This window comes from Anolis carolinensis, chromosome X (genome assembly GCF_035594765.1).
Source record: "Anolis carolinensis isolate JA03-04 chromosome X, rAnoCar3.1.pri, whole genome shotgun sequence".
NCBI classification, from domain to species: Eukaryota; Metazoa; Chordata; class Lepidosauria; order Squamata; family Dactyloidae; genus Anolis; species Anolis carolinensis.
Window position 1 is genome coordinate 5,075,599 of NC_085847.1, and position 245,164 is coordinate 5,320,762.

Consider the following 245,164-nt stretch of genomic DNA (forward strand, 5'->3'; position numbering starts at 1 on the left):
CCCCGCTAAGAAGCAGGAAATCGCATTCAAAGCACCCCCGACAGATGGCCATCCAGCCTCTGCTTAAAAGCCTCCATAGGAGACCCTCCTATGGGTCTCAACCTGTGGGTCCCCAGGTGTTTTGGCCTACATCTCCCAGAAATCCCAGCCAGTTTAGGATTTGTGGGAGTTGTAGGCCAAAACACAGGTTGAGAGCCACGCAGAGACGTCCTTGAAGCCTAGGAGTTGGTTCGAAAAGCTGCCCATGGTGTCGTGAAGCTCTAAAGGCCAGACTGAGGCGAAGGCCTAGCACGTGTCCGAGCGTTTTGGAGCCTAGGTCTTCGCCACAGAAAGAGGGCGAGCCTCCGGGACCCACCTGGAGCAACTCCAAGGCCTCGAAGACACGGTTGGCGTGGCTCCGGCTGCTCAGGACGGCCTCCAGGCAGGCGCTTAAAATCGCCTCAGCTTCAGCTACCGAGGCCGCCATGATGCCTTCTTCGGTTGAGTACGCATGCGCGGGGAGAAGGCAGGCTGGCCAATCAGGCAACCTTTCGTCTCCGCCCGCACGCGGCGCTTCCCGGAAGCCAAGGCTCATTGGTCGAGGCCGCTGAGGCACTTGGGAGTTAGTCTACTAACAACAACAGGCCTGGGCAAACTTGGGCCTTCTAAAGGTTTTGGACTTCAACTCCCACCATTCCTAACATGTTCCAGAAGTTCCATGTTCCAGAAGCATTCTCTCCTGTCGTTTCGCCCACATCTATGGCAGGCATCCTCAGAGGTTGGAAACTAAGTAAATGGGATATCTATCTATCTATCTATCTATCTATCTATCTATCTATCTATCTATCTATCTATCTATCTATCTGTGGAATGCCGTCCAGGGTGGGAGAAAGAACTCTTGTCTGCGTGAGGCAAGTAGGAATCTTGCCATTGGCCAGCTTGATTAGCACTGAATGGCCTTGCAGCTTCAAAGTCTGGCTGCTTCCTGCCTGGGGGAATCTACTGTATCTCAAATCCCATCAGCTCTAGTCACAATAATAATAATAATAATAATCTGCGCGCATCATCCGAAAATACATCACACAGTCCTAGATACTTGGGAAGTGTTGGACTTGTGGTTTTGTGAAACGAAATCCAGCATATCTATCTTGTTTGCTGTGTCATACAATAATAATAATAATAATAATAATAATAATAATAATAATAATAATAATAATAATAATACATCACACAGTCCTAGACACTTGGGAAGTGTTCGGCTTGTGGTTTTGTGAAACGAAATCCAGCATATCTATCTTGTTTGCTGTGTCATACAACAACAACAACAATAATACATCACACAGTCCTAGACACTTAGGAAGTGTTCGACTTGTGGTTTTGTGAAATGAAATCCAGCATATCTATCTTGTTTGCTGTATCATACAACAACAACAACAACACATCACACAGTCCTAGACACTTAGGAAGTGTTCGACTTGTGGTTTTGTGAAACGAAATCCAGCATATCTATCTTGTTTGCTGTGTCATACAATAATAATAATAATAATAATAATAATAATAATAATAATAATAATAATAATACATCACACAGTCCTAGACACTTAGGAAGTGTTCGACTTGTAGTTTTGTGAAACGAAATCCAGCATATCTATCTTGTTTGCTGTAAGGCTCCTTTGGAGGCTTTGAAACAGAGGCTGGATGGCCATCTGCTGGGGGTGCTTTGAAGGCGATTTTCCTGCTTCTTGGCAGAATGGAGTTGGACTGGATGGCCCACCAGGTCTCTTCCAACTCTAAGATTCTATGATCACGGTGAAGAATCAGAACCAAGAGGACAATGTAAAATACATTTAAAAAACTACAAATAGCAAATGTTATAAAAATGTAGTTTATTACACTTTCAGATAGGATACACCACAAGTCCTTACAATCCTACAGGTCAAGTACAAATGTTTTAATGTTCATAAAGATATTTACACTTTTTTGATCAGCCTTTTTAGTAAATGTTCCAAGACGCAGAGAGGAAGAGACAGAAAAGCAGGAGAAATCTCGTTTTTATCATCCCTGTCCATGGAAACAGACATTGTTTCAGCGGACATAAACAAAATAAGCATATCGAGGCTGTAAAATGCAGTCTTAATTGCATTTTGTATATTCACATCCCACTGCATTTGTACACAAAGGCTTAAAACTCTTGTCAGAAGTAATACTTCAATATTTTTAAAGGGGGGGAGGGGTGTAATGATCCAAGAACCAGTTTGTGCATTCAGTCCCACTTCACTTCTGAAGAGGCTAGCTCTGGAAAAATTACTGAAGGGGACAATTCAGTATCATAAGTTAAAATACAGTTGATTTTCCTATCCGCATACAAGGAGGCTCATAAACCAGTGGGATGGGGAAAAGATGTGGGGGAGACACATCAGTCTGTCTCTTATCTCCTTTATGGAGTTGTGTTTCTTTTAACGTAAACACACAACACACATTAAACACAGAGCCTCTAAAAATACAGTATGTTGCAGCAAGAAGAATACGTTGGCAAATCGGGAGGAGGAAGTTGGAATTCAGCATTGTCGAACTAGCAAAGACGTCTAATTCTTTGTCTAAGCTATCCTGGATATCAAACACTTCTAGAGCAATAATCTATGGACTGACGACACACTAAAATGAGTACGAAATGGATATGGACACCTATTATGATCTCAGGCTCTGGGAAGAATATTTTTCCAAAATTCACCCGAAGACTGAACAATCTGCAACTTGTTTTGTTTTTTAAAGATTGGTAAAATTTCAAAGATACCCCCATCTGTGCTTGCTCTTCCCTTACATCTGTGTCTATTCTTTTTTGTGGACAATAGCCCTTGCCTTCTTTTTCTTCTTTTTTTCTTAAGCTACCCAGTATTTCCATGGTTTGTATGGCATCCCATGCAAGTTTAATACTTAACAAGCCATGGTAAAGGGAGCTGCTATTTAACAAATACTTCTGGGTTGCTTTGGAATTCAAATGCGGTAAGGGAAATCAAACTTGCAAAATTATCGATTATGAGGGGTACTTTTATCTTGAACAAAACAGTCAAAAATCCATCTGCTTCTTTACGCAACTTAGAAGGAAACTTTCAATTCTCTCTTTCTGTTAAGCAGAAGTGTAACTGAATTTTAAAATGGGTTGTAAGAGTAGAAATTCCATGAAATGAACCTACTTCTACACTGGAAGCGTCATGTGAAACAAGGACAAGAAACTCAGCCTTCATAATAAAACATTTCCTTTTACAAATTAAGGAAGCAAGATCGTTAACAATTAAACACAGCTATTATCACAATAGTATTTATTTACCAAGAAAACCCACATGCTTCAGATAGTCATTACTTGAACAGTGAAATATGGAAGCAAAACAAAAGGGTGGGGAATTTCTTTCTTTTTTTAAAAAAAAACTGTACACCAAAAAAACGACGACATGCTACTAGTAAATGTTTGTTTTTAGAAAAGACAAAAATGAATGCTGCAATAGGGTTCATAATTAGAAGCACTTAAAATTTAGACATTGGCAAAATGTTGCAGGAATTACTTCCAACAGGTCTTCCTCTATCTAGTCATAGGTTTGTGGTAACTCACTTAAATAAACAATAAGGGCTTTGCCAACCCCATCATCCCATTAAATTTCCCCCTAGGAGTGATTATAATGTGACCTAATGTGTGCACAAGTTTACTGATGTTGAAAAGTTTCTGAGAAAACACACAGGGTTCTAGGTGTGAAATATTTACACTATATATGGTTCCAAGACCATTCTTGAAACTGTATTCAGAATTCATTTTCCCATTTGAAGTCTTTCTGCAAGACAGAACATCCGAAAGCATTCAGGAAGACGTGGATTCACGAACAAACCGTGCCCCACATTTGCCAGATTGCATAAAATGATTTTTAAAAGCAGTGTTCCTCCCCGCTTTTAAATCACTGCTCTCACATTATGGAATTAACTGGGCTTGCTCGGTGCCTTTAACCGGACTGGCGCTCTCATCTGCACTTTTCCTTGCTGAGTCTGGCCATCAGATGTTGCTGAGGCCTGGGCTTGGTTTTGTACTCCTGGGGCCTGCATCTGGGGAGAGGTTGTGACAACCTGCTGTTGTATCAATTTCTGGGGGACCACTTGAGCTGTAGCGGTGGTGGCAGCAGGGATCACTTGGACTTGATGCTGGCCTGCAGTCGTTTGGGACAAAGTAACAGTCTGTGGTTGGGCTTGAACCTGGAAGAGGAAGAGAAAGGAAGTTCAATGTACAGTATTTTGATTTATTCTATTCTGTAAACAGCCTTGGGTCCTATGGTAGGAGAAGGAGGATGATACAAATTAAAGAAAAATACCTCACTCTGCAAATGCTTGGCCCTGCCTAAGATCTACGAAGTACGGCAGAAAAGTAATGAGCTGGCAACACTGCATGAACTGACCTTCTCCTTCACATGTCAGTTAGGTTCACCACTGCCGTGAGCACAAATCGGGCTGTGACACAGCTGGTTAGTAGCCAGCTGCAATAAATCACTACTGACCGAGAGGTCAAGAGTTCGAAGCCAGTCCGAGTCGGAGTGAGCTCCCGACCATTAATAGTCTAGCTTGCTGTTGACCTATGCAGCCTGAAAGACAGTTGTATCTGTCAAGAATTTAAGACACCATTAAACCTTCCAGCAGTGTGCGAAAGAATGAGGAAGTACTCTATCAAGGACTTGGTGTCACAAGTGGACGGTGAAGTGGAAGCTCCCCTGTGGCCAGAATCGAGCAAAACCTTATGAAGCCGGAAGCTGGAAAATGTTAAATTGCCTCTGTGTCTGTCTATATATGTCGTATGTCTAATGGCATTGAATGTTTGCCATGTATATGTGCATTGTGATCTGCCCCGAGTCCTCTTTGGGGCAAGAAGGACAGAATATAAATACTGCAAATAAATAAATAAACTTGCTACAGTTACTAGGCAATTGTTGAGAGTGTCTGATGTGAAGTTCATTATGAAATAGACTGGCAAAAATGAGAGCAAGGCTGTGCCATCACATTTTGTATAAAGCTTTTTTTAAAAAGTCTAGAACTTTCAAAGCGAAATGTAAAAGGGCAAGACCCCAAGGCACACAAACAGCAAGCTGAGTCAGAGATCTTTACTGTCTTTGACTGACTAAGGAAACAACACTTGGAAGGAAAAGTCCAGAAGCCTAGCTTCTCTGCGATCAACAACCTGAAGCTAGAATGCAAATCCAACATGAGTAGAACCACAAACATGGTAGACACATGCAGTAGAGCAAATTTGGTTATGCTGGCTGAATGTTAGCACAGACAATTCTGCAGTACTAAAACGTTTAGAACTGTACCCAGAGATGGGTGCTCCAGATATGTCTTCTAATATGATACAACTTTCTTGTTTAGAATAGAAGCATTCTTCTTACAACGTCCTCCTTTCCATCTTTGTGTCTTAACTGCTCAAAGGAAGGAGACAGCTTCAGTGCGACCAGGTTTAATTCTCTATAAACAGTTTAAAACTATTCAGATAGGTTTGGACTGTAAATCCTTCAACCTCTGCAGGTGGATCACCTTTAACACATTTTCCAGGTCTGCAGGTGAACTCACAACTAATCTTGAATCAAATGAGTGATCTTCCTGATAAGGCAGTATGGGCAAGAGCTAGGTGCTAGAGGCAGCCATACGGAATATATATAAACAGAAGTTTTAAACAATAAAACATAGGAAGTTTATCCACCCCTCCCCACATTGTACTGGAATAGGTGGCACGACTAGCACTTTACAGTTGGCCATTTCAGTGTTAAAGCCTGGCCACTGTATCCGGTTTTATTGATGGAGCCTTATCATTAGGTTTTTACCTGGTCATGTGCTTATGATTATTGGTTTTAAGTATTCTTGGATATGTGTATAATGTTTTAATTGTATGTTTTAAACTGATTGTATGTTCTTGGTATGTTGGAAACAGCTCTGAGTCCCTTGGGGAAACAGGGCGGTATATAAATAAATTATTATTATTATTATTATTATTATTATTAGTAGTAGTAGTAGTAGTAGTAGTAGTAGTATAAAGTAGATTTCAGAGAAGCTTACCTGCTGGGAAACCGAAACCACCTGTTGAATATTGGCCACCGCGGCCTGCTGTGAGACCACTTGTGGAATCTTTGCAACCTTTAGGAACAACACATTGGGGGAGAGGGAAAGGGAAGGGTTTCTAGTTAAAAAAGATACCTTGTATTCAATAATTTTTAAATTTTCAGCTAATGCCTTGGGATCCACAGATTGACCTGGCTGGATATAGATCCTGCACAATTCCCAGGGAATGGGAGAGGATACTTGACTTCCCCCAAACCCAGAGTGATGAAAAACATAGGCTATCTATACCTGTATTTGAGTCTGGACCTGTTGTGTTCCCCCAGGTTTCTGGGCCTGAGAAATTGATGTTGGTAGGAACTGTGCTTTAAGGGCTGGTTGCGTCGCATAGACTTTCTGTTGCTGTGACGTCTGCTGCTGAGCCTGAACGGGAACTTGCTGGGCATTTATCTGGAGCAGCAAAACAGAACAGTGGACTTTCCAGTCAGAATGATATAGTTATTAGAGCCAGGGCAGTAAAAACATCCATTTTGAGTAGTGGTAGTGCTACCTGGGACTGGTAGAAGTAGTAATGCAAAACACTGAGAGCAAAGGATTGCCAAGACCAGGAGTGTCAAACCCATTTTCATCAGCCTTAGGGAGAGAGAGAGGGAGATACCTTCTGCTGAACTGCAGGTTGTCCTTGTGCAACTTGAGGCTGGATGGCTTTCTGCTGCTGGGCTGCTGGGTGATGCTGCTTCAGCTTTAACAGGTGTTGCATCTGGGTCACCACCGTCTGCCCTCCTTCAGAAGATGCAAAAAGAATGAAAAGTTTGCTGAACCATGTTGAACTGTTCTTCTTTTTCACTGTGCAAGAACCTGTCTCTATTCTGAGATTGTCTTAGTTGCTCTTGCTGTTCAAGAGCAGCTCCCGGTAACAGATTGAGATGAACTTGCTTGGTTCATATTTATTTCTTATGTTTTTGTTATCTTGCCAGTTTCTTTAACAAATCTCTTTCTGGTATTATAACCACTTGTGTCCTTATTGCTGTCAGATACAAAAAAGTACATTTTGCCTTTGGCAAAACACTCTTGAGATCTTTTGCCAGTCTGCTGCGAAGGGTTTGATCACAACTTTCTATTCCCCCATAAAATGATGAACTGCAAATTCTGCACTTCCCAGCACAACTGATTTGTTTGTTCAGAGCCATGTCAAAAACCTCAGTCATAACCACAGTACAACAGAGCTTGAGAAAGCAACATTTTGGACTCCAAGTTCCAGAATCCTGACTGGCCCTGCTGGAAAGTACAGTCCAAAAGGTACGAGGGTTATCCAGAAAGTAGATTATGTTTTGGAATTAAAAATAAAGAAAGTATAGAAGAAAACATTTACCATATGCAGTTGAAAGCCACATCCAAATACCACTTCTCAACATAGTCGCCATTGAAATCTAGGCACTTATCATAGCAATGAATGAGCTTGGCAGTTCCTTCCCCACAAAACTCTGCCGCTTGTGTCCTCAACCAGCCGGTCACCCCTTCCCGCAGCTGCGCATCGTCGCCAAAACGCTGTGTTGAGGACGTAAGCGGCAGAGTTTTGTGGGGAAGGAGTTGCCGAGCTCATTCATCACTATGATAAGTGCCTAGTTGTCCCCTACTTACCTACCTACACAAACTTGAGCTTCTGGAAATGGTTGACCTACCTGCTGCTTTCTGTGGCTGCCCAATCGCGACGCTAATCCCAGCGACAGTAACAGGGAGTGTGGTCACGCCTGCTGATGACACCACTGCAGCCGGAACAGACACCACTGGAGGCTTGGCTAAAGCCACTTGGGCTGCTTGCGGGGCCTGGGCCTGGATCTGACCTTGCGCTTGAAGCTGGGAAGCAGCAACACGAGTCTAAGCAGTAAGGGATTGGGGATTATTGTACAAGCATAAGGAAAAACCTGCTATGGGGAAGCTCACGTTTTTCCACAGCAAGCCCAATGTTCTCCAAGGATCTCCAAGTGGAACAGAGTCAAAACAAAACTTTAATTCAAACTAGGTTTTTTTAGATGATGAGGCAGAAAAATAAGGTGTGTGAATATTTGTCTTCTTAGTGTAAGAGTAAAGAAACACACGGATAAAATTATTCAGGAAATGTGTGAGCTTTCTCTTTCACAAGTTGTTCAGAACTAACAAAGAGAATTTAGAAAAGTTGTACTATGAGTGCCGAAAACCTTATCAGCTGCTAAGCATTCAAGCTCAAAAAACTGCCTCCAACATTGAGCCATGAGATTAAGGATCTTGGGCAGACACCCACCATCAGGGAGGGCTGCACCATCCCGATCCTTGTACCAGTGACACCTCCAGTCTAGCTGAGCAGAACTCTAATGTGGACACAAGAGCTTCCACTTGAAGCACAAAGGAAAACTTACGAGGCGAGCCACTTGCAGGTTGGTGACGGTGGTGCCAGTGAGGACTGCTCCTGGTCTTGGTGCCGTAACAGCTGAGAGCTGGGCCTGCTGCTGCTGCACCTGGACCTGAGCTGTTTGTGGCTGGGCTCCTGACTGGGCCTGCTGCTGCGGGGCCTGCTGCTGAGGAAGCTGCAGCTTCTGCTTCTGCAATTTGATTAGCTGCTCCTGAGAAATGAGAAACACAACACATGCTGTAATTCATGACATAATAGTATCCACTGCATAGGAGTCGGTGGCAAAATTAGTATTTTTATGTTTCTATGGGATTGTTCTTAAGTGGAATTTGTACAGCACTTTGAAGCTCACAAGTTCCAGGGCCCAAATATAGATATAAGAACTAAAGTGCATCTTTCTTACCTGTGATAATTTGCCTACGGCTTTAATCTGGGCAGGGGCCTGTGCTTGTGCTTGGGCCTGGATTTGGGGGACTTGACCGGCTGCCTGTTGCTGTTGCCTCAGGAGCTGAAAGTGAGCTGGGCTGATTGTCTTCCCTGAAAGCTGTACACCGGCTGGAGCTGCTGGAAGTTTTGCCACAGAGAAAAAAAATCAAAATCAAACTCTGAACATCAATTCAGATGCTTCTTTTCATCCTCCTCTTCTTCCAGCCCTGAAGCCATTCATAGTTAGACACAATATCTGTAAACATCTGAAAATGATCAGGACTACAGCAGACATGTAAGGATTGGAGCCAATGAAGAATATTCTCCTGATGTAAAGAGGAGGATCCAAGCAGGAGATGAAAGGTTTAAAGTCTCTTTCGAAGACAACCTACTGTAATCCCAATAATCATTAGCTTAATTACCTTCCTTGAACCTCTCCATGCATCTAGAGATAACATCAAAGCATATATGCGACTGTCATATTCATTTTTTTCCCCTTTCCTTCCTCCTTGTCATACTGCAAGAGACTAAAGTGGCTAAAAAGGTGTAATCTCTTAGTTATAAATATATATTCAAATATGTACATGAAAAGTCATTACCTGGTGTGACCTGTGTGACCAAAGATCTCGCTTGGGTCTGGACTGGGGTCAGGTTGGTGGTGACAACAGCTGAAGCTGTCACAGATGTCGCAGCTCGAGCCCCTGGAGTAGATGCAATAGTCACCAGTTCTGCCGATGCAGCAGGCACCGCGGCCGCTCTCTGTTGGGTATGGACCACCTGAGCTGCAGCAGTCCCTCCTGATGTCTAGAAAGAGAGGGGAAAACAAAGAATTCGCTCAGCTTTTAACTTGAAAGAACCTTCTCAAAATGGTTTGATTCAGATCTCTAAGCAAACGATGGTTTCACCCAAACCAAACAAGGGAATCTGAGGGACCTTAAGGACTAACCAATTTATTATACCATGTGCTTTGGTGCAGTGTTGCTCACTCCATCAGACACACCTCAGTTCACAAGTTGGATCTCACCCCCATATTGATAGCACCAGATCACAAAACTCTGGATGACCTCTCTCAGAAGTTTCACATAGACTTGAATATCACAAGTGACAAATTAAAACTCTAAGGGAACCTATATGTCAACACAGGTCAAACAGAATTCCACTACCACCATCTTCTGAGTTTTCCCCTCCGGGAAAGAACACATTGTATTTCATCACATACTAGTCACCACTGCATAATAGTCATGCCCACATTTTTGGGATGGTTTGTGTTCCTCGCATAATAGTCTCAGAGTCGTTTGGGGCTGATTCCTTCTCCCTCCCTTTTCCAAAGGCAAGGCAGTTTAAAAAGCAAACAAACAAACACAAAACGAGCTGTTTGTTTGAGGCTGAATCATCCCACCCCTTTCAATAATAATCATCAGACTTTTGGATTTTTTTCTTGCCCCAATTTAACACTAGTCACTGGTCACATGAAGGCACTCACCGCCAGTGCTCCAGGTATAACAGGTGAAGCCAGGCGTTTGTTGATCGGCTGAAAGGTGGTTGCTGGAACTCCAGCCACGGTGTTGACAATAACATTCCCAGTCACGGTAGCTGAAAGCAAAGCCAAGATCACTCTGGGATCCATAACAAAAATCAGCAACTCACAGTGCTTTGTGGGATCCTTGGCAGGGATGCCTTACCTGTCTGTATGCTTGTCCCAGTTGCGGAATTTTTCATTGTGCCAGCCTGGTCAAAAGACAAATTTGTATTAAAGAGAAATGTTTTGAAATTGCTAGTGCACAGTTTCATGAAGTCATACACTCACAACTGCCTGTAAAGATATGGACTCTGTAAAAACTAGAAACACAAGTTTCAAATGTAAATAGATTTTAACGTGATTCCATTTAAACACTCATTCATATCGAGCATGTGTAACCAGGCTTGCCCACAGAAAATCAGTATAACTATATCTAAGAAACTAGAGCTGATGTAGTCTATTTAGTATGGATTTTATGAATCGGTTCCCCAAAGAATTCCAGGAACAGGCTGAAAAACCAAGACACCAGGATGTTTCAATTGGCCTACATAACATAATTACTGTTCATTTCCACTTTATGAAGAATGGTTTCTGTTAATTTGATATGTTGCTGTTCTTATATTATTTAGTTGTTTTTATTGATACATGTTGTTTGTTGATTTAATTTGTTTCTGCTGTTACGTAATTATTTTGTTTATTGTCTGCACTGTTATTGTGTGTAAGCTGCTTCGAGTCCCTTAGGAGAGATGGTGGCGGATACAAATTAAGTATTATTATTATTATTATTGACAAGATGAGGAACAACAGATTAAATACAGCATATATTGCGTTATTATATCTTACCAGTACCGTAGTGTTTGCCACAGTGGTGACAGCGGTCTGTACCACAGCCTGGGGCTGTTGGACAACTTGAACTTGACCTTGAGGCTGAGACTGGGCTTGCTGAACTGCCACTTGCTGCACTTGTTGTTGGCCTGCCTGCTGTTGCTGCTGTGGTCCTGCTTGTTGTTGGGCCCGTTGCTGTTCAGCCAAAGCCTGGGGAATGAAAGGATGCATCACTTTCAAGACCACATTAGTTATGAGAAGACAACAACTGATGGCAACAAGGTACATGTTTCACAAATAAAATTACTCCAGAAGAGACTATAATCATCAACTGTTACAATGGATTTTCACTATTTCTGTAACACACTTCAAATTCAAAGTGCAGCACAGTACATTCATTTATTGCCAACACAATGATTGGATTCAATTTCTCTCCAGTTAAGCCAGGCTTACAGAGTCAAAGTGCCAGAACTTTTCGATTAGTTGGGACAATAAAACCATCCTTTATTGGTAAAAATTATGCCTGGTGGTTGATTGATATTATAAATTACTTTTATAATACTTCGTTTTATATTGTACTGTTGTTTTTACCTATGTTATACTGTGAATTGTACATTATGTTTTTGTCTGCTCTATTTTAATTATTGTTGTGCTTGGCCCCATGTAAGCCGTCCCGAGTCCCCGCAGGGAGATGGTGGCAGGATATAAAAATAAAGTTATTACAGCAGAGTCTCACTTATCCAACATAAACGGGCCGGCAGAACATTGGATAAGCAAAAATGTTGGATAATAAGGAGGGATTAAGGAAAAGCCTATTAAACATGAAATTATGTTATGATTTTACAAATTATGCACCAAAACATCATGCTTTGCAACAAATGGATAGAAAAAGCAGTTCAGTACACGACGACGTTATGTAATAATTACTGTATTTATGAATTTAGCACCAAAATTTTGCAATTTATTGAAAAATTGACTACAAAAACATTGCCTACTAAAAGGCAGACTGCGTTGGATAATACAGAACCTTGGATAAGCGGAGCTTGGATAAACGAGACTCTACTGTATTATTATTATTATTATTATTATTATTATTATTATTATTATTATTATTATTATTATTATTATAGCTTTCTAAGAGCAGGTAAAATATTTGTTATGATAAGTTTTTGAAGCTGTTATGGAGAAAGGACTTGTTCTGTAGTGTTATTGTCTTGTTTTTAATAGACAGAAATTAATTCAACAATAGAACACACTGCCTCAGAGTCCAGTAGGGTCTCCTTCCTTCTCTGGAGCTTTTTAAGCAGAGGCAGGATGGCCATCTGTCGAAGGTGCTTTGATTGTGTTTCTCCTGTACTAGTGATAAGTCTACTCTTCAAAATGTATCACTATGTCACTATTTTTAATTCACTTTTGGCCCAGTCATTCAAATCAACTGATCTCTCTCTCAATCTCTTCCTCAAACGCACATACCTTCTTCTCCTTGGCAATGCGCTCTGCTCGGAGAGAGGCCACTTGAATTGGGGGAAGTGGCTTATCATAGTTGATACCACTAGAAAAAAGAAAAAAGAAGAAAAAAGTGACAATCCAGCCTAAAGTTAAGGCCCCACTGGCATCAACTGGAAAAAAATCAAATACAAACTGATAACCAACACTGAGTTAAAAGTGCTTTTCGTTACCTGAATATATTCTTTTGAAAAACAAACCCTCCTTTCTTCTCTATTTGAACGTTATTCTCACTTCAGTATCACCTGCTTATCAATAATATCTTACCTTTCAGCAAGTACTGAGGTGTGCTTTGGATTCTTCTGAAAAGGATTCATACCGAGTCTGAAATACAGCCAAAAAGGACATGGTTGTAAAGCAAATGGACCCAAAAGACAGTTCTGAGAAGAGATAAAAGCCTTTTCAGCGGCAGCCTGACACCGTTTTTAAAATGCAATGTTTTTATTTCACTAGCTCTAATAGGAATCTCCACTATGGACTTACAAGGGTTTGATGGGCGGACTTCTTTTCCCAGCAATCATTTTCATAATTTCAAAATGATTAGTATAGAGCTGGGTGTGCGTTGCACCCTCGTCTTGGGCATAGAGTTGATTGGTTCGAAGTGGACGACTGTTCTTAGTCTAAACGTGAACAAAACAATAACAGTTTTATGCATAGTAATTAAAAGCAAAATGACACATCTGTCTGTATGCCTACCTATGTGAGAGTTTCAATACACAAAATTAAGGCCATATATTTAAACGTAAGCTACCGTTCTTATATTTGATAGGCATTGTACGCCATGAACCTGCATGCTCTGACTATAACTAGCATGTCTATCATCTTTTGCTATTCAGAGCTAACCAATGAGTATCAGAACCAATGAATTAATGGTATGCTAGCTCCCATCCAGCATTTGTAAACAAACTGAAGGACATGTGTAAACTTTAACTGTTAGCACTAACATAGGAGGGGTTTTCAAAAAGTTTCTGCACTTTTATACTTGCATTAGAAACAGTGAGGGTGGGAGTAGTAGTATTTGGTTGTGTCTGAGGGTGTCTTGTGACTATTCTGTCTGGCCTTGAAGTTCAGTACAAGAGTTGCAGAAATGTATTAATTGTTTGGTTATATGCTTTTTGTGAGCAAAAGGTGTGCACAAAGCCATCTCTGCAGGTGCGCTCAGTATGGGGATAAAGTTCTTTCTCAAGAATCATCTACGAGTGGATTGAAATGTTAAAAATGGCAGTGCCAGTTACAGCCACTACAACCAGTTACAGCCACTAGGAATGAAGAAAGAAAACAAACTGATTCGCAAAAACAGAAGAATAACAGGGGAAGCCAGATGTGAGGATTGGCTCTGCCTTTGCCCTGATCCATGACAGCCTGAAGTTCAAAAAAGTGCGTGCCAAGCAACTGGCAGAGGAGCAGAACTCCAAGCAGCAAGCAGATAATGTGAAAGCAGTAGTGCATCAGTGGCTACCAATTATTTTATTTTTGCAGATGGCACTAAAACGTTGGCACGACACTGGGAAAATGCATTGCAAAGGAAGACAATTATGTAGAAAAGTGATGCAATTTTGAAATTCTTAATAAATGAAGTTTTAAAAGTTTTTAAAAGTGTGGAAACTTTTTGAAGAGCCCTCCTATTAATGCTGTGCCATGGTTCAGAGCTATGAAATGGACAGGGAAGTTCACATAGGAAACAGGCAGACAGATAAAGGGGTACAGTGGCCTGCTCTCATAGCCAGGGCTACGAAAACGGCAACATCAGATCTGCAGAACCATGTGCGCGCCAGTACAGGACATCAACATGTAAACATATTGAACTGCAATTTCAAACAACCATAAAACAGGTATCCGAAAATTATGAACACTTTCAAAATACTATTCAACTATATCCTTCAAAATGAAACAACTCCTGTGTCCTCTTTCCTGGACCTTTGGGCTACCTTCACAATGAATTGTATTATTCGCTTCCCACCTTCTCACCCATTCCCACAGCAATCCTCTTTCCTTGCTCAGAAGACAGCATGACAAGTTGAAGAACACTCCTTGTTACCCTCCTATTCTGTGGGGAAGGTATAGCTGGGAACATCTGACTGACCACTGGTGGAATGGCTATGTGCTTCACCGTTTCCTATAGTCCATTAGTTACCAATGGAAGAGACTTCTTCTACCTCAGTTCCACTACACATTTATCTATCGAGCCTAAGAACTGCACAGAACTAGGACAGAACAGTCAAATAAATGGTCAGCCAAAGGCCACAACACCTTCTACTTAACTAACCATGCTGTAATATGAGAGTACATAAGCCATATAATGTTAGTTCTATTTATTTATTTACTGTATATATTCGAGTATAAGCCGGGTTTTTCAACCCTTTTTTAGAACTGAAAAAGCCCCCTCGGCTTATACTCGGGTGAGGGTCCTGGTTGGCTTATATTCGGGTTGGCTTATACTTGAGTATATATGGTACATTTATTATTTTCCTCTATTATTATTGGCATTGTTACATTTATTATTTTACTCTACTTATTATTATTATTATTACATTTATCATTTTACTCTTGTTATTATTGCTACTATTCCATTTATTTTAATCTATTTTTATTATTAATACATTTATTATTTCGTTCTGATATTATTATTGTTATTGCATTTATTATTTTACTCTATTTATTATTGTTAATGCATTTATTAATTTACTCTATTATTACATGTATTATTTTACTCTATTATTATTATTATTAGGATACATAAGCACATTTACATTGAAGAAGTTGAGAATAATGATTTAATCAGAGTTGGACAGTGTTATCTTAAATTACAGTTTTATGTAAATATTCAAAAAATGTAATTTTATTAGTATCTATTTTTATTTCTGAGATTTACCGCTCTCGGCTTATACTTGAGTCAATGTTTTCCCAGTTTTTTTGTATTAAAATTAGGTGCCTCGGCTTATAGTCGGGTCGGCTTATACTCGAGTATATACGGTACTTTAAATTATTTAATCTTGTTCCTCTTTGGAAGATTCGGGGAAATTAACACAGCATCAGGTGCTCACCATGACAATTCACCAGATGCACAGAAGAGCTCACAAACCTATATGTGCACTGTCCCTGTCTCCTTAACAATGGGTTCTGAAGAATGTATGTGCATGTGCCCATCAAGTCACCTATCAACTTAGGTGACCCCATGAATTTCATAGGTCTCTCTTAGGCAAGGAATACAGAAAGTCATTCATATTTCTGACTCACACTCTTACAACCACAGCTATTGTGCAACTATGTTTCTGCAGCTATTAACTGGGGGTGATACATTACCTGATGGGGCGTTGCAGGAATTAATTCATTAAATGTCTGCAAAGCAATCAGATTTCAAAATGAAAAGTAAAAAAGGCTAGTGACAAAACATTTCAAATCAAAAAAGCTACTAATTGTAATAATCATGCGGAATGAGGTGGCATTTCTGGGAGGTGGACAAAACACTTTTGAAAAAAGAACCGAAGCTGACTAATGTGGCTTAGTGTGCGAAATCGCTCTTTAATGCATATCTTTGAGACAAAGGCCGCCTGGTGCCGCAATCTATTGCGTCAATGCGGAATAGATGCAAAGGCTTTAAAATGGCCAGTTTAGGGTTCAAATTGGGACTAAAATACAGATCTCCTACTTCATCTTGTGTCCACCTCTGCTGATGCTTAAGATACCAGACTGTCTGCATTGGAACAACAATTTATAAGTGCACACCTTATAAATGCTTTTTGTCTTCTTCTTAGGGTTCGCTTCATACATAAGCTGTAAAATAAGAAGCAAAGTTTGACTTTCTGTGATGGCATGGGGATAGATTAGTGACATGAATAGAAAGTCTCTAGTAGCGCCAGTGTGGTACAGTGGACAGAGGGTGGGGCTTAAGGCCTGGGAGATCAGGGGCCACACCCGTGATCAACCAAAAAACAAAAAACAAAAAAGGAGGGGGAAAGCATGCCGGGAGGCCTTGGACAAACTGTCTTGTCTCCGTCTCAACTCCCCATCAATAAAATGGGCATAGTAGTGACCTGTCTCACAGGGCTGTGGGGAAAAATCTAAAGCACCCTGACCATTTTTTTAAAAAAAAATTAAAATAAAAAAGAGTGCCACATAAAACCATTTAAAAGGCAAAAAAATAAAAATAAACCACAAAGTTTTTTTTACAGCTAGCTTATGTTGCCGACACCCCAAAGAGTGTGCAAGAAAATGCCTATTTCGGCTCACACCCACCTTCCCTTCCTCCCTTGGAATGACGACGTTTTCATAGCGGTTGCGGCACTGTTTTGGAGAACGATAAACCCGACTGCAGGAGTTCACCACATCACTGACAAGATCCCAGTTTGGGGTATGAGCCGGAGATACAACAGCAAGGTTGAGTGGGAGCTCCAGCAGCTGTTTCACTGCCTGCAAAAGAAAACAACAGACCAAATGAAGTCTCGCAGAAGGCAAGTAACATTAATAATAATCTCAGCCGGCATTTGGAAATAATAGACATTGACAAAATTACGATCTGCCAACTGCAAAAGGCTATCTTACTGGGATCTGCACACATCATCCGAAAATACATCACACAGTCCTAGACACTTGGGAAGTGTCTGACTTGTGATTTTGTGATACGAAATCCAGCATATCTATCTTGTTTGCTGTGTCATACAATAAATAATAATAATAATAATAATAATAATAATAATAATAATAATAATAATAATAATAATAATAATACGCATCATCCAAAAATGCATCACACAGTCCTAGACACTTGGGAAGTGTTCGACTTGTGATTCTGTGATACGAAATCCAGCATATCTATCTTGTTTGCTGTGTCATAAAATATAATAATAATAATAATAATAATAATAATAATAATAATAATAATAACTTTATTTATACCCTGCCACCATCTCCCCGCGGGGACTCGGGGCAGCTCACATTGTTACAAAAGTAACAACACAAATACATTAGCACAATATACAAAGGTTAAAACACAATAAGGTAATAAAACAAAAGTTAATGCAACAGTAATAATATCAAAAAACCACCAATACAATTCAGTCAAACTTCATAGGTGGGGGGACTGCAGCAGCAATATAAAGATAGAATCATTAGATTAAAATACCCAGATAAGAGGGACCTAGTAAAATTATAATGAGGCTTGTCATCCAATGGCTGTTTATCCAAAGGCCAACCTAAACATCCAAGTTTTCAATTGTTTCTTTGCTGTCATTCTAGACATGAGGACAATACTATGAGAATGAAGGCATAGAGGGACTAGATTGTAGCTTTGTAAACCAAAGTCAACTTATAACAGGCAAAAATATGTTCCTATAATTATAACAGAACTAGGACTCTGAAATACTCTTTCTAATGAAGCTAGAGTGACCCCCTCCTTGCTATCCTTCCCACGGCTGGCTAAAACCTTTCCATTCAGGCTTTTAAAGAAGGAGATTTTTAAGATCAAGGGGCTGCTGTGGTTTCAGTGATATGGATAGGCTGTTAATCCGTTTTAAGGGTCTTATCTGCTTATTTTTAATACTGTTTATGTTTAATTCCATTATAATGCTTGTATATTTTGAGGGTTTAAATTATATTGTACTGGTTTTATTGTGAGCTGCTTTGAGCCTCTTTTTCAGAGAGAAAACTATTTATTTATTTGTTTGTTTGTTTGTTTACAACATTTATACCCCGCCCTTCTCACCAGAGGGGACTCAGGGCAAAATTTAATGCCCAAAAGTGCAATCATAAAAACAAAACAATATATATAAATACATTAATAACATTATTAAAATACATTATAAAAACATACATATATAATTAATTCCATTCCATAAAGAAGAAGGAGGCAAAGGAGGAGAAGACGACAGTGACTAGGGAATGTTTTGTACTCAGTGGCAACCAATTAGGAGAAAATACATGGTTTTGCCTTTGAAGTATAACATGAGCCATAAATTCAAACACGGCAGGCACCACCTCACCTGAAGGAGGGCCCAGTCCTCGCTGATGAGCCATTCAGGATTGTCCTGGCCCACTTCAGCAGCCGGCTTTACAAGTGTGGGCAATGGCTTTGCAAACTGTGTCTGCTGCTTCAGCAGAATGTTCTTCTTCTGCTCTTTACCCTCCCGTCGCATTTTCAGCATCCCTGGAGTGGCTCGGTCGAAAAGCGATCGGGGAGGAATGACCGTCTCTCCATGGCGTTGCTTTTTCTTCCTTCCTGCAGCTGGAAGAGAGGAATCACACTCAGTAAGCAAGTCAGAAAAATGTTGGGGCAAACACGTGAGACTCAAATAGCGTCGGGAGCAAAGGAGCTCTAGCATTCAAAGCTGTGGTCTTTTATGAGCCTTGAAAACCCTACTTTTACCATGAAAAATCTACAATAACTGCCTGCCTCTATTCTTCACCCAGAAGGGAAAAAAGTAGCATGCTTTCTGAAATAAAATCAAACATTTACCAGATGGGTCGGTTTTGTGACGTTTCCGTTCCTTCCTGACATACACAGGGGGGAGTTTGGATTCTGGGATCGGGGTGGCCTCATACATCAGGCACATGACAGAGTCAATATAAATGTCGTTGTCATCCTGAGGCGGGGTTGGGGGAGTCCAGAGCTGCACAAAAGATGACAATAGAGTTAGCCCAGCTTGCTACCAGTGATTTCTGTTCTGCCACCTGAAATTTAATACAACTTATACAAGCTAAACAGAAAGAATTACCGGCATAATTTCAGTTTGTCCATCTGGACCTTCATAAATATATTCCTGTGGGGAGAAAAAAAAATTCATTTTGAGTCTGATGACAGCGAATAACAACGATCATCACTTGTATTAATAGAAAACTCAAAATAGCGAAGGCTGAGAGAAATAGTGCCCGTGAGGAACAAGAGGGAGGTGTCAAAGGAAAGTAAATATCTCAAGGAAGTTTTGTGTTTATTTTCCGAGCCAAAAGATTAAAAAAAATAAACACAACCCAATGGGAACTGAGACTTTCAGGAGTCACGAAACGCTGAACATGACTCAGAACAGAAACCTGATCCAGGCGTCCCCTGGGCAACATCCTTGCAGACGGCCAATTCTCTCACACCAGAAGCGACTTGCAGTTTCTCAAGTCACTCCTGACACGGAAGAAAAAATTGGCTGGGGCTGGAGCAAGGCAAGCTGGCTACCCTGATGTTAAAGGGTGAAACATTATTGCGGGTCCCACTTTAAGCACTGCAAAGAGCGGCAGAAAGGACACAAAAGCAAATTACTTTGTTGTAGGCATCTTCCCGAGTATAGGTGAGGAGCTCCTCCTCCTCCCCATCCCAAAGCATGTTATCCTTTTGTGCTCTCAGCTCCTTTAGATGATGAGTCTCCCACATCTTTTTCGCAGTTCTCACTTCGACCTAGATATGCCCCCAAGAAAAAAATAAGATGCACACATTAGAAATGGATAGTATTGCAAGGACATTTTACTTTACAATACTATCTAAATGGGAATGTCCTGAACTCAAAACAGTATTCTAGGTGAGGTCTGACCAAAGGTGATTATTTTATCATAACCCATGACAAATTTGTTTTCACAGAAAAATATTTTACAGCGATTGATGTCCCCTTCCCCATTTTGTCTCTCCCTCCCGCCCCTCCTCACAATGAAAACTCTCTGGTCCATTGATAAAAAATTATAGGCTTACTTTAAAAAAAAATTGTCTATTCACTTCTTACAGGAAGCAAATAGTATGCTACTATAGCAAACTCAAGGAAAGTTTTAACACTCTCCAACTACATTCTCTCACAGTACCTCATTTTCTTTTAGTTCGCTCTCATCAGTAGAAACATGGAATAACTCCAAGTAATTCAAGGCATACTTTTCAATTGGGGTAAGCTGGAAGTAGATACAGAAAAGTCATTATCTAACAAAGAAAATGTTAGAAATCCCACCAGATTTGTCTAAAATTTAAATTAAAAAGCTTTTGACTAGGGTTATCAATGTAGCATGGCAAACGTATGTCAGTCAGCAAAGCAATTTTTCAGGTCAATTCTGCCCAAAACAATGCTTAACATTTTAGGTACTTTATAATTAACAATAGTACTAATAACACTATTTAGTCAAAGGCTCTCTTCAACTGTTAATGGAAAGCAATCTAAGTCATACCTGATCAACGACAGCAACCAACTCTTGCAGCTGAGAGGGCTCATCCAGATACTGAGACTTCCCAAGTTCCAAAATGAAAGGCTCCAGTGTCAATTCAGTTTCAGTATCCATCACACGGGTATTCAACTCCTCTTCCTCCTCTCGTTCTATACTTTTGAGAGCCTTCAAAGACATAAGGGTTTTTTTTTCAGAAACAGTTGTACATCTAACCTGTTTTTTTTTTTAATATCCCATGCCAAGACAACCTAGGCTCTAGGATGTGGAGGCAAAGTCTCTTCTACATCATCAATCATATAGGCAATGAAGCAGAGCATTGTATCACACAAATGAATACTTTACAAAATGTTATGAAAATAGAAGATTCAGAAAAGTTAAAAGGCAAAACACACAACACACAAGCAGTGCTAATTCCCAAGTAATCATACTTTGCCGTTCTATAATTTCTATTCACAGGAATCATGCTTATTTACCTCTATAAAAGGCCTTGCAACTTTGGGAGAAATGGTTTCTGCTGGAGACGGTTCTTGCGAGAGCATCACAAACTCTTCTGCTTTCACTCGGAAGCCCGAGTCCTCCATTGGAGAATGAACCTCAAAGAGTTCCTGGATTGTTTGCTAGTTAGTGAAAAGGGGAAATGATTGTTAGTGTTGTTTTCCCAAGACTAATACACCTTATACACAGTTCTTAGGGAAATGTCTTTCGTCGCCTGGAAGAAAGCAGATAAATAATTCTAGACAACTTTCCATTTGGAAGCCAATTCAAAATTCTTCAGCTATGAAGAATTCGTCCAACTATGATTCTAGGTGAATCTCTAGACTATATCAAAAGGCTCAGAACTATGCTTGGAAAAAACCTAACACAAAAAGGCATGAAGTATTTTCAAAACAAGAAGGAGAAAAGGACTATACCTGTGTTAAAAAAGCCAAAGAATAATCATTTCCCTGAGCTGCTACTTCGCGGATGAGATCCTTGGTGCCATTTTTTAAAAGCTTCTCTTCTACCGAATTCCCACTGACTAGCCTAGAGAAGAAGAAGAAAAAACCCCAGAAATATCAGCTAAATCCTTGAAAAAGAAAAGAACAGCATGCCAACCTTGACTAAGGCAAATTCTGCTGAAAGTACGAAGTTACTGTAAAAATGAAACTGACTGTTCCAAGGATATAATTGTTTTATCAGATGATACAATAAATATTTGAACTGAACAGTAGAAAGCTTCTGTTACATTCCCAGCCATGAGCTACAAAACAAAAAAATGGAAGGCTACCTCCTTGCTGAGAGGATCTGTATTTTTCCTATTTTACAGAACTCTGATGTGTGTGTATATGTACACAATATGTTTTAACAACAGAACCTTAGCTGCTGTGCATGGTTTCTTCCACTTGGGCCACAAAATCAGCAGAATGAAATGGCAAATGTTCTTAACAGTAAGTAGCAACACAAAGAAACAAGAGGTAGAGACCCCACATTTTTGACACCAAGAAAGAAAGAAAAAGGCTGACAGCTCTGTCTCTGTGCCCATCTTCTATTTCCAACATAACTAATTTGCAGGCATCACCTGTAGATGTGAATGTCCTTGCACCTGCCAATCCTGTCACACCATTCCTGGGCCTTTGCATCCATCACAGGATTTAAATCATTGTCATAAAACACAACCGTGTCGGCCTCAACAAGATTGACACCCGTGGAGCGACTGTGTGAAGAAAGGATTGCACAGAAGATGCGCTTGTCTCTGTTGAATGTTTTCATTGACTCCTTGATCAGAAGACAGAGTAAGGGAGTAGACAAGAGAAGAAAGCAAATTGTCAAGTGAAACCAGCACGGATTACAAGATGTTAGCATTCATTGATGAGTCACCAAAGATTATGCGTGATAATCATTCTGAAAACCAATGTCCTCTATAGGATTCATTTACTTACCTTGTAAACAACAACACAAAAATTACGAACCTGGATTTTTATGTTTTGCAACTCTGTATTGACACGCTGGCCATGGAGGAAAGTCCCGTCCTCTATGACCAATGTGGAAATCAAACAGAATGGTGGAGAATAGGCAGACCAACTCATTTTTCCTCTGACAGACTAAACTTTATCAAGTTTGGCAGAGACAGGTATTTGCTGGGAAGCCCAGGAGACTCTGGGGGACCCAATACCCAGATGCACACCAATAATAATAATAATAATAATAATAATAATAATAATAATAATAATAATAATAATAAAATACTGTATTTATATACCCCGCCTCCATCTCCCCGAGGGGACTCGGGGCGGCTTACATGGGGCCAAGCAAAACAAAGCAAACAAAACAAAATAAAATAACACCAGAAAATATAAAAGGGCCGTTGAATCCATGGACAGAGAATCCATGGATACAGAGGGCCAACTATTATTTTACACAGTGGTCATTGCTCTTTAGTTTTTAGCCAGTTTGGGTCCCCCATGGTGGCAAACTTTCTAATACATACTTCTGAAAAGCAACCAAGGGAAAAGCACATTTCACTAATTCCTAAGAACATGTTTCAATTAATGTTCCAAAGGTGGTATGCACAATTGAAAACAGATCAATAAAACACAAACAGTCCAATCGAGAAATAAAAAACAAAAAAGTACTGTTAAGTATAAGCATATGAACAAAATTGAAGTACTTCTTCAAACAGCTCACAATCAAAGTTGGAATTAATTAGTGCAAGATGATTGCCAACTCACATAGCTTATAAAAGTGAACTGGATCAAGAGGCTGTTAATGCCAATACCTCCTATATCAGAAGTATCAAACCTCTATCCAGGATGCCTCTGTATAGCAGTTGCTGGGGAAAGCAGTTGAATTTACCTGGCGCTCTTCCTGATTCGCGCACTCATCAATCCTGACATAGGTGAGGAAATGGAAATTCAAAAAATGCTCCAAGATGTCCAACATGAGAATCATCTGGGACAGGATCAGCACCCGACGTCCTTCTGATTTCAACTTCTGAAGTAAGACAGCCAAGGCCTCCAATTTTCCTACATGCCAGAAAGAGTAGAGAGTTAAAGGGCACATTCATCCAGTTTCTGGGTGATGTGAAATCCAGCTTTTAAAAAAATATATTTCTCTACCTGCATCATACTGCACCAGTCGGAGGTCAGGAAACTGAAGCAACTGTGGGGTGATGAACTGCTGCAGCTGGTGCAAGAAAGGACCTGCTTTTTCTTTCAAATGGTGTCTGAGTTGTTTCATTTTATGGTTATATAACGGAGGAATTTTTGCCACATGCAAAGATGGAGGAGCAGCCACAGCAGCTGGCAGAACACAGAGCACTCTGAGAAATAAAGCAAGAATGTTGCAGTTACAGTAGAGTCTCACTTATCCAACACTCACTTATCCAACGTTCTGGATTGGCTTCAAACAATGGCTTCAAACTACAGGAAAGGAGATTCCACCTGAACATCAGGAAGAACTTCCTCACTGTGAGAGCTGTTCGACAGTGGAACTCTCTCCCCGGGGCCGTGGTGGACGCTCCTTCCTTGGAGGCTTTTAAGCAGAGGCTGGATGGCCATCTGTCGGGGGTGCTTTGAATGCGATTTCCTGCTTCTTAGCAGGGGGTTGGACTAGATGGCCCATGTGGTCTCTTCCAACTCTACTATTCTATGATTCTATGATTCTATGATTATCCAACACATTTTTGTAGTCAATGTTTTCAATATATTGTGATATTTTGGTGCTAAATTCATAAATATAGTAATTACTACATAGCATTACTGCGTATTGAACTACTTTTTCTGCCAAATTTGTTGTCTAACATGATGTTTTGGTGCTTCATTTGTAAAAATCATAACCTAATTTGATGTTTAATAGGCTTTTCCTTAATGCCTCCTTATTATCCAACATATTAGCTTATCCAACATTCTGCCGGCCCGTTTATGTTGGATAAGTGAGACTCTACTGTACTTGATTTACTTGAGTCTAATGTGCCACTGAATCTAATGCGCACCTCACTTTTCAAAACCCTGAAACCCCCCAAAACATTTACCGTATTACGAGAATCTAATGCGCACCCTAATTCTGGGAAGGTAATTTAGTCAAAAAAATGTGAGCATTAGAATCGAGTAAATATGGTACTTGTTATATAGCAACCCAATAAACCACAGAACCAGTGGGTGGGACAAAAAGGTGGCCCCAAAAGTATCAGCATATTTTAAATGCTTACAGCTCTGACTATAAATAACCAAGTCTTAGGGGAAACATTTCAACCGATCAGAAGAGACAAAGACTACTGCAAAGCCAACAATTCTCACTTCCATGGGATCTATTGAAACATACAGACCATCCCCCTAGACCAGGATCAGGAGAGGGGTACCTTGAAAGTTCAGTAGTCAAGTTAACTTTCAATATACAAGCATAAGTTACAAATCACCTATTAACAGCATCTCGCAGAGAGTCTTGCTGCTGCTCCAGGGTCCGCATTAGCCTTTGCAGAGGATTGCTATGGTCCTGGGAGGCATTATGTAAGAGGCAACAGTTGGCAAAGCCTGCCCATCTCCATTTGCTAGCTGTCGTGGAAGACTGAGGGTGGCTCTTCCTGTCACCCACCAAAGAACACAGTCTAAGGAGATCTGCACCATAAACGGGAGCTTGGGAACAGCGGCGCTCGTTGCAAAAAAAGATCCTGTCCAGGCGCTCCTTTAGAAGTCTGTTTTTTTCTTCATACGACTCCTTTGTCATAGTACAACAATGAGGTTAATTCCTTATTACAACAATGGAAACAACTACAAGCTTTTAACTTGGCTGCTATATTCTCCCTTTCCTATGTAACTAGTGGAATCAATTTCAGATTTTACTTATACTGTACAAATCATAACAAATTATTTTTGCAACTTTTTTCATATATAAAAGTGCTACACTAGGGAGAGAACATGAAATATATTTGAAGGAAAATCTGCTCTTCAGTTTCAAAGAGATAGGGAAATCATTTTAATCTAATCCTTGAGTTCATAAAGATGTTATTAGTAAGAATACCTGTGAGTGTCCTCCATGCATAAGGCCAGGTTTTAAAACCGAACCTGCATCCCCCGATGCTAAATTCGCAGCCATGGCTCGACCTGGAACACACACTTAAAGATAAACCAAGAGTTTATGCATCTCAAACATGTTCTTTTGAAGTTATTGCACATCTCTGCAAGAGAGGCCTCTCCAACAAAGTACAATTTCCCCAACCCCAGAAAAAGACAAAAGAGATTTTCCCAGGACAGTCTTGTGTTTGCCTATTTGTAGAGTTCAGCAGATGAGAAGCAACTACATTCAGGCCGATGGAAAAGTGATGCAGCCTCCTCTGCCAATATGCTTGGCTTCAATGCCAGGGATGGAAGGAGGGGAGGTCTCATAACAACCATTTAAAAAGCAAGATGGGAAGGAAAAGGCAGAGGGACCCATCCCACCTCTGGCTTTTTATTGAGTTTTTTGGCTAGCAACTTTGACAGCTTGGTTTCTTTGCTAAAGAGGGACTGTCACTCAGGAGTTGTGGGCTTAGAGTAGGGGTGTCAAACCATTTTCATGGAGGGTCACATCAGTCTCTAAAGGGCCACTGGATCCATGGACGGAGGATTCATGGATACAGGGAGAGGGACAACTATTTTTTATTTTATTTTATTTGAATAGCAGTCAGTCCTCTTTAGTTTTTACTCTGTTTGGGGAGCCGCAATGGGTTAAACCCTTGTGGCAGCTGGAGTGATGACCTGAAGATTGGTGGTTTGAATACATGAGACGAAGTGAGCTCCTGTCTGTCAGCTCTAGCTTGCACGGACATGAGAGAAGCCTCCCAGCAGGATGGTAACACATCCGGGAGTCCCCTGGGCAACATCTCTGTAGACGGCCAATTCTCCCATACCAGAAGCAACTGACAGTACGTTCTCAAGTTGTTTCTGATATTTCTATGTCTTCTGTTTCTATGAATCAATGAGGATGAATCCCACAGAAACAGTTTTGCCTTATACTCTGTAGTCAGGACAGGGGGGAAAAGAGACACCAAGAACAGCAAGAGAGGGCATATAAACCCAGGCGTGCTCCTTAAAATGCTCTGCAGGTCAGACATATATACAAAATCCCTTACCTTGTTGTGAAATTGCAGAAGTTGGCAAAGTGGCCGGATGCTGATTTCCTAAAGTGTTCAGAGCATTTTGAACAGTCCCAGTCTGAGACATCGTCTGCATGACCACTGGGCCCTGAGGCCGTAAGTATTGTTGTCCAGGGGCTGAAACAATCTGCAGGACACTGCCTGGTTTGTACAAATCGCAGAGGAAGGAAAAATCAGCACACCCCCCCAAAGACTAGTACTTTCATGTACCATTTATAGTAATTTACATACAAGTATAACAATGGCAAAACCAAATAACAAACAAAACTTCACCTTAAGCTAAACCAGACCTCTTAAACCTGCAGTCCTCCAGGTATTTTGAACTTCAGATCCCATAATTCCTGACGATTGAACAAGCTGGCAAGGGCTTCTGGGAGTGGAGGCTTAAACATCTGGAGGGCTACAGGTTGAAGAGGCCTGACCTTGTTTATTTTCCTTCTTATACCTTAAGCAGAAAAAGTCATAGCAATTATAAAAGGCTGGTTTTTGTACCCTAACTTCCAAAATGCCATTTCCCCACTATTAAAAATATAACCCTCAAGACTGCTCTGCAATATATTTTTTTTCAATTCAATACTCTTTTAAATGTAAATACAGTAGAGTCTCACTTATCCAAGCTAAACGGGCCGGCAGAACCTTGGATAAGCGAATATCTTGGATAATAAGGAGGGGTTAATGAAAAGCCTATTAAACATCAAATTAGGTTATGATTTTACAAATTAAGCACCAAAACATCATGTTATACAACAAATTGGACAGAAAAAGTAGTTCAATACGCAGTAATGTTATGTTGTAAATACTGTATTTACGAATTAAGCACCAAAATATCACGATATGTTGAAAACATTGACTACAAAAATGCCTTGGATAATCCAGAACCTTGGATAAGTGAGACTTGGATAAGTGATACTTGGACATCTTTTCCCCTTCAGCTTAGGGGAAAAACAGTAACCACAACCTTGCTCGGAACCGTGTTAAGTTCCTATGAAATCAATGGTTAAAAGCAAGCCTTGAAATGTTCTTGGAAATAAGGCACTAGCCTTCGTTCCAAAATAGCCAATGTCTCACTTGTTATTGTGTGCCTTCAAGTCATTTCTGACATATGGAGATCCTATGACAGCATTTAGAGGGCATGTGAGGTCTTTTTTATTTAAAACATCTGATTTTGGGCACTTTCCTCCAAGCTATAAACAGCTGCTGGACCTATTGAATCTGCCCATTTCTGGATTACAGTGATTTAAGAGGTGCTTCTCTTTGGAATCTCAAGTATATGTAGGAAGATGGGCCGGGGAAAGGAGAAAGGCCTCATTCTGAAATGAGCGTGCACAGTACCTTGCAGCTGCAGAGGCTGTCCTGCGGTGAGCTGGCGAAGTTGACTATGAGATAAAGTAAATTTGTTGCCCTGAAACTGCAGTGTCACAGGCGTCTCTGGCTGAGCAATTCTGCCCTGTGCTCCAGCAATGGAAGCCAGCTGGGCTATTTTGACCACTTCTCCACCTGTGGGGACAGAAATGCAATTAAAAGGGAGGGGCTGCCTTCCAAAGATACCAACCCGACTTTTGGTTTGGTTAGTAGGGCTGATGCGGAAGCCGCCCCCATGCAGAAACATATGCAGTGCCAGCAGGGGAAAGTGTCATATAAAAGTTCTACAGGTACTGCTCTGATATCGGTGATGGTATTTAATGTTTTTTTTCTTTTGATTGTTTGAAATGTAGAACGCATGATGAAGTGAAGGAAGAGACGTTACCTTTTCCACTTTTACAGGCAGCAAGAGTAACCTGAAATAACTCATGTGACACTTGGGAGAGTAAAGAGTCATGAAGGTCAGACCACCACTGCCTTTTCAAAAGCAAAACCCAGGAGAATGCAAGAGATACCAAGAAGTTCACAAGGATTACTAGTGAATGTGTCAAGGTTTTTTAAAAAAATACAGCTAAAGTAATTGATTGTTTATTTTGTATATATTCTGATCTTAAGGTAATAAAATTAAAACAGTTAAATTATGGACCAAACTACAGCAATACTGGCATATTTGATACGATCAAACAGCATTGAAAGTATCTTACAACGGATTTTCAAATGTGACAAGTTTATTTTCTGTACACACTTACTTTCCAAACCAGTTTGCTTGCTTCTTTAAAGAGGATGTATACCTCATCCTTCAGGTAGCTCACAATTGCTTCAAACCAAACTTAAAAACTCACCCACAACATTATTTTTAATAAAGGAAGGGGATATTGATCAAAGTTTTTAACATCTTCAATTTAGCCTTCAAAAGAAAAACTATCGCAAATTTTGAGATTCAAGTTGTTAAAACTTTTAGCTTTTGCAAAGGCAGTTCATTCCCCCAGAGATTAAAACATTAGTACATCAGTGCTCAATATTCTCTAGACATGCTAGTAAGGCAGCGCACATTCAGTCTAAAGCAAAACCAACTCTTTCTATCCCCACCCTGCCCACTTTGCCAATAGTTGCAGCTCGCCTCCAAGGAAAGTCAAGAAGCCTTCTTAGCAGGATAAGGTTAGTGTTTTCAAAAAGAAAGAGAATCAAATTAGGAAGAGGAGAGCATTAAAACAAAGTTTCTGGGTCCAAAGGGAGTCTGGCCAGTGGAGGAAACATGCAACAAGTAGGAGATTAAGTTGACACCACTAATGTATGCCCACAGCAGTTTTCAACTATGTTTTCTCATCCAATTTGTGGATGTTTTTCTTGGTCAAATAAGCAAAGTAAAATAGTGAGCAAAGCTACTCAAGAGTGAAGGGTTGGGTGGAGTTGTGGGGAGGGGGGAGAGAACCAAACCAAACCACTGCAACAAATAGTTCTGTACACATGTTTAGGGTGCCTATAACTTAACCTCAGGGAATTTAAAAAATAAATAAAAATAAAATACAAAGATGGGAAAAACCTGGAAAGGGGAGGGGACGGGCACTTACTAGGCAACCGTGCCTGAGCCTGAGAGGTTAATACCAGCCTCTGAGGCAGCACACTCTGTTGAATGGTGTGTGGGGGGGCCTGTGGCTGAGCCTGGCCTATTTGCAACGCCTGGGCAGTGGTGTGAGCCCGCTGTTTTGCAGGATGGGCTGGGCTAGTTGCTGTGGTGAAGGTCACTGCCGGATGCTGTCTCGGAGGAGCATTGATGGAAGCCTGAGTTGTCTGAAACTGTGATGCTGCGGAGGAGGATACGGCGGCGGCTGCAATCAATAAGGTTGGGTGGTGCAAGCATATTAGAGTCAATCCCAATTTGTAAGGGTTTATAGCATTGGAGTTGTTGTACTTTTCAAAAAGTTTCAGCCTAAGTAAAGGAAGGAAAATCTCTTGTTTCACAGGCTGGAGATTAAATACTGATCGTGTCACCGAGGTTGTTAACTTCACGCTCATCTGCTCATTACACAAATACAAACTGCAGTTACACACACATAATACACGAACACACATACTCGCCTTGGAAGCGAGCTGCTCTGTGTGAGTTCACAAAACTGATAATGCAGCAGTGGGCAAGAACAGCTTGGGAGACTATTAGTTTGTTTGCAAAGCCATTTGAGTGAACATCGGGGGGGGGGGTGTCTCGAAACAAGCCTTTTTACAGACAAATGAAATCAACTCAAAAGAAAAATGTAGACACCAGACTCTTCACAACCACATCGCATCTCTAAGACAAAAAAAATTAAAGCTTTCTATCTTCAGGAACTTCCTTTCAAAGCATATTGTCAGGATGTGTCCGTACCAGCTATAATGACCTACTTCATCCACCCCATGAAATTTTGGTTGGGAAAGGAAGGAAAGCTCTGGCCTCTGATAAGAGCCATCTGGACTGGAGGGGGAACCTGGGAAATGTAGCATGTTCTGTGAGAATTGAATGTAGCCATTAGGAATAGATAGTGGGAGGAGTCATGGTTCAGCTAGATGATATACAACCAGTTTGGTGGGAACTAGTCAGAACTCTCTTTCTATAGCCTATGGAAAGTAGGAAAATAAAGCTGCTTCCAAGGATTTGCCACTTGTGAGCGTGCTTTTATTCCGAGAACTTCCAGGGTCTGACACATATTCAGAAAACCCTCATTAAACAAGTTGAATAAAGAGACTTGGTGCCCAAATGCTCCCTGCACATTAGAAAGCTTTCTGGAGAAAGGACATGACATCGTTCCCACATTGAAGGCAAAGACTCCTCTTACATTATGGGCTCATTTCTCCGGAAAACTAGTGTGTCAGCTGAAATATTAGGCTGGAATCTTCCTTACCAACATGACTGCTGTCTTCATACACTAAAAAAGGTTTTATCAAGGAAGAAAATTCAAACATATAATCTACTATCTGTGTTGCAAATTGGGATGGTTCCAGAAAAAGTTAATTTTTTTTAATTGACTCTCAAAAGTGAAATGAAACTTGGATAATATGTCCGCTTAGAACAAGTTTTCAAAGGACCCTTCTCCTCGAAGAAACAACAACTATGGGCTGCCTCTCATTGCCCTTAGAACAGTTAGCACAGCCTCATTATACACTAATTGTTATCGTGTGAGGGAGCATAGCAACATGTCTCATAAAGACATCCACAAGAAAGAGCTGTGGTTAGGACACGCTAACACCTTTCTCCCTGGGAGGCTCCATTTTCATTTTACAGGCAGTCTCCAAGTTACAAATATATGACTTATGAACAACTCATAGTTAAGAATGGGGGTGAGACAACAGGAAGTGAGAAAAATCAACCCCTAGGAAAGGAAAGTCATTATCGTGGGAAAAGGTATCTCCACTAAAGGTTTATTACCAATCCTTGTTTCCACAACAAGCCAATTTTTTCAAAATCCAACAGAAAGTGAGGTGAAATCTTCTCAACAGGGGCACAGACAGCAAAACAAACATTGCAAGGTGCTATCTAAAGATATATGTATTTGGCTAGAATTAGAATAAAAATGTACCTGTTCCAACTTAAATACAAATTCAATTTATGAACAAAACTACAGAACCTATCATATTCGTAACTTGGAGACTGCCTGTATATGCTGTATGTCCATGCCAATATAACAAGCAATTCATATAGCAGATTCACAATGCAGAATCCTAGAGTTAGAAGAGACCACGTGGGCCATCCAGTCCAACCCCTCGCCATGCAGGAAAAACTCAATCCAAGTGCTTTTCCTGTAGGTAGAGCTATGAAGATGTCAACTGGCAGAAAAGACAATTGTACGCACACTTTACCACATATGCCCAGTTTGGAAACACTTTTCAATGGCCTGATAAAGAGTAAGAGCAGCACATCAGGTTCGAAGGGAAGCAGTTTTCTTACTGCCATGCCTTGAACTTTGAGGACCAACTCAATATTTTCAAAAGTTTTTTTTTTAGAGTAAGGGGAGTTGGGAGAGAGAAAGTAGACAATTTTAATAGCTCAGAACACTGGCATTCGAGCACATTCGAGAAGGACCAGAGTGGCAAGACCTTTCTTACCTTGATTTGCCGATACTGTTGTCATAGGGGATCTCCCTCGCACCTGTCCCTGTTGAGCAACCGTAGTTGTGGTTGCGGTGCGCTGAACCTGAGCACTCGGGAAAGATGCGGTCCTGCCTTCAGGTTTTTGTCCATACTGAACAGGCTGGAATAATCTGAAACAGTGATTGGCGTCATTACTATCTGTGTACGTGGTGAGGGGAAGTGATCTGACTGTCTCTCTGTGCGGTTTGTTCATGATAAACCTGGACAGGATTCTGAATTATTATTATTTGCTCAGCTGTACTTTCAATAGCATTTGCACAGTATATTCCTCCCACTTCAAATATGGCAAAAGAACTTCACCAGAAGTAGAGGAAGGCACATTTTTTTTACATATTCCATATACCTGCTTGGCTTCAACTTCACTGGATTAGGTCTGGGAGGAGGTGGAGGAGAAGTATAGATTTCTTCAATGAGCTTCCTGGTCACTTTTTGCTTTGGCAGCACTTGGCTCTCATAGCGAGTCATCTTATTCTCGATTCCAATCAAATCAAAGAGACTTAAGTCTGCAACCTAGAGATTAACAGTGAAATTAATATTAATAGCCCATTTATTTGTAAATACAGTAGAGTCTCACTTATCCAACATAAACGGGCCGGCAGAACGATGGGATATGTGAAAATGTTGGATAATAAGGAGGGATTAAGGAAAAGCCTATTAAACATTAAATCACATGATGATTTTACAAATTAAGCACCAAAACATTATGTTTTATGACAAACCAAAAGAAAAAGCTGTTGAATACATGGTAACGTAATGTAGTAATTACTGTATTTAAGAATTTAGCACCAAAATATCGCAATATATTGAAAACAGAGAATTAAAAAAAATTGGCTACGAACAGGCCGACTGCGTTGGATAATACAGAACGTTGGATAAGTGGAGGTTGGATAAGCGAGACTCTACTGTACGTACTAAGAGCTGATTACAAGGCCAAACAAGTACCAATTTAATAATAAAACTGGGAGTGTTGTCGGAGGCTTTAATGGCCAGAATCACTGGGTTCTAGAAGCATTCTCTCCTGACGTTTGGCCTACATCTATGGCAGGCATCCTCAGAGGATGTGAGGTCTGTTGGAAACTAGGCAAGTGGGGTTTATATATCTGTGGAATGATGTCTAGGGTGGGAGAAAGAACTCTTGTTTGCCTGAGGCAAGTGTGAATGTAGCAACTGGCTGTCATAAGGCCAGTTAACACCTCCCAACAAAGGATTTCCCCCCCTAGGCAGAAAACAGCCAGGCTTTGAAGCTGCCAGGCTATTCAATGCTAATCAAGCTGGCCAACCACTACAGGAGGCAGCCACAGGATTGGAAAAAAAATGCTAATGTGTATCAATAGAAGCCGACGATGCTGCAGCTCCTACTCTGCAAGCGGGGGTGGGGGGAAGCCTTTCAGGACCCCAACATTCAGCAAAGGGGACCCTATCTGTAGTTGGGACCCACAGTTTAAGAAGCTCTGATTCAGAGGACCAACATGTGAGAACTACTCCTGTAAATGATACAATACAACTGTAGTTTTACCCACTGAATCAGAATGAAAGCAATCTCCTGACACCTCTTTGCCAGCATAGCCCTCCAATTAAATTTAGTTGTAGGGTAGGGACACCCACACTTACAGTAATTCACAGGAAGAGATTCCTTGATGCAGATATGGTGCATTAAGCCGACCAATTAGAAATAGAACATGAAAATATTCTTACATTATTTTAACCCATTAACTTACCTTCCAGATGTTGTGTTCAAGTGCTTTTAGGACCAGAGAAACAGTCCTATATTGCAGTGTCTCTGGAACATAAGAGGAACTGGAGAACCGAGGGCTTATGAGATCAGGATGGTTACAGATCTTTTGCAGCTGCATCAAAACATGGAGAACACTAACAAAGTGCCCACTCTTGAGAGCATCTTGGGTTCTGCCAAAGGGGGAAAAAGGATAAATTTCTTCCAGCTGCCATCTCTGCATTTATATACCAATATAGGTTTGCACCTGTACAAAGACTTGTTTGAAACCACAAAACAGATATTTTAGCAGTAAAAATTTTCCTTTATTCAAACACACACATTGTTGTCTTTTCAGTTAAAATCTTCATCATAGACCCAGTATGGCATAACATCTCAAATTCAGCTCACTTTTTCTCTAACTACAATGCTGTGAATTAGCAAACACATTTAAGCACCAGATTTTTAAAAACTCTTAATTTTATCAAAGTATGTTTATTGTATGGGACCTCATTTGTTTTATGATTTGTTTTATTGTTGAGTTTTTACATTATCTGTTTTGCCTGGGCTTGGCCCCATGTAAGCCGCCCCAAGTCCCTTTGGGGAGATGGGGCAGGGTATAAAAATAAAATAAAATAATAATAATTAATAATTCTGAATCTCTTACCCTGGCTGCAATATGACATCTTCATACATCATTTTTTGTCTATTTGAAAGCCGACATTTGAGCACATGTTCGTACTTCTTGGTCAACTGCTTTTCCACATCTCGTTTCGATCTGCGCAAAATAAATGGCTGGATCATCTGAAAGGACAGAATAGAAAATCGAAGAGAACATCAATAAACAGCAGTGAACGAAGTGACGCCAAGAAAGTCGGACATGCAATTCAAACACAAACTAGATAACTTACTCGGTGTAATCTGATGACCAGTTTATGACAGTAATCTTGATTTTCCTCATTGGCAGCTTTCACAGGGAAATCCAGGTAAGCTTTCGAGATTCCCGGAATCAGGAAGTGCACCATGGTCCACAGCTCCATCAAGGTATTGTGCAAAGGTGTATCAATGAGGAGTAAGTGATGTTGGCTGTGGAGGGAGAGATATTAGCAACTCAAAATTATACAAAAAAAATCAGTAGATGTGCATCATAACACTGGGAAAAGAGAACTATAAAATAAAATAAAATAATATATTTTGGCGTCTTCTATTAGATCTTGTATACTATATATACTTTTTAAGCTAATGGTAAGCATTTGGGAGTAACATGGAGCACACTGATGAGGAAGGCAGAGGGAAATACACTGCTACAAGCATCAGACCTGTGGAGACTGAAAAGTCCTTCCCAGTGCTTCTCCGTCATATTTTTAATCTGCTGCATCTCATCAACCACCAGGTACTTCCATTGCATCTTCATGAATGCATGGTGGCCTTTGAAGAGCTGCTTGTAAGAGGTGATACACACATTAAAATTGTTTGGTTCCATCCACTCCTACAATAGAAAAGAAAATATGAAGTGTAAGAAAAAAATCTACAGCAAGCGTAAACAACTGCAAAAGGAGTAAAGCCTATCCCCCTCCCCACTCTAACTCCACTATAAAATTTTGAAAAGCCTCCAAAGAGGTTTAAGCACTACAGAAATGGAGTGCTGGTGCTGTAGGTACTTTTATAATTTGCATGACTGGGTCACAGTAATTACCACTAAAATGGATAGGTTTATAATTACCAGTAAGAAAATAAAATCTGTTGACAATGATGCACTAAATTACATAGAGCAGCTATAGAGGAAACTACACAAGTGTTCAAGGAAGTGTAAAAGAAAAATTTCCAAACCTCATTTATACAGGAAAGATTATATGAAACTAATATATATAGTATATTATATATATACATGATAGCATATACCGTATATACTCGAGTATAAGCCTACCCGAATATAAGCCGAGGCACCTAATTTTACGACCAAAAAACTGGGAAAATATTGACTCAAGTATGCATGTCTGAGTCCCCTATTGGGTGAGATGGGCGGGATATAAATATTGTAATAAATAAAAAGAATGTCACCAAGCCAAAATGTTTGGAAAGCTCTGCTCTACAGTGTGACAGAGAGCTAAGAAACTGTGGGTAAAGGTGGGACTCTCTGAACCTACTGCTCTATTCAAAACAATGGAAAATTATACAGATATATAATACTTTACCTGTCGTTTTGCTCTAAGCTCTCTTTGGCTGCCAATGTAGAGGAGGAGTTTCAGCCCAGGACACCAACGCTTCAGTTCAAGCTCCCATTTAAGGATATTACAACTTCGGACAACAACAAGGTGAGGACCCCAGTCACCTACGGAGAAGGGATTTTGTCTAGTGAACCAATTCCAGTGCACACTAGGTCTCTCAAATTTGAAACAATAAATCTCCACAAAGCAGAAAGAACACAAAGACTGGCTTACCTTCATTACAGGCCAGATGTGCAAAAAATGCAATGACTTGCACTGTTTTTCCAAGTCCAGCCTCATCAGCCAAAATACCATTGAGATTCTTCTTGTACAGTTTGGCTAGCCAGTCTAAGCCAATCTTCTGATACTCTCGAAGTGAGCCATACAAAAGAGGTGGACTGTTATATTTCACCTACAATGAAAGGCATTAATTTGATTTGGGTTTTCCTTTACTCCAAGGTGGCATTTCTTTCAGCAATTTCAGTTGATTTATACAAATCAAGGCAAAAAGCCCCCCAAGCAGTTTTATGAATCTCAATAAGAAGCAGAAATAGCAGTAGTAGAAGAAGAAAATAAAAATAAAATGTTGTATTTCTTACCCACCTCTCCTCACAGCTCAAAGTGGGGCACAACACAGTTAAAAACACATCATCACAAAAATATTCATTAAAATACATATATAAAATATGCAAAACAAAGATTAAAATACAGTTGTTAGTAGATATTAAAAGAGCTTTGAAATTATATTTTTTAAATGAATGTACTATTTCGCACCTCTCTTCCTACCCCAGAATATTTTTGTAATACAAAAGTACATGACTAAAAGAATGGAAATTGATCTGCAGGGAGAATAATAATAATAATAATAATAATAATAATAATAATAATAATAATAATAATAATAATAATAATAATTCTTTATTTATACCCCGCTCCATCTCCCGAAGGACTCGGCGAGGCTTACACTGGGACAAGGATTTCTAGGCTTCAGTTATAAATTGCTGCTTACTAGTCATGATGGTAAAATACACTAGACTCTCAGTTAACCAGCACCCATGGGGATTGATACATGACAAACTAATGTACTTTCTGGTTGCTTAAGAGTGATGATTGAAAATAGGCCGAACTCGTGTTATACCATATCGTAAACTCTGTATTAACTTGATATTCCTATTGAAATACAGTAACTAAAGCGAACAAAGACAAATGTAATTTAACGTAACACAGTTTTACAGCTCTTTTATTTAAAGTATTTAGTTACAGGCAGTCCCCGGGTTACGAACAAGATAAGTTCTGAAAGTTTGTTCTTAAGTTGAATGTAAGTTGGAAAAGGTACATTTTTAAGTATAACTCCGCACAAAAAGTATTTTTGGAAGTTTTGGATAGCATGGGGAAAGGTTAACACCCCTGTGGTGTTTGTTTTGCTTTTCAAAATTTGGCTCGTTGTGGAAACATGGGTTGGGTTCAACTCAGCGTCTTCCATCAGCCCTAGAAGGCACAGTTTGCTTAGTCCACATATGATTTGGAAGCACGTAAAGCAAAACTATATATTTGCCATATTATCCAAGGTTTTTTGGGAGGGTCTGTCTGGAAACCTGTTTGTGATTTCATGGAGCTATGTGGCTTGTACGTGTACTTCAGATATGACATTGTGTGGGATTTTGAACCCTGCCCAGCCAAAAAAGGCACTGGCAAGTCAACACGATCAGTTCAGATTTCTCAACCAAACATTTGAATCCCATTGGAGGTCATGCCTCAGTCTTGCCCCTATGCTCTGATCCCTTCCGTCCCCTCACCAGATCTGTTTTTGGTTTACTATAAAAACAGAGAGGAGGAAGCAAGATCACTCGTACTAGGACAAAACATGAACCTTGTCTTCTCCTGTGGGTTGAGGGCTCTCAAATTACTGAAGCTGTCTCTTCACATCAGATAGGAAACTCTCGACATAGTTGAACGTGGACCATAGAAAATGCTTACTGCAGTTGTGATCCGGGCACTGCCTTTTGGCAAGAGTGCTTCTGCTGTAGCTGCCACCTCTGCTATGTCTTTCCCGTGCTTTTTTGTAGGCACCACTCTTTCAGTGCCCTTATATTGGTCGATGCTGAGGAGGGAATCAATCAAAATAACCTCCTTCGGAAAGACTTCTCTTTCTGGTATGTGGTCTTCCATCTCTAACAAGAAATGGAACAATTATATATGTTCAAAAATGGAAAACGACAGAAATACCAACAGTAAAAGCTGTTGGAAATAATGGAAATAAATACATTAACAATGCTGTTGGGGGACAAATCACTGGACACATTCTTATTATAATGGAAATCATTAAAATGGAAACCATTTTCAAGTGAAACTTTGAGTAAAAATACCTTCTTCGCTGCTATCTTCTTCAGATTTCAGCTCTGACCAGTGCACATTTTCAGCAAACGCACCTTCATACATTTTCATCAGATCATCCAACGGCAGCTCAGCTAAATGTGATTGAAAAGACAAATTACTATTAAGTATCATCATCATCACTATCTATTAATTCCAAAAACAGTTGGGGAAAATAAGCCTCCAGGCTTCTAACAGTAAAAATATACAAGACTTAAAAATAAACGTAAGAGATAAAACACCTCCCCACAAGAACAAATCATAGGGATAATCAATTAAGCTATGGTTGATATTTTTACATTATCCCATCAAATGCTTGGGAGGAAATAACTTGGCACTGGCAAGATAATGATGATCATGATGAATGGTACTCCTCTCAGGACTCAGACCCAAAGCAGCTAATATCTGGGCCAGGAAGGCCTTACTAGGAGGTATACCTATTTATGTACCTGGGGTCATGTAAAAATATTTCGGTCTGACCTCAAGTACATAAAATAGATATAAAAAAAGGGTATTTTCCAATTCTAGGTGAATTTCCTGTGTGCAAGACTTTGGGCTCTCACCTTCCTTGGCCAAAGTAGACAGCTCAGTTTGATGATTTACACTGCCTTCTTTAGCTTCTTGCTCCTCAATGGTTTCTTCTTCATCTTCAACTAGAACAAAACACAAATCTCAAAAACTGAGATGAGTCGAAGAATCTACACACTGCTAATCTACAAACTGCTTCCGGAGCACTTGAACTGACCATTTAATGTACTAATACAGCCCTCCCGCACACCTAACCAAAAAGTCTCTTTTTAAAAAAGCAAAACGCAATTGAAGAACACACACACTTATATTACACTGGCCATTTCTTTAAGGGGAAGGATGAGGGATTCAAATCGTCCAATGAAGACGCAGCATGCTCAGTGACATAAAATTCTGACAGACTGCAGGAAGGGAAAAGAACCCAGAAAACATAAAATGAATATCCTGATCAAGACAATTCTTTTACAACAGATTTCACTGTAGGTCCTGCTTGTTCCTCCGTGTTTAAAAGGAAATGGATGAGACTGGGATCTGTAATTAAAACCCCGGAGTTGCAGATTAAATGACTAACCTTCATCGTCTGTCAAGGATGTGCTCGCCTTTCTCTTTCTTCCAGACGACCAAAAGCCCTGAAAGATACACAAATAAATCAAATCCACATTAAGAGCTTCAGGGGCCTTCTCTGGTAAAGTGCCTTTGTGGCACAAGAAAACTTGGAAAAAGTATCTCTCAACGCTCCTCAAAGAAAGCTGCTACAATGTAATGTCAAAATGTAACACAACTTCCTATTAATTTCATTAAAAAGGAAACAGAAGGTTTCAAACAACCTATGCTGTCTGTCCGATGCTTTGCTTTAATCCATAAGTGGGCAAAAGCTGGGGTGTGTTACTGATTTGAAGACGGGAAATCATCATAGCTGGAATTTCTTGTGCTTGTTACATTTCACAATTGAATTCGCAGCAAACAACTTCTATAGTTCAAGAGACTCATTAGGACTCTCAGGTCTAACATTATGAAGGTTATAACTAACCTTTCCTATCATTCATTCATTCATTCATTTGCATTTGATGGGGTGACTGGACAACTGTCAAATGTAACCAAAGCTTATGCAAGTGTGAACAGCTGTAGGTAGAGAATGGCCAGTGCAGACTCCTATGATGCAGTTTAACTGCACTGAACTTCATAATATCAGCCTACACTGCATTATATGGCAGTGTATATATGTTATAAGTACTTTGTTTTTACTATATTCCATAAACTTTCACAAGGGAATAACTCCGGCACACTTTGACATTTCAAATGGAAATAAAATATAAACTAAATCCAATATAATAATAATAATAATAATAATAATAATAATAATAATAATAATTTTAAAAAAAACTTTATTTATACCCCGCCACCATCTCCCCAAGGGGACTCAGGGCGGTTTACATGGGACGGAGCCTGGCGGGCATAATCAGATAAAAAACAACATATATACAACTCACAATATAACAAGATAAAAACAAAATACAATATAAAACAAAGGTATTATAATAGTTGACAATATCAACTAATAATGTAATATATACTCACTGGAGGAAGGGGACAGGAAAAGAATCTTACCAGATCGGATTCTTTTTGCAGAAGACAATCTTCTAAATGTCTTATATCTTTACCTATAAAAATTAAGAGTTTTATACAGTGTTAAAGTCACTTAAGATGGTCAACATATATGAATGTTCAAATTCACTCAGGAAAATGAAAAGAAAACCCAGCAAGATTACAATGTTACTGACTTCTGAATCGTCAGCAATGCTGAGTTCAGATTTATGATGGCCTGCAAATAGTATTGTCCGATTGCAATACTATTTGCAAGGCTTGCTCAGATATGACAACACACTAATCTGGTATTTTATATCCCAATTTAAGTATTTATTCCTTTTGCATATTTGTTTCATTTTATTTTGTTACCATTCGTGGCAGTTTGCAACACAAACATAAAATTAAAAACACATAAGAGAAATTACAAAAACTAACACAATTGGAAACCTAAAATAAATGCTGGTTATTACTGATCTTTCAATTTTAAACTCAAAACGACAGAAGCAAAATTAAAGTAATAATACAGGAACAGCATTAGCAGGGACTAGATGAAGTGCCTATGTATTTTGTCATCTCTAAAAACCCTGCAAAATGTTTTTGCGACTCTTTTTTTTTTTTACTATACAATACGGTGATCTTTGCAGAAAAAAGGGAAATGGAAAATAATTACCTCTCTTTGAATGTCTCTTTAAATTTAATGCTTTTTTCCTTTTCTCTTGAAATTCAATCTGCAGTTTTATTTCTACAACCTGAGGAATATAACAAAGAATGTGACATGTATGAGAAACAGACTGACCAGGTTATTTAACATTTAAGACTTCAGTGAGAGACACAAGTGCAGGCATGGGCAAACTTGGGCCCTCCGGGTATTTTGGACTTCAATTCCCACAATTCCTAACAGCCTCAGGCTCTTTCCTTTTCCTCCTCAGCTGCTTAAGTTTAGGGGAGTCATTCAAATTGGGCATCCCTGCTTGCTTTTCTTTTCTACAAGCCAGAATTGCAAAACAAACTTTCTTCTTGGTTTATAATTGTTGACTTGTTTTTTGGGGGGGGGGGGGGGTTGGGGGGGGGAGATAATAGAAATGGACACTTTAATGATGCCATTGAGGGATAAGTCATTGGACATATTTTTTCAAGAATGGAAAGCTTTTGATCAATAAATATCTGAGGGAAAAGACTTTATCTATAGGCTAGGAAATATAAACTGCTCAGATGTTTATGAATGTATAATAAGCAGAAGTAAACTATTTGTGGAATATAAGGTATACATGGAGCCCCCAATGGCGTAGCATGTTAAAGCGCTGAGCTGCTGAACTTGCGGACCGAAAGGTCGCAGATTCGAATCCGAGGAGGGGAGTGAGCGCCTGCTGTTAGCACCAGCTTCTGCCAACCTAGCAGTTTGAAAACATGCAAATGTGAGTAGATCAATAGGTACCGCTCCGGCAGGAAGGTAACGGCACTCCAAGCAGTCATGCCAATGGTCACATGACCTTGGAGGTGTCTACGGACAACGCTGGCTCTTTGGCTTAGAAATGGAGATGAGCACCAATCCCCAGAGTCGGACACAACTGGACTTAATGTCAGGGGAAACCTTTACCTTTATTTTAAGGTATACATTTCCACAAGACTAGTCCCAGTGGAGGACATTACTAATTACAGCCTTGTTCCAGGATGGAAGTGTTTTAAAACCAGGCTGTTTGATTTTCAGCTGAAAAGGAAAAAAATACCTGTTCAATATTGGACCAGAAATATTCTATTTCTCTCGCAATCATCGCAGCAAGGCGCCTAAGTTTGTTCTCTTCCTCTTTCTTAGCCCTTTCTTCAATAAGTTTCTTTTCTTCATGGTAACGAGCCACAGTCCGGACCATCTAATATAAAAATAAAAATAAACAGTGCACTGATGCAAGTCTTTCACTGAATATCTTTGGCAGTTATTATTTGAAGCATAATTTTAGCAAATCCAATTCTAAAGCAGGCTACTGTTACCCTGATCTTCCAGGCTGCTCCTATGCTATTGTTCTATGATTAGAGCAATTAACTCCAGCTTCCAATTACATTTTGAACTGACCTTCTTAGCAGTGGCCATTTTCCATCTCCTTTCTTGAGCAAAGTCTGTTGCCATCCACTGCATTTCCTCCAGGAGATAATCCCATTGAGATTTGGGTCTGGGTGCCTCCTGAAGTTTGGGCAACCGTCTCAGAGACCACAAACCTTCCTTCCTCAGCTCCGCTATTCGTTGGTGGACTTGGTTTTCCTTTTTGAAGGAAGGAAAAACAAGACTATGAACACAATGCACTTTGAGAAAGCCGAAGACATCAACACTCTCAAGCGGAAAGGTAATCCAGCTAGCACGAGCTACAGCAAACCACTCATGTGACAAAACATACTGTGAAAGAGGAAAATACAGGCCACAGGATCCATAAAAAGCTGTAGCTTAGAAGGGTACCTTGCTTAAGACAACACAAGAGAAGCAAACTAAAAGACAGACTGCTCCCATTCCTTGCCAACATGCAGCTTGGTGGGCAGATGCGGCCCTCACAAGGCTTTGGTGCAGCCCGCAAAAGCTCTCAGTCTAAGCCTTAGAGAAAGAGGTCACAGGCAGAGGTCACAACAGAGAGCAATTGAATCCCATCATTAGTGTTCTACCTCAATGCATTTCCTTTCTCTATGCACCAAAGTTACCAAACTAACCTGTGACAAAAGGGTCACCACCGATCAGGATGCTGGAAGTGCTGGTCTGGGTTGGAAACACAGCCTGGGGAGGTTGTTGGACTCAGGTTAGAGGAGTGGGGAGTAGAAATGAAATTTTAAGGGCTAGCAGACCTTTTTTCGAGCACGCGGTAGAATCGTGTGCTCCATGTCGAAATGTAAAACTAGATTGGCCATTTTAGAGGGAGGTGGTAAAGAAGAGGGGTCTCAGTTGTCGCCTTTGCCGCTCTTCCTTTTTCTTTGCCTCTGCTGTCTCCTTCTCATCTGGGGGCAAAACCACTAGCTCTACATTGTTAATTTCCCTCTATATGATGGAGAAACTTAGCTTCACCATGAAGTTGTTGGAGTCTCCATGGTGAAGCTAAGTTTCTCCCTCACAAGCAAGGGAAATGAATGGTGCAGAGTTGGCAATTTTTCTCTTCAGAGGAGGAGACTTTGTCAACCCAATTTTACAAAGTATATCAGGGAGACTTGAAAGATTTTATATTGATTATCTTTTGCCTGAACAGTCTCCTGAAACTACAGCCAAAGTTGCTAGTTTCTATGCAGCAGCAATAGCTTGTCAATGCAGGATGCTGTCACAGACTTAAAAGGTTATATTATTTTATCTCAGCTTTTATCTCTGTTATTCAAATATACAAATTTTAACACTGTTTTTAACTCTCATATGGAGCTCCTGGTGGTGCAATGAGTTAAACCTTTGTGCCGGCAGGACTGCTGACCGACAGGTTGGCGGTTCGAATCTGGAGAGAGCGGGTGAGCTCCCTCTGTCAGCTCCAGCTCCCCATGAGGGGACATGAGAGACGCCTCCCACTAGGATGGTAAAACATCAAACATCCAGGCGTCCCCTGGGCAACATCCTTGCAGATGGCCAATTCTCACACACCCAAAGTGACTTGCAGTTTCTCAAATCGCTCTTGACAAAAAAACCTCTCATATTTCACATTATGTCTTAACGCTGCTTTTAAAAAATGAATTTTAATGCCTAACGTATGTTTTACTTATCTTTTACTGTTTGTTTTAATCCTGGTCATTGCCCAAAATATATATGTATATATCCCCCTAGTATATAGTAATGAACTCTTTTTCTCTAGTGTAAATACTTATGCAACCAAACAGCATCATTCACACATCTGTAAACTTGCTGGAATACCACAGTGCTAAACCAAAGAAAAAAGGTAAAGTGTCACCTCACTCCTACCCCCCTCACTTGAATGTGCATTGTCAGCAGGTAGAATACAGCAACTCTAGAGCATGGGGAAAAAATGAAAGCTGGGAGGTAAGAGGAAAATGGAGTATTTTGAAAAAAGGAATAGTTAATTGGCTAGAATTCTGACGAGAACCAATCCATAGTGCAACACTTGTTGCTGTAGGTCTCTTTTTTGTGTGCCCAATTTTTGAGGGTTATAGTCCAGAATGGTTTTTGCAAAAGATATAAATAGTCTCAGAGAAAATAAACTGAATCAAAAAGACCCAAGTCATTAAGGAGGTATCTGCCTGGTACAGAAGTACAACACATCACCAAGGTCCCATAATGTAGCAGGCTGGGGAGAAATCTCTAGGCAGCCATGTAAGTATACAAACACCACAGAAAAAGACACAACCTCCAAGATATTTACTGGCCATTTAAAGCATCTACTGGGGAAAAAAACAGCAAAGGAGATGAAAAGGTTGGTGCTTCCAGTGTTATAAAAATGCCAGAGTTTCTCATGCAAACTGCAGAGAAAACCAATTAATGACATTTGCATCAGCACAAGAATTATGCTGGATTACAAAATACATTGTAGCACCATATGTGCATGAGTTCACAAAGAGCAATCAATCAGTCTGGACCAATGATTACCAAACACAGGAATCCACAAAGAAGGCATGGACTCAAGGGTTAGCCCAAAGTATGGCAAGACAACTAAACTACAACACTTTAGGAAAGAGTTAAAAACTTGGTTTTTCCAGCAGGCATTAGAAAACGTTTAGACAGTAACCAGAACTGATTGCCAATCACTTAGCACTTTATATCTGCATTTTGTACATTCAGCTGGGCTGCCATATCGATTACATGGATCTTTTAACTGATTATATTTTAACTGAGGTTGTTTTATCCAATTTAAATACCGGGTTTATGTAATGCTATTATTGTTTTCATGTTGCTGTATTTTATTTTCTGTATTATGTATGATGTATTATGGGGGCGGCGATGGCCAACAGGGAGCTCTGGCGTGGACTGGTCCATGAGATCACGAAGAGTCGGAATCGACTATGTGACTGAGTAGCAGCAGCATTATGTATTTTATGTATGGCATCTTTGTCTGCTATTTTGTATGTTGCCCTGAGTCCCTATGGGAGATGGTGGCAGGATATAAATAAAGCATTATTATTATTATTATTATTATTATTATTATTATTATTATTATGAGCGAGTTATATTTTTGAGATCAAGTTCTGCTTTCAGTCTGTACTGAAACAGGGTTGGCTCAGTAGGAGAAAGACAATGAAAGTTTCAAACTGTTTCTTTGTTCAGTACTACCAAAAAAGCAGAAAACACTGGACGCAGTGCTATAAATCAAGAGCAAAGAATCTAGACAAGACAAACTGCAAATTCATTTAAAAAACAAAAACAATCTTAAGCATATTCTATTTTCTGCTGGGGAATTGGGGCGGGAGGGGGGTGTCTCACCAGCTTAATTTGTTCTGCCAGTTTGTCTTGGGAGCTGTCCTGGGGCAAAACTGCTACATTCTGAGCTGGGCTCTGACTTTTTGCTGCTGTTACGGCTAAGCCTGGAGGTTTGGAGGCAATCGAAGATACCAATTTATTTGCCATTGGAGAAGTCCGGCTAGTTTGCAATGGATACGTTGACTGTGGTGCTGTACTGGTAATAGCCGCAGGTGGGTTGGATGTAGTAGGAGGCAGGACGTTTGCTGGAAGACGTTGGAAATTTTGTGCAGAGTCTGACGATGCTCGCATGAGGGGCACAGCCTGTAAGCATACAAGTATGTGTCATCCTAACCTTGCAAACACATGCATATCCCAAAGAGACCCCAGTGCCAGAGATCAGGAGTAGCCATTGCTTTCAATACTGTCAATAAAGTTTCTTTCTACAAAGGGGAACAGAAACACTTGTTTTTGTGGGAGAAGATCCACAGGGAAGACACCTTTGGGACGGAGCCTAACCCTATATCTTGTGAGCCCAATGTCTAGGCCAGGGTTCCTAAAAAATTTTCTACTCACGATCTTTTCACCCGAGAATTTTGTACGTGACTCCAGGTATATAAAATAGGTATACAAATTAAACATTTACAGAAAATAAATAATGAAATATAATTTAAAACAATTCTTTGGGATATGTACAATTTAACTATTTATTAAAGATTTTATTTATTTATTAAAGCCAATTTCTATATTAATAGGATGGATGTGCTTATTTATTTTTACAAAAAAAAGTTGAACTTTTGGCTGAATATTTGATACTGCAGGATGTACAGCATCTTCAACATTTTTCATGTCATGCTTGATATGGAGCATTAAGTGACAGAAAATATTCTGTTGGGTCTCCTTTGCAAATACCTAAAAACCACTAGGTAGCAATATAACACATCGTTTTCGCAGCCTTCAGATTCACTTAGTACCTGCTGCTGTGTTGAAGCTTGAGGTTGGGAGATCTGTGTTGTTATTTGTCCTTGTATGTGTGCTGCTGGCTGCACTGGCACTTGAACCTGGCCATGCAACATAGAAGTAGCAACGCTTTGGGACTGGGCCTTCACATGAAGTGGAGGTTGCACTGGTGCATCTGTTATCTGTGGTGGTGGTTGTGAGAGCTGCAGCGTTGTTGGGAGCGACGTGATGGGGATGTTGGTCGGCTGCAGCCTCCCAGGCAGTTGAGGGGGAGGTGTGTGTAGACTTGCTGCATTTTGAACCGGAGGCCCTTTTGAGGGATCATACTGTTGCTGGTTCTGCTTCTGCCCTGTGAGCTGCACTGCCTGTGGGGTGGGAGGCATTCCACCTACAAACCAGGAATAAAAACGGAAAGAGCTCAGTTTTGAAATACTCCATGGAACGGATGAGTCCATGGACTCATGTGATGTCACAGCACCATCAAGGAGAGAAAAGTTAAAATTTTATTTAATTAGCCATGCAACACCAGGAATAATCACAACAAGAAATTCAACAAACACAAGTTTTCCATGCCACAAACATGGATTTTTTTTGAAAGCAACAACAATAAGTCAGCACACACAAAACAAACAGATTTCACCACTAAGTGATTATTTACATGCCCTATGATTTTAAAAGAACATGGAACACGGCCACACAGCCCGGAAAACACACAACAACCCTGTGATTCCGGCCATGAAAGCCTTTGACAATACATTTTAAAATATATCTGACAGTTAATTATAGTGGGGAAAAACACAGCACAAATGTATAAACTAATATGAAATTACAAAAAATGCTTGTGTACTAATGAGAGCCATCCTCGGCAAAAAGACCTGCATCGTTTTGCATGACTGTTTTCCATGCCCACATGCACCACTAGAGCCCATCACTCAGCTCCTTTGACATGAACAAGGCATTTCACACCAAATATTAATTTACAAGGGGGGAAGACAGGATGGAACCAGAAATCTCAGAAGGGCTCAGTTCTGTGAGGTTTCTGCTTCCAGCACAGTCGTACCCCCTTGCTAAATTAATCTGCGCTGGCATGTGGTGACACAGTACCTTGTGCTGTTGGCATGAGCTGTTGAAGAGGGACTCCTGAAGCCACGCCTGGATGCTGAAAAACCATCCCATGACGGCCCACTTCAATTCGGGGTCTCTTAGACGAATCTGGTGATATTCAAATTCCATTTACGGCAGGATATAGCGGTAGGGGTTTCAGTTTACAATGTTTACAAAAATGCCCCATGAATGCAATGATCAGCTTTGGTATCTAACACATCTACTGGGAAAACACAGCTTCACTATATGAGATGCTTTGTGAAAGCCAACCTCCTGGCTGCGAGAGACGTATAGGACACTCACTGGACTTCCCCTCACAACACACACGTCAAAGTGAAAGCAAAGTTTATTTTAAAAAGCAATAAAAGGCAGAAGATGGTCTTTTTGTTAATCCTAAAAGGATGATCAAAATTACACTGAAAAGGGTCATACCTGCAGAAGTAAGTGCTTGCTGTCTCTTAAAAGCTTCAATTTCTATGGCATTCACAGTTCCTGTTACTGGAGTCCCTGCATGCACCTGCTATTATAAAACAAAACAAAATAGTCAAAATTCAGCTAAATTATCGGCTTTCTACAGCAGCCACAGAGTCTTACCGGCATTATTTTATCAGCTGTAGCAACAAAATCTGGCCAGTTTTGAAAATGAAGCAATGTAAAAAACAACTTTCAATATGTATACAACTGCCTTTGAGATTACTTAAGATAACTTTGTATCCATTTTATAAAGAGCATTTATTTTTGAGTAAGTATCCTTGATTTACAGGAATGAAAGGCGTATACTGCATATAAATGCATAGGATATCTTTCCTAGGAACACAAATATATTAATATATTAATAGCTTCCTTTGTCAAGCTCAAAAGCATCATATGCTTGGTCCTGTAATAAATCATCGCAAGGCCTTTAAATCCTCCAAGGACTGTCACAGTGAGGAGGTTGCTAGACTTTTCTCACTGCCCTGGAAGTTAGAGTCAGGTCTAATTGGGTCTAATGGCAGCAGATTCATTTTCTGCTGCTCCAGAGACTAGGACATGGAGCAACGGATTCAATTTGAAGGAAAATGTATTCCCCTCAACAGTAGGAAGAATCTCCTCATGGTAGGAGTTGTTCGTCAGTGGAATATGCTGCTCCCTGGGAGTCTGGTGGAGGAGTCTCCTTCTCTGGAGGTTTTTAAGCAGCGGCTGGATGGCCATCAAAAGGAGACTGGACTGCTACTTGCTGGAAACGCTTTAGCTGGAGATCCTGCACTGAGCCAAGGGTTGGACTTGATGACTTATGAGACCCCTTCTAAATCTATGACTCTACATTGCATGACAATTAGAAACACTAAGAGCTCAGAGCTTCCAGGAGTACTTACACTATTCCTACCGAGTGTATTTCCTCATCTCCCAAAATATAGAATATTTCCAGCTTTCAAAACACTTAACCATCCAATCAAACTGTACATAACAAACAGTAAGACAGATCTGCTACCAAGAAGGCAAAAATGTAAAATGATCTACAAGTGCAGGGGTTACATCATTCCTTACCAGAAGATGTAATTAATTAAGCAAATTATTACATACTAGCAACATTTTCATCATTATTACAGAGAGGGGATTATATTACACACTTGTAGGGGGAGGTTTTGCCTTTACAAAGAGGCAACTGTAATCCCACGGGGAATGGTTGGTTTGGAACCAGTTTAGAAGTGAAGGAAACATTGTATGATACCAGTGTCTCCAGATGTTGAATGAGTGATACAGAGTAAAGAAAACTCAAGTACATATGGACACAAGTGGACTTGCTCCTGGTAATTCATTCCTAGCCACTGAGATGCAACTTGCTCCCATCTACATAAGCACAAGTTGGATTTTGTTCTTGGTCACTGTAAACTGTGACAAGATTATTACATTATTTTTCGTGTGATTAAATAATCCTGAGGTAAGCCACTCTACTGTTAAAGAAGGGTAAATAAAAACTCACTAGGGGCTAATCACTCTGGTAGTTCCAACTAAAGCAGATCCACTGAACCAAAGGGATTGTCTGTTTGGCATTGAATGTTTGCCATTTTGTTAATCGTTGGAAACCACCCTGATATAGGACATAGGATGGGTTATAAATATATTATTATTATTATTATTATTATTATTATTATTATTATTGTTGTTGTTGTTGTTGTATTATTATTATTATTATTATTATTATTATTATTATTATTATTATTATTATTATAGACATAAGCATTAGTTTCTTATTAAACAATCTTCCATGAGTCTCGTATGGGACCACCAATAGGATTCAGGCACAAGCATTAAAAGATGAGAAGGGTGAGCTCTCTCACCCACTTTCTCCACATTGTGCATCATTCTATAAACCTCTATTGTGCCAATACTTAATCATTTCCTTCTAAACCTAAAAGAGCCAAACCAATACATTAGTTCTTAAAGAACTTATAAAAACATACCTTATGCTACAAAAATATTTAAGAACTATCTCAGTCAACACAGTAAGGAGATCTTAGGAGTTCCATTTCTTCTCCCCTTGGGATGAATGATCAGGACAGGGATGGATAAGCAGCTAAACTAGTTTGCATGCTGCTAATACTCCGAGGAGTTGTCTATATATATGTTAAAAATTGATCCCCAAGACATTCTAATTCAGCTGATAGTGAACAAATATAGGATACTATACTTAGGCAGAAAATAAAGGATGGGTGACACTTGGCTCTACAACAGCACAGTGAGAAAACCATGTGTTTTTGTTATTAGAATGAGATGACATAAGATTAAGTCTTGCATACTCACCCCTACTTTCCTACTTCACACATAAGATCAAAGCTGCTGCATTTACACTAATCAAAATCTCATTTTCAACTCTGGGAATATAATTTGCTTCAACATTGCTAGATTAACAAACTCGCTTCAGTTTATAAACAAATGACAATTAAGGCAAGCAGTTCAAAAAGGAGTGGTAACACATTGCCTAGGTTGACATATAGCTCACAAGACTATTTACGGTCCTCAAACCACTCTTATTCCGGTGAAAGCATTGAACTTGGAAACCTACAGGAGCAGTGAGCAATTCATCCTTTAAACAGGCTATAAACCCTCCCATGACATTTAATACAATTTCTCCGCAAACACAGACGTGAATATTCAGGCTTCTTTCCCTGATGTTGGCATTTTGGGCAGATTTGACTAAGTATAAATCACAGTTCTCTGAAATGGAAGGACACTTTTGGCTTAAAGACCAAACCGATGATCCTTTCTCATGCAAGTAGGAGGCGAGGTAAAGAATGAATGTGCCAGGCCCAAATTCTTAAACGTTCTGTTTTTTTTTAAAGACAAAATTATGATTTGTCATTATAATTTCATCACGGTGTAAAAAACTGTTTGTGATAATCTGCAGGACTGTTTTAAGGCACTCATGGCTTGTTTCAGCAATTATGAAGTTCTGTAATGTTTATTTCTGACAAGAAAACCATATGTTATTTCATTATGCAGTTACAATATTAGATGCTTGAAATTCACTGGAAAGAGAGAAAGTTCATCTGGAAACCTGCTATATTTTTATTTACATTTAAAAACCCTTCTAAATTGAAGATGAAAAAAGAGAAAAGGATTTTAGAAGAAATCCAGTCATATTGCCACAGACAGAGAGAAACTCACATTATTACTATGCAGAATGCACAAGGGAACCAAAACACAAGCAAACCAAAGTGGAACACATTAAAAGCCAAAAGGTTAATGAAATAAGCCAGCAACTTTGAGACAAGCAGGGGAGGGGTAGCTTCCTCAACACTCCATAAACACTCATGCACCTGAAAATTTAAAGATTTTATGATCATTTTTTGTTTTAAGATGAGAAGGCATGGGCTCTTGGGGAAATACAGATTCTGCTTTCAAATACCAAATCTGAATGAGAATAATAGTAAAAATCTGGGATGAAACTACAAGTTTAGAACCATTGAAAAAGTACCTGAAATGGTTGCTGCTGAGATGAAAAAGCAGCAGAAACATTTGGAGGAAGCTGGGTTGCTATAGCAACAGGAGTACCAGTCTGCCCATCCTTTCCTGTCACAACCTTTACCTGAGAGAAGATATTTTGGGGAAAAACAAAGAAGGGAAATCATTTTTCTTTTGCTGTGTTTTTTAAAAACTACTCAACACACCCCATGCTGCATTGGACTTATGGTTCCTCAGTGAAGAGGGGATTGATTAGAAGTAGTTTTGGTTCAGCTTGAATCCATTGTTTTTCAATGAATTTCTGCTTTGTCAGAAAACCGCAAAATTGAGCAAGGGACAGACTAGCTGTGATTATCATTGCCTCTTGCCAAGAATGGTCTACACTCACATTTAGTCTTGGCAATAACGTGGGTTAGCTTTCAAGGTCTTGGCTTTCTTAACAGACAAAGAAATTAGCATGACAGACAATTCACACTCAGAAGAGCCCAACATTTATTAAGCAATGAGCATAGCCTCCATTCTCTCCTCCATCCCCCACCCCCATTCTCAGAGTGATCAGCCCACCCAGGCAAAGGATGAAGTGCATTGCTTTAGCAGAAAGAGATGAAGAAGGCAGGGGGAGAGAAAGACCACACAGTACAAATAAAGTGTCATTTTTCCAGAAAGGGAGGGAGAACTGGTCAACACCCACATAAGTTTCTTTCTTGTCATGGTTTGATACAAGCCTTCCATAAGTGCACCTGGGTCAATCTTTTTTAGCAAGGAAAGAACAGATTTCTCAACTGGATGTTAAAATACTAGCACAACAAAACAAATATAGGAGAGCAGCCCTGTCATGTAAACTAGGAAAGATTACTGTAACAAATAGAAATACTTGCAAAATTGTGATTGAATTCTGTTAGCAGTTTAAAGTTAAAACCTTCAATATTTGTTTCACTCCCTTGCCCTCTTATAAACACGGCTAAAATGTGGGTGTGTCTTAGAATTCTAAAAGCCTTTCCTTTACCCCTATGATTGACTTCAACAGAACTTTCTCAAGAACAATTTTTCAAACAAGAAGTTTATGGATATTTAGACATTTTATGCCACGTACCACAACTGGAATAATTTCCATCAAATTTGTTTAAATTACATAAATTGCTTCTCAAAAGAACTTGACTTTTTAGTGGACGTATGCTGTTGTTCACTACAACTCTTTTGTTTAATATAGGTTAATGCATATGCCACAATTTAAGTTTCAAGATAGGTATATAATGCTTGGCCTGTTTTCAGATTAATTTGCAATTGATCATCTCTTGCATTTGCATCTCCTCTCCTTTATTCAAAACTATTTCATCTCTTTTCAGGATGGCTGAAAAGAGAGCATGTATATTTGATGCACACCACGTGCAGAATATGACCGATCCCAACTCTATAAACTGCTGGAAGCATATTCACACAATATAATTAGAGGTATTAATGATGTGAGAGCCAGCTTGGTGTAGTGGCCTAAGCATTGGGACTACAGTTGTGGAGACCAAGGTTCAAATCCCCTCTGATCAGTCATGGAAACCCACTGGGTGACATTCGGCAAGTCATAATCTCTTAGCCTCAGAGGAACGCAAAGGCAAACTCCTTAACAAATCTTTCCAAGAAAGCGCCGTGATCTTAGGGTTGTCATAAATTAGAATCAACCTTAAGGCACTCAACACCACCAACAACTACGACAATGCATTTGATCTGGTTTCTTTATTTCCCTAATTATTTTAAGAAAAAATACAATCTGAGTAAAATACAAAATATTTATTTAAAAATCCAATATAAATTTAAAAACCTGATTGCTACCAGTTCTCATTGACCCTAATTCAACGTTATCTTTTGGGATACAAATTTGAACCCAGATTAACGGTTATGAAATAATCAACTAGTCCTCTCTAAGCAATCTCCTAATCCAAGTGAATGCTCATACATTCTGCTGGACCACACATCATCACTTTGATGGAAACAATGTTATCAGATTATTAACAAATGTAATTCAGGAGCTCATCAAGATGATACAAAATGTCAGTATACCCAGTGTTTAACTGGAAACATAGATGAACACATCATGAAAGTCAACAACTTCATATTCCATAAGGCTATCTGAAAATGGCTACTATGTCACTTCATAATGCAATACAGTTTACTTCTGACTAAACAAACATAAAACTAGCTACAGATCGTACAGCTTATATCTCTTTTTAACAAACAATTTGTCATTTAACTGAGATTCAGTAAATGTATTGTGGTACTTTATGCTTGTGTCTGAAAGACTTTCTAGGAAGCTGACCACTGAAGTACAAAAGCGCTCTACAACTTCTACCTTCTGCTTAAAACAACTTTTCTGACAATATGAAATTTAGCTGCAACTAGAAGAAAAACTTTATACGCCAACTCCCAAATGCAAAGAGGTTTTTTCAAATTATTATTATTTTAAATTGTAATCCAATGCAAAATCATAAAAGTAATAATAACACATTTTGTTACCTGTCTCTCTCTATGGCTTGAGAATTGCTTGAAAGCCAGACCATGTTTGAATCCAACCCTACCTCCAATGTACTGAGAATAACTTCCATTAGATTTTTTCCATCCCTTCCTCTCTAGACAACCTTTTGATTTCATCATAAATTGTCTGCAAAGCAGGTTAACCTGGGAGATGGCTACTAGCCTTGTGTCACTCACTGAGCTTCATGGTTAAACAAGAACACAACCTGAACTCACATCATACTGATCAGTACTATTGACTACACCACACTACCTGCCCATGTATGACACGGCTAGATTTAACCCTGATCCTAAATGTCAAGATTATAATGTCTCTTTCTCATATTAAGGTAACACTATAACAGAGACTTAGAACTTCAGCTGCTACCTTACTGACCACCCAGTCCTAAAATTATTATAGCTGAAGTTACCTCCAGGTAAATAAGCTTATGACTGCAGCAGAAGTCAAATCACAACTTTAGAAAGGCGAAATGATTGAAACAACCAGATCTCTTACCTCATCGTTGATAACCTCAGATTGCTCTTCCTCCTCCTCCTCTTCCAGATCCAAGTCATTTTGCCTAAGATAAGCTTGTAATGGCACACAATGCTTCTTCTTAAATGCTAAAAAATCCATCATATTCCCTTGAAGGTGTTGCAGAAAAAACAGTTCAATCAAATACTCTTTGAAAGCATCTTTCAAAATCTCCATTTGCTTGAGATGGTGTTCCAAACACTGTTTTCTCATCTGAGCAGCTTCTTGAGTGGCTGGAGGAATCTCCTCCAGCTTTTTCTGTTTCTTTACCACAGCAGAGACTGAGGGAGCAAGAGGGAGGTTGGTTAGCCCTTGTGGTACACCAGCTCGGGAAGGACTCGTAGGAGGCGGTGGTGAGGTCATTCCAAAACCAGGAGGTCCCCCAACCCCAGCTATTAGCCCACCAGAAGTCCTCTCATATCCTAGGGGTCTACTCAGTTGCTGCCCTTGGAGGACCTGCTGCTGCTGCATGCCTTGGATGATATTGCTGATTTGTGGTGGCAGATTATTCGTTGCAATGTGACCAGGACTTGGTAAAGGTTGGATATTGGCTCCGCTAGCTACAGGGCTCTGTGGTCCAAGATGGTGGATGGTGCCGCCCGTTTGTGAATGGGGCTGAGACAGTCTGCGTTCTCTACCTGTACCAGATGCTCCAGAAGATGAAAGCTGTACCTGAGCAGTGGTGCCTTGAGAAATCTGGGCAATGCCAGAGCCTTCTTGATACACAAAGTGTCCACTGTTAGAAGGGCTCAAGCTGATTTGTCTCACAAGCACACTTGCATCGACAAAGCCTCGCGTTGGGCTCTGGCTGCACATCCCCAAGCCAGGCCCTGAGGCACCAGCCCGAACATTCGATATGGACTGCACCGGCACCGGGCTAGGCTGCGTGGGGCTCTGAGACTGAACCTGTGGTGCCAATGGCGAAGTAACTTGGATGTAGGATGGTGACCCATGTTCAAACCTTCTTTGCTGGGGGCTGAACTGGAAGCTGGGAGACGTTGGGCTAGGGATTGGCAATGGAGTAAGCGTGATCTGTTGGTTCCCTGTAGCAACGGATGCAACATTTTGTAAAGTAATGTTCACATTCTGCCCAGCTACAGGGCTTCTGCTCATGATGAACTGTTGGATTTGGTAACCAGGAGACTGTGGTGCAGATGGGCTTGCAGAAGGAGCAAATGAAGGTGCTGGGGACTGTGGTAGATTTGCCTGCTGATCTTCATTCTCACTGCCAGTGAAAGAGCGGGACCTTTGGAGCTGGCGTTGGGCATTTGGAGGACCATTTCCATGGTGCATTATCACCTTTTTACTGTTCCCAATCCTAAAAAAAAAAAATAGGTTCATAAAGTTCCATTAAGGGAAAGAGCTTTCTAGCGTTTGATTATACATTCTTTCCCTCTTTCTAATATTTACTAATCTATATTCCCCACCTTTTTTCTAAACTGTGGTTGTCCATAGACACCTTCTGGGTCATGGGGCCATGGGCATGAATACATGGAGCACCGTTACCTTCCTGATGGAGTGGTACCTATTATTCGACACACATTTGCATGTTTTCAAACTTTTTTTCGTGTTAGGAGTGATTTGAGAAACTGCAAGTTGCTTCTGGTGTGAAAGAATTGGCTGTCTGCAAGGACATTGCCCAGGGGACTCCCATATATTTTTTGATGTTTTCGCATCCTTGTGGGACATGTCCCCACATGGGGCTGATAGAGGGAGCTCATCTGTGCTCTCCCCATTGGATTCGAACTGGCAAACTTCAGGTCAGCAACCCAACCTTCAAGTCATCAGTCCTGGAGGCACAAGGGTTTAACCCACTGAGGCACCAGAGGCGCACATTTGCATGTTATTGAACTGCTAGGTTGGCAGAAGCTGGGGCTAACAACAGGAGCTCACCCTGCTTCACCAGATTCGAACCGCCGACCTTTTGGTCAGCAAGTTCAGCAGCTCTGCGGCTTAACCCGCTGCGCCATCAGGGGCTCCAGTATATAAATGCAGTAAATAAATACAGTAGAGTCTCACTTATCCAAGCCTCACTCCACCAAGAATTTTGGTGCTAAATTCGTAAATACAGTAATTACAACATAACATTACAGTGTTCCCTCACTTATCGCTGGAGTTAGGTTCCAGGACCACCCGCAATAAGTGAAAATCTGCGAAGTAGGGACGTTATATTTATTTTAATATTTATACATTATTTTAGTAGTTATACACTATTTTAAGTCTTTATCAACCAATCGTGTGTTGATAAAATGCCTCCTTCTCCTCCTATTGCCGCTTGAGCTCCTTTTATCTCTCTTTGGCTTTTCCTTCCTCCCTTCCTTAGGTTGTAAATTGTAATTTTTTATGATTTATAGTAGTCTTTTAGAGTTTATTAAAAACAGCAAAACAGCGAATCCGCGAAAAGTGAACCGCGAAGTAGTGAGGGAACACTTCACTGCGTACTGAACTACTTTTTCTGTCAAATTTGTTATCTAACATGATGTTTTGGTGCTTAATTTGTAAAATCATAACCTAATTTGATGTTTAATAGGCTTTTCCCAGAGCCCTGGTGGCAAAGTGCATTAAAGTGCTGAGCTGCTGAACTTGCAGACCGAAAAGTCCCAGGTTCAAATTTCGGGAGCAGCTTGAGCGCCCGCTGTTAGCTCCAGCTCCTGCCAACCTGGCAGTTCGAAAACATGCAAATGTGAGTAGATCAATAGGTACCGCTCCGGCGGGAAGGTAACGGCGCTCCATGCAGTTATATGCCTATATTGCAATTTTATTAGTAATATTGCATGTAATATAAATATACAATTATAATAGTGAATTATAATTATTATTACATTGTAACGGCGCTCCATGCAGTCATGCCGGCCACATGAACTTGGAGGTGTCTATGGAGGTGTCTATGGAATTCCAAGAATTTGCAGCACTTTATCAGTCACCTCGTGTTTACAATATTTATATGGTGCACCTTACCCAGTCTATTTTTACAACCTCTCCGTTTTAATCCATGTTTTTATTAGTTCTTGTCACTTGTTTTTAATGGCTAATGTTTAAATTTTTATAATTGTGCATGTCTTTTGTCTATTGTTGTGTTTTATATTGCTATTGTTTTTATTCGGGCTTGGCCCCATGTAAGCCGCCCCGAGTCCCCTTTGGGGAGATAGAGGCGGGGTATAAAAATAAAGTTATTATTATTATTGACAACGCCGGCTCTTCAGCTTAGAAATGGAGATGAGCACCAACCCCTAGAGTCAGACATGACTGGACAACGTCAGGGGAAACCTTTACCTTAGGCTTTTCCTTAATCCCTCCTTATTATCCAAGATATTTGCTTATCCAAGCTTCTGCCGGCCCGTTTAGCTTGGATAAGTGAGACTCTACTGCAGGGGTCCTCAAACTTTTTAAGTGGAGGGCCGGTTCATGGTCCCTCAGGCTGTTGAGGGGCCGAATTATCATTTGAAAAAAATGCGAACAAATTCCTATGCACACTGCACATGTCTTATTTGTAGTGCAAAAAAACAAACAAAAAACAACAACTCAACAACAACTATTTATTTATTTATTTACTACATTTATACCCCACCCTCTCTCACCCCGAAGGGGACTCAGAGTGGCATATAAGTTGTATGTATATCAGGGGTCCCCAAACTTTTTAAACGGGGCCAGTTCACGATCCTTCGGACCGTTGGAGGGCCGGACTATAGTTGGCCACCGAGCAATAATAATTAATAATAATAATAACAACAACAACAATAATGAGTTTTGGAAGACACCCAAGTTGGGCCATTTAGTCCTATCCCTTTCTGCCTTTGTGCACCGATAGCACAAGCAAAGCACCCCTGACAGATGGCCACCCAGCCTCAATGTTAATAATAATAATAATAATAATAATGGAAGAAGAGACCCCTTGGGTCATTTAGCCCAATCCCCTTCTGCCCTTGTGCCATGGGGACCAGATAAATGGCTTCGATGGGCTGTATCCGGCCCCCGGGTCTTCGTTTGGGGACCCCTGCTCTACTGTATATAAATGTGATAAATAATTCATGCAAGTCATTCCTAAAGATGTTGAAGGGAACTGGGCCCAGGACCGAACCCTCTTTGTTGCACTCCAGTAGTCATTTCTTTCCGCTACCTTTCCTCCTTCAAAGAATCTTTTGTTGACAAAAGCAACAAGATAACAAACAAGACAACATGACAGAGAGATGCACCTAGCACAACACCCAAGGTTGTTAATTCATCAAATTAAAGTCGCAGAGTGGGGTTTGGGCCCAGGGACAAAGCAGGAAAGAGAACTCCAACTCACCACAGCCACCACTACTACTACTACTACTGGCGGCCTTCAGGCGTCTCAACGTTCATTCTCCTTGAAAAAGCGAGGAGGCCTTGCCTTTTCTTTCCTTGCCGCCTGCCTGCTTTGAAGGGCCTTTTTCCCTCAGGACGGCGCGGCCTACACGCCCCACCCGCCGCCCAGCCCGAACCCACGCTTTCCTGCCGCTTCTGCCTCACCCTCCTCCGCCTGAAGGACGCGGGAAGCGGCGCCGCTCCTCCTCCTCGCCGCCTCCGCCGGCCCGCTCCTCCCGCGAGCCAGCCTGAACTCTCCGTTCGTGACAGGAAATTGGTCGCGGGGGAAAAAATAGAGGCGGCGCTTAGGTAGGAAACCCCCTCAAAGAGGCGCATCCGCTCTGCTACGGAGAGCCGCGAGGGACAGTCCAGGGCGCGGCTCGGAGTTTTGGGGCGAAAGGCGGGACCTTTCTCCTCCCGCTACCTCGCGCCTTCTTTCACTTTTGGGTGCGCCACGCGCATGCGCCGCAAGGGCTCTCCTGTGGAGAGAACACCGAGGAGTGACATGCGTCACACTCTCTCACAAAACAAAAACAGAGCCCGTGTTTGGCTTGTATTTATCCTGTCAGAAGCACACCCAGGGTCCAAGTTGGGAGGTACAGTAGAGTCTCACTTATCCAACACTCGCTTATCCAACGTTCATAACCTAGTTTGATGTTTAATAGGCTTTTCCTTAATCCCTCCTTATTATCCAACATATTCACTTATCCAACGTTCTGGATTATCCAACGCATTTTTGTAGCCAATGTTTTCAATATATCGTGATATTTTGGTGCTAAATTTGTAAATACAGTAAGTACTACATAGCATTACTGCATATTGAACAACTTTTTTCTGTCAAATTTGTTGTATAACATGATGTTTTAGTGCTTAATTTGTAAAATCATAACCTAATTTGATGTTTAATAGGCTTTTCCTTAATCCCTCCTTATTATCCAACATATTCGCTTATCCAACGTTCTGTCAGCCCATTTATGTTGGATAAGTGAGACTCTACTGTATCATGATATTTTGGTGCTAAATTCGTAAATACAGTAATTACTACATAGCATTACTGCGTATTGAACTATTTTTTCTGTCAAATTTGTTGTATAACATAATGTTTTGGTGCTTAATTTGTAAAATCATAACCTAATTAGATGTTTAATAGGCTTTTCCTTAATCCCTCCTTATTATCCAACATATTCGCTTATCCAACGTTCTGCTGGCCCATTTACGTTGGATAAGCAAGACTCTCTCTCTCTATATATATATATTCTATTATTATTGTAGTATATTATCATATTATTACTATTATATTATTATTCAATTATTATTGTAGTATATTATATTATTATTCAATTATTATTGTAGTATATTATCATATTATTACTATTATATTATTATTATTATTATTATATTATTCATGACTACATTGAAACTACAACTGAGAGAAATCTGCGTGGAAACTGCAAAAGGTACCATAGATTGTTGTACATGGAAATAATGGAAGTAAATAGTTTTTGATTTACTGAATACAGTTATATATTACAATTATATATTTTTGTTATTTAAACTATATATATTGTGAAATTAAGGTTTTTTTCTTGAAGTGACACACCACCCAAGTCATGCTAGGTTTTTTGGTGAATTTTGACACATCAAGCGCAAAAGGTTGCCCATCGTTGACCTAATTGGATGTTTAATAGGCTTTTCCTTAATCCCTCATTATCCAACATACAGTAGAGTCTCACTTATCCAACACTCGCTTATCCAACGTTCTGGATTATTCAACGCATTTTTGTAGTCAATGTTTTCAATATATCGTGATATTTTGGTGCTAAATTCATAAATACAGTAATTACTACATAGCATTACTGCATATTGAACTACTTTTTCTGCCAAATTTGTTGTCTAACATGTTTTGGTGCTTCACTTGTAAAATCATAACCTAATTTGATGTTTAATAGGCTTTTCCTTAATGCCTCCTTATTATCCAACATATTCGCTTATCCAACATTCTGCTGGCCCGTTTATGTTGGATAAGTGAGACTCTACTGTATTCGCTTATCCACCGTTCTGCTGGCCCGTTTACATTGGATAAGTGAGACACTACTGTGTTGCCGAAGGCTTTCATGGCCAGGATCACAGGGTGGTTGTATGTCTTTCGGGCTGTGTGGCCATGTTCCAGAAGCATTCTCTCCTGACGTTTCACCCACATCTATGGCAGGCATCCTCAGAGGTGGTGAGGTATGGAAAAACTAAGCAAGGAAGGTTTATATATCACAGCAGATGTGCTTTCCTGGTCATTAGTTTTTCCAATCTCCGTGTGTCTTGGAACAATTTCTCCCTGTAGAGATGTTCAATGTGTTGTCGAAAGCTTTCATGGCCGGGATCACAGGGTTGTTGTTGTTGTAGAGCAGGCAGGGACAAACTTCGGCCCTCCAGGTATTTTAGACTTCAACTCCCAGAAATTCCAGTGAGCTTACTGGGCTAGTAACTGTCTCCCCACCCCAAAAATATAAATAATTCTTCTACATTGTACCACAGGAAGCCTTTATTGGAATAGCAGAGCTATACTTTATGAAAGCCCTCTATATGACATTTTTTTATAAAAGGAAAACAATGATCAGATATCTCCCAGTGAGAAACAGTTCAAAACACATTTTTTTGCCTTTAAGCAGGAAGAGATCAAATGTATGGCAGTTAACACCCGTCAACTATTCCTTGGCCAAGTTGAAAGATGCGTGGCTACAGAAAGCCTGGAAGAGGAGCAAGGAAGTTTGGCCTCCCAAAAACAAAATAAAATGTAATTGTTTGTAGCAATTAGTGCCTGGAGTCCTCTGAAATATTTTGTTTTGTATCTCAACATTGCATACTTCAGCTGACTTTTTAAAACAATTTCCTAAATCAAGCACAATTATTTTTAGGAATGCACAATTATTTTTAGTAGACGTATTGCCCTTTCATGTGCTGCAAACAGAGAGAAACAGCCTGAGTCAAGTCCCCCGTCTGCCTTTCTTCAGCTCTCAGTTCAGCCTGATCGTTTTGTCATTATACAAGCAGGTGAGCAAACGCTCAAGTTGACTGAACAGAGGCTACTTGGATGGGCATGAGTCAAACAGGATGCCACTACATGCCGCCTTCCAGAATGATTTTAATTCAGTCCGAGTCGTCTCCAAATCCATCACTGCCTTCATGATCGTTGGTCTGGGGAGGAAAAAAAATAGAGTTATGCTTCACAACAAGGCAATCTTGTTAATATAATATATTATATAATCTTGCAATATAATATACAATCTATATATATAAAAGGGTAATGGAATCACGGCACCGGACAAAACAACTAAACTAAACGCCCCACAACCTCGAAAATTGACAGCAGAACCTCTCATCCACGCCTCTACGTTCATACAACAAAAAGAAAAGAAAAATAAAGTCCTAGCCACAGCAACGCGTGGCCGGGCACAGCTAGTAATTTATAAATATATAACATATTGTATATACTTATAATATTGATAATATTATAATGTAATGCAATATTATACTAATAATATATTACTAATAATATTACCATATAATGATATAGTACAATATAGCAATTTAATGCTTATATTGTGCTATGCTAATAATATATTGTATGTACATTTGATTTGTAAGCTGCTCTGAGTCCCCTCCGGGGTGAGAAGAGCGGGATATAAATGTAATAAATAAATAAATCTCCATGATTCACAGTTACTGTAACTTACCCATGACTGTTTACCGTTCCAGACACTGACTCTCCAGGACACTGGCTAGCCTTTCTAACTGTAACCCTGGCCATTCTTAACCACAGTTCTGGTTTGCTTCCCACCACCAGCAAGTTCGGTTATGGGATGACCTTTAGTTGCCTACACTGTCAATTTAAAGCAGTTTCAAACTGCTATTGAAGAAAGTGGTTTTCCTGTGCAGATGATTACACAAGAAATCCTGGAACCAGGATAGTGATTGCACTGAGGGGCATTAAGGGCTTCCTTTTGTATACTTTCATGAGTATTTGTTATTTAGCCACCAGTTTGAAGCTAGCTTTGGATTGCATTTAATGATCAGTGTAGGTGGGGCCTTATTCAAATGTATTAATTGCTATTGGTTTGCAAATGTGCACATGTATGGCAGCATAGGAATGATATAAAATGGCAAAATCATGTTCACAATAAAAATTCTAACATTTCCATTGTGGAAATGCAGAAGACATGGATACACTGACTTTTTCTTGTGTTATAGATCAATTTGAATGTACACCCTTGTTGTTACGGCCATACGATCCCAGTATTTGCTTTTTTCCCTCTCCCTTTCTCAATATACTCATCTGCAGGTATGTTTTGTATACACACTTGCTGGCTGAATATAAAGCTTTCTTCATTCAATTAAATGTACTGTGGTCCACAAAAGCTTGTGTCCTTTTATCCTTTTACAATTATGGTTTTGAATGCCCAACTGTAAATTTTTTATAATATAATATAATATATATAATATACTATTTTTATAATATAATATATAACAGTTTTATAATATAATAATATATTGTATTTACATATAATACTGATAATAATATTATAATGTTATACAACAGGGGTCCCCAAAGGCCTGGGGGCCGGATCCAGCCCTCCAAGGTCATTTACCTGCCCCCCGCCCTCAGTTTTATAATATAATATTTTAAAATCATTTTTAATAATATAATACGTTGTATGTACATATAATATTAATAATATTATAATGTTATACAATATAATATTAATAATAATACCATATAATAATATTAATTATGTTATATATTTCATATAATATTACAGTATAGTGGTATAGTTCAGTATAGTAATATATAATGCTAATATTGTGCTATGCTAATCTATATATATAAAAGGGTAATGGAATCACGGCACCGGAAAAAACAACTAAACGCCCCACAACCTCAAAAATTGACAGCACAACCTCTCATCCATGCCTCTACATTCATACAACAAAAAGAAAAGAAAAATTAAGTCCTAGCCACAGCAACGCATGGCCGGGCACAGCTAGTAATATAATATATTGTATGTACATACAGCTGCTCTGAGTCCCGTTCAGGGTGAAAAGGGCGAGATATAAATGTAATAAATAAATAATAAATGTCAGGATAAACTGGTCAGTCTTTAGGTCAACAGACTCTTTGTTTATTTCTATGTGGACATAACAAGCACCCACAAGCAGGTAGATGGCATGCGGTAAAAATTAGAAACCCAAAGAGGAAGGGAATAATGGTAGAGGCGTTAATAGCAGAGGACAGGGAAGAATGGCAAAGTCTGTAACACATCAGCAAAGAACAAAGACTTCTCATCCCTTTTAGTACCGGTTTCATTCCCATTACCTGTGTGTCCCTGTTGTCCAGCTGTGTCCTAGATGCAGTGGAGTTGAAGTCGTGGTAAGACAGAGTTTCCAGCCAATTTGCCATAGACCTCTCTTCTTTCTCCGTGCTTATAATAGTGGGATAGATATACTTTTCTTTGAAAGCAGAAATCTTCTCTTCTTCCTCTGCCCATTCCAGGGCCTCGTGGAATCCGTCGTTCCCGAAACGTTTATTATACTTTTCAAAATGAACCCGTTCCAAAACCAGGCCCAGCCCAGGGGCCTTTGGGACATCCACCTTCTCCTCTCCCCAGCTCTGCTCCATTATGGATTCTGAGGCATAGCCCTTCACAATGGCGATCACCAGGCCAATCATCTTCCGGATCTGGTGCATCATGAAACTCTGGCCTTTCACTTTCATCACAGCAAATTCCATGCCTTGTCGCACAAAGGGCTCCTCGCAATACATCTCCATGATGTAACGTTTGGCACTGGGATCTTTGGGCCCCTTTTGGGAGGTGAAGTTGTGAAAATTATGAGTTCCCTTGTAGCCGGCCAGGAGGCGGTTGACAGTCGCCAGAGTCTCTGTGTTCAGGTGGAAAGTGTGGTCCTGGAAATCACAGTCCTTGTGCGCAAAAGCAAAGGTTGGAAGCATATAGGAGTAGGTTCGGGCGTCACATTTGTTCTTGGAGTTGAACCCTCCTGTGACCCTTTTCAGCCCTAAATGAGAAACACATATGCACTCACATGTGGTTATCTATGAAAAATGAATTCATGAGCCCATGATATTTTCAGGTGATACTCTAGTCCAGAGCTTCTTAAACTTTTTCCACTTGCAATCCCTTTCAACCTGATGTTTTTATGTGACGAAAACATATAAGACAATTTAATCTAGAAAAGAATAGCTGAATGAGGATATATAATGGTACAATATGCAATAGTGCATTTTTAACAGAGATTATACATATAGTCAGAGTTTTCAAGCTCTGCTCAACTTCTTAAAAGCAAGAAGCTACAACAAAATCTATAGTCAACCCTAGACTCCCATTATTGATTCTCTTACCAAGAATTCTTATATGAGGAGGAAGATGGTTGTTGATCTTCTGTAAAATATCTTCTATCAACCAGACCTTCAAAGAGACAATTTGGCCAGCTGCAGAAACACCCTGCATTTAATCAATAGACAGGTATTAAAAGGGGAGAGCTTTGAACCCCACTGTCACAAGTAAAACTACCCACTTTTCTGGCATAGCGTATCCCGCAGTGAACAAAAAGGTGGGGACAAGGTGGCTCCAGAGTTACCCCTGCCTTATATAGAAATAATATGAAAGTGAAACACACAACAGAGCATCACCTTATCTGTTCTGGCGCATCTCTGAAAAGACATCTTCTTCATGTCCTCTCCATGGTTTTCTGGGATGCATCCTGACTGAATGAGGGCCAACACCAGGTCATCCTCAATTGTTTTGAACTGAGAATTACCCACATTCCGCTAAAAGGGAAGGGGAGAGAAGAAACAAAATGTAAGTTACCTGTCAGAGCTGGAATGCAGCATAGTCATGCAATTGGACACCACCTTAACTGCCCTTGTTCCATGCTATGGATGCCCGGGAGTTGTAGTTTGGGGTGGCACCCGCACATTTTAGCAATGAAGGCTAAAGACTTGGAAAAACTACAACTCTAATAGAATCTTTTAAGAGTTGGAAGAGACCGCAGGGGACATAAAGTCCAACACCCTTCTTCCAAAGCACAATCAAAGCACCCTTGACAGATGGCCTGTGCTTGAAAGCCTCCAAAGAAGGAGCCTCCACCAGACTCTGAGGTAGAGAGTTCCACTGTTGAACAGCTCTTCTCATGGCCAGGACACACTAGTGTGTTGTGACACAGTTTGGAAAGCCCTGAATTAGACAGTTCATCAGTGTTTCCCTGCTCCACACTATACCACGTACTTGCATCCCATGGTAGCCTTTCCCTGAATACGCAACCAGCAGCACAATCTTCCTCTTTGGAAACCTCTTGGCCCCATCCTCGGCCTCATCCTCGCTGGCTTTGAAACGTTTCAATGCGTGCCCCTTCTCCTCCTGCTTCCCATCGTCCTCTTTCTCGTCTTCCTCCCTTCCACAGCTGCTACTCTTCAGCCTCTTTGCCTGGTTGCCCGTCACAGTCCTCACCTCTTCCGCCATTGAAAGGTGCTGTCAAGGGCAGTACAAAAGAGGACTGTTATCATTGCAGCAGCTCCTAAGGACTCAAATTAAAATGCAGGCAGTCCCTGAGTTACAAAAAAGTAGAGTTTCACGTATCCAAGACTCGCTTATCCAAGGGTCTGGATTATCCAAGGCATTTTTGTAGTCAATGTTTTCAATATATCGTGATATTTTAGTGCTAAATTCGTAAATACAGTAATTACAACATAACATTCTGCGTATTGAACTACTTTTTCTGTCAAATTTGTTGTAAAACATGATGTTTTGGTGCTTAATTTGTCAAATCATAACCTAATTTCATGTTTAATAGGCTTCTCCGTAATCCCTCCTTATTATCCAAGATATTCGCTTATTCAAGCTTCTGCCGGCCCGTTTAGCTTGGATAAGTGAGACTCTACTGTAATTACATAACATTACTGCGTATTGAACTACTTTTTCAGTCAAGTTTGTTGTAAAACATGATGTTTTGGTGCTTAATTTGTAAAATCATAACCCAATTTGATGTTTAATAGGCTTTTCCTTAATCCCTCCTTATTGTCCAAGATATTCGCTTATCCAAACTTCTGCCGGCCCGTTTAGCTTGGATAAGTGAGACTCTACTGTAAAATAAATAAATGATAATGACCAGTGCACCCCTCATTTATAAATCAGTAAATTATATACATAATTCTCCGGGTGAGAAGAGCGGGATAGAAATATTTGAAATAAATAAATAAATACATACCTTCATGTGTGCTTCCTTGTGATAATTACCTGGGGGAAAAATTATATTTTTTTCTGCTTGAGATTGTATAAGCATTCATTTATGACCTTTATTCAACTTTTGAGAAATGAAAATACATTAAGCACCCCATCCCACCCGGAATTGCTCCCCTCCAGGCAGGTCTGGCCAATGTAGAATCACAGAGTTGGGCCATCCTGTTCTTCCATGCAGGGAACGCACAATCAAAGCACCCCCGACAGATGGCCACCCCAGGCTCTGTAGAAAGGCCTCCAAGGGAGGAGCTTCCACCAGCAGAGAGTTCCACTGGTACTCTGGAAGGGAGGGGGCCTAGGAAAGCTACCTACGCGGCCGAGGCTTCTTCGCAGGGAGTCAGCAGCCAGCCTCAGCCCCAGGCGGAAGAGAGGCATCCCCGGCCTAGGAGCCACGCGTGGGCTCCCGGCAGCATCGCCCCGAACACCTCCCGAGGCCTGGCGCTTTCCCTCCGGATTGTTCCGGCGCCCGACTCGCCTTTCCCTCAACCACGTGGGAAGCAAGGAAGCGGAAGAGGCGGAGCATCCAGGAAGCCCGACGGTGGCCGACCAGGGACAAGAGTGATCGAGAGGCAAAACCAGAAACTCGAGTTCATGCAAAAGCCTCAGGAGAGTGTTGTCGATTTCACGGCCGGAATGACTGTCTTCTTGTATGTTTTCCGGGCTGTCTGGCCATGTTCCAGAAGCATTCTCTCCTGAAGTTTTACCCACATCTATGGCAAGTATCCTCAGAGGTTGTGAGGTCTGTTGGAAACTAGGCAAGTGGGGTGTATGTATGTGTATGTATATGTATAAGTGTGTATGTGTATATACAGTAGAGTCTCACTTATCCAAGCTAAACGGGTTGGCAGAAGCTTGGATAAGCGAATATCTTATAATAAGGAGAGATTAAGGAAAGGCCTATTAAACATTAAATTAGGTTATGATTTTACACATTAAGCACCAAAATATGTTATACAAAAAATTTGACAGAAAAAGTATTTCAATATGCAGTAATGTTATGTTGTAATTACTGTAATTTACAAATTTAGCACCAAAATATCACGATGTATTGAAAACATTGACTACAAAAATGCCTTGGATAATCCAGAACCTTGGATAAGCAAGTGTTGGATAAGTGAGACTCTACTGTATATGTATATATACACACACACACACCTGTAGAATCATGTCCAAGGTGGTGGAAAGAACTCTTGTCTGTTTGAGGCAAGTGTGAATGTTGCCATTGGCCAGCTTAATTAGCATTGAATGGCATGGTAACTTCGAAGACTGGCTGCTTCCTGCGTGGGAGAATCCCTTGTTGGGAGGTGTTAGCTGGCCCTGATTGTTTCCTGTCTGGAATTCCCGCGTCTTCTGAGTGTTTTTTTTTAATCCAAAAAAGGATTCCCCCAGGCTGGAATCAGCCAGGCCTTGAAGCTGCAAGGCGTTTCAATGCCAATCAAGGAGGACAATGGCAACATTCCCACTTGTTTCGGACAGACAAGAATTCTTTCTCCCACCCTGGACATTATTCCACAGGTATATAAACCCCACTTGCCAAGTTTCCAAAAGACCTCACAATTTCTTGAGAGTGCCTGTCATAGATGTGGGCGAAATTTCAGGACAGAATGCTTCTGGAACATGGCCAGACAGCCCGGAAAACTCACAGCAACCCAACTGAGAGCTTTCAGGATGCCTGGGACACTGGGCATGACAGGAGTTGCCGTTTCACAGCATCAGGGACGCTTTATTTGGGACTTCATCTCCCATCATTCCTGGCTGTTGTCCAGACTGACTGGGGCTGCTGGGAGTTGGAGTCCCAAACCCTGGAGGAGCAAAGCTTGGGAGCCCCTCTTTCTAAATATGTCTAGCCCTTATTTGTTTTGTTACATATTTGTTTGCACACTTTTATACCATAAGAGGTGGCGGAAAAAGGCCAAGAAAAGTATAAGAAATTGATTAAGACGTTTTGTTAGTGAGGTCTATCCATAACTCTAATGCCCATCCAAGAATGAGGAATTCCGGCATGTACATTACTGCAGAAGTTTAACAGTGAAAGATGATATAACAGCATCCTTTCAAGAAGAGAGAGTATTGAATAAACAATTAAAATCAGTTTATTTTTCTTAGGTCAGTGTTATACAACTTAAAGCAAGAACACAACACACTTTTTTTTTAAAGTGACACATCTATCAAGCATAACCATGTGAAGCTCAAACAGCACATTCTCTCTTAAACCTGATCGTACATGTATTTAGCTCAATGTTTCGAGTGACGATGCTACATAGAAATTCTGCAACAGGACTAAATCCATACACTGTAGTGAACAAACTAAGTAGCCACTTCACCTCTTTTAAAAGGTTTTTTCTTCTTCTTACTTTATAAAACAAGATTTGCTTCTTCCGCTCACCTCTCACCCAATGGTTCATGCTACATGCAGCTAAGCTTGAAGAGTAAATCACAAATGTGATAGCAAAAGATGGCTTGCTTCTAGTATTATTTTTTAATCCAAGCACAGTGGCTGAATTTCAAGTATTGGTGTTCTGTAAACTATTTTTGGAGCAATGGCTAAATCGAATGCAAAGATCTTTGATACATTCAAGTAACTACAACTAGAAAGTTAATGCTGATCTGGCAAAGTGACATTATTTTGATTAATTTCATGGCTTTGATGGAGGTGGTTATGATGGTAGCAGAGGAAGGAGTCTATGCTATTTTGAAGCAAATCCTGGGTTAATTTACTGGCTTAGCTAGAAATTGAGTGGGGATATTTTTTTAATATTCAGTTGCATTCGGTCTTGTTTACTGGGCACTCAATGGAATTGGCAGGGGAAGATTGCTGGGAGGACTGGGACATGCTTTAATGACGTGTAGCAACTGCCTTAGGATGCCAGACATGTAAAACATATTTATAAAAATATAAAAAATATTAAAAACTGGTGGAAGGGAGGGCCTCTTATTCTAAGTTGATGCCCATTGTAACACATATGGTATTTTTCTTTGTAAAAGATTGCTTCACTTGCATGCAACTTGATGCCAATTCAAATCTATCAATCCCATCTCACACAATGAATCAAGCGACAGCATAAGAAACATTGAAATTCCCAATGCGGTGCATGGTTCCGTGGTCTAAATTCTGCCTACAAGGAACTGGATTATGTTTTATATTTTAATTAATTAAAAATAGGAACCAAAATCCAATTTTTAGTAGAAAAAAAAAGACAGAAGAAACTGAAAAGATCCAGTAATAAAGAGAGATACAGTACTTAGGATTTATAAAATATTTTTTTTATTTTTCAAATGAGCTCTGTGTATTTTGGCCAGGAAACATTGGTTTGGTCTTCTGCTGGAGCTATGAAAAGAAACCTTTGGACACTCTTTTGAAGTCTCTGAAAAGTCCATTTTCAAATTGTTTTGTAAGCATTTTCATATGTATTACCAGTTTTAACTTACTTTATATACTATTTCTTAAGGAATCTATTTTATATACAATTTGTTATGTGGCAGAAATGCACAAAAATATATGGTAATTCTGTAGTCTATGCTTTGCTTACAATGATTATTTCTATCGTTGTTACCTATGCATTATTTCTCTATTTCCCACTTTGTCATTTAACAGTCCCCGAAGAAGACCACATATAGGCTAAGATACATGGGACTAGTCAGAGAAATTAAAAATCTTGTCTGACATATTCTGTCTTCCTTTTATAGTAAACCAGAATACATCTGAGCCAAAAACTGCTGAAAAAACAATATTAAAATGGGACCAATGGTTTCCTGCTTTTACCCATTGGTTTTTCCAATATTGAGGCCTATTTGAACTAGCCACAGAAAGAAAATGGAAAATAAAAGATGACACTGAAGAGCAGATTAAAGCTACAGATCCTATCAAATGTACGAATCTGAAATACTGGTGTGTCCTTTTTTTCCTGGTACTGCCAGAAACCATGGAAGTCTTTTCCAAGTTGATACAATTGTTCCTTGCTTATTTCTGAAAGGGGAGCCCACAAAAACACACACGCGAAGGTGAGTGATGAAGACCAAACCCACAGTGTGAAAATAAATATATTTGATCCATTCTTTTAAAATAAACAAACTAACAAACAAAAACTAGCCCTGAAATCCACCTTTTGTTTGCCACAGCTGTTTCCTAGTCTAGCACATAAAATACTGCTGTAAACTGGATCCATTCTAAAACAAAACAAAAAAAACCCACCACAGAAAATCTCACACATTTAGTCACCACAACCTCAGCTCAAATGCACTCACACAAACAAACCAACCAACCAACCCCACAGCCATATGTTAATACATGTAACATGCCTCTTTTTCTTTATGGCTACTTAGTTGCTTTAAACATGGGCAAAGGAAATGTTGGAAAAGTGAAAAACAGCCAAAAGATTTTTTTAAAAACTGAAAACCAATCAGCAAAAGGAGACAAAAGCAACTTCTAAGCAAGCATGAAATCAAGATCTTGCCCTTAAGCATTTCTAAAGCACCAAGCTTTGAACAGTATATCCATTAAAAAAGAGCAAAATAAAGAAGAAAACACCTAAATACAAAGCATGTAATCCCAGGTACTGCAGACTTTCCAGCTGGTGCCCTAACCATGAAGAGAACACAGACAGTCTAATGGTTATTTCTTTCCTCTCCAGCATAAGATACAGTACAGTTAAAACACATACAATTACACAATACATTATTTCATATACATATCAATGCACATTAAATCAATTAATATGTATTAATATGTGTCTGCATGTGTATGTGTACACACACACTTGTAGTGCAATGTTTTTTTTTTTTAAAAAAACCACCTCAACAAACAATCAACAACATATTAACAGAAAAAAAAGCAAGGGAAGGGCATTCCTATGATGATGACATTGTTGGATCACTGAGAGGCCAAAAGGCGAAGTTCACATTGTCCATAAAGTGCTCCTTTGGTTTCACAAAGTGTGTGTGTATGTGTGATTCTTTTTCATTTTCCACCCTTTCGGTAGAGGAGATTGTTTTCTTGACAAGCACAGCCCAAAGCCAAAAACAGCACAGATGCTTTCACATGCCATAAATGCATCGATGAGAGAAGAGGGCTACAGCCATGCATCTACTTAATAATTCTCCTTTGGGTGAAGAGATGTGTGTATGTGTATGGATCGCAGCTTCTTGAGACTGATGCAAGACGGCTTGGAGTCGACGTTGTAGTCTCCGATTAGTTTTTCATTACAGATAGCATTATTCAATGTTTCAATTATTCAAGACTTGTCTCCTCTGTCCTGTGCCTTGCCACCACCCACCATTCTGTCTGCTGGAAAGGTAAGGCCTGAAGCATTGCTATGGATGGACAAAAAGCCAGAGATTAGCTGGCGACACTCGACCTCCACTTGCCATGTAATTGCTGTTCTTTGCATGCTATAAACAATGAGACACCACAACAAGCAGTGTTACGCGGTAGTCCAGAGTGATTGGTGACTGACACACATGGTTGAGAATGCAATTGGCCTACGTGGTTTCTGTCCAATGACATTTCCTTCAGGATAAACCACCTTTATTTCCAAGAGCGGAACAATTCAACGTATCCACCGCCAGCAGTGGACAAAAAAGCCACAGTGTGTCCAACTCGCATGTTGGTGGACAACCCTTCTGTCCTTTGTCTCAGTGGCAAAAGGACTGCAACAATTCCTGCTAATCTCCCCCGAAGTCAGAGATTGATGTGTGTGAATAGAGAGTGTATCTACTCTGGGGGAAGGTTTCCATCCCTGTTGTCTGATGGGGAAAATAATTGCTGCCGTCGGAGAAAACGATCACTGAGAAGCCTGCTCAAGTAGGATGTGTCTTTTTGGCAGCAGACAATTTGAGAGACAGACGAGTCAGAAGAGGAGCAGGCTATTCCATCATGCGCTGATCCCTGACAGCAGAGCTGAAAGTCGGCGCTCAATACACATCTTGCCTGAGAAGAGAGTGAGAGAAAACAAGTACAGAGAAGAGCATTATTTTGAGTTCTGTCCTCCTCCCAATGCTGTGATGAATTGACAATAAAAATGCAGGAATCAACTGCATTATAAGCTTGTAAGAACAACCCATTGACCCTTTTTCTTTTTCCCAGGCATTTTGAGAACTGTGTTTACATCTGAGCAAGCACTGAGGTTTGGAGAGTCATTTTGAGGGCCAGACCTGAAATTAGAAGTGACTTTCACATGCATTGCAGCTCAATTTGAGGGAGATGGGATGCATGAAACAGTGTCTACAGCAGGCATGTACAAACTTCGTCTCTCCAGGTGTTTTGGACTTCAACTCCCAGAAATCCCAGCCAGCTTACTGACTTGGGAATTGTGGGAGTTGAAGTCCAAAACACATGGAGGGCCAAAGTTTGCTCATGCCTTGTGTACAGGCTAAAAAATACTTCCTAGAGCAGGCCTGCACAATTTGGCAGTAGTAAATAATAATAATAATGGGGCCGGGCTGTGGCGCAGCTGTTGAGCAGCTGCCTTAAATCACTCTGACCATGAGGTCATGAGTTCGAGGCCAGCCCGTGGCGGGGTGAGCACCCGTCAATTAAAAATAAAAAATAGCCCCTGCTCGTTGCTGACCTAGCAACCCGAAAGATAGTTACATCTATCAAGTAGGAGATAAGGTACCACTTATAAAGTGGGGAGGCAAGATTAACTAATTTACGACCTGGAATGAGGAAGTGCCGTCAGTGTGGATGATGAAGCAGCTGCTCCCCCCTGTGGCCAGAATCGAACATCCCCTCAGAAGAAAGTTAACTTGCCTCTGCGTGTGTGTCTCTCAGTCTCTGTTTGATGTGTTTATGGGCATTGACTGTTTGCCCTATGTGTGTTATAATGTGATCCGCCCTGAGTCTCCTTCGGGGTGAGAAGGGCGGAATATAAATACTGTAAATAAATAAATAAATAATAATAATAATAATAATAATAATAATAATAATTTGGAAACAATAGACATTGACAAAATTGCGATCTGCCAACTGCAAAAGGCTACCCTACTGGGATCTGCACGCATCATCTGAAAATACATCACACAGTCCTAGACACTCGGGAAGTGTTCGACTTGTGATTGTGTGAAACGGAATCCAGCATATCTATCTTGTTTGCTGTGTCATACAACAACAACAACAATAATAATAATAATAATAATAATAATAATAATAATAATAATAACAACTTTATTTATATACCGCCCTATCCCCCAGAAGGGACTCAGGGCAGTTTACAACAATAATACGCAATATACAATACATAACAATATAAAAACAGATTATTACACAAAATAAAATTTTACACTAAAATAGCAATAATTGATAATCAGAACAGCTTCCAATGGTAAAATAAGATAGATTTCTATGGGGCACTCCTCCCCCTGTACTCAATATTGATTGACTGAAAAACATGTTTTTAAGGCAAAATTCAGAGCTGAGGTCCTAGGCCACATGATTTCCAACCCTCTTCAAGATCATGATACTCTTCTACTTTGCTCCTGGTTTTACTATGATTTTACTATAATAAAAGCAGCATCAGTAATTAACACACTAAGAAATTGGCAGAACTGAGCAAATTCCACAATTTTACAAAAAAGCTCAAAATTGCTGATTCCCAGAACAAGGCGATTTATTAATTGGAGCATTGAACAATTGTGATTTAAGGAATGATGAAACTATAAAATAATCCTTACATTTATTAACGTTCTCAATGTCTCCTTGCTCGGAGATGATGTTTAAAAGCCCCTCCATCAGAAGCAATGCTTTGTGGTATCGTTGCACGCAGTCCTCTCGGTGATGGAACATCTCGTCCAGTGCTGCAGCCTGGACCTAGAAAGGAGTCAACCTTTTAATTCATGCTCTTGTCAAACACTTGTATGGTCAGTTCCAGCCCCAATTTTTAAATGACCCCATTAAAGATGGGGATGTACCTTATTCTTCCACCTACTTTATCTATTTAATATACTATATTTACTTGTATCTAATGCACCACTAAATCTAATTTTAAAAAACCCTGCAACCAAAAAAACCCAATATTTTTGATGAATGTAAAAGTAGAAGAGTGGTAGAGATACTATGGATTGAACCTGAACCCTTCCGCATACACTCTACCATTCCAGAGAACACTTAATTTGCAGGGCTCACTAATCCTTTCTAAATTCACATCTTATGATGTGACAGAAAAATGAAGCCTGTGGAGGGGTTGGGAGTGAACTACTAGGGCTAAGACTTGATGCCACCCTCAAGAGCACCCAGACACCCTTCCACAGAGCCCAGTTGCAGTTAGGAAGGTTTTCCATACTATTTGCACAGCGTGGTTGAAGATGAGCCTCTCAGCGGTGATGCTGTTGATACGATCCATGAGCTTCTGCTTATCCAAGAACCATCTTTGCAGCCTCATGTTCAGGCAGTGGCAAGAGGATACACTGGATTTATATAGATCGTTGAGTTTCCTTACAACTGACCAAAAGGAAGAAATGGAAAGAGTAAGCAAATTATTTTAGAATACAAAAAAAAAAGGATTCAATTACAAGTTACTCCTTGCTTGTAATAAGTTACGTTCATATTCTGCAGACTATTCAATCTGTTTAATGGCAAACCAAACCCAGGACCTAGTCTACTACTGAATTGAAAATTGAAAATATATAATGTACATTTAAATTAGGACTCTTACTTTGCTTGACAGTGGAAGAAAGACACAGCTTGCCCGCTCGAATCTGGTCTATGGCCATCTGGAGGCCAGCAGACAATAATTCTGCTACCTTCAGATACAATACCAGCTGTTCTGCATAACTGCAAAGGAAGCACAAAATCCAGTTCAGAGAATCATTCTCGCAGCCCAATGTAGAATTTTCTTTGGACTCTCCTTCAAGATCTATAGGGTTTTTCTTTACCTCCATTCTTTGCTCAGCAGGCTGATCTGGTCAGCCACGACGCTTTCCTGGAGCTGATACTCAGAAGCCAAGGAAGTGTTCAGCTCGCTGGTGTTCCCTTTGATGGCCGCAATTTCCATCACATAATGGACAAAGGCCAGAGTAAACCGCAGGCTACACAGGATGTCTGTGTGCTCTTGCTGCAACCAGGAGAGAAAAAAACAAATCATGCATGCAGGGCAGTCCTATTTTGAAGCAATTGAGGAGCTCAGAGCTATTCAGGGAAACATCAAATCCTGTCCCCTTTTAATGTTTGGATCTTAACCTGGCAGAGTGAGTAGAATGCAACTCACTTCCATGAGCGTCTCTTCTGGTAGCTCTGGTGCCTCAAAGGTAATTGCTCCATCCAGGTTGGCAGTGAGGGGGTCGGCAAAGGTGTATCTGAGACCCAAGGAGGCTTCCAGCACATCTCCACCGGTGCCCATGATGAAGTGCCGCCCACTGAGAGATCCTCCAGAACTCAGAGAGCTAGATGAGCCAACTTTTTTAAAAAAGTCAAAATACAGCATATCAGTTATCCGAAGCGTAAAAGACATCAAGCCAAGGAAAAACATATCTTATCCTTCCGTTCTGTTTCAAATTTCCTGAACACTGATCAACTTGCATTTAATAACACTTTCATTCTGGTAACATTTTGTTCATTCTCATGGTTTCCTCCTTTCTGTTGAAATTACCAGTATTTAAAATTTCTAAAATCAGGACAGTAAATAAAGAACAACACTCTGAAAACAGGGGAATTCCAGACATGAATCAGGGCCAGCTGACACTTCCATACCTGGGTGAAACGTCAGAATGCTGCTTCTGGAACATGGCCATACAGCCCGGAAAGCTCACAGCAGCTCAAAGAAAGGATTGTAGTTGCAAATACAACAGTATTAAGATGGCAGGGAGGATTGGTCACCTGAAAACATCCTGGTCCTGGTGATCTGTGGAGGTGTTGTCCCACTGGGAGGGGATCCCACAGTAAAGATGACTGGGGAGGGGCTTGCTGAACCCCTATCCCTGGCTCCTGCGTGTAGGGCTCCGGCAGAAGGAGCTGTGGAGAAAGATCAGTCACACAGATGGACAGAGGAAGAAGAAACTCATGAAGACAAGATGAAGAAGAGAGAACCAGACATCAGCACTGACAAAAAGAAAAGTGATCTCAAAGCTCCCCAGCTTCCCAGTACCTGTGATCTCCATGGGCTTCTCATTGTTCAAGCTGTCGTTACTCCCAGCTTCCCCAAAAGCAGCCTTGAGAAGAAGGTCTGTAAGGCGACCAGTGCTGAATGATCTAAAGAAAGGGCAAGAGACCAGAAGAATTCAGACTTTGTTGCCTTCTGTTCTCTGAGGGAAATATACCATTAAAGCATTTTTTTAAAGGCAACTATAGATATATATATACATATTGTGTATACATAATAAAAGTCAAAGTATCTATCTGTCTGTCTGTTTGTGTGTATTTTCCAAAATGGCACCCACATCCAGAGAGCCCTCTATCTCCCACCAACAACAGATTTAGACCAAAAACATGGCTGTGTGCCCAGGCTTTTAATCAATAAATGGTGAAGATGACATGGACTGAACTATGTACAAAGCATGAGGAAGAACGGATCTGATTTTATCTTTGAAATGTATATTTTTAATTCATAATGTATTTTAATAGTTTTAACTGTTTTACGTGCTGTTTTATATTGGTTTGTATGGGCATCTAATTGTTGCCACTGTTGTAAACCGCCCTGAGTCCCTTCGGGTGAGAAGGGCGGGATATAAATGTGAGAAATAAATAATAAATAAATAAATCAAGCACACAGTCCACCACAATGGCTACTGGCCAAAAGAAATGTAAGAAAAATTGACTGCATCTTTTACAAGAGGATGGCAGCAGAGGATCGTGACAAGTCTCCATGCTAGTGGCCCACATAGGCAGTAATACCACACAGCCAAATTTAGTCTGCAAATTACGTATTACCAAATGGTTGTGTGGGAGCCTTAAGGAGACTTGATGTTAGTAAAGGTCCGGCGGGTGCAAAAGAGGGCCGGAGATTGATATCCCCCCACTTCCAGCGACAACAGAAAAGCAGAATATTCCACATGCGGTAACAGATCTGCATACCAAATGCCTTGTGCACTAAGCTTCGTACCTGCCCTTTGCTTCTTCCATAGGCTTCAAACCAAGCCCTGCTTGCTGGCAATGGAAATAGCCCATCTCCTTCAAGTCAGGCAACGTCCTATTCCTTGTGGGGGCAATCATTACACCTTGATGGGCCAGGAGGGTCAGCAGGTTTTGGGAACTTGGGGTTTTATTGAACTCAAAAGGCGACAGGACCTGTTTAAACCAGAGATGAAACAAAGAAGAAGAGACTAAGTGTAGTTTCTCAGAAATAAACTAGGTTCCAAATGACTTAAATAGCTGTGCCAGTTCTGCCCCCTTCATCAGCACTAGGACGGTTGGCATGCTTATTGGCTCACCTCTACACAACCTTCTACATTCTAGCTTTACAAAATAAAGATCTTGTAAGGAGGCCGTACCTTTGTTGGAGACCCCATAATAGTTGGCAAGGGGCTCCTCTGCATGAATTCAGACAGCTTTGGGGAAGACCTCAGAGGGAGGCAAGCTTGTAGTCCATGTGTCTGTGCGGACTGACCAGTTGGAATGTGGCCAAAATGAGTGACCAGCGGTTCTGAGTACTGCTTCTTTATCTTCTGCTGGCAGGAATGCAAATCTGACAGGTTGGGAGCACTGTGGAGACGGGAGCCCATTCCTCGCAGGGAAGGGTCAGGCACTGAGGCACCTGGGAGAGGAGGACAAAATATCAGGATGATCTCATTTGCCCATACATAAGCCAGAATGCAAAGTTTGAGGTGAAACCCTACCATGACATACCAGTCATGGGCACCCGGCTTCTCATCTCTGCTCCAAGAAGAGAAGGGATAACAGTCTGGTCAGGCTGCTCTGGAATTGTTCCCACTTGAGAGGAAAAAAAACACAAAGAAAACAAACCAGGTCAGGCAATAAATTACATTATTACAAGAGACACACTTCCTAATTGTAACGCAACAAAGATATCTTATTTTGACAAATTGCTTGTGGTTTAAACAAAAAACGTGAACAACTACCAAGATACAATTCTTCTATCATATACTCATGATTCTGATATTTATAAAACACAAGTGAACAAAATTCAGCCTGCCAAATGTTTCTGATGAGAAACACTCATAAGCAAAGCCAATGGTGAGAAATGCTGGGAGCTGGAGTCAAACATCTGGAGGACCACACAACACATTGCCCATGCCTGAGTTAATGCCAGTGTTTCTTCTTTTGTGAACACCATCAGTGGAAACCTATCCATATTTACTCGAGTCTACTGCACCATCAAGTGTAACACACACCTCAATTTTGAAAACGCTGAATTCCCAAAAAGGATTTCCTGACTAGAAAGTAGATTAGTAGAGTGGTTTTTTAAGAATGTGTAACTCACTTTATTCTAGTTGTATTGTGGTTCTTATTTTCTATCAATAAAAATCAATAGTCAAAGATAAGAAAAAGAAAGCACACCTTGTGGGGATGGTGTATAAGGCTTAGCGCCACCAAAAGAAAATCTTCTGGGAGCTGACACAACTCCATGCTCTCCACAAACAAATGGAGGGGAAGGGCTAGCCTTTTTGCAACTGTGTGGGCTTGTGTTTCTTGATCTCCTGGCTGTAGCAGACCTAATGGGAAATAATAAGAAATAATGGGATCAGTTACTCCAGAAAAACAAAAGTTTTAAAAACAAGCAATCACATTTCCTGGACTGCAACACAAAGTATCATTTCAAGAAAGTAACTCTTTGAAGCATCACTTTTTCCACCATACAGAAGCAGTTGAAAGCCAATGAGCTACAATGATACGGTGTCTGGACATGAGAATAATTTAAATGTATCTCCTACTCTAAATACACATGCACTTTGGTATCACAACAGTAAGTAAGTACAAAACTTTGGATCTAAACAATGTTGTTTTTCCTGCCTGGCTCTTTTTGCACTTGATCTTTATTTGGAACATTCCTGGAGAAGGAGTCCGACGTCCTATTCAAAATATGTTTTTAAGCTATGGTCCGTGGCCCCTTAGGGGATCTATGGATGGGTTTTAGGGGAGTCTTGTACTGTCAAGACTTGATACTCACTGTGGTGAAGTATATTGGTTAGGAGACTGAAGGTTCTGCTCAATCCGCTGGTAGTTATGAATCTGTGTAGGAACTGGGATGGGAACAGACTGTCCATATTTGCTGCTCGAAGAAAACTGGCTAGTCCTCCTGCAGGGATAAACAAAGTGGAGAGTTAGGGAAGGAATGTTCACCCTCAAAAAGAGAAGATGAATCTGTTCTCTGATCCCTCCCAAATTTGATATGTATGCCTTGTATGCCATCGTTCAAGTCATTGATAAAGATGTTGAATAGCCCTGAAAGGCCCTGGACAGAACCCCACCCACTATAATATACCATTGTACTGTATTCATTTTTAGAACAATGTTCCAAGCTCTGAACACTAGTCGATCTTTGCTTCTGGCAGGGATTTTTAAAGAAATGACTTCCTCCTCCTTGGTTAGGAAAGTACAGGAAACCTCTCAAGGTTCACGAGTGTCTTTGAATACCCTCCTCCCTCCACTAGTGACAAGGAGAGCCATCAGTCCCATCCAGCTTCTGCCTTACCCGGATGGGCCAGGAGGACTGTTATAGGGAGGTGATGGCGTTCTTCCCTGACTTTCCAAGTATGCTGAAGTTGCCGAAGAACTTCTGGGAAAAGCAAGCAGAAAACAACAGCACACACAATATGTATATTAGAAATGTCACTGCTTCAACAAAATCCACAGCAACAAAGTAACAGTAAAAGTAACAGTATTAACATTAAAACATTAAAAACAGTAAAAGTAACAGTATTGGCATTGAATTTTGCCAGATTTTTAAGCCGCCTTGAGTCCCCTCGGGTGAGAAAGGCAGGACAGAAATGACGTAAATAAACACATTAATTAAAAAGATCTTCATGAGGACTGCAAGCCACATAAACCAAAAATTATAAGCCTACTTAGATATGATAAAAAATCAAGTAGGAAAGTAAAAATGGGAAAAGCAGAAGGGAGAAAGCACTGACAATTATTATTGAATTATTATACTGTATTTACAACTCATGAGTAACAAGGGCCCACTTGGTATTCAGTTATTTTTCCTCACCCACTACACATCAGGCTATCCTGAACTGGTTTTCCTCCTGCAGTCTCCACAGCTATATCACCTAAGTTGAAAGAGAAAGAAAGGGATAAGATTCAGGTATAGGTTACAGAAATTACTTAAATCCACACGATACAAATAATAACAGCACTAATTGTCCTCTGGTCTACATCAGTGAGTGAGGATTATATGGAAAAGGTTAGACCACCTTTCCCAACATGGTGCTTTCAGATATTTTAAACTACAACTTCCCACTAACCCTTGCTGTTCACTAAGCAACTCAGCCTGATGGAAACTACCGTATTTTCGTAAGACACAATCTATTGTAAGAGCACAACAACAAAAATACAGAAGAGACACCTGCGATTCTAAGATGCATCAGTGAGCCACAATAATGTTCAAATCTGCATTGGAAGCATTTTGATTTCAATGTCACATCACTTCAAAGAAGAATCACTGCTAGGCATTGTGGGAAGGTTTATAGCATTAAGGCAGAAATATATATTAGAAAGAGTGTACAAAGGATGCACCTGAACATTAGAAATCTTTTTTTTACCTGTAAGAGCTGTTCAACAATGGAAAATACTACTTTGAAAGCCATTTATCAGGACTGTTTTAGTTACATTTTCATGCATGGCAGGCGTTTGGACTAGAAGGCCCTTGTAGTCCCTTCCAACTGTATGATAATCCTGCTGCTTCACTTATTCTTAAGATATGGTCTCCTAGATACTGACTGGCAAATTCCTAACCAGATGTTTGGAGCCTTGCTTAAGCTTGTTGTTGTTCCTCCAAGACCCTTCTGATTTATGGTGAGCCTGAGGCAAATGTATCATGGGATTTTCTTGCTAAAATGAATATAATATTAAATAATATGGGGCAAAAAGTGGCTAGTACGAAGCCTGGGCCATCTGGGGACTGGAGAGCATGCCCCCATCTTTCATTCAAGGCATACAAAGCTATGACTTGATGTATTGCCCCTATCAAAAGAGTTAATATCCCCACTGTTGTCATGCCATCACACTTGCACACAAAAAACTCCATGACTTACTTGAAAACTGGGCGGGCACCATGACAAAATCATCAGTGTCACAAGAGGAGTTTTTGCTGCTGCTGCCAGCGGATTCCTTAGAGCCATGGAGAAAGCCCGGCGAATCCTGGGTAGGGGAGGCCAAAATCTTCTCTTGGAGATGTGGCATCTCTCCAAGGGACTGCTTGAGGGAAGGGAAGAAACAGCGTGAGACTCATTTCACCATCTCCTCAACCACACACTGTACAAATGTCTCTCACAAAGCAAGATTTGACTAGTAGTACGCTAGTGCTGCCAGGAGTTCTATAAAACTGTTGCTGCTTGCAAGAGAGTTCTTTGAAAGGTCCAAAACAATACTGTGCTATCGCCATGTCCCAGAACAAAGAAGCATCTGCCAAAAGCTAATACCTTAGAAAGTGGGGAAACTCCAAAATATGACATGGGAGGCAGAAAAACTGTCTGCATCCTGCATTGTTTTATATAACTTTACCATGGAAACATAGAACAGAGAAAAGAAAGGCCCTCATCACACACCACACAACGAACATATGGAATTCACTACTGCAGGTTATAGCAAAGGCCTTTGTTTTAGAGAGGTTTACAAGGAGATTATCCAATATTCCAGGGGGGAATATTGCTATCAATGGTGAAAATTTGTATAACTTCCAGGATCAGAGGTAGGATGACTTTCAACACCACTGTGGAAGGTTGTTATTATGCTAACAGCTTACTTATGTGTTTCCAGGGGGCCCCTGGTGGCACAGTGTGTTAAAGCGCTGAGCTGCTGAATTTGCGGACCAAAAGGTCCCAGGTTCAAATCCCGGGAGCGGAATGAGCGCCTGCTGTTAGGCCCAGCTCCTGCCAACCTAGCAGTTTGTAAACATGCCAATGTGAGTAGATCAATAGCAGGAAGGTAACGGCACTCTATGCAGTCATGCCAGCCACATGACCTTGGAGGTGTCTATGGACAACGCTGGCTCTTTGGCTTAGAAATGGAGATGAGCACCAACCCCCAGAGTCGGACACGACTGGACTTAATGTCAGGGGAAACCTTTACCTTTTACCTATAGGCATCCAGGCAGACATTATAGAATATAGGATGCAAAGATGACGTATTGGTCCAATACAACCCAGTTCTTATGTTTTTATGGAGGCTGATTTAGACTGTACCACACTAAATGGATGCTCCCTGAAAACACAGGCTAAGGTTGTCACTCCGGCAGATGGGACATAGCTGGGCAGACACCAACCCTCCAACCTCCAAATCTGAAACTTTATAGCTTTGAGTAGAATGAGGAAGCCAACAAATTTACACAGTACTTACAGGAGGAGATGCTAGGTGGGATGTAGAGGAACTGCTGGATGAACTCCCAGAGCCAGAACTTGGATAAGAAGGCATTGGCACAAAAGCAGCTGAAGGAGAAGAGAAAAGAAATGTCATACTTTGGGCTTTGTCAACAACAGGAGTATAAGAGCTATGTAACAAGAGTAGAAAAGCTATTTTGGCTCCCTCATGCCTACTGATTTCCCTCAGATGAACGATAACATCATTTAATCGAGAAGGGGAAAACAAATCACCACTTGGTGCAATTGACTGTGAATTGTGTATATTCTCACTTGACCAGTTCTTATTTAGTTAAGTTGCAGATTTCAAAGAGCGCACCATTGACTCACTGGCAAACACCACTATTGCATTCAAATAGGACAGACCTCCCCACATGTTGTAGCAGCCTCTGAGGTACTTCCGGTCTTTTAAAAAACCTTTTTGGGCCTCATTTAAAGCAATGAAAGGTTAGATGCAGCCCTCCAAACTGTTAGAATGCCATTCCCATGAGCCTTGGCCACCATGTAAGAAAGAACAGTGTGGGATGCAGAGAGTTGCAAGTCCAGCCACAATGGGGACATGCCTTGGCCACTCCTGTTTTTAAAAAATCTGATTTTTAAACAACTGGCATTTAATTCAATTTAAACTATTGAGATTGTTCTGTTTTTGCTGCTTGGATGATGTCCGTAACATTGAGGATTTTAATTATAAAACAATCTGAATTATAGAACACACAGAGCTAAGTGTCCACTATTTTAAAAAAAGGAGAGCCAAGGTAAGGTTTTCAGGTTTATTTGTAGGAAGCTGACACAATGAGGGTTACACGCACAAAAAAAGGTTCTGATTTTTAATATGACCGAATAAATAAAAGGGCTTGCAGACTGTAATTAATGACTTAACATTATTGACATTTTAATAGGCATTTTAACCCCCGTTTTCTGTATTCAGCAATTTTGACAAAAAGACATAATCCTAAGATCAGATGCTAGCTGGAAAGGTTTGGAGAAATCAATGGAATATTCTGAACAAAAAGGGATAGGGGCAGTATAGACAAGTATACACGAATTACTGCAATGGGACTCCTCAGGTCAGAGCTTCAGTTCGTGAAGTGAATCTGGGAAGAACACAAGTGACAGAATGCCTGATTTGCATGCCAAAGACCCCAGGATGCAAATATCTTCAACTGAATTGATCAAGTAAGAGATGTTGGGAAAACTATCTCCCTGACAGCATGCCTAAGAGAGCTGCTGCGCATCAGCTCAGAGAATAAACTTATTTATGTTGTGGCAGAATGTCAACTTGCTTGTGTTGGAATGTTTTGATACAGGGCCTGATAGAAATATTTTAATAAACACATAAAATGTATTTGTAAAAAAGGGTATTTTTTATTTAAAGGGGTAATTCATTTAAAGACGTAAAGAAAAACAGAAAACACATATAACTCAGGTGTGCATTTTTATTTTTCATTATCATCATCATAATCCAGAACATCGCAATTTACAGATACATAAATAGAAAAATAAAGAAGCTGAACACATTATATAGAAACAAGTTTGAATACATATTGAAAACAAGTTCCCAGTTAATCACATGAATGAGCCCAAAAGGTCACTTTGGTTTGCAAAAGAAAGAGCGTGAAATATGCCTTCAGAATAATAATCCATGCATGGAACTTGTGACCCTGCAGAAACTGTTTGACTTCCGCTCCCAGAACTGACATCCTTTGGCTAGAGCTGATAGAATTTGAGTCAAACAAGATCTGGAAATATTTTATTGGGAGACATAATGCATATAATCTTTATCTGCTCTTCTGGCCAGCTATCGTACTCACTGGTCCATCCAGCTCAATATATTCTGTCCTGACCAGAATTATATGCCCAAGGTCTTAAATGGAGATTTGTCCAAGTCCTTATGGATAAAGCACATTTGACTGGAAATCTGAACCCAGCATTATCTGTGCCATGCTCCATCATACCAACTAACTATAGTTCTGTCCCAAAAAACCACAAAGGTAATACTCTTAGAGGCATTATTTTACAAGCAAGCCCTCAAAGAACCACCCATGAGAGATGGTAAAAGAGCTCCTCAAACTTGGTTCAGTTTTTCATCCACCATTGATTTCAATGTACAAGTACCCAAAGAGATCCAATGTTATTTTCTTGAAATAGTTCTCTTAACACTGAAGAGCTCTGACTGTCTTCAGCTATCTGATCTTCTGCTTGAGCGTCATACCTAAAACTGCAAGTCCTTCATCACATGGATTTGAACCTTCCAAAATCTTACCCAGGTGGCATGGTGAAAGTAAATACGACTTGATCCACATGCTGAGCTGTGCTCTCTCATTTGACTGTTCCTATTACTGTCTGTGAAAATTGGATCGAAGACTTACAAAAGTGTTTTTTTAGCACCAAAGTACACGGTCACAGGCAGACCCTCTGGTCATCACCTGCCTTTCTCATACATAGTTTATTCCTAACAAAGGAAAATAATAAGAATTCATCACCACTTTGTAATTTGATTGACCAATACGCGAGGGATATAGAGGCTGTGAGTTCATGAGCTTTATTCTTGATTCACACCCAGACGTATGAAGGCTGTGGCCTGGGGGACAATGCTCGGCACCGAAATGCCTGCGGATACGGACGTCTTACAGGAACAGTGTCCCAGGGAAGTGGAGATGATGCTGGGGATAGAAGCTGGGTACTCAAAGTCCTACTGTGTCTGCTTTGGTTTTCCAGCTTTGGTGATGGAACACCACGCCGCCGTTCTGAGCAGGCTGGTAGTGATGGGAATGGAGGCCAAGTCAAGAAAATCCTTTGTTGATTTCGTGGCGAACCCTGCCAAGTTGGTCTGCATAACACAGGCGCAGAAGGTGTTGTCATCTGAGCTGGCTGCCGGGGTGTCTGTGGAGTAGGCCTGGGCTGAGATGATCCTTTTTGGTCGGGGAGTGGCTCTGACTTTGTTGAAAGCACTTTCCACAGGGGCACAGCTGATGGAGCAGGAGGGCTGGCTGGTCTGTGGATACCCTTGAGCTTGAAATATCCTTTACGATTTCGAGGATGGTTGGTTTTCTCAAGACCTCCCCCCCAAGGTGATCCTGCAGTTGAAGGTAAGGACCAGGAAGGCTTGACAGCGGTGGCCCTAAACCAGGAGAATTTTTTCCTGCCCATGGGAGTGACACCTGAGTACAGTTAAGGGGAGTATTATTTCAAATTATAGTCAGGGATGACATAAGAAATGGAGTCCAAAATAAAGCTTTTCAGAATTGTAAAGCTCTGAAAACGGTTTTTTTAACATTGAAAAATCCAATCTCAGGTATTAGAAATTACCGTATATACTCGAGTATAAGCCGACCCGAATATAAGCCGGGGCACCTAATTTTCCCACAAAAAAGCTGGGAAAACATTGACTCCAGTATAAGCCGAGGGTGGTAAATTTCAGACATAAAAATAGATACCAATAAAATTACATTAATCGAGACATCAGTAGGTTAAATGTTTTTGAATATTTACATAAAGCTCAGATTTAAGATAAGACTGTCCAACTCTGATCAAATCATTGTTTTCATCTTCTTCAATGTAAATGTGCTTATGTATCCTTTTAATAATAATAGAGTAAAATAATACATGTAATAATAATAGTAATAAATACAGGAAAATACATGTAATAATAAATAGAGTAAAATAATAAATGCAATAATAATATCAGTGTGAAATAATAAATGTATTAATAATAATAAAATAGAGTAAAATAAATGTAGTAATAGCAACAATAAAAAAGAAAAATAATAAATGTAATAATACCAATAATAATAGAGAAAAATAAATGTACCATATATTCTCGAGTATAAGCTGACCCAAATATAAGCCAACCAGGACCCTCACTCAAGTATAAGCTGAGGGTGACTTTTTCAGTCTTAAAAAAAGGGTTGAAAAACTAGGTTTATACTTGAGTATATACAGTACTAGCTAACAAAGATGAGCCCTCCAGCACAGAGCAAGAAAAGCATATATGTAAGAACAGACTATAAGTTTTTTGTCCCTTCACACACTTGAAATCAAGAGATTCTTCCTAGAGAAAGCAAGAAGAGGTCAGTCTAAAGACCTTGCATACTGTGAAATAAATGTATAGTGTGTATGTAATATGTAATAAGTTGCAAAAGAGATTGCAAGAATGAAAAAAACTTACATTTTTTCATAGAGGCACTTGCATCCAAGAAAGGGTGATGGAAAAATGCATCTGGGGAAAAGAAGAAAGGATAGGTGAGCCAAATTTCAAATGCAAAACAGACCACAACAAAAAGACAGAACTGCTCGATACTCATTTTGTTTGAAGAATGGGTGAGGTCCCAGAGGACTGGACATGAACAAATATTGTCCATCTGTTTAAAAAAAACACACACAAAAAAGATCCAGGAAACTACAGGTCAGTCAACCTGACCTCAATACCAGGAAAAACTGTTAGAACAGCTTATACAAGAGTCTGTTTGCAAGTATCTTGATGACAATGCAGTGATCAATAGGAGTTAGCAAGGCTTTATCAAGATTGCATCCTGCCAAACTAATCTATCTTTTAAAAATCAGGTCACTAATTTAGTAGATGGTGGGAATACTGTGGAAGTCATTTATCTGGATTTTAGTAAAGCATTTGATAAGCGTCTCACGATATTTTTATTTGCAAGGGCCAGAACTCTCTCCCTGTTTCCTCTGGGCCTAAATTTAAGGTCTGGACATCATTCCAATATCTTATGGTTCAGTTTTTCGCCTACTCCCTATATTCTCTATTGCTGTCATGTCACAACTTTGATTTAAAAAAAGAGGCAGGGGAACAAATGTATACAAATCCAGTGTTGAATAACTTGTAATACTAACAGTTGCCACTAGTAACATCTAGAACCACGTCTTTTTAAAATCCCAGCAAGATGATTTTGAAATAGTTTTATAAATACAAAGAAACTCCTGTTTAAAATGTATGTTATTCTGTGCATTTATTGTATCAATTTTCTCAAAAAGTGTGTCAACTGATGTAAGTGTATACACATTTCACTTTTCTATTTACTTAAATTTACGTCATGCATGTGTACTGTTCCTCCAACCACCCACTTTTTAAAACAAAGACAGACACACAAGTATTTCTCAGCTGTAATGCACTGAGCTGCTTCCTGGAGGCAAAATCTTCTCTCTCTCCTTCACAATTGCTTTTAGTGGGCGCTTGCTCTTTCTTATACTTTTGCCTTATCCGCCAGCAACATTTAAATCTCAGCATATAAACTTTGATGAAATATGGAATTTAAAAGAAAAATAATTCCTCACCACTTCCCTAAAATTTCAAAAGGCAGAAGTTGAAGTGGTTTGAAGTCTGATTTGACTACATAAGGAAGATCCAAACTGGACAATCTCTTACCAAAGTCCATCCGGTCCTTGGAGTTTCGTCGCAAGAGTCCCAGCAGCAGGTGCCTTAAATGGGTTGATGTCTCTCTTGGGATGCTTTAAAAACAAACAAAAAAAGTCAGCACTCCACAATACACTTGCCTTACTGCGCAACACAGCGCAGGAAACAAGCATTTCAAAGACGGAGTTCTCTTTTTTCGAGCAAGTGGTTTTATAATACCTAAGAAAGCAAAACATAACAAACCCAGAAATTGAGTAATGACTATTACTAGATTTCTTTGTATCAGATCTTAAGCTTCATATTCTTCATGAACACAAAAGATTGATACAGAGCCTAATTTCATTCTTCCCACTTGCACAGAATATAAAGGCTTTTGTTAATCTGCACCCTCATCTTCATATGATTCTGAAGCACATTTCACAGCAAAACCAGGGGAGAACATGGCATGGCCTGGATCATATGGACCTTCAGCCTAAGAGCTGATACCAATGAATACTTCACTGAATCATAGAGTTGGAAAAGCCCACAAGGGCCATCCAGTCCAAACCCCTTCTTCCACGCAGAAACACAAAATCAAAGCACTCCCAACATCTCCTTAAAAACCACCAGAAAAGGAGACTCTACCACACATCCAGACAGCCTATTCCATTGCCAAACAGCTCTTCATGTCAGGAAATTCTTCCTAATGTTTGAGTGGAATCTCTTTTCCTGTAATTTGAATTTACTGGGGGATTGTTATTGTTGTTATTATTATTAAGTTTATTTATAGCCTGTTTTTTCTCTCCGCAAGCAGACTCGAACTGGCTAATGTGACTTCAACTGGGGATAGTGAGACGTCAACTGTTTTTTATACCTCCCAACTCTACACATTTTTTTTAAAAAACCTACAAAATAATAGATCACACAATACCCCAGAAACCAGGTGAATGTTGCCTCCAAATCTTAGAAAGGCAAAATAGAAATAGATCATTCCCAGGCTACCTTTTCCCCCCAAAAATTGTTGTGCTCTCTGCCAGGGATGTACAGATGTCAAAAATGGCTCCCATACTAATGGCACATTCCTACTGTAGAGCTTCTGGTTTGCCTCCTACCGCTGTTATGAAATTAAATAGATTTAATCCCTCCTAACATCAAATGACACAAAACTAACCAGAAGATCTTTGAAATCCAGACTGAACAACACTGGTATTCTACAAGGAAATTGTTCTCTTGTTTACCAGTAGAAAGGGGACGGGTCATATCTTGCCATGACTTTGTATAGTCCCTGCGTATCCTGACGCACACAATGCCAAATTCATCCTTTCAGCCGTAAAACAGCACATTGAGACCTCTTCTACTGCTCTATTGCTGCTAGATAGGGTCAACTGAGGTAATCATATTTCCGCTTGAAAGCCTCTGGCTGCTATCATTCTTCGCTTCAAGAGCTGAGAGGAAGGTTGCCAAGTTATTGCTTAACCATGCCAAACAGGAGGAGACAGGTGTAAAGGCAAAGAAACAGCAAGCAGCTGATAGCAGGGGTGGAGGTAGAAATCACAATATGTAAGAATGCTTACTTGGGCGTGAGCACCTTGTTTTTCTCATAGAAAAGTCGAAGATCTTGAGGACTGCTTGCCTGAGAAAGAAGAAAAAGTCAAGAAGTCACCAATATGTACACGCAAGCACTGGAAAAATCTTTACTTTGCAAACTCATTCTTAGACTGTGGTTCTCGTGTAGCCAAAATACAAAAGAGGAGGTATCGTCAGGTTAGGTCAAAATCCAGACCTCACGTTTTGGTGAGTGGGGGAATATTAGCAACTTCAAAGACTTCAAAAACAAAAGATGTAGTGTGATTGTCAAGAGGTTGCCAAGTACCGAATGGCAGACATAGAGTAGGGGTCACCAGAAGTTTTCTACTAAGTCCTCCTATAAAAGTCTTCCTCTATATACACCTTATACCACATCCTGTTGGTTAAGAGGGGTTTGGGGGTTCTGTACAAATAGTAGTACTAGTTCTACAATGACTAAAACTGATACAAATACATTATGGTTTCAATTATGTTTCAGATTTATGCAAGTATTAATTCTTGTTAGTAACCTTGGAAATCCTCACCGACATGGGGAATACAAACATTTTAATAAAGGCAAGTAGGTTTTGCTTTACAGCTGCCACATCCATGCTAGTGTTCCTCCTAATAGTAATAACCACAAATCTATTTGCATCGTAACTGTAGCTCCACGAAAAGGGAGATCAATGTTCAATGTTAGGATAGCATGGTGCTGAGCAACAAGATAGTGTTGAAAACAGGATGGGGGAAAGATATATAATAATAATAACAATAATAATAATAATAATATCACTGACTCTTGCCAGGCACTGGAGGGTCATGTTTTGATTAAAGCAGATGCACATTGTTTATACATGTCAAACCATGCTTTAACTAAGGGGTGGAGACCTGTCTGCCCTTCAGGGGTTGATGTGCGACTAATCCTATCATTCCTCACAACTGGCCAGAATGACTAAGGCTAAAGCCATTTACAGTTCAATAGCATCTGAAAGTCAACCTTCCTTTAGTTCTACATCAGAGGTGGAGATGTTTGTTCCTGCAGATGTTTTTACTCTCTAGCTCTGATAATTCCACATTATTAGTTACGCTCTGGAAGGCCACAGTATTTCACTCCTGCTTTACATTAGCAAGCCTGATATTTCCACATCTTGCAGCATACACCAGTCAATTAATTACTTCCTGCCTTGCAGAAACCAGAGCTGCCCCCAGAAATCATCCCTCAAGAACCTCATTCAAGAAGGGAGTATCTGTCATGAGAAGTATTATCATCACCAACGGCCATCCTTCTGTTTCCAAAAAACAAGAGGTCTTTCAGTGCAATTTAAAATGCTTACAATGCAAAACAGAGATGAGCCCGCCCAAGACAGAAACAAGTGAAAGTCTTCCTGCTGCAGTAGCAGCAGCAAACCAATGATGGGTTCAACAGTTCCAGAATAACATGAACAATATCTTCTAGTGCTTTTAGCCAACACTACATGGCGGCAATTCCAAAAAGGGTAAACATATCAAATTTCCAGATGACATCAAATTAGGAGGGGCAACTGATACCCTAGACGACAGGATCAGGATTCCAAATGACCATAACACTTTGGAGAGCTGTTTCAAAACTACCAAAATGAATTTCAACATGGAAAACCATAAAATACCACACTGGGGGTGGGGGATGCAGAGATACATGATAGGTGACACTTGGCTTGATAGCAGTCGTGTCAAAGGCATCTAAGAAGCCTTGATAGACCACAAGCTGAACTTGAGTCCACAATATGCTAAAGAAGACAATACAATTCTGGACTTCATCAACAGGAATATCACGTCCTGATAGAGGGAAGTCGACTCTGTTATGGTCAGACCTCACTTGTAATAACAGTTCTGGAGAAAACAATTCAAGAACGACATTCCAATATTTGCAAACCGCCCCCCCCCCCAACAACATGTTTTAGGTTTTACAGGCTAATTACATATATCATTAATGAAACATTTAACAAAACCTTCTTCTCCTCACCACCACTCTAACTGAGCAATCTAGATATAAAAAAGAAAGAACAAGGCGCACACAAACCAATACTAAACAGTAACCAGTGTTAAAAAAATTACATTTTAAAACACATACTCCAGGCAGCCCTCTGTGAAACCCAGTATTAAGAATACAAAGATAGTCTGGAAAACACTGATTTTTTTTAACAACTAATTATTTTACTATTTGTTCAAACCTAAATGCTCTTACTAAATTTTCTGAGCAGATTCAACGTCATTCAGTTCCTTTATAGTTGTCCCAATGAAGCTTTATCCACAGCCACAGAAAACTGACCTAGCAATGAAGTTTTGCTAAGCACCAGTGAAGCCTTCCCATAGGTCACAAAGCCCTGACTAGAATGCTGAAAATATGGGACATTATTATTGCAAGCCTCCCCACATCCAAATCAAGTCCTTGGTTAGAAGGACACATATACTTCTCATGTATGTCGGGGGGAAAGCAAGATGGCATATCCCTCAATAGGTCAAACACAACTCTTCCTGTGAACCACAGAGAGTGTTCAAGTGGAAGTTCCTTCATTTCATAAAAGAAATCACTTGGACAATTCTAAGAAGCTATAGGAGAAGCTTATGAAATGTTAACGAGCCACAGAGTAACTCACCTGGAATGGTGCTTTTCCAGTCAGACACTGGTAAATGATGGTGCCAATACTCCACAGGTCAGCTTTGGCATCATAGTGTTGAGACATAATAACTTCTGGGGCCTGCACCAAGGTGAAAAGAATCCATGTTTTCTTTAATGCTCCCAAATTTATTGTTCCTGGTCCCGCTGTTTCCCTTTTATAGCAACTATGAAAACAAAAGATTCCCCTCAAATTCTCCTTCCCTGATTATTTTTTAAAAAATACTGGACAGAATGAAAGAGATCAAAGATTTGACCTTCAGTTTACAATAGCTGGAATTATACGTATGTGCGTAAAGCAGAGTATCTTTCTTAGTGGGAAGCAACCAAACAACCAGAATGTACATACCATGTACATGGGGGAGCCACAGAGAGTTGCTGCCATCATATTGTTCTGCAGGTATCGTGCAAATCCAAAATCAGCTACATGTAGAACCAAACAAAAAGCAAAAAGAGTCATGATAAAGCACACTTATAATCACCACAAAAGAAGACCTGCGTGCATTGAATAGTGATTGCTGCTCATAGACAGAGACATAAACCATAGAGGGTGCAATCCTAAGCACACCCCTAGAAAGAAAAGGATAGTGTGACGCAGGAAAGATTTACACCTGTACTACTTCTGAGCAGGAAATATGTCTGCACAGGACAGCTCCTATGCAATGGTCCCATCATGCCTCCCTTTTCCAGGTTTTCTGATTGAAAGCTTCCTAGTTTAATTGACTACAGTTTCAAGTTTTGTCTGAAGCAAGCAATGATATGACTAGCTTTGGAACAGGAACATAAGACATATTTTTCAATACTTAGGTATCCTGACTTCTTCCAAATTTGCTAATAATTGAAAATGTTCTAATTCAATTCAGAGGAGCTGAATGCACAGGTAAAACTTGCTATTTCACACTCTTCGTGTTTTGTATTAAAAAAAAACAGAGAAGGCAATTATCAGATCTTTTGTCTCCTACAAAAACTCACAGAAACTCATTGAAATTCAGCAAAATCAGTGTGTTAAGGCAGAAGAGTCTTCAACTCTTGACATAAGAATCAGTGTACTTCTCACCAATCTTTATGCGAATGTTGTTAGGGTTCGATTTCTTGCCCTCCACAAAAGAAAGGAGGATATTTTGAGGCTTCAGATCCCGATGGATTATCCCTTTGCTGTGCAGAACCTTCATAGCACCAGCAATTTGCTGGAGAAAGAGCCGGATCGTATCTTCACTAAGTGCTCTCATACCTGGAAGGAGAAACAATGGCAGAAGGAAGGTACATAACCCAGAATCTATTGCAGTTGGGCCTCCACATCTGCAGGTTTAACTTTTACAAATTTTATTATTTGAAGATTTGATTAATATGTTCTCTAGGTCTTCCAGGACAACTCTATGGTCAATTTCTGTAGAAAGCTGACCATGGAACCTCCAGGAAGACCTAAAGATCCCTAGAGAGGATTAAAAAAAATGCAGTTTTTCCGCATCCTGTGCCCCAACTCCTGCAAAAGTTGAGGGCCTACATAAAGTATTATAATTACTGATGGATACCAGTTGATTTGAGTGGCGAATGTTATCATTTCTAATAACCTAAAGGTATAGTATGCTGTGAGAAGGCCAATCTGCTGCAATGCATATGAAACATTGCCTTGAACTATGAGAGGGACAATGTGTAAAATTGTTGAATAATTTTAAAAAGCACAGGACACTTGTTTTATAAAGGAGTTGTTGTAATGTGCAATTGTACTATTTTTAATGGATATTGTAAGCTCTTTGGATCTCACTTTGGGACAAAGTTCAAATACAAATCAAAGATATAAAGAAATAATAACAATGATAATATTGACTATACTTTCCCACAACAGATTATTTGGCTGTTATTAGCCTGCATGCACTATTTATACCATTCTTATCTCATATATGTCCCCATGTCTTTATGTTATCACCGTGACCCTGTAAAGGTTGGGAGATAAACTATCCCAAGCTCACACAATAATGCGCCGGCTGAGTTTATTTGAATTTGTTTTGGTGCAGTTGATCAAAAGATACAACAAATGATTTAATTGTCTGAGGGCTGTAACTCATCAAAAATGCAGGGATCCTGACAAACAGAAAGAGCGCTTGTTTTCAAATGAAGCAGCCCTTGAGCAAGCGAAGGTGACCAGCCTTGGCACACGTTCAGAGAACTGACACACAAGATAACAAGTACCTCGTGTCTTTGCCAGATTTACCTCAATATAGTTAAGTGAAGTGGGGCTCTCACAAACATATACAAAACCAATGCAGAAAATAGCATTCACCTCCACTAATATAAGACATTTTGCCAATGCCTTGATCTTCACTCCAGGTGAAAAATCTCTTGCTGTTTTTCCACATCCTGTGCCCTAACTTCTGCAAAAATGGAGGGGCTACAGTTTTTCTAAACTATCAGTAGAAGGGTTTCAAAAAGGTTTCCACTTGCCCTTTGCTACCAGTGTTCAAGGCTGTGCATTTCCATGACAGCAAGTGATAATGCACAGAATGTGGTATTTAGCTTTGTGAGCATTATTTTTTCTTCTTTAAAGACATTAGGAGAAGTTGATATGGGGGTGAACAATGGCAACTGAAATTTCAGAAGCTAGAGAGGTAGCCGAAAAGAATCCCAACCATCTAAGATGATGGGACTCCAGCCTCCTGTCGGTAGAGGTGGCAACAACATGGATATTAGTAAAATCACTCAAATGGCATAATTCACCTGGACCACTGTTTACAGATGTTTAGGGTATCAAATTTTAATAAAGGAGTAAATAGCTGTAGTATCAGGTACCAGGAAGGAAATACATTTCTGGCCAGCATGCCCTCCTACATTGCACAGATGAAATAACATGCTCACAACAACCCTATTTTCATACCACAGATTGCTACTTTCCTTCCTCATTCAACACTACACATGGTGAAACACTCTGTAAAAGAACTCTACTCCCCTAGTTTTTTAAAAAGCCAAAGCAGAGAAAGGAAAACTATCTGAAGATATTTTAAAAGTTAGCTATATCTGTCTGTTTCAGTATAAAGAAGGGAGGAAGGAATCTTGTAGCACCTGGAAGACAAACATAGAATCATAGAATTGAAAGAGACTTCATGGGCCATCCTGTCCAAGAAGCAGGAAAATCACATTCAAGGCACCCCTGACAGATGGCCATCCAGCCTCTGCTTAAAAGCCTCCGAAGGAGCCTCAACAGATTTAATATAGTTTTTGAGGATTACAATCCATGTTCTCTGATGGCACTGATGGAGTACAAGACTTAAGTGTTGTCATTCAATAAATTGGGTAAAAACTAAAGAGCACTGGCCACTATGTAGAAAAATTATATCTGGCCCTCTGTATCCATGGAATCACCATCCATGGATTCAATGGCTCTTTGATGGCAACCATAAGGCTGATGTGACCCTCTGTGACAATGAGTTTGACACCCCTGCTTTAAGGCTACAGAATTCTGAATAAAACCCAGGAAGAATCACAGTGAGATTATTGCATATAATCAGGCAAATGTAGCCACTGGTTTTCATGAAGTATGTTGTGCCCCTATACATTTCGATATTTCAATTTAAGTATGTGTTTGTATCTCTTTTAAGAGGTTGGTTTAACCTCCGGTTTCCTAATAAAACTGAATTACCGTGTTGTGAAATGACCCATGTTTTAAAAGTGTGTCACCAACACAAAAAGCTTGGAAAGCTCTGCCGTAGACAAATGTGAAGCAATTAACTACTGAGGTCCCCTAGATAACACAGCAAAGGATTGAATCACCTTGTATCTAGCTTCAGAAATATCGCTAAACACGTATCTGATACCCTGCCTCATTCTTCATACATAGACTGACAGTGAGAGGGGCTTCAGTGGTCATATAGTTAAGAAGTGGAGTGGGGAGGATCGGTTCCTTGTGGAGGAGGTAGTGGATACCGACTCCAATACTGATACAAAACAGATATTCACAATGGTATTGTTAACTTATGCCTCCATATGAAACTAATAGGATGCCAGCCACAGTGTTCCAGCATCTTTTTAAACAACTTATTTAATTGCATGTATGAATCTTGCATAAAACAATTCTAAGAGGTAAACAGACATTACATAATAAAGCCACAAAAACACCATATTAAAAATGTAAACAGACAGGAACATAGCAGAGCATGTTATTGCCTAAAACTCTGCCAGTCATAACTTGCCATTGCTGGGTTAGAATCATCAACCAAATATTTTAATTTAGGATAACCTTCCTTTATTAATGTATTACCTTTGAAACTAACAAGTTTTCTTTGGCATCACTTTCTCTGATCTACAGCTCACTCCACTCCACTTAGTTCATGCCGACTAATGCAAAATAAAACCGGTTAATCTTTAAAGTGTCACAAGACTACAAACCCAAGGATGGAATTAATTTCCTGGTTGGGGGGGGGGGTAGTTTCTAAGAGCAGGAATAATTTTTAACCTTTTGGCTCCTGTCTTAGTTTGTGCAGTTTATTATCTGGCAAAGTACGACAGTGCAACCCTAAGCATGTTAATCAGAGGTAAGCCCCATGCAGCTTAATAGGTCTTAATCCCCAAAATGTCTAGGACTGTAGCCTTTTAAAAGTAACAAACTAAAACTTAATGATTTCCATTGAAACGGAGAATTGGTGGATGCTCTCCGCCTTCACAAAACTTTCTTTTAAAAATTCCTCAGACTGACTTTAGAAGAAATACAGTGGTAGAGGACACAGAAGGGAGAGGAAGAAAGGGGTAAAATGAAATGTTTGACCATGTAGTAAGGCCTGCAAGTGCTGTATTATTCTGCTTTCTATTGGGGTTGATTTTTATCTCAAATGTTTACTAATGCATTAGGTTAGTAAATGCTTGAAGAGTCCCTATTCTCTTTGTGCATGAATATAAACAGATCCCACTAATTCACAAATATGAACACACACTTTCCAGATTCCAAAAAGGAGAGCTTCCTATACCTTGGCTGCTTGGGTTAAAAAATCAGCAACAACAACAACGACAACGACAACAGCAACACACACAATATCATATTCTCCCTCTTCTCTCTTTGTGTCTTTCTCAACAGCAGGACAACTGGACCATATAGCTGAAATCCTCCCAGAACTTGTACTATTTGGTAGGTGTGCTTGCTTTCACTGCTGCCACTTTGAAAACTCTATCTTCAGTACACATAAAATCATAGAATCCTAGAGTTGGAAGAGACCACATGGGCCATCTAGTCCAGCCCCCTTCTGCCATGCAGGAAAAGCACAATCAAAACACCTCCGACAGATGGCCATCCAGCCTATGTTTAAAAGCCTCAAAGGAAGGGGCCTCTACAAAGTAAAGTGCTTTACTACAAATGGTGGACAGGATGCATACCATGAAATATCATATTTTAGTTGCAAAAGATTCAACACACTATGTAAAAACAGAGTAAAAATAAAAAAAGTAGTCACAAGGGTACTTACTGTGTAAGTAATCTGCCAGATCCCCACCATTGCAGTACTAAAGGGGGAGAGAAGAAATCCAAACATAAATCAGTTAAATATATCTATTTTTCATGTTAAGGAACACAGCAAGCAAAGTTAGTCCTCTCTTGTCCTTCCAAAACATTCAGCCAGATTTGAAACCCCTTCCAGAATATCAGCCACTATTGCAATGTTGGAAAAATCTTAGCCCCCTTCTACAATGCCATACAAAATCCAGATTATCTGCTTTGAACTGGATTATATGGCAGTGTAAACTCATATTATCCAGTTCAAATCAGATAATCTGGATTATATGGCAGTGTAGAAGGGGCCTTATATCAACTGCAAAACTCCCAGCATAATCTTAAAAGTAACCAAGACCCTATCATCCTAGAATAATTGATAAGATGTTGTAATTGCTCACCTCCATCACCAAGTAAACTGAGTTGGCCAGCTCCTAAAAAATAAAAAGAGGAATTTTTCCCAGTCAGTCAAAACTACCAAATAATTGAGGAAAAGGGTGTTTCCACACAGTGTCAAATCGCGTTATTTCTAAGAGGGACAAACCCGGGACTTGAGAGCAGGTCCCCACACAGACCTGCCGATCCTGGGATTTCTTCCCCCGCCATCCTCACTGGCCTCCCTTCTGTGTCTCGGGATAAAATGGAGGGTGGACAGGGGACATCCGCTGGAAGTTTATTTTAAAGTATACAATTATGGCGCTAATCCATATATGTACATATGCATATATCCTAATAGCTTCCATTTGTTTGCCCTTACTCAGCCACTACTGATGACAGGCACAGATTTAGAGCTAATACAAGCTTACTTGAATTGAGGCAGAAATGAATAAGAGCCGAATACCTCTCATCCAAACCACAGGGATTTAGTGAAGATAAAATAAAAGGGTAAGCCCATAAATCTCATTAATGAACTTTTCTGCGCAGCACATTGATTCTTTTTATGGTCCTGTAATGTTTTGTAATGATGGTTGAGTTGTTTTCCTTTTGCTGGTGTGTCATTGTTTGTACCATTTAATATGGAGTTCCTTTTTAAAAACTTGTTTTCCAAGTTGCTTTGAGTGCCTTTGAAAGCAGCATACAAAATGTCAAGATAAAAAATGAATTAGCCAAATAAACTGTATAAATCTATTGAATTCATCATTCATCATATTTTAGCGGAAATACACATCACACAGCAATATTCCTATCAAGAGGTAGCAGCCATCTAGATGTTCTCTCTTTTGAAGGCACCTGATTGGCGAAAGCATTTATACCAGAGCATGGGGAAAATATGAATTATGCTTCTATGAGGGGTTAAACCATATCATAGATTTATACACAATGACTTTGCCATCGCGCCAAACCTGACTCTCCCTTACTTTCTCTTCTTTTTCAAGCTTCAGGATTCAAAACGTACATCATGACCAACTGTTACTGCAATCTTCAAAAATCAAGCTAGGCAGGTATTGTTTACCTAAGTTATAAAATGGTTTCTGAATGGGGTATTTTTATAATGAAAACACTGACGGTACATGAGAAAACAGCCACTGAACAACACCGGCAGCGTAATCAGAGATCCAGTGTTGCATTCAAGAACACAACCACATGCCAGTTTCCAATTACTCTTGGGAAATAGCCATCAAGTCATGCCACTGAAAGAACTCTCAGCAATGTTGCCACTGGATCCAGGAGGAAGTTTTGCAGCATAGCAGAAATGGTTCATGTCACTACCTCTTCTCTTATAATGGTCTGAGAAATATGAAGCCCAGGAGAATGACTGACAAACAGTTAGATGGCAATTCCCCATTTTGAAAATATGAAAATGCACACACACTTTTCCAGCATATTAAAAATTATACCAAATAAAAAATAAAATGGAGGGAGGTGGTGAAATCAGAGCTTAGAAAAACTTAGATTTTAGGAGGTTGTAACTCTCAGAACCCTGATCTAACACAGCCAATATGCTGGACTAGGAATTCTGGGAATGTTAGGCATTAAAAGCAACTTTTCAGAGTTCTAGATAGAATTTTTTTTTTTTTACTTCAGGCCGTGGCAAACAATGCATCCACTGACTTTATTAAAACAGTGTGCCATGTTTTTCCTTAAAGGAGCTGAAACATGGCTTAGATGTGACACTTCAGCCCATCCTAACATGAACTCCGTAAAGTAAATAAGGGTGAGAGGAGATTTCAGTCAGGACCTTATCCAGTGTATACCGTGTTTGCCTTTCCTACCAAGATAGGCTGTAAGCAGCTGCCTAGTCAGAACTCTAAACTAGCTCTCATATGTCTGTGTTTCTCTCTATCTGTAAGAACAAACCAGATAGCTTTGCATCCCTATTTGGTCACCAAACAATGTACCCTGCTATCAAGGCTTTTAAAAAACTAACATTTTGAATCATAACTCCCAGGTTCTTCCAACCAGCATAGCCACTGAGGGAGTTTGGGAATTGTGACCCAAAAGGTATTATTTTCTATGTTCTGAGTAAATGTATACTACCTGATGCTAAAAAACGTTGGTTTCCATGAAACATGCTTCCTCTTTTGTTGCCCCTCATTCTGTCCCCAAATAAATTCAGATTTGCAGAGTAAGCCTATTTGGAGTAAGTTTTAGTAAGTCCTAAAAATATCATCCTGATCTTTCAACATGTACAATTTCACTTGGTCTTCTACACTGTGCTGGCCTCATTAGCACTATTTAATTCATAACTGCATCCATTTTCAAGGCTTTTCAGATGGAAACCATTCTAGTTCACACAATGGAGGCTGAAAGGAGAAAAAACAGAAGGTAGTAGGCCTACATAACCCATACTTTCCCCATAGCTTGAAAACATTTACCAGCCTCAAAATCCAAAAGGCACAGTACATACGCTGATACCTTTGTTAGATTTGATCAAAATACCAGAAACATTAAAAGCTGGGGTCTTTTAAAATTAATCTCACTACAGAGACAACCCATCTACAGTGGATGTTCTTTTTCCATAATTAATCAACCTAGCTATCCATCCTTTCTATTATCGGGAGTGGGGGGGGGGGGGGGTAAAAAGAAAAACATTCTTGTTAAAACAACAGATTACTCCATTTGAAATTCAGAACACCAAAATATTAGGAGGGAACTAGGACACCTATCCTTGGTTCAACCACTTTTAATTCCTCGGTGTGCAGAAATCACCAGTGCTGCTACTGTTGAAATTTGTAACTGGATTTGTAGGATTTGTAACTGTGTCCATTTTAATACAATTGTTTTGGTTTCTGTCTGATGGTGTGGTTTTATTTTGTTTACTATGTTTAAGTTGTTGCATGATGTTTTGACAATTGACTGGTTTTGTACGCTTGTTGGAAACAGCCCTGAGTCCTCTCGAGAAAATGGAGCGGTATATAAATAAAGTTTTATTTTATTTATAATTATTATTATCATAGATTGAATGAGACAGGAATAGATGATTAATGTTGATGGGAACGGGAAATACAAACATGAGCACTGACTAGTACGGCAACCAAGGGCTGAAAAGCTATGAAAGCTAGTTATGCCAAAAGGCAACTAGGTGCTCTAAGTTCACTGGACATGATGGAAGTTGCATCCAGAATCACCATGGGCCATTTCACACTACATAAGTATAGTGATGGCTGGGCTTTAGCTACAATTGAAATATCCTATGGAATTATTAGATTTACAGTTTTGGGAAGAGAATTTAGAATTCTCATTCAGTATACTAGATCAGATCAAGTGAAATCATAATTGTGTGGTGTACCTGCATTAAGCTGCCATGTAATCACAGTATTTATAGTGCAACAGTTATTTTCTTTGAAACTAGGCTGCAATGTATTTCTTGGATGTATATCCCAAATTTCTTCCAAAAACAAAACTCAAAAGATAACTTAAAACTGTCATCTGTATAATTACAGTAAAATCTTCATCATGATCTGACTGCATGTTGGTTCAAAAATACTACCAGTTCTTTTAAAACACTTGGATGTGATTCATCTTTAGTCATCCATCCTGGTTTCTTTGGAAATGTCCCATTTTTCCTTCTCATTGAAACTGTTTGACCTTGTACATTCAGTATCTCACTTTAAAGAAAATCCATCATGAACTCCCTTCTCTTTTAGTATTACTGACCACACCAACTAGCTCCCTAAATTGACTGAAATGAACTAATTATATTCAGCATCCCTTTGCCATTGTATAACAAACTCCAGGGAGAACATGGTCACTCCGACCTGAGAGACTCAGAATTCATGTCTAATGTATCTGGAAAGGCCAGAACGTCCCACTCTCCACAAATAAATACACATAATTGCATCATTTTCTCAAAGAGAATGGAAAAATACACTTTTACTACAACTCGGTTATGTGAGTTTTCCAGAAAACTAGAGAACAATAAGTAGTAGTTATTAGATTTTCCACACTTAGCTTAAATATTCTATTCAAGTACTTTCAAAGCTTTCAAGGGAAATTTTATTGGAGCATTTGTAATAACATAAACCCAGTAAGTTTGGTTTTGAAAGAGAAAAGGTGTTGCAACATGTCACATTTTCATCAAAAGCATGAGAAGTGGGGAAAGGAAGACAGATGGGGTGGGAGGAGAAAAACTTCTATCTGGGTTAAAAGGAACAACAGTCACTACAAATAAAGCTTTAAAAAACAGGAAAAACCTTATTTACTTCCCATTGCTTTGGAATGTGATTACCTGTATGTAACAACCAGGAAAACAGAAACCTGGAAAGACAGTTTGTGCCCAAAAAACAGAAAAAAAGCAAAGAGAAACCAAGAACGGAGACTACCATTCCCAGACAGCACTGCGTAAGGCCTGTGCACATGCCAAATATGCAGGGAGGATTGAGCTGCACTGATGATGTCAAGTCCATGTTCAACCAATCCCAAAGCTCAGGAGGAATGTCAACAAACAAGGAGGCCTGAAGACCACGTGACAACAGTGACAACAGACCGGGCAAAGATAAGCAAGGGAGAGAGAGAGAGAAGAAAAACACACCAGGTAGACTGGCTGCAGCTCCTACAGTGGAAGACTGAAGCAATTAAAAAGGCTGTTAATCCAAACAAAGAGGGCTCCAGGGTGGAAACTGGCACAGTAATGTAGTTCACAACAGGATTCAGTTCTTGGCTCACAGGGGAGGATTTATCTTGCTCTGCCACCAACCTAGCAGTGTCAGCAATAAGTAAAATGTATAGAAAGCCTATCTTGAAAAGCAAACAAAACTTTCACAAAGATCATTTATTTATTTCACATGGATATTTTTCAGGTGCTCCAATTACTTATTTATTTCCCGCTTTTCTCCCATGTCTGGACTCAAAGTGGCGAACAACATGTAAAAAGTAGAAAAACATAACATACAATAAAATGAACAGCATCATCACAATCATAGCTAATCAAAAGAATTAATTATAAAAACCCAACATCAACGTAATTGACAACATAGCACAAACATAGTTAAGCAACAATAGATTAAAACTCCAACATTTTGCAGAATACAAAGAAGTTATTTCTCTATGGGGAAAACTCCAGCAAGAACAGCAGAAGTTAGTGGCACCATAAAAACTAACCAATTTTATTTGTTATAAACCTTTGTGGATGGCAGACCTCTTCCTAAATTGCTGCCCTCCACAAAGCACAAACAACAGGAAAAACACCCTCTGAAACATATAACACAAACCAACCCAAATATATTAGGTCACAATCAGACAAAAATGAGGGCAAACAGACCAAAGGACAGCTATGTCCTAATAATTATTTATACACACACACACACAAAATAATTATCAAGGTTACAAAAGAAACCTTGATAATTCAGTGTCAAAACATGATTGCAGGGAAAGGTGGAAAGCAAACAAAGAAGAGCCTTGAAAACCAAAGGCATAGTCAGTCCTGAGTTTTGTTTCCATGGCTGCCATACAGTTGTCCATGGAAAACCACAAGTAGAACATGAGCCACAAGACCATAAATCGGTGCTTTTCAAGCTGATGTGGTAAACAGAAGTTCTTACAGATGAAACTAGGTACTGAAATTATATTCGTACCCATTGGCTGTAACTGTTTCTTGGAAACTTGACAGGGACCACTTATAAATATGGGTGTATGCCCCTTCAAGTAATCTATTGACTTCTAGTGACCCCATTAATTGCATAGTGTTTTCTTAGGCAAGGAAATCTCAGAGGTAGTTTATACATTTCTTTCTCAGAAACAAAACCTAGAGCACCTGATTTTTGTTGGATGTTTCCTACAATAAGCCTTAGTCAGTACCATAGGTGGATTTATTGAAATCAGTTAAAGTTTCTGAACACTCTTCAAAGACAGCACCATATAGAATGCTTTACATAGTAATCCAAGCAGAGGGCAACTAACACATATGTCATCGTAGCCAAATCCAACACTGCTTTAACTGTGCAAAGTCACTTCTGGCTACTACTCAAACATGCAGTTTCCAGGCTCAGAGCTGAATCCAGGAGCACAAAAAAACACAAACATGTGTCTACAGGAGGAGTGGAACCCCCATCTCACATAGGCTGAATCCCTATTCCCTGATCTGCCTTTTGACTGGCCAGAAGCACCTGTCTCATCTGGATTAAATTTCAGTGTGCTCACTCCTCCACCAATACTGATGACATGAACTGGTTTGAAACAAGGACAGCTTCTCTGGAGAGAAGTGAAAACAAGTAATACAATTAGGTGCTACTTATCTGTGATGTAAAAAAGAACTAACAACATTTTACTCCCTTAATTTTATGTGAAACATCTCTAGATGTATATATCTCCAGATGAGTTCTCTTAGCACCATCTCTGAAATAACAGCCCACTCCAGATTAAATCTTTTAGAGGAGTTGTAAAATCATACCTGGAAGTCATACAAGGCAACTATGTTTTCATGTTTCAGCTCCTAAAAGAGAAAGAGATGTATTCATGAAGTCACAAACAAATAATTATCATGAATTTAAAAATTATGAAAGCTCAAACAAAACGAAAATACATTATGATGGCCTTGTTTTTACCTTGAGTATCTTGATTTCTTTTCCCAAAAGAGTCTGCGACTTTGCCAGGTTCTTCTTGTTAATGCATTTTATTGCTACCTCCATTTCAGGCTTCTGCAAGTTCAAATGTAAAAACACAGAATTTAGGGATGCAGAGAATCATGCATTTTATCTCACATACCCTAATGTCCACATTCTTAATAAAACCACCACAAAATAGTAGTTAGAAATGCTATTGGTGTCCCAACATACCCAGCACATGTTGAGACTTGTCCAGTGTTTTCCAGCAGAGAAAGAAAAGTCACGATTTCCTTCATACTAATTTTTATGCTGCAATTATCCTATTATTTGAGTATGTACTAATTTGTTGGGTTCCAACGGTTCCTGCAATGGCCAAATGTATTTCTGCATAGATGTATGTGGGAGCAAGTTGCCTGATGACCTTTGGTGACCCCATTAGCTTCTTATTAGAGAATATTCAGAGGTGGTTTTGCCCCTTCCTCCTTCGGAAACACAGGCTACATCACCTGGAGTTTGTTGGTCTCTCTCATCTGAGTACGAACCAGGGGTGATCCTACTTAGCTTCCAAAATCAAGACAGGATCCAATGCCTTTAGTGTACTTAGGCTTTGCTAGATACTAAGCTTCCAGCCTCTAGAAACCCGCTCAGATTCTATGCCTAGGGGGGGGTTGGCAAAAACAGAATGACCTGTGACAAGTAGTGCAATATTTATCATCGTTAGACACTGCAATGTGTTTTGTTCTGCTGTGACCACTTTTAGATAGAAAAGTGCTGCCAAGCCATAAGCAAAGGCCTGTTTTCCTTGGCCTATCCATAGTCCCTACTTCTTTTTCCAGACTACAGCAATCCTAAAGCTAACTTACCCCCACAAAAGTTCTTGCACTGTACAACAGAGATGCACAGAAATATGCCAGATTTTCTGAAATGTGCACCCTCTTCAAGTGAGCCAATGTTGGGCCAAAATCCTATACACACCAACCTGGATGTAAACTCCTCTGAAGTCAATAAGGCTTACTTCTCAGGAGATAAATACCCAGAATCAGGGGCCTTCTGTATGTATCTTTTATAGAAATACATTTTAATATATGTATTTATAGAATTTTTACAATGTTTATGTGTTTTAATTAGGCATAATTATGCACAAGGAGAGGCGGGTAAGAAATACAATTATTATAGGCAACGAATTTAGATGATGCCTCCATCCTGACTCTACTCAACCAGCAGAAAGACCCTATTGATTACGATGGCGTTTCCCTAAAAATAAAACCCATCCGAGTTGGAAAAGCCTTCCAAAGAAAGCGCTGACTTGATGTTATGCATGTAAACAAGCACACTTTCTGATTGAGAAGTCTAGTCCAATACCCAGGACGTAAACAGTTCATTTACGGCCCCTTCCACACAGCTGTATAAAATCCACATTGACCTGGATTGTATAAACAATAACAAAAAATAATAAACTTTATTTATATCCTGCTACCATCTCCTCGAAGGAACTTGGGGTGGCTTACAAAGGCACTCCAGGCTGCAGAATATAACAAAAAAATGGTACATAAGCATGAAACAATAACACATACAATTATAACAATAATCACTACTAACACAACATAAAATAGCTCAATTTTAAAAACGCAGAACACCTGTAGATAAAAACTAGCTGCCATCAATTCACAAACTAAAGTGGCAGAGTGTCAACCTCATATTGGGCCCATTGCAGCCTACTCGAGGCCAAAGGCCTGTTGAAAAATCCACGTTTTTAGGCTGGATCGGAAGGCTTGAAGAGTGGGGGCTAACCTAATCTTTTCTGCGAGGGTATTCCAGAGCCGGGGAACCACCACAAAGAAGGCCCTTTCTCTCACCCCAACCAACTGCGCTTGAGATAGTGGTAAGACTGCGAGAAGGGCCTCTCCTACTGATCTCAAAGCCTATGCTGGTTCATTGGAGATGCAGATGTGGACTCAGATAACTCAGTTCAAAGATGATATTGTGTATTCTCGGCCTTGATATTCTGGGTTATATGGCTGTATGGAAAGGCCCACACAATTGCTGCTTTGGACTGGGTTATCTGAGTCCACACTGGGTTGCTATGAGTCTTTCGGGCTGTATGGCCATGTTCCCGAAACGTCAGGAGAGAAAGCTTCTGGAACATGGCCTGAAAGACTCACAACAACTTAGTGATTCTGGCCATTAAAGCCTTTGACAACACATTGAGTCCACACTGCCATATATTCCAGTTCAAAGCAGATAATGTGAGATTTTATTCGGCTGTGTGGAAGGGGCCTCAGGGCCCTTCCACACCAGCCCTATATCCCAGAATATCAAGGCAGAAAATCCAACATTATAATATAATGATATAGTACAATATAGTAATTTAATACTTATATTATGCTATGCTAACAATATATTGTATGTTCATTTGATTTGTAAGCCGCTCTGAGTCCCCTTCAGGGTGAGAAGAGTGGGATATAAATGTAGTAAGTAAATAAATAAATATATGGCAGTGTGGACTCAGTAACCCAGTTCAAAGCAGATTTTGTGGGATTTTCTGCCTTGATTTTCGGGGATATGGGGCTGTGTGGAAGGGCCCTCAGATAACCCAATTCAAAACGGATACTGTGGATTATTTGCCACGATATTCTGGGTTATAGGGCTGTGTGGAAGGGCCCTCAGATAACCCAATTCAAAACTGATACTGTGGATTATTTGCCATGATATTCTGGGTTATAGGGTTGTGTGGAAGGGCCCTAGATAACCCAATTCAAAACGGATACTGTGGATTATTTGCCACGATATTCTGGGTTATAGGGCTGTGTGGAAGGGCCCTCAGATAACCCAATTCAAAACTGATACTGTGGATTATTTGCCATGATATTCTGGGTTATAGGGCTGTGTGGAAGGGCCCTCAGATAATTCACAGTATCAGTTTTGAATTGGGTTATCTGCCTGGATATTCTGGGTTATATGACTGTGTGGAAGGACCCTCAGAGACATACCTGTGTCATGAGCCGCTTGAGAAACTACAAGTCGCTTCTGGTGTGAGAGAATTGGCCATCTGCAAGGATGTTGCCCAGGGGACGCTTGGATGTTTTACCATCCTGACAGAAGCTTCTCTCATGGAAGGGCCCCCAATGGCCATCCAATCCAACCCCAATCCAATACAGGCACACCTTTTAAAAGGCGGAACACCAAGGCTATTTTAACTCTAGGCACAGTTTAGCACAAATAAGACAGGGTTGTTGTGTGTTTTCTGGCCTGTATGGCCATGTTCCAGAAGCATTCTCTCCTGACGTTTCGCCCACATTCGTGGGCGAAACGTCAGGAGAGAATGCTTCTGGAACATGGCCATACAGGCCAGAAAACACACAACCACCTTGCGATTCCGGCCATGAAAGCCTTCGACAACACACAAACAACACACAAATGTCCCAAACAGATGGGCGACATTCACCTCTTTGTGCCTCCCTTTGAAGACGACAGCAAAGGCTCCATGGCCGATCAAGTCTTTCCTGCTGAACTCAAATTTCCCCACCGTCTCCATCTCGAGCAAAACAAACCAAAATCCAACGCCAATCGATGGAAAGGGGGAGGGAGAGGCCTCCTTAAAAGTCTCCCTTCAGAAAAAAGACGAGACAGACGACGACAAGACAAGCGAACAAGTGTCCCAAAAGCCCGGGGCGAGCAAGAAGGCTTCTCTCCGGTCCCTCCCCGGCGCTTCCTGGCCCACCGGCGGTCTCGCTCTGGGAAAAGGCTGGAATGGAGTCATTGTGACGGGCGCGCGAGGGCCAAGGCGCGCCAGGCCCGGCTACCGAACTTTCCTCATGCTGCCGTCGAGCGAATAAGGCCTGCCGTCTCCTCCAAAGGCGGCCCGGTCCACCTTAAAAGAAAAAAAGCAGGTGACCAAGAAATTCCCCTCAGAGTGAATCCACCTTAAGAGGCTTTCCAAAACAAACCCCTTCGCGGCCTTTTTCCTCAGGAGAGATTTTCCTCAGGCCGCTTTCGAAGGCTCCTGAGGGGAATAAACCTCGCGCACAAGCCAAGCTCCGCTCTGCTGACTGGCTTCGCTTCTTCTATGGCTCCCCTCAACGCTTTTGCCTTTCTTTATGTAGACCTCTCCGGCGCTGGAACGCGCATGCGCGGCGGACAGCAAAGGGGCGGGGACGGTTCCAAGCCCCGCCTCTTGCCCCGCCCCCAAAGGGTCCCGTGCCAGGAGAAGAGCTTGGGCTTCAAACTTATTTATTACAGTATTTACTTATTTTCGAAATTTAGATCCCGCCCTTCTCTAGTTATATTATATACATGCAATATATTATATTATTAGCATAGCACAATATTAGTATAATACATTACTATATTGTCCTATACCACTATACTGCAATATTATTAGCAATATTACATGTAGTATATAATTATTATATAATCATATAGTATTATTATTAGTATTATATTGTATTAGTATCATATATTAGTATCAATATTAGTATCATATATTACTATATTGTCCTATACCACTATACTGCAATATTATTAGCAATATTACATGTAGTATATAATTATTATATAATCATATAGTATTATTATTAGTATTGTATTAGTATCATATATTAGTATCAATATTAGTACCATATATTACTATATTGTCCTATACCACTATACTGCAATATTATTAGCAATATTACATGTAGTATATAATTATTATATAATCATATAGTATTATTATTAGTATTGTATTAGTATCATATATTAGTATCAATATTAGTACCATATATTACTATATTGTCCTATACCACTATACTGCAATATTATTAGCAATATTACATGTAGTATATAATTATTATATAATCATATAGTATTATTATTATTAGTATTATACTGTATTAGTATCATATATTAGTATCAATATTAGTATAATACATTACTATATTGTCCTATACCACTATACTGCAATATTATTAGCAATATTACATGTAGTATATAATTATTATATAATCATATAGTATTATTATTATTAGTATTATATTGTATTAGTATCATATATTAGTATCAATATTAGTATCATATATTACTATATTGTCCTATACCACTATACTGCAATATTATTAGCAATATTACATGTAGTATATAATTATTATATAATCATATAGTATTATTATTAGTATTGTATTAGTATCATATATTAGTATCAATATTAGTATCATATATTACTATATTGTCCTATACCACTATACTGCAATATTATTAGCAATATTACATGTAGTATATAATTATTATATAATCATATAGTATTATTATTATTAGTATTATATTGTATTAGTATCATATATTAGTGTCATATATTAGTATCAATATTAGTATCATATATTACTATATTGTCCTATACCACTATACTGCAATATTATTAGCAATATTACATGTAGTATATAATTATTATATAATCATATAGTATTATTACTATTAGTATTATATTGTATTAGTATCATATATTAGTGTCATATATTAGTATCAATATTAGTATCATATATTACTATATCGTCCTATACCACTATACTGCACTATTATTAGCAATATTACATGTAATATATAATTATTATATTATTATATTGTATTAGTATCATATATTAGTATCATATCTTACTATATTGTCCTATACCACTATATTGCAATATTATTAGCAATATTACATGTACTATATAATTATTATTAGTATTATATTGTATTATTATTAGTATTGTATTGTATTAGTATCATATATTAGTATCAATATTAGTATCATATATTACTATATTGTCCTATACCACTATACTGCAATATTATTAGCAATATTGCATGTAATATATAATTATTATTGTATTATTATTGGTATTACCGGTATATTGTATTACAATATTACGATCAATATTATCTGTGCATACAATATATTATATGACTATCATAGCACAATATTAGTATTATATATTACCATACTAGACCACTATACTGCAATATTGTTAGCAATATTACATGTAATATATAAAATATAATAATTATTATTAGAATTATATTGTATTACAATATTATGATCAATATCTGCACATACAATATATTAGATTACTAGCATAGCACAATATTAGCATTGTATATTGCCATACTAGACCACTATACTGCAATATTGTTAGCAATATTACATGTAATATATAAAATATATTAATTATTATTATTAGAATTATATTGTATTACAATATTATGATCAATATCTGTGCATACAATATATTATATGACTAGCATAGCACAATATTAGCATTGTATATTACCATACTAGACCACTGTACTGCAATATATTAATATTAATTAATTATATTAATAAATAATTAATAATATTAATAATATTAATTGATATTACATTTTGAAATTATTTTCCACTGTGTTTCTTCAATCCGTAGGTGTTTAATTTTTTGGATAATTCACACCTGTTTTAGTGATACGTTCACTAAATGAATTCTGGACTACTGTCACTCCCCAGAGTGACTGACATTCATAATGTAAGTACATTATGTCCTCTAACCCTGTCTGTCTGGTACACTCAGCCTGAGAATGTGGTAATGAAAGGTGTGTTTTTACATAGGACTGCTCATGACGCTCTGAAGAGACACAAAGAGCACACAAAGCAGCCTCACACCAGCAATGATGATTTCATCCAGGATTGTCTCCTCGCGTTGCAAGCTATTCATCAGCATTTCATGATTTCCCATCCACTACTACCTGAACATATAGCCTGTATTTTTAAGTAGAGCTGCCACATCCCAATATCTTTGTGTCACCAAGAAATAGACCCTTCTCCGACTATCTCTCACATCGCTACTGAGAAATCTGACTATTTGTTTTAAAATTGTTTAAATTTTTTTTATATTGTATTTAATAGTTTTAATTGATTTCATGTACTGTGTAATTTTGATTTTGTGTAGGCATTGAATTACAGCCGTCCTGAGTCCCTTCGGGTGAGATGGGCGGGATATAAATGTTGGAAATAAAGAAAGAAAGAAAGAAATAAAATAGCAAGGCCTCTCTGAATACACTGCTCTTTTTCAGCAGTACTCAGTCAGCAAACTGAAAACTTCTCCAAACTGGTTCTGCAGCAGCAGAACAGAAACAGTATCAAATCAATCCCCAGGTCTTCGTAGGCTCAGCCAATCGGTTTCATGCACTTCATTTTCCAGTTAACACACACAGTAGAGTGTCTTTGCAAACCATGACAAAAACATCTGGGCAATGTCCCCTGGGCAACGTCCTTGCAGATGGCCAATTCTCTCACACCAGAAGTGACTTGCAGTTTCTCAAGTCACTCCTGACATGAAGAAAAAAGCCAAGCTGGCTAGTGATACAATGAATTGTAAAGCACTGGATATTCCAGAAGGCAAAATGAATGGGGACAAATCTGCCGGGCTTCAAGAAAATCCAGATTTTCCAGTCTGAAAAGAGACAGGCAGTGTCTGTTAAATAAAATGACGGAGCTTTCCAAACCGGATGTTTTGCATATACTGTGATTCACTCAACTCCTTGTGCAGGTTATCCACAACAGCTTTCTTTTTGATAAAAACAACAACAAAACACACAAGGTTTTGGGAGGGATTTTGACGACATAGTCAATGCTGACAGTTGGAAATCTTGCCCGATGCCACTGAATTCAGATCTCATTTGACCTTTCGAGGACTCCAGGACAAGAAGAACTTGTTTTCTTTTGCTCCGGTGAGTCAATTTTCTTCCAATGTCGTCTTACTCATCATCTTGTAAATTAATTACAAAATAAAATATCAGTCATCAAGTCACGGACGGATCAAAAGAACCAGTTTGGAAAAGCAACACAGCATGCTCGGTATCTTTCGTGCCCGTGATGAGGTAAGAAAACATTTCATCTGACTCAGCGCCCTTGTGAAGGCGCCATGTGAGTCAATTAAGTCGTTCCAAGAATGGCTTGGGTCCGAGCCTTTGATTCTGTGGAATTAATTGGGTGCCATGTGCAGAGAGGGATGGATCCCGTGGTGCTGTGGTACCTTTTGCGTTGCATAAACTGATTGTGACCATGCATGTCTTCCAGGGCCAGCTCTTCAGGCTGCAGAAATGGAAATGATTGCTTATTTAATTCATTAGGATTGCATTTCACCCTTGTGCGAGGACCTTGCACAGTGTCCTAGGTCTTGCAAGTTGAAGAACTCAGTGGTTCTCAACCTTCCTAATACTGCGACTCCTTAATACAGTTCCTCATGTTGTGACCCCCAACCATAACATTATTTTTGTTGCTACTTCATAATTGCACTTTTGCTACTGTAATGAATCGTAAATATCTGATATGCAGGCTGTACAGTAGAGTCTCACTTATCCAACATAAACGGGCCGGCATAAGCGAAAATGTTGGATGTTGAAGAGCGCCTAGAGCATCTTGGATGGAGGGCGATTAATAAGTAATTAAATGAAATGAAAATAATGAGGGATTAAGGAAAAGCCTATTGATCAAATTGTGTTATGATTTTACAAAATAAGCACCAAAACATCGTGTTTTACGGAGCTTCCGATGGCCTAGCGGATAAAAGCCTTGTCATTTGAAGGTTGGGTTGCTGACCTGAAAGCTGCCAGGTTCGAATCCCACCCGGGGAGTTCGCGGATGAGCTCCCTCTATCAGCTCCAGCTCCATGCGGGGACATGAGAGAAGCCTCCCACAAGGATGGTAAAAACATCCGGGCGTCCCCTGGGCAACGTCCTTGCAGACGGCCAATTCTCTCACTCCAGAAGCAACTCCGGTTGCTCCTGACACGAAAAAAAATATCATGTTTTACAACAAATTGACAGAAAAAGCAGTTCAATACACGGTAACGTTATGTAGGAATTACTGTATTTACGAATTTAGCACCAAAATATTGCAATGTATTGAAAACATTGACTACAAAAACACTGGCTACTAAAAGGCAGACTGCGTTGGATAATACAGAACATTGGATAAGCAAATGTTGGATAAGCGACACTCTACTGTATTTTCGTTCTCTCGACCAGATTTGTCACACATACCCGATATGCCCAAATTTGAATACTAGTGGAGTTGGGGGTGTGTTTGTGATTTTGTCATTTTGGGAGTTATAGTTGCTGGGATTTATAGTTCACCTAAAATCAAAGAGCATTCTGAACTCCACCAACTATGGAATTGAACCCCACTTGGCAACAGGAAATACTGGAAGAGTTTGGTGGGCATGACCTTGAGTTTGGGAGTTGTAGTTCACCTACATCCAGAGAACACTGTGGACTCCAAACCATGATGGATCTGGACTAAACTTGGCATGAATAATATGTTCAAATTTGAACAAATTTGTAAATAGACCTTGACATTTGGGAGTTGTAGTTCACCTACATCCAGAGAGCACCATGGGCTCCAAACCATGATGGAGCTGGACTAAACTTGGCATGAATAATATGCCCAAATTTGAACTAATTTGGGGAAAATAGACCTTGACATTTGGGAGTTGTAGTTCACCTACATCCAGAGAGCACCGAGGACTCCAAACCATGATGGATCTGGACTAAACTTGGCATGAATAATATGCCCAAATTTGAACAAATTTGTAAATAGACCTTGACATTTGGGAGTTGTAGTTCACCTACATCCAGAGAGCACCGAGGACTCCAAACCATGATGGAGCTGGACTAAACTTGGCATGAATAATATGTTCAAATTTGAACAAATTTGTAAATAGACCTTGACATTTGGGAGTTGTAGTTCACCTACATCCAGAGAGCACCGTAGAGTCCAAACCATGATGGATCTGGACTAAACTTGGCATGAATAATATGCCGAAATTTGAACAAATTTGGGGAAAATAGACCTTGGCATTTGGGAGTTGTAGTTGCTGGGATTTATAGTTTACCTACAATCAAAGAGCCACTTGAACCAATCAATGATAGAATTGGGCCAATTTCCCCACACATAACCCCACATAACTAACAGACCAAAACCTGTTTGCGTTAACTATGTTGTTACATCACACAACTTCATGCAATGCACAAGATTAAGATGTCTCGGGCAATAAAAAAATGTCTTCTGCTTTCGTGGCATGTCCAATAAATGAACTGTTGAAAGAAATTAAGAACCGTATCACAATGATGACATCATACCAGATGTGTTTGCTCATATGCCAGATGAGAAGCCATGGGGCAAATCTGTTCTTACTCGAGAGAATGATGCATCATCAGTCCTGCCGTTATTGTGTCATCCATCCATCCATGAAACAGGTCATGGGCACCACACCGTATCTGACAAACTGTGGGAATGGCAGTACTGCACATGATCAGAAAGCATGTCCAGGCCATGATGGTTCTGATTCATGGGAGGAATTCTTCATCATATTGGTTTTAGTCTAGGGTAATTTTGAGTCTTTAAAAAAGACGTAAAGGGGAAGACATTACATGCTTTCTAGCTCCTATTTTCATGGGTTATTGCGATTTTTCTGGGCTGTACGGCCATATTCAAGAAGCATTCTCTCCTATGGAACATGGCCACACAGCACGGAAAACTCATAACAACCCAGTGATTCCGGCCATGAAAGCCTTTGACAACACTCCTATTTTCATGCTTGCATTTTTGGGAGGGAATGTCTATTTACAATTCCTCGGAACTTCTTGAGGTCCCATTATGGCTCCTGTTCTCCCCATTCCTTACAACACCATCATTTAGTGGCTTTCCAGCTTTTGTGAGAATATTTTCCCACTCTAAAAGTTTGAAATGTTTTTTTTTTCTTAAGGATTACTTATTGGCACCAAAAGCCCCCCGTGGTGCAGCGGGTTAAACCACTGAGCTACTGAACTTGCTGACCAGGGAGCGGAGTGAGCTCCTGCTGTTAGCTCCAGCTTCTGCCAACCTAGTAGTTTGAAAACATGCAAATGTGAGTAGATCAATAGGTACCCCTCCGGCAGGAAAGTAACGGCGCTCCATTCAGTCATGCCAATGGCCACATTACATTAGGAGGTGTCTACGGACAACGCTGGCTCTTCGGCTTAGAAATGGAGATGAGCACTAACCCCCAGAGTCGGACACGACTTGACTTAATGTCAGGGGGAAACCTAAACCTTTACCTTTACCTACCAAAAGCCTTAAACTAAAACATCTTATTGTTCATCCCACATTTATATCTTTTCACTCTACTCATTATTATGTAAGACAATTACCTCCAAAGGGAGCTGGCTCAGGACGGAAATCAGGCAGAAAACTCAGTCTTGTAAGAGATGCAAAAAGCAAAGTTTATTTTCACCACAGCTGTGAGAAGGCAACAGCCATAGATACCCCCAGATGGCTGTACCATGAAAATGGCCGTCGCAAAAGCATGTCGTAGCAAACAAAGAATATATACCTTTGACTTATCTAAAATTGACCAATGACTGAGGGTCTTCCTCACCTTCCACACCCACTTGGCACAAGTGATACCTGTGACCTCACTTGTTGATTTCAAGCTAACTTTTGGTCTTGGAACTTTCTGGAGAAAGGCACCAGCTCACAGGAAGGGAGGGGCATATGCAGAGGCAAAGCTACACAGGCAAAAGTTTACTATTTTCTGGCTTATGGTCCCTTCAGTTGGAATACCTCACCTCAAAGTCTCTGATATTTAACTTGGATCGGGGCTGAAACAGCTTCCTTGTCCTTGTCCTAAAGGTCCCCTTCAAAACAACACCAGAAACTTTGGGCCTCAGGACTGTGGTCCTAGGCAATTCAGGGTCCCATTGCAGATCTATATTTCTATATAGCCAACCAGATCCGCAAGGCTTCTCCGCATCAGTTTGCCACATAGTCCTGCCTTAATAGCACCACTGAACTACATTATGTCGTCTTTCCATCTTTTCCGTCTCGTACATACACTGAGATCGCTCTTATCCACTAGTTGAAAAAAGACATTGTTAGAAAGGTTAGAAAACAGGAATTTCTTCGGCTATTTTGCACAAAAGAGAACCTACAGTGTGATAATTCACAGAGCCTGCAATCCTGGCAGACAAGGGATGTATTTGTTTCTACATTCCCTTTCAAGAACATGTCCTTATAGGGTTATATTTCCCTGGACACTGTCCCCCCTTCCAGCCAGCAATTAATTCACGCCTTCTCCGCTTACTACCTAACCAAAATGATGGTGAGCAAATTCTCCACATTCTTTCTGTCAAGCCCTTCACTCCCCACTTTGGAGATGAGAAACACCCATAGGACATATGTGGGTGTAGACTAGAGAGACCTCTCTCCGGTTTCATACAGAACATCACCAAACACAATAATTACAATTGTGAGGCGTTTGTGTTATCACTTCTGGTGCAGAGAAGCCCGAGCGAACAGCAAACCTTCAGGTTGTATTAGAAGGAGGCTGAAATGTTTTGACGAACAAGTTGCTGCTTTCATGCTTGGGACGCATTATAATTTTTCAGTGACAAATTATGTAGCCGTACATACCACAAAAGGCTGTATCCTGCAAATGGCCACCTCAAAGCATGTAGTAGCAAACAAAGAATATATACTTTGGCTTATCTAAAATTGACCAATGGCTGAGGGTTTTCCTCACCTTCACACCCACTTGGCATAAGCGATACCTGTGCCCTAACTTGTTGATTTCAAGCTAACTTTTGGTCTTGGAACTTTCTGGAGAGAGGCACCAGCTCACAGGAAGGGAGAGGCATATACAGAGGCAAAGCCACATAGGCAAAAGGTTTACTATTTTCTGGTTTATGGTCCCTTCAGATCTACTCACATTTGCATGTTTTCGAACTGCTAGGTTGGCAGAAGCTGGGACTGACACTATTATAATTGTATATTTATATTACATGCAGTATTACTAATAATATTGCAATATAGTCATATAATATAATATACTAGCTGTGCCCGGCCACACGTTGCTGTGGCGAAGTCTGGTGGTATGGGAAATAAAGTATTGAGGAATTGGTGGTAGTTAAGGTCAAGGGTAAAGGTTTTCTCCTGACATTAAGTCCAGTCGTGTCCGACTGCACACTGAAGTGGATTATATGGCAGTGTGGAGTCAAGATAATCCAGTTCAAAGCAGATAATATAAGATTATAAATGGGTAATATAGCTGTGTGGAAGGGCCTTGAGTCTAGACTGCCATATAATCCAGTTAAAATCAGATAATCTGTATCTTATAGGCAGTGTGAAAGAGGCCTGAGGCCTAACTGTGCCTGTCCCCTGGGCTGAGTAGGTTGCTAGGAGACCAAGTGGGCAGAACTTAGCCTTTTAACTGGCAGCAATTGGATAAAACCAATTATTCCTGTTCCTCTAATTAGGACTTTATTTTTCTTTTCTTTTTGTTGTATCAACCTAGAGCCGTGGATGAGGGGTTGTGTTGTCAGATTTCGAGGTTGGGGGCCTGTAGTTTTGTTGTTTTGTCCGCTGCCCTGATGCCATCACTCTTTTATATATAGAGATTGTATGTATATACACTTATCTAAGCCTCGCTTATCCAAGCTTCTGGATTATCCAAGCCATTTTTGTAGTCAATGTTTTCAATATATTGTGATATTTTGGTGCTAAATTCGTAAATACAGTAATTACAACATAACATTACTGCGTACTGAACTACTTTTTCTGTCAAATTTGTTGTATAACCTGATGTTTTGGTGCTTAATTTGTAAAATCATAACCTAATGTGATGTTTAATAGGCTTTTCCTTAATCCCTCATTATCCAAGATATTCGCTTATCCAAGCTTCTGCTGGCCCGTTTAGCTTGGATAAGTGAGACTCTACTGTAAATATTATTATTATTGATTGTTTTTGGAAGCTGCCTTGGTCCCACTCTGGGAGAAAGGCAGGATATTAATTCAAGCAAGCAAGCACAGTATGACCACTGCCAAATAAAAATAAACAGAATCCCCAAACACACATGGATTACGGTTTGGGTTTTGTTCTCCAAATGGTTTTCCCATCCCACAAATGAATGTATTCAAATGTTTGTTTTTTTGGTGTATGCTTTATTTATCTGGTTGGCTCGGTGCAGATTTGCACAGTCAAGATATACGGCATGTAACAAAGGTGTGTCGCTTGCAGCATGGCAGCGATGTATTAGTGGTTAACCCAAAGTACGAAGACAGATATGGACAGGCAAAATAGCAGACACAGCTTCTTGCTGTCCCTTTCAGAGGACCAGAATGCCAATGGGTCCTTTGAAAGGACTTCGACTTATGTGGCCACATGCACTTGGATACTTGGAGAAATAAGTAAAGTATTCAAGAAGAGAGTTTAGAACTTGAAAATTCCCAAATTCAATAGGAAGAAACCACAGCAGATAGAGGGGACTTATAGTGCTATAACTTGGCACAGGAATTGTTATGCCTCATACCTATGCGGTGGGTAAAAGTAGGCATGCGGGGCATTGTTTACCATGACAAATAAGAGCAGCACCAGCGGTGTAACAGCAGCACTGCACAGGAAACAGTGGCCAGGCAAGCTTTGCATGCAATGAGCATGAGCTCATCACGCTGGGAGAGCCGGTTGCACGGCTTCGCACTTGCCACAGACATGAAAACCATCATCGTCTCTTCCTAATGCAGTTGTGACGCCTGGGTTCGACTTCCACTCAAGGCTTCCAAACTGGCACACGTCACAGCATGTCTCCAGTATTGTTCTCCCAGTCCGTTCAGCTCTGATTGTTATTATACAGTGCCATAAAGTCAAAGGGAGCTACAATTAGACTCATCGAGTTGAAAAGGGTTTCTCTTTAGGGCTACCTCAGCAAGTTGGCCAGGACTTGTACTCCATCCTTACCCACCAAAGCTCTGACAACAAACAGAGCTACAAATGCAGCTTAGACATAATCCAAAAAGGAACATTTGCAAGCTGCCGTTGCTTGGACAATGAGCCAGAGCTTACTTTAATTAAAAAGAAAACAAAACACATGGAGATGCTGGCTTGGATATATCAACCCCATCTCTCCTATTTTAGCATGGGTTAGACTACCAGTCCCATCATCCTCAGTCAGTGCTGGGTGCAGGAACGTTCAATCACTGATTTATGTCTCACTGCCAGAGCTTGGTACATTCAATTTGAAAATTAATTGAATAGCGTTAATAAGGGCCGCGGAGGCGTAACGGGCTAAACTATTGAGCTGTTGAATCCACTGACCTAAAGGTTGGCAGTTCAAAGCCGCAGGTTGGGGTGAGCTCCCACTGTTAGCCCTATCTCCTGCCAAACTAGCAGTTCGAAAACAAGCAAATGTGAGTAGATCAATAGGTACTGCTTCGGCAAGTAGGTAATAAAGGCACTTATACAGCCATGATGGCAACATGACCCGGAGGTATCCTCGGCTTGGAAATGGAACAAGAGCACCTCCCCATGGCCAGAGTTGAGCACCGCCACCAGAAAGCTGGAGATGGAAGGAGAAGTCTTTACCTTTGTTCTGTGTATTTGTATGTCATTGTTATTCCACTGTATTAAAGGCACTGAATGTTTGCCTATCTGTGTACGTTGCAATCCACTCTGAGTCCCCTCGGAGAGATAGACTGGAATATAAATAAAGTCTATTATTACTATTATTATTAACTATTAGAAATAAGAAGCTACACAAATTGCCACAAACGGAGAATAATTTAAATTATTTAATTATTTACATTACAAACATTTGCAGAGAATGCCATGGAAGGTGTCGCTGTGGATTTGAAAGGAACACACGCTTGCACTCGGTTTCTTCCAAAGGGCTTCTTTGGTGCTTCCAAAGCTGTCTGCCTCAAACCTTGATCCCGACCTCCCAACATGGACTACAATGCCCATAATGATTGTCACCCGGGAATGGTGGGAGTCCCAGAGGTGTGGGAATCGCCAGATCGGTAAAATCTGTCCCAAGAATCGCATTCTATTTCCTCTTAAGTGCAATTTGTCACTTATCTGCCTCTCTTTTTTTTCTCCCACCCCCACCGACAGGTAATATTTCACACACTCTTCCAATGTTTTGTTTGAATGGATTGATTTCAATGAAAAGACACCAATCCACTGCAAGGACAGGAATAGCTACAAAAGATCAGTCACTGAATCAAGGACAGAGAGCTGTTAACCAGAAAATGCATGAGACCCCCTTCTGAGCATATGCACACATATACCACATATGATCATATACCATGTCCGGGCTGTGGCGCAAGCTGGTGAGCAGCCAGCTGCAGCCAGCTGAGACCAATCATTCTGACCAAGAGGTCATGAGTTCGAGGCCAGCTCGGAGCCTGCGTTTGTCTTTGTCATTGTCCTATGTCAAGGCACTGAATGTTTGCCTTATATGTGAAATGTGATCTGCCCTGAGTCCCCTTTGGGGTGAGAAGGGCGGAATATAAATACTGTAAATAAATAAATAAAATAATATCAGCTCTAGATTATTAAATATGTTTTCTGTGGGTGAGCAGATGGCTACTCCTGGATGGCATATGTTCTGTATCAGAAACTAGAGCTGATGTGGTCTATCCAATGCAATTTTCTGAATCAGCACCAAACCAAATTGAAAATTGACCAAAAACTGTTTCATAACCCTTTTGGTACTAATATTGGAGAGTGGTCCCTGGTCAAAGTGATCCCTCGTCAAAAAAAGATTGGGAACCACTGATCTACACTGTAGAATTACTGCAGTTTGACATCACTTCAATGCTATGAAATTATGGGAGTTGTAGTTTTATAAGGTCCTGATTGCCCAGCCATGTGGAATATCGTTCTTGTCCCTGTTCTTCATCATTGCTCATTAGAGGGAAAACCCAGAATGGCTTGTGTAGCTATAAGCATGAAACATGGTTTTTGATATTTCTGATGCTTCTGTGTGTCATATTCCTCCTTCTCCTGGGTTCGGGAATTGTCACTGTCCCCCAGGAGGGATAAGAGCAGAGACAGATTTCTCTTTTGCTCTAGCCAAACCCCGCTAAGCTCTGTGTCTGTATTTGATGTGCTCAAAGTGAAACGAGGAACCCCTTGAAATATCTCGGCAGCCGAGTGAGAAGAGAGAAAAAGAGTGAGAAACCCACCGATTCTACTGCTGAAGTCCATCAACATGAAAGAACGCTAGAAGACACCGAACAGGGGGGAAAAATTAAACAAGGTAAAAAAATAAAACAAAGCCACACTTAATTTCTCATGGAGAATCTTATGTTCCTTTGTGTCATCTTTTTAACAATGTTGTAGTCCGGATTTTTTTTTTTCACGTGTTTGTGTCCACGTCTCTTCTTGCATCCCTGAATCACTTCAGAGTCCTCCGGTCCATACGATGCTCTTTGTCATAATGGTTTACGAGCCCAAACGACTGTCCAGAAGCTGGCCAACAGGAGGTTTATGATGAGTCTTTGCAATGAATGGGGCCAGAAAGGGTTGGGAGAGGAAGAGGTGCAGGAACAGACCTCAATCTTCGAGTGGCTTTCGTCATGCTTGGCGTGTTGCCTGGTTCTTGTGCTTTCTGCTGGCGCAGGGGCATCAGCCTGCATGTCACTACACACCAACCAGTCTCTGGCAATGGATTGCGGGTAGCCTGGCTCAGCTTCCAAGTTGCTGTCCATGACTTTCCAGTATTCCTTCCCCTTGAAGAAGTAAGTTGCCCCTGAGAAAGGAAGTCAAGGGTGAAAGTGAATTAATCTTGGCATCTGTTTTACTTGCCTAGTCCGGTATTTTGCTTCCTTAATAGTCAAGCAGTTGTCTAGGAGAAGCCGAGAAGCACAATAGCACCATCTCTTGGAAATAATGAGCTTTCAACAAGTCCTGCCTGCCACCATCGTTGCTCACCAGAAGTCTAAACCGATGACTTTTAAAGCTATTCAAAAGGCATCTTGGGATCTTTTTTGGCACGTATGGATGGATCATTTTTTTTTACCACTTCCTTATCAGTCAAAAGCCTCCTCAAAAAACTCTGTGAAAACGTCGTAGCATGTCATGACTTCTTTGAAATCATGCCATAAAGGTCAACATAGGGGCCGGGCTGTGGCGCAGCTGGCTAGTAACCAGCTGCTATAAATCACTACTGACGAGAAGTCATGAGTTCGAAGCCCGGGTCGGGTTAAGCCTCCAACCATTAATAGCCCCAGCTTGCTGTTGACCTATGCAGCCCCAAAAGACAGTTACACCTGTCAATTAGGGAAATTTAGGGATGCTTTATGCGGGAGGCTAATTTACAACACCATAAAACTGCCAGCAAAACACGAGGAAAGGAATGAGGAAGTACAGCCACTACTGGACGGTGAAGCAACAGCTCCCCCTGTGGCCGGAATCGTGAAGCTGGAAAAATGTTTTAAAAAATGCCTCTGAGTCTGTCTAATGTATGTTGTTTGTCTGTTGGCATTGAATGTTTGCCATATATGTGTTCATTGTAATCTGCCCTGAGTCCCCTTCGGGGTGAGAAGGGCGGAATATAAATACTGTAAATAAATAAATAATAAACATAGGACATACTGTTGTGTGTGTGTGTGTATGTGTGTGTGTGTGTGTGTATATATATATATATGAGATAGAAAGATACAAGATTTGCTGAGTTGAAGGCACTTGGAAGATTTAGATCAAGTGAATAGAAAGAGGTACATCTCAACACTTGTATGCATGTACTATACTCAATAACAAAGGCTAAAGAATTTGACAAAAGAAACAGATTTGTGCTAGATAAACCACTAGTTGCAAGAAGAGAAGAAAATGCAGCAATAGAGAAAAGACAGAAGACAAAGGGACAGGAAGGGCTTCGTTTTTCAAGGTAACTTTAAAAAAAGAAGAAGGTTGCTGTGGGTGTCACCAATAATTTTATAGCATTCCAAACACAAGACAGCTTTTATATCCCTTTTATATTTGGTTCGGCACTTTGTGTTCCCCTACACCCCCAGATCGGCTTTCTCAAGCGCCCAACTCACCATCAGACCATCGCGTGGCATCATCCAACCTGTTGGGGATCCCCTGCCACAAAGTGGTCTCTAGTGGATAGCCAGGCTCCATCCTCCGCTCGTACTCATTGTAGCACCAGTAGAGATGGTCTTTAAAGAAATATGTCTTGTCGTCGAGGGCCCAGGAGAAGGCAGCATCAATCCCTCCCAGTGGCAAGCCAAAATCTGAGATGAGTCGAGGATAACCCTCTTCCACGTTGTTGTCTTTGAACACCCAGTATTTGTCTCCTGGGGAGAAGACGTAAGCTGTTAGGATCTCTCATAAAGCAAGATTACACCACCAGTAGCAACTAATCCGTTTTGGTTTTCATTCCAGACATTAAAGAGTTTATTAGGGGTGTAGGATTCACTGAACCATTGACATGGAAGCCATCAGCTGTGACTGGCTATACCTCTTCTTTCTGCCATGTCAGTTGGTGATTTTTAATTTCCGTATTTTGGGAGGCAGAAATGACTTTGAGCCACGAGGAGAAGCATGTAAGAAATAATAGAATAATAGAGTTGGAAGAGACCTCACGGGCCATCCAGTCCAACTCCCTGCCAAGAAGCAGGAAATAATAATAATAATAATAATAATAATAATAATAATAATAATAATAATTATTATTATAACAACATCCCCACCCCAAATCCACAGCTTGTTGAGGAAACTGTTTTCACAAGGAAGTGTGCCTTTCTAAATCTTTAGAGAAGCACAGAATCACAAATAAATAAAAAAATTAAAAAGTGAAGCGAAAGTGAGTGCAGTTTGACTTCCCATCTGTGTTTCGGAGACTCTTCTTTCCTTTTCCCTTAAGTTTTCTGTCATTTTCCCTAGCCTCCTTTCCATTCCATTTATTTTTATTTTTTTCCTCCCTTCCCTACCTTTTTTTTCCCCTCCCTGTCTCGTTTCTCACCACTCTCCACTACTCACATTTTGTTCACCCACTTTCATAGTATCTGTACTCACAAGAAACAAATAAAAATTGTATTGGAAAAAAGAAGCACAGAATCATAGAGTTGGAAGAGAACGCATGGGCCATCCAGACCAACCCACTTCTGCCAAGCAGGAAAAGCACAATCAAAGCACCCCCAACAGATGACCACCAAGCCTCTGTTTAAAAGCCTCCAAAGGAGGAGACTCCACCGGACTCTAATGGAGAGAGTTCCACTGCTGAACAGATTTTCTTACGGTCAGGAAGTTCTTGTGGTATCTCCTTTCCTGTCATTTGAACCATTCCTCCATTGAGTCCTAGTCTCCAGGGCAGCAGAAAACAAGCCTCTCCCTCTTCCTTAGGTCAGTCTTTCAAATATTTAAACTTGACATTCATTGTCTCCTCTCAACCTCCTTTTCTGCAGCTAAACAGATCCAACTCTTTAAGTCACTCCTCCTCAGAGGGATACATGGTTCCTAGATTATTATTTTAGTCACCCTCCTCTTCTGGGCATGTTTCAGCTTCTCCATTTCCTTCTTGAACTGTGGTGCCCAGGACTGGACATTTATTGTAAGTGGGAAGTGACCAAATCAGAATAGAGAGGTTTATCATCATCAACATCATCATTATTCCTCCTTTATTCTGCCCCAATATCAAGACATGCCCATTTCAAACATTTCACTGCAACTGAAAAACAGTGAACTTTGGAAAGACAAACAGAAGGCCATCAGTTGTGGCAGATGTTTTCCCTACCTTTGAAGAATACAATCTTATGATCATGGATCCTTTCATACACGGCATCCACACTGTCTAAATTGAGAGGCAATCCCCGCCAGAAACGATGGATCTGAGCTGGCTGGAGGGAGACCAGGTGCTTATTGCGAGTCAATCTCCAGAAGTATTTCCCTAGGAGGAGAATGTCGGTCAGAAGGAGAAGCAGCATTGTTTAGATCACATGTGTCAAATGTAAGGCCCGCAGGCTTAATCTGGCCCGCCAGAAGACAACACATATAGAGAAAACAACATGGATTATAAATGTAGAGTTTAGAGTTCTGCCAACCTAGCAGTTCGAAAACATGCCAAATTTAATCTGACGAGAATGATTCCAGAACTTCTAAGTCCCAACAGCAACAGTAGAATCACTCTACCACACTGTCCCAATAACATGTCACCCTAAAGCAATGGTTCCCAACCTGTGGTCTGTGGACCACCAGTGGTCCCCAAGAATGAAAATATGGTTCGCGGCCTCACCATTACTACACTGTTGCAACGAGAGTGACTGGTCTCACGAAACTGTCTTATAATGCCAAGGCAATGGGGATGTAGGGAGGGGAGAGGCTGACTACCCAGGAAAGGCGTTGACAACAAGCCTCCTGGCTGCTGCTTCTCCTCCTCCTCCCTCCCCCTGAGCGGAGCCATTCCATGTGGTGTCTTTGTTTTTAGGCTTGTTTCTGGGGTCATTTGGGGGTGCTGATTGAGATTCTAGATTATTAAATATGGTTTTCTGTGGGTGAGCAGACGATGACTACTGGGTGGCATATGTTCTGTATCAGAAACTAGAGCTGATGTGGTCTATCCAATGCAATTTTCTCAATCAGCACCCCAAATAACCAAACCGAATCTAAAGTTGACCAAAAACTGATTCGTAACCCTTTGGGTACTAATGTTGGAAAGTGGTCCCTGGTCAAAGTGATCCCTGGTTAAAAACAGTTGGAAATCACTGCCCTAAAGGAAGCCATAAAAGTTGGTAAAAGCGGAAAGAGGTCCTATCTCACCTTTGAAGAAGAAAGCTTCTCCTCGAATCTGAGCCACTGCATCAAAGTGGGTGTTACATCTGTTTGGCGCATCTCGTCTGAGCCTGTTGGAGAAGGAATAAAATCAAACATATAAATGGATATCATAGGATCTACCAACCTAGCAGAGTTTCTTCAAATGTTTAATACAAAGCAAACAGTGTTGCTGCTGTGGCACATGAACAAACTCTTCTTATCCTCCAAATGCATTCTGTTCTCTAAGAATACCGCAAAGGGCCTTTTCTTGCCATGTACTATGACTTCTTAAAGACAAAGATGATGAAGATGCAGCTGGAATGGGCTTCCAAAGGCGGGAGGCTGGATTCCTTCTGTAAATGCCACCCCATGAGTTGTCCTGTTTTTATTTATTATTTATTTATTTATAGCATTTATATTCCGCCCTTCTCACCCCGAAGGGGACTCAGGGCGGATCACATTACACATATAGGCAAACATTCAATGCCTTTTAACATAGAACAAAGACAAGACAAACATAGGCTCCGAGCGGGCCTCGAACTCGTGACCTCCTGGTCAGAATGATTCATTGCAGCTGGTTGCAGCTGGCTTGCTCTCCAGCCTGCGCCACAGCCCGAGCCTGTTTTTGAGCTGAGGTCAGTGTCATCACCTGAACAGCCTCTTTACTCTCCCTCCTCATACATATGGTAGTGTTATGCTCATCTGCCGTGCCCTATTAATGCACAACCATTTCAAAGGAAGACAGAAATCAATGGGATTTAACTCGATTAGGAGCCAAAGTCCCTTATTTTTCAGGAAATTAAAGCCACAGATCTGTGTTGTCCGACAAAGAGAGAGAGAGAGAGAAGGAGATGGAAAATTCCTTATTTTTATTCCTTACGGCTAAATAAGGTATTAGAGATTATGAATATGGACAGGTTGACTTACATATATATATAGTGTGTGTGTATATATATATAATAGTATATATATAGTGAGAAAAAAGAAATTTAGTATATATACTAAATTTCTTTTTTCTCACTATATATATACTATTATATATATTATATATATATATATACACTAAATTTCTTTTTTCTCACTATCGTTCTGTCTTTTTTTCCTTTTTTTCTCACTTTTCCTACTTTTCTATAATAAAAATATTGTTCTCCCACTTTCGATGTATCCTAAATTTTTCTCATTTTCTCTTATGGTATATGAAATTTCAATAAATACATATTTTAAAAAAAAGAAAAAAATTCCTTATTAACATCTTTGACCTTGTGATATATTCTGCCTCACCAAACTGGAGAAAGAGCAGCTCTCTCACAATTCAAAGCTCCATTTCTCCCTCACTCCAATTTACTCAAATTTGCAACTAAGGACTTTATCACAAAGGGGGGGAAACGTGCACCTGACTCTATCCATGCAAGTTAGACAGGTGCGATCACATGATGCCCTGTGCTTTTTGTGTGCATCCTGTGGAGAATCGTGTGTGCCGTGTGTATGCAATTGTACTTTTTAGAAAAGGGAGGGAAAGAGTGAGATGGAGGCCATTCCACACCTCAGTTTGATCCCTGGCATTCCAATTCCTGTTTCCTTTTGTCAGTTGCTGCTGAGTCTTTTTTTCTTCAAGCTGGCTAATGAACAGGAAAGGATGTAAACAATCTGGCTTTCATGCGGCAAAAAAAGCAAGAGAATTAAAAGGAGCACCAGCACTCGGTTTTAACATTGCTCGGGGCAGCCGTTAGAAAGTCATGCGCTCACAGTCACATTCGGATCGGTGAGGTGGGATGAAGAAGAAGAAAAGGGCCAGATCTCAAGCTTCATTTGGCAAATGCCACCGGTACAATAAAACTGCATACGCTCTTCTTCTCCCAGGAGCATGTCGTCCCTGCCTCCAACTTTGCTCTTGAAGAGTCACCAAGGAATTCTTTGCCTCACAGAGGATGACAGAAACCGCGAGCAAAGCCATCGCAAAGAAAGGAAGGAGCCTGATTAAAATTTCCGAGGGAAGGTTTGCCCGAGGGTGACTGTGAAAGAGTTTATCCTGTTGCGCAAAGAAGACTCCCATGATACAAGATGACTTGAGGGCATGGAGGGAAAGCTGAAATTCTCTTGATGTTGGAGAGCAGTGTCATGGTGGTTGCAAAGCTAAGCGTTCTCCTAGTAAAGGGGGGCTGGAATTGAAGAGGAAGCACCATGAAACACATTTCCAGATCCTTATGGACCTTCTCTGGCTAACAGAAGCAGCCCTTATGAATATAAAGGTTCTAGATTTAATGTGAGGAGCCCCAGTGGCGAAGTGTGTTAAAGCACTGAGTTGCTGAACTTGCAGACCGAAAGGTCCCAGGTTCATATCCCGGGAGCGGAGTGAGCACCCGCTGTTAGCTCCAGCTTCTGCCAACCTAGCAGTTCGAAAACATGCAAATGTGAGTAGATCAATAGGCACCACTTCCAGCGGGAAGGTAATGGTGCTCCATGCAGTCATGCCGGTCACATGACCTTGGAGGTGTCTACAGACAACGCCGGCTCTTCGGCTTAGAAATGGAGATGAGCACCAACCCCCAGAGTCAGACATGACTGGACTTAACATCAGGGGAAACCTTTAACTTTACCTAAGATTTAATGTATGACATAGAAAACCTTCCCCAACCTGGTGCTCACCAAACACACCAACAATCCTTAGCCAGTATGGCTTTTCTAGGGCAATTAAGCATCAAGGGGACACATTTCAGGGAAAACACCAGATACAAAAGCATGAGGTGTGGTGGTCTATGGAATCCCAGAAGGCAAATTTGGGTCCATAAAAGGTCCAGAATTAGCACCAGCATTCCTCACTACTGTTGATGAGTCCAAAGGTTCATAATATTGAAATCCTCAGTAACACTATTTGTATGTTACCCTAAGTAACACATTTGTTTGTGTTTGTGTGTGATTGTAAAGGCATTGAATGTTTGCTTATGTATGTATGTAATCCGTTCTAAGTCCCCTAGAGGAGAAGAGTGAATATAAATAGAGTGTATTATTATTATTATTATTATTATTATTATTATTATTATTATTTTATTATGACACAGCAAACAAGATAGATATGCTGGATTTCATTTCACAAAATCACAAGTTGAACACTTCCCAAGTGTATAGGATGGTGTGATGTATTATTATTATTATTATTATTATTATTATTATTATTATTATTGTATGCCACAGCAAACAAGATAGATATGCTGGATTTCGTTTCACAAAATCACAAGTTGAACACTTCCCAAGTGTCTAGGACTGTGTGATGTATTATTATTATTATTTTATTATGACACAGCAAACAAGATAGATATGCTGGATTATTATCATCATCATCATCATCATCATCATCATGTTCTTTCTCTTTAAAAATAACATTAAGAGAGAGGATGCCAGATGTCTCCACTGTCATGTCAAACATTTTGTTAGAGCTTTGATGAACTGCATCACTGTAAATTAGACTATGGAAAGGCCTGGTCTATGACTATGGATGGCGTGATTTTTATGTATGTAAATGTTTGATATGTCTGATTTTAATCTAATTTAATTTTTAAATTGTATATGTTTCAAGGCATGGAATAATTGCCTCTGTGTAAGCTGCCTTGAGTCCCCTGCGGGATACAGTAAATAAATAAATGAAATAAATTAAATCCCAAGTCTGAGCATTGAAAATGTTGGCACCTGTTTGTATAGCTACTGTTAGGAAAAGTTACTTTTACTACTGGAGCTCATAGGACTCCCAGTGACCATGTTACGCACAAAGCAGATGCATCCCAAACAGGAACTTTCAATTCAGTAACTCAGATCGAACAATCATTCTGAGGATTCCAGTTCCTTGTCAAATATATCTTGTTTCATTTTCACTGAAAGTTGTGGTGTAGTTGCAGGCTTAACTTACGGGTTGGTGGAACGATTCTCTGGCAAGTCCAGCAAGACGGGCTGATCATTTGTTTTCGATATCTCAGGTTTGGCTGTTAAGGACACAGACTCCCGAACTCCTGCATGCAGATACAAGCATGTATTAGAGCAGAAGTAGAACATTGGCACATGCCAATATCTTTATTGAATAATGACCATGATTTTGTTTTGCTACTGCTATCCTAGCAAAGAGATTTAAAAAAAAACTATAACTGACTTCTTACATTTGGAGATTTGTTTCTAGGTACTGTTTGAGTGGCAACACAATCAATGCAAAATGGGCACATCAGAACACTGACTCACCGTACAGCTGCCAGATCCGAACTTTGTCTTCATAAGGCAGGTCATATTTCAGGGGATCCCCAACAGGGCCTTGGTAATAGGGCCTCATGATCGATTCAATAGCAGAGACATGGGTTAAGCCAATGGCATGGCCAAATTCATGGACCGCCACAGCAAACAGGTCCATCCCATGGGCATCTGAAAACAAGAATAGCATGATGTATACATGAGAGGACAATTTTGTTCCTCTTGTAATATAATATTTGTTTTAAAAGAGCTAGGAAACTGTACAAGGCTGGAGCCTGCAACATCCCTCTGCCACTCCTGCTCTCACAAGAAAAATAATGTTCCATCCCAAATGTCCTCTGGAGGTACATGGGAGCATTTTCACCATGTTTGGGGCCTTTCCTGGGTCATGAAGTGTTTCACTAATCCTTTTTTCTACAACAAGTCAATTTTTTCAAAACCCAATTATCACAGGGACAGAAAGTAAGGTGAAATCTTCAGAACAGGGGCACAGTCAGCAAAGCAAACCCCACGGGGTGTTCACCCTTTCCTGTGCCATCCAAAGCTAATATATATATAATTTTGGCTGAAGCAACACTTTAAAATTTTACCTGTTCCGACTTACATAAAGGGCTGGGCTGTGGCGCAGCTGGTTAGTAGCCAGCTGCAATAAATCACTATTGACCGAGAAGTCATGAGTTCAAAGCCAGCCTGGGTTGGATTGAGTATCTGACCATTAAAAAGAGCCTAGCTCGTTGTTGACCTAGGCAACCCAAAAAATAGTTGCATCTATCAAGTAGGCAATTTAGGTACCACTTATGTGGGGAGGCTAATTTAACTAATTTACGACATCATAAAAGAAGAATGAGGAAGTACACCATCAAGGACTCGGTGTCACAGTGGATGATGAAGCAGCAGCTCCCCCTGTGGCTGGAATCGAGCATACCCTCATGAAGCTGGAAGCTGGGAAATGTTAAATTGCCTCTGTGTCTTTGTCTCTGTCTGTACGTTGCATGGCATTGAATGTTTGCCATGTATATGAACATTGTGATTCGCCCTGAGTCCCTTTTGGGGTGAGAAGGGCGGAATATAAATACTGCAAATAAATAAATAAATAAATAAAAAATCCATTTAAGAACAAACCTACAAAACCTAACTTGTTTGTAACTTGGGGACTGCCTGTATTATGTTTGCCTTCTGCTTTAGTTTCTTAAGCTTCAAACAATTACATGCTCTCGGCATGGGAGAGGGCGTTCCGCCTTGCTTCAGACATACCTGATGATCGGAAAGTCCAAGATTCGTCATCGTCAAAATGTGTGTCTCCAGCAGCATGGTGTTCCCCTGGGGAAAAGGCATGTGCCACCATGCCCCCGGGGCCATCAAAGGGGTATCCATCATTGTGATCAGTTTTGGAAAAGTCAATCTGGATGTCGGCATTGTTGCCTGCTACTTCATGGAAATTCAGAGGTGTAATATCGCTCCATACCTTCAATGCATAGTACATAAGAGCCCGAACTGTGTCATGGCCTAGATGAGATTCCTTGGGGAAAGTTCGCACTCTGGAATCAAAGAAAGCAACTGGGGATAGGTACGGAGCCGGGGTTTTTATGAAAATGCATAGAATTTATCTTTCTGTCTGATTCTTAACTCTGTTTTCACATTCAATGTTCATTCAAGGTAGCACAACAAAAAATTAAAAAGCCCTATAACAATACTAATGTATTGCTGTGAGTTTTCCGGATACTGAATGAAAGCTGAGTGGATTAATCAGACAAAACATGTATACTGCAAAACAAATTATGTTATGATTGAGCCTCATGGCTCTGTTTCTGACAGGCGTGGGCGTAAGACTCCTCGAGAGTCGGATACTCTCGAGGAGCGAGAGAGAAAAAGACTGCGAGACATATTTGCAGCACCCTCTGACGAAGAGTCTTTCGAAGGGTTCACGGAGAGAATGGAGGAAGGGCTGGTTAGCTCAGAGGAGGATGAGATGGATTGGACTCGGGTAAGGGAGGAATTGGGGGCCACTGGCCATGATGGGGCAGAAGATGAATGGGGACCTTCAGGATTAGACCCATGGCGTAGCTGGAGGGATGGGACGGGATCCACAGCTGGAGATGCTGTTGGGCGTAGTCAGAGGTGTTCCAGCTCTGACGAGGAAAGTGATGAGGAAACGCCCGGGTTAAGGAGGGCAGCTGACAGTGATGAAGATTTGTAACTGGCATAAAATGGGGCTTGGGAGCAATTGCAAATTGCGTCGGGCAAGGTAATCTGGGCAAACGCTTGGGATCCGTGTGTGTGTGTGGGACGCTTCCCTGAAGACTTGTGTGCTTTCCTGTGCTGAGACGTAAGTTGATTGGAATCCAAGGTCAGACGGCGGGAGGGATTGTGTGGGCATTTGTTTGTGCAAACCTGTGCTTACTCTTATTAGCTTGACCTTCCGTCGTCTTTCTGACGGACGCCATCTCCTGCTTTGAGAACCCGGACTGAACTGACCACGGCTTGTCTTCCCCCCTTCTTGGACTTGGAAAAACTACAAACGTCTGGCTTTGATCTACGGAACGGAACTGGTCTACTCTACTTCTACAATCCTTGGCTGCGTCTGCTCGTGTTGGAGATCCTGTCTGCTGTGTGTGTGTGTGGGAGCGACGCAAGTTACTCTAAGCACAGTGTTGGCAGCAGAGAGGAATCTGCTGCCAATTAGTTGCATTCTTTGTATCTTTTGTTCCTTGGCTTTCGTTCTGTTAATACCTAGGCTGAAGCAAGCAGTTTTGTTTTACCCGGATTAAACTCCGGTTTAATCCGGTTTATCTTTTGAACATTTACTTTTGTCCCTTTTTTGCTCCTAAAGGCAAAACTGCCTGGCCCTTGTGTTTTTACGGGCATTTTTGAGTTCTGTAAACTAATAAACTCTGTTACTTTGAATCTTGTGGCGTTCTGTCCTTGACAGATTGCCCGACGCCATAAAAAGTTTATTGCAGCAATAAACCCGTCAGGAAGACGATGGAAGAGTTAAGAGCCAAAGTAGACCTATTGCAAACGGCCTTTACCGTAAGCCAAACAGCTTTTGCTGTGAAAGGACATGTTTTGACTCCTGAACGCTTTGACGGGACCAGGTGCAAGTTGCCAACCTTTTTGGCACAAGTGGAGCTTTATTTTTCTCAGCTCAGTGCTCATGCTTTTCCTACTGACACTAGCAAGGTGGCTTTTATTTTGAGTTTGTTGACCGGTCCCGCAGGACAATGGGCCACTAATTTAATTTTGGGAAACGACCCAGTCAAAGACAATTTGAATAATTTCAAAAAGTTGTTAACTGATACTTTTGGGGATCCTCTCCGCACGGAGAACGCTGGGTGGGCTCTGTATCGGTTGAAACAGGGAAAGGGGACTGTTTTAGATTACTTAAATAAGTTTAACCTGTATCGCCACCAGCTGGATTGGGGAGAAAATGCATTCATGCTTTTATTTACTGCCGGGTTAAGTGATATGCTCCAGGATGAATTAGCACGCTTGGAGCCGGCTGAAAGCTGGGACGCCTTAGTAGCTAAGGTGCTACGTTTAGACGCAAGGTTCGAGGCTCGTAAACACTCAAAAGCAATGTGTGCGCCACCCATGCATGTAACCAGGGCACCTGTGGTGATGGGGGAAGAGCCCATGGAGCTTGGGGTCTTTAAAAAGCTGTCTACAGAGGAAAAGAGCCGTAGGAGGCAGCTGGGCTTGTGTTTGTACTGTGGGAATGCTGGGCATTTTGCCAAAAATTGTAATGTGAAACCTTCCCAGCTTTCGGGAAAAGGCCAGCCCTAGTGCGACGTGAGTCCAACGCACTAGGGCTCCTCAAGCAGTCAACTGAGGGGAGGAAGCATGTTTTCGTACCCATTACTTTATCTGTTGGGGGAAGGGAACTTGTTTCTACTCTGGCACTGCTGGACTCAGGAGCTACGGTCTCCTATGTAGACATTGAGTTTGCGAAGAAGCATGGCATTCCTAGAGTGCGCAAGGCATGCGACGTATGGGTGGAGGGAGCAGATGGGAGACTGCTGGAGACTGGGGTGGTTAACCAGGAAACCTCAGCAGTAACGTGGGAGGTGCAGGGAGTAACGGGAACGTTTGTGTGGGATATTACGAGCTTGCCTAGATATGATGTGATCCTGGGGATGGATTGGCTAGCTGTAGTAAACCCACAAGTGGATTGGGCAACACGTAAGGTGATCTTAAAGAGGCAGGATTGTTGCACTCTAAACGTTACTCATGCTGATATGGAGGGAGTGCCTGCTGAGTATGGGGAGTTCTCTGATGTATTTTGTAAAAGAGAAGCGGACAAATTACCACCGCACAGGCCATATGATTGCGCCATCAAGTTGGCAGAAGGTGCGAAACTGCCAGCAGGGAGGCTGTATGCTTTGACTGTACCGGAAAGGCAAGCTTTGCGGGAGTTTTTAGATGAAAATTTAGCCAAGGGGTTTATTCGCCCATCTAGTTCTCCAACTGCGGCACCAGTATTCTTTGTAGCCAAAAAGACTGGGGAACTTAGGCTGGTCTGCGACTATCGGATCCTAAACAAATACACCATTCGGGATAGGTACCCGCTCCCTTTAATCTCGGAACTGTTATCAAGGGTGCAAGGGGCTAAGGTCTTTACCAAGCTTGACCTGCGGGGGGCCTATAACTTAATCCGTATACGGGAAGGGGATGAATGGAAGACGGCATTTAACACGTGTTTCGGATGCCACGAGTTCCGAGTCATGCCTTTTGGGCTTTGCAATGCTCCTGCGGTCTTCCAGAGGTTCATGAACGATGTGTTCAGGGACCTAATTGACCAATTTTTAGTGATTTATTTGGATGATATCTTGATTTTTTCTAAGGACGAGAAAGAACATCGTCAACATGTCAAGCAGGTTCTGCACCGACTGCGGGCTAATGGGCTTTTCGCCAAGGCTTCCAAGTGCGTCTTTCATGTGCCTGAAGTGGAGTTCCTAGGTCATGTAGTGTCAGGTAGGGAACTTAAAATGGACCCACATAAGGTTGACGCCGTCAACTCATGGCAAGAGCTAAAGACTAAGAAGGATGTACAAAGGTTCTTAGGTTTTGCTAATTACTACCGGGAGTTTATTCCGAATTTTGCAAAGCTCACGGTACCTTTGACGCAGCTTCTGCGCAAGAAACAGCCATTTGTGTGGGGGCGGGAAGCTCACGAGGCGTTTCTACAACTTAAGTCTAGTTTTCAGTCGGACAACATACTAATCCATCCTGATGTTGACAAACCGTTCGTGGTAGAAGCGGACGCTTCTAGCTACGCGTTGGGGGCTGTATTGTCTCAGAAGGATTCCTCAGGGACCTTGCGTCCCTGTGGATTTTACTCGCGGCAACTAACACCCTTCGAGCAGAACTATACCATATGGGAGAAGGAGTTGTTGGCGATTAAGGTGGCGTTTGAGGTGTGGCGGCACTGGCTTGAAGGGGCACGGCACCAGATCGTGGTCAGATCTGATCACAAGAACTTAGAGCACTTGCAAACAGCAAAGAAGTTAAACCAGCGTCAAATCCGATGGGCTTTGTTTTTCTCCAGGTTTAACTTCAAGGTGCAGTTCGTAGAGGGGAAGGCAAACTTGCGGGCCGATGCTTTATCCCGCAAGCCGGAGTTTAAGACCAATGAGCAGGTTGTATGTCAGACCATCTTGCCTACTGCCTCTCTGTGTGTTGTAGATAATGAGCTCGGGTTACATGACCAGATCCTTGAGGCTCAGAGGGATGATGTGTGGACACAGGAGCAACTGATGCTGCTCTCAGCAGGTAACCGTACCATACTGCCGCATCTACAAGATCAAGACGGAGTATTGGTACGCAGGGGGCAGGTCTACGTACCAGTGGGGGCCCTCAGGTTAGAGGTAATTAGAGCCCACCATGACGAACCCATGGCTGGGCACTTTGGCAGATTCAAGACCGTGCAGCTCATTACCAGGAGCTATTGGTGGCCAAAAATGCGGCAAGACATTCTGCGCTTTTGTGACAGCTGCGTCGTTTGCCAGCAGAGTAAGACGCCTGTTGGGCGCCCTAGAGGGTTGTTGTCGTCGTTACCTGTTCCGGACAGGCCATGGCAAATCATTTCCATGGATTTTATTTCAGATTTGCCTAAGTCTGGGGGTTATACTTGTATTTGGGTGGTGGTGGATTTATTTAGTAAACTGGCTCATTTTATTCCTTGTTCGACCATTCCGGCGGCCCCTACGTTGGCCTTACTATTTACTAAGCACATCTATCGTTTGCACGGAGCACCCGAGGTGATTATTTCAGATAGGGCTCCGCAATTTGTGTCACGCTTTTGGAAACATTTCCATGAGTGCTTGGGGACTAAGTTAAACGTTTCTTCAGCCTTTCATCCGCAAACGGATGGACAGTCGGAACGGGTTAATGGGCTCTTAGAGCAATATCTGCGTTGTTTTTGTTTAGATCAACCCACGGCTTGGGTGAAGTGGTTACCGGTGGCGGAATTTGCTTACAACAATGCGGTGCACACGTCTAGTCAGCATACGCCATTTGAGCTAACTTATGGTTTTCACCCACGGGGAGGTGTGGCGCCGTCGACCAATGTGGTCTCTTCGGACCCTGTATACCGTTCTTCGGAAATGGCTGCATTGCATGATGTTGCCCGTCGCTTACTGTTGGAAGCTAAGGCAACGCAGAAGACTCAGGCTGACCGCCACAGGCAGGCAGGGGAGGAATTGGAAGAAGGGGATTTGGTGTGGTTATCTTCCAAACATATTAAACAGGCTGGGGGAAAGTTTGCGCCTCGGTATTTGGGTCCCTTTCCTATCGTTAAAAAGATTTCTTCTGTTGCGTTTCGTTTGCGTTTACCGTCTAGTTTAAAGGTCCATCCAGTCTTTCATCGCTCGCTGTTGAAACTTGATACCTCTAGTCGTCGTGGTGCTATAGCGGAGGATATCACTGCCACTTCTCCGCCATCGGGGGAGGAGGCCTTTGTGAGAGGGGATAGTGTTATGATTGAGCCTCATGGCTCTGTTTCTGACAGGCGTGGGCGTAAGACTCCTCGAGAGTCGGATACTCTCGAGGAGCGAGAGAGAAAAAGACTGCGAGACATATTTGCAGCACCCTCTGACGAAGAGTCTTTCGAAGGGTTCACGGAGAGAATGGAGGAAGGGCTGGTTAGCTCAGAGGAGGATGAGATGGATTGGACTCGGGTAAGGGAGGAATTGGGGGCCACTGGCCATGATGGGGCAGAAGATGAATGGGGACCTTCAGGATTAGACCCATGGCGTAGCTGGAGGGATGGGACGGGATCCACAGCTGGAGATGCTGTTGGGCGTAGTCAGAGGTGTTCCAGCTCTGACGAGGAAAGTGATGAGGAAACGCCCGGGTTAAGGAGGGCAGCTGACAGTGATGAAGATTTGTAACTGGCATAAAATGGGGCTTGGGAGCAATTGCAAATTGCGTCGGGCAAGGTAATCTGGGCAAACGCTTGGGATCCGTGTGTGTGTGTGGGACGCTTCCCTGAAGACTTGTGTGCTTTCCTGTGCTGAGACGTAAGTTGATTGGAATCCAAGGTCAGACGGCGGGAGGGATTGTGTGGGCATTTGTTTGTGCAAACCTGTGCTTACTCTTATTAGCTTGACCTTCCGTCGTCTTTCTGACGGACGCCATCTCCTGCTTTGAGAACCCGGACTGAACTGACCACGGCTTGTCTTCCCCCCTTCTTGGACTTGGAAAAACTACAAACGTCTGGCTTTGATCTACGGAACGGAACTGGTCTACTCTACTTCTACAATCCTTGGCTGCGTCTGCTCGTGTTGGAGATCCTGTCTGCTGTGTGTGTGTGTGGGAGCGACGCAAGTTACTCTAAGCACAGTGTTGGCAGCAGAGAGGAATCTGCTGCCAATTAGTTGCATTCTTTGTATCTTTTGTTCCTTGGCTTTCGTTCTGTTAATACCTAGGCTGAAGCAAGCAGTTTTGTTTTACCCGGATTAAACTCCGGTTTAATCCGGTTTATCTTTTGAACATTTACTTTTGTCCCTTTTTTGCTCCTAAAGGCAAAACTGCCTGGCCCTTGTGTTTTTACGGGCATTTTTGAGTTCTGTAAACTAATAAACTCTGTTACTTTGAATCTTGTGGCGTTCTGTCCTTGACAAATTAAGCTTCAATTTTATTTATTTATATATATTTATGTCCCATCACAAATGCTGCTTCATGATAAACAGTGAGATATTGACCAAATGAGAAGCTCGTATTTGTTCAATAGCAATGCAATTTGATACAAAACATGATTGATTTCTCTCATTCTCTGACAGTGGCTCACTGCTCATCTATGAAATAAGAAAGTAATGTGCCGTTTTCCTTCCCTTCTAGGTCTAGGAGCCCAAGGCAAGGGAGTGGGGGGCGGGCGGGGGAGTGAAATGATTCTAGAGACACATTGACATGCTGACATGCTGCATGTCTATCCCAACTCGGTCCCCTCCAAGTCTTTTGGGCTACAGCATGATGGAAGATGGGCAAAGATTGTAGGATGGAAGGCGGGTGCATTGGGCATTAGCAAATTTTTACACACACATATTGCACTTTCATTTAATATGGTCCTCAATATGTTTAGAATCTGGGATTAGAAAATAATCTGGGATCAGATTCTGGGATATAAAGACAATGTAGAAAGGGCCTGAGAGGACACACACGGGAGTTGGAAAGAGAGAAATGTCTCAACACTCTCAAGTCAGTGGTAGTACATTTAGACAAGTGGTCGCACTGATGCAAATCTGTTTTGATTGACTCTTTCCCACAACACGGGCTGAGAGAAGGGTTTAATACCTCCAAGATAAGTTCCTTTTGTTCCACTTGGTCACAGCCGGTGTGTGTCGCAACGTCCTTGCCTCAGATTGCAAAAGATCAGGAAGAGAGCATCTGGGGGTCTTCATCAATTTCAACGTGGCTTCATCTAAAATTTCCAGAAATTCCCAAAGCAAAGCGCTGAGACAACAGGGTACTGATGATGTTTGCAACACTGCATGGTAGTTCATAACACCATGTTTGTATACCTCTGGCCGCGGTAGCGCAGCAATTTAAACTGCTAGCTGCAGGAAAGGGTTGGCAGTTTGAAACAGTAAGTCAGGGTGAGCTCCCGACTGTCAGCCCTAGCTTCTGCCAACCTAGCAGTTTGAAAGCATGCAATGCGAGTAGATCAATAGGTATCGCCTTGGCGGGAAGGTAAAAGGGCGCCTCATGCAGACATGCAGACATGCTGGCAATACGACTGGAGATGTCTACGGACAAGAGGCTCCTCGGCATGGAAAAATGGGACAAGAGCACCTCCCATTGGCCGGAGTTAAGAATCACCTCCAGATGCCGGAGATGAAAAAGGGAAGGCCTTCACCTTGTCTGTATGTTGTATATAGTTGTGTAAAATGTTTGTTTGCCTTATATGTTTACTATAATCCACTATGAGTCCCTCCAAGGAGATAAGGCGGAAAATAAATAAAGTGTATTATTATTATTATTATTATTATTATTATTATTATTAGAATCTCACACATTCCCAAAACGGAATGCAACAAATTAACACAATCAAATTAAGAACTGCATTATGTCAACAATATCACGGGAAGCAATGCTCACAGGGCACCCCAAATAAAAACGGACAGATTTCAACACCAAGAGCCTTAAAATGTTCCAGGGAGGCAGGAAAAAAATGGCAAAGCAGATTGTCTACCATGGAATTATGGAACTTGCCTTCCCTGTGCACTGGAAACAGTAGATATTTTCCCAATCCTGATTCTCCGCTCACCTAGAATTCCCGTGGCTTCCAGACCTCCAAACTGTTGCATGGTCATAATGGCTTTGGCGAGTTCTTCTTGTGTCTGCAGTTGTCCTGTGTTTGGATCTGGAGGCAGCAAATAGCCAAATCTTGTCAGCCAATCCTGTTGAAAATGTAAGGGAGAGGGAGAAAAATGGCATAAGTGAAAGCAATTTAATAAATACAAACATTACTTCTTATTTGACCCTAAATCTTGTAGAGCAGTGTTTCTCAAACTCTGCTCCTCCAGATGTTTTGGACTTCAGCTCTCACAATTCTTAACAGCTGGTAAGATGGCTGGGATTTCTGGGAGCTGAAGTCCAAAACACCTGGAGGAGCAGAGTTTGAGAAACACTGCTGTGGAGCATCATGCTGCTCTTAACCTTATTGGTAAGTATGGAGGCTAGGATCGGGGTCATGGATTTAGACCAAGGGAATTTGTGGGATCTATTGCTCTTTCTTAGAAAGCAGAAGCAGCAGCTTCAGCAGCCTAATCCAAATATAGTATACACACAAGAAGAGATTTTCTGTGCAGAAGGATAGCTCATTCACTCCTCTTAAATTTTTTCCTATGCTACGCAATAAGACACATCATAGTTGGAGGGGAGCTGATGTGAAGCGCCTTGGCTGTCCTTTAGAGCATATCTGTAGCATGACAAAGTAATCCCATTACAGAGTATCTGAACAGTTGGCATTTTCCAGAGCGGTCGCTAATGGAACTGGGAGAAAGAACGTTATGGCAGGAGGGATTACATTGGCAGGAGAGATGGTGGATTGGTAAGGGCAAGAATGGACTAGATGGAAAGAAATGTCAGCAGAGTTTAAAAGCAGTTACAAATGTAGAATTGCTTGCAATTAGTTCTCTTACCAGTAATAAAGGCAAATATCAAGGGTGAGCCTCAGAATCCGTGGCCCCATAGGAACCAACAAAGAACCTGTGATGACCCTTTCCCTAGTATCAAGCAACCTTACAATGAACTCACATAAAGGGCTGGGCTTTAGCACAGCTGGTAAATCACCAGCAATAATAAGATCTACCAACTGAAAGGTGAACAGTTCGAAGCCCGGTCAGGATGAGCACCTAACTGTCAAGCCCAGCTTACTGTTTACTTAAGCAGTTCGAAAACAGCTTAGAGCTGTAAGTAGAGAAATTAGGTACCGCTAATTAGCAGGGGAGGTATTTTACGACACCATAGAAGAAAAAGACCCGAAATGCAGGCGACTAAAAGGAAGGAAAAAGTCCTGATAGCTCTTTGTCATAGAGAATAGAGCAACAGCAACCCACTGTGGCTGAATCCGAGCTCAACCTCCAAGGCACCAAAACTGAACTTCAACACAACGTATTTCCTTTCTGTCTGTTCTGTTCTGTCCTGTCTGTCCAAACGGCATTGAATGTTTGCCATGTATGTGTACTGTGATCCATCCTGAGGGGAGATAAGGCAGAATATAAATTGTTGTTGTTGTTATGTTGCATTATTATTATTATGTTGGACCAATCAACAGCAGGCACAACAAAATCTCTTTGTTTTGAATAGCTATCAAAGTACTGTAAATAAGTCTGTACGTTTGCAATTGTGCTTATGTCAGTCTTTGGAGTGCAAACTCTACTGACACCCTCTTTTCGCCAAAGGAGAATAAAGCCTCTGATCTTTGCCTTCATCCCATCTGAGTCTCATTTGATCCTCTGGGAACTTTGACAGGCCGGGCTTTGAACCCATGGTTCTTGTGGTAGCTGAAATCACACAACATGAACAGTATAACTAACCAAGAGATAGATTCACTCCGTTCCAACAGGACACACTTGCTCCTGAATTTTGATCACTTCTATATCCTGATCCCCGGTCTCTCTTCTACAGGGATAAGGAACTCAGTGGCTGGCAGGACAACAACAGCTTCCTTTCGTTCCAAGACATATTGAACTATTGAGCGGATGCAATTGATCTGGGCTTTTAACTTGGTCAATAACCCATTAACTTCTCTCTTTGAGATGATTACTTTCAAGCATCAATGTCAAGTTAAAAGGAAAGGGCTGACTGCTTCATATCTCAGCTAGACCCCTGAGACCTGTTAGGTGGGCAAGGCAGATAATCCTTAAGCTTGTGTAGCTGTATAGCAAACAGTGGCACGGGGAGATTCTGTTTGACTTTCTTTAGGACTCTACTCCTAACTCAGATGCAGATGGGATGGAAGGAGTGTGTCGCTTCAATGAAAAAGGTAGGATCTCACAGAATTCTCAGATTAATGTTTAATTCATTTTAATTAACGCGAACATCCAGTGTTAATTATTATGACCAGAGTTAACGTTCACAGGCAAACATTTCAGTATCCAATTTGGTTCTAAACTCACAGACTACATTCAGTCCCCCAATTAAATGCTGTCTATCTCTACACACACTCATATAAATATAAAACCTCTTAGATCACATTCCATACACATGAATGAAGTGGATTGTAATTCGTTAAAGTTCATGCCCTAGTAAACTGATAGCCTTAAAGATGCACATGACTGGTTGCTATTTCACTCTAACAGACTTAGGGTTTGGTTATACTGGTCCAAAACTCCATAGTTGCCACAAATGGATCACTGGCAGTCTTCATGATGTGCAGTGGCTTCTGGTGGGTACTGTATTGTTGTTTTCTTTTTTGTTTTGCTTTACTATGACTTTGCCCCAGTTTAGGCAGTCGGGAAATATTTCAAGTTTGCTGGAAACTTGAGAGTATCCCAGTGCTAAAGATACTCAGAGGTGACTTGGCCAGGCCCTTCCTCTGAAATAGAGCCTACAACACCTGGTATTTGTTGGCATTCTGCCATCTAAGTTCTAACCAGGGCCGACCCTGCTTAGCTTCCAGGATCAGTTGGGATCTGGACTATTAGCTATCCCTCCCAATTTGGTGTCATCTGCAAAAATGATAAGCATACCCTCTAAGTTATTAATAAGTTATTAATAAAGATGTTGAACAGCACTGAAAGGTACATGATAGAACCTTGCACAACCCCATTAGTCACTTCTTTCCAGGATAAAAAGGAAGCGCGTTTGGATAGAAGTAACCTTTTGGTTCAGTCACTTAACCGAAAGGGCCATGGTTAGCAAAGCGGGTTAAACCACTAGCTACTGAAAATCTTGTCAACCAGAAGGTCAGCTGTTCGAGCCGTGGATCGGGGTAAGCTCCCGCCATCAGCCCTAGCTTCTGCTCACCTAGCAGTTCGAAAACAGCATTGTGAGTAGATAAATAGGTACCGCTTAGGCGGGGAGGTAAAAGGCGCCCCTGAAAACATGCCAGCAAAATTCGATCAGGAAGGCATCCATGGACAACAGCTTCCTCGGCATGGAAAATAGAACAACAGCACCTCCCCATGGCTGAGTCAAGCATAGCCTCCAGATGCTGAAGATGAAACGTGGGAAGCCTTGCCTCTATCTATGTACTGACTGTCTTTCTTGTGAATTGTGTAATGGCATTGAATGTTTGCCATGTATGTATTCTGTAATTCGCTCTGAGTCCCCTCAGGGAGGTAGAGCAGAATATAAATAAAGATTATTATTATTATTATTATTATTATTATTATTATTATTATTATTATTATTATTATGAACCAATTCTCAATCCACCAAAGAGTAGTATTGTGTAGCCCACATTTTATGAACTTCTTTGTGAGAAATCCATGGGAAACCTTGTCAAAGGCCTTACTGAAATCAAGATAGGCTATATCCAGAGCATTCCCTTCATCTACTAAGCTTGTAACTCTATTTAAGAAGGAGATAAGGTTCACCTGGCATGATTGGATTGCGGGAAACTCGTGTTGACTTTTTGTGAATATGTCATTCCCAAGTGCTTACAGGCTGCACGTTCCATTTACTCATTTGTATTATGTACACAAACCTTTGGAAGCATGAGATTTCCAATCTGAAGCTCCATTATTTCCTGAGGCATCTCTTGGGTGGAAGTGGAAGATGCAGTTTCTGGGGAATGTGATTTAAAATTAAAAACCTGCTTTTTTCCATTTCTGAATGGCCATCTATTTCTTACAGAGAGTAAATTCTGCACTATGGTGTAGCTTACTGCATGGAAATGTTCTCATTATTTCTCACAAGAAATTGCTATTCACATCCTGTCGGCAATCTGGAGCTGTTTTACCTGAAAATACATGCCAGGTTCAGATTTAAGGAGGTCTTTCTTCATCGAAACAGAATACAGTGTCTCCTCTGAGATAAGTGTCCGCATAGTTGACTTATTCCAGCATACCTGACTACACAGCAACAGACAATTACAGACATCCCCAGAGTAAAGGAATTTGCAAGGCAAAAGCATAGATCAGGAGTTGGAATTGTCAGAAGGGTATTACAAGGATGAGGTTGAAGAGAGAATCTCTGCACTTTCCTCCAGTACAATTTTCTACCTAGAGGTTATACCCCTCTATTATAAAAATCCCAGTCATGAGACTCATCTCACCAGGTTTCAGTGATCCCAATTATATTATATTTGCTTTGTTGTATTCATATTTTTCCTATGCTTTGTGCAATCATGTGCAAACACTGAAGACCATGGACCACCCTCCACCCGCAGCTGCTTATTTAAGTTTTTTCCTTTTCTTCGTTGAATTTTGTTTTGCCCAGTTCTCTCCCGGACCCCTTCATCCTCACACACATAATAATAATAATAATAATAACAACAACAACAACAACAACAACAACAACAACAACAAAAACAACTTTCATCGTATATCCCGCCACCATCTCCCTGAAGGGACTCGGGGCAGCTTACAGTTGGCACAAGTGCCTAAAAATAAACATAAAAACGAAGCACAAAATAAAATACAATCAAATAAAACACGTACGCATATAAAAACATCAGCTCAGACTCAATAAAACTCAAGTCATCAACCAGTGGCGGTAAGCTGCTGTAAACAAGGCCAAGCTGTAAACAATAGGAATGGAAGAAGTGCAAGCTGCAACAATGGAGAGAGGGCATAGAATAAAGTGCAAAGATGTACGACTACTGCACAGAACAACTAGGGACAAAGCGTTCTCAAAAGCTTGTTTGAAAAGCCACGTCTTCAAATCCCTATGAAAGGAGGACAGTGTGGGGGCCCACACTGCACACATACATATGTACACATACATATATCAATATATCCACTACACATGCCAGCTTGGGCACTTTGACTCTTATAATTCTTTCAAAAAACCAAGCTCTATATCCAGGCGGTGAAAATGCCTGCCTGACTGCCAAGCACTTATCACAAAGTGCTCTCATAGCTGCATTAGTTGACTTGCTATTAATTTGAACCAAGTCTGATCACAATAAAGCCATTTGCTATTTGAAGCACAATCCCGCACACTTCCGTTCACATTTTGTTCGTGCAGCTGCAGGTTAATGGACATGCAGCTTGAAGCCATTGCTGGATTCACAGACAAAGCCTGGCGACCAAACCCCTGCCATATTCATTGAAGGAAGTCCTCCATCAATCTGTCAGAGTTGTTAATTTTGTTAAGGTCAATTCAACAAAATCCAGACAATACAAAGCTTTGTGTGGAAAGATGGGCAGCCTCCATACGGCATTACTTTTGCAAGGAAAATACTTACAAGATTCTTTGAATTGAGACATAAAGTTCAAGGTATTTTTTGAAGACCATCCTTTTGAGATGAGCGCTACGTTTCATGAAAGGGAATGGCTTCGACAGCTGGCGTATTTATCTGATATTTTTCCTGGGGTAAATAAACTTAGGATTACAGAACAGTTCTATACCCATCTTTAAAGAATCTGACAAAATCGAGTCGATGGACTTTTGGGAATCTTGTATCAAAAAAAGGCCAGTTTGAAGCTTTTGGGATACAGTACTTCACAGCTTCTTAACTGAGAACGAGCTGAAATTGCCAAAAGAAGTAAAAAGTAGCGTAATTGTTCACTTAAAAGGATTTTAAAGTGTCATTCAGATGGTATTTTCTGAAGCGAAATAGTGAAGATAACTGGATTATCTGTGAAACAAGGGTCTCTAATAGAAGCATGTCAACCAGCTCCCCGCCCATGCTAAAGTGCATTATAGGCTCCAGAATGGGGCTACCACAGGCATAGCTGGCAGCAGGAGGCTAACTGGCCCCCTGGGAAGGGTAACTGATCACCTCCATTACTGTCACATTCTCATTTTCGCCCTGTGTGCCTCCGGAGTGAAGATGTGGTTCTCTCCCAGAAATGAGAAGCAGGGAACCCATGTAGCAATTTGAGTCCGGGTTCCTTGATTACTAGAAACCTACATAGTTCAGGTCCAGCCTGTACATAGATAACACATAATTCTACTATTTCCACCTAAAGCCAAGGAAGCTGTCCAGGGTCCTGAACCAGTGCCTGGCTGCTGTGATGGACTGGATGAGGGCTAACAAACTGAAGCTCGATCCAGACAAGACAGAGATCCTCCTGGTCAGTTGCAAGGCCGATTGGGGTATAGGGTGGCAAGCTGTGCTCAATGGGGTTACACTCCTTCTGAGGACACAGGTCCACATTTTAGGGGTCCTTCTGGATTCAGCACTAAGGCTTGAAGTTCAGGCGTCAACAGTGGCCAGGAGGGCCTTTGCACAATTACAGCTTCGGCACCAGCGGTACCTCAAAAAACCAGATCTGGCCATGGTGATCCATGCCTTGGTTACATTCCAGATGGATTACTGCAATGCACTCTACATGGGGCTGCCTCTGAAGATGGCTCGGAAACTACAACTAGTACAAAGAGCAGTAGCCAAGCTGTTAACAGGAACCAATTACAGGGAGCATACCACCCCCTTCTTAAACAACTCCAATGGCTGCCTATGTATTTCTGGACCCAATTCAAAGTACAAAGCCCTACAGGTTCAGGTTCAGCTTATTTGAATGACTGCATCTCCCCTTATGAACCTGTTCGGGCCCTGAGACCTTTACCTTACCTATACTCCCTCTATTTGACTGTATTTCATCGAAGTATGGGTGGAAGAGCCTTGCAAATAGGGGCCATATAATATCTGTGCACTACAAATTGGCCATTTCTTGCCAACGTACCACAGCATCCTTAACAATTGGTATCTGGTTCCTGCTTATAAATCTCTTAACAGGAGCTGCGGTGGTGCAGTGTGCTGGCTCAACTGCTGACTTGACGGTTAGGTTGCTGATCTGAAGGTTGGCGGTTTGAATCTACGAGAAGGGGTGAGCTCTAACTCTAGCTTGCAGGGACATGAGAGAAGCCTCCCAACAGGATGGTAACACATCTGGGCATCCCCTGGGCAACGTCTCTGTAGAAAGCCAATTCTCTCACACCTGAAGCGACTTGCAGTACGTTCTCAAGTTGCTTCTGACACGAAAAAAAAAAATCTCTCAACACAGATACACAAACCAACCAAAGAGCTCATCTTTCTGAAGCGAGGCAGGCAGAAGTGGGGGAAAGAACCAGACTGCTTTTGCTAATGTGTATTTTTCATGGTGTTCAGGGACAAGCTTTCAAAACAAAAAAGACAAGCAGCCATTATCGGCTCAATCATTACGACCAAACAAACCGTACGCATCTCGCTTACAGGCTACACATTGTGGTGCATTTCAGCGTTGTTCTTCCTTGTCATGCACCCAGTATTACTTGTGCAAAATGAAAATGTCAGTCAGGAGGAGATAAATTTAAATTCCTTGATTGGTTCACCCAAGTACTCCTGCTTCACTTTCTCATGCTTTCGTCACCCCTGCAGTTGCAGGCTAAACCTTTGTTTTCACTTAGGTGGGAAGAAAAAAACTATACAGGCAGTCTTCGAGTTACAAATGATATGTCTCTCAGAAAGGAAATTCACTCCTGCAACTTATTATCATGGGGGAAAGGGGTCTCCGCTGAAAATGTGTCACCATTCCTTGTTTCCACAAGCCCAATTTTCCAAAATCCAATTGTCACAGGGACAGAAAGTGAGGGGAAATCTTCTGAACAGGGGCACAGGAAGCAAAGAAAACACCACAGAAAGCTTTTACATATAGATATATAATAATAAATAAATAATGATATACTTTATTTATATTCCGCTCTATCTCCCTGAGAGGACTCAGAGCGGATTGCAGAACACATACGGCAGATTAAGTGCTGTTAGACAATTAACAAGGACAGACAATACGTAGACAGAGGTAAAGGCTTTCCACATCTTTTCCATTTCTGGCATCTGGAGCCTGTGAGCAACTCTGGCTATCACTCCATCTTCCATGCTGAGGAGCTTTGTCATCCTTAGAAGTTCTCCGGATCGAATCGCCTTATGGGCACTTTTTATAACCTCCCTGCTTTTTAAAAAGCAGTACCTATTTATCTACTCAAATTTCTGTTTTTGATCTTCTAGGTAGAAAGGGAGCTGGAGCTGATGGCGGGTGCTCACCCCGACCCGAGCTCGAACTACCAACCATTCGATCGGCAGGAGTTAGCGGTTTAGCCCGCTGAGCTATAAATATAGATGGGCCTGGAACATAGATATAGATGTGGCTGGGGTTACACTTAAAATAATGTATCTGTTCCAACTTTCAAACAAATTCAACTTAAGAACAAACCAACAGAACCAATCTTGTTCGCAACTTGAGGACTGCCTATATGTAAAACAGGGAGAGCTTTTAAACTATAAACACCCAATCTTTTAATTCTCTGACTGAGAAACCACAGACAACACTCATCAAAAGAAATCCCCCTTCCTGCTTTATACACACATACACATGCACATAAATGTGAACCTCACATATGCACATGGAAGAGAAGCCTCAGCAACTCCCAAATCTATTGATTTAAAGTCGTTTTGATTTCAAAACCACACACACTGGTAGGCAAACTCTGACTTCATCCAGATTGTGAGACTTGTTATCTGCTCTCGCCAATTTTCGGCTCTAGCACTTCCTGCCATAACTTATGCAGACAAAAATCAGTGTATGGGGATCCCACAGAGTTAAACCGGGCACTTCACTAACTTTCTGATGCGTTTTGCACAGGCATGTGTTTTTAAAAAATGGACTAAAAACACACACACATATGCTGACATTACCAAAGGAAAGATTGGATTTTCTCCGAGCTTTGTTGGCTGTTTCAGACTAAGCAGAACACAGTCTTAGCCCAGAAAACAGAGTCAGCAAATCGGATTGCTGAGAGGGTGCATCTTGAGAAGTTGCATGTTACCAAACTGGGCTGGGAAAGCAAATATTGCTGCCAGGAAAAAAAAGGGAGCTAATTTTCTTTAGGAAGGTTGGAATACTACTTCACGTTTGTACAGCATACAGCATGCGGAAGGATTTTAAGCTGCGGCAAACACCAGCAAAATCAAGATAGTTTATGCCTCACCACCCTCTTCCATTGCCATCAGGCAGCCCTTTCAAAATCCACCACTTTAAGGAGAAGATACAATATAGTTAAGAATGCTGTTTCCAGGTTTTGTGGTTATATTATCCACTGCAGGCTCAAAGACTGGGAAAGTTACCACTTTAGACTACAACTCACCGAACCCCGCATGCTGTCTGCAAGTTTTAGTTCAAAGAATAACCTTTCTGCGTTCTGTACAGGTGTCATCAACATCACTTGTCTCGGATTTCCAGCCAGTCAAAGTCCTATGAAAGTATTTGGCATATACTGTATATATATTACACTTGCCTCATTTCCAACAGACCTCTGAACAAAACTCTGAGGATGCTTACCACAGATGCAGGTGAAATGTCAGGAGAGAATGCTTCTGGAACATGGCCATATAGCCCGAAAAACTCACAGCAACCCAGCAATTTTGGCCATGAAAGCCTTCGACAACACAATATTCGGTCTCTTTGTGTGAAAGCTAAAAGTGGGGAAGTGAGGTCAGTGCACACTCAAATCCCAAACTTTCTACACTGAGAGGTCTGACAATGGGTTAAATCCTTTTGCTGCTGAACTGCTGACCTGAAGGTTGGCAGTTCAAATCCATGAGACGGGGTGAGCTCCCGTCTGTCAGCGCTAGTTCCTGTCAACCTAGCAGTTCGAAAACATACAAATGTGAGTAGATAAATAGGTACCGTTTCAGCAGGAAAAGGCAAAGAGACGCTCAAAGCAATCTTGCCGGCCTCATGACCAGGAGGTGACAACACAGTCTCCTCGGCTTGAAAATGGAGAAAAACACCTCCCAGAGCCAGAGATGAGCACCGCCTCCAGAAGCCAGAAATGAAAAGAGAAGCCTTTGCTTTAGTTTGTGTTTGTGTGGATGGATTTGAACTGCCAACCTTCAGGTCTTCATTGTATATGGCTGTAAAGGCATTGAATGTTTGCCTATGTATGTAAATGCTGTAATTTGCTTTGAGTCCCCTAGGGGAGAAGAGTGGAATATAAATAAAGTATATTATTATTATTATTATTATTATTATTATTATTATTATTATTAGTGAGAGAGTTCTGTACATCTGCATGTAGGGGTTCAGGGCTGCTCTCAGGAACTCTAGAATTTGAGAATTGAGCCTGGGACCATAGGAAATTACCTACATCCAGAGTCAGACTCTTCTGCCATCTAGTCCAAGAGTAGAAACCACGTGGAGATCCCCTCCACCCAATCCAGCGTAACCATCTGTGAGGGAAGCAACTAGTGAGTCAATGAAAAGTGGAATGTTACACACTGATCTAGGCCAGTGTTATCCACTCTCAGTGTGAGCAGCTCTCCTGGGATTCAGGCACAGAAGGGACCTTCTCGTCACCTTCATCTTGGTTCTTCTACCTGGAGATGCTAAAGACTGGATTTGGAGCCTGTTGTATGCAAAACATATGCTCTACCACAGGGAGAGAACAGCACTTCGCCATCTGGGAACACTCAGGAGTTCGACTGCCTCATGCATATTTATTTGCTCACCTCTGAAATGATTGAGTGAATCAGCCCAAAGTAATTTAGGAATGGATACAATATGCATGCATCTATTTATCAATCAGCGTAGGTGAACATTTGGCTAAATCAGCATGTCTTTTCATAGCAGCCATGTGGCCGGGATGTGTCATATGTACAAGTTCAAAACCTGACAAATTAGCAATTGACTTGTAGCCACAATCCATTCCAGGTTGATTGTGAGATCAAGGTGGTAGACATGATTCTCCTCCTCTCGCTTTATCTTCAAGTTAACACTATGAGGAAGGTCAGGTGGAGAGAAATAACCTGGTGACTTTTCTTGGCTCAGTGGGGAATAAAACCTGGATATCTCAAGTCCCAATGTATCAAGACAGTTTCCAAGCTGATATAATACAAAGGAGAATGTTAGTCTACCTTTGGAGTTTTCCTTTGCAACACAGGGTTTGTCTACAAGCTCATGAGAATCCATATTATTATTATTATCATTATTATTAACTTTATTTATACCTTGCCTTTCTCCCCGTCGGGACTCAAGATGCGTATGGTTTGGACTGGTCCACTGTCCACACAAGACATCATCACCTTTCCCCTGCATTCAATGCATTGGGACACCAAAAAAATACCAGATCAGACGAACGTTTGTGACTGATAAGTATTGTGTGATTTCAACAGAGATGTTTTCACCAGAAATGCTGGCCAACTTCCAGTGCCACAGACTTGCCTCCAGGCTCTTTGAAAGGTTGGATGAAAGTAAAGCCTTATTTATAACATGAGTAATTTAGTTTAACTACCCACAGAATTCTAAAGGCCAAGAGCACAATAGCGACTGTACCAAAGACAGCACTGTATCACCATTTAAAGTTGGCGGTTCCAAAGGGCCCAAAAGAACTCTCCATCTTAACCAGCTCATCTTCCACGCCCTACTCTTAGCATTCAAAATATGCAATTAAAATGATTTCACCATCTCCCCCACCGTGGGCTGACTTGAAGCTCTTAGCCAACACTCTGTCAAACCCATAATAGCCTGCATTGTACCTTGGCTCCAAAACCTGGTCTTAAATCGTAGCTTGTCTTGTAATGTGGAACACTTGAAAGAGACTTGGTAGAGATACTTAAAATGTATTGCTTGTTAGAGAGGCAGCAGATGTTTCAGAAGCACCAAAAGCCAAAGGGAGAAGCCCACTGCTGTTTACCAGTTTAAGGTAGGGGGGCACAAACTACAGCCCTGGGGCCACACAAATGAATAATTTATTACCATCAACAGATCAGACACAAAAATCAAAAGTAAGGCCGAACAAATAACACTCACAACAGGATTATACAAAAACAAATACTACTAAATACAGGCAAATTTTCCTGATGATGTTATTTTTTGCCGACAAGCGAGTGCTGCAGCACAAAAGCTGGCCACTTTAACTGTAGGGTCGGGGTGAGCTCCTGCCATCAGCCCAACTTCTGCTCACCTAGCAGTTCCACAACAACAATATAAGTAGATAAATAGGTACCTTCTTTGGTATCTATTTGAACCTACCGCTTTGAAAAACATGCCGGCAAAAATCCAACCAGGAAAGGCGTCCATGAACAACAAACTCCCCATGTGGAAAATGAAACACCAGCACCTCCCCATGGCCGAGTCGAGTACAGTCAGATGCCGGAGATTAAAAGAGGGAAGCCTTGCCTCTGTTTATGTACTGTCTGTCTCTGTCAGTTATATAACAGCATTGAATATTTGCCATATATGTAGCTGTAATCTGCTCTGAGTCTCCTTGGTGAGACAGAGCAGAATATAAATAAAGTATGTTATTATTATTACCATTGGATTGTGATTTGCCAGCAAGCAATGTATGTAAAACTCATCAGTTCTTCCAGGAATGCCATGTAGAATTGGGTGGATAAAAGTGTGTCGGAAGCCACTGTATAAGGAACAATATAACAATACAGGTCTCATTGTCTCCACAGAGGACATAAGCGTGCATCAGAGTTATACCTCCCCTCTAAAAAGGTTGAAGGTACTACATTGAATTTTGCAAGGGTGAATGCTTATCTGTATTTTGGAAGGGTTAAAGATCAATCCTCTCAATCCCACCTTCCTCACAAGCGAGGTTGGTGAGGACGAGGGAGAGGGCCTTTTTGTTTGTGACCCCCCAACTCTGGAATGTTCTCGCCCAAGGAAATAAGACAAGTACCTATCCTTTTAATTTTGAGGAAGGAGTTAAAATCCTGGCTATTTAAGCAAGCTTTTGACAATGCCTAAAGTAATTATTGGACAGGACTTGAATAACCATTAGAACGTTAATCATATATATATATATATATATATATATATATATATATATATATATCTCCCTGAAATGATAACCTCTCAAAAGCAACAGGGAGTTTATATTCACACAGCATTTGTAATTCTCTTACAAATGGTAATTGAATTCTAGCAATCTTTTATCTGGTGAGCATTGAGAAACAGAAGCCATAAATCTGGTCAGATCACCTCTAATCCCGGGAGTCAGCTCTCCCTCTTCGATACCTCTCCATAACCCCTGCTGTTCCTTATGATAAGAGGGTGATAGGATATCCAAGGTTAAAGTCTACTTAGATTTATCCCCCAGCTTCAATTCTGCCTGTCTGATTTCATTCCAACCAGTCTTTCTTTGCTCCTATCTATTCAGCCATATCCAATCGGATAATGGCATATCAATTGTTGATTGTTCTACAGCCCAAGGTACCGAGCCCTTGAATATGTGAAGCCACTTCACTGATGCAGCCAAGGGTTTTGCATGATAGTGTGCTTTCATTTCATTTTACACACAATCACACACACCGGAAGAGTCATATCCAAAAATCCAATGACGATCAACTACAATTCTCTGCTAGACAACACCGAGTTTTCCCTTAGTCCCTGAATGAGAAACAGACAGGCCAGATACAGCCCCCTGGAACCCACAGGCGTGTTTTTTTCACAGTGGTTCTCCTTTGAAGCAAGGCTCTCTATTTGAGTGTTGGGAGGATTTCTGGTATTTTTTTCAAAACTGGGAGCAAACCTAAAATCACCTGAATATTGATCACAAAAATGCCTTAAAGCTACATTTTGAAATAGGTGTGATCACTAGTTCCTAGGAGGCAAAACTGAACTCAGGAGTTTGCCCACTCTGCTTCAGGGCCCTTCCACACAGCCATATAACCCAGAACATCAAGGCAAAAAATCCCACAATATCTGCTTTGAACTGGTTTATCCGAGTCCATGCTGCCATATATTCCAGTTCAAAGCAGAAAATGTGGGGTTTTATTCAGCTGTATGGAGTGATCTTAAGCAAGTCACACTCTCTCAGAAGAAGTGCACAAGTCTGAAGGCACTTCAAGACAAGGTCAAAATTCGGATTAAATAAGTGTGGGTTTGAAAATCAGTGGACCTGACAGCAAGTCCAGACACAGATCTGTCAGTCCCGGTAAATGGTCCCCCGCCATCCTGACACCTTCCTTTGTAGCAGATTTTACAAGTCCGCAAAGATGGATGGGGCACATCCGGCAGAAGAGTTTTTAAAAATTTTCTCTGAAATGCACTGGATTGTATATGCGCTCATGTGAATATCTCAATGTACACACAAGCAGACTTCTTATTATCTCTCCTCACCCAACTATAAATTCATTATAAAGAGCAAAGAAACGGTTGCAGAGAGTTCTACAATTGCTTTCCAATTATGCTTCCGTTTAGCCACCTGTGTGTTTTTGGCTCCATTTTTGACAGTCCTGATCAGCTGTTTCAATCTTTTAAAACATGTTCATGTGTTGGAGCAGGAAAAACAAGGAGAGAATACGAGAAGAGAGGTCTTCTGCAGCCAGAGCTCACCAGATTGGAACACTAGGACTTTTTGATTTTTCAGGAGTATGGGGCTATCTGCTATGTAGCCCTCCTGCCCCAGAGCACAACAATTCTCAGATGCTACCTAGAACAGACAGCATTTTTCACAAAGGGATCTCTGCTGTTATGCTAAGTATGTTGCTGTAACTTGGTCCTAAAGGAACAATTAAGAGCCAAGAAGAATGAAGGGGAGAAAGTGGCAGCACTTGTGTTAGGATTCTCCTTAGAGGCATAGCTATTGGTGAGGAAGCTGTCACAATGAGCATCTGCAATTCTGGAATTAGCTCTAACCCATTGGAAGAGAAAGAATGAGATGGAGGCCATTCCATACCTCAGTATGATCCCTTGTATTCACCGGAGATTCCAGTTCCAGTTTCATTAAATCAGTTATGGCTGTGTCTTTTTTTCTTCAAACTGACTAACAAACAGGAAAGGATGTAAACAATCTGGCTTTCATACGGCAAAAAGCAAGATAACAGAAACGTGCACGAGTAGTCGGTTTTGACATTGCTTGGGACAGCCGTTTGAAAGATCACAGTAACATTTGGATCGGTGAGATGGGATGAAGAAGAAAAGGGCCAGATCTCAAGCTGCATTTGGCGGATGCCACCAGCACATTGGGTTTCTTCCAACCTGTCTTAACACAGGAAGAGACTGCAACTCTATGTCAATTCAACATTGTCGTCACTGTTCTCTGGAATGGTTTTCAGCTGCAATTTATGGGAGACGCGGTGGGTTAGTTAGATCTATTATTTTCAAGGGTGAGAGCTTTATTGACATTGCATTTACTGTGAAAAGTACACGGGGACAGTATTTATCCAAAGGTTAGTACAGCTTTCTGCTGCGGCTGTTTCATGCTGTCTGGCTTTCAAACATTGTGGAGGAAACAGTGCAGCAGCGTTGCATTTAATTTGCCTAACAGGGATGGATTCCGAACTAAAATGTCTTCAAGAGGGAGAGAATTATGGTGTCTACAGCATGTTTTAGCCCACCCCACAAAGACACAACAAATCCCTTTTGTAACGATCTTATACTTTCCACTCAGTCACTGCCGATTACTGCAGTCTTTGTCGAAACAAAGACCTCTTTCTTTCCCCAATTCTGGGCTACAGTTCCCACCCAATGAAATGGCTTATTGGATTTATTGTGTGAGGACCACTGTGGGACAGCAAGGCCTTCCCCAATCATTTCCACAAAGATATGTCATTCCCTTTAGTCTCAGTCGATATAGCCATTGGCTTTCCTGTATGATGAGGATAGAATCTCTAGTTTGACACATACTTGTCAGATGTGCTGATCTTCATTTTCTGACATTCTCAGTATAGCCATGTTCATTGGGGATGATGGACTTATAACCAAGGGCATAGTGGGTAGAAAGATTTGGATTATGTCCAGGGAGACAGCTCCATGTCTTCTTACAGCGATGATGCTCACTAGCTCCCTCCTGGGCTAGCTATTCTTTGTCTTGTTCTGTTTCAAGCCCTAAGCTACCTTACAGGATTGTCATGAGGATGCAACTGTCACAGAGAGGGAAAAAATGATGGCTCCAGTCCCTTGGTTTTCTGCTTCTATGATTTTTCAGGGAACGCACAGAATGCCAAAAATGTGAAATAAAAATAAGAAGTCACAAGAAATCAACTCATTTTGGGAGGGGAAAAACCATACTTAGACAGGAATGGCTGTAACCTATTTAAAAGAGGAAATGCTTCCAGGAGAGACAGCACTTACAGACTGAACAAGATTGAACTGGAGAGTTTGCATAGGTCAAGAGTCACTTTGTCTCCACTCCTATACTGGCACAATTACTTTGATCATCCAAGACACAAGGTACAAGATCCAATCTATCTTGGAAGTTAAGCAGTTTCAGCCCTGGTTAATACTTGGATGGGAAACAATAAAAGAAACTCAGGGGCTGTAGGTTGTATTTCAGAGGAAGGAACTGACCAAACTACCCCTGAGTATACCTTGCTGAAGACCCCTATGAAATGCATGGAGTCACTATAAACCAGTTGTTTCCAACCTGATCTAAAATATGGTCTCACAGTTACTACACCGTTGCAACAAGAGTGACTGGTCTCGTGAAACCCTCTTGTAGTGCCGAAGCAACAGGGATGTTGGGAGGGGAGAGGCTGACTACCCACAAAAGGCAGGAGCGACAACAAGCCTCCTGACTGCTGCTTCTCCTCCTCCTCCCTCCCCTTGAGGGGAGCCCTTCCATCTGGCACCTGGAAGCAGGGGTGCCTTGGTGTCTTCCTTTTTAGGCCTGTTCCTGGGGTTACTTGGGGGTGCTGATTCAGAAAATTGCACTGAATAGACCACACCAGCTCTAGATTATTAAATATGGTTTTCTGTGGGCAAGCAGATGGCGACTATTGGATGGCATATGTTCTGTATCAGAAACTAGGGCTGATGTGATCTATCCAATGCAATTTTCTGAATCAGCACCCCAAAGAACCAAACCGAATCTAAAGTTGACCAAAAACTAATTCATAACAGTTTTGGTACTAATGTTGGAGAGGGGTCCCTGGTCAAAGTGGTTCCTGGTCAAGTGGTCCCTGGTCAAAAAAAGGTTGGGAACCACTGCCATAAACTGACAAGTGACTTATGAGTCGACACATACAGATTAGTCTGCAAGGTACACGTTTAATGGAATTTGTTCGCAGGTACACTCGTATAAAAACTAACTACTGCATGCCACTTACACATGTTGGCTCAGAAAAATAAGGCCCAATGTGTTCAGTGCCAAGGAAGTGCAAACAGAATTGGATTTTGAAAGCACAGAAGAGATATGAAGAAACAGTTCTTTTCTTGTGGACACACTTGGATTGGTTCTGTGAAAGCATTTGCAGTTTTATCCCTCTCCTGTTTCCAATACGAAAAATCTAAATTTTAATAAAATGTAAATAAGGCAAGGTAATCGAAGGCCCTGGATTTTTGATGCCAGGCAAATATTTGCAACCATTTCCACAGGCAAACAAATCTCATACTGAATGGCCCTTTTTTTTTAATTACATTTGATATCCTACTTTTTGGTCTCAGCCGGTACTCAAGGCTACTGACAAAAATGAAACTCGGGTTTTGAAAACATCACTTTAATTCCACTTGCAGCAACATCAACTACTGAGTGGTAAACTAGTTTTTTGGAAGGATGCCTTACATCTTGACTCTCCCCTCCAACGAATCAGAAAGCAGAGCACATGAATTGAGCACGAACGAAATGCCTTTGCGTTCCATTTTTAGCTGACACAAATAGAACAAAATGATCTGTTATTTCCCTATCGATATTGCCTATGTTTGTCTTTGTAATCTATTTGTTCTTGTTTCTTTAATACAAACATGAAAAAGGGGGGATATAAATGACATTTTCCATATTTTAAAACTAAATTAAAACATAAAGAAAAACAACACAATAAAAACATTCATCTTAAAAATATAGCATTCAATATTTTAATTCCTTTCTAGGCAGCATATTTCAAACCTAACAACCCTCGAAGAATATGTTCTTGCATCCTACCGACAGAATGAACCAAACAGACAAGTACTCTGTACCAGGATTGTGCACAAAAGTTAGACTCTATTTAAAATGAAGCTTACTTATTTTTGGTCACCCTATGAATATTCATAAGGAGTAAGTCTCATGCGACACAATGGAATTTATTTCCAACTTACCTCAAAAACTCTATGATGAGGCATTCTAAAATGAAACAAGAGTCAGTGCCAGGGTGCACACTGTTGGAAATAGCAACCTTTTCAAGCCTCCACTAGTTATTTGTTATGTATATAATTGCTTACTGTATTGTATATGTGCGTATCGTATGCAATTTTACCGTAACTCTTTGTTGTGGGAAGGGGTTGCAGACCTTATGATCAGGTCCACGTTGGTTCAGAACTCAGACTCCATTTTAGAAAAGTTTTGCTTTAGATTTCAGTAGGAACTGTATGCTTTTAGAAGTCTGTAGGAACAGAATGCTGTACAGAATTCATTAGACTCCGCTGGACTTTCAAACTAGACAGCAACTCTATTAGACTCTCAGAACAGAGAGATGCTTTGGACTATGGACTGTTGATTATAAGAAGCCCTGTGTTACCCACACAGAGAAATTACTTCAAATCTACTTGTAACTGGATTGATAAGAAAAGTACCTGTATGCTGAACACATGAAGTTTGTGAGTAAACCAACTATATTACTTTTTAAGACATCTACTTATTTTTGTCTCTTGAGAGCATGATTTAAAGGCAAATATATTTTAAGGGAGAGTAGATGTTTTTGGGCATCTAAAAGAACATTTCTGAAACTCTGCTATATATGTTTTTTGTGCATTGGCATGTTTTTGTCCCTAGCAGTTCAAAGACACGTTTAGGATATCAATTTAACAGCTGAGAAACCTAATTGCCTTGCATGAATGCTGGTGAATGCCATTTTCCCCAAAAGGTTTATGGCATAACTCTCAAAAAGGTTGTGACTTTTGACAAGGTCATGCCTTTCCAAAGATCATAAAATCTCCAAAAGGTTATGGAGATTTCCATTTCCCAAAACACACAACAAGCTAATAGAGCACAAAAGGGGACATTTATGGGGAGTGCTGTGGCCAATAAAACAACAAAACTCAAGCCGAAAGATTGTTGATGTTCTCAGAGGTGAACGGAAAGTTAGAAGCTGCAAATAACATACTATAGGAACATGCAATATGAGACACGTGAATCAAGGAAAGCTAGATATAGCAAAAAAAGAAATGAACTGAATGAATGAACATTGCAATGCTTGGACTAAGCAAGATAAAATGGTCAGAAATGGGTCATTTTGAGTCAGAAAATTACACCTACTCAGGAAATTACTTAGGAAATGAAAATATAAGAAGACACGGAATAGCATTCAGAGTGAGGAGAAATGTAGCAAATGCAGTCAAAGGATAGAATTCAAAGTCTGATCGGATCATTTCAATAACATCCCAAGTAAAAACCATCAATATAACTATATAACACAACTGTATGCACCAACCGCAAAGGCAAAAGAAGAAATGGAAAGCTTCTGGAAGAAATTGGATCACACACCAAAATGTGATTTCTTATTAAACACAGGCAATTGGAATGCAATCGGAGGAAGCAGGGCAGAGTCAACGATTGTAGGGAAATTTGGTCTAGGGTCAAGGAATGAAGCCGGAGAGTGACTGTCAGGATTTTGCAGCCTGTACACATCCTTCAAATAACCAAAGGGGTGACTGTATACACGAACATCACCAGATGGCCATCACAGAAATCAGATAGGCTACCTCATGGGAAGCAGAAAATGGAGGAGCTCTGTTCTAGCACCAAAAACAAGGTTAGGAGTAGACTGTGGCACAGATCATGAACTATTAATATCAAAAATTAGATTAAAGCCAAAGAGATAAAGCAACCCACTATAATCATTATGGCACAGAAATTGAAGTGAACAAAAAAAACAAAAAAACAAAAAACAAGAGGCCTCTTCCAAAAGATCTGAGAAATCAAAAAGAAATTTAAACCAAGGGTGGAGATGCTCTACCACCAGCAAGGGAACACAATACAAAACCAAGATTAAATAAAATGACAGTGGAAGTAATCCATGAAATAGCTATATGGGGGTTGGACTGGATGACCCATGAGGTCTCTTCCACCTCTATATTCTATTATTCTATGAAAAAGATGAAAGGAGGAAAGGTTCACTGGGAGAAGAACCATATGAAGATGAACCTACAATTTTACAAAGCTGTACTTAGAGCATCTGAGAAAAATAAACCACTAGAACAGATGGCATACTAATATAACTGCTTCAGACAGAATCTACTCTAGTTCTAACTCAAATACGTCACCAAATAAGGAAAACACTGGTCCAAAGATTGGAAACTCTCGATATATATTCCAATCCCCCCAAAAGAATACACAAATGATTGCAATAACCACAGGACGATTGGATTAATTTCCCATGCAAGCAAAGTCATGTTCCAAACGCTACAGTAAATAACTTTGCTATATATGGAGCAACAAATGCCAGATGTTCAAGATGAGTTCGGGAAACGAAGATGTTCAAGCTGGGTCCGGGAATCACATTGCAAACATACGTACATTGGATAATGGAATGCACCACAAAATCCCAAAGGGAAGTCAACCTGTGCTTTAGAAATTGCAGCAAAGTCTTTGACTGCATAGTTCATGAAAAACTATGGAATGTTCTTAAGGAATGGCTATGACACACGTTTGATTGTCCTGATGCATAACATGTACTCAGGACAACAATCATAGACGTTACTGTTGAAACAGAATGGTTTCTAATTAGCAAGAGGGTCAGGCAAGGCTGCCATCTATCACCCTATCTGTTCAATTTGGGAACAACCAGTGAGAACAAGGCAGGCTGTTGCTTCCTTCAATATCTCCCATCCCGGATTTAGCTCTCAGATGCACGGAGCTTAACCCATGTGAAGGAAGCCTGAAAGGAGCACACGCACCCCTGCTCTTTCTGCCGTGACCGGGGAGCTGCAACAGAGCAACCACTGCCATTTTCCCCCCAAACAGGCATTACAAAAGGCCAGACGTGGTGCTGCAGCGGACAGGGATACTGCACTGACCCGTGTCTAAGTTACATCTGAGTATATACAACATGGCCCTCTTTGTAAAGGTATTTTCTTTAGAAACAGGTTAGCAGAAGTGAGGAAAGTCAAGCACATTTCAAGCTGCTCAGAGTGGAACAGCTACCCACCTGGAAAGAAGATCAACAAGTTTTTGAAAGTACAAAGCAACAGGAACAAAGGTACAGAACTGAAAGGTTGAGAGGGGACATGATGGTCATGTTTAAATATTTGAAAGGAGGTCCCAGTGAAGAGGGACTAAGCTTGTTTTCTGCTGCTCCGGAGACTACAACGCAATGGAGCCATGGATTCAAACTGCAGGGAAAGAGATTCCACCTAAACATTAGGAAGAACGTCCTGATGGTAAGAGACGTTTGACGTACGGAATATGCTGCTGCCTTGGAGTCTGGTGGAATCTCCTTCTTGGGAGGTTTTTAAACAGAGGCTGTTGGGGTTGCTTTGACTGTGCTTTTCCTGCAAGGCAGGAGTTCGGACTGGATGACCCTTGCGGTCCCTTCAGCTCTGTGATTCTGATTTGATGACCAAAAAAGAAGGCTACTTGTACAGTTGGCCCTCCTTTTGCAGATTGAATTATTCATGGATGTAATAATAATAATAATAATAATAATAATAATAATAATAATAATAATAATAATAATAACTATTTTTATACCCCGCCCCATCTCCCCGAAGGGACTCAGGGCGGCTTACATGGGGCCTAGCCCGATAAGACAATCAATATCAATAGCACGACTATAAAACAATTATACCAGTAAAACATCAATAGCAATAAAACAATCGTTAAAATCAGCAAAAAGCATACAAAAACATACAATATTAAAACAGGAGACTAATTCATAAAATCCAGAACATGTACTTAATATCTTCTCTCTAGGAATTGCTAGGTCCTCCAATGTGACTTTATGGCCAACTTCTGCCAGAAGTTGCTCATCAAGTTCCTCGAAGAACCAAGAAATTCATAGAGGCAACACTTCTCTAGGAATCCATAGCTTCCCAAGTTGAATTCTATGGTTAAATTTGGCGGAAGTAAATCAGTCGCACGAGAAGGCCTAGAGATTCCAAGATAAGTGCAAAAATGGTGGATTTTCCTATGATTTTTCCACTTTCATAGAGGGTCCTGTGCCCCTAACCTTAGGAAGTGTGAACGGATAATTGCATTACTTATTTATTTATTCTAACTGCTGGGCAAATGAGCACAGCTCCTAACAGTAATGTAAGTATACATATGGCAGGGGAGGGTTAAGAATAGACTCCAAATGTCATTTTTCCAACCGTTGGGATCCTACAAAAAATAGCAGCCCAAAAAAGGGAATTGTTGAACTCTCTAAGACCTGTGATTCACCTTTTAATAGGTCATAGCTCCCCCCTTACACCATTTATCTAGAATGAATCAATAACCTTGAACCAATTATATAGTGGTGGTGAGATATATTTTCCGGTTACCGTTTAAAATGGGCCGCGATGGCCCAGCGGGCTAAACTGCTAAGCTGCAGAATTTGCTGACCAGAAGGTCGGCGGTTCGAATCCGCGGAGCAAAGTGAGCTCCCATCGTTAGCCCCAGCTCCTGACAACCTAGCAGTTTGAAAACATGCCAATGTGAGTAGATCAATAGGTACCGCTACGGTGGAAAGGTAACGGCGCTCCATGCAGTCATGCTAGCCACATGACCTAGGAGGTGTCTACGGACAACGCCGGTTCTTCGGCTTAGAAATGGAGATGAGCACCAACCCCCAGAGTCGGACTTGACTAGACTTAATGTCAAATGAAACCCTTTGCCTTTAACTAGCCCACAAGGGTAATGTGCTCGTATTTTCTATTCCCTCCCTCTGCCCTTCAGAGATACATATTGCACTAGTTAGAACGGGATCTATGGTCTTTATGAAGTTTAGAACTACAATTCTCAATGCCGGGCATGGCTGATGGGAATTGGAATCCAGTATCTGAAGGGCCAAGTTTAAGTTAGCCTCGAAACAACTGCATCGCCCTTGCTGATGGGAGGACCAGCCCAACAACAAAGGCTCTCCACTTCAGAATAAGACACATATGAAAATGGTTTGTGTCATTGCACACTGCACAATTGGAGGCTGATGTAGATGAGGCCAATGCAAAAGTACAGCAGTATTGAATTTGTTGGGACTTGTCCACAGCAAGCATCGCCACCGCCTCGTCTCTGCTGAATCTTAGCACAAAAGAGTTGACGCATTTCGGGAAATTGATTTAAAAAATGGCCCTCTTACTGTTGACTAAGTAGCACCCAGCCAGCCAGTCAATCAATCGCTGACTGAGTTGTCCACACGGTTCTGACAGATTTCCATACAGAAGACCAGAGCTATTTTGTCCCAAGTGGTACAGCAACTGTTGGGTGTGAATCAACAGTAGACCAGCTACAATGCATCCACTACTCAAGCCTTGCTTGGTTAGACAAGAGCTACCCCAGCAAATAGCAAGTCCATCTATATCTTGTATATCTCTCCTGCAGGGATATCTTCTCTCCGACAATTCAAGACACCCTACAGTCAGGATTGCAGATCTACACACCTCTCCTTGTGTGTTCACAGGACATCAAGCCATTACTGAGAGCCACACAAAGACTTGGGACCTCATCAGACGTAGGGTTCCTCCAGTTTCTACATACCTCTGAAACAGTTTATAGACAGAGCCCGTCATAACTACTTCCGCAAAACTACTTCCGCTGGTCCCCCGTGGGACTATAGTCTGTAAATGGTTTCAAAAGTGTGTAGAAATTGAGGTTTATGGAGTCAGGGATGAATCACGTTAAGAACCCCCTGATTTACGCAGAAACGGCTGACGGCGCTTGAACGTCCCGTGAGACGGGATTTGTCAGATCCACCTTGTTTTGGATCATTTGAGCAACTTTGAAGACTGGGTGGTCTCCAATATGTTGTTACTCGCCAGCAATCCTCTTGCATGATTTTTAAAATATATATATTTGTCAGGAATTGCGCAATTTCAAGATCTCACCACTTTGCTGTTGTGATATTTACCCCAAGGTTTTTGACCTAGATTTCAGACTTCCGCAATGGAAGAGCTTTCCTTGTCTTTAATTTTTTTTTTAATGGATGGTATGGGCTGGCCAGTGCAATACGTACGGGTTACAGAAGGGTTACAGGCAGTCCTCAAATGATGACCAGGATCGATTTATTTTTAAACTGAATTTGTATATAAATTGGAACAGGTACACTCCAGGTACGCTCTCTATATATATATTGTTGAAGGCTTACATAGCCAGAATCACTGGGTTGCTGTGAGTTTTCTGGGCTGTCTGGCCATGTTCCAGAAGCACTCTCTCCTGACATTTCGCCCACATCTATGGCAGGCATCCTCAGAAGTTGTGAGGTCTGTTGGAAACTAGGCAAGTGGGGTTTATATACTTGTGGAAAGTCCAGGGTAGGAGGAAGAACTCTTGTCTGTTTGAGGCAAGTGGGAATGTTGCCTTTGGCCACCTTGATTAGCATTGAACAGCCTTGCAGCTTCAAAGCCTGGCTGCTTCCTGCCTGGGAGAATCCTCTGTTGGAAAATGTTCACTGGCCCTGATAGTTTCTTGTCTGGAATTCCCATTCTTTTTAGTGTTGCTCTTTATTTACTGTCCTGATTCTGAGAACACAGAAATGCTGGACCACTCTCACAACCACCATGTCAGACTACATAGAGCCACTGAAATCCACAAGCATGTGGACAATTTCAACAGAAAGGAGGAAACCATGCAAATGATCACAATCTGGCCACTAGTATTTTTTAAAAAACTCTAAAATCAGGACAGTAAATAAAAAGCAACACTCTGAAAACAGAGAAATTCCAAACATGGATCAATCAGGGCCAGCTAACACCTCCCAAGATTCCCCCCTCAGGCAGGAAGCAGCCAGGCTTTGAATCAGCAAGGCTATTCAATGCTAATCAAGCACACATTCACACTTGCCTGAAACAGACAAGCGTTCTTTCTCCCAACCTGGACCTCATTCCACAGGTATATAAACCCTATTTGCCTAAGTTTCTGACAGACCTCGTACCCTCTGAGGATGCCTGTCATAGATGTGGGTGAAACATCAGGAGAAAATGCTTCTGGAACATGGCCAGACATTGTCAACATCCAGACTTGATTCCAACAGACAAGAGTTCTTTCTCCCACCCTGGACATCATTCCACAGGTATATAAATAAACCCCACTTGCGTTGTTTCCAACAGACTCTACAACCTCCGAGGATGCCTGCCATAGATGTGGGCGAAACGTCAGGAGAGAGTGCTTCTGGGACATAACCAGACAGCATGGAAAACTTACAGCAGTACCCAGTGATTCCGGCCATGAAAGCCTTCGACAACACATACACATCTATATAATAATAATCATCATCATCATCATCAATACATCACACAGTCCTAGACACTTGGGAAGTGGTGGAGGCTCCTTGTTTGGAGGCTTTTAAGCAGAGGCTTCTTGGCAGGGGATTGGACTGGATGGCCCATGGGGTCTCTTCCAACTCTACTATTCTATGATTCTATGATTCTAGGCTGGATGGCCATCTGTCGAGGGTGCTTTGGATGCGATTTCCTGCTTCTTGGCAGGGGGTTGGACTGGATGGCCCATGAGATCTCTTGCAACTCTACTATTCTATGATTCTATGATGTGTGATTCAATTCAACAGCCAGCAGAGTGTCTGCTGTGGACTCATCTTGTTGTGTTTCAAATAATAATAATAATAATAATAATAATAATAATAATAATAATAATAAGGAAGTGTCTGACGTGTGATCCAGTTCAACAGCCAACAGAGTGTCTGCTGTGGACTCATCTTGTTGTGTTTCAAATAATAATAATAATAATAATAATAATAATAATAATAATAATACAGTAGAGTCTCACTTATCCAACATTCTGGATTATCCAAAGCATTTTTGTAGTCAATGTTTTCAATATATCCTGATATTTTGGTGCTAAATTCATAAATACAGTAATTACTGCGTATTGAATTACTTTTTCTGTCAAATTTGTTGTATAACCTGATGTTTTGGTGCTTAATTTGTAAAATCATAACCTGATTTGATGTTTAATAGGCTTTTCCTTAATGCCTCCTTATTATCCAACATATTCGCTTATCCAACATTCTGCTGGCCCGTTTATGTTGGATAAGTGAGACTCTACTGTAATAATGTAAAGGTAAAGGTTTTCCCCTGACATTAAGTCCAGTTGTGACCGACTCTGGGGGTTGGTGCTCATCTCCATTTCTAAGCCGAAGAGCCAGCGTTGTCCGTAGACACCTCCAAGGTCATGACTGCATGGAGCGCCTTTACCTTCTCGCTGGAGCAGTACCTATTGATCTACTCACATTGGCATGTTTTCAAACTGCTAGGTTGGCAGGAGCTGGGGCTAACAGCAGCCCCAGGGTTTGAACCTGGGACCTTTTGGTCTCCAGGTCAGTGCTTTAACACATTGCCACCGGGGCTCCGTTATATACCCCTATTGATGCAAGCCAAAATCCCATTGGCTTTTTTCGCCGCCGCATCACATTGTTGGCTCATGTTTAACTTGTTGTCCACAAGGACTCCAAGGTCTTTTTCACACGTCCTGCTGTTGAGCCAGGAATCGTCCCCCATTCTGTATCTTTGCAAGTTCAGCAGCTCAGCTCTTTAACGCACTTTGCCACTGGGGCTCCCAATAATTATTGTTATTATTATTATTATTGATGAAGGGACTTGGGGCGGCTTATATGGGGACAAGCCCTAAAAACATCAGTTGTGATGTACAATTCAAACACAGTACAAATGAGAACATGAAAACCTAGCAAAACCATTATGGAATGCACACAGGCACAGAAGCTTTGGCTAGCCCAGGGTGAAGAAGATCCCTGTGGTGTTTCTTTGGGAAGAATCCCCCTCACTTTCTCTCCCTGTGAGGACTGGGTTTGGACCCAAAGGGCTTGTGGTGGGAATAAGGGTGGCTGAGGAGGCTCCACTTGGGTCGCCTTTCCCGCCCTGAGGAGAAAGTGGCCTGGGCCCCCCTCTGAGGTAAAATTTCGGACCGAAGTGGAGCAATGGCGGTGAAGACAGGCTCGGTTTCGACTCAAGCAGCGAGGGCAGGCACTCACGGCTCCTGAGGAGGCGTCGTCGTCGTCGGCGGGGGCCGCGTGGCTCCTGGGCGTCATGGAGGCAAAGGCGAGGAGCAGGAGCATCTCCGGCGGGGACATTCCTTCCTTCCCGGTCTCCTGCGAGGAGAGGCGGCGGAGCTCTGAGGAGAAGCGAGACGAGGCCGGCGCTGCTTCTCCTTTGAGCCCTGCTTCGCCTCAGCGTCAGGGGAGGGGGAGGAGCCAGGGGAGGAAAGGGGCGGAGCGAGGGGCCAAAGGGGCGGGGCCTCCGGCGCCGCAGCCTCGGGGAGGGAGGGAGACAGGCAGACGCTTCCGAAGGTCCCACTTGAAGGCTCCGCTCCCCTGTTGCTTCCTCTCTCTCTTTCCCCTCCAGTGTGCAACACTGGCCATTGGGTTTGGTTCCCTCTTCAGCACCAAGGACAGCGCCCCAGGCTCTCCGCTCTGACAGCTCACTCCGCCTTGGACGAGCCCAGACAATCTATATATATAAAAGAGTGATGGCATCAGGGCAGCGGAGAAAACAACAAAAGTAAACACCCCACAACCTCGAAAATTGACATCACAACCCCTCACCCATGCCTCTAGGTTGATACACTATAGACTAACTGTGCCTGGCCACGCGTTGCTGTGGCGTTGTCTGGTGGTGTTGGTGAGAAATTGTTGAGGTAGTGGTGGTATTGAATGTCTGTTGTGTGGTTGTCTTTATGTTTAGTATGCACACTGAAGTGGATTATATGGCAGTGTGGAGTCAAGATAATCCAGTTCAAAGCAGATAATATAAGATGGGTTATATATCTGTGTGGAAGGGCCTTGAGTCTACACTGCCATATAATCCAGTTAAAATCTGATAATCTGTGGAAGAGGCCTAAGTGAGGCCTAACTGTGCCTGTCCCCTGGGCTGAGTAGGTTGGTAGGAGACCAAGTGGGCAGAGCTTAGCAATTGGATAAAAACTATTATTCCTTTCCCTGTAATTAGGACTTTATTTTTCTTTTCTTTTTGTTGTATCAACCTAGAGCTGTGAATGATGGGTTGTGTTGTCAAATTTCAAGGTTGGGGGGGGGGGTGTAGTTTTGTTGTTTCGTCTGGTGCCCTGATGCCATCACTCTTTTATATATATAGATGGGCTCATTTTATGCCAAAATTAATTTAGGTATCTCCAGTGAATATTACGATGAGAAGTGAGAAGCTTAAGCTGGTGGCGTTTGAAGAATATCAGTCTTGTTTCAGTGCATTTGATGTGTTTATATTGGTAGCATATGGATTGTTTATTCACAGATGTGTTTACTGTGTATTCAATGAAAACGGTTTATAAAAAAACCATCCCTCTCTTTGAGGGAAGTCTTTCTACTTCTGTCTAACTCAATTGCTCTTGAAATTGTCATAATTACATTGGGAACAGCTTATTAAAATGTGAACCCTTCACATAAAAAAAATTACAAAAATCACACTCCCACCTCCACCTGCTGTTTCCCAGTTTCAAAGAGTATTTATCTCTAGAGTCTTTCAGGACAAATCTAGTATTGCTTAGCAACATGTTATTGAGTGATTTTTCAAATAAGTATGGTCCCAATCTTGTTCTTATTACGAGTCGCATCACTTGGCAGTTCACATGGCACAAAACAGTTTAATCTTTCCTTGCCGTGGAGATGCAAAACAAGCACAGAGAGAGAACGCAGCAGGGTTGCCTGCTTGTTGGGATCGTGATCTTTGTGTCCTGAAACTCAAGGTCGCCTCGAGTGGGGTTGAAGGAAGGCCGTTCTCTTTTGTTTTCATCTGTAAACATATATCTGGGATTTCACAAAGAAGCATGGCAAGGGAATAGGAGAAAGGGGAGAACATTCGGTCCTGGCATTAGGCAAAATGAAGCAGGGAGGTGGCAACAAAACTGGATATGGCAATGATGATCAACTGCTGGTATGTTGGTCCTCAACTCCTAGAAGCTCTAATGCAGTGGTTCCCAACCTTTTTTTGACCAAGAACCACTTTGGACCTCTGCGAGGAGACGATGAGGAAATTCTGACGGGACAGGGAAAAGGCAGAACTACTTAATGCCTTCTTTGCCTCAGTCTTCTCACAAAAAGAAAGCCAGCCTCGACCTCAGCAACATGGAGTGGATGAAGGACTGGGGGAAAATCCAACCCCAAATAGGAAAACAAGTTGTCCAGGAATACCTGGCTGCTCTAAATGAATTCAAGTCTCCAGGGCCGGATCAATTACACCCAAGGAACTAGCGGAAGTTATTTCGGAACCACTGGCAATTATCTTCGAGAGTTCTTGGAGAACGGGAGAAGTCTCAGCAGATTGGAGGAGGGCGAATGTGGTCCCTATCTATCTTCAAGAAGAGAAAAAAGAACAACCCAAACAATTACCGTCCGGTCAGCCTCACGTCAATACCAGGCAAGATTCTGGAAAAGATCATTAAGGAAGTGGTCTGCAAACACTTAGAAACAAATGCGGTCATTGCTAATAGTCAACACGGATTTACCAAAAACAAATCATGCCAGACTAATCTGATCTCTTTTTTTGACCAGGGACTACTTTGGCCAGGGACCACTCTCCAACATTAGTACCAAAAGGGTTACGAATCAGTTTTTGATCAACTTTACATTTGGTTTGGCTGTTTGGGGTGCTGATTCAGAAAACTGCATTGGCTAGACCACATCAGCTCTAGTTTCTGATACAGAACATATGCCACCCAGTAGTCACCGTCTGCTCACTCACAGAAAACCATATTTAATAATCTAGAGCTGATGTAGTCTATCCAATGCCATTTTCTGAATCAGGACCTAAATAAACCCAGGAACAGGCCTCAAAACGAAGACACCAAGGCACCGCCACTTCCAGGGGGAGGAGGAGGAGAAGCAGCAGTCAGGAGGCTTGTTGTCGTGCTTGCTTACTATATTGTGAATGCAACTACTATTCATCATACTGTGAATGCAACATATTATATTATATATATTATATTATAATATATTATTTATATTATATATTAAATGTAATATTACTAATAATATCACCATATAACGATATAGTACAATATAGTAATTTAATGCTTATATTGTGCTATGCTAATAATATATTGTATGTTCATTTGATTTGTAAGCCGCTCTGAGTCCCCTCTGGGGGTGAGAAGAGCGGGATATAAATGCAGTAAATAAATAAATAAATAACTAAATAAATAACAGTTTGATTGTGACACTTGTGACACCGAGTCCTTGATGGAGTACTTCCTCATTCTTCCACACGCTGCTGGAAAGTTTTGTGGTGTCGTAAATTAGTTCATGATAGACATGATAGCCATGTACAAATATGTGAGGGGAAGTCATAGGGAGGAGGGAGCAAGCTTATTTTCTGCTGCCCTGCAGACTAGGACACGGAACAATGGCTTCAAACTACAGGAAAGGAGATTCCACCTGAACATCAGGAAGAACTTCCTCACTGTGAGGGCTGTTCGGCAGTGGAACTCTCTCCCCCGGGCCGTGGTGGAGGCTCCTTCTTTGGAGGCTTTTAAGCAGAGGCTGGATGGCCATCTGTCGGGGGTGCTTTGAATGCGATTTCCTGCTTCTTAGCGGGGGGTTGGACTAGATGGCCCTTGAGGTCTCTTCCAACTCTACTATTCTATGATTCTATGATTCTATGATTCAATTAGCCTCCCCACATAAAGCGGTACCTAAATTTCCTACTCGACAGATACAACTGTCTTTTGGGCTGCTTAGGTTAACAGCGAGCGAGACTATTAAATGGTCGGGAGTTCACTCCGACCCAGGCTGGATTCGAACTTACAACCTCTCGGTTAGTAGTGATTTATTGCAGGTGGCTACTAACCAGCTGCGCCACAGCCCGGTCCTATTAGCTTTGGCTCCTTATCTGACATTTATATTCATTTATTGTACATAATACAATGTTTAATTATATCTAATACATTGTTATTATTCCATTAGTGGGTACGTGTCCGTTTTAAGACTTCTCCCAGTTCTGTTCTTGCAACTTATGGAACCTTTTATAAACAAAATAAATTAGCACATAAATAAACAAACGTGCTTCCAATATACTTAACAATTCATTCCTTAACAATCTTTTTTTTAAAAAAGCTACGGGAAACCAGGCTCCAAACGTCGCAAACAACATCTCTTGTTTATTTCTCAAACTAAAGCAATTCTGAGGCCAGCCCAGTACATTAGCGAAGATTGTAGGGGGAAATTGTCAGCCTTTCACACCCCTCTCACTATTGGAGCCTATCTAAAGGAATAATTGCCATTAAATATACCTTTTAAAACGTTCCAAGGCATGCATTTTGTAGCGGTTGTTGGGTAAAAAAAAAACATACCTCTGGGGAGTGCATTTTAATGCACGAGAAAGCCTCCGCAAAGACTAAAAAGCACTGCGGAATGGAAGCAAAATAATACATTCTCCCAGAGCTAATTTCCCGTCCTATTTTTTTTCTAAGAATGTACTGGGGAGACTTTTTGAAAAGAAGAGTTTATGAAATTACTAAACAACTTCTTAATGCGTTGGTTAAAGATGGAATCCTTCTGGACTTAAGACTTTGGGTTGGAAGGAGTTCATCTTTAATGGGTTGGGTCAAAAAGTTTTGGGAAACCACACGCAGGGTGGGAACTTGTTGGTGCACTTTACCAGTGGTTGCACTTTTTCTCCGGTCACATATAAAGACAGGCAAAATCCATTGTCTCCGTACAGCCTATTCTCCAATGCTTTTATTTATTATTGTTTCATCCAGAGCTTTTTTCCTCCTCCGGCAACTTTCTATGCACCAAAAAGTTCCTATGCACCACTTCTCCTGGTTAACTTGATATTACTTAGGCTCTTTCCCATCCCAAATCAACCTCCCATAAATTTGTAGCACTTTCTCTGTTAACTTGAGTTTACAACTTATAACAAAGTGCACTTTAGCTAGTCTATTACTCAACTTCACTGTTTTTAATTCCTTGTTTATTAAGTGTGTTTTCATTTTCATAGGTTAATGTTTAAATTTTATAATTGGTGTATGTTTTTGTTTACTGAGGTATTGTTTACTGTCACTGTTTTTATCCAATATTATTTCTGAGCTGCCCCAAGTCCCCTTAATAATAAATAAACTTATTATTATTATTATTATTATTATTATTATTATTATTATTATTATTATTACAGTAGAGTCTCACTTATCCAGCATAAACGGGCCGGCAGAATGTTGGATAAGCGAATATGTTGGATAATAAGGAGGCATTAAGGAAAAGCCTATTAAACATCAAATTAGGTTATGATTTTACAAATGAAGCACCAAAACATCATGTTAGACAACAAATTTGTCAGAAAAAGTAGTTCATTACACAGTAATGCTATGTAGTAATTACTGTATTTATTAATTTAGCACCAAAATATCACGATACATAGAGTCTCACTTATCCAACACTCGCCTATCCAACGTTCTGGATTATCCAATGCATTTTTGTAGTCAATGTTTTCAATATATCGTGATATTTTGGTGCCAAATTCGTAAATACAGTAATTACTACATAGCATTACTGCGTATTGAACTACTTTTTCTGTCAAATCTGTTGTATAACATGATGTTTTGGTGCTTAATTTGTAAAATCATAACCTTATTTGATGTTTAATAGGCTTTTCCTTAATCCCTCCTTATTATCCAACATATTCGCTTATAATAATAATAAAATGGAGTAAAATAAATGTAATAGTAGCAACAATAATAGAGAAAAATAATAAATGTAATAATACCAATCATAATAGAGAAAAATAATAAATGTACCATATATTCTCGAGTATAAGCTGACCCAAATATAAGCCAAACAGGACCCTGACCCGTGTATAAGCCGAGGGGGGATTTTTCAGTCTTAAAAAAAGGGTTGAAAAACTAGGCTTATACTCGAGTATATACAGTATTTCGAACAAATGCTGGAAGTGCAATAAGGAATTAGGAACCTTCTCCCACCAATGGTGGAAATGTAAAAAAATGAAAGAATATTGGAATAATATACACAAAGCAACACAAAAAAAAAATACAAAAAAAATTCCCTCTACTACCTGAAACATATCTGCTGGGCTTATCAAATGTGAAACTGAACAAAAATCTGCTCTTTTTAATAGGGACAGGTTCTAGCCAAAGTTTGGAAACAAAAAAACGTACCTACCATCGATGATTGGATTATACAATTATTCGACATAATCCAAATGGACAATCTGACTCAAAAACTAAGAGATGTAAAGGAAAACAAACAGACTGGTTGGGCTTTAGAGATTTCATTCGAAAGGATGGATATACACTAACAATAGACTTATCCGACGTATGAAAATATTTTAAAATATCAAGACTGTTAAACCAGAAAAGACAATGGGCAATGGTAATCATAAAGACTTTTAAACCCCCGAGAGGACAATGGGAAGCCACACAATTATTTCCAAGGTCATGTGGCCACTGGCATGTCTGCATGGAGTGCTGTTACTTTCCCGCCGGAGCAGTACCTATTGATCTACTCACGTTTGCATGTTTTTGAACAGCTAGGTTGGCAGAAGCTGAGGCTAACAATGGGCGCTCACCCTGCCATGCAAATTTGAACCCCAACATTCTGCCGGCCCGTTTATGTTGGATAAGCGAGAATCTACTGTACATTCATTATTTCACTCTGATCTTATTATTATTATTACATTTACTATTTTACTCTACTTATTATTACATGTATTATTTTCCTGTATTTGTTATTATTATTATTATTACATGTATTATTTTACTCTATTATTATTAAAAGGATACATAAGCAAATTTACATTGAAGAAGATGAGAATAATGATTTAATCAAGGTTGGACAGTCTTATCTTAAATTTGAGCTTGATATAAATATTCAAAAACATGTAACCTACTGATGCCTCAATTAATGTAATTTTATTGGTATCTATTTTTATTTCTGAAATTTACCACCCTCAGCTTATACTGGAGTCAATGTTTTCCCAGTTTTTTTGTGTGGTAATATTAGGTGCCTCGGCTTATATTCGGGTCGGCTTATACTCAAGTATATATGGTAATGTAATTTTATTGGTATCTATTTTTATTTCTGAAATTTACCACCCTCGGCTTATACTGGAGTCAATCTTTTCCAAGTTTTTTTGTGGTAATATTAGGTGCCTCGGCTTATATTTGGGTTGGCTTATACTCGAGTATATACGGTAATGTAATTTTATTGGTATCTATTTTTATTTCTGAAATTTACCACCCTCGGCTTATACTGGAGTCAATGTTTTCCCAGGTTTTTTTGTGGTTAAATTAGGTGCCTCGGCTTATATTCGGGTCGGCTTATACTTGAGTATATACGGTATGTTTGCCAAAATTAGCTAATTTGACAGGGGTATGGTACCATCTTAAAAACATCTTGTACCAGTTTTCTTGAATCTCTGTAGCTGCAGTGTATTTTAATTTTTTGTTCCAGATTTCATCCCATTGATTAATATTTACACTGTGTCCAATATTTATTTTTATTTATTTATTTACAGCATTTATATTCCGCCCTTCTTTCCCACCCCAAAGGGGACTCAGGACGGATCACATGACACATATAGGCAAACATTCAATGCCTTTTAACATAGAACAAAGACAAGACAAACACAGGCTCCGAGCGGGCCTCGAACTCATGACCTCCTGGCCAGAGTGATTCATTGCAGTGATTCATTGCAGCTGCTCTCCAGCCTGCGCCACAGTCCACTTTACTTGGCAATTTTTAATCTGTTCTTCTGTTGACCATTTTAGTCCACATTTTACTAGTTTGTTAGCAAGATCCTGGAGGGCCTTATCGAAGGCCTACATGAAATCAAGATATGTTGTTTCTGGCTCAAAACTTGAGAACGCATGAAATTGCAATTTTTTTGGGGTGTAATTGTAACATACCATCATGAAATATACTGCCTTGAAATTGCGCCCTTCACTCTGAAGCATCCGTACTTTCCTTGGTTTGTGATAAAAATTAATTTGGACACCTTATCATCAGCAGCAGGGGGGGAATTTGGCTAAATTACGGCTGTCACTTGTCATAAGAGCACACAGTGTCTTGATTCATAGCATGGATATTACAAACGCTCGGCTTCCCAAATGACACCGGAATATTACCATCCATTCTGGGAGCCAAGTTACAGAGACGTCCCTGCGACTCTCCTCAAGGATATCATTAAACGATGCTTCCTAGCTGCAGTAATTAAACATGGCCATTTTTTCCCGATCTGACTTTTTCTCCTTAATTAAGGTTTTTTTTTACCTTCTTTAAACCAGCTTGAAAATCCTGGACTTACAAGGGAGATAAAAAGAAAGGATTTGAAATTCAAGAATCGTTTTGGGACAAAATTTTACAAAAAAATTAATAAAAATATTATACAATTACTTAGAAGAAGAGCAAGTCAAGGACGTGGTGGTCAAATGGGCCAGAATAGTTGGACATACTATCAACATGAGTCAATGGGAGGAGTTATGGATAAAGAAATTAAGGTACAGTAGAGTCTCACTAATCCAAGCCTCACTTATCCAAGCCTCTGGATAATCCAAGCCATTTTTGTAGTCAATGTTTTCAATATATTGTGATATTTTGGTGCTAAATTTGTAAATACAGTAATTGCAACATAACATTGAACTACTTTTTCTGTCAAATTTGTTGTATAACATGAAGGTTTGGTGCTTAATTTGTAAAATCATAATGTAATTTGATGTTTAATGGGCTTTTCCTTAATCCCTCCTTATTATCCAAGATATTCGCTTATCCAAGCTTCTGCTGGCCCGTTTAGCTTGGATAAGTGAGACTCTACTGTATTCATATTCAGTGGAGATCAAGGAGAATTGGTATAAAATGTTCTACATGTGGGACTTGACTCCGAAGAAATTAGCATCTATATATATAAAAGAGTGATGGCATCACGGCGATCCACAAAACAACAAAACTACAGGCCCCCCAACCTCGAAATTTGACAACACAACCCATCATCCATGCCTCTAGGTTGATACAACAAAAAGAAAAGAAAAATAAAGTCCTAATTAGAGAGAGAGGGGAATAATTGCTTTTATCCAATTGCTGCCAGTTAGAAGGCTAAGCTCCTCCAACTTGGTCTCCTAGCAACCCAATAAAAAATAATAAAAAACACTAAAAAATAATTAAAAACACTAAAAAAATTAATACAATAAAATACTCTAATAACAGAAAATAACTAAAAATAATACAAGAAAATAATAAAATATAATAAATAAAAAGATAACTTACAATAAAATTAATTTAAAAAAATACAAATAACGTCAAATAAAAATTACACAACAATTTTTAACCAATACCTCCACCACTTTGCCACAGCAACGCGTGGCCGGGCACAGCTAGTTATATAATAAAGGAAAAACGGATGAGAAGTGTTGGAAATGTGGAAAGAAGACTGGCACTTTCATCCACATGTGGTGGGAGTGCAAAAAGGTAAAAAAAATCTGGTACGAAGTGTATTAAAAAAAATGATGAAAATTCGACAAAAACAACTTGAATTCAAACCTGAAATTTTCTTATTGGGAATTACAGATCCACACGTAGATAAAAACACAGATAAACTTATATTTTATTTTACGACTGCGGCTAGAATTAGATTGGGACAGAGTTGGAATAAATCATTACTGACTGCGAAATCATTAGTTCGAATGCAGCCTGGGTCCAAGTAAGCTCCCGACCATTTAATAGTCTAGCTCACTGTTGACCTATACACCCAAGACAGTTGTATCCGTCAAGTAGGAAATTTAGGTACCGCTTTATGCAGGGAGGCTAATTTAATTTATGTATTTATTAGCAACATTTATATCCCACCCTTCTCACCTCAAAGGGGACTCAGGGCGGCTTACAAGTGATGTGTATACAATATATTATATTATTAACATAGCACAATATAAGCATTATAAATTACTATATTGTACCATAACACTATATTGTAATATTATTAGTAATATTACATGTAAAATAAATATACAATTATAATAGTGTATTATTATTATTATTATTATTATTATTATTATTATTATTATTATTATTATAACTAGTTTACGACTCCATAAAACCTTCCAGCAGCGTGTGGAAGAATGAGGAAGTACTCCATCAAGGACTCGGTGTCACAAGTGTCACAAACTGTTGCATTCACAGTATGATGAAGGGTAGTTGTATTCACGACATAGTAAACTTTCTTATTTATTTTCTTGATTCTTCGTGAAGGATGAGTAGACCCCTGATCCACAACCGATTTCGGCTACCTATAGTAGTCTGCTAGTATTGGGTAACATTAATACAATTGTACAAAGTGTTTTCTGGCCCAGTGAAATTAGCTAGAAGTCTTAAAACTAGCATTTATGTTCCAAGTTGTTACCATCTCAGCACTGTTCTGTTCCCGCAACACACACTATTAACATATTACCGCAATTTGAAAAGTATTCATGACACATGCTTCTATTAGTAATATTATTACTAATATTACATGTAATATAAATATACAATTACAATAGTGTATTATTATTATTATATTGTATTACATTATAACATTATTATCATTATGATATGTATAATTTAACTAATTTACGACACCAGCAGCGTGCCGAAAGGAATGAGGAAGTACTCCATCAAGGACTCGGTGTCACATAGTGGACGGTGAAGTGGCCAGAATAGAGCATGCCAATCAAGAAACAGCTTCCTAAGATCTAGAGATGCTCGCACAAACACCTCAGCAAGACATTATAATTTGCTTCTGACACGATACATAAATTAAAAAAAAAAACTCTTGTCATTCTGTTTTTAAAATGTTTACAAACTATTACACTGTACTTCTCCCTCTATGACAAATGAATCGGTAATTATAGGAAGCTCACAAGATTGAGTTTGTAATTGCTCTTTGCCTCCGGCCATTTATAAAGACAAGATAGCATCCTGTCGAATTTTCAAGAGAATGTTTTCCTTGAACATGGGGAAAAAAATTTAAATAAAATCAGCCTCGGATCCCTGGAGAACACTAGCTACTTTCCATTTTTAAAAAAAGAGGATAATTGATCTAAGTGTGTCAAAAGCAAACGAGGTCAGTGATTATGAATATACAAAGTGGCATTCTACATGGAGAACCATTTTAGATTCCAAAATCAAGACCGTAAATTAAAAAAAACAACACTCAGAAAACAGGGGAATTCGACACAGGAAACAACCAAAGTCAACTAACAAGGATTCCCCCAGGCAGGAAGCAGCCACACTTTGAAGCTGAAAGGCCATTCAATGCTAAACAAGGTGACCAATTGCGACATTGACATTTGCCTCAAACAGACAAAGAGTTCTTTCTCGAACCCTGGACATTATTCCACAGATATATAAACCCCACTTGTGTAGTTTCCAACAGACCTCACAACCTCTGAGGATGCCTGCCATAGATGTGGTTGAAACGTCAGGAGAGAATGCTTCTGGAACATGGACATACGGCTTGGAAAACTCACAGCAACCCAGTTCTTTTAATTTAAAAAGTTATGTTAATCATTTGATATTTGTCATCCTTGCCACCAACTATTACAGAGGATGTAGGAACTGGTTAATAAAAGGGTTTTGAAGATTACTGTATATACTCGAGTATAAGCTTAGTTTTTCAGCCCTTTTTTAAAGACTGAAAAAGCCCCCTTCGGCTTATACTCGGGTGAGGGTCCTGGTTGGCTTATATTTGGATCAGCTTATACTCGAGAATATATGGTACATTTATTATTTTTCTCTATTATTATTGGTATTATTACATTTATTATTTTTCTCTATTATTGTTGTTACTATTACATTATTTTACTTTATTATTATTATTATTAATAATAATAATACATTTATTATTTCTGGACTTAACGTCAAGGGAAAACCTTTACCTTTTTACCTTCACTCTGATCTTATTATTATTGCATCTATTTATTATTACTTGTATTATTTTCCTGTATTATTTATTTATTATTACATGTATTATTTTACTCTATTATTATTAAAAGGATACATAAGGGCATTTACATTGAAGAAGATGAGAATCATGATTTGATCAGAGTGGGACAGTCTTATCTAAAATTTGAGCTTTATGTAAATATTCAAAAACATTTAACCTACTGATGCCACAATTAATGTAATTTTATTGGTATCTATTTTTATTTCTGAAATTTACCACACTCGGCTTATACTGGAGTCAATGTTTTCCCAGTTTTTTGGTGGTAAAATTAGGTGCCTCAGCTTATACTCAAGTAGATACGGTAATTCATTTATTGTAACTATGATTTCTTCTTCTTTTGGGCAAGATCTTTTTGGTTAAAGGTTTTATGCATGGTGACAGATCTGACTCTTATCTGTCCTTTCGTTGCGGTTTCTATTGTTCTTTTTATGGCCTCCTGCCATTTTCAATTTGTATATGCTGATTTAGAGAATGTGGATTGAAAAGAGGGTCTTAAAATCCCTCACATCAAACTTAATAATAATAATTATTATTATTATTATTATTACATCAAACTTGAAAAACAGCTTCACAAAAGCAGACCGCTGAAAGGTGTTTTCTGCGTGTTTATTTGTGTGACACTTGCAGGAATATTGCATTTACAATTTACATATCGTCATCATGGCAAAATCCTTACTGAAGAGGCAGACAAAATGTAATTTACAAAATTCCAAAAGGCCGTATATTATCAAAAGGAAGTTCCATGTTGAAAATTCAGCAATGGTCCAAGGGTAAGATCGTCTGTACACAAAAAGGGATCTTGACTCTTGAAATCTGCTGTTGGTCAAAAGGAGTTGGGAATCATCTAAGCCAAGATTCCATCTGCATATTATCTTCTAAAAGATCAGTTTTTCCAGTCTCAGGAGGCACTCGTTGGGATGTTTTTGGAAGCGGCGAGCATAGCCCTCACCTTGGCCATAAGATCCTGCAACAAGGAGAGTGAAAGATAACCGAGAACAGGATTTGGTCAGCATACATTAAAAAATGAAGGAAGAGCGCAAGAAAAGTAAATAATAGTCTTCTACAAATGTTTCGGGATCTGGAGTCATGTATGAATTAAACAAGCAAGATGTTTTAGGAAGTTTTTTTTTCCAACCAGGCTCAACTAACTTCCTAAAGATGTCAGAGGTATTGATCGCACACTTCTATTCCACATTTATGCACAGCAAATCCCAAAGCTGATCTTGTAAGCAAACTGGATTCTAGGGCAGACAAAATTAATGGCTCACTAAGGTTTTTAGTTATTTCAAAAGAGCAACACGGAGAATGCAGGAGAGAGAGATTTATTTCACAGAAAGAGATTGGATGGGGGAGGAAGACAGCCGCACACAGCCGGTACAAAATTCCAAAGAGAAAAAGTAAGTTAATAATTTTTAACTGATTTATAGTGTACTAGCTGTGCCCGGCCACGCGTTGCTGTGGCGTTGTCTGGTGGTGTCTCTATTTTATAGGCAGTGTGGAAGAGGCCTAAGTGAGGCCTAACTCTGCCTGTCCCCTGGGCTGAGTGGGTTGCTAGGAGACCAAGTGGGCAGAGCTTAGCCTTCTAACTGGCAGCAATTGGATAAAAACAATTATTCCTCTCCCTCTAATTAGGACTTTATTTTTCTTTTCTTTTTCTTGTATCAACCTAGAGGCATGGATGAGGGGTTGTGCTGTCAATTTTCGAGGTTGTGGGTTGTTTAGTTGTGTTGTTTTGTCGGTCGCCGTGATGCCATCACTCTTTTATATATATAGATTGTACAATTTTTATATGTGTGTTTTATTGTAAGCCGCCCTGAGTCCCCTGTTGGGTGAGAAAGGCGGGATATAAATATTGTAATAATAAATACAGTAGAGTCTCACTTATCCAACATAAACGGGCCGGCAGAACGTTGGATAAGTGAATACGTTGGATAACAAGGAGAGATTAAGGAGAAGCCTCTTTATTAAACCTCAAATTAGGTTGTGATTTTACAAATTAAGCACCAAAACATCATGTTTTACAACAAATTTGGCAGAAAAGGTAGCTCAATACGCAGTAATGCTATGTAGTAATTACTATATTTACGAATTTAGCACCAAAAGATCACGATGTATTGAAAACATTGACTACCAAAATGCGTTGGATAATCCAGAACATTGGATAAGCAAATGTTGGATAAGTGAGACTCTACTGTAAATAAATAAATAAATAAAAAGACATGTTGCTCACCCACCACTGTAATGTGTCAAGTGGTAAATTTTATTGTGTCAGACGCAAATTCAGAACATACTGCAAGTTGCTTTTGGTGTGAGAGAATCGGCCATCTACAAAGACGTTGCCCAGGTAATGCTCGGATGGGTTACTATCCTGTGAGAGGCTTTTTTCATGTCCCCGCATGGGAAGCTAGAGCTGACAGACGGGAGCTCGCCACATCTAGCGGATTGGAACTGCCGACCTTCAGGTCAGCAAATGGGTTAGCGTGCACTTGTGCATTTTTTAAGAACGTTACATGTATGTTTCAGTTCCCTCTAAGCCATTAGTTCCATGGATGCTCATGCAGCCATACAAGGGGAGCATTGAAGGGTTGTGTGAATTCACAGCAAACCGTTCAAAGAACTAGTTACAGTTGACTAACCAGTCCTTCTTTGTGGTCTCGGTGACCCACACAAATGGGAGACTAGAAAGTGATGTAGTGCTACTGTTACAAAACAGGGAGATCGTCATTACAGCGCTTAAGCAAGATTATTCTGGCTTGTACCTGAGTTATTTTACTCTGAACAGATGAAACAATTGCTGAAGAAATCTGGCCTTCTTTTTCCAAAGAAGCTCCCCTAAAAGAGAGAAGGGAGGGGGTATAGTCAGTGAAAATTACTGCACAGATAAACAGACTGAAACGCTAAGTTGCATAAAAAAAAAACAGAACAGATGGAGAGCCACAGCTATGAGAACTAGCTATGGGTTGTTGTATGTTTTCCGGGCTGTTTGGCCATGTTCTAGACGTATTCTCTCCTGACGTTTCACCCACATCTATGGCAGGCATCCTCAGAGGTTGTGAGGTAAGCCTTTGACAACACATAGAACTAGCTATGTTTCTTTCTCATCTTTGCCACCAACTATTACAGAGGATGTAGGAACTGGTTAATACAAAGGGTTTTGTAGATTAAGTGAAATCATTAAACTACAGCTGTTTCAAAGTGGTAGGTGTTACTTGGTCGTGTTACTACGTGTCGTGTGTTACATAGTGTTATTGTTTACCTTTCATGGACCAAGTACAATAACACTGTGTCATTGTTTTTTGTTCCTGGTTTATACATGCCATTTCCTAATGGGTTCTATCACAAAGACACAGAAAAAGTTCATTGTTTTTGCGTGACACCCTGCAGCACATTTTGCTACACACAGCCTCAACCAATTTAACCTAGTTTGTGGCAGCCACAAAAACGAAGTTTCTGGAGGAGGAGAACTACTTTCAAAGCAAGGACCGCACAATTAAACAGGAAATAATGACCAAAAGGTTGCAGGTTCAAATCCGGGGAGCGGAATGAGCACCCGCTGTTAGCCCCAGCTTCTGCCAACCTAGCAGTTCGAAAACTTGCAAATGTGAGTAGGTCAATAGTACTGCTTTTGTGGATAACACAACTCCATGCAGTCTCACCTATGCTCCCAAGTGGTCCCAAGAACTGAAATCAGCCCCTTGTGACACCAAGTCCTTGATGGAGTACTTCCTCATTCCTTTCCACAGGCTGCTGGAAGTTTTTATGGTGTTGTAAATTAGTTAAAGGGGCCCCTGGTGGCACAGTGTGTTAAAGAACTGCACTGCTGAACTTACAGACCGAAAGGTCCCAGGTTCAAATCCCGGGAGTGGAATGAGCACCCACAGTTAGCCCCAGCTCCTGACAACCTAGCAGTTCGAAAACCTGCCAATGTGAGTAGATCAATAGGTACCACTCCGGCGGGAAGGAAATGGCTCTCCATGCAGTCATGCTTATGGCCACATGACCTTGGAGGTGTCTACGGACAACGCCGGCTCTTCGGCTTAGAAATTGAGATGAGCACCAACCCCCAGAGTCAGACATGACTGGACTTAAGGTCAGGGGAAAACCTTTACCTTTACTAACACTTGCAAACCAGGAACAGCATTCTCCCCCCGAATGTTGTTATATAGTGTACTTTTAACAGCATTCAGATGTATAATGGACCAGCTACAACCCAATTCTGCCACACCACCATAGCCATCTGTGTTGTAGATCCATCTCTAATAATTATGTAAACTATCCAGACTTCTTGTAATATGCAGAAGCAGAATACAATTTTTACAATCCTATAATTTTTATAGAGTTCTATATGTTAACACATAATGGTAAAATGAACTCATTTTGAGTAATACATATACATGCATCTCTTTATAGCTTTATCTTAGATTTGAACCAGCAGAAAAGGATCAGGTTCAGATTGCAAAAGTGTACTTACCCAGCACGTTCTTGGCTGGATCCCCTGCTCTCCACAGGAGAGACACTAGCAGAATGAGTTGAGTTCTTATACACCAACTGTTTGCTTGGTGAGATCGAGGGTGAATGAGACCTCGCTTTGGATTTGCTGTGGGAATGAGATCTCCGTTTCTTCCTTTCATTGGGACTTCTGAAAACAAAACGGAACAAAAATACTATACAATACTATACAATATGGCACAGAGAGAAGGACAGGAGCCTTTGTGGATACCAAAATCTGTGGGTGTTTGTAGCAAAACCCTTAAATCAAATGACAAAATGAAAGTTTGTGCTTTGGATTTTTTTTTTTAAAGTTCAAGTTGTGGATGCTGAATCCGTGGATACAGAGGGTTGGCTGATATTTCCCCCTGTAGTTGGAAACTACCATGAAAAGGGGGCGGGGGAGGAAAATGCATGCAACCCTCATCTTGCGCATCTCCAATCACTATGAAACACATTTTTTGTTCCTCGGTTATAAATATAATTTCCTAATTGGGTCTATCATAGAAACATGGAAAAGGTTTCTGCGGGACATTCTGCAGCACATTTTGCTATAATTTTTCAATGACTATCTCATAAAGACTCAATCAATTCAAAATAGTTTATGGCAGCCACAAAATCCAACTTTCTGGAGTATTTATTTATTTACTACATTTATATCCTGCTCTTCTCACCCCGAAGCGGCTTACAAGTCAAATGAACATACAATATATTATTAGCATAGCACAATATAAGCCTTAAATTACTATATTGTACTATATCATTATATGGTAATATTATTAGTAATATTACATTTAATATGTTAATATATACAGTAGAGTCTCGCTTATCCAATGTAAACAGGCCGGCAGAACATTGGATAAGCGAGTATGTTGGATAATAAGGAGGCATTAAGGAAAAGCCTATTAAACATCAAATTAGGTTATGATTTTACAAATGAAGCACCAAAACATCATGTTAGACAACAAATTTGGCAGAAAAAGTAGTTCAATACGCAGTAATGATATGTAGTAATTACTGTATTTATGAATTTAGCACCAAAATATCATGATATATTGAAAACATTGACTACAAAAATGCGTTGGATAATCCAGAACATTGGATAAGCGAGTGTTGGATAAGTGAGACTCTACTGTATATCATTATATGGTAATATTACATTGAATATATAATATATAATTAATATTATTATATTGTATTGTTAGTAGTATAATATTGTATTCTATTATAATATTATTATCAATATTATATGTATATGCAATATATTATAAATTATAATAAATTTTATATATATATATATGTATGCATGTATATATATAAAATAAATGATGTCTTCCTGCGCTCCCCCCTCCCCCGTATAACAACTACTTTCAAAGTAAAAGCCACACAATTAAACAGAAAATAACATTTTCAAACCAAGAACAGAGATTTTTTCAAATTTTGTTACATAGTGTTATCAGCTATGCAGGCTTGAACAAGATTGGTCTTTCTCTATCCTATTAAAATATATCAGTGGTTAGAACTGGGAAGGCTTCTGTCCAAAGCATGAGCTCTAATACTGTCATTCAGATCTTTGTTTTTATTCAATGCACAGGTACCAAAAACCATCTTATATGGTAAAACTTCAATAAAAATATATTAAAAACAAAACAAAACAAACAAAAACCACTTCTGATATGACAAATATAAGCAACTCATAGTGATAAACACGAATTTCATGAAGGATATAGAACAGTATCCCATGTCCTGTGTTCAATCAAGGAATTATTAATGTTTCCTTCAACTCTGAAAACTCAAGTCCAAGCACCACCACAGTCCTATGGGAATGTTTAATCGAAGATGTTGAGTGAATGTATGTGGAATATTAAGTCTGACATACTGGACGCCAACCAAGCTAGGAAAACCCCAACAATTCCCACTAGAAATATAAATATCATTCTGCAAATGTGGCCTTGTACCTAGAACGTGTGCGCCTCCTGCTCATTCCTGGACTGTTGGTAACACGATACGCTGTTGGGACACTTCTTTCTTCTCTGCGCCTTTCAGGTGTATGTGCCCTTCTCCTTGGTGATCTGGATCGAGACCTGAATAAGAAATTAGAAGAAAATGTGTTAATATTGAGATGCGAAGGTTGCGTCTGAATTTCATCGTCCGGTATCAGTGAGTAACTGTCTCTAAGCCTCTGTTACAGCAGAAATTCTAAAAAATATTTCTGAATATGTTGCGAGGAAAATATTGTTCACTTATTTTTGGATAAAAATTCATAGTGCTATGGAAATCATACTAAAAAGCAAAATAACACTGAAACCCAAAACCTTTTTGTTAGGACTGTTTGAGAAGCAAATACCGAAACACCAAGGAAAATTCTTCCTCTATATGACAATAGCAGCAAGAAACTGAATATACAAAATTGTGGAAGCAACAAATTATATTAATGATAGATGATTAGATTGCAAAAGTTTTTGAAATGGCTGAAATGGACAAATTTAATTTTACAACAAACTACAAACATGCTATTTTGGTGGTGCTTAATTTGTAAAATCATAACATAATTTGACATTTAATAGGCTTTTCCTTAAAATCACTCCTTATTATCCAACATTTTTGCTTATCCAATGTTCTGCCAGCCCATTGATGTTGGATAAGTGAGACACTACTGGATCAATATTATAAGTATATACAATATATTATATATTTATAAATTATAAATATATTAAATTATAAATTATAAATATATAAATTATACTCTACTGTATATACAATATATTATATATTTATAAATTATTGTAATATATATACAGTCGAGTCTCACTTATCAAACATAAACGGGCTGGCAGAATGTTGGATAAGCGAATATGTTGGATAATAAGGAGGCATTAAGGAAAAGCCTATTAAACATCAAATTAGGTTATGATCTTACACATTAAGCACCAAAGCATCATGTTATACAACAAATTTGACAGAAAAAGTAGTTCAATACGCAGTAATGCTATATAGTAATTACTGTATTTATGAATTTAGCACCAAAATCTCACGATATATTGAACACATTGACTACAAAAATGCATTGGATAATCCAGAACGTTGGATAAGCGAGTGTTGGATAAGTGAGACTCTACTGTGTGTGTGTGTGTGTGTGTGTGTGTGTATATATATATATATAAACACTCTGTGACTAACATATCATATTTTTCTACTATCTCCGATCCCTTTTTTCCTTTTTTTTTTCTTTTCCTTCCTTTGTTCCCCTTTTATGTCATAAAACTGTGAAAATTACATTTAAAAAACAAGTAAAAATTATTGTTCGCTAAACATAGTCATCTTCCTAGGAATCCCTTGGACATAAGCACACATACTTCACAGATGTGCTTTGGTTTCCTGATGCTTTTGATTTCAGAGGAACAAACATCATTACATTAAATAGATGTGTGAATTTGGAGAATGGCGGCAGGACCCAAGTAAGTGGGACAACATGGGGAGATAAAAATGATTGGAGCAAAACTGGAATTCTTTTCCAGGGAACTAACAAAATTCAAGCTGTGAAGTTGAATGACGTGTTGATTTTACCCCAGCCTTTTCAGTTTGCCAATGGTAACAAATTGTCCACAATCAGAATTCATCATTATAAAATGAATGCGCATGAAAAATGAGCAAAAAAGATCAGAGATCATTAGAAAAACTCTCATCACCGGAAAACATCTTGCTATCGAAGGCTTTCATGGCCAGGATCACAGGGTTGTTGTATGTCTTTCGGGCTGTGTGGCCATGTTCCAGAAGCATTCTCTCCTGACGTTTCGCCCACTGCCATAGATGTGGGCGAAACGTCAGGAGAGAATGCTTCTGGAACATGGCCACACAGCCCGAAAGACATACAACAACCCCAAACATCTTGCTAGTTTCGTTTTTTTATGACCCACTTATCCCAGCTGTACTTTCAATGTGAGCTCTTTTTGTATTCCTTGACGAATCAAGCTTAGTTCTCCTTAAGCCTCGGAATGCTTTTCAGAAATGGACATCTCTTAATCTTCCTTTTGATTTTTAAAGGACGCTTTCATATAGCAATTTTGTCTATATTGTAAAACGATGATCTTAAACACACAAGGGTTTTATTATTAGCTTAGGAATAATAAAAGGCTTAATTTTCCGCAAAATGAAATCCATGGATCATCATATCAGTCCATATCTATCTATATCTATTATATAAGAAAAGTCAAAGTCTGGATGTATGTTTGTGTGCATGTATTTTCCAAAATGGCCCGCGCTTCCAGAGAGCGCTGTAACTCCTGCCAGCAATGGATCAGGCCCAAACATGGCACACAGACCCAACATGGCCAAATTAGAATACTGGGTGGGTTTGGGCTGGATTGTGCCTGGATGATGGGAGTTATAGCTCACTCTGTATCTAGAAAGCATTGTGAACCCCACTGATGAAAGATCTGGACCAAACCTGGCACACAAACCTTTCCTGCTATACAATCACAAATCCAACTTTAATTTTGCTTCCAAAAATAGATGAAAAAAAAAACATAATAGGCATTTCTAGGGCACATTTAACAAAAACAATTTTATAACATAGTAAGTTTATAGTTACTTTAGTAAGGGTTAATTTTAAAATAGCACCTCTTGCTTTCCAGCACTGCATTGTTTATTTATTTATTTATTTACAGTATTTATAGTCCGCCCTTCTCACCCCGAAGGGGACTCAGGGCGGATCACATTATATACATATGGGGCAAACATTCAATGCCATATACACATAGAACCGAGACAGAGACAGACGCAGAGGCAATTTAACCTTCTCCTGAGGGGATGTTCGATTCTGGCCACAGAATCATAGAATCATAGAATAGTAGAGTTGGAAGAGACCACATGGGCCATGTAGTCCAACCCCCTGCTAAGAAGCAGGAAATCGCATTCAAAGCACCCCCGACAGATGGCCATCCAGCCTCTGCTTAAAAGCCTCCAAAGAAGGAGCCTCCACCACGGCCCCGGGGAGAGAGTTCCACTGTCGAACAGCCCTTCTCACAGTGAGGAAGTTCTTCCTGATGTTCAGGTGGAATCTCCTTTCCTGTAGTTTGAAGCCATTGTTCCGTGTCCTAGTCTGCAGGGCAGCAGAAAACAAGCTCCCTCCCTCTTCCCTATGACTTCCCTTCACGTATTTGTACATGGCTATCATGTCTCCTCTCAGCCTTCTCTTCTGCAGGCTAAACATGCCCAGCTCTTTAAGCCGCTCCTCATAGGGCTTGTTCTCCAGACCCTTAATCATTTTAGTCGCCCTCCTCTGGACGCTTTCCAGCTTGTCAACATCTCCCTTCAACTGTGGTGCCCAAAATTGGATGCAGTATTCCAGGTGTGGTCTGACCAAGGCAGAATAGAATAAGGGGGAGCATAACTTCCCTGGATCTAGACGCTATTCCCCTATTGATGCAGGCCAGAATCCCATTGGCTTTTTTAGCAGCCGCATCACATTGTTGGCTCATGTTTAACTTGTTGTCCACGAGGACTCCAAGGTCTTTTTCGCACACACTGCTGTCAAGCCAGGCGTCCCCCATTCTGTCTCTTTGATTTCCATTTTTTCTGCCGAAGTGAAGTATCTTGCATTTGTCCCTGTTGAACTTCATTTTGTTAGTTTTGGCCCATCTCTCTAGTCTGTCAAGATCGTTTTGAATTCTGCTCCTGTCTTCTGGAGTGTTAGCTATCCCTCCCAGTTTTGTGTCGTCTGCAAACTTGATGATCGTGCCTTCTAACCCTTCGTCTAAGTCGTTAATAAAGATGTTGAACAGAACCGGGCCCAGGACGGAGCCCTGCGGCACTCCACTTGTCACTTCTTTCCATGATGAAGACGACGCATTGGTGAGCACCCTTTGGGTTCGTTCGCAGGGGGGAGTAGCTGCTTCATCATCCACTGTGATGGCACTTCCTCATTCCAACGTCGTAAATTAGTTGAATTTGCCTCCCCACTTTATAAGTGGTACCTTATTTCCTACTTGATAGATGCAACTATCTTTCAGGTTGCTAGGTCAGCAACGAGCAGGGGCTATTTTTTTTTAAATTAATTGACAGGTGCTCACCCTGCCACGGGCTAGCCTCAAACTCATGACCTCATGGTCAGTGATTTATTGCAGCAGGCTGCTCACCAGCCTGCGCCACAGCCCGGCCCTCATCATGACTCTGTTAACATATTCTTGTGGTGAACTCACGGGAAGCATATCATGTATGTATTTGCTTCAAACATTATGGTCTTAGAGGGAATGTTATATAGATCTCAAAGTGAATATGACCTAAGTGTAACAGGCTCATCTGGAAGAGAAGAAAGGTGAATATACATGAATTTTCGAAGATAGTATTCATTCATGATACCCACCTTGAGTGTCGGACAGTTCTATAAGCAGTTGGGAGAGAATGCTTTGCTTTCGAATGTGTTCGAGACCTGGACTTAGATGACGAGTGATACTTGGAAAGAGGTGACCGGGATCTTGATCTTGATCTTTTCTTGTGTTTCTTTTTCTTCTTTTCCTTTTCTTCTTCTCTAGGGAGATCTCTGCTTCTGCTTAAAGGACTTTCAGGCATCTTGGCTTCCAAGGCTGGCAATGTCTTAATGCCAGTCAACAGACTGCAGGGCATGTTACTGATTGTCTGGGAGGAAAAACAATAAGCTGAGGTTAGCTTTGTGTACATAGCAAGTTAATATCTTGACAATGTTATTATCCAAGCATCTTTCTGGAGTTGCTCGATATTCTAACTATGCTAACTAATGTTGTGTATATTGGAGACCAGGGTGAAACAGAAAAGAGAACAGAATCAATGAACTGAGTGTAGAATCGATGAACTAGTCCTGAAATACTTTTGAAATCATGAGCACAGCATTGTAAGTATGTTGTTTTTACAGCATAACCAGACAGAATGGTAAAAGCATAACCTACAAGAAATAAGGAATATAAGCCCTACCTAATAACAACAACAACAACAACTTTATTTTTATACCCCGCCCCATCTCCCCGAAGGGGCGGCTTACATGAGGCTAAGCCCAGGTGAAAACAGACAATATAAAAACCCAACAATATAAAAACAAATCAATAAAACATATAAGGTCACATATACAGTAAAACATACTTAGATAAAATCCTGGTTAGGCTCCTAAAAAGAACTGGGCTAGAAAAGTTGATTAATCAAGGCCTGCATTTTATAATTAAATTTGACATTTTATCATCACCCTCTTAGTATAATGATGTACATATTGTCATCTGTGTAAAATGCATTGACAAAGAGGAAACTGGATAAACAGAACATCCCCAAGAACAGAATGATGTACTGAAAAATTGAAAGTCACAGCTATGGGAAGCCGATAAGGCCGCAAAGATATTTGAGGTATGAAAAGAAGAGACTCTTATTTTGAACTCTGCTTTCTCAGATCTGGCAGATGAATCTCAAGAAAAGCTAAGAGAAAAATCAAAGTCAATCCTCAGTGCTGAAACATCTGGCAGGGAGCAGAGAAGCTCTCATTAAAATGACAAAACGTTTGCTGAAGTCTAGATGTTGGAATCACAAGAGAAACATGCCAGGCAAAGAGAGGATAAAAAACTTTCTGGGTGAAAAACATAAGAATGAGAGTCAAGGAAGTTTTGCTTTATGTCTTCCATCTGTAGAACTCAGCTGTGACTGAACAGGTGTCTAGCTATAGAAGACTGTGGAAGCCCTTAATACTCAAAGCAACCATTTGACTGGTTAAAATTTTATTACAACTCATAACTTGATTGCTTTGCAAATATCACAGCACTGCAGAGTAATCTCTCTTTTCCCAGGTTAAAGGCTAAGCTTCATTTCATTCTACAAGACTAGGCTTAAGAAAATGTACTGTACTGAATTACCAAAGGAAAACAGAAACCTCCTTTGCTTCCTAACAGATGCCATGTATAAGCCGTGAGTAACATCACCAACAAAACAGTGATTCAGTCTAGGTCACCTTTTTGTACAGGAGAAAAATTCCTTGCGATTGTTCCTCATAAAAGAAAACAAGCAGATACAAAATCAATAATGGTTCAGTGCAAAGAACAACATATAGCTGGAGCTGAAAATGAAATAATGTTCACAGAATGATTGCTATAGAGTGGAAATCTGTGAAGAATGGAAGACAAACCAGATATACCAAAGAAGCAAACGGAAAGAAGCCAAAAGCAATGCCAGCAAGTGGAGGTCCCTAATAAGTGCTGCTGACATGGAAGACAAAAAACTACTGGGGTTTTGGTGGGATTCACCTATCTATATAGGCTTGGATAATGGGCTGGATTACCACTACAGTTTTATCTCTAGAGCTCTAGATGGTTCTGAGTGTGTTCTGCGTAGGCACCGAATAGTCCTTTTCTGTGAGTCACAGAGACCATGAAGAAGAGTAAGGAATAAAATAGATCACACATCCAAGTCTGTGTGCGGGCGGGGAGGCTGGAGTGGTTTGTCAATTGTACATGTAGCAGCACAAAATATAGCAACATTAAAAGTAATTTATGCTTAATATAATATTATTATTATTATTAATAATACTTTATTTTTATATATCTCCCCCAGGGGGACTCGGGGCGGCTCACATGGGGAACAAGCCCAATGTCACATATAATAAACAGTCATACATAAAAACCAATATAAACAATAATCTTGATCAGAGAGGAGGAAGGAAACATTAAAAGAATTCTGGTGCCAGAAAATCCCCCCTTTCTGATTGTATTTGCCCTTGAGGTTCAGGGTAAGTGAAATCGGTGACCCACATTTCTCTTTATTGTCTTTTTTATCGTGAGATTAAGAAAACTTTTGTTGAATCTGCTTTAATTTAATTGCAGGGAAGCCTAACATCACTAGCTCCATTCCTATTTTCTGAAGGTATGAGGCGGTATGAGGCAGGCCTGTCACGTTCAATAATAGGATTTACGGGTAAAGTTGAATCTCTCGGCATTTTTCTCTACAAGTGACACGCTGTTGAAATAAAGGTCCTTCTACACTTGTGTTCAGAGCAAAAGCCTTTTCAATATACATAGCAGTTAATTCCTATTATCCACAGATTATTTCTAGCCTCCTTTGTTATAAATTTAATGAAAGTTAGGATTACATGGAGCAGTAATAACCTGGGGGAAAAAACCTTGAAAAAAAGAGCACTGATGTCTTTTTTTTAAAGGTGGTTTCAGCTTCTAGCAGACATCTAGAGGCAGAAAGGGTCTTTTAAATGACAAAAATGAAACCACAGAAAAAGCAAAAGCTTAACTGACATTCAGGGAGAAATTTTAAAGCCTAAGAGCTGTTCAACAGTAGAGGAGACTGCCTCTGAGGGCATTGTTGGACTGACTTCTTTCAGGAGTGCTTTAGCTATGCTAATGGGGGGTTGGACTAGATGATCCTTATGGTCCCCTTCCAGCTCTAAAATTCTACAGTTCTAACTATTCCGTTTTCAAAGAAGAGAGTTATAGGGGAAAGTCCTTAAAATGTTAGAAACTAGAGCACAAAATTCATGTCAGGGGAATCAATAGTTCGTTTGAAAATGCTAGTTTTTTGATCACAGCATTTGATTACATCAAATAAGCATTTGATCACAGCAAAAAGTTAATGCTCCATATCTGCATCCCTTCATACAGATGAATTTCTTTGGCACATCTAGTGATCTACAGTTGGGAAAAGGATAAAATCAAAGGGCAATGGAATGTGCAGAAGAACAGGTTGCTGACCTGTACCTGTATTTATTTGAGTGGTCATAAGTGAATTCATACAGAGCCTCTTCGGAACCTTCTAGAATCACTAGGCAGAAAAATCTGGGCTCATACCAAGACTATATACGGCCAGGTTGCTACGGAAAACCCTACTGCAGCCCATAAAAGACTGAAGGTATCGTGACCCTCTTGATGCACTCTAGCACTGGAACACCTTTTCATCCAACACAACACCAGAACTGAAAATTTCTAACTGAAAATGTTTATTAAAGGAATCAGATAAAAGGGAGAAAAGGGCAATGCCAAAAGGGCCAGCAGAACAGAAAATACAAAATAGCAGTAATCCAAAAATGACAAAGAGCATAAAGTCAAGAGAAGCAAAATCCACAACAGCATTTCAAACATAAATCCATGAACATGAAAACAGTTAAACCCTTCAAGGAAACAAAGGCGTGAAACAGAACAGGAATCTTGAGAATACTTGAATCATGAACTTGAGAGCAAAGAGACAGGAGAGCCATCTGCTATGGCAACGTTGTCTCCTCTGAGACAAAACGTACAAATGTAACTCTTGTTGTTGTTATTTCCTCTCCTAAAGGAAACTAAAAGTGGCTAACAATGCTAAAAACAATACAATGTATAATTTTAAACTGGCAACATAGAAACACCTAGGCAACAATCGAGAAGGTAGAGTGCATTATTACAGTAATCCATGTAACTACGGCATGCACCACGATGGCGAGATCTGACATCTCAAAGAATGGGCACAGTTGGCATACAAATTTTAAATGGGGAATTTAAAAACCAAGTCAAGGTAGTCTTTTGCTTGTTCTCACAGCAGTGCTTAATTGTATGGCTTTCTGCAGTAAGTGCCTTGGTGGTCAAAATGACACTTGATTTACTCACCTCTATATTAAAAGCATTCTCCTCCATTTTCTCAACGTCTGCATCTGCCAAGGGATTCTTCAGATTCTGCAAAAACAGAGCAGCTTTCCTTTTTCTTTCTGCCTGAAGTTGCTTTTCTTTTGACTCCTTAGATGCTTGAGCTAGCTTTTCCCTGGCTGCAGCTGCCAATCTGTCCTCGAGTTTTTGCTTTGCTGGGGGGATACAAAAAGTGTAGAGTTATTCACTAGCACTTTCGGGCGTCAGGATTTCTGATTCCAAACTGAATCACTAAAACAAAATAAAAACCACATGCGTATGCATCAATTGAAAGAATACTTTAAGCTTATGCTTACTGTTCATAAAATTACTTTTTACACAGTAGATATGGTACAAAAATAAAATGAATGCAACACTAATAATTATGAATTCATAACAAAGAACTGATAGATTTGGACTGAGACTCGGAATGCGCTTCTAAATGTTTTAATTGATGTTTTAACTTAATTAATTTAATGTATTATTATTGTTGTATGTACTGTATATACTCAAGTATAAGCCTAGTTTTTCAGCCCTCGTTTTAAGACTGAAAAAGCCCCCCTCAGCTTATACTCGGGTGAGGGTCCTGGTTGGCTTATATTTCGGTCAGCTTATACTCGAGAATATATGGTACATTTATTATTTTTCTCTATTATTATTGGTATTATTACATTTATTATTTTTCTATATTATTGTTACTACTATTACATTTATTTTACTCTATATTTATTATTATTAATAAATTTATTATTTCACTCTGATATTATTATTATTATTGCATGTATTATTTTACTCTATTTATTATTACATGTATTATTTTACTCTATTATTATTAAAAGGATACATAAGCACATTTACATTGAAGAAGATGAGAACAATGATTTGATCAGAGTTGGACAGTCTTATCTTAAATTTGAGCTTTATGGAAATATTCAAAAACATTTCACCTACTGATGCCTCAATTAATGTAATTTTATTGGCATCTATTGTTATTTCTAAAATTTACCACCTTCGGCTTATATTGGAGTCAATGTTTTCTCAGTTTTTTGTGGTAAAATTAGGTGCCTCAGCTTATATTCGGGTCAGCTTATACTCGAGTATATATGGTAATTGTTTTATATTGGTGTTTTATAATTGGTTGTAAGCCGCCCTTCGGGGATGAAAAGGGCGAGATAGAAATGCTGTAATAAATAAACAAATAAATAAATGAGTTCACATCTAAAAACCATACAAGAAGAGCAGTTTGGAGGGAAAAAAATAGAAACAGGGAATATGATTATGACTATAGGAACAATAAACGTAGGAAAATAATTTTTGGGAAACGTTGTCAAAAGTCTCAGTGAACTATGATCACATACAGGGAAAAAGAAGAAAAAAGATACTAAAAGCAAAAACATGTGGATCCGTGTATCACTTGGCAAATAAGACACAGCATTTAGAACACGTAAAATATCGAGTGCTTTACCTTTTTAACTCATGCAATTTGCAATGTATGTTTATTTAGAATGGAAATATTCAGAACTACGGTAGAGTCTCGCTTATCCAAGCTAAACGGGCTGACAGAAGCTTGGATAAGCGAATATTTTGAATAATAAAGAGGGATTAAGGAAAAGCCTATTAAACATCAAAATAGGTTATGATTTTACAAATCAAGCACCAAAACATCATGTTATACAACAAATTTGACAGAAAAAGTAGTTCAATACGCAGTAATGTTATATTGTAATTACTGTATTTACAAATTTAGCACCAAAATATCATGATGTATTGAAAACATTGACTACAAAAATGCATTGGATAATCCAAAACCTTGGATAAGTGAGACTCTACTGTATCAGTTATTTTCTTCTTACCTTGTTTGGCCTCCAGCTCCTCCTGAGTAAGCTGAGGCTTCCTTTCTTCAGGAGCATTACTGGACGATGCAAATGCTACGCCACTGTTAGATGTGCTACTTGCATTCTCTTGACCTTCTTTGCCTTCTTCCCCTTCCTCGTCACTGTCATCATCTAATTTCACACGGTTTTTCTCCAAAGGGAGCAAGTCATTCTCTTTGACTCTGATTGCAAAACTGATTGGTGCAAAGGAGGCTTTAAAAAGAAAAGAAAAGCTTTACTTAGTGAGATACTATTCACTAGGCAACTTTTATTGGCAATGGCAAAGTTTAATATTAATTAGATGGAGGTGGTTAATACAGTGGTATGTTAAACCGTTCTCATGCTTTAAGAAGGTGCATTGCAATATTTTTTTTCTAATTTAGACTGTAAATAGTCTCCGCTGTTTTACTGCTTTTAATTATTTTTGTTAGTTTTATTATTTGGATCTCCTTGACCAAAAAAGGAAGTTAAGACACTGGTCTGGAATTATTCGAGTCCAGGGAATCCAGGACATTACTGCCTATGTTTTAAGTTATTTTAACTTTTGTAAGATGTGTTATTATACTGTGATTTTATTGTGTTACTGTTTTTTTTGATGTAATACTGTTTTGGGATTTCCCAGTGTAAGCCACCCCAAGTCCTTCGGAAGATGGAGCGGGGTATAAAGTTTATATTATTATTATTATTATTGACAAAAAGACATAGCATGACACAGTAAACAAGATAGATATGCTGGATTTCGTATCACAAAATCACAAGTCAAACACTTCCCATCAATTTATTATTATTATTTTATTATTATTATTGTATGACACAGCAAACAAGATAGATATGCTGGATTTTGTATCACAAAATCACAAGTCAAACACTTCAACCAACTTATCATTATTGTTATTATTATTTTATTATTATTATCGTATGACACAGCAAACAAAATAGATATGCTGGATTTCGTTTCACAAAATCACAAGTTGAACACTTTCTAAGTGTTCAGGACTGTGTGATGTATTTTCGGATGATGCGCACAGATCCCAGTAGGGTGGCCTTTTGCAGCTGGCAGATCGTAATTTTGTCAATATCTATTGTTTCCAAATGCTGTCTGAGATTATTATTATTATTGACACAAAGACATAGTATGACACAGCAAACGAGATCTGTATGCTGGATTTCGTATCACAAAATCAAAAGTCAAACACATCCCAAGTATTTAGGACTGTGTGATGTATTATTATTATTATCATTATTATTATTTACTGCATCTCTCAACTGGATAGTATATTCTTGCTGAAGCAACCAACAATTACGCTCGCCTTTTTGGCTGTTGTATCACACTCCTAATTTGTGTGGTTTGTGTCCTACTAATAGTCCCATCATATCAAGCCAGAACATTTCTACATCTAATTCAGAAGTAGAGTTTCAGAAACAAATGTTTTCCAGCTCTGCTATCCAGGAACCTATTAAGTGAAGGTGACAAGGATTGATATCTTGCACCTTCTTCTGGATCAACAGCTTGAGATAAGGCTGCTTTCTCACACATTACGGGTACATTCAAAGCAAAAAGCACATACATGTAGGGTTTCCAAGTCTCTGAAACCTACACCAACATAGACATACCTTTCACCAGTTTGCCATCATTACCAACTTTGATGATATTTGGGTCCTTTTTATTACTTCCTTGGGAAACAGACTCCAGATCTTCCGATGTCTGGTCAGTAGAAAACGGAGTTTCTCCAGGTACATCACTGGCAGTGCTCACTGGGATATCCTCTGACAAAGATGCAACATGCTGGAAGGTGTGGAAAGGGGTAGAAAGAAAGAGGCATCTCACTTTTCAATGGAAAATAAAATCATGTGGCTTAAATGCTTATATTTAAATGGAGCCACAAAGAAAAACACAACTTTATAAAGAAGCAGGCTTTGAACAGACACTGAAATACACAACGTAAATTCCAAAATAGTTGCTTTACTTTTTGTCCTTTAAAACAATTTTTAAAAACTGATTAAAGGGCTATTTTAACTATTTTCTAGTTGTATAGCCTTTTTATCGATGATCTGGATACAGAAGAAGCACATGATGTAGCGCACAATGATAGAAGGAAGATATTGGAAGGAATATACTGGAGGAGACAGCACTTTAACTAGCCTGGCTCTAATTTGTTGCGAATTTTTAAAGGAGATAACATGCTCCCTAAAAACTGGTCAATATTCTTATAACCACATCTTGTACAGTTAAGTTTTAACTTTCCCGCATAAGAAACATTACATTGGTAATACCTTTATTACTTTATAATAACTGTATATTATGAGCTACAGCAAATTGCCATTTGCAAAGATAATGTGAGATAATGCATTTTAAAAATTAATATATTTGCTGGAATTGATTTCTCTGCTTTGACTGTTCAAGACAAGCCACTATAAAAAATAATATACAGTAGAGTATCACTTATCCAACACTCGCTTATCCAAGGTTCTGGATTATCCAAGGCATTTTTGTAGTCAATGTTTTCAATACATCGTGATATTTTGGTGCTAAATTTGTAAATACAGTAATTACAATATAACATTACTGCGTATTGAACTACTTTTTCTGTCAAATTTGTTATATAACATAATGTTTTTGTGCTTAATTTGTAAAATCATAACCTAATTTGATGTTTAATAGGCTTTTCCTTAATCCCTCCTTATTATCCAAAATATTCGCTTATCCAAGGTTCTGCCGGTCCGTTTAGCTTGGATAAGTGAGACTCTACTGTACCATTAAATGAAGCACCACCATTGTTTCTGAATGTTGCGGGCCTACCTTTGAGCTGTCATTGTCCTCTTTTTGAAGGAAGAATTGCTTCTTAAATTCATAGTAGGCATTGTACTGATGCCAGGGCTGCAAAAACTCAAATCTTTTCGAGAAGAAAACAAAAATTAATTTGTGCAAAAATACACACGTATCAGCACTGCAAACACATTCATTTATTTACTTACTTGTTTTTTATTTTTTATCCTGCCTTTCTCCCCATAGGGACTCAAGGCGGCTAACAATAACTTGTTTATTTTTTTATTTTATTCATTGCATTTTTACCCCACTTCATCTCAACCCCGAAAGGGACTCAGAGCGCCTTCCAAAGTGGTAACAATTCAATGCCACAATAAACATAAACATACAAATACAACATACATTAAAATCAATAAAATCATAAAGCCATAACAATCAAAACATTAAATAAACAAAAAGCACAAATAGCCAAAAGCATAATTCAAGGAGCCATTCTAGTCATATTTCAATCACTTCATAGTTGTCTATTGCACACTTTTCTAACAGAGATTATACATATAGTCAGAGTTTTTGTCTTCGCTTTCACTGTATTCACCACTAATAATATAACAAAAATCATTATAAAAAATAAATCTAAAATAGTTATTCTCTAGGACAATGTCTAGAAGATGGATCAAAAAAATGTGTAGGTGGTGTTGGGAAATCACGGATATCAAGTAGCTCTTTAATAACTGTTCTCGCTTCATCAAGTGGAATATTAGTGTATAATGATGAAATATCCATTGTTATTAATATGTAACTGGTGGGTATTGTCAAAGATTCTATAACGCTAATAAAATGTGTAGTGTCCTTAATGTAGGATTGCATCTTAGAAACAAATGGTTGTAAATGATAGTCTACAAATTGTGCCAAAGGTTCTAAAAATTGAAGATGTACTTGAAACTATAGGTCTACCAGGAGGGGGCGTGATGGCTTTGTGGATTTTTGGCAAAATATAGAAGAATGGAGTTCTAGGGTACTTGTTATGTAAGAATTCGAATTGTTGTAAAGAAATATATCCTTTCGCTAGGCCTTCTTGGCAGACTGTGCGAATGAGGAATTTTATTTAGTCAATGGGATCTGTTGGAATGGGTCTATAAAAAGCGGAATCATTCAAATGTTTTTCTACTTCCTTTACGTAGTCACTAGTGTTTAATAAAATAGATCCTCCTTTGTCAGCCTGTTTCCAGGTGTAGTCCTGTAGGTTTGCCAACCTTTTTATAGTATCCAACTCAGATGGTGTCATGTTAGTATGGGTATAGGTTCTAAAACGGGCCAGTTTGTTAACATCCCTTTCTACCACTTTTTCAAAGGATTTTATCATTATGTTATCAGTACAGGGGCAAAATTTACTTTTGGGTTTGAATTGGGTGTGGGGTTCTATGTTTGTAACTGTCCCGAAAAGGTTTCTTAACCTGATCGTTCTAAACAAATGGAAAAGTTCTACTCTCATGGGAAATAGATTAAATTTGGGCGTAGGGATGAAACTTAATCCTTTGCTTACTATCCCTGCTTCTCGAGAGGTTAAAGGGTAATTAGAACTAGGTTTGTTGTTGTCTTTTTGTGTTATCGGGTGCCGCTGGCATATCTATTATGTCTGTTCTCACTTGTTTAGGAATGTATTGAGTCTCGTAACACCTGTGAAGAATCCTGAAGAAGGAATTTTTCCCAAACAAAGATTTACAAGCACGGGGTTCTTTGTAGACTTTCCCAAGGACATCTCAAGTATCTTATTCATTCCTACAGAGACTTTTCTTATAAACATTTCTTTTCCATTGTTTATCAACCAACTATAAGACAATACAGAGGAGTGAATACAAACTCTGACAGTTTGAACTACCTCCACCAGGAATATACAAAATTACTAATGGGACTTAAATACTGTATATACAAGTGAAGACAATTATTATTTATTATTTATTTTATTACAATACTTATATCCTGCCCTCCTCACCCATAGGGGACTCAGGGCGGCTTACAATAAAACACAATATAAAATATTACAGACAATTCAATCAATTAAAATTAAATACATTAAACATTGATAAAAAATATACATATAAATACACAATTGGCGCATTTTGAGTCTGATAACTGGTCTGTCATTGAGTTCTAGGATGGTAATAATTGATGCTGCTGTTATTGATGCTGACAAAAACTCTGACTATATGTATATTCTCTGTTAGAAAAAAACTGCACTATTGGATATTGTACCATTATATATCCTTGTTCAGCTATTCATTTCTAGATTAAATGGTCTTATATGTCTTTAGTACTGTATAACACTATTGTGTATAACAGTTGACTACTTGTTGTTTTGCTTTTTGGTAATTGAGAGAAGCAAGCCATTTCCTTTCACCGTATTGCAAAATTCTATGACATCATGAAAAAAGCCAATCACACTGACCTGGGATCATTCTTGGAACGAACACTAGTCTCAAATTTAATCCCATTCCTTGCAACATATTCAGCTAGCTTGTCAATAACAGGTTGGATGTCTGGAGGTGGGGGGATGATGGCAACCACAGGGGGAATTGTGCTGAAAAAACATTGAAACATTACTTACACACAACCAGAAGAATGCTTCACTTTTCATATCACAACTGATGGACAAGAGGCATATTGCTCTGGTATGCTGGACCCAAGACAAAATTAAGTTCTGAGCCTTTTATTTTGGCACTAAGATTTGTAGCACCGTTTGGAAATGCTTCAAGAATACTGAAACATTGCAGGGAGTGAATTAAACAGGAAGGTCTTTTTAGAACCATTGATTTGGGAATTTCAACAGATAAAGGATGGATACTGTAAACCTTTCTGTATTAATGATGAGGGTCTGTAATTTCCACCCATCATTATTTTTGAAAATATAATTGAAAAGGTCCTTTTGTACTCTGTGGGCTGGTGGAGATGAGCAATTAAAATTAAAATTTCCCCCTTCTCCAATGTGATTTAGACCTAAGGCCCTTTTTTTGAAAACCAGAAACTCCTGGTTTTGAGAATAGGCCTTCCAACAGGCCTGAAACAGCTCAAGAGCACACTGTGTAGAAGACACTAATAAGTATTAACATTGAATCATGTTTCTTTCCATTCATATTCATGACCATGAATCAGCACGTTCATTTGGGGTAGTTTATTGTAGGTAGTTTATTTACACTCAATTGCAAATATATATATATATATATATATATATATATATATATATATATATATATATATATATGCAAAGACTTAAATCATTATACCTTGTTGATGAAGTCGTGGCAGATATTCCTCCACGACTTTCATCAGCTGCCTCGGAGGATTGTGGTGGTATAGTGCCAGGAGGTGGAGGTGCAGTTATTGTGGCTACTCCTGTAGTGCTAGACACAGTTACTCCTGCTGGCAGAGCACTGTAGTAAGTGGCCATGTCAATTCCCGGGGGTGGAGGAGCGAGACAATAGCTTCCATCTGGTAACATGTAATAACTGTAATACATGGCTGCCATGGTTGCTACAAAAAAAAAAGTTTTATAATTAGTGCCTTGTGGACTCAAAAGAAAACACACACAACAACACAGATATCAACTCTTCGGAACATCACTTTCTATCAAAAAAACTAATTGAAATGAAACTGAATCCAAGTGTAAACAGCACTTAGGTAAATGAGGTGGCAAGGATACATGAAAAGAATCCAAACCATATTTCTTTCATCCATCAATTCATTTTGGCATCTCCTTTAAAGTAAATTAAAATCACATTTGCTTAATTAAAATTAGGAAGTGGTAATAGGAAGTACAGTAGAGTCTCACTTATCCAAGCTAAACGGGCCGGCAGAAGCTTGGATAAGCGAATATGTTGGATAATAAGGAGGAATTAAGGAAAAGCCTATTAAACATCAAATTAGGTTATGATTTTACAAATTAAGCACCAAAACATCATGTTATACAACAAATTTGAGAGAAAAAGTAGTTCAGTACGCAGTAATGTTATGTATTACTGTATTTACGAATTTAGCACCAAAATATCACGACATATTGAAAACATTGACTACAAAAATGGCTTGGATAATCCAGAAGCTTGGATAAGCGAGGCTTGGATGAGACTCTACTGTAGATTTAATCTCTTTAGGACCAGATAAAAAGGACTGAGAAGCTGGAAAGTCGAATAAGTTATATATATGCAAATTTATTTAATGCTTAGACCATAGGTCTTTTGCATGCAAGACAAACAAACAAATACACAAAAGCCAGACCATCAAATACAATATAAAACATTCCATTAAAACCCTATATAAATCATTAAAACATTAAAATGCTGCAAATATCAATGTCAGGATATGCCCTTCAAATACTACATATTTCATGGATTAGCACCAACATAATTAAGAATAAGTTTGTAATAGCTTATTTTGTGTGTAATACACTTTCAGAATTGTGAATACAGTCGGTCCAAATTGTGCACCAGAAAAAAAATGCAACTTGCATAAACTGTTGAGGAACAATTGATTGCCATAGCTCAGCCCTTGCAGATTGGATGTAGGAAGGAGGGGGAGCTAGTTTATAAGCAAACAGGACATGCCAGGATGGAAAATCGGTAATACTGCTTCTTACAGGTTTTATTTATAAATAAAAATCCTTTTACATTATTAACCCTCTTATTGTAATGCACTTACAATCTGAAGAATATTCTATTTGAGATGATGGAACAGTTGCTCCTTCCGCTGACTGAGAGGCAGCCAAATTATTTTCAGCCTGCGTCTTGCGAACAAGCACTGCCAGTGGATGATCGGGATCCACCACCTTTAAAGGCTGCAAGGGGAAAAACATACGCAGATATCAGACGTTGATTTCCTCTCACATTACACATTTTCTAGCCCTAGTTTATCAGCTGTGTTTTAAAAGATTGCAGGGCAATTTCAAGTATGTATCTGGAAATGAATTTCAAAACGTTTTGTACAGATGGGGTTGCTGAACAGAGACAAACGCTGTACACCTAAACTGTTATTCCTCATTAATACGGCACTTTAAACTGCACAGCCAGTCTTGTGTGATGCATGCCAATAACACACACATATGTGTGTGTGTGTGTGTGTGTATACACACACAATATAATTTACAATAATATATAATAATTATAACATATTGCATATACATATAATATTCATATTATATTCTAATACGATACAATACTAATAATACAATATAATAATATTAATTGTATATTATATTTTACATGCAATATTACTAATAATATTACAATATATTGATACAGTACAATATAGTAATTTATTACTAGTACTGTACTATGCTAATATAATATTGTATGTAAATTTAATATGTAAGCCTCTCTGAGTCCCCTTTGGGGTGAGAAGGGCGGCATATAAACGTAGCAAATAAATAAATAAATAAATAAACAAACTTACATTTTAGAACAATTGTGGAATGCAAGGGGGTGCCCCTCAGCTAATGCACCTACTATAAAAAAAATCATTTTTCTTGTCCCCAAATGCCTTCAAAAACCCTCTATAGAGAGGTTTCTTATCATCAAATTAAGAAGCCTCTTCTCTTTGGGCTTGACTCTGCAATGACATTCCTCACCACAATGAAAGTTTAACTATAGTGGAGATGCCACTATAAAAATGAAGCTGTTTCTGGTGGCAGTTAGGAAATACTGGCCAAGATTTTAAAAACCACAATTAACATTTTACAATCTATACTTGGCTTTGGGACTTACTTGTCAGGATGTGATCGGCCCAGCATTCACACCAAACTGATCTGTTCCCATCCTGCCAGAGCCAATTGAGGTGGGAATGGCCTAACTGATAAGAGCCATCTGGCTGGGAGGATTGATTTGTGACATGCTCTGGTCTTCGAGCCTGGGAAAGGAATGTTGACAGGTGGGAACGTGGAAGGGGGGCCAGGGAGAAGTAGTTGTTTGATATGCTGGGTTTTGGGCGGGTCTCAGTTAGTTGTTTTGTTTTCATCTTGGCAAGAAGGATATCAATAAAGTGTTTCCACGGAATTGCCTGTGTGAGCCTGCTTTGTGTCCTATAGCTTCCAAGGACTGACATTAAGTTTCCTAAACAGCATTGCTCAAGCTACATGCAAAACGACTTGGGAATTTAAGAAATTGTAATATTTGTGCCTATTACTGATGACACAATGTGCTGTCAATCCAAGCCAAAAAAAAAAAATCCTACAAGATGTTTGTGGAGCCTCTTGCTGCCTAAATACCAGCAGCTGAGATGTTCATTTACAAAAATATATATGATGCAATACTATATACAATTCTTGGCTAAATACCTTCATGAGCTCTTCGAGTCTATTGTGCTTTTTAGACGCAAAGAGGCTTGGGTGCAGATAGTTATCACCATCATCTTCATCAGCATCATCTTTATCTGCATCTTCATTTATATCTATGGGGAAAATGTCATGGTTGTAATTTCTTTCAGAGTGACATGGAAAGGTGTGGCTTTCAGAATTTTTCAAGACATCATTTTTAATGCATCAATAGCTAAAGAAATGTATAGGTTATGCAACAGAGATCAAACACATTCCTTGGCTTCATATCTTAAGTGTTTCAATTCATGATTTAGAATTACTATGTAAGGGTCAGAAAGCTTTTTATAGTAGAAAACAGTCAGTATTGTATTACCCTGTACCTTCAAGAATTTTAGAAGATACTGAAATTGCCTTGCATCTAAACAAAATTCCATGCCATGAGTTGCCACACTATTTTCTACTATTTTCTATATATAATCGCTTCACTTAGCTCTTGAATACAGAAAATACAGAGTTATAATCAAATGTACAAATCATTACACCATGTTGACTCTCCCGTATAGGCAGAGATCGCTTTAAAACAGGGTAGATTTAATGATTTCCTATGCTGGTGATAAGCTAACTTAAATTTTAATTGTGTATGTCATTGAACACTTTGCAGAATCATTTGGCCAGCCAGTGTGGTGAATGGGATGTACTGTATTACTAGACAATGTGGACTGCAACTGCTGTGTATCATTTACTTACTTCTTTTCTCATCTTTCTTCTTTTGTGCAGACGTAGCATACCGTCCCTCCTTTATAGCTTTCTGAATAAATTTGTAGTAAGGGTTGAGGTAGTGGTCAAACCGCAGAAAGTCAAACTGAGAGTTTCGGGCTTGTTTTGCTTTCAACATAATCTCAAATTGGGCCCCCTGCTTGCAGACAAAATTTGCAGTCCGTTCGATGATCGCATGCATTTTAGCTGTTGGTGGCTATGGCAAAAAGAGAAAAGAAGTATACATCTTAATTTTTACAGAATTCAGTTCATCCAATTAAGATCCCCACCTCACCCCATTGTGGCAAATATAGATTGGAAGGGAATTGTCTTAAATTTACCTCTTTAAAATAGTATAGCTGAGATACTGAGTTTACATACATATATTTGTCCTTCTACATTTGCAGTTTTGTTTATTCAAAATTTGATTTTAAATGTCCTCTTTTGGAATATCTACGTCTTCCCGTGTGACTCTATTTTCAACATCCTCCATTCATGCTGAAGGATCAAGAGATTTCTAGAGAGAACACCTCTCTATGAATCTCTACATTCTTCAATGCAATTCTATGGTCAGCTTCAAGCTGGAAAACCTACAAATTTTTAGAGGGTTGTTCTTCCATGAATAAATATTAACAAATTATAAATTTGTGATTTTTCACTTTCACAAAGATCCTGTGGCCCTAACCGCCACAAATGTGGAGGGGTGACTATATATCCACATACATACACACACACTTACCAGTTCCACATCAGAAGGTACATTCAAACCCAAGGGAGCAATAAAAGGTTCTTCGTTTTCTTCCAAATTTTCTATCTTCATTGCAGAAACTATAAATTAGAAGATAGGCTGTAACTCACAACTAATCTTGCAATTTAAACACAGTACACAAACAATAATATAAATATCCTAATATTTGACCATCAAATTTTCTGGCAATGTACTTTTATGCTACCCCCAAATTTTTATTTTATTTAATAACTTATTTATTAACTGTGATTTGCTCAGATGGCACAACCAATACAGTTCTCATGTAAGCAGGAAAGTACTTTTTCAGAAGAAATGTTTTTACTTTCAGTTATTCCACACAATATCTACCTTTTCCTCTTGAAGGCTGCTCTTCTTCCTCAGTGGGTTCTGAAGGATCATAATAATCACTGCTATACGTGAACCCCACTGCATTATAGGTATCATCTTCGGCCAAAGCTTCACTCAGCCTCTTATATTCTTCCTCTTCAACAGAAAGGTAAAATTCAATTAGGAAAGGAAATGGTTTTAGTTACAAGTTTCTTTGAAATATATTATGGTGTGAACCTAACATTCAAGCACAAATATTACAGTAAATTCACCCCATGGGTGGCCATCTGTAAGCACTGAGACTTTTGCCAGTCCAAGGGGGCAGAAAAGAGAATCAGTATGGATGATCCTTTTCCTCCTGCCAAGATGTCTTAAGAGTCATTTCTGCTTATAACATAGAATAAAACATGAAGTTTTCGTTGATACAATACTGTTAAAGAAGAACAGTTAAAAGTGTCTCAATTCTCAGCCTGCCCTCAAAACTTGGGCAATTTCTGTGTGGCTCTACATATAAACTATCCTGAGGTCCTCTCAGATACGCAAAGACGCTTGTTTTTCGAATCCACTGGGTACTGTCAAAATAATATCAGAAAGAGTAAGTATAAAATGAGTGGGAACATTTTTTAATTTAAAAAGTTATTATAAATTTGCAATTCAAAATGTTCTAACTCAGGAAGTTGTCCTTGAGCAATACCTTGCCTTGCCTCCTCCTCAAGCAAGTCTGTACGCAAGGCTAAATACCTCTCTTCATCACAGAGGGCTTCTATTCTAGCCTCCTCTTCCGATAATTGGTAATCTCTGTTCCATGTGGAATATTCAGCATCATATTCAGAAAGGTCATGCAGGTGACCACGCCCATCATACCTGCAACATGAAAAAGATGGTCAATGAAAAGAACTTTGGGCTCTTGTTTCTGCCATTACAGAAATACTTACCACATATAATTTGATAATATGATTTCATATGTTAAATTAAGGGTAAATCAGTCTGACTAATTATGTCTCACCCACCTCCTTTTAAAGAGAAGCCTCAATTCCCCCTTAAAGACTAATACAGTTAAAGGCAAAAATATCTTAATAGTTAAAGAGGAACCAATTCTTTTATAGCTCTTACCGTCTATGGTTCAACCATTCAACACCACTGCCAAAATATTTTTTTTGCAAAGGCAAATAGCTTACATTTACACAAACCCAAATACATAAATACCTATCCGTAAGAACCAAACGGTCGCAATTTCCTCGCGTCTTTCTGCTAGTCTTGAACTCTCAGGAGAAATCTTCACCAAAGAAACTTGCGTCCATTGGAGGTAAAATGATGGCTAGGCTCGGCCCCTAGCCATGTGGCTGAGGAAAGAAGTGCTGGGTTATGTGATAGAGAGACAAACATGTATAGGTACAGTAATATATGTGCAATTTAAGGAGGTTCTCTACAGAAGTTGCAACAATAATGTTGGGATGCATAGGCTCCCTCACAAATATGTAATTTATTTGTACTTGTTACGCAACTGTTAACGTATTCACCTTTGGCAGATTAGAATCACTCTTAAAATCTCCCTTAGGAAAACATAGTTTTTAAAGTTAAGAGTGCCACAAATATACAAATTGGATTTGGATTCATTATATGCGCAAATTCAATTTGATTTAATGAACAGGGTCAATAGTTCCATCCTTTTTTTGTGACCAAGAAAAAGTGTGCTGGCACAATAGCAACAGTAAATTCTATCGCTCTGGGAAGGACCCTGAATACAAAGTATGAATGAAAGGCTTGTTGGATCAATACTAAAGTAACCCAAAATTGTTATTCCAAGGGCAACCCTACTAATCAAAAAGTATTTTACTGGCATTGAACAAACCGGTGCCAATTCCACTCCTCCAGAAAACAAAAATTGCTCAGGGTAAATATATATCAGTCTAAAGACAGAGATTAGTACAGGGCTGGAAAATGAGGTACCAGTAGCCTCCACCTGTATGCCCAGTTTTGTAATGTGTTTAGTGTATATCTCTTAAACCTCCTTAATTTACAAATGTAGATTGTTTAAAGATCATAGATATATGTAGAATTTGCTCGCACCATTTTTTGCAGCAGATTCATTGCAGTCTGTAAACTTCCCTTTCACACACCCCTGCTCTGAACTGAAAGTTTACAGAAAAACATAAAATGGTCTTGTGGCACATTAAAGACTGAAAAATTGTGTTAGGTTTTTGTTTGACAACAAAATGATGCAATGAAGAAAAATATAAGACATTTATATTTAAACTGTTACTCAATCTGGTAAGCCTAAAGTAAAGCTCTCCAATAATTTTAGTATTAATTCTTGTTGTGTGCCTTCAAGCCATTTCCGACTTACGGCGGCCTATCACTGGCTTTTCTTGGCAACATTTGTTTTGAGAGGGCTGAGGGTGTGTGACTTGCCCAAGATCACTCAGTGGCTTTGCCATGGCTGAGCAGGGATTTGGAAAGAGTCATAGCCCAGTGCTCAAACCACTACACCACGCTAGCTCTCTATTAATTCTGGAACGAAAAACAACTCATTTGATCATGTATCCAGGAAGACCTTTACCACTTGGCATCAGTAGCACTTTTCTGTATTAAAATAACTGTTAAAAGAACAGTTAAAAGGTGCTACTAAAAATAAAATACCTTATGCTTTGTCCAACCTCAAGAGTGTTATCATGTCATGCATATGTATTCCAACACAAAAATAGCTCTCAATTTGGAGCCTGCAATCTTATCAACTTACATGGCTTAGGTGAGGCAACAATGGAAGGAGCAAACTCTTACAATATACCGCATACCCCTTTTCAAACCAAAGCCCTTTAGACTCTATTTGCACTGAGTGCTTTAAAGACTTAATCACTATTTGAAATAACATCATTTCAGCCTCACTGACAATCCCTACCTAACCATTAGCAAACTACATAGCCATCAGTAAACACTATCCATCCCTCGAGGGAAGTTTGGGTCTTAGGGGTTATCACAGAGTCAGCTAAACAAATCACAAAAGCAAACAAACAATTACACAAACAAAGGAAAAGGGGTTTCGTTTAAAATAGAGCACTACCTACACCAGTGGCGTCAAACTTGTGGCCCTCCGTGTGTTTTGAAGTTCAGTTCCCAGAATTCCAGACCACTGGACAAGCTGGCTAGGGCTTCTGGGAGTTGGAGTCCAAAACAAATGGAGGGCCAAATCTCAGTCAAATACCTTTGACTGAGACCTAAGGAACATATTACCTAAATACTGTGAAAAAAGGCAGGTTCCAGGAAGTCACACATCACTACAAGATTCTGATTTTACGATGAACAGATGGGTAGATATATAAAGTAAAAATAAACTACTTTGGCAGAATCATTAGTAGCAGGTGGCTTAGGATTTCCTGTTATACACATTGGGCCTAAATGCACCAAAAATAATACAACTACGGTATTTTGAATATTAGGCAGCAAAGAATCTCTGATTGAAGTCTGTATTCACCACGAAGCATGCTGAGAGACCTTAAAGCCTGATCTAAGTTCTTCTTACCGGGTTAATTACAAAGGCGTCACCCACATATCCTTGAAACATGTCAAATGAAATATTATAGTGGAGAAAAACTTTAAAATGATAGGGATGTGTCTACTGCAGTGTAACAACACATGGCTAAATTACACAATCCATCAACCTGTCAACATTTGAACAGAATATGTAAAATTCTGGAGAACTGCTATAGAAAATTACTCTCAAAACAATTCATAATGGAAGTTGCAGGCCAGGATGACCTAATTTTAAACCCATCTGGACTGCAAAGGAAAAACCAATGAAATATTTTGTTCTTCCTCAGGGGTTAATGTATATGGATGTGTGTGCATATAGAAAACATTAGTCATCCTTTAGTTCTTAAGAGGAGCCATTATGACGTTTGGTTTGAAAAGGAGATTACTCCAGTCCCCAACACACATAAACCCCACTCCTACAAGGGGGAGGGGCCCAATATTCCAGTGACCCTCTGCCAGCGGGGAGGGAGCACAATGGGGCCAGAGGCCAAGCCGTCTAGAAAGAAGCCTTGGATATTCAACTTCAAAAGCTGCCAATTTTTTTGCCAGATGCATTCCTGTGTCTTTACATAAAGATACAGGAATGAAGCAATTGCCCCTTTGATCCATTCCCCAAATTTTCTGCAATGGTGCATCTGTTATCACCATCAAAACGAATTCTAGAGAGGTGGCCATGTCGGTCTGTTAGAGCAAATAAAATGAGGAGTGCAGTAGAACATTATGGATTTAGTGTGACTACATGTCATTATAACTGCATCAAGATTGTAGAACAAGGATCGTTAGCTGGATATGCTATCTGAGTTTAAAACAGCAGGAAAGAACATTCTCCCCTGGCTGGCCTATCTAAGTGATTTTCAAATTGTGAACGTTAAAGTATGCACTGACTGCTTTTAATATGTACCGTAGTGGTTTCATATGCTCATTGAACCATTTTAAATAATTTTAAATTTATGTATTTATTTGATAGATAGAAACTCTGATCTTTCTGCCTGGTGGGGATTCACTAGAGACCTATCACTACCTTAGGTAGGACTTATTTTATCACACATGGGTAAAGAAAAATGCTGATCCTATCCTCCAGATAAAAGGGTCATACTTTATTTTTCTACACACAGCCACACACCTCTTGCCCTCTCAAATAGGGGTAAAATGACAATGGAGTCAAAGCCACAATCGTACGCCATATAAAATTGTTATCCTTGAAAGCTGGTGCTAGATTTAGGTATGTGCTAGCCAAGAGAGAACACAGACGATCCCGCATTCACGCCAAAGCTGCCTATATTAATGCTGCTAAAAAACGCCACAAACCAAGAAGCACTCACAGTATGCTGTTTTGCCTAATTCTGTGCTTGTTTGCTCAGAAAAAAGTGCCAGGATATCTAAGGAAGCACCTCCTTCCAGGTAAATATACACAGAACTACATCCTCCATTGCAGTTTGGGGAAGCTGAGAATAGTATGGTGCTGTCACCATGGCCTAGAGCCATGGTGGCGCAATGGGTAAACCTTTGTGGTGGCTGAACTCCTGGCCTGAAGGTTGCCAGTTCGAATCCACAAGATGGGATGAGCTACCGTCTGTCAGCTCTAGCACATCCCAGCATCCCCTAGGCAACGTCTTTGTAAACGGCCAATTCTCTAACACCAGAAGCAGCATGCAGCATGTTCTCAAGTGGCTTCTGACACGATAAAGAAACAACAACCATGGCCTACTTGTTGGCATCTACACGGGACACCGCTTTAGCTGCCATGGGCTCAATGATGCACGGATTGAGCTACAAGAATCATGGGAGTTGTGGTTTCATTAAACCTTTTGATGTAGCCATCTATGCCAAAGAGTGAAGGTGCCTCCCCAAATTACAAATTTCATAGCATTGCGCCAGGGCAGTTCAAGTGGTGTCCAACACAATCTGTGCTCCTCCAGATGTTATGGACTTCAGCTTCCACCATTCCTAACTGCCTCAGGCCCCTTCCTTTTCCACTTAAGTGTCTGAGGGGGAAACGGAAAGGACCAGGGGCTGTTAGGAATGGTGTGAGTTGAAATCCAAAATGCCTGGAGGGGCCAAGTTTGCCCATGCCTAGTGTAGTAGACGCACCCAGAGAAACAGCTGATTGTTTAGAGCACACAGATGTGGACCAGATAACCCTCTGGGCTGACTTTCTCACGTTACATTATGTAACACAATTTTTGTTCGGGACGGATCAATGCCATTTCCTCATTGGTTCTATCATTTTTGGGCCCCTGGTGGCACAGTGTGTTAAAGTGCTGAGTTGCTGAACTTGCGGACCAAAAGGTCCCAGGTTCAAATCCCGGGAGTAGAGTGAGCGCCCGCTGTTAGCCCCAGCTTTTCCAGCCTAGCAGTTCAAAAACATGCCAATGTGAGTAGATCAATAGGTACCGCTCCGGCAGGAAGGTAACAGCGCTCCATGCTGTCATGCCAATGGCCACATGACCTTGGAGATGTCTACGGACAATGCCGGCTCTTCAGCTTAGAAATGGAGATGAGCACCAACCCCCAGAGTCAGACACGACTGAACTTAACATCAGGGGAAACCTTTACCTTTCTATCATTTTTACAAAAGCATGGAAACAGTGTATTAAACTGAAAAAAAACAACAACATTTTGCTAAGTCTGGTGGAGGTTTTTAAGCAGAGGCTGGATGGCCATTTGTCAGGGGTGCTTTGAATACGATTACCTGCTTCTTATAGAATCATAGATCATAGAATCGTAGAGTTGGAAGAGACCTCATGGGCCATCCAGTCCAACCCCCTGCAAGAAGCAGGAAAATCTCATTCGAAGCACCCCCCGACAGATGGCCATCCAGCCTCTGCTTAAAAGCCTCCAAAGAAGGAGCCTTCACCACAGTCTGGGGCAGAGAGTTCATTGCCAAACAGCTCTCACGGTGAGGAAGTTCTTCCTGATGTTCAGGTGGAATCTCCTTTCCTATAGTTTGAAGCCACTGTTCTGTGTCCTAGTCTGCAGGGCAGCAGAAAACAAGCTTGCTCCCTCCTCCCTATGACTTCCCCTCACATGTTTGTATATAGCTTTTTTTTTCTCGTGTCAGGAGCAACCGGAGTTGCTTCTGGAGTGAGAGAGTTGGCCGTCAGCAAGGAGGTTACCCAGGGGACGCCCCATGTTTTACCATCCTTGTGGGAGGCTTCTCTCATGTCCCCGCATGGAGCTAGAGCTGAGAGAGGGAGCTGAGAGTGGTGGGATTCGAACCTGGCAGCTTTCAGGTCAGCAACCCAACCTTCAAGTCATGAGGCTTTTATCCCCTAGGCCACCGGAGGCTCCACAATATATATGGTTATCATGTCTCCTCTCAGCCTTCTCTTCTGCAGGCTAAAGATACCCAGCTCTTTAAGCCACTCCTCATACGGTTTGTTCTCCAGACCCTTGATCATTTTAGTTGCCGTTTCCAGCTTGTCAACATCTCCCTTCTTGGCAGGGGGTTGGCCTGGATGGCTCATGAGGTCTCTTCCAACTCTATGATTCTATATGATTCTATATCCTGCAGTACATTGAACTCTGGTTTCTCAATGAACACCTCACAGAGCAGGCCTGGGCCAACTTCGGCCCTCCCTCCAAGTGTTTTGGGCTTCAAGTCCAAGTCCAAACCAGCTGGAGGGCGGGCCGAGGCTTGGCACAGGCCCTGGCATTGGCCCCAAAGGCCCCCCGGCCCTGCTTGGCAGAAGGCCCTCGATTCGGCGCCCTTCCCGCCACCCAACCCCTGGAGGGAGCGAGAGAGAGAGAGAGAGAGAGAGAGAGAGAAGGGCAAAGACACACAATCTCAAACAGAAGCGCGCGGCAGGCGGGCGGGGAGTTGGCTTGCACCGACCTATCGATCATGATCGAAGCGTCTCCCATCCATGGGATGAGGTGGCGGCCTTGCTCCTGCGCCAGAGCCTTCTCGTCGTCCCGGAACAGCTTGCAGGCGTAGCCGAAGACCAGCAGCTCCGCGCGCGCGCCGCTCCCGCCGTTGCCGCTCCCGCCGCCGCCGCCGCCGCTCGGAGCCGAGGCCGAGGGGGAAAGCGCCCCGACGACGACGCCGACGCCGCCGCCCGACAAGATGGTCCGCGGCGCCGGCCCGCCCTCGGCCCCGCCGCCCGAGCGACCCACGTACATGGCCGGCCGAAAAGGTCCTTCCTTCGGGCTGCAAGGCGAGGCGAGGCAAGGCGCGCGCTCCCCCGCGTGCGTGCGTGCGTGCCTCCCTCCTTTGGCTCTCCTCACGCGCTCCGGCCCGCCCGCCGACTGCCCGCCCGCCCCCTCAGCCGCGCCATTGGCCCGCAACAAAATGGCGCGGGGCTCATTTCCGGCTGCTTGGAAGGAGACGCCGGAAGTCTCTTCTTCTCCCCGGAGGAAGAAGCCACGCCTCTTTTCCCGCCCGCTTCGGCAGATTCGTCACAAACCCGTGGAAAAAAAATGCGCACTGGACTCTCGCGGATAGGTGATTTGAGTCCACACTTGCCCTGTCATCCAGTTCAAGGTGGTTTTATACAGCTGTGGGGAAGGGGCCTCAAATAGCCCAGTTCAAAGCCTTGATATTCTGGGTTCTGTGGCTGTGTGGACAGGGCCCTCAAAAAGCCCAGTTCTCGATTAGATGGCAGTGTAGACTCAGGGCTCTTCCACACAGCCATAGAACCCAGAATATCAAGGCAGAACATCCCACAAGATCTGCTTTGAACTGGGTTATCTGAGTCCACACTGCCATATACAGTAGAGTCTCACTTATCCAAGACTCGCTTATCCAACATTCTGGGTTATCCAACACATTTTTGTAGACAATGTTTTCAATACATCGTGATACTTTGGTACTAAATTCGTAAATACACTAATTACTATGTAGCATTACTGTATATTGAACTACTTTTTCAGTCAGATTTGTTGTATAACATGATGTTTTGGTGCTTCATTTGTAAAACCATAACCGAATTTGATGTTTAATAGGCTTTTCCTTAATCTCTCCTTATTATCCAACATATTCGCTTATCCAACGTTCTGGATTATCCAACGCATTTTTGTAGTCAATGTTTTCAATACATCGTGATATTTTGGTGCTAAATTCGTAAATACAGTAATTACTACGTAGCATTACTGCGTATTGAACTACTTTTTCTGTCAAATTTGTTGTATAACATGATGTTTTGGTGCTTAATTTGAAAACCATAACCTAATTTGATGTTTAATAGGCTTTTCCTTAATCTCTCCTTATTATCCAACATATTCGCTTATCCAGCGTTCTGCCAGCCCGTTTACATTGGATAAGCTCTTGGGCTTAGAAATGGAGATAAGCACCAACCCCCAGAGTCGGACACGACTAGACTTAATGTCATGGGAAAACTAAAAAAATCCCTGTTCCAACTTACATACAAATTCAACTTAAGAGCAAACCTACAAAGCTTTTGTAACCTGTAGTATGGAAGAAAGTGGACATTTGACCTCATAAGAAGCTAATCGGCATATCTGTGCCATGTCTAATACACCTTAATAAAGTAAGGGATTTGGGGGGTTCTTTCTTCCTTCCTGTTCTAAGCCATCCAGTGTGGCTTCTAAAACAATGAGCCAAGTTAAATTGAAGAAGGGCTGCACTGGAGTGACAAGGCAGGCTAGATGTTGCATAGAGCCACAGCACCACCGTGTGGGGTTCTTGCGAACCGGCAATATTCTTCATAAGGCAATTCCAAAAAAAGCTGGAAATTTTAGCTGCAGTGTATCAGACACCGCCTGCACTGTGGCAGGAATAAGATGCCAGTTCACACAGATCATAATATAATTCGCTTTTTCAGACTGCCATTTTGGGGCTGCGCTTCAGCATTTACTACTATTCAAACACTCAACTGCTCCTTGTCATGTTTTGGGAACAAAATGTTACCAAGGTGGAAAAAAACTAAGCTATGCACTAATAAGGATAGCCTTAAATTGACAAGCAAGAGACTGAACACTGAGCCCAAACTAGGGAACATAAATTAGCTTGTGAGGACCAAGCATGCTCAGTGTCTACACAAAGTATATACAGCTATATTATATTTATGAGCTATATAAGAACAGCTAAATGAACTGTCAGAATTTAAAAACCATGTAAAGACCTACAGTAGAGTCTCACTTATCCAACATAAACGGGCCGGCAGAATGTTGGATAAGCAAATATGTTGGATAATAAGGAGGCATTAAGGAAAAGCCTATTAAACATCAAATTAGGTTATGATTTTACAAATGAAGCACCAAAACATCATGTTAGACAACAAATTTGGCAGGAAAAGTAGTTCAATACGCAGTAATGCTATGTAGTAATTACTGTATTTATGAATTTAGCACCAAAATATCACAATATATTGAAAGCATTCACTACAAAAATGCGTTGGATAATCCAGAACGCTGGATAAGCGAGTGTTGGATAAGTGAGACTCTACTGTATCTCTTCCGGCAGGCCTACCCAGTCTTTAAGCATGAATTTTGAATGTATGTCCTTTGTTCAATCTCTATTTTGTGCATTTTAATATGTATGTTGTAGAAATAAGTTTTAATATGTAGCTTTTATAGAAATGAGTTTTAATATGTGTATCTGTAGTGTTTTTGCAATCTTTGTTTTAATTATTCTGTAACCCAACTGGAACATGCCCATACTGCCCAGAAAACTCACAGAAACCCAATAAATTATTATGTATCTGGTATATCACTTTGTATATTTTGCCTTCATTCTGGATGTAGGGTTTAACTTTTTAATATTTTCCCTATGAAGCAGTACAGGAACAATTGTTTGCAGCCAACGCTACATATACCTATTGATTCATATAAATTATTTTTTGATCCAGTTTATGGGAAATGGCTTTAGTTGTCATTCACTGGGACCTGGTCAGAAACATATTGTGTCCCAGTTCATTTTGCTGGGCCTCTCAGCAGCTTTTGATCATTGACCATAGTATCCTTCTGGGACTCTGTTTGGATGTAATTGGGAAGCAGTACGTTTCCATTTTTTCCATGAAGCATGAATCCAGGTGGTGAAGCTCAGAAAATTCCCGTCACTGGTCTGGTTTTCCTCAGGGCTTAGTTCAGTCCACTATGCTATTCAGTATCTATACGAAACCACTGGGAGATTGTCTAAAGAATGAGGATTGATACTACCGATACACTAAAGACACCCAATTCTTTCTCCATTCCACTTAGGTTAAATAATTGAAAAACAGTAGTACCTTTAACAGATATTGGCTCTAGCATTTAACTCAACTCCAGGAAAATTATGGGTCATTGCCTAGGATAGTACTACTATTGGTAGACCAAACTGTCACACAAACTTGCTAAATTAAGACCTATGTGAGAATTGTTTATACTAGAGAAAAATCACTTCAATGTAAGACAACCAGTTTACATCCAATTAGAACAGCTTCTTTGATGTGAATTTAGCTTCACTAGGTTCATAACTCATTTTGTTAAAACTCCCAAGTTAGGCGCAGGCTTTATGGGTTCCAAATAACCAAGCTTGAATGACAAAGAGACACTTTATTGAATATTTGAAACACAACTTTATTATGATCTAAACGAAAAGGAATGGGAATGACAGTAACAAACAGGTTTTACCACTGAATACTGTGCCGTGACTGCAATAGATTTGTAACTCAAATAAGAGCAAATTGCAGTCCAAAACAGCTAAATATGCAGGTCCAAAATGAAGGAATTTTATTTAAACTGCCACATTCACTCCAAAGCCCATTCTCTCTTTTTCAGCATCCCAAAGATTAAAGCACATGTTATGCTCAGCTAGAATAATAAAGTGGCAAACACGCTGCACCACTGACATGACAGAACAGTTGCCTATAAAACTAGACTTCTGATGCTGGGCTCCAGCTTCACTATCTTACAGGTCATCATCTTCATCTGGCAGTGCAGTGGTCTGAGCAATCTAAAAAAGAGAAAAAGGAAAGTTTAGTAACATTGAAGGAGCCATGGCAGCCAACAGGTAGCTATGCCAGATACTTTATGAGCTATATACCTGTAAATCCTGCTCATATTGTGCTGCCAGTGCTGGATCCATAACAACTTCAGGTGGTGCAAGAGCAGGCATGGCAACAAATTCCAAGTTGGGATCTCCAATCAGCTTTCTTGCCAGCCAGAGAAAAGGCTTCTCAAAGTTGTAGTTACTCTTGGCTGAAATATCATAATACTACAGAGAAGGAGAGGAGGCAAAAGCAAAGAGAACTCTGTCAGTAAAATAATTTAAAGTTTTTGAACACCTTCAAAAGCAGAAGTTTGATTATGGTATGAGGCTTTCTTAACTGCAAATCACACCAGATATGAGGTCTCATCCTTAGAGATAAAATGTGCTCTTCACACATAGATTTATTCCCCTAAAGTCTGATCTTGGAAGCTAAGCAGGGTTGGCCCTGAATTAGTACATGGATGGGAGGCTGCCAACAAGTATCTGATTCCTGTAGGCTCTATTTCAGAGGAAGGAACTGGCAGAATTGCCTCTGAGGAATCCTTGCCTAAGAAAACTTTATGAAATTGCTTATATAGCCACAGGTAGACAGGCACACAGATTGTACATCATTCTACCATATTTCTTGAACACTTGTTCATGGTTTCACCAGAAAATTCAAACCTACATTTATTATAGATAATATTTTAGTTCAACTGTACAAACTATAATTGTTATTTTAGAAATCCAGAAAAACAGGTTTACAATTATTTATTGAATTCTGTCCCTACATTGCAGTCTTCAATATCCAAAGTATATGAATGTGCACAATGTAAACAATACATGGAAGAAATGTGATATATTCTGGGATTAGAAACCAAGGAGCAAAAGCATTTACTTCTGCCAAAAAAGCAACAACTATCTTCTTGCTTACACCTTCTATTTTAAAGAAATATCACTAAAGAAAATCCTATTATCTCACCTGCAAATTCTTCTTCCGGTGAAAAACAATCGATTTTGCTTTGACTTTTCTGTCCTTGATATCCACTTTGTTGCCACACAAAACTATGGGGATGTTCTCACACACCCGTACCAGATCTCTATGCCAGTTGGGTACGTTCTTGTATGTAACTCTTGATGTCACATCAAACATTATGATGGCACATTGAGCTGAAAGTTAAATGTTTTGGAGTTATTAATGTCAATACAACTCATAATGTACAACTGCCAAATTCAATTTTTGATAAAGAAGCAGATTCAACAACCCATCACGTGTTACTTTACAAATGCCAGAAAACCTTTACCACAGTTGAATTTTAAGAACTCAAAATTTTAGCTTCCGCAATATTCGAAGTTTATATTCAGCATGCTGTGACTTCAAACTTTTACAAATCCAATTGGCTGACAACTATACTTTGGAACAAATGATTTAGACATTTGATTCTCTTGGATAGCAACATATGGCTGTTTTTTTTTTTTTTTGAAAACAGCACTCCAGGACAACTTACCTTGGATGTAATAGCCATCTCGCAGACCCCCAAATTTTTCTTGCCCAGCTGTGTCCCACACATTAAATTTAATCGGACCTCTGTTAGTATGGAACACCAGAGGATGGACTTCAACACCCAGAGTAGCTGAAATTACATAAAATATTGGTTGGTGGGCTGCATAAAAATGCAGTAATCAATTGGAACACCAATATGTGTAACAATGCAGGTAAGTGGTACTAACATGCTTAGCTAACCTTTATTTTTTTTTAAATCTATCCATATGCCATTTTCACATAGACTGGGCTTGTTTCATTTTATTCACAACATATTAAGATGCCCTTACTATGCATCACTTAAAAGCTTCCTCAAACATTTTCCTCACCTGCTCTTTTCTTCTATCCCTCTCCCATTACTACAGGCGATAAACCCCTATTGAACAATCCGAAGCTTTTGGACATTTAATCATATAATATTCAAAGCTCTAAACACCTGAAAAATAGACGATACTACACAGGAATGTACAGATTTACAGACTCCTGAAGGTTGGGACCCCCCCTTTTTTTTTAGAATGGCCAGACACAAATTCCTAGAACATCATCCAAATTTCTAGAATAAAAAGCCAATGTATTTTACTTATATGATTATATGAAAAAAGAGTTCTTTGAAGGTTTTAAGTACTGAGATCAACTTACCTACATATTTCTTCTCAAATTCACCAGTCAAGTGGCGCTTTACAAATGTAGTTTTACCAGTACCACCATCACCAACCAAAACAAGCTGTTGAAAAGCAATTTCAGAAATTGACATTTTGAAAAAATGCATCCTATGCCAAGATTGTTTTCTATCCATCTCCCAGATTAATGGAAACATTTCCTCGGTCAGTGTAGTGTAGGTGCTATATGGTGTCAGGGAACTTAAGATTCAAATTGCCATTCAAGTTAAGAAGTGCCAAGACAACTAAATTAATCCAACCATACTCAAATCTATCCAAAAGGAAAGCCAGGTGAAAGACACGAGTACACTGCTTTGGGTCTTGATCAAGAGAGAAAAGTAGGGATATAATAATATTTTGCAGGGAGTCCCCAAGTTACAAACAAGATAGGTTCTGTAAAGCCTTTTTGCTAATTTTCTTTATATTTCATTCTAAGGGGTTTCAAGTTATATTCAACAACTTTTTAGATGAAACTGGGGCCTCTTTCACAGCAAAATAAAATCCCACAGTTTCTGCTTTGGAATCCAAATATTGTGTTATTCAACTCAAAGTAAAGGTGTATTGAAGTTTGAAAATAGTGGACTCAAATAATCCAGTACAAAGCAGATACTGTGAGATTTTCTGCCTTGATATTCTGTGTTATATGGCTGTGTGGAAGGGCCCTGGAACTTCACGGTGTCAGCAAGGTAGGTTTGTAAGTCCACTATTTTCAAACCTCAATACACCTTTACTTTGAGTTGAATAACACAATATTTGGATATAATGGGGGGTGGGGGAGAAAGGACAGTCACATGTATGTGGCACATTCAGCTCAATGGAGGAAAACAGGACAAAAATGTAACAAATAATGTAAACTAATAGACTTGTAATTTAAAGTCACCGTCTTATTGTTTGAAATAACACCATGTAACAACATGTGAAACATTTTCTGTTTCTGGTTTGACAGTGTTATTTTCCATTTAATTGTGCGGTCCCTACTTTGAAAGTTGTTCTACTCCAGAAACTTTGTTTTTGTGGCTGCCATAAGTTAGGTTGAATTGGCCGAGAGACTTTATGGGATATTCATTGAAAAAACTGAGCCAAATGTGCTTTAGTGGGATGTCCCACCAAAATGTTTTTGCAGTTTAATACACTTTTGTCATGTTTTAATGATAGGACCAATTAGGAAATGACAGTTTATAACCCAGGAACAAAAATCATGTTACATAGTGGGATTTTTTTTCGTGTCAGGAGTGACTTGAGAAATAGCAAGTCGCTTCTGGTGTGACAGAATTGGCTGTCTGAAAGGAAGTTGCCCAGGGGATGCCCGGAAATTTTACCATCATGTCGGAGGCTTCTCTCATGTCTCCGCATGGGAAGCTGGAGCTGACAGATGGGAGCTCACAATGCTAAATAGGCAGCTACATAGTGGGATACAAATATATGGCTATCTAGTTTGATTTTTTATTCGTAGTGTGTGATACACATAGTAGGATACAAATATATATATATCACACTACCAATAAAAATCAAACCAGACAGCCACAAAGTCCAAAAGTACAATGCTGCCTTTGCTTACCTGAAAGTTAAATTTAATGCAACTAGGTGGACCTTTCTTCTGATCCTTAACAGACTTTGGGTCCTTCCACACGGCCATATAACCCAGACTATCAAAACAGATAACCCACAATACCAGCTTTGAACTGGGGGCCCTTCCACATAGCCCTGTATCCCAGAATATCAAGGCAGAAAATCCCACAAAATCTGCTTTGAACTGGGTTATCTGAGTCCATACTCAGATAATGTGGGATTTTGGCCTTGATATTGTGAGATACAGGGCTGTGTGGAAGGGCCCTGGATTTTCTGAATCCACGCTGCCACACTAGACTCTAGAACTCCCTGCCCAGGGAAGCCAGAATGGCCCTGTCTTCCCTGCTGTCCTTTTGGCGGCAGGTTTAAACTTTTTTATTCAGGCAGGCTTTTAAAGGTATTAAAAAACCTCAGGGGCTGCTGTGATTTCGTATGCTTTGACCGATGTTTTATACTGGTTTTAATCCTTGTTTATTTGTATATTTAAAGTTGTACAGCAATGCTTTCAATTGGGAGCCGCTTTGAGCCTCAGGGCCATTCCACGCAGCCCTATAACCCAGAATATCAAGGCAGAAAATCCCACAATATTTGCTTTGAATTGGGTTATCAGAGTCCATACTCAGATGTGGGATTTTCTGCCTTGGTATTCTGGGATACAGGGCTGTGGGGAAGGGTCCTCAGTTTGGAGAGAAAAAGCGGGATATAAAATAACATCATCGTCATAAAATCCATTTCAATGTAGATTCTATAGAGCTATGTGGAAGGGGACTTAGAATTTATTTGTTTACTGTATTTCTATTTATTTATTTACTGCGTTTCTCTGTGAATATCCCTGGGGGGACTCAAAGCGGTTTCCAACATAAGCATGGCAAAAATTAAATGCTGAACATATATGTGAACTACCAAAATGAAGAATCGGCAATAACAAACATGTAGCTTTAAATCACAACTATTAAAACCACATTAAACCATAAAACATTGGCAACATTTACAAAGCTTTTTTTCTCCTTTTCTAAGGGCCCTTCCACACTGCCCTATATCCCAGAATATGAAGGCAGAAAATCCCACATTATCTGAGTGTGGACTATTCAGACAAGTTAGTTCAAAGCAGATATTGTGGGATTTTCTACCTTGATGTTCTGGGCTCTAGGGCTGTGGGGATGGGCCTTAAATGTGGACTTGGATAACGCAGTTCTAAACAGTTATTGTGAGATTTTCTGCTTTGATATTCTGGGATCTAGGGCTGTGTGGAAGGGCCTTAAATGTGGACTTGGATAACGCAGTTCTAAACAGTTATTGTGAGATTTTTCTGCTTTGATATTCTGGGATCTAGGGCTGTGTAGAAGGGCCTTAAATGTGGACTTGGATAATGCAGTTCTAAACAGTTATTTTGGGATTTTCTACTTTGATATTCTGGGATATAGGGCTGTGTGGAAGGGCCTTAAATGTGGACTCGAATAACGCAGTTCTAAACAGTTATTGTGAGATTTTCTGCTTTGATATTCTGGGATTTAGGGCTGTGTGGAAGGGCCTTACATGTGGACTCGGATAATGCAGTTCTAAACAGTTATTGTGGGAGTTTCTGCTTTGATATTCTGGGATCTAGGGATGTAAAATTGTGTGCCTAAGGTTCCTGCGGATTGCTAGGCGAACAAAGGAAGAAGCCACGCGCCACAGGGATCCCCTCCAACGCCATCAAAGAGGGGGAAAAAAGTTGTGGGTGGGGAAGATTCTTTATTTATTTTTTTGTATAAGGAATCTATGAAAGGAAAGAGGCCTCCGGGGAAAGAGGACTTACCTTAAACTGGACTTGGGGTTCTCCTTGCGGGGCGGCCATGCTGCGTCTGGAGAGGAACGAGGAAGGGAGGGAGGGAAGAAGGAAAGAGGCGTGATCGGAGAGAAAGGCCCAGTTCCTCCGAGCTCCCCAAAAGGCGCGTGGCGGCCTCTGCATCCGGGGCGCGGGGCAGGAAGTGTGCGCCGGAGCAGCCAATGGCGCCCCACCCTTGCCAAAGCCTCGCCTCTCTCTCCTCCCCCCCCCCCCCCCGGGCCCAGAATGGCTCAGCACAATCGCGGGGCGCAAACAATGCGCCGGAGGGACACTGTGATGGCCTCAGAGAGGAACCACCCACCTACGCTGTTTGCCAGAGATCCCCTCAGGTGGAGCCGCTGCTTCTTCCCCTTCCCGCGCCAACGGAGACTCTGAGGCGAGGCGCGGCCGCTCCCCCCCCCCCCTCAACCGCCGCTCCAACGGCCGCCTCAGCCGCGCGGGAACCTCCACAGGCAGGGACACGCACCCTCCTCGCGCTCGTGGGCCTAAGCAGGCGCCTCGCATGCTCGCCTGGCGCTGCCCTGAGGCGCCTCAGCAGGCAGCCAGTCAGCGCCTCCCCGCGTCCCTCTCTCTCAATCTAGACTCGCCCGGAGTTACCTTGCCGAGGCTTCGTTCTTTCTTCCTCTCTCCGCTCGGTCTTCGCTCTCGCTCTTTTCTCCCTCGGCTGAGGAAGATGGCGGAAGCGCGAGGGTTCAAATAGCAGTAAAAAAAAAAGAAGGGGGAAAGGGGGGCGGGGCGTGCGCGCGGGGGCCACGCAGGCCTGACGTCACAGAGGCCCGCGCGCGCTCACAAACGGGCCAACAGCGCGGGGGGGGGGGAGGGGCGGGAGGGGCGGCCTCCGTGTCACGTGGCTGCCTCCGAGGTAGAGAGGGGGAGGGCCCGGCTCTTCGCGCCTCTTTCTCGCCTCGCTCACGCCGCAGGCAAGGAGGCGCTCTCCGCCTGCATGGAAGGAAGAAAAGGCCGCTGTCCCCAGGCCTTTCTCGCCTCAGTCCCCTTCCATACAACTGTCTCAAATCCACATTAAACTGGTTTATATCACAGGGCCCTTCCACATAGCTATATAACCCAGAATGTGATCGAGGTGACCACCCTCCCCCCCAGGACTTTGTAAAAGATAGTTCAAAAATCAAGACTTTATGTTCTATATTCCATATATTTATAGTAGAAGGTGATTGAGACTTTTTACTTGAGTTTACTGTGGATTATCCCTGCACTCTGAGGCAAGAGATAACAACTTCATGAATTGTAAAATCATGCTGCTAAAACTCCACTTTTATGAATTTCCATGCTGGGTTCTCCAGATGTTATGAACTTCGTTCTTATCAAATATTTTCAATTGTTTATATCATTCATGATTCCCCTTTAGGCAATGTAACTCACTTTTATGGATTCTCCCTTATTTCCATGAAATCTATCTGTCTGCCTATATGTATTTGTACTCTTTGGGATCCCCGGAAAATATGTATTTTTCCCAGCAGGGTTTATATTCCAACTTTATTTTATTTTTCATTTTATTTCATATAATTGCCAAGTCATGAAATCAAATAGGAAATATTTTGAACTCAACCTGAACCCCAGAAGTTATCCCAGTTCCTATGACCCAGGCTTCCCTTCCCAAAAACAAAAGGATAATCTGCCACCGCTAAACCCAATCAAATTCAGATTGCATGGACAATATAGGGCTTGAGTTGCCGAATTCGGAGTATTGACCTAAAGGTGATTCGCCCCAAGGCAAACATTGTCATATCTCACCCAAAGGAAAAACCAGGACACCTCAGGAAGGCGCCCTGCAGAGCCTGTCAATATGGCTCATCACCACCCATCTTTGCTTCCATCTCTGACACCCCAAGGCATATCTGAAATCTGTATACGTGACAGAAACCCGGACACCCTTGATTGCTGCCATTAATCCCTTTAGAAATCGGTCTAGCAGGTCTTAATCCGACAGTTCCTGCCCTGTCACCCCATTGTTTCAATAACTCCCGCCTTCTCTTTCCTGATTGGCCCGAGTAGAGACAAAAGGTAGCTTCCTATTGGGCCAACGGAGCAAGGCGGGAAACGAAAGCCCGCCTCGTTCAACCTTCTAGCCTATCAATGATCAGATGGGCGGGGGGAGCGGGGCGGGAAATTCAAAGGGCTGTCAGACTGAAATTTTGTATAAATATGGCTTTATTTTGATTATGTGGTACCCTAGTAGACTGAATGATCGCTACTAGAGTCCTCTTCAGCTGAATTGCTCAATAAAGACTCCTTGGCGGATTTTCCTTCAACTTTGGTGGACCTTCTTCATTTCGGCTTCAGGTTGTATTGCGGCTCATATTTTCCTATTGGCTCCGCCAAGGTTCGTTCTCTCAGGACCGGATCGGGTCTCTCCTTAAGGGCCCGATCCCCTAAAACGCGGTCGACAACAAGAATAACAAAGCAGGAAATCCCACATTTTCTGCTTTGAATACGGTAAAGTCTCACTTATCCAAGCCTCGCTTATCCAAGCTTCTGGATTATCCAAGCCATTTTTGTAGTCAATGTTTTCAATATATCAGGATATTTTGGTGCTAAATTCGTAAATACAGTAACTGCAACATAACATTACTGCGTATTGAACTACATTTTCTGTCAAATTTGTTGCATAACATGATGTTTTGGTGCTTAATTTGTAAAATCATGACCTAATTTGATGTTTAATAGGCTTTTACTAAGGAGCCCTGGTGGCTCAGTGTGTTAAAGCGCTGAGCTGCTGAACTTGCAGACCGAAAGGTCCCAGGTTCAAATCCAGGGAATGAAGTGAGCACCCACTGTTAGCTCCAGCTCCTGCCAGCCTAGCAGTTTGAAAACATGCCAATGTGAGTAGATCAATAGGTATCGCTCTGGCGGGAAGGTAACGGTGCTCCATGCAGTCATGCCAATGGCTACATGACCTTGGAGGTGTCTACAGACAACGCCGGCTCTTCGGCTTAGAAATGGAGATGAGCACCAACCCCCAGAGTCAGGGGAAACCTTTACCTTTTTCTTTAGGCTTTTCCTTAATCCCTCCTTATTATCCAAGATATTTGCTTATCCAAGCTTCTGCCGGCCTGTTTAGCTTGGATAAGTGAGACTCTACTGTAATCCACGAAATCCAGCATATCTATCTTGTTTGCTGTGTCATACAATGTTGTTGTGATAATAATATAATTTTATTTTTATATCCCGCCTTCATCTCCCCAGGGGGACTCGGGGCGGCTTACAAATACAAAACAAACCTACAATAATATCAATACCGAAAAATGCACAAATGAAAATTAAAAAGACAAAATAAAGTCACAATCATTAGTAAAACACAAGTTAAAACACAGCAATGAAATCATAAAATCAACTGGGCAAAAGTGTGCTAAGTGAGACTTGTAAACATGAAGGAAGTTGAAAGTGCTACAACTGGAATATATGGCAGTGTGGACTCAGGGCCCCTCCACACAGTCATGTAACCCAAAATATCAAGGCAGGAAATCCCACAAGATCTGCTTTGAACTGGAATATATGGCAGTGTGGACTCCACGCTGCCATATAACCTAGGGCCCTTCCAGACAGCCCTATATCTCAGAATACCAAGGCAGAAAATCCCACATTATCTGCTTTGAACTGGGTTATCTGAGGGCCCTTCCACACTCAGATAATGTGGGATTTTCTGCCTTGATATTCTGGGATACAGGGCTGTCTGGAAGGGCCCCCTGAATATCAAGGCAGAAAATCTCACATTTTCTTCTTTGAATTGGAATATATGGCACTGTGGCCTCAGCCCTTCCACATACAGTAGAGTCTCACTTATCCAAGCTAAACGGGCCAGCAGAACCTTGGATAAGCAAATATCTTGGATAATAAGGAGGGATTAAGGAAAAGCTTATTAAACATCAAATTAGGTTATGATTTTACAAATCAAGCACCAAAACATCATGTTATGCAACAAATTGGACAGAAAAAGTAGTTCAATACGCAGTGATGTTATGTTGTAATTACTGTATTTACGAATTTAGCACCAAAATATCACAATATATTGAAAAAATTGACTACAAAAATGCATTGGATAATCCAGAACCTTGGATAAGCGAGTCTTGGATAAGTGAGGCTCTACTGTAGCTATATAACGCAGAATATCAAGGCAGGAAGTCCCACATTTTCCCCTTTGAACTGGAATATATGGCAGTGTGGATTTAATCCAGCAACGTCCGGCTCCCTTTAGTGATATTCCCGCGGTCCTCGCCCACGGACTACGACTCCCAGGGTGCCTGGGAAACGGAAGCTCCGCCCTTTGAGTCCGCCGGAAGGAGGGAGGAAGGCGCGGAGCCCGGAGTTGAGATGAGAGAGAGAGATCAGGGTCTGAATAGCCTTGCAGCTTCATAGCCTGGCTGCTTCCTGCCTGGGGCGGGGGGGGGGGGGGGGAGGAACGAATCCTCGGATTGGGAGGTGTTTGCTGGCCCTGATTGTTTCCTGTCTTAGATGAAAACATGGCAGCACTCTCTCCTGACGTTTCGCCTGAACCTTATGGCTTATGGGCATGAGTAATTAAAGACATAAATGAATCCATAGATAAATAATAAAATAATAGTTATAGTTATAATAGTAATAATAATAATAATAAATGAACCCCACAGCAGCACTCTCTGCTGATGTTTCGCCTGAACCTATGGTTGATGGCTATGAGCAATTAAATAGGCCTGGAAAAATATTGATTCCTGCCAATCAGGGGAATCCCCAGGGAAGCAGCCAGGCTTAGGAGCTGCAAGGCCATTCTATCTACGGTTGTGTGTCCATAGAGAGATGCCAGCGTTGGATGAACTCTACCTGACGGAGAATGATGCCACGACCGGGACCGAGAAGACCCTGTCCACCTTGGTTGGTGGTATTATACGTTATTATTGTTATTATTATTATTATTAAATTTAATATATTTGTTATTACATGACATTTAGTATATTATTATAGTTATTATGAGTGTATTAATTAATATATATATTTAGTATTTTATATATATATATATATATATATATATATATATATATATATATATATCTGGAATAGAATAGAAACAAAATATTAACATAAATATTGAATATCAGCATATTATATTGTTATTGTTTATTATAGTTATTATAATATCATATTATATTTAGTATAGTTACTAATTATTAGTATATTTATATTGCATTTATTATATTTATATAATAAATACATTTCATATAATAAATAAATAAATTTTTCTGGAAAAGGAATACTTGAAGGAGACGGATTGAACATGCCTGGAAGAGTATTTAAAGCAGGAATATTAAGGAAGAATCTGAAAGGCTCGAAGGTGGGAAGAGATAAGCAACTTGGACTAATACTGAGGACAGAAATCCTTCTTTATTTTCTCTTTCTCTCTTCCACTAACAATCAGAAGAGGGCAGAAAATAATAAGATGAAACAACATTCAAGATTGAGGTGTCTCCGGCTCCTCCCCCTCCTGGACCGGGTTCTCCACCTGAGGGCGAGAGAGAGAGAGAGAGAGAGAGAGAGAGAGAGAGAGAGAGAGGGATGGAGATCCCAAGCCAGTTCCCAAGCGCTCCCGCCCCTCCCCAGGTTCAGGCCAAACATCAGGAGAGAGTGATGCGGGGCACCACAAAACACTCTCTCTCTTCCTCCCCCCCCCCCCCCCCCGGAAGGCATTCCATCTGACCTCTGCGAAGGTGTTCTTCAATTCCTGGAACTTGGTTTCCAGCTCCTCATACTTCTGGGCCAAGGCATCAAATTCTGCCCTCAGCTGGGCCACCTCAGACTGCAAAGGAGGGAGGGAGACAGATTTAATAATAATAATAATAATAATAACGTTATTTTTATACCCCGCCTCTATCTCCCCCAACGGGGACTCAGGACAGCTGACATGGGGCCAAGCCCAAATAAAAACAATAACAATATAAAACACAACCATAGACAAGAGACGGGCACAGTTATAAAAATTAAACAATAATAATAATAATAACGTTATTTTTATACCCCGCCTCTATCTCCCCAACGGGGACTCAGGACAGCTGACATGGGGCCAAGCCCAAATAAAAACAACAGCAATATAAAACACAACCATAGACAAGAGACGGGCACAATTATAAAAATTAAACAATAATAATAATAATAACAACAACGTTATTTTTATACCTGGCCTCTATCTCCCCAAAGGAGAGAACATCAGGAAGAACTTCCTGCCTGTGAGAAGGGCTGTTCAGCAGTGGAACTCTCTGCCGCAGAGTGTGGTGGAGGCTTTGAAGCAGAGGCTGGATGGCCATCTGTCGGGGGTGCTTTGAATGCGATTTTCCTGCTTCTTGGCAGAATGGGGTTGGACTGGATGGCCCAGGAGGTCTCTTCCAGATCTAGGATTCTAGGATTCTATGACCACCCACCCACTCTCCCTCCGCAGCTTCTCACCTCCAGCTGAGCGATCTTGGCCTGATTCTCGGCCTCTTTGTTCCGGCTCAGTCCCGGCTCTACAGCAAAATCAAAATACAAAAGCGATGATCAAATATGAAACATCAAAGGACAACAACAAAAACCAATAATAAAATATACACAATAGGCGAAAAAACACAACACAGAATTAAAATGTCAAATTAAAAACAACAAGGTTGCAATAGTGGATAAGCAAGGTGCCCATTAGGAGTCACAAATTCGTAAATAGAGAAAGTGCAATAGATTCATTTAAGGTCACTTTGGGTAGGGAGGAGCCCTGAATTAATGTCAAGCACTGATTTTACAAATTACGCACCAAAACAACATGTTAGACAACACATTTGACAGAAAAAGTAGTTCAATACGCAGTAATGTTATATAGTAATTACTGTATTTACGAATTTAGCACCAAAATATCACAATGCATTGAAAACATTGACTATAAAAATGCGTTGGATAATCCAGAATGCCACCCTGAGTCCCCTTCTTTGTTTGAGGTGAGATACAAGGGGTGGGATAGAAATATTGCTCACTCCCGCCCTCTTCCACCCCATTGCGCATGTCCTCTCTGTCGCCTGAGCGTTCTTCCCTTCTGCGCAGGCGCGTCGCTTCTATTTCACACACACACACAGTCCCCGCCCATTGCCACTTGCGCATGCGTAACACAGCCCCTCTCGAGTCTCAGCGTTCTTCCCTTCTGCGCAGGCGCGTCGCTTCTATTCCCCCCCCCCCCCCCCGCGCTTAATATTTGAAATTATCTCGGGCCGGCCCTGATTGTACGACATTGTAATATTCGTATCAATATTATATGTTCCTACAATATATTATATTAATGGCATAGCACAATTTTCGAGGTTGTGGGGTGTTTACTTTTGTTGTTTTGTCCGCTGCCCTGATGCCATCACTCTTTAATATATATAGACTAGTGGCATAGCACAATATCAGCATGAGGTATTACTAGATTGCCTATGTTATCAATCACCTGTAATGAATAGCATGGTATGGCATTGCCTCCAGCCACAGCCGCCAGGCGCCCTCCCTCCCTGGGCAAACGAAGCGTGGCTGAGGGAGGCGGACGGGAATGGTGGGCGCGGCAGTCCAAAGGCCCCTCCCCGAGGGCGTGGCCTGGGAGGGAGCGAGCGAGCGAGGGCGTGGCCTGGGCCGTGGCGCCGCCCACCCGCGTGGATAGCGGATCGCGGCGGGGCGTGTCCCATCTCTCGCGCGCCGCCCGGCTTTCGACGAGTCTCAGCTGACATTCTCAGGCATTCGGCTCGGTACGCCCCCCCCCCCCCCCCGAGACTGTTTCGCCCACGCCCAAGCCGTTTTTGTAGCCAATGTTTTCAATACGTTGTGATATTTTGGTGCTACATTCTTAAATTCAGTAATTACTACTTAACATTACTACGTATAGAACTGCAATAGAGTCTCACTTATCCAGCGTTCTGGATTATCCAATGCATTTTTGTAGCCAATGTTTTCAATACGTTGTGATATTTTGGTGCTACATTCTTAAATTCAGTAATTACTACTTAACATTACTACGTATAGAACTGCAATAGAGTCTCACTTATCCAGCGTTCTGGATTATCCAATGCATTTTTGTAGCCAATGTTTTCAATACGTTGTGATATTTTGGTGCTACATTCTTAAATTCAGTAATTACTACTTAACATTACTACGTATAGAACTGCAATAGAGTCTCACTTATCCAGCGTTCTGGATTATCCAATGCATTTTTGTAGCCAATGTTTTCAATACGTTGTGATATTTTGGTGCTACATTCTTAAATTCAGTAATTACTACTTAACATTACTACGTATAGAACTGCAATAGAGTCTCACTTATCCAGCGTTCTGGATTATCCAATGCATTTTTGTAGCCAATGTTTTCAATACGTTGTGATATTTTGGTGCTAAATTCTTAAATTCAGTAATTACTACTTAACATTACTACGTATAGAACTGCAATAGAGTCTCACTTATCCAGCGTTCTGGATTATCCAATGCATTTTTGTAGCCAATGTTTTCAATACGTTGTGATATTTTGGTGCTACATTCTTAAATTCAGTAATTACTACTTAACATTACTACGTATAGAACTGCAATAGAGTCTCACTTATCCAGCGTTCTGGATTATCCAATGCATTTTTGTAGCCAATGTTTTCAATACGTTGTGATATTTTGGTGCTAAATTCTTAAATTCAGTAATTACTACTTAACATTACTACGTATAGAACTGCAATAGAGTCTCACTTATCCAGCGTTCTGGATTATCCAATGCATTTTTGTAGCCAATGTTTTCAATACGTTGTGATATTTTGGTGCTACATTCTTAAATTCAGTAATTACTACTTAACATTACTACGTATAGAACTGCAATAGAGTCTCACTTATCCAGCGTTCTGGATTATCCAATGCATTTTTGTAGCCAATGTTTTCAATACGTTGTGATATTTTGGTGCTAAATTCTTAAATTCAGTAATTACTACTTAACATTACTACGTATAGAACTGCAATAGAGTCTCACTTATCCAGCGTTCTGGATTATCCAATGCATTTTTGTAGCCAATGTTTTCAATACGTTGTGATATTTTGGTGCTACATTTGGTGCTACATTCTTAAATTCAGTAATTACTACTTAACATTACTACGTATAGAACTGCAATAGAGTCTCACTTATCCAGCGTTCTGGATTATCCAATGCATTTTTGTAGCCAATGTTTTCAATACGTTGTGATATTTTGGTGCTACATTCTTAAATTCAGTAATTACTACTTAACATTACTACGTATAGAACTGCAATAGAGTCTCACTTATCCAGCGTTCTGGATTATCCAATGCATTTTTGTAGCCAATGTTTTCAATACGTTGTGATATTTTGGTGCTACATTCTTAAATTCAGTAATTACTACTTAACATTACTACGTATAGAACTGCAATAGAGTCTCACTTATCCAGCGTTCTGGATTATCCAATGCATTTTTGTAGCCAATGTTTTCAATACGTTGTGATATTTTGGTGCTACATTCTTAAATTCAGTAATTACTACTTAACATTACTACGTATAGAACTGCAATAGAGTCTCACTTATCCAGCGTTCTGGATTATCCAATGCATTTTTGTAGCCAATGTTTTCAATACGTTGTGATATTTTGGTGCTACATTCTTAAATTCAGTAATTACTACTTAACATTACTACGTATAGAACTGCAATAGAGTCTCACTTATCCAGCGTTCTGGATTATCCAATGCATTTTTGTAGCCAATGTTTTCAATACGTTGTGATATTTTGGTGCTAAATTCTTAAATTCAGTAATTACTACTTAACATTACTACGTATAGAACTGAGAGGTCGCAGAGAGAGAGAGAGAGAGAGAGGTCGGAGAGGTGGAGAGAGGGAGAGAGAGAGAGGGAGAGGGAGAAAGCAGGGAGGGAGGGAAGAAAGAAGGGACTCAGCACCAGCCTCTTTCTCTTTCTCCCTCTTAGGAAAAAAGTCTCTTCCCCGGTTTGGTTTTGCTCTTTCCAGACTTACCCAAGAGCCAGTTAGCCTTAACGGGGAACACCTGAGGCAGGCAAGCCTTTCTAATGGGAATCCTTAAGAGCCAGAGGATATCCCTTTAAGAGATCTCTCCAGGAGGATTATGGCACCAGCTCATTTGCAACAGATTCAGTGCCATGTAATCATGTGAGTTGTAGTTTTACAAAGTCCCTACCTAGCCTTCCCTGCAGAAGAGAGCCAGTAGCATGCCAAACTACAACTCCCAGTTTTCTGTCAGATTGTTTTGGATTTCAACTCCCACAATTCCTAACACCAGACATGGGCAAAGTTTGCCCTTGCCTGGTATAGAAGCATTCTATTCTTTTTCCCCAGATATGCCAACAGTTTGTATATTAAGTGAGAAAATCCTGGGCATTTTTTCCTTTGATGCTAAAAGTGCATAGGTTGTTCAGCAACAGCCTACTGGCTGGGTTGCTATGAGTTTTCCGGGCTCTATAGCCATGTTCCTGAAGCATTCTCTCCGGACATTTTACCCACATCTGTGGCAGACATCCTCAGAGGTTATGAGGTCTGTTGGAAACTAGGCAAGTGAGGTTTATATATCTGTGGAAGGTCCAGGGTGGGAGAAAGAACTCTTGTCTGTGGGAGGCAAGTGTGAATGTTGCAATTGGCCACCTTGATTAGCATTGAATAGCCTTGCAGCTTCAAAGCCTGGCTGCTTCCTGCCTGGGGGAATCCTTTGTTGGGAGGTGTTAACTGGCCCTGATTGTTTTCTGTCTGGAATTCCCATTTTCTAGGTGTTGTTATTTATTTACTGTCCTGATTTTAGCTTTTCTTTAATACTGGTAGCCAGATTTTGTTTATTTTCATGGTTTCCTCTTTTCTGTTGAAATTGTCCATGTGCTTCTTGTGGATTTCAATGGCTTCTCTGTGTAGTCTGACATGGTGGCTTTTACAGTGGTCCAGCATTTCTGTGTTCTCAAATACTGGCTGTTAGGAATTGTGGGAGTTGAAGTCCAAAACATCTGGAGGGCCAAAGTTTGCCCATGCCTGATTTAGATCCATCTCAAAAAAGGGTATATTTGGCAATCCCTTTGGGTACGACCTTGGAAATAACTGGCTATAGTGCAAAATGTTCTCAAGTGTTGAGTTTTTGAAACTGCACAAGATGGCTTTAAGGCAATTTCTGCCCCCTCAGCCAAAACATATACAGCCAACTTCAGTAAGCTGGAAATAGTCTTAATCATGTATCCAGCTCAATAGCAGATTGTGATGGGAAAGTTCTGGAAAGTGCAGTATAGAGCAGGCATGGGCAAACTTTAGTCCCTCCAGATATTTAATAATAATAATAATAATAATAATAATAATAATAATTGTTATTGTTCTATTTTATTTCTAACCTGCCCTCTCTCCCCAAAAGGACTCAGGGCAGCTTCCAAATGCAAAGGCAAATATTCAATGCCATATACAATAATAAAAACACAACACAATAAAATCACAAATAAATCATAGCTAAAAGTGCATATAAAATTGATTCTATAGGGAGGATAAATGATTGGATTTCAACTCCTACAGCTTAGCTTTCTCTACCAATAATGGTACCATACCAAACTACAGCTCCCAAGATTCTGTAGCAGTGAGCCATCTTGGATATTGCTAGGGATGATTTTTATATTATTATTATTATTCATTATTATTGACACAACGACGTTGTATGACACAGCAAACAAGATAGATATGCTGGATTTCGTTTCACAAAATCACAAGTCGAACACTTCCCAAGTGTCTAGGACTGTGTGATGTATTTTCGGATTATTATTATTATTATTATTATTAGGCCTTGCTCCTGGGAAGGTTCCTCTGCTGTGGCTCCCTACTTATCTATCTACCTTTCCACATATTCTCCACATTGTGTGTATGTGTATGTATACATACACACACACACATATACACACATACACAAACACATATGCAGGGACTATAACACACACATATATATTCTATTCACCTCTACATTCTACCTTTTATTTTTCAGTGATTGGTTTCAGGAGGGGGGGCACCAAAATGCTGCTTGCTTACACTTGAAAATTGCCTAGGGCCGGCTCTGCAAGGAACTTTCCTTGCAGCGTATTGTTGTGCCAGCTGTCCGCTCTAGTTTGTAGTGCGGTTTTCTTGTACTGACTTTTTTGTCTGCTGTGCTTTGAGGAGTTTCTAATTTTTGACTTCAATCAAAGCAGGTTCTTCACTTTGCTTGACATATTCTGCCAGGGCATGTTCTTCTTCTTTGACTGCTTGTTTTACTTGCAAGAGTCCTCTGCCCCCTGATCTTCTAGGCAGATATAGCCGTCAACATCACTGCGAGGGTGCAGTGAAGGATGAATGGTCATGAGTTTTCTTGTTTTTCTGTCCAAATTGTCCAGTTCCGCCTGTGTCCAGTTTATGATGCCAGCAGTATATCTTATGACAGGTATGGCCCAGGTGTTGATGGCCTTGATGGTGTTGCCTCCATTGGGCTTGCTTTTGAGAATTTTTCTGACCCTTTGTGTGTATTCTTTGCTGACCACAGTTTTCACATGTTCATGCTTGATGTTGTCCAGCTGTAGTATGCCCAGATATTTATAGGCCTCTGGCTGGTGACACTTTATTGTTTGGCCATTAGGCATATTTATGCCCTCACTTTCAATGATTTTTCCCTTCTTCAATGCCACTGTCCAACATTTGTCCAAGCCAAACTCCATGCTGATATCAGTGCTAAAAAATTGGACAGTGTTGGTCAGACACTGGAATTATGATGATGATGATGATGATGATGAGCCATCCTGACCCCATGGGGGGATGGTGGCGGGGTATAAATAAAGTTGTTGTTGTTGTTATTATTATTATTATTATTATTATTATTATTATTATTATTATTATTATCTCTCTTTCCCTGGTGGCGCCGCAGATGTTTCCTGAAGGAGAGGAGGAGGAAGACCAGCCCTCCCTCTTCAATCTCCTTTTTTATAGTTGTTTTCCATTTTCAAGAAGACCCACCTTCAGGTGAGTAGCAGTGAAGCACTACTGCCATCTGTCAGGGGTGCTTTGCTTGTGCTTTCGGTGCACAAAGGCAGAAGAGGGTTGGATTAAATGGCCCAAGAGGTCTCTTCCAACCCTTTTTTTTTATTATTATTATTATTTCATTCTATCATTTTATTATTATTCTATTAATTTACACTGTAATTTACAATTTGCAATTCTCAAGGCTTCGGTTTCAGCAGCAAGGACAGCAGGCCACGTCTTCATCTCTAAACTGGCAGCAATTGGATAAAAACAATTACTTCTCTCCCTCTAATTAGGACTTGACTTTTCTTTTCTTTTTGTTGTATCAAGCTAGAGGCGTGGATGATGGGCGGTGTTGTCAAATTTCGAGGTTGGGGGGGGCCTGTAGTTTTGTTGTTTTGTGGGTCGCTGTGATGCCACCACTTATTTATATATATAGATATAACATATTTAAATATTGAATGTTTTATTCATATTTAAATATTATATTCAAATATTACGTATTATATTTAGGTCAATAGGAATAACTCAGAAACACAACCAACAACTCCAGCAGCCCTAAAACAGCACTTTCAACTTATTGATTGTTAGAAGAGTGTCTTTTCCTTGCATTGTTCACACAAACATGAATATCACAAGACATAATGATTGTATAAATGAATGAATGAATGAATGCATAAGTAAATAAACAAATGCAGTCACAACAGCATGCTTTGGTGGCACAACACAAGTGAAAGTGTCAAGAAAGGCACCTCTTGATGTCGTCTTTTCAGAGTTTGGAATCAAGGATATTGGAATGGCCTTCGTAATAGAGCCTGCATGTGCTTATGCGATTAATCTGAAACACCGACAGGCAGTTTCTGACCTCTCTGAGATTAAAACCAAGGCAGCTTTTAAGTTGTTTCTAATGTGGGAAGGGTAACATTTACTTTCTTCAGGCAACTACTTCTGGAACACTATCATTATATTAGAAGTTGTTTGGGGCCCCATTAGGGTGGTCCAGGGTTCGTTTTGCCCCTTTGAGCCTGTTTAGAAGTTGTTTAAGGCCCCTTTAGGGTGGTCCAGGGTTCGTTTTGCCCCTTTGAGCCTGTTTAGAAGTTGTTTAAGGCCCCATGAGGGTGGTCCAGGGTTCGTTTAGCCCCTTTGGGCCTGTTTAGAAGTTGTTTAAGGCCCCTTTAGGGTGGTCCAGGGTTCGTTTTGCCCCTTTGGGCCTGTTTAGAAGTTGTTTGGGGGCCCCATGAGGGTGGTCCAGGGTTCGTTTTGCCCCTTTGAGCCTGTTTAGAAGTTGTTTAAGGCCCCATTAGGGTGGTCCAGGGTTCATTTTGCCCCTTTGAGCCTGTTTAGAAGTTGTTTAAGGCCCCTTTAGGGTGGTCCAGGGTTCGTTTTGCCCCTTTGGGCCTGTTTAGAAGTTGTTTAAGGCCCCTTTAGGGTGGTCTAGGGTTCGTTTTGCCCCTTTGAGCCTGTTTAGAAGTTGTTTAAGGCCCCTTTAGGGTGGTCCAGGGTTCGTTTTGCCCCTTTGAGCCTGTTTAGAAGTTGTTTGGGGCCCCATGAGGGTGGTCCAGGGTTCGTTTTGCCCCTTTGAGCCTGTTTAGAAGTAGTTTAAGGCCCCATTAGGGTGGTCCAGGGTTCGTTTTTGCCCCTTTGGGCCTGTTTAGAAGTTGTTTAAGGCCTCATGAGGGTGGTCCAGGGTTCGTTTTGCCCCTTTGGGCCTGTTTAGAAGTTGTTTAAGGCCCCTTTAGGGTGGTCCAGGGTTCGTTTTTGCCCCTTTGAGCCTGTTTAGAAGTTGTTTAAGGCCCCTTTAGGGTGGTCCAGGGTTCGTTTTGCCCCTTTGAGCCTGGTTTAGAAGTTGTTTAAGGCCCCTTTAGGGTGGTCCAGGGTTCGTTTTGCCCCTTTGAGCCTGTTTAGAAGTTGTTTAAGGCCCCTTTAGGGTGGTCCAGGGTTCGTTTTGCCCCTTTGGGGCCTGTTTAGAAGTTGTTTAAGGCCCCTTTAGGGTGGTCCAGGGTTCGTTTTGCCCCTTTGGGCCTGTTTAGAAGTTGTTTAAGGCCCCTTTAGGGTGGTCCAGGGTTCGTTTTGCCCCTTTGAGCCTGTTTAGAAGTTGTTTAAGACCCCTTTAGGGTGGTCCAGGGTTCGTTTTGCCCCTTTGAGCCTGTTTAGAAGTTGTTTAAGGCCCCTTTAGGGTGGTCCAGGGTTCGTTTTGCCCCTTTGAGCCTGTTTAGAAGTTGTTTAAGGCCCCATTAGGGTGGTCCAGGGTTCGTTTTGCCCCTTTGAGCCTGTTTAGAAGTTGTTTAAGGCCCCTTTAGGGTGCTCCAGGGTTCGTTTTGCCCCTTTGAGCCTGTTTAGAAGTTGTTTAAGGCCCCATGAGGGTGGTCCAGGGTTCGTTTTGCCCCTTTGAGCCTGTTTAGAAGTTGTTTAAGGCCCCTTTAGGATGGTCCAGGGTTCGTTTTGCCACTTTGGGACTGTTTAGAAGTTGTTTAAGGCCCCTTTAGGGTGGTCCAGGGTTCGTTTTGCCCCTTTGAGCTTGTTTAGAAGTTGTTTGGGGCCCCTTTAGGGTGGTCCAGGGTTCGTTTTGCCCCTTTGAGCTTGTTTAGAAGTTGTTTAAGGCCCCATGAGGGTGGTCCAGGGTTCGTTTTGCCCCTTTGAGCCTGTTTAGAAGTTGTTTAAGGCCCCATGAGGGTGGTCCAGGGTACGTTTTGCCCCTTTGGGGCCTGTTTAGAAGTTGTTTAAGGCCCCTTTAGGGTGATCCAGGGTTCGTTTTGCCCCTTTGGGCCTGTTTAGAAGTTGTTTAAGGCCCCATGAGGGTGGTCCAGGGTTTGTTTTGCCCCTTTGGGCCTGTTTAGAAGTTGTTTAAGGCCCCATGAGGGTGATCCAGGGTTCGTTTTGCCCCTTTGGGCCTGTTTAGAAGTTGTTTAAGGCCCCTTTAGGGTGATCCAGGGTTCGTTTTGCCCCTTTGGGCCTGTTTAGAAGTTGTTTAAGGCCCCTTTAGGGTGATCCAGGGTTCGTTTTGCCCCTTTGGGCCTGTTTAGAAGTTGTTTAAGGCCCCTTTAAGGTGGTCCAGGGTTCGTTTTGCCCCTTTGAGCCTGTTTAGAAGTTGTTTAAGGCCCCTTTAGGGTGGTCCAGGGTTCGTTTTGCCCCTTTGAGCCTGTTTAGAAGTTGTTTAAGGCCCCATGAGGGTGGTCCAGGGTTCGTTTTGCCCCTTTGAGCCTGTTTAGAAGTTGTTTAAGGCCCCCTTTAGGGTGCTCCAGGGTTCGTTTTGCCCCTTTGAGCCTGTTTAGAAGTTGTTTGGGGCCCCTTTAGGGTGGTCCAGGGTTCGTTTTGCCACTTTGGGCCTGTTTAGAAGTTGTTTAAGGCCCCTTTAGGGTGGTCCAGGGTTCGTTTTGCCCCTTTGAGCTTGTTTAGAAGTTGTTTGGGGCCCCTTTAGGGTGGTCCAGGGTTCGTTTTGCCCCTTTGGGCCTGTTTAGAAGTTGTTTAAGGCCCCATGAGGGTGGTCCAGGGTTCGTTTTGCCCCTTTGAGCCTGTTTAGAAGTTGTTTAAGGCCCCTTTAGGGTGGTCCAGGGTTCGTTTTGCCCCTTTGAGCCTGTTTAGAAGTTGTTTAAGGCCCCTTTAGGGTGGTCCAGGGTTCGTTTTGCCCCTTTGAGCCTGTTTAGAAGTTGTTTAAGGCCCCATGAGGGTGGTCCAGGGTTCGTTTTGCCCCTTTGAGCCTGTTTAGAAGTTGTTTAAGGTCCCTTTAGGGTGGGCCAGGGTTCGTTTTGCCCGTTTGGGGCTGTTTAGATGTTGTTTAAGGCCCCTTTAGGGTGGGCCAGGGTTCGTTTTGCCCCTTTGGGCCTGTTTAGAAGTTGTTTAAGGCCCCATGAGGGTGGTCCAGGGTTCGTTTTGCCCCTTTGGGCCTGTTTAGAAGTTGTTTGGGGCCCCTTTAGGGTGGTCCAGGGTTCGTTTTGCCCCTTTGGGCCTGTTTAGAAGTTGTTTAAGGACCCATGAGGGTGGTCCAGGGTTCGTTTTGCCCCTTTGAGCCTGTTTAGAAGTTGTTTAAGGCCCCTTTAGGGTGATCCAGGGTTCGTTTTGCCCCTTTGAGCCTGTTTAGAAGTTGTTTAAGGCCCCTTTAGGGTGGTCCAGGGTTCGTTTTGCCCCTTTGGGCCTGTTTAGAAGTTGTTTAAGGCCCCTTTAGGGTGATCCAGGGTTCGTTTTGCCCCTTTGGGCCTGTTTAGAAGTTGTTTAAGGCCCCATTAGGGTGGTCCAGGGTTCGTTTTGCCCCTTTGCGCTTGTTTAGAAGTTGTTTAAGGCCCCTTTAGGGTGGTTCAGGGTTCGTTTTGCCCCTTTGGGCCTGTTTAGAAGTTGTTTAAGGCCCCTTTAGGGTGGTCCAGGGTTCGTTTTTGCCCCTTTGGGCCTGTTTAGAAGTTGTTTAAGGCCCCTTTAGGGTGGGCCAGGGTTCGTTTTGCCCCTTTGAGCCTGTTTAGAAGTTGTTTAAGGCCCCTTTAGGGTGATCCAGGGTTCGTTTTGCCCCTTTGGGGCCTGTTTAGAAGTTGTTTAAGGCCCCATGAGGGTGGTCCAGGGTTCGTTTTGCCCCTTTGAGCTTGTTTAGAAGTTGTTTAAGGCCCCTTTAGGGTGGTCCAGGGTTCGTTTTGCCCCTTTGGGCCTGTTTAGAAGTTGTTTAAGGCCCCATGAGGGTGGTCCAGAGTTCGTTTTGCCCCTTTGGGCCTGTTTAGAAGTTGTTTAAGGCCCCTTTAGGGTGGTCCAGGGTTCGTTTTGCCCCTTTGAGCCTGTTTAGAAGTTGTTTAAGGCCCCTTTAGGGTGATCCAGGGTTCGTTTTGCCCCTTTGAGCCTGTTTAGAAGTTGTTTAAGGCCCCTTTAGGGTGATCCAGGGTTCGTCTTGCCCCTTTGGGCCTGTTTAGAAGTTGTTTAAGGCCCCATTAGGGTGGTCCAGGGTTCGTTTTGCCCCTTTGAGCTTTTTTAGAAGTTGTTTAAGGCCCCTTTAGGGTGGTCCAGGGTTCGTTTTGCCCCTTTGGGCCTGTTTAGAAGTTGTTTAAGGCCCCTTTAGGGTGGGCCAGGGTTCGTTTTGCCCGTTTGGGGCTGTTTAGATGTTGTTTAAGGCCCCTTTAGGGTGGGCCAGGGTTCGTTTTGCCCCTTTGGGCCTGTTTAGAAGTTGTTTAAGGCCCCATGAGGGTGGTCCAGGGTTCGTTTTGCCCCTTTGGGCCTGTTTAGAAGTTGTTTAAGGCCCCTTTAGGGTGGTCCAGGGTTCGTTTTGCCCCTTTGAGCCTGTTTAGAAGTTGTTTAAGGCCCCATGAGGGTGGTCCAGGGTTCGTTTTGCCCCTTTGGGCCTGTTTAGAAGTTGTTTAAGGCCCCTTTAGGGTGGTCCAGGGTTCGTTTTGCCCCTTTGGGCCTGTTTAGAAGTTGTTTAAGGCCCCTTTAGGGTGATCCAGGGTTCGTTTTGCCCCTTTGGGCCTGTTTAGAAGTTGTTTAAGGCCCCATGAGGGTGGTCCAGGGTTCGTTTTGCCCCTTTGAGCCTGTTTAGAAGTTGTTTAAGGCCCCTTTAGGGTGAGTCCAGGGTTCGTTTTGCCCCTTTGAGCCTGTTTAGAAGTTGTTTAAGGCCCCTTTAGGGTGGTCCAGGGTTCGTTTTGCCCCTTTGAGCTGTTTAGAAGTTGTTTGGGGCCCCTTTAGGGTGGTCCAGGGTTCGTTTTGCCCCTTTGGCCTGTTTAGAAGTTGTTTAAGGCCCCTTTAGGGATGGTCCAGGGTTCGTTTTGCCCCTTTGAGCCTGTTTAGAAGTTGTTTAAGGCTCCCTTTAGGGCTGGTCCAGGGTTCGTTTTGCCCCTTTGAGCCTGTTTAGGAAGTTGTTTAAGGCCCCTTGAGGGTGGTCCAGGGTTTGTTTTGCCCCTTTGGCCTGTTTAGAACGTTGTTTAAGGCCCCTTTAGGGTGATCCAGGGTTCGTTTTGCCCCTTTGGGCCTGTTTAGAAGTTGTTTAAGGCCCCATTAGGGTGGTCCAGGGTTCGTTTTGCCCCTTTGAGCTTG

The 245,164-nt window shown here is 40.5% G+C and overlaps 7 protein-coding genes and 1 non-coding gene across 25 annotated transcripts in view; all 8 read right to left on the bottom strand.

The window, feature by feature from the left end:
- Positions 1 to 510, bottom strand: part of noc4l (nucleolar complex associated 4 homolog) — a 12,066-nt gene extending 11,556 nt beyond the window's left edge. The window contains exon 1 of the mRNA XM_003226282.4: positions 356 to 510. Within this exon, the coding sequence (XP_003226330.2) occupies positions 356 to 466 (111 nt within the window). The 5' untranslated portion in view covers positions 467 to 510. The remainder of the gene's footprint in view (positions 1 to 355) is intronic.
- A 1,338-nt stretch (positions 511 to 1,848) lies between these two features.
- On the bottom strand, positions 1,849 to 59,997 carry ep400 (E1A binding protein p400). Of its 13 annotated transcripts, none has more exons than XM_008119044.3 (56): positions 59,745 to 59,997; positions 55,236 to 56,571; positions 52,230 to 52,340; positions 48,704 to 48,791; positions 48,272 to 48,379; positions 47,182 to 47,555; positions 46,232 to 46,531; positions 42,917 to 43,102; positions 42,576 to 42,716; positions 41,519 to 41,597; positions 40,870 to 40,922; positions 39,833 to 39,890; positions 39,297 to 39,386; positions 38,727 to 38,828; positions 38,338 to 38,531; positions 36,595 to 36,772; positions 36,349 to 36,485; positions 35,473 to 35,642; positions 35,065 to 35,239; positions 34,821 to 34,957; positions 34,161 to 34,347; positions 32,786 to 32,952; positions 32,398 to 32,552; positions 29,892 to 30,149; positions 28,291 to 28,455; positions 26,935 to 27,099; positions 25,845 to 25,927; positions 25,243 to 25,541; positions 23,945 to 24,147; positions 23,682 to 23,851; positions 22,408 to 22,604; positions 21,761 to 21,872; positions 21,323 to 21,466; positions 20,853 to 21,014; positions 20,499 to 20,582; positions 19,969 to 20,103; positions 19,436 to 19,480; positions 19,177 to 19,330; positions 18,704 to 18,945; positions 16,962 to 17,135; positions 16,452 to 16,499; positions 16,029 to 16,064; positions 13,209 to 13,345; positions 12,993 to 13,049; positions 12,693 to 12,771; positions 11,238 to 11,429; positions 10,558 to 10,603; positions 10,359 to 10,468; positions 9,475 to 9,679; positions 8,853 to 9,013; positions 8,457 to 8,660; positions 7,743 to 7,938; positions 6,719 to 6,843; positions 6,352 to 6,510; positions 6,061 to 6,138; positions 1,849 to 4,215 (listed from the first exon to the last, which is right to left on the bottom strand). In XM_008119044.3, the coding sequence occupies exons 2-56, from the start codon at positions 56,544 to 56,546 to the stop codon at positions 3,946 to 3,948; spliced, it is 9,396 nt and encodes a 3,131-aa protein (XP_008117251.2). In that variant the 5' UTR covers positions 56,547 to 56,571; positions 59,745 to 59,997; the 3' UTR covers positions 1,849 to 3,945. The 13 variants fall into 13 exon arrangements, with proteins under 13 accessions (XP_008117251.2, XP_008117250.2, XP_016852252.2 ...); XM_008119043.3 differs by having other exon boundaries at positions 8,853 to 9,010; positions 25,845 to 25,939; XM_016996763.2 differs by having other exon boundaries at positions 7,743 to 7,917; positions 25,845 to 25,939.
- A 2,100-nt stretch (positions 59,998 to 62,097) lies between these two features.
- On the bottom strand, positions 62,098 to 68,421 carry pus1 (pseudouridine synthase 1). 2 transcript variants are annotated; one of them, XM_008119041.3, is made up of 7 exons: positions 68,191 to 68,421; positions 67,851 to 67,879; positions 66,872 to 67,114; positions 66,277 to 66,414; positions 65,986 to 66,088; positions 64,945 to 65,642; positions 62,098 to 62,768 (listed from the first exon to the last, which is right to left on the bottom strand). In XM_008119041.3, exons 1-7 carry the CDS (start codon positions 68,255 to 68,257, stop codon positions 62,721 to 62,723), a joined length of 1,326 nt encoding a protein of 441 aa, XP_008117248.1. In that variant the 5' UTR covers positions 68,258 to 68,421; the 3' UTR covers positions 62,098 to 62,720. The 2 variants fall into 2 exon arrangements, with proteins under 2 accessions (XP_008117248.1, XP_062814653.1); XM_062958583.1 differs by having other exon boundaries at positions 68,195 to 68,386.
- A 1,531-nt stretch (positions 68,422 to 69,952) lies between these two features.
- Positions 69,953 to 110,490, bottom strand: ulk1 (unc-51 like autophagy activating kinase 1). 4 transcript variants are annotated; one of them, XM_062958582.1, is made up of 28 exons: positions 109,820 to 110,490; positions 106,375 to 106,467; positions 106,221 to 106,262; positions 99,793 to 99,825; positions 99,369 to 99,405; positions 94,979 to 95,152; positions 94,271 to 94,344; positions 93,902 to 94,003; positions 91,274 to 91,332; positions 89,733 to 89,815; positions 88,518 to 88,568; positions 84,330 to 84,418; positions 83,027 to 83,186; positions 81,982 to 82,042; positions 81,463 to 81,543; positions 80,938 to 81,066; positions 80,328 to 80,482; positions 79,656 to 79,739; positions 79,301 to 79,563; positions 78,913 to 79,097; positions 77,959 to 78,062; positions 77,691 to 77,825; positions 77,083 to 77,270; positions 76,751 to 76,929; positions 76,531 to 76,649; positions 76,159 to 76,316; positions 75,551 to 75,686; positions 69,953 to 73,808 (listed from the first exon to the last, which is right to left on the bottom strand). In XM_062958582.1, the coding sequence occupies exons 1-28, from the start codon at positions 109,907 to 109,909 to the stop codon at positions 73,753 to 73,755; spliced, it is 3,120 nt and encodes a 1,039-aa protein (XP_062814652.1). In that variant the 5' UTR covers positions 109,910 to 110,490; the 3' UTR covers positions 69,953 to 73,752. The 4 variants fall into 4 exon arrangements, with proteins under 4 accessions (XP_062814652.1, XP_062814650.1, XP_062814651.1 ...); XM_062958580.1 differs by having other exon boundaries at positions 81,463 to 81,546; XM_062958581.1 differs by having other exon boundaries at positions 83,027 to 83,189.
- Positions 110,491 to 121,948: 11,458 nt separating this feature from the next.
- mmp17 (matrix metallopeptidase 17) lies at positions 121,949 to 169,530 on the bottom strand. The gene is made up of 10 exons (XM_062958584.1): positions 169,312 to 169,530; positions 141,925 to 142,057; positions 140,952 to 141,078; positions 133,416 to 133,699; positions 132,156 to 132,332; positions 131,833 to 131,932; positions 127,938 to 128,020; positions 126,916 to 127,068; positions 125,219 to 125,476; positions 121,949 to 123,927 (listed from the first exon to the last, which is right to left on the bottom strand). The coding sequence occupies exons 1-10, from the start codon at positions 169,408 to 169,410 to the stop codon at positions 123,611 to 123,613; spliced, it is 1,731 nt and encodes a 576-aa protein (XP_062814654.1). The 5' UTR covers positions 169,411 to 169,530; the 3' UTR covers positions 121,949 to 123,610.
- mir5439 (microRNA mir-5439) lies at positions 169,435 to 169,511 on the bottom strand. The gene has a single exon (NR_130039.1). It is a non-coding gene; the product is annotated as a microRNA mir-5439 (primary transcript).
- Positions 169,531 to 181,862: 12,332 nt separating the features above from the next.
- Positions 181,863 to 216,953, bottom strand: sfswap (splicing factor SWAP). Of its 2 annotated transcripts, XM_008119039.3 has the most exons (18): positions 216,505 to 216,953; positions 209,833 to 210,002; positions 209,160 to 209,294; positions 208,803 to 208,891; positions 208,055 to 208,280; positions 207,329 to 207,441; positions 205,699 to 205,834; positions 204,291 to 204,537; positions 203,456 to 203,587; positions 201,043 to 201,136; positions 199,857 to 200,028; positions 198,222 to 198,455; positions 196,354 to 196,544; positions 192,123 to 192,394; positions 187,717 to 187,842; positions 185,742 to 185,909; positions 184,030 to 184,102; positions 181,863 to 182,234 (listed from the first exon to the last, which is right to left on the bottom strand). In XM_008119039.3, exons 1-18 carry the CDS (start codon positions 216,789 to 216,791, stop codon positions 182,169 to 182,171), a joined length of 2,931 nt encoding a protein of 976 aa, XP_008117246.2. In that variant the 5' UTR covers positions 216,792 to 216,953; the 3' UTR covers positions 181,863 to 182,168. The 2 variants fall into 2 exon arrangements, with proteins under 2 accessions (XP_008117246.2, XP_062814792.1); XM_062958722.1 differs by lacking the exon at positions 216,505 to 216,953 and having other exon boundaries at positions 209,880 to 216,495.
- Positions 216,954 to 220,148: 3,195 nt separating this feature from the next.
- On the bottom strand, positions 220,149 to 226,930 carry ran (RAN, member RAS oncogene family). The gene is made up of 7 exons (XM_062958723.1): positions 226,775 to 226,930; positions 226,148 to 226,193; positions 222,761 to 222,845; positions 222,087 to 222,212; positions 221,561 to 221,748; positions 220,654 to 220,824; positions 220,149 to 220,563 (listed from the first exon to the last, which is right to left on the bottom strand). Exons 2-7 carry the CDS (start codon positions 226,184 to 226,186, stop codon positions 220,519 to 220,521), a joined length of 654 nt encoding a protein of 217 aa, XP_062814793.1. The 5' UTR covers positions 226,187 to 226,193; positions 226,775 to 226,930; the 3' UTR covers positions 220,149 to 220,518.
- Positions 226,931 to 245,164: the final 18,234 nt, after the last annotated feature.

What these genes read in the sequence shown, in the direction of transcription:
- sfswap (XM_008119039.3), bottom strand. Translation starts at nt 216,791, where the DNA reads ATGTACGTGGGTCGCTCGGGCGGCGGGGCCGAGGGCGGGCCGGCGCCG. An exon ending in TACCTTCTGATGTGGAACTG is followed by an intron (nt 208,281 to 208,802) that starts GTAAGTGTGTGT and finishes TTTTTGCCATAG; the next exon opens with CCACCAACAGCTAAAATGCA. An exon ending in GAAGAAAGATGAGAAAAGAA is followed by an intron (nt 207,442 to 208,054) that starts GTAAGTAAATGA and finishes TTTTCCCCATAG; the next exon opens with ATATAAATGAAGATGCAGAT.
- pus1 (XM_008119041.3), bottom strand. Translation starts at nt 68,257, where the DNA reads ATGCCTCTCTTCCGCCTGGGGCTGAGGCTGGCTGCTGACTCCCTGCGA. An exon ending in AAGGCTACCATGGGATGCAA is followed by an intron (nt 66,415 to 66,871) that starts GTACGTGGTATA and finishes CTTCCCTTTTAG; the next exon opens with CGGAATGTGGGTAATTCTCA. An exon ending in GATGCGCCAGAACAGATAAG is followed by an intron (nt 66,089 to 66,276) that starts GTGATGCTCTGT and finishes GATTAAATGCAG; the next exon opens with GGTGTTTCTGCAGCTGGCCA.
- ran (XM_062958723.1), bottom strand. Translation starts at nt 226,186, where the DNA reads ATGGCCGCCCCGCAAGGAGAACCCCAAGTCCAGTTTAAG. An exon ending in ATTTGAGAAGAAATATGTAG is followed by an intron (nt 222,213 to 222,760) that starts GTAAGTTGATCT and finishes ATGTAATTTCAG; the next exon opens with CTACTCTGGGTGTTGAAGTC. An exon ending in AATATGAGCAGGATTTACAG is followed by an intron (nt 220,564 to 220,653) that starts GTATATAGCTCA and finishes TCTCTTTTTTAG; the next exon opens with ATTGCTCAGACCACTGCACT.
- mmp17 (XM_062958584.1), bottom strand. Translation starts at nt 169,410, where the DNA reads ATGTCCCCGCCGGAGATGCTCCTGCTCCTCGCCTTTGCCTCCATGACG. An exon ending in ACGACGCCTCCTCAGGAGCC is followed by an intron (nt 142,058 to 169,311) that starts GTGAGTGCCTGC and finishes CATTTTCAACAG; the next exon opens with GATTGGCTGACAAGATTTGG. An exon ending in GAGAATCGTTCCACCAACCC is followed by an intron (nt 128,021 to 131,832) that starts GTAAGTTAAGCC and finishes CTTCTCCAACAG; the next exon opens with GCTCAGACGAGATGCGCCAA.
- ulk1 (XM_062958579.1), bottom strand. Translation starts at nt 109,909, where the DNA reads ATGGAGACGGTGGGGAAATTTGAGTTCAGCAGGAAAGACTTGATCGGC. An exon ending in TCTGGCAGATTACTTACACA is followed by an intron (nt 95,153 to 99,368) that starts GTAAGTACCCTT and finishes TTCTCCTTCCAG; the next exon opens with GTATGAGAGCACTTAGTGAA. An exon ending in CATTGAGAACGTTAATAAAT is followed by an intron (nt 73,809 to 75,550) that starts GTAAGGATTATT and finishes CTCTCTTCTCAG; the next exon opens with GCAAGATGTGTATTGAGCGC.
- ep400 (XM_008119042.3), bottom strand. Translation starts at nt 56,546, where the DNA reads ATGCACCATGGAAATGGTCCTCCAAATGCCCAACGCCAGCTCCAAAGG. An exon ending in AAGGACATTCACATCTACAG is followed by an intron (nt 21,873 to 22,407) that starts GTGATGCCTGCA and finishes CTTCTTCTCTAG; the next exon opens with GCTAGTCAGTGGGAATTCGG. An exon ending in ACCTCAGTACTTGCTGAAAG is followed by an intron (nt 12,772 to 12,992) that starts GTAAGATATTAT and finishes TCTTTTTTCTAG; the next exon opens with TGGTATCAACTATGATAAGC.